Source organism: Clinocottus analis, unplaced genomic scaffold, assembly GCF_023055335.1.
Source record: "Clinocottus analis isolate CAN_PGR_092001 unplaced genomic scaffold, fCliAna1.0.p SCAF_11, whole genome shotgun sequence".
In the NCBI taxonomy this organism is placed as follows: Eukaryota; Metazoa; Chordata; class Actinopteri; order Perciformes; family Cottidae; genus Clinocottus; species Clinocottus analis.
In genome coordinates this window covers 4,382,081-4,665,024 of record NW_027175832.1, presented here as the reverse complement: position 1 = coordinate 4,665,024, position 282,944 = coordinate 4,382,081, and the positions used below count along the sequence as shown (strand labels likewise).

Here is a 282,944-nt window from a genome sequence, read left to right as displayed (position 1 = left end):
AATTTTAATGATGTGGGAAAATTAATCTAGGACTGTTTGGCTTGGACATGCAGAGAGCCACCGTTCCTGCTGAAACAGATGTTATACTTGGAGTAAAAAAAAACAAATGTTTTCATGATTGTTAGAAAAAAATTCACTCGACACCTCGGAGTAAAATCATTAAAACAAGCACATGGAGCAGAGACACAACGTGTTACTTTACTAATTGCGTATCCAAGTCTGCTCAGCGATCTCTCAAAGGACCACCTCTTAAATGCACATCACGACCCACTATCAAAAACCCATCTCGTAGAGTGGTTCGCAAGAAATGGTCATATGATAACAAAGGAACTGCACGTTCTTTCAGACAGAAACCTAAAGATTCAGTCTCGTGGCTATCAGGAGACATGCCGCGTATGTGCGTAAGATTAAACAGAGACAGTTCAATGACGACTGAATATATCTGTGAACCAGTAACTGGTTGAGAGTAAATAAGTTTTTCTTCCAGCAATGGTTCCGCTTACTGTTCGTGGGTTAAAGGATGTGCTGCTATCACGCGCATGTTCACATGCCGGTGGCCCCACTTTTGTTTTTACATCAATCAAAACTGTGCAAGCAGCAAACGGCTGGCAAACAGGACCTCACTCTTTTCGAAGATGTAAGCGTTGAGCAGACTCATCCTCGACGTGACTGTGACAGCCAGACGTTTCAGATGTGATAAATGGAGGGATGGCGCGCTGAAGTGGCGGCGCAGGCAGAGACTGCAAGGAAAAGACTCAGCAGCCCCATCCAAGCGCTCGGCAAATCGAATCAGATTACCCGTTGAACAGGGAGAAAATCTTGTCACTCCAGCTCAAGAGGCTCTCAACTCTCTTTCTCTCTCTCCCTCTCCTTCTCTCTCTCTCTCACTCGCTCTCGTACTTTCACTGGCTTCAACATCTTGCTAAGCCTCCATTTAAACACCTTCCCACACATGGCATATGCTGCATTTCTACATTACTGTAATCAGTGTTGTATGCATGCATCTTCTTTTGTTCTTTTTGTAGATTTACAGCAAATGTCACCACATCAAGGCAGCAAAACATAATATCTGAACAACTCCCCCAAAGCAACCCGTTTGAATGCAAATGATGATCTTCTGTTTATCATGATTATGATTACAGCACGGGCTTTCTGTGAAAGAAAAGCGAGCGGGACAAAGCTCTGAATAGCTTGATCTCCAATTTCACAAATCACAGAATAGGAACAAATGACAAGAGGCCGACGGCTTTGGGGAGCAACTTTCTTCCATTTGATGCATTCTTCTCTCTGTCATTATCCAGGTGTGATAGATTGCCTTGTCTGAAGCGGCAGAGCCTGTATCTTATAAAGATATATCTGATTTGAAAATAGACATATTTGGTCCCATCTTGTCAAAGTATGGTCTTACGCTTAACCACAGCCTTGTAATTCATACACAAAGTATGTTATTAGGATAGAAGTTGAACCTGAATGATGTTCTCTAATGTTTCACTATAATAATCAGGTTAAGAATCATCCGAGTCTTTTGAATTTAGGTGGTTTGTTTTCCACATAATGCACTGTGGCGCCTTTGTGAAGTCTGGACTTGTGAACCTTTTAGTCAGTAATATATTCATGAACCTGAACATCTGCAACTGCATACGGTTGTCTTTTCAAAATACCCCCTTGAAAACGGAGGTTGAACAAATACATTCTTTATCAGTGATTTCCCAAAGTCCTCCTTCCTTTCAAACAATAACCTCCACCTCCCTGTCTTTTTGTCTCCCTGATTTTCGTGCCTGTGCCTCTGCGTGTCTCCACTTGCTCTCCATACTTCAGTTTGATGTCAGGTCTGGCTGCCTTGGATGCCAAATGCTCCAGCCGCCTGGGCATCATGACCATCTCCTACTACCTCTGGACCACCTTTGTTGCCGTGGTGGTGGGCATCGTCATGGTGTACATCATCCACCCAGGTGGAGCCGCTCAGAAGGAGGACTCTGATGAAAGCAAGAAGCCGATGACCAGCTCCGCTGACGCTCTGCTGGATCTCATCCGGTAAACGACTGACACGTATCTCCTATCACATGTTAGCGCAGAGGAAATCATCCTCATAGGAAAGTGTCAAATTAAATCACAACATTTAAGGAGTGCCAGAAATTGGGAATATAATGGTTTCTTTTTTTTTTTTTTTATAATTTGGAGTTTCTTGTTTATCTTTTATGTGTTGGAGGTGTACAAAAAAGGAAATGTTCTATGGTCATGATCTCCAATAACAACATGAGAAAGCAAAACATTGTTTAATCAAATACAATGAAATGTGCTTGAGTTGTGGGAAAAAGAACCCCAACAAATCACATGAAGAAATTTTAATGAAAATAAACAAATCAAAATCTATAAGTATAGGAATTTATCAAAGAGACAATTAAATGAAGACATTATCAGTGTGCTTGCTTCAGATTTTGTAAAAAAAGGCAAATTGAGTTATTGACTCCTGAACATATTAAAGCAGACAATAAAAATGTATTATACGCACTGAAAGTAACTATAAGTTTCTTCTTGTAACCTTCAACCTGCACGGCCTCTTTAAGGCTGTGTTTAAGGTGGATGTGACATGTCTATTTCCAGATCAGTGCTGTTTCACGTGGGCTAAAACGGGAGTAATGCTTGAGGTCAGAGCGCAAAGCCTGGAGCCTCGTGTGCCAATGGGTTATTGTGCTAAGCTAATTAGTGCTGTTGAAGGATGGAGTGTTTGAGGTGAACCGCGGTCAGCAGGACACTGAGGAGCACGGCGGTGAGGCCCTGAGAGCCGCTGTGTCAGTGTGACACTCGGTCAGTGGGCTAAAGTCTGCGGCGTGCAACGCAGAGAGCGACCGAGCTGCTGGCTTGACGCGGTGCCGTGCATCACAAATGCTCAATGGACCACGAACGATTGAAAAATAATTCATGTTTCGTCATTAAAAAAGTTGATCTGTAATCCAATTATGCTAAGAATAAATTATACGTCAATGAGTTTCAATCTGAATGTAAAAAGAGGGAGTAATACACTGACCAGGCCACGAAATCCAACTATGTACTGATCATGAGGCAGAGGTGAACTCTGACATTCATAAGTTCTGTGTGTGTGTGTGTGTGTGGGTGTGTGTGTGTGTGTGTGTGTGTGTGTGTGTGTGTTACAGAGCACAGCTGTGCTGTGGATTTATCTCGCAAAGCTTCTTTACAGCCTTTATCTATCATGCGGGCATACTATATCGGTACACTCACAAAGGGTCTCAACTGTCTGCAGTCATGTGTGTGTGTGTGTGTGTGTCTGTGTGTAAGTATGCATAATGAACACAGTTAGCGTGAATATGTGTGTATACTTGGATGTATTAGGGGCACTGGGGTCAGAGTGGTTCATTAGCCTGCTCAGACACGAGATAGGCTGCTGAGTGGTTAAGTGGTCAAATCCACGCAGCACACTGACTACAGTCCCCTGAGTTTATTGTCCCCGTATATCTTTGCCATATGTCTTTTAAGTCACTCTGTTGAATGCATTAACTGTAGAACACAATATGCCTTTTAATCTTTCTGTGTCTATGTCTGTGTCTTGTAATTAGGTTGTTATCTGAGTTCTGTGTTGATGTGGGATTCATAGCCAGTACTAATGGCATGCTGATTCTGTTCTTCTACGCACTAACAACGCTACGAACTGAATCTTATTCAACAGCCAGCAGTTGGTGTTCAGCAGCAGTCTGCGCTCCACTGAATGCATAACAAAGCCGCTGTTCATAAATTGTCTGTTTTGTTGGTCCTTTGTAATTCTGAAATAATTGAATTCATTTTAGTTAAAGAGTTCAACCAAAGTACTATTTATTATCAGCAATGCATTAAGTTTTCATTCAATTTAAAATCATTATTTAATAGTGTTTGAGTTGCAGCCGCCTGAGGTCGGCATGAAGGGAAACTCGCACTGTGTTCGTCATTGCTACTTGTGTTATTGTGTTCTATAGTGTTCCCACTTTCTCACATTAGTGTTGTACATGTTGTTATTAAGAGTAAAGGCATTAAGTGTTCAGTACAGGTTTTTAGTACTTGCTGGCGTGTCATTAGCTTTTCCCAGAGCTCTCAGCCTCAATGTGCGGCTGACGAGCAGGCCAGATCTTACAAAGCATGATAATGGGAACGTACAACAGTGCACCAGTATGTGGTCAAGATGCATTACGTGTATGAAGCAGTGTATCCGCTCCAACTGTGATGAAATCTTTTTTTTGTGTGTGTGTGAATCATCTTTAATTTGAGTCGTGGTTAGTTTTTTCTCTGTGTAATGTTTATTCTAAAGAATATATTGTTTCATTCTACTTGTTTTACTGCAGTATTATAGTGGTCAATGTAAAACAAATGTTCTTTTAGATACACAACAAGTTCCTTATTATTTGTCAATGGAAATTACAGTCGATAATTAGGCTGACTTGCATGTCTTTGCGCTGTGGGAGGAAAGCGGACATCCACTCAGTTACATGGAGGACATGCCAACTTCAAAACAGAAAAGCAGTGTCACTGTAACCCAACCTGGTTTTATTTGAGTTTCCTTGGATGAGTCAAATCTGAGTTAATCTTAGCTCTGTCTAGTTGCTGCCGGGCCTCCATATTCCAATCCATGTATATATAAATCCCTTTCACATTCATCCATCCACTTGCTCCTCCGTCTTCAGGTTTCACTCCTCCCTGCTCATTTATCATTGAGTCTTCTTTGCTGCCTCTTGGCTAGAAGATCACTAATTATGCTTTTGCTTTGCTGAGATGAATCTACGAGAGTGCGCTTAGGGTTATTAACCTTTCTACTATCAAAGGAGCTGTCAATTTGGGAATTAATGAAGATTGTGAAGATTTTCATTAGCCAAGATCAAAAAGGCAAAACACATTGACTGACTGCACAAACTACTTTACTTTCATGTGGAAAAGTAATGAGTGGACTGCAGGTACAAGTGACATTACAGTGGCAATTAACTGATTGTGTCAGTTATATATTTTCATTCAGTGTGACCTGGCCTTCACTTAGTTAAAACTACACTTTGAGAATATAAAAATGTATATAAAAACATATAAAGTCATATCTGAGGGACTTTTAAAAAATCTCAACGTTTTCTTCCCCAGCAACATGTTTCCAGCCAATCTGGTTCAGGCAACTTTCCAACAGGTAAGTCAACAAGTTGAAGGCAAAGAAACGCTTCAAAGAAAAATCCCAAAAGATGTTCAGAACCCAAAGAACAGCCTCAATAATATAGAAGTGATGTGGAAACAGGCCAGCTGATTCCCTAGTTCCAGTCTTCATGCTATGCTAAGCTAGGCTAACTGGCTGCTGCTGATAGCTTCTTATATAAACATCTTACTATCTAACTTACTACAAGAACGCAAGTCAGTGTATGTATGTAATGTGTCAAGCAATTCTTTGTTTTGGATGAATTGTAAAAACATATGATATTTAGTAAACGGGATTGCACATAATAAAAAGTGTTATCTTTATTAGAAAATACCATAGAAACATAGTTAATGAAATAACACAGTCTATTGTGTTTATGGTCATTTACCATTCTGCTGCTTTGGACATCTCTGTCATGAATACTTTGCTGATCTAGGGCTTGTGCTGTGTTTTTGGTTTCAAGTATCGAACCCAGAGAGTCCCCGAGCTCATCCTCAAACCGACGGTGGCTCAGCTCCTGGATGAGACCACCACACGCAGGGTCTACATCTACGGCATCCAAGATGACAACGGCACAGATATCCAGAATTTCTCCCTGGATCTCACGCCGCCACCTGACGTCATAATGAAGACCTCCCCCGGTACCAGCGAAGGCATGAATGTGCTGGGGATTGTCATTTTTTCCGCTACTATGGGTAAGAGGTCGCAATGGATCCTGCACACACACACATCCACTGAGTAACATACACAATGTACATAAATACATATGTGAAATTACATAATGGCAGTCTTGCTAACAAACTCTCTGAATAGATTAGTTTAGAAGGTGTTGTGCTCCCACGAGGAAGGCAACAAAATGATGACACTCCTCAATTTCCACAGTTAAATGCATCATGATGTGTATGATTGACATATTTAAAAATTCATCAATGCAACCAATGTTGGTTTTTGTTTTTTCTCCCAACCCAGGAATAATGTTAGGAAGAATGGGACCCAATGGAAGCGCTTTGGTTAACTTCTGCCAAAGTGTGAATGAGGCAGTTTTGAAGATTGTTGCTATTGTCATCTGGTAAGAGTTGTGTCTTGAAGTACACAGCAACAAAATGAAGGAACACCCTTTGTGAGCAGCTTTGCTGTTACACTTTCAGCTGAAACAACATTAGGAATATCTCATTCTTAGATTTGATGTATGGAATTTAGTAAAGGCATGTGTGCCCCCCAGAGAATGAACCCTACTGATATCGGGAATCTCTTGACTTTTCCAGAGCCATTTTGAATTTTTTCATTTTTGGTTTTTAGTGAAACAACTCTTGGATAGATTGTTGTTTCATTTGGTACAGATAATCATGGTGCCCTTGGGATGAATCATCGTCCTTTCAGCAGCACCAGTAAGCCAAAAATATCCCAACATCTTTCTGATGCATTGGCAGAACATTTTGTTCAGATAGTCCTGGCGAGATAATGTATCTCTGTGACTTTGGTCATCACGTCCAATGTCTCACCAATATTAGAAGTATTGTCATAACATGTGTTCCAGGCAGTCATGCCCCCCAAAGGAGTCACTGTAATAGCTTTGGTGATCCTTAACTTTTGATTCTGTATCATCATCAAGTTGTTTCATTTGGCCAATGTGACCAAAATTACCAAACACCTTTAAAAATAATAAGTTGGGTTCACGGTAATTAGTAAAAGTTAGCCTGAAAAACAAAGATGTTGAACATGTTGAACACCATACCTGCCACTTGTTAGCACTGCCGCCGAGAGCATATTAGCATTTGCTTCATGTACGACCTCACAGGACCTCTAGCAAGGCTGTTGGAGAAGTCTTGTTGAACAGTAGATAAATGATGTTCAAATTTGATTAGAAATAGTCTCATATTTAATTAAAACATGGATTGATTATTTGAACATGTACTTTACCTCCCTCACAGGTATTTCCCCTTTGGGATTGTGTTTCTGGTTGCCGGTAAGATCTTGGAGATGGATGACCCTTCCGCCATGGGGAAAAAGCTGGGTTTTTACGCCATTACGGTAGTAATGGGTTTGGTGCTACACGGTTTATTCATCCTACCGGCCATGTACTTCTTCATCACTAAGAAGAGCCCAATCGTTTACATCAGAGGCATTCTGCAGGCCCTGCTCATCTCCTTGGCCACCTCCTCCAGGTAGGCTTGCTTTGTTTGTTTCCCTCTCTGTATAAGATCAAAAATTATTTGAATCCCGGAGTTTTTCCGAAAATGAAAATATTTGTACACATTTAATGTTTTTTTACAACCATTAAATAAAAATGAGCTTCAATTTAAGGTTCACTAGAATTTGAGGAATACCTTCCTGCCAAAGTTAGAATATAGACGTGCTTTTAAATTACATTGCATCTGGAAACTATTCACAGCGCTTCACTTTTTCCACATTTTGTTATGTTACAGCCTTTTTTCAAAACTGATTAAATTATTTTTTTCCCTCAACATGCACACACTAAACTCCTTACTAAAAAAATGAAAAACGTTTGGGGGAAATATTTGCAAATCTATTATAAATAAAGGACAAAAATATAACATGTACATAAGTATTCAAAGCCTTTGCTCAATACTTTGTTGAAGCACCTTTAGCAGCGATTACAGCCTCAAGGCTTCTTGGGTATGATGCTACAAGCTTGGCAAACCTATTTCTGGGCAGTTTCTCCCATCATGGCAAAGGCTGTGAGTACTTATGTACATGTTATATTTTCATTCTTTATTTCTAATAGATTTGTTGATGGGAAAAATGAATTTAATCTATTTTGAAATAAAGCTATAACATAACAAAATGTGGAAAAAGTGAAGCGCTGTGAATACTTTCCAGATGCACTGTATGTTACCTCTGTAAATGGAGTGGAGGATGAAATAGTCCTTGAATTAAATGGATGTTAGTGGGTTTCAACCCTTTTAAACCTCTTACGCCAATTCAAGGCTGTCTTTTATGTTGGCTGTATTGTCTATATAATTGATGTTTCCAACAACACTACACTTCAGCTTTTCAATGGGGTGAGCAACATTTGTAATAATTATCAGTGGTCATCCCAGGTTTCCAATCAGTCTCTTGAAACAAGCGTTATTAAATTCTCTCCTGTCAGGTGCAAAAACTACCTGTCTAACTATCTTAACTACCCAAGTTAAGATTTTTATCACACATTCATCACAGCATTTTAAAGATCTGTATTTTGATGCACACTGGCTATTTGGCTCTTGTGCAACATTATTTGAATATGTAAATGTTTGGTACACTGACATTATGTTTTGTACAGTATATGTATATCAACCACAGTAATATCATTGTCCTCTATCAAAACACAAACTGTGTGTGTGTGTTTAAGAGGTACAAAAGTGAAAAACATTTATGTCACATGCTTTAAGTTTTTGCTTCTAATTTCAACAGCTTTTTAAATTAAATCAATCTAGTGAATAAACACATTCATAAATGTACATATATGAGGCAGTTTTATGGCACTGCTGGTGTTTTTAGAAAATCGATTGATTATTATTATCATCATTATTTCCTGCTGCAGCTCTGCCACTCTGCCTATCACCTTTAAGTGCCTCCTTGAGAACAACCACATCGACAGACGCATCATCCGCTTCGTGCTGCCTGTCGGGGCCACCATCAACATGGACGGCACCGCACTCTACGAGGCCGTGGCAGCCATCTTCATCGCCCAAGTGAATAATTATGAGCTTGACTTTGGACAGATCATCACGATCAGGTGAGGCCGGCTGAATTTAGACCTTTATCCAAAACCAAAGAGCAAACTGATGAATCTTTTTTTGGACATCAGTGGATATGATTTAATGCATTTTGTTGAACGACAAAAGAAGTTGTGAAAAAAGCAAAGGGCTTAAAGGGCCACTCCACCTATCTTGGTCAAAAAGATTGGTGCAGGCATACTTGTGGTGTTTTGAGTGCAACGTGAATTAATCTGTCGTCACATATTTAGTTTAATTCTGAATTAATAAAAAACATTATGGGATTTACTAGATACACATATATGTAAATGTCACACAGATTACTCCTCATATGAGCTTCTTAGTCTGATCTGATTTCTGCTAAATCAGTCTGGAAGCCCCGTGGACACAGACAGACAGACAGACAGACAGACAGACAGACAACACCAATGGTCCTCCTCCCACCAACGTCACCAACCACATAACTTTTAAACCAGGTAAACAAGCCCACTCAGGTCCAGGAAAATGGTCGGTTCCTCCTCTGATTTCATGACATGTCCTACTGTAATAACATTAAGCGGACCTCTCCTCATGCCGGCAGTCTGCCATTCCCTCATAATCCCTCTGGCGGTAAAACCCATATGACCTGTATTACTCATCTCTCTTGTCACGCCAGAATTATAATAATTTTTCCCTCTCTCTGCATCCTGTTCCCGTGCCGTTTGGCTGCTGACCATGAAGCTGCTCCATCTGCATGCTAACCTCACCCCAACCCCAACCCCAACCCCAACCCCAACCCTCACCCCCTCAGCCCTGCAGAGGGACAGTTTGTCTCAGAGGTCCAGGTCTGGAACAAAACATTTACTTAATCATGAAATTAAAGGATCTAAATACTTGACTTTATAACAAGTCCGACTGCTACATTGTAAAAATGACTGCGTTGAGAACGTTACTTACAGGTATGTCAAATAAGATGCACCTAAAGTAAAATAGTGAAGGCAATATGCTGGTTAGCTACGTTCAGAGAGAACCAAACAAACCTTAGGTTTAGGCAACAAAACCAGTTAGTAGATTTGTGTTTGTTTGACATAAATCATAATCAAATATATTAAACAACATAACCAAAACTTCTGTATTTGGATGTATTGAAAACCATGAGTAATATACAAGTGAAATATATGGTTTGCTACATGAGAAAATTCAAATGGCACAGATTCGCCCAAATGTGCAAACTAATGTACCTAAATGCCCATTTTGGAGAACGCGCCTGAATGTTCTTTGTACTAAACCCTATCTAACTTTGTCCTGAGCAGTAGTTTTCCAATTATAGCTAAGCAGCTGTAAGTAGCCATAATGGGCCTGTTAAGCTTTGCATTTCCCCACATACTGGCACAGTTGACATGGGACTGTAGTAAGAGTGGTACTTGTATTTAAATGTGGACGAAAGAGCAAAAGTGTAAGAAATGGATGAAAATGTATTTTTAACTGCGCGAGCGTGCTCGACTACGTTACTAAAGAACTAACTAATAATAGCATGTCTTCTAAAGGCAAGGCACATTATGTTATGAGCTAACTGCTTTATTTTGAGGGGCATTAGGTTGTTTGAAAACACCCCCTTTTAATGTTAAAGCAAGTCAGCTGGTGGTTAAAATGTCAGCTGGAGATTCAGTGTAAACTGCAAACGTGCCGAGCTTGAATGGAAAGCTGTCCAACGTCTTTTCTTCCCTTCAGTTCAGAAAGAACATCAATGAAACATTTTTTTTTCCTATATTACCTTATTGCTATTTTCAACTTGTGTCAGTATTACTTTGTTTACACTTGATAAACATCAATCTATTGTTCATATATGTTTATTGTCTTTTGTTCTTCTTCTTCTGTTGTAATCTTTCAGCAAAATCTGGCACAAGAAATCCCTTCGAGCTTAGTACGCCTCATCTCGTCTTATCTCGGTTGCTGCACGTTATGAAACTGAACGCACTCTGTTCCTCTGTCTGTTATCTCAGCATCACGGCCACCGCAGCCAGCATCGGTGCAGCAGGGATCCCACAGGCTGGACTCGTCACCATGGTGATTGTGCTGACCTCTGTGGGTCTGCCCACCGATGACATCACTCTCATCATTGCTGTTGATTGGGCTTTGTAAGTAAGGGTTAATCTTTCCATCATGAAACATTGAACATACTGTAAGTCACACACTTTGGATGTGGTTATGGCAGTTAGGTGTCTCCCAGTAAATGCAATATTTAGCTTATTAGCCAGAGTTTGGAATACATATACATATATATATTCCAAACTCTATTATATATAGAGATTGGAATATTATAAGTCTCATAAACCTGAAAATTGAACCAGATGACCAACAACTCTCTAAACTCTAAGGATGGCAATGACGTAGTTAGTTTCAGATCATGAATGATATAATGCGGATGACTTATATCATTTTATCATCTAGGGATCGATTCAGGACCATGGTCAATGTGATGGGCGACGCTCTGGCCACAGGCATTATGGCTCATATCTGCAGGAAAGATTTTGTCAAAGAAGGGGAACAGGTGAGATCCTGCAAAGCAAATAAACCGTCTGTGTTGTCTTCTTACGGATGTTTAGACCTGCATGTGTGATTATGTAGGTCAGTTGTTCTTAGTATATAACATTGTTTATAAATGCAATCAATTAGGCACAGACGGCTTGTGTGTGTTCTGTCTAAGTGCACAGTTGGGCCGGCTGTTTCCCTCGTGGTTATGCTAAGCTAGGCTAATTGACACCCAGCCCTGGCTGCATACAGTATTTAACAAATAGAGCGTGGTACCAATCTTCTCATTTCAGGCTGAATAGAGAATATTGTCAAAGAAAATTGTAGTAAATGGATGCTGGAATGTTTATACACTTTTTACCATCAATTTACATTTTCTCGTTCATCAGCTGGAAGTCAAACCCCAAATTATTCTGATAATGGTGAATATGTGTACAAGTGGCAGAAGACTACGGTTCATTTTTATAGTCATACACTTGGCGCCGTGCCATTTAATCTGTCTGTGTGACAGCAGTGTAATCGCACATGGGAGAAGTTTGTTTTTAGGGCTTTCTGCCAGAACAAACCTACTTGGTTAGGTTTAGCAAAATATGGTGGTTTGTGTAGGAATAAAACCCTTTCTGGCAGAAATTCCAGAAAGAAAAAAACTTCTCCTGTGTGCCGTTTAATCTACGCATTCATTTTTCCAACCTTTTTGTATGAAAGACATGTCCGCAAACTTCCAATTCATGTGACTCTGATTCCTCCTCTCCTCTTCTGTGATCACCGCGTCCCTCAGGTGCCTCTCATCTGTGAAACTAAGCCCATGATCAGCATCCAGCAGATGATGACCTACCAGAATCAGAAGAACGGCTGCTACCAGGCGCCTCCCCCGGGCAGTAGGCCGGACCACCTCTCCCCAGATGTGGCTCGCCTGATGCGGCTGGAGGAAGGCGTCCGACCACAAGAGAAGAAAAAACACGCTCACTCCTCTCACCACAAGAGAGAGCACAGGGATAAGGAACACTGTTCCATCGATATGAACGGGCTGGAGACTAATGTATAAAAGCGGCTGCCCTGCCAACAGCTACTGACACGTCTCCAGCTGCAGGACCTGCAGGAGAGGAAGACATATTAAAGATTGAGCTGATTAAGTTCACATGCATTTTCCCTCCGAGAAGGAGCGCAGCCTCAGGTGGATGAATACAAATGACCCTGGGAAGAAAAAAAGAAAAAAAAAAGACGATTTTTTTTTTGTTTTTCTACATAACCTAAATAACAACCCACATTTGTGTATGTTTGTCTGTGTGTACATATTCATCAGAAATGTATTATGGGATACAGTGCGCTGCTCTAGCTCACAGTCACTTCAAACAGGAGAGCTCATCCTGCTCAAGGTTTCAGGTTTCAGATCTGTGAGTCAGCCCAATTTAGAGGAACAGAAATGGAGAGCACAATAGCTGATATCAGATATAATTTAAGGAACCTATCCCTCTGTGGACAGAAGATGTCTACTCATATCTCTTTTTACTAATTTCAATCCGGTTTGGTATGTTTTTTGCAGAATATTATTTTTTTTTTCCTGTTTTGAGCATCCTTCCATTAATGAACTGACTTAATAATGCGCACAACCAAGAGTGGAACGACACACGATAATTTAACTTAAGAAAACCGTTACTTTAACACACATATGTAACTGTTTGGGTCACATTCAGGGAAAAAAAAAGGATCATATTTTGACGAGAAAAAAAAAGGGATTATTTCCAATTCATCACATTTTCCCAGCCACATCTTTTCCTCCACTTCTCTTCTCTGCCTTGTTGTCCTGAGTGGGTACTCTGCCTCATATTTGCAGTACTGTACGGTCATTGCCAGAATCAAGACAAAAAAGATGATGACGGTCACGACGAAATCAAAGACGAGTGTTTGCCCTTGTGTTGAAGTCACGTAAAGTTGTCTAGGCACCCCATTGTATTTCCTCTTTGCCTTAAACAACCAAAGGAGAAGCATGTGGGACCAGTGATGTGGGGTCATGACATGTGGGGTCATGACATGTGGGGTCATGACATGTGGGGTCATGACGTACCCCGAAAACAGCTGAGACAAAACAACACAAGTTAACAATCACACGTCATACTCGGAACTCTGTCCATATGTATATGTAATATATATGCTGTATGTATTTTAAAATTTTTAGATTTGACTAAAATGTCAGTGTGTCTCAAGAGCTGCCATTCTGTATTTGTAAAAAGAAACTGTAGTGCACAATTTATAAAAAAAAATGTATTAATTATGTAAAACATGAAAACATCAAGAAATGAAAAATATAAAAAAGAATTACAAATAACATACTATTGGAGTTATTTTCAATGGTTTGGGTAAATGAGGTTTGATGTAAAATAACTACAGGTGCAATAAAGGTAGTACATTTTATATATATATATATATATATATATATATATATATATATATATATATATATATATATATATATATATATATATATATATAAGGCATACATACACACAGTGGTTTACTAACAAACCTCATGTTTGCTGTTAAAGAGTCAAGAGAAGAGATTTAAAGGATTACGAGAGTGCCGGTTCAATTAAAGCAAAGTTTTATTTGGACGCAAGAATAGATTATGCAAATTTGGTTCTGCTGACGTTTCAATGTGCACTATGGTGCACTCTAAAGAGGACCATGTCATACATGATTGAAAAGGACTTTAGTTTGCCAAATATCTCTATACAAAATTCCACACACTGCAAAAGTACATAGCAGGAGCAACAAGAGCTGTCGTGTAGCAAGACTTGGTTTTAAATATCAGAGAAAATATCATAAGCAAAAGGTAGCTTTGGAGGAATCATGTGGATTGGCTAAATCAGAGATTAAATAATCAGACAGATTGAAAGAAGAGCATATGTGTATTCAACAACGTTTTACTTCAGTTATACCAGGTACACGACATTTGCTTTGGTTAAATAATGAGATTATTTGAAATCAATGTTTCTGAAAAGCTGAGTGAATACAGTTGTTTTGAGTTCTTTCTTCCTTGTTTGCATTCAATAGCTTTAGTTCTCATGATGTCGCGATACGGATATCCGTTCAAAACAAAAAGGGAGCAAAGGGGTGCTGGAGGAAGCTGCTTCTTTTACTAATTCTTCCAAAGCAAATATCAGTGATGTTGTAGATATTTGATGTTTGATAACATCTCTTACAGATGGAAGTCTGAATTTGTGAGCAGTGAAACTAAATGGATGCCTTTAGGGGTTTTGCTACTACAGCCCTACTTGGTCGGGTACTTGGTCGGATGTTACCAGCAGCTTGCGTCCCTTCATCCGGTTCAATGATGGTGTTTTTCAAGCATCTGAAGCAGGAGCATCAAAGAAAATGAACATCTTCTGTCCCATGGTCTTATGTTCTGCTCTTTAGAAACTGGCATCTTCGGTGCATCACAGTCCCTTTAATACTCCCTTAAATTCAAAAGGTTTGTTTTTGTTATTGGTTTCTTATGGTTCTTCTTTTTTTTAAGATGTCTCAAGAAGGCGATGTCATTGTACGTGGTAGCCTCGGTAATAGCAGGGCTGGAGAAGATTTAAAAGTTTGGGAAGCAATAACTTTTAGGAGAGTGGGAGGGGAAAAAAAGTCTGTAATGGCAACGTAACGCTTAAGAATACATTGGACTTAACGCTTCTTTGTCTTGGATTTAATCATCTGTGTCCGAAGGTGTGAAAGCAGAACATGTGATCGTTTGTCTCAATGCATAAATCTAACTCCACGGCTATATTTCTGGAAGACAGATGCCAAAGTTCTCATCAGTGTGTGTTATATTTACAGTTGCAGGATTTATTTGTTTCAGACGTAGTTATAGACAGGTGGTGAACGTCTGTGTTGTTTTTGTATTTACAACACCGTATGCAGAAGTTTAATTAACGAACGAATGTCAAAGAGCGGGCCTTTGCAGTGTTGATGGGTCTCATACTTTTAATTTCTAGAAAAAGTTGAAGGTTATTTTTTCGATTGAGGCTGAGCTGAGGTAAAGTGGACTTAAAATCCTCCTCTGGCGCTATTGCGGTTCACCTCATTCCACCCCATCACACTGAGGTTGTTACAAAATATCTCCTAAAGCCCCATTACCGTCAGTGGGCAGTGAGGCCGGCCAGCCATGCAGCTTGTGCAGCATCTGAGCATCACCATTTAGCCAGCTGGCCACCTGGCAAAGGCACAGGATGGGGAGTGGGCTAAAGGGAGTCGGCCGGAGAGGAGCAATTAGGAAACTGGCAGGAGGGGCACTGTAGTGGGCGGATGGCAAGAGGGATAAATGAAAAGACAAATGGAGAGGAAATGGAGAAAGAGGGCACACAATCTGGGGGAAAAAACTGTATTATAAACAATTGAAATCCCGTTGTTTGAATGCCACCCAGTGAGGACTAGTGGAGAACTGTGTAAGCCTGACAGTGAGGATACGGGTAAGACGGTTCCACTTTGAAACACAGCTGATACTGTGATATGAAGTATTTTATCATTTGGATGTAGAATTTAGAAAAACAGAAAGCATCAAGGTCTTTTCACAAGCTGTGGTTCGCAAGGGTTGAGCTGCGCATTAAAAAAAAAAAAAAATCTGTCCTTTGTGATGTAATCTCTGGTGCAGCAGTCAGAGGAAAAGTCGAGCACAGCAAGAGAGGAATGGCTTCTCTCTTTTTTTCCGAACAAAAAGAGATTCAGGATTATAAATGTTTCTATTCAGAGTGCCAGATTGCAGAACGCTTCAGTCCACGTTGGACTTTCCTCAGTGCCAGATCAGACAAACACCGGGCGACTCGACTGGTACTCGGTCAATCGTCCGTCGGGCTTGATTGAACGCACGAGAAACCAGCAGGCCGAGTCATTAGAGACAAACCAGAACATGAAAAAAAATCTATGACATTGTTGTTGTCGATGAGCCCCGCCTCGCCTGAAAAGTGAACGACAGCAGGCGGCGTTGATTATAAAGACTGCAATCAAGTGGGAATGGTTTTAGCCGCCTTCAAAGAACGACATCCTGTCAGAGCCGATCTGCTGATCTCTTTCGGATTCGTTCATGTGCGTTCGTAAATATGTATTTATGTGTAAACTTGCGTGTCATCTGCATTGTGTGCTCTCCTTTGTTCTGTTCATGTCTGTGACACTTTGATGCTCGTTTTGAAGTGTTATAAAAAAAAAAAAAAGCTTCATTATTTTCAATCACGCAAGAAATATGTGAGGGACTGGCTCATCTCCAACGAGCTGAATGTCATACACACACGAAGAAACATACAAATGTTATTGTCAGAAAATGATTTATTCTTTTGTTGAATTAGACAATTGCTATCATTTACAGACGTATATTAAAATACAAAATGATCTATCAAAATGGTTAGGACCAAAAATGGCTATAAACCACAATCTTAATTTCATAGAGAGAAATTGGAGGCACATTGAGTGTGTTGACGACATCAGTAATCAAACACGGAGGAGCATCACACATATAAAAGTATATTAGAGACTATGAATGTGTCAGAAATGATAGACTTGAAGATGAAGATTTACAACATCACCGGATATTTTACATGACATACAAGCTATGCAGTGAGTTCAAAGTAGCAGCCGGAACTAAAACCTTTACGGATCGTCTCTCAACATTAAATGAGTGTTTTCCTTGAGCTTTTCGATGAGCAAAATGCAAAAATCGGAGGAATTACGTTTTCCAACAAACGTGTCCACAAGGCCAGCTTGGGCTCTCACAGCTTGGCCTTCCCGACAACAACCTGCAGGTTCTGCAGCTTCATCGCCATGCCCATGTTCCCGGTGATCTTCAGTTTCCCTTTGAAGAAGGCCTGCAGACAAGGAGTGGAAAAAGGGTTAAAAACATGACATTGTTTGACAATTTGTGACATGTTGGAAAAGATGCTTTTTTTCAGTGAGCTAAATTGTGTGTGAACACATTTGTGTGGCATGTCATGGTGTCGATATTTACTTTATCTAAATATACACTTCTGGTATTTCTTCATCATCTGTTCATTCATGAACCATCTCACACTCACTGCATCTTCCAGTTGGATGTATATAAAAGTGAGTTAATGGTATTTTCTCTCTCTTGATGTAGGTGTTGTGTTTGTGTTTCATCTATATACGGCGACATAATATTCATGTTTCTCTGCACATCACTCTGCTTTCTAATTGCCAGTTGGATGCGGCTACGCTGGCAGAAAAGCTTCAGTCAAAAATATTCACCGCATGTCAGCGTTAATCATATTTCCCGAAGCTTTTCCACCACAATTAACATCCACGTACTTAATGACAATCCACAGCTCTGAGTTGCTTGTTTTCCTCCGGCTGGCTAAATGGAAATGTGTCCTTGTGGAAACCAGTCGAGTGGGATTAAGTTGTTTGACAGGTGGCAGACATTCAGTGAAAATAAATACAAATCCGGGGCGTTCCAGGTGCTTTTACACATTACCGCTTTTGATTGGCGAAAACAAAATGTCTGGCTTTGATTTTTTGGGGTGTTTAGTTCCGCGACTTTGTTTGGTGTGAAAGCAGTCAAACAAACTGCACAACTGTATACATATACAGTACATACAGTATACATATACATACCGTTTGCGGGTTCAACTTTCCTGTCATCAATTCCAGAAGATCCTCATCACTCATGGATAAGCTGCAGTCTGCCTTTTTCCCTGAAAGAAACAAAATGAAGAGGCCTTTTCACCTTGTCTCACTCCAACAATTTATCAAATGCATCAATTGAAAACATCCTGGACACTTATCACTGTCCCTTATACACACACCGAGGAAAAATAACCTTGACGTACTACAGACACAAGAGAAGAACGTTAGCAACCATTATGGCAACGCTCTAAATGGAAAGCACTTAAGAGTACACATGGCATTTAGATGGAACGTCCATTTGCGTAAAAGCAGTTTGCGCACGTCATACAAGTCCAATGCAGTTTCTTCCACTGAGCAACAATGTAAAAAGCTTTTGGAGAATTGTCCCTTGCTTTCTGCAACAAAGCGTCTGAATCAACCGCTCAGCCGGTCGAACAAGCGGCATATAACCATTATTACTGAAATAGGCATGATTTATGATGTCCGCCGCGGGCTGCATGATGACGTATCAACATGCTCCAGGCTTAAAAAAATATAATCAGGTGAGCACAGTTTGTTTTTTTTCCCCCCCACCTGCAGAAATTGTGTGTATGTGTGTGTGTTATGAATTTCTTCTCGTCCTGAGCCAACACGGTACATTAACCTTGTGGGTCAGACAATTTATCGATCAGCTGGAACTCACTTCGCAGCTCCGTTAAACCGAGGGGCGCTGCAGACTCAGGTGGTAGTTACCTCCGACAACGAGGTTACGTTTTCGGTTTTTCTTGTTGGTTTGTCAGCAGCGTTACAGAACAACGTCCGCTTTTCTCAAAACGAAAAAAAAACACTTGTCCACAGGGCGTAGCGTGGTCAAAAGAAAGAACTCATTACATTTCAGAACGGATCCAATCCGGGGGCAGAGCCCACGCCTCTGAGGTGTGCGCTCTCTCAGACCCCCGTCACATTGTCTGCCCGGTCATTTACTGCAATGTTACTAGACTTCCCGACGAAAGAAACGCTCTAAAGTGAGACGATGTACATTCTTCTGTGACAGCCACGGGTGACAAACATCATTAGGGTACTTCAAGTACGGTGGGTTCACTTTGTCATTTCTCAGCTCATTTTCATCTGTGATGCCTTCTAAAATGTAGTGCAAACAGCGCAAATTGAGCAAGAGTGTATTTCATTGTCTTTTCATGATGATTGTTATCTTTCTTCTTTCAGAAATCGAGATTATCTCTTACTTGCCAGATACAAATGTCGTACGTTCATACCAAACAGGCAAAAGAAAATCGTGGCTGTGTTGTGACAAAGCACCTCAAGATTCTACTGAAGATTATTTCCATAACAATGAGCGAGCGCGAGATGCTTTTATGGGGCTGCCGGCGCTCCATCTCAGCTTGCCGTCGTTCCATTTATCACATCTGAAGTGTCCGACTGTCACAGTCACATTGAGGATGAGTCTGCTCAACGTGTGCTTGTAACACGCATGACTTCTGCCTCTGGCTTTATGACAATAAATCAAAATGTGTCAAGCATCAGTAAGATGAAAAAAAAAAAAAAAAAGATTGTGCTTTGTGTGTATTTGTTGTGGGTCATTTTCTTCATTGTTTTATGTTTTGATGTCTTTTGCGGCATCTTTATCAGTATTTAGAGAAGACATTTAAAAGATAATTGTTATGATAAAGACTGTTGAAATGTCACATACTTTGATTGCGTCGCTGGAGTTTGGCTGGAGTTTTACGAGAGTGATACGTTATAATAATACACAGCCAAAGATCAAAAGCAATCTCTCACATCTTCTGCCAAAGAAAAGCAATTAAATCTCAACCTTTTAGTTGCTTTGACAAAAGACTCCCTAAAACATCCCCACAAAAAGGTGAAGAGTTTTTTTAATTTAAGGAATGAACCCGTTTCTCTTTCGAGCTTCAAAGACAAAGATATTTGTCTTATTTTACTTCCACAACACAAACCATGACATATGCATGTGGTCTCTCTGTAAGCCATGAAATACTGTGAATCATAAATGTTCATGTTCATGTGCTGAAATGGGCTGACAGAGAGAAGTCCTACTTTGTGAAAATGTTTTGTTTTAACAGACATTTCAGAAACTGAGAGAGCATCCTTTGCTCTTTCAGTGACATCATACTGAGCAGAATATAACATCCAGGAGGCAAAAAGTAGGAGGAAAAAGGCCCGGGATGTAAAAACACTGCTGCAAACAAAACAACAAACACATATTCTACAACAACGCCTCTGCTGCTATACACACCTGGGTCAGTGGTGACAGAACCTTTGCCATTTTTCACATCCACAACCCAAGTCGCCTCTTTCCCATCTGGTCCGTTCTTCACTTTAAAGGCAAAGACTCCACCAATCTTCTTGACAAGCTGCTCTCCTTCCTGCAGGGAATTCAGAATGTGTTTGACTCGACACATAACAGTCGTGGACTTCACCACTTAAATAATTAAAATCAGTCAGATTGGTTTTTGTAATCGAGGTAACAATCTTTCAGATTAAAACGAGGGTGCGAGCGTCTGCGTCTCCATTACGTTATTCATTCTGGTCACATGGCATCTATTGATCCTCCTCTGTTGCTCTCCTGAAGGCTTCCTACCTCTTTTTCCCCTGTGAAATGGTTTTTACTCTCTTTATTTGGTGGAGTTCTTCCTGATCCGATGTGAGGTCCCGTGAGAGGGATGTCTTATGTGCACAGACTGTAAAGCCCTCTGAGGCAAATTTGTATTTGTGATTTCGGGCGAGATAAGTCTCGGCCAGACTGTGGACACCCAATGTCGCAGAGACCGTCCACGTTTGAGAGCCGAGAAGGAACCTCTTCAAAACAACCCACGCTATTCTGGGTAAGGACTTCCAGAAAGGCCACTGAAATCTTGCCCGCTCTTGAGAAATGTGACCAACCACCTGCAACCACCAATAAGTCTAATAATCCCCCAGAGATTACTCAGCGTAACATTGGAAAGTGCAAGACGGGAGCGGGAGTTGGACAAGCAGAACGAGAAGCGGTGTGTAAAGTTCAAACCGAGAAGAACATGTCTTGTTTTATGTTCTAATACAAAAGGATAGCTTGAGAGGGAGCTTTTTTTTTTGTTGTACCTTCTCAAGATGTTTTTCCATCTCTTTGAAGACAGGGTATGATTTAAACGCCTCCAGGCCACTGGTTGAGCCGGTGGGAACTGCACTTATGTGGGAACTGTGGAAAGCAGGTAAAAGAAAAGGAAAAAAAAAAAGCATGCTAGAGTCAAAAAACACTTCACGTTGATCCAAACGCATGTGAGACGCATGTGTGTACACATTTTATCCTGATGAGTGGATAAAGCAATGTAGTGTATCTATAGCCCAAATGACGCAGAGAAGAGCTGTAATTGTTACGGAATATAGAAACGGGTAGCTCATGCATTACGTCTCTTATGGCATATTAATCAGCAGCAGCAGATCATCTGTCTTTTTGAGACGACAAAAATTGATGACTAATTAAATAAATGCTACATGAAAACAAAAAAATCGAAACTGAACCAGTTCCTCACCTGGACTCCTGAGGGAATCCCAACTTGTAGAGAGCGACAACGGCGGCTCCTCCTAAGCCAATGTTGTGTTGCAAAGCCACTTTGGCCCCCGGGACCTGCCTCCTGTCAGCCTGCCCTCGGAGCTGCCAGCACAGCTCCGCACACTGGGCCAGGCCTACGAGAGGAAAAGAGGGTGACTTGTAGAGAGCGATGCGGTGTCGGCTGCTAAATGTCATCTATGGTTATTGAAGTTGTGAACGTCGCTGAAAATGTGTCATCAAACCGCAACTGAAGAGAGGTGCATTCGACAAAGTGGGGAAGACAAAAAATAAGTGCAAGATGTTCGTATTGAGAATCGCTTTTGTTTCATTTGGTTCATTATGTTTTGACTTATGGATGGATTTAGACTCTGACATGTAGATATTAGGAGAAGTAGAAAATACATGTTGTACAATGCATTAGTGGAAGCAATGCAGTTTCTTTGAAGGTGTATTTTTTTGGACAGAACAAGAAGCACCCTCAATTTGAAGATCTCACTATAAAGCAAGCTCCGTCTGTCTGTCTGTCCATCCTTCACATGTCATGCATCCCAAGAATCGTTCATCCGAGCGACGTCACACATGACAGGTGTTAAGCTGTGGACACTTGGAGGTCGAAATTGGAGCAATTTGGAGTCTAAATAAATGAACAAACAGCGCTCTGTGCAGCAGCGGGGTCGGGGCTTCGGGGCTCTGAGTCGTAGTCTCCAAGTGAAGTGACACTAAAGCATTCTACAAGTGTTGAACGCAGTATCTTCACTGAAAGGGGTGACAAATTGACCCTTAATCCAACAACTCCTTAATCCCGGCTGGGACAGCTTCTGCACTGGCGTTACGGCGAAGTATTTTATTCCTTCTTAATGAGCTTTTGCATTTCTCTATTACGCCAATAAGCTAAAGGACTTAAGAGTAAAGACTTCTTCACGGTGCGTCTCTTACATCCTGCAGCACTCTCCTAATCTTTCCCATGAGGATTTGTTAGTGTCAGTGTAATTTTGTCTAAATGCAAATTGGAAAATGTACTGCAGGCCAAATAAAGAGCCTCAAGGTTATCCAGTTACATAGTATGTACACATAATGAAAAGGAACATTCAGAAATTCTTCTAAAGAGAGACAATTTCAAATGCACATTTGATGATCACAACCTTTTCAGTTTGTTAAACTGTTGAATTTACGACACACACACTTACATACATACACACATATACATCCCTGAATCTCATTTCATCTCATTTACTCCTTCCTGAGGAGGGGTTTGCACGAGTGAATGATTTAACGTTATGCATCTCCGCTCACAGTGATGCTCCCAAGGTGAGAGGCGACAATAAAGATTAGGAGCAACACCAAGGATCAGACAGTGCTTAGCGCTGACCGGGGCGCTGGCATACTGAGAGAGCGACCCAGTCGATAGAGGGAGTATTGATGAGATGAATTGAGAAAGTCAATGCAAAACTAATGAGGTGGAGGGAGTGATGCTTAAGCTCATTAAGTATGAGGAAAGGGGGGGGGGGGGCAGAGAGAAAGACAAATAATCCCACAATGCTGATAATAAATAAAAGAAGAATTTAAAAAAAGAACAAATCCATTGATTTGTTCGAAATCATGAGCAGTTTCACTTTGTCGTCACCCGTCAGCGTGTACCACACTACGTGAAACAGTATGCGAGTGACAAATGTTCAACTGCAGAGTCAGCTGCGCTGTTTAGAGTTTAACATGAGAGATTACAGCGGGGGGCTTGCCAAAGTCTCAGTCGGCTGCCCTCCCGCATGCAGGCTTACCCAGTTACACGGTGGCCATCACTATGTGACACATGCCACCTAGTGGCCACTGTGGTTCGTTGTTTGGCAAAGTTGGAAGCTCTACGCCGGCGTGCACGTCACAATGAACACAATTCTTTAAATCGTGTGTGCAGCGTAGCAAATCTCATTCACCCGCTGCGCCAAACAAGTTAGAGTTAAACATTAGCTGCGTATGCTTTTAGATCCCGATCTGGTATTTTCACTCCCTTCCAGCCTGGAATATTTATTGTGGGCCTTGTCCTCTTATTTGACAAGAGGTTTTCAGTGAGAGGCAGAGGCTTGACCTACCTGTGGCACCCAGAGGATGTCCTTTAGAGATTAGACCTCCACTGGGGTTGATCACAAACTTGCCTCCATACGTGTTGTCTCCTCTGTCAATCAGCTCTCCTGCTTTACCTGTGAAACACACAAGATGACCACAAAACAGTGGTAATACCATTCTGACATTTTAATAAGATATAAGTGTAGGCATTGTAATAGCAACACAAAAAAGTATGTTTGTATATAATTAAAATATTATACATTTGATAACAATCACAAGTGAAGACAAAAAAAAAACTTAAATAACAAATGCTAAAAACATTATGAAGTTGGTGTGATTAATTATCATTGTATCATCATAATTATCATGTACTCATTACATAAAATGCAACACTGAAAAGTATTTTTTTTTTATCTCTAAACTGCAGGAAGGCTCGTTCATGCCTGAGAGAATACGACGTATCAAACGTGATATTGCATAGAAAAACACTTCTCTGCAGTCAATGACATGACCTTGTGAGTGTACAGGTACATACTCGTACAATACAAGTACATATTTCTACATATACATATTGTTCGACACCACAGATGAAGCTCTGAGTCACAAACATGGTGCGTTGCTTCCCCCGCAGCAGAAACTTTTAGAGGCCAACTTCCTGCACGTCACAATAGTCCCATCATGACTGTATGGTTCAGTGATATCTGTAGCATTTCTGGATTAGGTCACTCAGTTTGACGTTCGTACTGAATGTCCCACAAAAATAGATATTGAAGGAGCGCAATATTCTGTATTTGAATCGCAAAAAAAAAAAAAACTTAATCATGGCACATTTTCATGCCAATATAGTCTCCCAAAAGTAGAAACTTAAATTGATGTGGAAGAAAGAAGGACCGGTAATTGTGTCCATCCCTGCTCTAGCAGCGAAGATTTAAAAATATCCGTTTATGGTTTTAGGAGCGTCGGTCTTACCCTCTGGACAAAGTCCCAGAGCCTCATACGTGATGAGCTCATTGGCTGAGAAGCAGTCGTGCAGCTCAATCACATCGACGTCGCTGGGCTTCAGACCAGCAGCTTCATAACACTTTTTGGCAGCTGACCGAGTCATATCATATCCCACCTGAACCGAGAAGAAAAACAGAAATAAGAAACAATAAGGAAGTAAACAAAAGTATCACAACAAAGTTACCACGACAAGTCATTTCTGCTCTCCCCACAATGATGGAGACTAATGTATCCATCTCTTGAAGTCTTCCTTCATTATTTTCAGGAGCTTGGGACCATTCAACTCCATTTTTATAATAATAACCTAAATAAGTGTTATAGCCAATAAGAGCCGGGGATCAAACCGTCAACCTTGTGGTCAAAGGAGGACCCACTCTGTCCGCTGGACAACAGCCGCCGCTGGAGGCTGCAACGGTTCCACTCTTGAAATTATATGGAGAAAAAAATGTCATACCATCTTAATGCAGCTGTTTTCTTCAAACGTGGAGGCGAGGTCAGTCGCCATCTCTTGGGCCACAATCTCCACCGCCTGCTTCTCCAGACGGTATTTCCTGACGAAGGCTTCGCTGGCCAAAACCGCTGCTCCAGCACCGTCCGATGTCGGGCTGACGGGAGAAGAAGAGCAGGGAGAGCCGACACGGCGGTGTGAGGAACTGCTCTTTGATCAAATACACGTAACCCCCTGTCCTGACGGTTACACTCGAGGCAGGATGATCGATGTATTTTCAGGAGATGGCGACACCAAGCGCTCACCAACACTGCAGCAGAGTAAGGAAGTCAAACACCTTCCGGGAGTTCACCACCTGGTCCAAACTGTACTCATCCTGGAACTGGGAATACCTGCATGAATGTATACACACATATTCACACACATCCACACACAAACTTGAATAAAGTATGAATCCAAGGATATTTTTGAAGCAATAATAGTTGAACTTACGGGTTGTTGGTGGAATGCTTGTGGTTTTTCCAGGCAATTTTGGCAAAGTGTTCTGGTTTTGTGCCTGGAGGCGATTCAAACAGTGACACAAACATTTACTGGAAATGATATAGTAAAACCATGACCTCATTGCGAGATACATCCACCACTGTCACACTGATGTAAGATGTTTTTGTAGCGCGTACCATATTTCTCCATGTGCTCCCTGCCGGCGTTGCCGAACATCTGCGCTGCTCCTGGAGCTGCCACCATCCCGTAGCGGTTGATCATCACCTCCATGTGCTTGTCCATTGGATTGGTCCTGTCCATAAACTGAAAGTGGGTATTTCTTAAATAACATTTTATTGGTTTTTCACCTTGTAAAAAAAATAAAATAATCTATTTTAAGTGAAGAAGTTTGGTATAATCTGCTCTTCTACACCCACAAGCTGTGGGTGTGTTCAAGGGTTTGCTTTGTGAAAAACGTAGATCTCTTTATTATAGTCACTCACATCAGGTCTTTGTTACACAACAAAGACCTGATGTGGTGGACTGTAAGATATTGTGACATGTTATTTTGTACATCTCCTCTATATCCAATACAACATATAGGGTTTTTTTTTATACCTTCGCGGACAAAGAGCCCTTCTCCATCTTCTCAAACCCGAGGGCAAGCACACAGTCAGCAAGACCTGCGAGAGGAGATTTACAGTTTCAGTTAAAGAGGTTTTTGTGGATATTGCAATACTTTACTCTGTTGTGAAAATATGTCACAATTAGAATCCAATGAAGCTCTTCAGCCTCCTTATTAGTGTGGATTGTGTGTGGGTTGTCACTTTCAAGGCGTCCTGCTGTACTCACCTCCCATAACCAGCTGGCGAGCCATGAAGAGAGCAGTGGAGCCTGTGGAGCAGTTATTGTTGACGTTCATGATGGGGATCCCGGTCAAGCCCAGACTGTGGTAGATGGCCCTCTGCCCACATGTGGAGTCCCCTGAGGGAATAGGAGACAGGAAAGAAGATGTTAATTCATACTTGTTTTACTGTTATTTTACCACGGTAACTACAACAAGAGAGACAGATATGAGAGAAAATATGTACTTTTGTGATATAAAAGTTTGTACTTCAATATTTCAGTGGAAAATGTTTGCCAAATGTAAACAATACCACATTTTACCATAGACATATCCTACGCAGGCTTGTTCAATGGCAGAATATGGGACTCCTGCATCTGCGAGAGCCTTTTGACCTAAATAAAAAAAAAGAGGTGGACATACAGTAATAAAACACATTGTCAAATAGTATGCATCCATTTCACAGATATTCAGATATGATATCTTTTGAGTGACTGAACAACGTCCATAATCCGAAAGATAACCACCTGCTTCTTTGGCCATGTCGGGGTAATCATAGTCGCCTCGGCTCCCAGGTTTGTCAAACTGCAGAAAAATACATAAAAAGGTGTGACAGACGAGTGTCAATCAACTGCATTCACATCTGTGTTCCTGTTCTCAAGTACCGGACAACCTCAACATTCAGCGTTACTGTCACTGTAAAAATTACATTAGAGGAAACTTCAGTGAGAGTCACACTAATCAAGCTGCAATATAAAATGTCTTATATGAACTTGACTTGGAAAAAATAGAGCCAAGACAATTTGTGAACTATTTATTCATTATATTAAAAAAGTATTTGATTTGCTATTTTTATGCTGCGTTCACATAAAAAGTTTGCAACGTGTTTGGTGTGAACGCAGAATTAGTCATACTCCATTGTGAAATGAATGTTATTTCACCATTATTTTTACATTTTTGAGGGTGAATTGATAAAACACCTTCAGATTAATGGAAATATTTTTGTGAGGACATGTATTTATGAATAAACGCATTTTTAATTGATAATTATAATCAATATTTGATTTTAAGGAAGTTGGAAAATGTTTTTTGTAACATTTTCCTCCAAAATTGTAAGTTGTAGCACTAGTATAATATGAATCTCATCGGGTGAGAAAACATACACATACAGCTATATACAGTTTGATAATGATAGTATTACTCAAGTTGAAGAACTACAGTTCACATTCTCAAGAATCCCCATCAAACTAAACTAACATGATCACAGTCACATACAAAATAATGTAAGAAACAAAAATAAAAACAGGAGCAAAGGGGAAAATCTAGATGCCTTCAAAAAGCTTTAAGTCCCATCACTGAGTTGACAAAGTCATGGCCCGCCCTTCTCTTCCTCTGATTGGCTAGTACTGTCAGTTCAGCCAATCAGATGGAGAGTAGGCCGTCATGACGTCGCTATCCGACGAAAACAGCTGATTTGAGCATGTCAGGAAATGACGACCCTTTGCACAGTTTGTAACTGGCCATGAACTATGGACTCAACACAAGATAAAGAGCAAAGTACGTTGAGCAGTCAAACCCGACGTGCTGCTACACATTTCAAGAAAAACAGCCATTTTAAAACTAGATACTAGTTAAATACAAACCTATAGTGCAACAATGTTACCGTGTTTGGGCTAACCTAGCTAATACTGGCTCATGTTTGCAATGTGAGGTCTTGGTGCCACCAATCTTGGTGACTCGTTGAACCAATATGAGCACAATTAACAATAAAGCCTGTTGGATAATCACAACAGACGTTTAAAAAGGACCATGTCCAGTCCAACCTGAGGTTAGACAGCTATGCTAGCCTCAAGTCTCACTGTGCATTGGCTCCTGCATGTCGTCTGACCGATTGAGACAATAAAAAATATATACTAAATAATGTTAACATCACCTTGGTCATGCCCACGCCGATGACAAAAACCCGGTTCATCTTCCTCGGTGGCATGGTCGCTTCTTTGCAGCTGGTCCACGCACAAACGAGCTGATCTGTGAGCAGCAGACAGGAGCAGAACTGACAGGCTCCACCCACAGAGCAAAGATCATCTGTACCCAAGAAGATGCCTCACTCCAAAAGAAGAAAATACATCTGTCTCTGGTCATGCTGGAGAGCGATATTAGATTAGATTAGAAAACGATATTAATTCCAAATGGGGAAACTCATATAAAGACACAAATGGAGGTGGTTTCAAGTAGGATTGTAATGTGCTGAAATTCTGCATTCGGTTTGACACCCACAAAACAGAAGTAGAGAAAGAGCACTGTGTTAAGGCTTTGGTGTAGTGCTATTGTGTACCTAAAGTATCATACAATAGAGATTTATTCTCATTCTGACCTCATTAACCAAAACAGTCTTTGATAGCATGTTATTGGTGTACAATGTGTTCTGGACTACTTATAATAAAAAGTTCCAGATCGTATTTTTGGACCGAAAGCTCCAGCTCGTACCCAAAGGAACAGCAGTATCATTGCAAATACTATTAATCTGAGCTGTACGAGGATACTTGTTTGTAGATGGTGCAACGCTGACCTCTAGTGGCAGAGGGTAAATACAGCATGCCTCAAAGTGGAGAAAAGCTGATCCGTTGTTTGTTTTTGAAGATGATTATTATTGAGGCCTATAACAATTTTTGACTGACCATGTCATAATGTGGACTTAAGTCAATATCTCTAGTAGGTCAAAATTACAACAATTTGAGTAAGGCATTATTAAAATGTACAACAACAAGTTGAATAACTAGCATTATGTTGACGGAGTATTTTAATGCATTTTTTTATTGGAATACTAGCATACTTAATATATGGTAGTATGTGACATACCAGCTTATGTGTCCACCACCTACTGGGCTGTAGTGTGTAGTATTTTTTTGGGATGATGACGTTGGCACCACGGTGTGCAACTCGATAGGACAATCATTTAACAAATCTTCAGTCCACATGTGGGTTTTGATATAACAGGGTGGTACTACTACTTGCCTATTGACCATTTAAAGTTGCATTTAAAATGTGCATAGAAAAAAAACATAACTCAAAATTGTCCCCTTTCACATTTTATTGAGGCAGTTTAAAAAAGCATGGAGAGTGATCCAAGATTTGTATGGCCAACCTGAGGTTTTAATCCATACATGCTAATGTTCATCATCCAAACCTCACCACATCAGAACCTGATGCATCCTTGACGGCAACTAAGACACCTGAGGATGTTTGGATGTAGTGTTCATTCGCCCACCTGAGGCTCATCACTTGATGACATCAGCATTTGATGAACTGATGTGTGACCTCATATATTCCCACCGACTCCTTGACATTCTCATCGTAGTCTGTCCAGTCCTGAAATTTACAAAATGTAAATGAGTGTGTCAAATGGCACAAAGGCTGTATGCACTTTTGGGATTATCGGCCAAAAAAGCAGAGGTACAAAGGAATGAATAAAAGAACCTTTAACCACGTAGCTACTGGTGTTAAACTTGACACAAAGTAATGATATACAACAACGCAGAATCAACAGTTGAAATTCTGTAAAAGTCCAACAAACAAACACTCAATAAATAATACCCTGACAGCAAGTTGTTCCCCTTTTCCTTAAAAATCATATTTGTATTACATTAAAAAGTAATACACAAATAATTCAGTTAAATATTAGCAGCAATAATAAAAGCTGTTTGATTTTATCTTGAATTTCTACACCCAATGAAAGCGTCAGCCGCAGACAGTCATACATACATTTCTACTTTTAATTGTCACCTGAAATTATTTTTTTTCATTTACATAAATGCATTTCCACCATAAATGATGTCGCTCACTAATTTCTAAACTCCGAAGTCGCGGACTTCACTTACTTTTTCTTGCAGGTTAATTTCAGGAAACTGTGTTCCAGACTCTGCTCCTTGTGCAGCAAAGCCAGCCTGAGGTGGGTTTAAATGATTCAGTTTTGTGTTATGCACGGCGTCATCGTTAATGTCATTAGTAACACCTGTGCTTCCTTTTCAAGTTAAAATGTCTGCTGTGAAATGCTGATGCGACACATAACGAAAACTTCTACAGCTGCTCGAAGAGACTCACTTGAGGTTGGAAGTCGATGGGCTCGAGGCCTCGACACTCAAACTGCACCATAGTCTTGAATCTTTCGGTGTCCTCCGCCTTCAACCCAGAAAACATACAGAAAGATGAATGGCCACAGCACTCAACTTACTCATCATGTTAGTTTATGAGACAGGTGGATGATTTCGAAAATCTTTTGGAGGTGCTTTATTTTACAAACTGAAGAGACAACCAAAAAACTAACAATTTCCATTAAAAAAGGTAGACTTCTATCTTTTAAATCAGAGAATTACCTCTTTAATTATCACCGTTGTACGACATTCTGCTGTTGCTTCATGCATGTGTGCATTGCACTGGAGGAAGTATTCTGTGTGGACTGTCTAGTTACATGAAAACAGAGGAACAAGATGTTTGCTTACATTATACGGTTTGATTGTGTCTCCCAGGATATCTAAAAGAAAAAGAAAAATGGTTTAGCTACATATTAAAATTCCACCAGACCTTTTACCTCAGTAAAGGACAAATTGAGTCAAATGGTATGTTAGCTCGTACCAATTGAATTTTCCCTGGCACAGAGTTTACACTTCTGCACCATGCTGGCACTGCTTCTTCCTCCTTTTAGTGGCACACTCTCCTATCGAATAGAAAAAACAGGTTGGATTCTGTGTGTGAGTGACAATGTGGGTAAAATGTGCCGAACTGTATGGACAGAAATGTCTTTACCTCTTGAGTTACATACTGCCATTTATCTGGTATCTCTCCACAGTTTCCACACTTCAGCTACGTCCAGGAAAAATGATGAAGAACCACATTGTTTGTGTAAATGAGACAGAAGGTGAGAGAGGCTGTAACACATCATGGCTGTAAACAAATATGGTTCACATGCGCACGTGTTCCCTTGTTTAGTTGCATGATAATATGATGACCATCATAGATCAGAGTTGAATAAGTAGCATGCTAGCTTGACAGCCAGCCTACCTTCAGAAACCAGCGGAAATCATCGCCCAGAGGTCTCACGTTAGTGACATTCTCCAGAGTGGCTTTGAACTGGAGCCCAAATTTCTGTACCGATATAAAGAAAATCCACAAAAAGTTAGGAAAACTGCTTCATTGTTTACATCAGAAACATGCTGCAGCGACACGTACCACCATCTTGGAGCTTCCCCGCTGACGGCTTTCCCTGCTGCCTTCAGGTACTCCTCGTAAATTTTGTTTTCTGAATGGTAAGGAAAGAATTATTTCATTTTTTAGAAACAGTATGGTAATAATGTTGCTGGGAATGAATTTGGGAACACGTGGTTCGTACTTACATTATATATTAATATATTGGTATTTTATGACAACTAAACCTTTGCATGCATCTATATAATCCGTGAACACTTTAAAGAAGCATAACTCAAGCAGTCAATTGTACCCTCTAGTGGACAAAATAAAAGCCAATTGAATGACCCACTTATTGGTGCCCTTCACAGTGAGAAGCCTCTGCTCGCATAACTACTTCCAATACGTTTACAGATGTATAAGTCACATTAAAGTAGGTTTTTAAGAAATGATCACACTTTTCAGACAAGGACACTCGGCTGCATCAGTTTATTAACCTTTAAGCAATTGCTTCATTGTAATAAATCATTCCACGGCCTACAGTACAAATCTCATGGTACAAATCAGTCATTTAATTTTTCTATACACAATAAATACAAGTGGAATACAAAATTGATTCAACAGTTTATTATACCCTTAAGTTAAAGAATGGAAACTGGTTTTAGTGTGGATGCGTACTGTACACGTCAACCTGAGGCAACTTTGCAGAGGCATTGTGGTGGGTCTTGTTGGTTAATGGCCACACACCTAGTAAACTAAATATTGCTGCGGCATTGAACACCTTTTTCTGGCATTTCAAATCAAAATATTTCTTCCAACCTGAGCATACTTGTCATAACGTCATCTTACTTAAGGGCTTATTCTCATGAAAGCTAGTCTAACCATCCACAATGAGGAATATTTAAGTAAATTATATCCCAATTTAAATAACCATCTCATAGGTAACTGAACAAAATAGTGCTTGAATAAATTATTTTTGATTGGGACAGTCATCAGCATTGTAATTAATTAGAAGGCAAGTGTATCTCAAAAGTGTAATACCCACAACACTAGTCTGGGTTAATACAGTAGTCAGCTAAACACCCCAGCCTTTGGCTTCATTGATCTGGTAGTCACATCATTCTGCACCTGACAGTACTGGAAAACCATGTGTGTCGCTGCTGCAACAGACATTATACAGAGTCAGTGTGGTGGATGCTTTGTAGAAAACAGACCTCGAGTGAAACATCACACGAAACAATACACGAGAAGTAGAGGGAAAAAAAGAAGAAAAAAAAGGGTTGGAACACACTCCCAAGATTGTCGGTACAAATGCAATGTGCAATCCTGGTCATGTTCTAATTTGCATCCTTCTCGTCTGGGACCCAACCAAACCTGTATTAGTCTCCCCTGCCATTAGGGGTTCAAGTTTTATCAGACATTGCAATAAAGAGAAAGGGTTCCCCTCTTTTATTCATTAGCGGCACAATTTACCATGGAGCAGCAGGGGATACATAAACAAAATGCAATTTGGGAGCAAAATGCATGGGGTTAATTTTAACCCATGGTCTCATCACAAGAACAACAAGAGCTTCTCCTTTGACCTGCTGACAAAAGAAAAAAACTCAATCCCAAGTTCAATAATTACAATGAAAGTACCCAATAATAAGAGTAGTCATAATAAAAGGCATTTCAATTTTTTTTTTTGCATCTCTTAAATACAGGAATGCCAACAGGCATTATTTACAGCGCAACCCCCCTCCCCCACACCCCTCTCCGGCTTGTGAAGAGAGGTGTGACGAGGTCAATGAGGCCGGCTGCTGGACTCTGAGGTCCGCCGCTGGCGTGGAGTGCTGTGGCCGTTCATGCAGCCGTTGTGGCGTTTGCTTTGTCCGCCGTTCAGAATGTCTTGGATGTGCTGTACTATCAAGTTGATGGCCACTGCAGAAAATAAGGACAGACGTTTACACAGAGAACACCGCTGAATACCTGGTGCCTACATTACCCACAATAAAATAGTCAGCAGTTCAGTCAGACATGTTGATTTATTGCTCATAGCAGCTCCAATAGGCTCATTTCATTGTAACTCCACATCCCCAGATAATTCCAATTTCGAAACTTGTTGTCCTCAAACTCAACTGATTATTATTAGACTTTACATGCAAGTAAATTGACTGATCTGTAAAACTCCCTTTCAACAATATTCCCCAGCCTGAACAACAAGAATGTACCCGCAGTGTAATATAAAACAATTGTCCATACCAAGGTTATCTGCTCCTCGTGGAATAATCACATCGGCATACTTCTTTGTCTAGTAAAAATAAAGAAACAGTAAGTTACTAGCCAAAAAAAACATTTCTGATAATCAGTTATAAAAGATGCACAACCATATACTTTTGTGAGGTAGGAAAGTCACTTACTGGTAAACAGAACTCCTCAAAGGCTGGTTTCACAAATGTGATGTACTGAGCTAGCACTTGCTCCAGCTCCCTCCCACGCTCACTGATGTCTCGAAGAACTAAGACCACACAAAACCAATATGAAGACTTGCCATTAAATGCACTGAAAAAAGGTTAGGGGGTGCAATGCTGTACACCACCAACGCAAGAGTCACTACAAACCTCGGCGGGAGAGTCGTGTATCTGGATCTGTGTCGACAAAGAGCTTCATCTGGAACAGATCTCTGATTTCCTGCGAGTAGAACATGAGGATGCCCTCAAACAGGACCACGTCAGCCGGATACACCGTAATAAACTCCTCTTTCCTGAAACAGATTTCCATTTCTTTATCAGGGACTACACTCAGACGTGTATGCAAATAATAATAATTGCACAGCCAAGTTAATCAGGAACTGGTTCAACACGACTGACTGCGATTCCGTTCCATTACAACACCATGTTGGGCGATGACTAAACAGGAACTGAGTAGTGTTACGGACAGAGGTGCTCACCTGGAATGAGTGACAAAGTCATAAACTGGGATCTGGACAGTCTCCCCCTGCAGGATTTGCCTGAGTGTTTGTTTTATTAGCTCACTGTCAAAGGCATCTGAGGAAAGAAAATACAAACGCTCAGTTGGGATCTTTGCGAGACGTCGTGTTACTTAGCCCCAGTTACACTGGCTTGGTGTGCGCCAATGCCCATGTGGGACCCCACACTACACGTTTGGTAACCCAGGAATCCCTTTCCTGCAGCAGGTGTTGGGTTCAGTCCCTGAGCCTTAGAGCAGCTGCCTCTGAGAAAGGCCTGCTGACTGTGAGGATATAAAATCAGCCGAGAAAGGAAGTAGGAGCTTCAGGGGGCTAAGTCAGACTCCAAAAATGGAGTGTATTCTTCTGCCAAGACTCAGTGGTAGAAATCAGCAATGCGGGCCACTAAACACAAGCCTGATTTAAATGTTTTATATAAATTGCTTGTTTGAACTCACAAGTTATTGTAATCTAAATCAGAAAGCATGCATTATCAGCTGTTATTGCATCTCTTTCCATACAATATAAATTTGGTCAAGTACATGGAGAATTCCAAAACCACAAACCCTATCTACATCATATCTATATATGAAATGTGAAATGATATGACGGGCATCCAGCAGAGGGGATATATATCCCATATACTGCATTAGCTGTGATACTTTCTACTCAGCATGTGCATACCTGGGTGATCAAAGTTGAACTGGCCCTTAAGTGCTTTTGTCTTCTGCTCTGCAGTTAGCACCTTGTAGAAGCTGTCCTGGCTGAGGATGACCACCTGCCGCTGATGGTGATCGATCTTGTTCTGGCCCAGCAGCTCCATAATCTTCTCGCATACTGATGACTGCAGAAACAGACAGAAAGTAGGCCATTAAATTAAAAACTGGGGTGACCGAGCATTAACAGCCTACATGCATGGAGGTAAGATAAACTTACTTTGTGGTTAAAATCTGCAGGAACACTCGTATATTAGTCAACTCAAATATTAGTACAAAATATTTTCCCTTCAGTCTAACTGGAACAGAATTAAGAAATGTGTTACAAGCACAGTGACATATACGCAGAAAATAGGATGTGTGGGTAATTTCCCCCCTTTTGTGAGGTCAACTCACACAACCATAGGTGAAATGCCGAGAGACCCACCATGTTTGTCCCCACTGACCTTCCCAACCAAATGAATCTCATACCCAGTGCTGACTGGGCATTAACGGAGGCTCTGTTTCCTTTGTGCAAATGAAATTTACCCCCCCGCCCTTCTTTAGATAGCTAGCGGGTTGTGTCAACAAACTCAAATGCAACAATTTCAGAGAACTAACTAATCCACACTGATATTTAATGATTTGTCATGCTCAAACTCTAGATTGACAAACCAGGATTCTTTTCATATAGTAATACAATTATTGTTTAGACAGCTACTGGACTGGGTTTGGTAGACTATGATATGGCAATATCAGTAAAGTACTGTAAATAGGGATTATTGGGTTAATTTGTGTGCAGAATTAGCAAATCAGTCTTAACTTTTGTTTTCATTACGGATAGAACAAAAAAGTGATGTTCTGTATTCAAACAGAACTGCCCATCTATCCTTTAAAACCAAGCCTCAGCAGTGAGGGCGAGAAATGCAAAGTGTGCATTGCTGCCACGTTGTGCTGCCTTCAGGCCAGAGGGCTAAAATTGTATCTTCCAGTGCACGAGCAGTCACCTCACGACTCGATTAGTCTGGCCTCTAAACAGTACAGACACGCTTCCTTCAGTACCTTGTGTGGGGCTAACAAGAAGGAAAACACTGGCTCGATGCCAATGAGAAGATATCTGGTACAAAGTCGGAAGGAGGAGGTAACGGGGAGGACGGAGAGGCGAGCGTCTGCCCTCGTGTCTAAGTCTTTGAATTTGAAACTGCAAGTGAGACCGGTGAGTCACATATTCGCCGCTTTATCTTTGAATGCCGTTAGGCTGCGTTCGTCGCCGACACCCTTGTATTAATATCGCGTCTCCAAATAACGAGGCGTGCTCGCCATTACCACTGAACGGTCACAAAAAACACACCGGTTCATAACAAAGAAAATGACGTCATCAACAATATCCACCGGCTGGAACGTGGGTGTCACTGTCGGTGGGGTTTACTGTCGCTCTAATTACGGTAAAAGGTAAATCATTGAGGGTAGCGATGTAATCTATACTATTTACATACTACACTACATCATAACATCTGTTTTTTAACGATGCAGAACAAAGGACGTGGACAAGATAACACGTTTACAGTTTCATTCCGTCACCAACACCAGGTTCCGTTAACGTCATTTAAGGCAACATTAGCGGTTATCCCAGGTCAGTCGAACAAACCAGTGGGTAATTGTCAAACACAATTATCTTAATTATATGTTATAAAGTTAATTACAAGGTTTACACTATTTATTTTTGATGTAACTCTTCGGGTGGCCTCTCGACAAGCTCGCGCTCATTGTCTAGCCACCGTTAGCACAACCGGAGCTGTTGGACGTGATGGAATTTAACCGGGTGGCTAGCTCAGCAAAGGAAGCTCAAGGGTCCTCACTTAACGGTTATTGGTGCTGCTGACAACCGACATCCCGTATGAAACGGGGAAAAAAACTATTGCAGTAACGCGAAGTTCAGTGGGGTTAACGAACAATGGGCGACGTTAGACGCGGACCCGGTGAAGCTGATGCCACGCTGACTCGTTAGACTGACGAGAGAGCGGTCAGTCATAACTCAACGTCGAGTCTGTGGGTTCGAGTCGCTGGAGCCACGCGGTCGACCGGCAGGCGACAAAGACAGTCGCCGTGGTTTAGCTCGAAATCCAAACTATGACAATTCGCGAAACCCGTCAAATTAGCGAGCTGGAGTGCCAACCTTGCCGCTAGCGGTGCCCCCGGAGACACCGATGAGGAAAGGCTGTCGGATAACGTCGGTGTTCTCGCCGCGGTCCCTGAGGTGTGTTTCACTGTCCCCGGCCATGCTTGCAGTGTGCCGTCACAGCTGCGGCGCCGGAGTCTAAGTGAAGCGGAGCTCCGCCCACAACGCCAATGTCCGTTTTATGCGCTTGCTTTTTTTTTAACATTTATTTATTTACTTCTTTTTTTGTACAGTGTAGTTTAGCTTTGATATATGTAAAGTTTATATTTTATGAATACGTTTGTAGATAGTACCTTTCATATTTTTTGGGGGGTGACTGACAGTGGAAATAACCAATCGTTCGTTATGCCTTGACGGCTGCAAGTGTTGTGTACGTTTTAATAGTCTGTTTCATCCTGTCATCGATAACACAGAAATACAACATTTTTCATTTTAAACATAAAAAAGAGCGATAAAACGGAAAACCACAGCCGTTTTTCAGTTTCTGTTGTCTGAATCCTAAAACAGAACCAAACGAGCCGATTTAGTTTTTTGTAAATCTCTCTTTTGTTTATCGTTTTAATAAAGAGACGTATGCAGGTGACCGCACGACTGTGCCACGACAACATTATATTTATAGTAGATGATGCGAGAACATCATAACAGAACAATAAACATGAGAATATAAATCAATTAATGAATATAAATAAATAAACCTGGGCCGATGAGAGCATGAGAGCAGTTGACAACATGTGGTGTAATAAGCATTTATCTATGCACGCAGTGATAATCAACTCTTTTATTACTCCGATTTATTGCCTTATAGTCAACAGATGCCCCCTCTTCCATGTAGGTTTGGTTCTGAAATTAAATTTAAAAAATAACAAGTAGTTGCACGGTGCATACAACTCGGTTTGCGAATTAACCATAATCATCAAATATCAGATAAAATATAGACCATTTAATAAATCTGTATCAACAGATAATGAACAAAAACACGGGTAACGTTAACTAGAGATGTGGTTTAAATACTGCTATCTACTGGCAGAAAGGATAAACACTTTTTACTCTACGTGTCCTTATGCAGTCTCTGCTCCGCGTTCATTCTGCACAATACGGTGGAAGAATAAACATTGCTAACAGCAACAACTGTGCGCGCTTAACAATGACTTTGATTATAATATAACATATTGCATCCAACAATGTACGTGCTAATATAGAACTTGCTTTGTACATAGATAAAAGCATATTAAACCAACTGTAGTCAACTACTGTTGCTCACACAGTCCCATCGGCCCAAGTGTATTTCTGTATATTCATTTCTGTATTTTCTTACCAATGTACAGTATATGGGTTTGCATCATACTCTGAAAAAAACATGTTCATCTACTGGCTTTTATTTTGACATACCTGTACCTCCGGGTTACGGGTCTCGTTTCGCATCTCTCTTCGATATTTGAGTTTGGCTCTCTCGTATTTCATTTTTTTTTTATTCAGACAACAAAAACAGACACACGGCTGTGCGTTCCCGTGTTTTCGCTTGTTGTTTTTAAAAAGCTGTGGTTTTGAAATACGAGAGATCCAAACTCAAACAACGACTTGATTTTATTTTATTTGTTGGATCTTTTTGACCCGGAAGTACGAGTATGTCAAAATAAAATGAAATAGACTGAGCGTATGCAACAACTTCATATTTACAATCTGTGATGCAACAAGGTGTTCTGATTGTTCGTTTTTTAGATGAAACCATAAAACAGATTATCATCGTGTACACGGTAAGTTATTTTGTGTACGTTTTGAAAGAGTTAAAGACAACAGTGATACATAAACAAATGACAAAGCGAGTAACGTGAAGTCTGCATGTTAACGGTCTTACACACTTGTAACTAACTATAAACTGCTCGTTGAGTGAAACTCCCTTTGACGCTTTCTGACGTTGATGATGTCGGTTTTGTTTACACGACGGGGCGATGTTGCATCACGTTTACCAGCTAAATTAATGTTTTCCAGTAATCGGCTGATCTTGAAGCAATAAAGCCATTTTGAGTGGCGTTATGCTCCAGAGGCTCGTCACGTCCCGGCGGCTGCCCGCTGCAGCTGCGGCGGTGCGATGCGTCTCCTCGGGCTCAGTGGACATCAAGGTCCCGCTAAACTTCTGGGCTGGAAAGAGACAGACGAGCCCGGGGAAATGTAACAAGGAAAATGTTTACGAACCTGCAACAGGTGAGCCACACACATATTAATGTAATGTATGTAACGTATTGATTAGTTAGTTTCCCAACTGGACTTTGATCATTGCTGTGTGAACTGTCTGTCTGGGGATCTCTGGCATGTATAATGTATCATGTTTTGCTATCTTGATTTGACTGATAGTCTTTCTACTCAACACATTTTCGATATATGACATTTACTTATGCGTTTTATTTTTCATCAACACACTCTACTACGTGCATATCCACATGTGTCCATGTCGTCAAACATGGCCACGTTCGAATAGGCTCGGACCAGCTTCAGTGGTCAATATGGCCAAACTCAAGCTATTATAGCTTTTATGGTGCAGACTTTTTCTTTAAATTAAATTTAATGGCTAGAACATGTTTCTTTGGTGATCCTTAGCTCGAGGACAGCAAGCGTCCAAGGGAAAACCTTGAATTGTGCAAGCAAACTAACATTTCAACACGACTATGTCTTCATCAGTCAAAATAATGGATATGATTTTTAGGCTCTTCGTGGCTTGGATCCTAGTTTTTAATGCAGACTGCATTTGAGCCGGCACACAACTTAATTTCCTTATTCATTATAGGACGACTTTGAACCAGTAAAAACTAAATGAACAAGCAAAGTCATGTGGCCTTGTCAAACTGTGCAACTTTTTTTGTTTTGGACATCACTGTTGTTCCCATGACGTGTTTTCACTGTGCAGGGCGAGTCTTGTGCCATTTGGAGCCGTGTGGCGCTGTGGAGGTAGATCAGGCTGTGAAGGCTGCCAAGTCGGCGTTCGGCCATTGGAGCAAAATGTCTGGGATGGAGAGGTCGAGGATCATGATAGAAGCTGCCCATATCATTGAGGTGTTTTTGGTTTCCATCATAATTCAGTGTGTCTGTAATTGTGTCTCATAATTAGCACAACGATATACATTGTGTCTATTTAATGTAAAAAGAAAAGACATTTTTCTCGATCCACATCTTTACTGTCTCAGCGGATCTTTTGAAAGAGGCCAACACCTCTCAACACTTGTAGTATAAATAACTCAACACCTAATATTTCTGTAACTCATCTTGCTATCTACATATCTTCCTTTTGTGATCAGCACACTTTATATAACAAAACTGAATAGGGGACACTACCCGACCTAAATTAAGTGTATTTTATGAAAAGAGTTTTGTATTTCCAGTGTTGTATCTGAAACAAAATGTATGACACTTACTCTGGCTTTCATGTCCAGAGTAAGAGAGAGGACATAGCTGAAATGGAGGTGGTCAACAATGGGAAGTCCATCACAGAGGCCCGCCTGGATGTGGACTCCGCCAGACTGTGTATGGAGTACTACGCAGCTCTGGCGAGCACCCTCGCAGGTTGGTACAAAACAACTCTCACTCATTAGTTGTATCATTTCCTACTTTCCAAGAGGTCTTGAGACAAGAGGCAAAAAAAGAGACAATCGTTTCACTCTGGATGTAACTATGTAACCCACAATTTTACTTATGACACGGTTCAGTGGGAAAGCCACGCGCTCATATGATTTTAAGATATAAGGGAAAGTCTGATTTCTGTCAGTATTGCTGTGATATGTTTTGGTAGAAGAAAAGGCAGTATGTTATTTAAATGTACACTGCCCTTTTTTTTAACAAAAAGCTTAAAAATGTCACCTTTGTCTTCTTTTTGTCCAGGCCAGCATGTCCAGTTGCCTGGAGGGTCCTTTGCCTACACCCGCAGGGAGCCGCTGGGAGTTTGTGTCGGCATCGGTGCTTGGAATTATCCGTTCCAGATCGCTGCATGGAAGTCAGCTCCAGCCCTGGCCTGTGGTATGGGATACTTCTGAAGTTGTCAAGATAACAAATATTACCTTTAAAACACTGACATGGTTTCTGCTGTTTGTGGAGGTTATTTTCTTTTTGTTAGCTGTGTTTATTTTATTTTTTATCTAGCAGAATATCTCAAAAACTACCTTTAGGGATTCAGTGGCATTTGTTAAGAATTTGGGGCTAAGGATAACACCACAATGTCAAAATATAGAAAGCATTGATATAACTACTGAACAATAATTCTTTAAAGTAGGAAAAGGTTTTGTCCATTTCTGTCTCAAAAGACTGTCCACACAAACACCTCCTACAAGTTGTATTTAAGCTTTCCCAAATTTTGTACATAGAATATATTTGATGATCAGGTTGTTTTTCTTCCTGTGCTCTATCATTTGTCTTGAGTTGGTTTTCAAATTATTTTAGTTTTGCTTTATGGGACATAATTTGCTACAGCTCACCCATTTAAACTTACTTTGCAATTGCATCCAAATTTAAATGCACATTTACTCTTCGTGAGCCTGAAAAATGTGAAGGATTGTCACCTGTAGATGGCACTAAAGCATCATAATATGTTTAAATTAGTACATCCCAGTCATCATGATTCTGTTCATTGTACCCTTTTCTGATGTAATAAGCCCTAACATACTGTCTCAAAAACAACAGCTGATGTACGTGTCTTATTGTGCAGACTTGGCAGAGGTCGGATCTCTGAGGGCTTTCTTGTGGATTAGATAAATCAAACAACGAGTTTTACTTTTTCTGTTGCCTGTCATCTGAAATAGGAAACTCCATGGTGTTCAAGCCGTCCCCAGTGACACCTGTGACGGCAGTCATGCTGGCAGAGATCTATGCCCAGGCTGGAGCTCCAGAGGGGCTGCTCAACGTGGTGCAGGGCGGCTCGGAGACGGGCAGCTTACTCTGCCACCACCAAGACGTCGCGAAGGTGTCGTTCACCGGGAGTGTGTCCACAGGCAAGAAGGTCGGTGCTAGTTACACGGTAGAACTTCAAATTCTACACACCGTGCATGTTAGCGCGAGATATTAAACTGAAAACACAAGTCAATCATAAAACATAATGGGTCAGTTTGATTGCCTCGATGTGGGATTTGTAGATTTTGCGGCAAAGATGTTGAGGTCCGTTTTTTCCGCTTTAATCCTAAACGTGACCAGAACAATCAATGGTTATTCTTCTGTGTGACTTTGTCCCACAGATTATGGAGATGGCATCTAAGGGGGTGAAGCCTGTGACTCTTGAGCTCGGGGGGAAATCTCCTCTGCTCATCTTTGAGGACAGCGATCTGGAGAACGCTGTGAGGGGAGCTCTGATGGCCAACTTCCTGTCTCAAGGCCAGGTAGTTTATGTGTTGGAATGTTATGTGTTGGAATGCTGACACAACATGCGACCGATCTACAAATGAAAGCATATTATATTTGATTAAATGTAACACAGGTCTGCAGCAATGGTACAAGGGTCTTTGTTCAGAAGGATATTCTGCCTGAGTTTGTGGAGGAGGTGGTGAAGAGAACACAGGCCATCGAGATAGGAGACCCGCTGTTAGAGAGCACACGAATGGGAGCACTAGTCAACCAGCCACACCTGGAAAAAGTCCTGTCCTTTGTTGATCAGGCGAAGAAAGAGGTAAGAATGATCCTGATACTTTATTTTGCTTTGTCAACAGGCTCTTGTGCAGCAACATGAAATAGATCTTTTTGTAAATTGTTCTGTTTCTAGGGAGCGACAGTGTTGTGCGGAGGTGAAGCTTTTGTTCCATCAGATCCCAAACTCAGAGGCGGATACTACATGACTCCATGTGTATTGGGTAAGACTTCCATACATTTCATCATGAATAAAGTGGATTCAGAAAATACACATCTTCACTCTTAGATACAGTGATACAACCTATTTTGACCCCTTTTCTAATTCTGGCTGCAACATCACAAATATTTAGGAGTCAAAGGGCGGATTCATCTCGATTTGAATACAGGTTAGATCGGTGACTTAAAGGTCACAAAAGTGTTTGCCCTTTTCCTTTGTTCCTCGTTCAGGTGACTGCACAGATGAGATGACCTGTGTGAAGGAAGAGATCTTCGGCCCCGTCATGTCCGTGTTGTCCTTTGAAACCGAAGAGGAGGTGCTGCTGAGAGCCAATGACACCACCATGGGTCTGGCTGCAGGGGTCTTCACCAGGTGGGCAACCCCACAGGCTCATACATTGAGATTTCTTTCAACCATGATTGTCTTGAAACTTGAATAATCAAGATAATTAAACACAACTTCTGTAGGGATGTGAAGCGAGCCCATCGTGTGGTGGAACACCTCAAGGCTGGTTCCTGTTTCATCAACAACTACAACATCACTCCAGTGGAGGTGCCCTTCGGAGGGTTCAAAATGTCAGGTACAGGCGGGCTGTTTGCAGACAGATCAGGAGCTTAAACAACACTGACCTGTGTTTAATTTCATTTTCAATCTTTTTCAGCACCATCATGAAACCACATCAGTAGCTAATCTGGTTATTGTTGAGCGTACTTCCTTTTATTCCTTGCAATCTCTACATTCACCAGGTATAGGGCGCGAGAACGGCCAGGTGACAGTTGAATACTACTCCCAGCTGAAGACGGTGTTTGTGGAGATGGGAGATGTGGACAGCCTCTTCTAGGACACGCACATCAGTAGGATGGTGGAGCTGTGACAATGAGCCAGAGACTGAAACAGACGGTCTAGACCAGAACAACACTTCAGGGATGGAACATGAAACTTCAGCGCTCAAAGCGATGCGGAGCAAGACTGAATCAGAGGAGCACAAGTCTGTCCTGAAAATATGTTTAATATGTTCTGAATGTGAAATTAAGGTGATATGAAGCAGTTTGAAGCAACTAGCTATGAAGAATAGGAGGAATGTAACATTTTAATCTTAAAACATTTTAAATAAAAAGTTATCATCGCCGTCCAATGGAGGAAATTAAAGATTGATCTGTATTTGCTGAACACTGATTTCAGCTCTTGTAGAACAGATCAGTCACTGTCTACAATGTATGATATGTCTGTTCTCTCGCTTAATATATTCTGTGCAAAAAGCAACTTTACAGTGTTGTACTTTCAAAACACGGTTTACAAGTCAAGCTATATTTCTCTATCAATACACATAAATATATTTTTATATACACAAATTACAAAAACAATCAGCACCTTGAATGTTGAATTGATTTAATTTATCCACATTGTACAGTTTATGTATGCTTTCTGTACAATGCTGTTTGAATGAGAACTAGACAGTAACATCATGCTTAGTGGGTCAAGACAATTATGAAGGAACCGGTCTTGACACATGTTCATGTCAAATTAACTCTAACATAACAAAACTGTGTTTAACATTTCAATAAAATGAAGAAAAAAATTGATGCTTGTGTTTACGTTGCTGTCAGAGCTTTTGTTGTGTGTAAAGTCTTGGCTAAATTCTTCTTTTCTTCCTTGACAGATTTTTGGCAGCTGTAGTTCTCTGAGATAGAAAAAAAACCATCACCAAGTTTGCATTGTGTCATGTATCATATTCTCTAACCGGCATACTTTTAATACAGTGATCACCGTACTAATTATAGTATTTCTGATTGACTTCAGTTTAATTTCAGGCCTGATAAATATTAAGAAATGTGCTGAAAGCAGCACAGAGCTGCGACTTTTTTGTTCTACTGACATTACTGTATTGGTAAGCAGCGAAACACTACAATAAACTATATTTTATATAAAGTAGGTAATGTCCTTTTCTTTACATTATGTGCATGTAATAATATACAAATATCAATACAATTGTAATATGCATGAAAAATAAATTGCTTATAGTAATTAAAATATCATGATCAATTTGACTTGAATAGATGTGACCCGTATAGGAGGGTTTCACTGTATAATCATGTCTCTAGTACAACTATACCTTTGCCATGGATTTTTTCGATTTCTTGAACTGGGCAGACTCTGTTAAAAGGACATTTAACATTGTGAATCTTTTAATATATGTTTACAATATTTTTTGTAAGAGTAGCAGCACAGACTTACCATCTTCGGAAGGGAGATCCTCTTCGTCAAATCTTTTCTCACGAGAATCCTGTAACCAGGTGTTTACAGACAATCATAATAAACTTAAAGTGAACTACACCAGCTAACAAAATAACCTTGTTACATGGGAGAACTGACAAGATTGATCAGGAAATAGCTAGATTTAGCCATTTTTGATAGAGGGAATGTTGTGCTTGCTTACAGTGTGACTAACATAAAAAAGGAATCCAACATTTAATAACATTTTTCTGCACCCACCTTGATTGTTTCCATCTCTGGGGGATTGCTCTGAGAAACTTGATTAGTCTCCCTCATGTGGTTCCCTTCTTGAAGCTTCTCCAGCCGGCTTTGTTCTGCCGACACACGCACTCTCAAGGTGTGAAATTCCGTCTGCACCTCACCCACCTTGAAGTGCACAGCCGTGCCTTCAAACCAGAGGCTGTCACACTCGCCCTCCTTGAAGCCTGGCGGTTGGTAGTCAGCTGGGGTGACTTTGAAAGGAGAGCAGGAGGAGATGTTTACAGTGTGCAGCCCAAGAAATTACAACATATTCTTAATTCATTTTGTACGGCAGAGACATTGATGGATCTTACTGTCGTCATAATAGTAGAGCTTCATGGTGAGGTACACGTTGTTGGGGAGGACTTCCAGGTTCTGCAGAAGCAAGAAGAGCTTCCTGATGAGCAGCACTGAGGCTCTCTTGGTGTCCTCCAATGTCACCTGCATATCCACACCATTGAATCTGTGGTTTAACAGAGGTTATATCATCATCACATATTGGAGGCCTTATCCAATACATCTATGCAAACAGAGAAATTATATCCAAACCTGAGTACGTCCATCTCTGGTCCCTTCTCAGTGTATCTGAATTTGAACTGGTATGACTCAACAATGCACTGCAGAGAGAAATGTTTCCTAATGTTAATCAGACTTCACCTTTAAATTATGATTTGACAAAGTAGTGTTGCTTTTCAAAAATGTTACATCATTTACATTATTTCCAGGCAACTTACATTTGGTTTCTTTGGATTGGTGTACACCTAGATTGCAATAACATGTTGTACAGAGTTATTGTTTTTTTCTCTCTGTGTAAGCAATGTGTTAATAAATGTTGCTGTTCAAACTTAATTTACTTACCCCAATGAATACAATCTGGAGCTGTAAAAAGGACAACATTGAGCGAGAGTACTATGGATCAAAATGGCAGACCAGATAAAACATCACAAAATCAAAGTATTCACGGAAGCACTTACATACTGCTTCTCCAATGCATCAAAGCAACCCATCATCCTGGAACATACAAGACAAAAAAGAATGAAAACATCAATCAGGAAAGGAAATTTCATTCAGTCACCCAATGCTTATTATCACTGCCGACTTCCTACTCCAGGTGTTCAGCTAGCTGCTGTGGGCAGCAGACCAAACCACGACTATTATTCTGCATTAGGGCAGGCTTATTCTAATAATTACCATTTGACAACTTTGCTGGCACCAGGGGTGTTGCAGTCCTGACGCAAAACTTTGATGCACAAATCTGGTGAAAAGAAGAAGAAAAAAAGGTTATAACAGCATGTATTACTCTGATGAAGAGCAATGATTACAACCCCATGTGTGCATTGTAGAAAAACACAGTTAACAATAAATGAAATGTGTCAAACGAGTTCTGATCTCGCATTATGGTAATTTCTATGAATTGCATGCATGAATGTTCCTTATTTTCTTTAACTTCTACAGTATCTATGGTCATGTGTGGTCACCTTCCAAATATCTGGATTTGTAAGCATCCTCTGGAAAAATCCCCCTGAGGTAGGTGATGGAGGAGACTGCCACCGCCATCAGCCTCTTGACAAAGACAAGGGACTCCTGCTGTGTTTTCAAGTCCTTCAGGAACAACTGGGTCCACTTTAAAAGAAAAATAAACCAGATAAATGAAGGGGTTAAATTTGACTCGTCAAGTCAAGTTGAAGACCACACGATGGCGCAGTTGTCCACGTCAAGTGTCCTCCACTTGCAAATCATTATAAACATGGCCTTATAAACGCAGACACGGATTAAAGCAAATGATGGGACACGTTATTGTTTGCCAGCTCGTGTTATGGTCAAACCTCGGCAGTTTCCTCCTTGTTCTTCCCGAGGCACAGCTTCCTGGCGGCCATTGTTTCCCTTTCAGGTGCCGGAGGGTCTTCAAAGCTAACGAGTAACGATTAACAATTAGCCAAGCTAACTAACTTATATGACAATATGCTCCCCGACACCAAGCTAACGCAGACGTTACTAAAACTACGACGTTAGTAAAGGCGTCTTTCCTCACATGGCTATTTTAATATGTTGTCTGGAGTCTCAATAGGTGAGGCTTCAGTTAAAGTTTAAGTTACTCAAACGCTATGGTTACTGGAACATTAGCCAGGATACCATATCGTTTGTCTTTCCCGCCTAAAGTATCGCCGTCGCCACATAAATGACCGGAAGTAAATATTTAACTAATATGCTGTAAACATGAAGTAAGCGTCGGTATTGAATTAATACAATATTAATATTACCTTTCCATAAGGACGTATCAGATAGCATTATAATTAAAACACTTCCATGGATGAACATTAACATCTAATGCATTAATTCAAGTCAAATAAATCCTCTGGCATGTCCAACCAGAGGAACTTCTCATTTACCAGCTCTAACACAGGTGTAATTAATAATATTCATGATGGCCTTGTTTGATTTAAGGGTGCCAGGTAACAATCCACAATACAGGACCCTAAGTGATACACAATTGAGATTTTTAAAGTTTGCCCTATAGCAAGGAAAAACTTCTGCTATGCAGTTTTAGAAGAAATAATAAAAGAAGTTGACAATGAAACCTATTGAGTTGACACTCATATGCAATAGTAATGAGAGGACTAGTCAGAACAAATAAGTAAAAACATCTGTGTGCAGCACACAATTAAGCAAACAATGAAGCCTCTGGTTACCTATTAGGAAAACCTAATGTATTGTAAACTTTACACATTACTGTTGCAATGTTATACATAGACATAATTCAGGATAAGCCTCAATATTATTTAAGATACTTAGAACTGGAGTTTATCTTCCACCTTTCTTTGTATTTGTTTTATTATGTGCTGTAATTGTTCAATGAGGTCACAGTTGTGATAAATATAAAGGAATAATAGGGCCTCAATCTGATGCTGTGCCATTTTGAAAGTACATGAACACAACCAAAAAAACAAAACACCTGATTTATTAGATACTGCTAATCAAAACACATTCTAACATTTCCTCTGTGATGTTTGACATAAATATGTTCCTTTACAATAACAGTAACAATAACAGATGTATGGACTTCTTTATTTCGATGAAAGAACATACGTTGTTCACTGTAAAAAAAAAAAAGAAGTAAAGCACAACATCATTCCAATAAAACTGTTTGCGTGGTCATTTGCAGTTAAGAATAGTAAGGAAGGACATTACAATTGGACAAACAGAGATTAAGTTTAGCCGGACAGTGAACATAGCATACATTACAACAACATAATTACACAATGATATACTTTGGTCATAAATCCACTATTCGCTCCACAGACAACTCAATACACAAAGCATGTTCTCTGGAAATGTAATCTCTAAATGAAATTTCTACAGCAGGCTGCAGACTGTGGGCTTGGGTTTATTACTGCTTGGAGAAGAAGGCTTTGCTCTTCTGGACGTCAGGTTTGATGGTGTCACTTCCTGGTTTCCAGCCGGCTGGGCAGACTGAAAAGATAAACCTGTAATGAGTCCTGGCCCGGTTGACAAAACAGTAAAGACATCTGCCAATATGATGCACATGTACAGTATATATAACCTCTTGTGCCGTTAATTTAAAGCAGAGAAATGCATCAAACATTTGGTTGCATAGAGCAATGCATTGCCCTCCTTTCTACATCAATTTCTCTACTCGGTATCAGCACTGATAAGAATATCAAACGTTGGATTTGAATAAACCTTTTTTACGTCCTGTATTACATGTACGTCACAAATTCTTTTTGTATCATACATGAAACGTTCGATCCAAATCAAATAATGTGGTTAGAAGTACAAAGGTTGGGCACTTGGGTCGTGGAGAGCGAGGTGAGTAATTATTTCACTCACAACATAGCAGATTTTAAAAATCTTATGGCAACAGAAGGGCTTAATAAACTCATGTTATATAAGAACACAACACAAATACATCACATACTTTAAAGGGCCAGTGCGTAGCAATGTTGTTTCAGTTGTTCAGTCGGTTGCAATCTGTTGCCATGAATATCCTACACACTTACAACACCCTTAAAGGCCTGCAGTATGTTACAGCTGTAACTTACCTTCTCCGTGTTTGTCAGTGAACTGAAAGGCTTGAATCAAGCGCATGGTCTCTTCGACGGAGCGTCCAACTGGGAGGTCGTTGATGGTGATCTGTCTCAGGATGCCCTTGTCGTCAATGATGAACAGACCCCTGAAGTAGAGAGAAAGAGCAGGTCTTAAGTCTCCGAAGACTGAAAGCGTGTAATAATTATTGGATGCCTGGTGTAGCCTCCCGAAGAATTCAGCTCGACAACTTCTCTAGTTCTCTTAATTAATTTACTAATTGATCACAAGTATAGTAACAAGCGCTGCAATCGCGATAGCAGAGAGTCGTCAAGTCAACGCGCAGTATGACACAGTGCAAAAACCAGCCCCCAACAGCCGGAAGTTCGGCTATAATACACGGTTTTCCGTCATAAACATCTGACATTTAATTGGCTCTAACTTGTCTAAGAGGAGGAGAACCGTGTCCTCATCTTTTCTCACAGAGTGGGACGTTCAACAGCCAGTCTGCTTCTCTAATGTCAATATACTGATTAGCTTCCCTTGAGAACCGGACATTTCAGAGACACAACTACAGCTGCAGAGCTGTGTTTACTGACCTCGCTAACCTGAACTTTAATAGACATGAAGAATATGAAGAAGATATACAAAATATAAGGATTTATATTATCAAGACCTAAGTGAACGCAAGAAGGTTCATGTTCTCTCAGTTGCTGCCTGAAACTTTTTTAGGTTGGTGCATTTAATGGTATGTAAAAAGAAGTGAACCATCTCCCTCCATCAGCAAAAGCAACTAAGACTGGAGTTATTGTTTCTTATCTTTATCAAAGCAGATTAAAACTCCACATTGTTAAACCCACCGGAAGGCAATGCCGTCATCCTCTTTCAAGACACCATAATCTATGGAGATGGTGCGCCGTATGTCAGACACCAAGGGAATCTTCATAGCACCCAGACCGCCCTGCTTTCGTGGTGTGTTGATCCTTTGAAAACATTAACCGAAAAGGAAAAAAAGTGAGACATTTTCAGGAGTGAATCCGCACAATCAATGTGTAAAGGATAAAGCTGGTAACTACCATGCAAAATGGGAAAAGTGTGAGTCAACAGAGGCGCCGATGACCTCACAGCCGATCTTCTTGAAGTCGTCGGCAGCATCACTGAAAGCGATGATCTCAGTTGGACAAACAAAGGTGAAGTCCAGAGGATAGAAGAAAAAGACAACATATTTCCCTGCACCAAAGGGATAGAAAACAGATCAATCTCTTGGACCTGCAGTAATTACAGGCTAATTCATTCTAGTCTTCAGTAGTGTAAATTAATATCTATTCAATAAATTCTAGGATCACAAAGCAGCAGTGCATCATAGTCCAGAAGAGAGCGTCATCAAAGCCAGCCTTCACTCAACAGCGGATGAGACACAGGTTTACGGTGTACCTCTGTAGTCTGAAAGCTTCAGGTCACTGAACTGTCCGTCTGGCATCACGGCCTTAGCTGTGAAGTCTGGGGCCAGTTTTCCAATTTGTGCTTTGCCTGCAGCCATCTTCAGTCTAACGGGATAACAGAAAAAGGAAACAGGTTAAAAATGTTCGCAATCTCAGGAGTGCACAAACATGTATAATCCAAAACCATTCCTCATTTACAAGAAAAAGTGTGTCTCGTGTATAGAACGTCGAGCCAATTGAATAATTTCTCGTTCTGAAAGCACATAATCATCAAACGCCATATCAAAAGTTGAAAACTAATGGACAACTATTTCGATAATGGTTTAAATTAAAGGACATTTTTCAAGCATCAATACTAAATATTTCCTTGTACTAGTTTCTCCAATTATTCATTTCTGTTGGTCAGAACAAAATATATGTTGACATTTACCATGGACTTGTGCATTTTCATTATTTCTTAATAATGAATGTTTTTTTATAACGCATGTCTTCATCAGAGTGAAGCCGTTACAGTATTATGCAAATACCAGTGGCCTATAGAAGAATCACACGTGTAATACTGTTGTAAGCTACAACATTGAGCACATAAACAGCTCTCTAAGAAGCAGTGTTCTGTTGTATGTGTCTAGGGGCTTTTATTATGAAGGAAAAAAACGGAAATAGAAGAGGAGAGGAAATGTTCTAGTGGTGTGTGACAATAATTAAAAAGGTTGCCGTCTTGTGCAAACTACGGAGCATCGTGTTGTTGTGTTATTATTATTGTAAAGCCCAAGATAAAACCTCGGCTTAAGTGTCTGTAACAGCTATTATGAAACGGGGGGAGAAAAAAAAGAAAAACTGAAGACTGTTGCTAGACTCAAAATGAAAAAAAAAAACAGTGATTGATATACCCAGACCCCGAGCATGTGAACTGGCAACAAACGAAACCTATGAACCATTCTCACTTCTTCTCTTTTTTAATTTCCAGGCGTTTCCGCATATGGAAATCTACAACAATGTTTCTGATACCAGGTAAAGACTACATATATATATATATATATATATATGCGTGCTGCTTGTCATCAACTGCAGTACTAAAATATTTCTCCTGAGATTTGAGTTATGGCTCTGGACCATCCATTCTGGCATCAACTGTAACTTAAAGTCCTTTTTGTCAGTGGAAACATCCAAGTAACAACTTGCTAATTATCATTTTGTACATTCACAAATCGCTACTTTTGAAACCGTGTCGTTTTTTCTCATTTTGTGAAAACCCACTTGTTGAACTGGAAATTTAGCAAACGCACCGAAACCGAAAGAACACTTATAAATAGCGTCAACAAACCGGACAAATGAACACTGTAAAAAACAAACTAGTAAAAGAGCATATAAAAACATAATGAAAAGCATTCTAGGACCTACCTTGTTTTCACACCACACCAACAAGTGTGACTGGCAGACTCGATTGAAACATATATACCAAGGCTCACTTCTCGCGATAGGTCTGTCAGAACGTGACTACAGCCCACGCCAGTCGGTCCAGTGATCCAGTCTCACCAACTTCCCACTACACAGCATGACTTTGCACTTTTTCTTCTGACTTTTCTTTCAATTTGGGAAGTTAAAGAGGGGGGTGGGGGAGTGGCCCACAGGAAATATTCTTCACGCTTTATTTTCAAAGTCTCGCACTTATTTAATAATCCCTGTGGGACAGCTGCCCTACATATTGCATCCATCTTCAATAATCAGGGCAACCTGAATTTGTTATATAGCCAATTGGGATTAATAATCCAAGTTGACAGCCATGCAGGAGTCATGAGGTTTCATCTTCTGACTTTAGGATACAGAGCCAGTTTGTATCGTCACCATGAATATACATCAAACAACACCTTTATATTGCTGCTGCTCGATGGCTCCCTGTTGGAGCAATTTTAGTGCCTTATCAAGTATTTACTGATTAACTTTCCCACTCAAGAAGTAGACCACTTCCTCATAAAATCCACGATCTTTTATTTGGTCTTCTTTGCTCTGTGTACTGACCCACAGACATATAAGAAGACAAACGTGAGCTCACATTCTACATTGAAGTGTTCTGTACATTATAAGAGTGAATTGTTATCACCAGAGTACATTTCAGAGGGAACTGCAGGGAAGTCATTTCCATACTATGAACAAAAGTTGCCCATAACAGAAAAAACACTACAACAATGTCAACGTACTTCATTAAAGATAGACTGGGACAATTGCACTTTAAAATATTGCTCATTCTATTACGCCCTATAAAACCATTACATATGCAGGTCAGTTTCCTTCATGTTTCCTGGATTTTCATATACTAAGCTGTATTTACACTCGCACACGATGGTGCACTGTTGCAACACCTTGTGCTATCTCGTGGAAGGCATTGTTCATTCTCATTTCCTCCACTGCTATATTTACTTAATAAGGAGGGTGAGGAAGACCAACCTCTGCTTTGTCATGCCGGTGACATTGCATGAGACAGAGGCAATGAAAAAGGATTTTCAATTGTCATTTCATCCATTACAAAAAGAGTCTGTTATAAATAAAACATGTATAATTTAATAAGAATATCACAAAAAATTCTCTGCTAGTTTGTTTTGTTTTATGTGTCTCTTTTTTAATCTTTCACAAAAAATGAATAACAAACACCATGTAACTTCTATTGACATATAAATGATTGGCTGAACGGCCGTGATGTCACACTGACAACTATTATGTTGACACCGGACAACAGTCGTTAAGACCCTTCTTTTCTTTTAACACCCTTTGTTTTATAGTTATTACAAAATTTAAGCATTTTACCCATTAAAGCTCTCACATCTAACACAGTTAACTTACACACAAACATAATATCCTGTATTTTCGAATAAGCCTTGACAATTATTATACTCCAAGAAGTGAAAACACAATGAAAGGGAAGTGAACCATGGTTCCACAACCGACAATGATGTAGTGTCGCAGTGTCAAACTAGCTGTTAGTGACACTAAATTCAACTTCTTAAAAATACAATTTAAAAGCAAATCGTAATTTACTCTATAACAAACAGAAACACAGTGATTTTTAAGGAAATTACACTTTCTCTATGTATATATTCGTTCAAACTATCATTTTAGAAACCTGAGTTGTTTTGCTTCGTATCACCAGAGTCGATAACCTGGACAGGCGGACGCTGTTATCGGCTCAAAGCCCCTCCAGCGCGCCTCTTCTTCTCCGCTGTCACCAAGTGATGTCTTTGCATGCCGTTGCCATGGGCACCGCATCAAGGGCCAGATAAGAGGGGGCCAGACAATAACCTCCTGCTCGAAGCTCCATGCGGGCGACTGATCAAACGTAACGCTGTGATCAACAGACGTTTCACAATGTGCCCATAATTAGTGCGTCTACTCCACTGCTGTTCGCAAGGATGTTTGAAAGGCACTTGTGTGTCCATCAGCCCGTCACAATCAGCCACGCAAACGATCAAAACCATTTAAATTGAAGAAGAATTTTGCAACATGTTGGTGCCAATGTTTGTTATTTAAAGCAGTTATGTGTCCCCTTTGAGTAATTCCCCAAATTCATTTACATGAGGCTATACAACCTGTTTAAAGGCTTCACATATTGCTTCTACAATGGATATGTGTATGCATCACCGCTCTGTTTTCATCAAAGGTGCATTTGTTATAAGCTATAACACACCCAACAAATAGAAACAACAGATCTCAAAGAGTATTGTAAAGGGTTTCAATTCCTTCTTAAGTAAAATTGAATAACATTTTTACATGAAATGAAAAACTTGAACCAGCTGAGAAGGTTTTAACTTTGAAATGTATACTTCTACTGTGTCATTGTTATGGAATGAGATAAAAAACCTTATTTTATATTTTGGGAAATGCTTATTTGCTTTCTTTCTGAGGTATCAATCCTCTAATCTAACTCTTGGCAAGAAAGTAAATAAGTGAATGACCCAAAATGTCTAACATTTAAAGATACAAACATACTCTTGCCATCTTCACTGGTGGTCTGATGTTACAGGGCAGGGTGAGTACGCACTGTAAACTATGGCAAACAATAAAAAGCATTGTTTGTAAAGCCTTCAACCTTTCACAAATTGGCTTTTACCTGAAATAAATTCCCCTGAGAAGATTCCCTCTCAAACTGATTGCCTCTAGATTGAAAGAAATGTGAGCTAAACGAGCTGCAGTTTTCTGTGTTGGTAGATGTCTCTGGGAAATGATAGTTGTTGTCTCTAATAATGGCAACGTGAGGAGGGTTAAGTGTGATTGTCTCAGTGTGAGGTTGATTGGATGCCAGGCCCGGACTTGTCTTGACGAGGCAGTGACACAGTGGAGCCAGCAGGAGGTGTTCAGAGAGGAGCTGGGTGATCCCGTCTCTCACAGCAGGACATGACAGCAGCACACACATAGACACACACATGGACACACGCACACGCACACGCACACACTACATTTACAGTACCACCACCTCATTTCTATTGTATTATACTGAACAGCTTTAATAAAACAGTTGAATACAGTTAGGCCTCATGGATGCCCAACATTCTCAGTATCAAATCAAAAATAAATAAGACATTATGAAGTGTAAACATGACTTGCGAAGAATCATATAGCTTATATTTGTACAATTCAGCACATGACATATTTTCGCATCTATATTATTGCATCAACTTATTCGGGCCATAACCAATTCAACTGGCTCTGCCTTGTTTGTCTTGACAGAAAAAAAGACATTTAGAAAAAACAGCTGCAAATAAATAAAAAATAGACGTGAAAAAAGATTGAATTGCATGTTGTTATAACAGGCTGCGTTTTTAAATATTTAATCAGAATTAAATTAAATTAAATCACAAAAGGCTCTTTTCCTCAAACATTTTTTTCATTTGTTTTCCCAGTGTAAATGAAATTAATGATCACCTTATATCATATTTATTTAATCTTAAACGCAATAGTAGCAGGTGCAGCACTCATGCAATCAACGTGTATTCCTCTGCTCTGTGCCTTTAAGAATGATCCCGCGCTGGTTTACGAGCACGGAAGTCGACCGGAAAAGGAAGGAATATTTCGCGCCAAATTGAAACGACGCAGCAGTAACTCTGAGCAACAGAAGGGACGAGTTGCCGAGATACAAACCAACCGGCTCTGCTCTTAACGTTTCCGTCGCTATCTCTCGGACAAGGTATACAGTTTGTTCATACAAAACTGTGCTTTTCACACAGAATGTTAGCGTTTGAAAACATTTACAGGCCCAACTGTTGCATTTATTCGACGTTTGTTGTGAAAAGTCGTTTTCTGTGTCCAGTTCAGCCAACATGGAGGAGGCCAACAAGCTAATCGGCACGGGCAAGAAGCACCTGGTGATGGGGCAGGTAGTCGAGGCGGTGGGCGCCCTGCAGGAGGCCTGCGGCATGCTGTGAGTTCAATGTCCGACGATAGAAACTTATCCGTCATGCTGTGAAGTCAGACAGCTGCAGCTAACGAGCTTCAAACGAACAAAGGGAAGTGAGAGGACAACGTCTTTTCAGGTCATTCTGATAAGGATCAACGTTGTATCCAGCCCAAATATTAATCTAACAAAAGTAAAGGTGCTTAAGTAGAATATTCTTGACCAATATTAGTCGCACAGGTTATTTTGGCAGCTGCAGATTATTTTTCCACCGGTTAACTTTCAGACTATGGGAATAGTATTGTTATCTGAGCAGGAAGCTGTGTTGCAGGTATTTTAGGATGGAAACAAGTTTACTTTTACAACTACAGTTTAGTTACAGCCTGGCTTGTAACTGGAACTGTTTCCGAGCTCAGAAACAGCATTTATTGTTGTTTGTAATTGCAGGTGTAGCGCCCTGAAAATATGCAATTTCATATGGCTTACTGATTTAATATGACTCTTTATTTCTAATAAATTTACTTTAAATGTGTGTTTAAGTTCATTTGTTATGTCAACGTTCAACAACATTAATTACCTGTACACATAGTGACTGTAAAGGGCAGACAGTATTATATTGACCCTTTTAGCAGAGAGTGCTGTCTCTTAAGAGAGGAGTTAGGAAGACGTGACGTATCCAGGCTGAAGACAAACGAGTGCTTGTGTTTTGTTTTAATAAAAGTTGCGAAACCAACCGACGTGTTTCTGGCCCTTTTTTGTTTTAAGTGTGCAATAAGTTTTAAAGCCCATTACTCAATTGATGGAAACTTTATGCCGCTATTTTGCAGATGCGTGAAACTGTGCTTGCCAGGTGTGCTTTCATACTGATTTACAATCTGACATTACATCTTAATTTTTCCTCTTTCAGAGCTCTGAAGTATGGAGACACAGCTGACGAGTGTGGAGAGGCTTTCTTCTGGTGTGGAAAAGCACTGCTGGATTTGGCTAGGTAAAGTCTTATGATGGGCTGTTTTGGTCCTTTTTTTTTTATAATTGAAGGAATTTGTGAAAATGCAAAGCTAAGTGCCACTATTGTTGCAGGATGGAGAACTCAGTTCTAGGTAATGCTCTCGAAGGAGTACCGGAGGAGGAGGATGAAGAAAAACCCAAGGACTCAAACGTTGACAGCACAGAAAACATTGATGGCGAGAACCTTTTTCTAGATGGGCTTGTTTTTGTGCTATTTGACCAGAATCTATTTTTTTTTCTTTGTTGCACTGCTCCTCCTAACTGTCCCCTCTGACTTCAACAGAGAAGACCAGAGATGAGCTGAGGGTGCAGGTGTACGACGCCATGGCAGAGAAGAAAAAGGAGGACGGAGAGAAGAAGGATGACTCAGAAAAGTTTGAGGCTGGTGACGAGAAACAAAACACTGCAGAGAAAGAGAAAGATGAGGAAAAAATCATTAAATGTGACTCAACTAAAGACGAGAGAGAAAATGACAAAGAAGCCGAGGAGAAATCAGGAGATAAGGAGGAAACGGAAGGTGACCTTTCTGTTCAACTTCAGACCTTGATTGCAAATAGCTTTCTGATGGTTGTAATGATATCTAAACGCATGTTATCGATACTGATGTTTCAGATGGCGAGGAGGAAGACGGTGATGATGCAGAAATGGAGGCTGATTCAGAAGAGCAAGGCGAAGAAGATGCTGGCGCTGAAAAGGTACTTGATCATTGGACTCCAGCACACATCAAAATGACTCTGCTGGGTGATGTTTAAGAGTCTGATTTAAAATCTATGTACGTGTGTTTTAAGGACAGTGACGACGAAGAGGTAGGCAACCTGCAGCTCGCCTGGGAGATGTTGGAAGTCGCTAAAGTCATCTACAAAAGGTAACGCTGTAGTGATCTAAATGTTATGGTCTCTATAAGCTACAGCCTCCATGTTAACGTGTGATTCCTTTTTCTTGAAACAAGGAAAGACACAAAAGAGGATCAACTCATGGCAGCCCAGGCTCACTTGAAACTGGGTGAAGTTTCTTCTGAATCAGGTACCCACAGATCGCTGAATGACTCATCATAAAGGTTTATTTTAGTTTTACCAGGATGGTCCCATTTGAGATTTTAAAACTCGTTTCCAAAGTATTCCTGGCATAAGGAAGACAAACAAACTTTAACATAAAAACTGGGCATTTTCACTATATTGTTCACTACTTTCTGTAATTTTATTGCCTAAATTATAATCTACAGAAGAGTCAATGAAAATCCTTCATTTTATGACTTTTAACAAAACAAACCTGTTTTTTTTTAAATTGGCCTTATTTTCTTCTTGAGAAAAGCGTCTTGAGTTGCTGCATGTCTTCCAGGAAATTACACTCAGTCGTTGGAGGATTTCCGCGAGTGTCTGAAGCTGCAGGTGAAGCATCTGGATTCGGACAGCCGCCTGCTGGCTGAGACTCACTACCAGCTAGGACTGACCTACAGCTTGGATGTGCAGTACAGCCGGGCCATCGAGGAGCTGACGAGCTCCATCTCCGTCATAAAGAGCAGGCTGGGTAATGCGGCTGACGTGATCACGGCCTCAGTCTGTGAAGCCGTTCGGTGTGCCAACGTTTCCCGCTTTGTCCGGCAGACAAACTGCAGGAGCTGCTCGACAAGGCCGAGGGTCCGGATGCTCTTCCAGACGAGAGGAAGGAGATGGAGGAGCTGAAGGCTCTGCTGCCAGAGATCCAGGAGAAAGTGGAGGACGCCACAGAGGGCCTGAAGATGACCAGCACTGCTGCTGAGGCTGGGAAGGCTGCACCGGTAAGTTGACAAAGAACTGCACTGCGGAGAGTTCAAATGTGTAAACACTCAGAGGAACATCCGTTGGACGGTCAGCCATGGGTCTGGCGTCTTGCTCCTGTAATGCTTGGAGGCCAGAAGTTAGGAAACTTTGACTTCCTAGTTGTCTGGATGCAGCCTTATCCATTTAAATTGGAAGATCCACATGTGATGCATTCAACTTTGAACTTCAGATGTTTTGCAGGTGTAAATTAACAGGCTCAATTGTAAACCAGCTTGACTCTGACTTTATTTGATGTACCCGTCAGGATGGAAGCTCCACTTCTTCTGCATTCCCCGTTTCCACTGTGCAGAAAGACGACGCCTCATCCAGCTCAAAGGTACGTCTCATACTCTGAAGCATCTGTAGTTAAGAAGATGAGTGAAGACTGTTTATCAGAATATTGGTGCGTTGTATCGCCAACAGAGGAATCATTGGTTTGGCTAAATCATTTTCAGTCGTAGTGACATATCTTGAATTCTACCCAGTTTGACAGCACGTCAACCAGCACAGTCAGCTCTGCCAACGGACTCTCCCCCAAAGCTCCCGTCTCAGACATCTCCCACCTGGTCAGGAAGAAGGTGAGGGAGTGCTTTTTTTTTTTTTTTTAATGGAATCTAAAACTGAATAGCAGAGCAGATTTGTCTTATTTTCATGTGCGTGTCTGTTTCAGAGGAAACCAGAGGAGAGTCCAGTAAAGGAGGAGAAGAAGATGAAGCAGAACGATGGACAAGCTAACGGTGTTCACAAAGCTAACGGAGACACTGATGGACATGCCGACAATAAAGAGGTCAAGAGGTGAGAGACGCTGTGTTGACTTGACCGGGATACCGTTTAATGCTGCATCAACCATTTATCGCTCGAAACAAGCGATTAAAAGCAAATAGCAGACACAAATGTTTAAGAGCTTTAATGTTGACAGTTTACAGCTGTTGAGAATAACTCTGACTAATGTTCTCTCTTCCAGTCAGTGAAGATGGACGCTGTGCCTCCGCCCACGAAGAGATTCACCAACCATCCTACTGTCGCGTCACTCGTTTGCTGCTGTAAATATGTGCGTCTTTTTCTATGACTGTTGTGGTGTCAGTGTTAACATGTGTAACCTTTAAAGTTCAATAAAGAATAATATTTCATAAACCTTGTTGGACCATAAGTTGCTCATTCTGCAAGAACATCTCGTCTGAACTGGCCGACACGAGTAACTCTGTTTCTGCTCAAGGATACGTGGTGAAAAACGACTGGAGACAGTTTCAACCTGGGAATTACTTTTTACATCCTGACGTGTTCAAACGGTTGCTTCTCGCTCCACTGTGGCGCTTTCACTCGTCTCACCAAGTATTGATGTGAACATGGTGCCACTGGTTCGTCCCAAGGTCGCTCATAAGGCTTTAAGCCCTGAACCCTCGGTGTCTTGACCCACTTTTCCTGGTGAAGTGGTAGAAATAGAAATGGGACGTCACTTAGACATTTAATTATGAACAATTGTGGGTGTTTATTTTATACTATTTAATCCCTGAATTTAACGTCTTCCAGGATCTCGCCTTGAGATGAGAGGTATTTGTCAAATCTATTCACTGTTTGTCAAAACTGCTTTAATAACTAAATGTGAAGAAAAGGTTGACTAAACCAGGTGTGTAATAGTTTCATCTCATCAGCATTTGTTTTTTTGATTCATCTTCTTTTTTTTTTTTTTAAGTAATCTCCCAGGCTCCACTCCCATGTGCCGTCCTTTTATTTTGTGTCCGTCTACTTGCTGGTAGTCTCGTGCAGAAATGCGGATTTTACGGAAAGTGGTCACGTGGGCTCTTAACGTCAGATCTCCACTCAGACTTTGAGGCGCGCTCCCGTGAGGATTTAGCTCCATCCTGTCACATCATCAAGTGGTTTTGGGCTCTCGCCGACATTTTGAACCCTTTCCGTAAATCTGCATATTTTTTGTTGCAGACTTTGCCCCGACGACATTACCCACAATCCATAGCAATGTGCCGTAAACTGTGGAAACATGGAGTCGTAAGTAGAGGTAAACAAAGATGATGGCACGTGGTGGTTCATCTGGCGGATTACCTGTACGCAAAACATTGAGGATTATAGCTGGAACATACGCACACATGGGAGCAGAGATGATATTACACTGCTTTATTCAAACATTTAGTTTCGTCATGTTTTGACAACGAGTAAATGAATTACTTAATTTAGTAATTTTCTGAAATTGTGAAGAAAGAGCCTGGAAGACGTTTGAATTAGGAAGTAAAAAAATATGAAATATACGAAATAAATACATTCCCAAAACATATAGTCTCACACTCAGCCGTCTGCCAGGTGAGTCTGAGGGTTTAAAGTCTCAGTGGGGACCTTGGGTCAAAATGTCTGCAAAAGCATCCCTAAACCCTCTTGAGTGTGAAGCTCGGCACTGCGCCAGTGTCTGAGTCTCTGCAAGCTGAGACAAAGGTGTTTTCATTACAGCTGTGCTTTTCCTGCAACCACCAACCACATGTCTGCTGTGAAGAAAAGTGTGTTTAAAGAAATATCTTTTTGCCTGAATTGTATTTGTTGCACTTCGAGAAACACCTTTCAAGAGAACTACAACTTGAAAGCAGACAGATGAACTGTGCTAATAGTAATAATAATAATGGCTCTGGTCCAAGTTTTGCTGTATTCTGAAAGTAGCTTTACTTTCTTTCCTTAAGTGATGGAATCCAACAATAAATCAGTTCATTCTCCACAATAATCTACTTGTTTATACATGTCTTTGTATAAATATTGTATAAGATCAACCTCATGAACAAGATATGCTTTTGTTCTGTGTTGGTCTCACACATACACATCATTTAGCTGCTCTTATCCTCACACTAATCAGACACATACCCTTTCTTACAGCTACAATCCCTCTTGGAGCAAGGACAAATACAGGCACCAGTTATATTCTGCACTAATATATTTTTGTGGAAAACAACAGGGGACGAAGTAGCTGCATCTTTACAAAGCATTTTAGTGAACATTCATTATCTTCATTCATAAAACTCATCGACACAAAGTGAATCACATGTGGACTCAAACACCACAGTAGCCAGATTCATATTGAAACATATCAGCTTGTCAGGAACCAATTTTTATTAATATCATTAATAATGTGTCATCAGCATCATCAATGAAATGAGTTAGTCTGTTTAAAGCAGAATCAAGTGTGCATTCATTGCCCTTCTTTTCTTGATGAACACGTCAGTTCCACAAAGCGAGGAAGAAAAAAGAAGGGATGGGGAAGGTGGGGGGGTCGAAGAGGACCGGGACTGCAGTGAAGGAGGAAACGCAGGGAAAACGACGTCTGGCGGAGCAGGAATCTCCCCCTCCACTGGGATATGATTGGTTTTTCCCTTGTGCAAGAATGACAACAACAAAAAACAAACAAAAAAAATCAAAAGAAAAAAAAAAAAATTCAAAATGGTGCTCTAAAAACAAAGATGAGAGGAAGAGGGGGATTGCTTGCTGGGATGTTTTGTTGGCATTTGTGTTGTTGATGTTTTTTCTTTGTTCCGTAAAGCCACGTTAGGATTTGATGCAGTCGTCATCGTCAGAGGTCTGGCTGCTGCTACTGGTTTCGGACTCGGACCCCTCCTCGACCACACTCCTCCAGGGGGTGAAGTGGAGGGTCACACCCCGCGCCCTCGGGAGAGCCCCGTTCCTCTGCATGCCGTTTCTCTTCAGCTGGTCAAAAACGACAAAAGGAGTTAAGACCCAAAACAGACACATGGTGTTCCAGAAGCACAGGTTCTGTTATCCGAGCTCACCTGTTCAGTTTTAGTCTGGAACTCCCTCAGCTCGTCTTCAGTCAGAGGCAGGAAGTTGTCATCATTTTCTGGGTATTCCTGCCAGCCCATGGCCTTCAGCAACCTTCAAAAGCATTGCAATGTTCTGCTTAGTTCATTGCTGCGAGAGAGTCACGAGAGTTTGCGCCTAGAAGCCCGTTAGCGGTGACCTACCTGTGCTCTGCCTCCAGGGAACTGGACAGGTGTTCAGTGTCTGAGTCACTGAGGGAGTAGGACAGACCATTCTCGTGGCAGACTTCCTCGCTGTAGGCTTTGGGCTCTGGGGTGCTGCTTTCACCCTGAGAAAATTCACACAGCAACACAACACACTTAAAAACAAAAACGAAAAAAGATTTACATTCCAATCGCAACACAACGGCAACATGTCTGTGTTTTTCGAGATTGCAATATTGAGCAATTTAGCACTTAAGGACAGTTGGGACATGAAATTCTGAGTCTTATTTGCATTAAAATGTTCCTCACAAACATTTTGTCATCTCTTTCACTGCCCGCGTGACTGTTTATGAAACTCAAGTCAAACTGCTACCTACTTCTCCCGATGTTCCGGGGCTGCTGCTCGTCACCAGCTCTCCAGTGCCCTCGTCTTTCAGAGCTCGCAGGAACTCACTCTTGCGGTCCGGACCACGCCGCATTAGCTTCAGCCTCGATGGGGCAATGTCTATGGGAGGAGTCGTGCTGGAAGGGTGCTGGAAGAGAATCACAGGAGGAGAGAGAGGGACCCGGGAGAAGTCATTAAAACCAGCGAGTTAACATTATTAAACTCAACTTGGACACCAATTTATCAACTATGAACTCTATTTGGGCTGTGACAAATGCCAATTAGAAAGCAGAGCCTGATGTATCTTCTAATAAAACAGAATGAAACCAGATTAAAGCATTTGCAGTAGTCATTTTACATGTTCAGTGTTACTTTCTAATGTGTTTTTTTTTTCAACAATGCTTTCAGTAAGGAAAAGTTTGCTAGCTGCCATAGGCATTCAGGAAGTGCTTCGTTTTAGAGCTGCTATGTGAAAACCTCATAGATTACAGCACTGTTGATGGATTTATGTACAACGGTAGCTCACATAGATACTGACATTGAAAATCTGACGCTTTTTATATCAATATTTTATATTAAATAGAAATAGGGTTCACATTTATCAATGCATTCAAATCGTCCACAGCTGAATCACAATCTAATCGTGAGGACAGTAAAGAGTCCCACCCCTCTCATAGTTAACAGCATTTTACTACAATGGGCAGCACATGCACTGCTGCAAAGGCATCCCAGTCAAAAACCACACCGACACATAATTACTATGTTACGATAGAACCTGTGATTTACTCAAACAGTCACGCATGCAGCCATGAGAGCGGAGAGTTTAACGATGGTACACTTAAACTTCACAAGTTTGCTTGCTGTGCAGTTTTGACGTGTTAGTAGGAAGTCTGAGTAAACTGCTGCATCATGTTGGGGTTGGAAATTCCCTTAATGTCTGTTGTAATGACAGACCCAAGTTATTCATCCGTCCTTTTTCTACCTCTTTCGGGTTGTTGTGCTGTGGTGCACTGACTGGGGTGCTGGGTTTGGCTGCAGAGACGGGGCTGGTGAAGACTGAATCCCTGCCTGACATGTGAAGGCCAGACTTCGTGATCTCTCTACCACCAGATTTCCACTGGGTGCTCTGGAACAAAAGAGGACATATTTGTTTCATAAACTAAAGATAGCTTCCATCTTAGCAAGGCAACGATAGCTTCGATGTAGCAAGACTACATAACTGGCATTGCAATACATGCAACGCTTGTTATTAAATACAGATGTGTTTATCTTTATTGACACATCAGAGCAGGTCCTACCTTGGTGGGGGCCACAGCAGGCTTAGGGACCAGGTTCTTGTAGATGCTGGAGCCCGAAATGGAAACTTTGTTGCCATTGGTGGACAAGACGCCAGCAGTGGCGAACCCAGCAGAGAAGGCCGTGCTGGAATCCTCCTTGGAAACCTTTTTGATAACCAGCATTTTGGACACCATCTGTTTGCCACTCGGAGGGTTTTCTGGAAGATAAATCAGTGGGGAAATGTTCCAAAGTTGAGGCCGAGAAACGACTAAACAGAGCGTAAATATTTTAGCAGTCTCTTCTTCATTTAAATCTGGACTGGGCGCCCGTACCCCACACTCCCGCATGGGGAGCCACTGCTCGCATTGGAGTCCCAGGCTTTCCAGTTGTTTCAGGGTTGAGGGAAGGCTAAAAAGAGAGAGACATCTGCATTAAACACCGCAGCATTAAAATTGTGTACATTCAAGTTAAGTCAACATCCAAGAATCTAAGCGTATTGTTGATGACAGCATTGAGTCTGATGGATCAGTGAAACTCTTGTAATGTAATATATTACATCTTGTGTCACGCGGTAAATGTGGGGAGAAAATGGAAAATGTTTTCCACAATATTTTTGATAATCTGAGGTCAATTGCAGTGTGAACAGCCGCCACAATTTTCCTAAAAATATGCTCTTTATTCAGAGCTGACTGAATTTGGAAACCTCTTTATTAAACAATCCATATCGCTTAGCCACTGACGCCAAGTATCTTATCTTATCGTTCCACACAGCAACAGATATTAAAGAACCATGTTAAGGTCAGCGGCACGTTTAAGAAAAAAAAATCTACTCACAAAGTCCTCTTCCACAAACTTTAGCTTGTCGTCCTTGCCGTCTTTGCGTTCCTCGTTGGGGAACTTGTCCTGGTACGAGGGGCCCTTGCGGGGATGAAAGTTGCCATTGCGCTGCCGGTGCCCCACCTGCCTGTCCCTGTCGACTCCTACCCGTTTGGGGTGGCGTCCCTGGTGGTGGTGGCCGTCCTGGGCACCCCGCTGCGCTCCATGCCAGCTGGGTGTTTCCTTCCAACAGGATCCCCCCGCCAGCCCACCATGCCCTCCTTTGGCCACCCCCGAGTCCACCGAGTCATGCCTCAGGAGCAGAGAGGGCTGCTGCCATCCGTCACCTCCAGAGAGAGAAAGAGCAGATATACAGTGTATAAGAATAATGACTTTATCTGACTTTTATAAAAATAGTTTTATCATTTTAAGTATTCCTTTGAGACTGAATCCTTATTCTGTCAAAACACGGCACTGAAAATATGGAGAATGTGGCCATCCTTATGAGTCAACGTCATCACGAAGTTGAGTCTAATCTATTAAATACATTGAGAGCTGTGGATATCTTTATTTCACTGAAAACGATGGCTGATGGCTCATGGGGGTGTTCATGCTTTTTTTTTTTTTACAGGACCAAGAGCACCTACAGGATACAGAACCAGCTATCGAGTGAATGAATCGAAACACTTCAGCTCACCGGCCTACAATGAAAATACACCAGCATATAGCGCACAAACCACGAGGTGAGAATTCTTTCCACATGATGGCTGACTGGTACCACGCACCAAAAACAAGTAGAGACGCATGAAGCTGCACTTCTGCTTTACAAACTACAACAAGATACAGTGGGTTACCAAAGTGAGACATCTGAGACTGTAGGAAAAAGAAACCGTAAAACCAGAAGCTACAAAGGGTTGAATTTTGCTTCACATGAATGCAACCTGGTTGTACAACTAATCACCATAACAAAACTATTCATCCAGCCGCAAAGCTGCAAAGCTAAATTCACAAAGGCGTATATAATAAAAAATAAACGGGCATCACGTTACAGCGATTCTTAGTTCACACAGCGGGCAACACATCAGCAGACCGACGTCTACGTGCAGGTGACAGACACTTGTATGAAACCAAATAATGAACATAACCCAGAGAGGAAGGTTGATTTGACTGAGGGTGAAGAGGAGGTGATATGTGACATAAAAAGAAAGCCTCAAAAAGAGAAAGGACTCCAATGCCACCTGCCTGCTGCTTGCGACACTGCTAAAACGTCACCGTCTTCCGAGCAGGTGACCTCAACTGTGTCCTCTTTTAAGTACATGTTTGCTGCTTACCATCATCTTTACAGAATCATTTCCACTAGCATCATTTCCTTCCCGAAAGCTCAATAAAAGTAGAGACCATTCATTTAGTCTTCAATTTCTACCGGTTCATTCTTCACACATCCAATTTTGTCAATGCAATAACCTCCAACTATGACCAACTCGGACAAATGAAGCGCTCAACCTTAGGATGCGTCTTTGTCGTCAACCTGCTCAGGTGGTGGTTTGAGACACATTCCAGATGCTGAAAAGGTGCAAATGCATCCGCCCCTCTCCCTCTGTCCTTGTGAGAACTGCAGCTAAAGTTACACTGAAATTAGCCGCTTTCCTCCGTCCTTATGAAACAAGGGAAAACAGCATCAAAATACAAGCTGCTGAGATTTCTGATCTCTGATTTGTTCAACCACTGAATGATATATACGTGGGTGATTGAGCAGGTGAGCAACCATGTTGAAGCAAAAAAGACCCGTCTATCCAGTTCACAACTCCTATTCATTCATGGGTTTGCTGTTATCCAAAGCGAGCATGAATGTTACTGCTGTCACAGAAGTGCAGAATTCATTATTCTTCTGCCGTTTTTGGCAGTTACTAAACAGCTCCAGGTGCCGTCCCAACACCACCACCACCATCTCAACAGGTGGAGGCTGGTCCTGATTTGCATGTAGCTGGGAAAAAACAATGTGATTTGTAATCTGGTCAACAGAGACACAAAATGTAGTTAGGTGTAAATGAAAGTGTCTTAAACCTCATCTGGATTTAATCGGCGTTGAGCCACTTGACAAGTGGAAGCCAGGAAACATCCCACCTTTAAGTTTCACCAGTTATTCAACGGACCTGGTCGGCAGCAGACTTTAATCAGAATTTAATGGCCGTGCACTAACCACAGAGGCGTTTCCACTTATGTGTCTGATTAGACCCCTCAGGGCTCTGTTGACATGTACAAACTAGATTTGATTGACATTTCCTTCACCTCTCCATTGGTTTTGTTGTGCTTTTAGGATGGGAAAACTTCTAATTAGTTCATATAGTTTGAGATTACACATTTTAAAAGCCTTCAAAACATGCTTGTGTTACACAACCCGGGTGCACCAGCATGACATTGTAGCTGATTCCATGAATAAACTCATCACGGTTTCATTTTTTTCGCTCCTATTCTCCCCTTTCTGTAATAACAGCCACAGGGATAACAACGAGAGGGCAACTGCTCTGAATGTTACCTGCTGGAGCGCGCAGGGAGCCGTTGTTAAAGAAACCATCAGAGGAGTTGTGGCGGCGGCGGCTCACAGCGTTTCTGCCGTCTCTGTGGTAGTGGGGCTCACCTTGTTTGTCAAGGTTGGCAGCAGGGGACTGGAGAAGGACAGAAAGGGGGCACAGTCAGTCAAAGTGGGACTCTTCATTGAGACGGAGCACAATGAATCACATGCCAGGTTAAACTGACAACACAAAAGAACAGAAACCGTATCCCTATACTTTTTCTTCTTCTCTAAATCATGCTCTTGTGAAGAAACGTAGACAAGCAGAAATCCTCTCCATACGAGTTCCTCTTTTACTACCTAGGAAACCTTTAAAACCTCAAAGTGAAACTGCCACTATGGGGATCTATTCTTAGTGAATACAACAAAAACAGACATCTTAGGAAGTGAAAATAATCTTGGAATGCTCCATCATTAGAAATGTGCTGTTATGGAAGATATCCTGAAGTCACTGCACTGACACAGCTGTGCTTCATAACATTGTCTGCAAATGCTCAGCTTCATCTAAATCATATCCTTGACATAAGTAGAGCTTCAAAGATTAAATTGGACCTTCAACCGATCTCTTCAAGCGTCGTCTCAAGGATGTTTTTTTGTAACTCCCCCAGATAATATACAAAAATATGCAAAAATAAAATAAAATTTAAAAAAAGGCGCAGATGAATTAACTTTTGCAAATGCATGTAGGTTGATCCCTGAAGACAGATGACATTGAGATGACGTCATCCGTCAGCAAGACAGTGACTGCACTTGTTTCTGTCTGGTCTTGGATTTAGACGGGCCACTTTAGCTGAGCAGCTTTCGGATTTACAGTTCACACCAAAGTCATTCACAATCTCAGATGGACAGTCAGACACCTCAACACTCTTTTTAAAAGTAGAACCCAAAACGATACAATTGTTCATCAACAACATTCACTCTTCTTCATTTGCAATTCCCCCCCAACAATTAGATCACTCTCTCCCTCACACACACACACACACACACACGTTTGAGCAGTGACATTGTCAGTTATAACATCAAGCTGTCTATTTCAATTACTATTTTTTCCTGTTAGAAACTGGCACACACTATATACAGTGTATGCACACACAAACACACACCTTGGCAGGCTGGGGAGTGGAGAAGTTAAGCCAGGCAGGGACAAAGTCATGCTGCGCCATTTAGGTCCAGTGTTTCCGGTCAGTGGATCGAGGCATCAAACCTCATGGCCAGGATCTAACAAAAGAAAAGGACAGTAGGATTGACATCTTTATAAAACTCAGATAAAGCAAATTCAAGCCCAGAAACATGAATTCGATTATTTTTGCACCCATCCATTTTTGATTTCATGTAATTTCTTGCAAGTGTTTTTTTTAGATCAGCAATTCTTCAGAAATGCAGTGCATATTAAAAGTCTCCCCCAAGAGCCAACAAGAGTCCTATTCTTAGCAGAAAACTACAAAGCTCAACTTGCTGAAGCTGTGCCTGTGAAGCGGATCACTGGTTGACAGCCTGGAGGAAAAATGTCTTCTGCAGCATAACAAGTTATATTCAACAACATGTGTATGCGATACGAATGTATATTGCTCTTAATGCCTTTTCATGATCCTTCGAAGCCATTGTGACTATACGATGAAAAAATGTAGACCTGCTACAAAAATGTTTTAATGTTTAGATTAATTTTATGGCTATCGAGTACACGCTAGCATGTTTGCAGTAGACAAGGCAATCAGGTGGAACTTTATCATTACCCCAGAGTCTGTGGCTCTGAAGTCCTCTGCCTCCTCTCTCGGTCCGGCTGGGCTCGGTTCCTCAGGCCTGTTGGCACTGATCACAGAATGCGTGCACTGACAGACGGGGAGCAGCGCACAGACAACCCCCTCTCCACCTCCTCCAGGACAGCACAGCCCCTTTCCCCAGAGGCAGATCCCTTCGTCCAGGGTGAAACACTGAGAGATGGGTCAACAGGTCGCAGGAATGATCTGGAATGGCAATCCAGAAAACGGTCCGGGCAAGAAGTGGATTTTAACGCGGGGGTGTAGAGGTCTAGGAAGGACCCGTTCTCCTACTTCAACTAGATTCCCAAAGAGCTCCTGTGGAGGTCACGTCTTTGATGAATTCTGTGCGCTATCGTTCCCAGTCCAGGTTTTTTTCCTCCAGGCGGACTAAATCCTTCACCAATGCATTTGAGCTATTATCTCTTATTATCAGGAGTAAGACTCAAAACATGATTGGATTTTATGCTGAATGGCAAAAATGAATGGGTTTGAAAGGTGGTGTGTCCCAATGGTGAGGAAGAGCCAGGTTGTGTTGTTATTATTAATAAAAGGAAGCAGTCTGTGAAAGTTGTTTGCCCTGGAAAATGGACAGCAGTTTTTATAGCAGTTCCACTTTGACACCAGATGAAAGGAAACACAGGTGCTATCCTGCCACACTGTGTGCCAGTATGCTTTAACGTCGACTCCCCTTTAACGAATCATTTTAAGATCTACCGAAACACATGCAGAAAAAAAAAATGGAGCTCAGAGACAGTCTTTTATTGGCGATGGAGGTCACTGAGAACTACTGCTCACCTCATTAAACTGATGAAAAAGTCTCTCTGAGTTTGAAAAAAATAATGCTCAAAGGTTCAAAGTCACATGACAATGAAGGAAGTAAGACCCTATGTTACATTGCCGTCATTTTCAGTTTGGGTTAGTTAAATAGGGATGCTGCTGGATGATGCATTATAATGCCAATTTTATCTTTATATGTTTTAATATCACATTTGTAAGATGCCCATTTAATTATATGCTGTTTTCTGATTGAAGCAGCTAAAGGGTATAGCTCTGATTTCATAGATATGCAAGCTCAAAAGCTTAACAAAAATATTCCACAAGTCCAAAGGTCTCCGTGTCATATGATGAAGAAGAGTTCTTCAGCAAAATTCCAACTTGTCCAAAGAGAATTCCTCAAGGTAGCACAATCAATTTCTTTCCTTTGTTTGAAAATCCAAGATAGTCAAATTAGTCTGTCCTTCCCTTCCCTTCTTCAATGAGTTTTTTTCTCTCACACATGAAGTTACAGCGGTGCAATTTTCGGTTTTCTTGCCGAGGCTTCACTGGTATTTGCACAGGAACACACACGACCTGCAATAAAGAATAACAGTCGTATTAGGAAAAAGGTCTCACAGCTTCAGGTTAAAAATACTTACACTGGCAGTTTGTGTGCTACACCAAGCTTACTAATACCAATGAAATCATCCATACTGCAAAGAATAAATACAATCATACCTTTATGGAAATTGTAATAATTTGGCTGTATGCTTATTTTGTACATGTGTTAGTGAGGCTGTTGATTTGTACTAGAATGCATTTCTCATTTTTTTGTTTACCCTTATTATTATAAGATGGGCAGACAAGTTACTGTTGAAAATATTGCAAAACATACCTTCAGAATATTGCATAATGTAACGGAGAGCTTCTAAAAAAACAGTCAATTGAATTGTCATCTCTCTGTAACAGATACATTGCACGACTGTTGTATTAGACTTAGTTTGACCTTACAGTGAAATGAGGTTAAACCACCATATACATACATACATAGACCTTTAGAAATACCTAATGTCAGACATTAAACTAAAAAAAAGCTTCCCACTCAAGATACAACCAATGCCTTCAAAGACAATACATTTTAAGAGACATGATAGGAAAAACGTGATTATGTGATCTAAGAAACATTTTATGCTGAATGCTGAGTCTTTTATAAAATTACGCCCGCTTTGGTAAATTAATTATTTATAACTAAAAATAACTCGAACCCTATCTCACTCGGTGCTTCTCCCCCGACTGTTGTGCAGCCAAACAGGCCATGACACTGAGGATGAAACTGAGGTTTATAATCTAAGAGATTCTTCAGCCTTACAAAACGTTCAACCATCATACAGCCTCAACATAAACACCACGACATGAATGCCCGTACGCACAAACTCCGAGCTACCGTGGACTCGTGAACGTATTCCCAGTGACGTAGGAGCTCAACATCAATGAGTTTGCCACTGACCACAATGTGCAGCAGAGACATTTAACAGAAATGTGCATCCATCGTAAAAGACTTCTCATATGAATGACAGCAAGACAATATTTGTGCAAAAGCACCCAGTTCGACATTATCACACCATGTGAACATGTGCACACACTGCAGTAGATCGATCCAATACACAGGAGCGTCACATGCACGTTTCACCAAAGCTAGCTGACGTTAGCCGAGTGGTGCTGTACATTTAAGTGCATAGAAATAAATTACGATGCAACATGGCCCTGGCGTTAAACAGTCAACGTTAATCGGTAACTAGTATTGTTAACGCAATCATGTATGTCCCAATAGCTGCTGGCTAACTCTGCTTAGTTACTTGGCTCGGTTAACATTAGCTTAGCATTGGCTAGCTAACATATAGCATTACCCAGCCTATTAAGTAACGCCAGCAAACGAAAACAGCGACGTAGTTTAAATTCATTAACATAGTTAGAGGGCTTAGCACCGTAACAACGCACTCAATGGGCTCGTGGTGGCAGAAACTGTCTACTTGAGCAGCTGTTACGTACATACAATAGAGGTAAACAGACCTGGCTTCGTTGGAACAACACAGTTTCAAAATGGCCACCTTAGCAGCGGCAGCACACATTTATCAGCTCGCTAGCTCGCGCTAACTTGCAGTGTTTCATGACGCTCTCGTGTTCCTTCTCCTGAGTAGCATCGCCTCCGATAGGTATTCGAGTATATATGTAAAATCTGAATACATTAATCAGACTTCACCTATAACTATACTCTTCTCTGCTAAAAGGCTATTGATGTTTGTTTGGATTTTCGGAGGGCTTACCACTGGCGCTGGCGCTGTGGGACTCGAACAACCTCAATGATGCTACGTTCAAGACCTGACAAGATTATGCAACCTAACGAGGTTTCATGGTGTTGTTAATGTCAGAGTTAGTTAAGAGTTAGCTTCGATAAATCATTTACCATTTAAATAAAACACCATGTCCATATGTGGAATTTTGACATGATGTGTTTTGAATATTGTATAATATGTATTCTATATAAAATGGTATTGATAACACGAATATGTGTTTTGCCATCTTGAATATAACTTAATACCTCCACCGCCACAGACAGCCCAACCAGTCGATGTAAGAGGCGGCCTTATTCAGTTTGTTAGGAGACAGGCATTTAGTTGAGCACCGATAGAATGGTATCCTGCAAACGACCTTTAGTTTAGCTAGTTAACATTAACTTTGTACTTAATAACTCCGTGCACTGGCTGTGCCAAACGATTGAATGATAAACAGTTACAGGGTAAGATTTAGTTAATTGCAACAGCGGTGTTTTATTGGTTGTTACAGTTGGACAGCTCTGTATTGCATCAGGTTGAGACGATGTATGCTAGCTGTTTAACGCACCACCATTAGCCCGTGGTTGTTATATCATAAATACAATTTCAGTTTGCTTGTGCTATGCAGGGTGTTTTATTACTAATTGATATAGTCTCTTTTTTTTAGATTCAGAATGATTAGATTCGCATATGGAAGACGCATCATTTCTGGAGTAAGTAAGATACTTTGACTGTTGATAAATGCAACTTGCAACTATATTATTAATACGAAGGTATTATGTGTGCCAGCATTTTAACAAGATGTCATGATGTTTATTCCTGAGTCCAGACGTTTGAATCTGCCCACCCCGCTAAATATGACGAGTGGACAATTATGTATTTTATCAGGCAACTATGTTAATGCATCTTTATGATTATATTCTCAGGTTCCAGGATGGAGATGTCTTCAGCAGACAATCGGAGCACCAAATATTAGAACAAAAGCTCAGCTGCCGTTTCACTCCAGAGCCTCCTCAGAGTTATTGCCATCCAGACTAACTCCCACCAACAGGTTGTTGAGCATCAGGCCTGTAAGCTGGTCGGTCTCGCGTCTCTGCCAAAGTGATTCACAAGGCAGATCGGAGAGAGGCAACAGCAAAGAGGGTTTCAGTTTGAGGGCCCTCACCCAGGCTCCCACACCAGCTCTTTACCTCGGTTTCTCTGGGCTCATCCCTTTCCTGTCTGCTCCTGTCCTGATGGCTACCACACAGTCCTTCTACCCTGAACTGGCTTATGCTCAAGTGGTCTATGGCGCCTTGATAGTCTCCTTCCTCGGAGGTGCCCGCTGGGGGTTTGCTATCCCTGCCGGTAGTCCTGCTCAGCCTGACTGGATGAACTTGGGCAATAGTGTGGTGCCATCCCTTCTGGCCTGGCTGGCACTGTTCTGCAGGGACAATATTGCAGAGGGAGCCCTGGTAGTTATTATGGGACTGGGTCTCTCTCTGCACTACGACCTGACCCTGCTGCCTGGCTACCCTTCCTGGTTCAAAGCCATGCGAACTGTCCTCACTCTGGTCGCCACCTTCTCACTGGTGGCTACCCTAACAATTAAAAAATTCTACACTGAGAAGAAGATCAAGGAGATTCAAAACTAATTTATGAGGACAGTGGACACTGACATTAGGTGCAGCTGTGTAGACGGCCTGGTTTAGTTCATACATTACTCCAAAGTACAGCAGTCATTTTGTTACCTCTAATACTTTTATTTTCTTTTGGAACAAATGTGACATGTAGAGATGTAGTATTTCATTAAGAAGCTGAATAAGAACAGTTGCAAAATAGGCACAGAAATTTCCAGCTAGTTTAAAATATAAAAATGTAGAACAAGACAGATGTTGAAATGAAACATCAGAAAACATTTGTAAAATCATTCTTCGCTGTAAAAAGAACAGACACAAAGAACCCTTATTAAAATGATAATTTTTCATGTGCATTTTGGGGACAATAAACATTGGACTATTTGCATACCTTTCTTTTCCAAATCTAATCTGATACAAGTCAGTATTGTTCTGTTATTAATGTTAACTGTTCAAAAATAGCCTCACTGATCTCTTTCATTTCACGATATACGATTCAGACACCTGAATTCTAATTAGTTCCATAAAGGTGTTACATTTTCACATTACATTACGTTTAAGGTCAAAATGTATCGCGATGAGTTTTACTGGAGATTGACATTCAACATTGATGTTCCGTGCAAATCATGAGTGCTGAGTTTAGTAGCAGAGCTGTAGGTTAGTTGTCTAACTTTTCCTTGTTTGCAGTGCAGAAAATCTCTTACAATGTCATGTTACAGTGGAGGAGGCCCTGAGCCCTCTTAGATTTTAATTTGGACTATCCTAAGTAAGGAAAGGTAATGTAGTTGAAGTTTAAACCCAGCAAGAACACAACTATTTTATGAATTTTATTAAGTTTGAAAAGCTATCAATAAAAGATGCCATTACTTTTGATTGGAAGTACTGTAACTGTGCAACAACTTCAGTCAGTCTGCAAATGTGTTTCAACATCATAAGGAAACATGATGAAATTATCATAAAAAAGTACAAATATTTCTAAATAATGGTATGGACATTTGTCTTATGATGTTATGTATCTCATCAGAATGTTGAAATCTAAAATTTGAGTAATGTCACGTGAAACTGAGGAGTGAACTGACAGGACACTCAATTGCTCGTTTGAGAGTAAATAGTAATTAAGAGGCACTATTATATACAGTATCATGTATATATACAAAAATAATCCAGTGAAAATTACTGTGTGATAGATAACTGCACTGGTGTGACAACAGTGGTGTGCTGTTCAAGTTAACTGTTTATAGTAATTGGTTAATTACCATGGAACTTTGGTGCCATTATTAAATAGGCTCAAGTGGTTTGATAAATCTTCCAAGTAGCAACGCACTCACCTCAAACATTTCTTTAAGGAAAAATAAAGAGAAAAACAAATACAGAAACAGTGTTTTCACATCTTATCCAAGAACTGCTCCCAAAAACGCCAACTTGATAAAGCAAAACTCTGTCCAAAATAGAACTCCTCTGCTATGAAAAATATCCTTTTTCGTAAAGATTGCTTTGTCTTCAAATAAAATACTTTGTGTTTCCACAAATACATCTGTAAATGTATTCAGTGAATTCAAAATAGAGACACAGACGAGTCGTGTAGCAGTGTAACTAGTTTTGGCAGTTTTCCAGTTTCAGATCGGCTGTCATATGTTCAATGAATGTCAAATGTTCTGGACAAATAAAGGGAAAGACACGTCTAATTCATGTATAAATAACATCTATGAACAGGTGAAAGCCTACTTGAGATAGAAACACAATTTTGTGTTTCTTAAGGTGCAGCTTTTTTTTTCAGTCAATGCAGTTTTGGGATGATTCAAGTGCTGATATGAATGTCCACAATTTGAATATTCCTGGCTATCAGAGCACAGCTAGCCCGCCGTCACAGCGGCTGGTGATCATGTTGCCAATTTCAGTCCAGGTATCCAGATGAGGGTCATAGATTTCCACAGAGTCCACCGTCACCGGGGCAGAGAAGTCTCGGCTGGCGGACCTGCCACCGACGGCGTACAGCAGCCCATTAACAGCTGACACTGACAAGCCTGCACGAGCAGTAGACATTGAAGCCACTTCAACCCATTTCTCCTATAGAAAAAAACAGTACAGTGGTGAGGAGACTGTCGGGACACAGACATGACAGAAAACTGTGAATTAAATTGTCTCACTTCTTCTGGACAGTACTTCTCCACTGTCTCCAGAGCACCGAGTGCCTCGTTCCAGCCGCCCACTGCGTAAATACAGTCATTGAGGCAGGCGACGCCCACATAGGCCCGACGTGTGACCATGACGGGCAGAGCGCTCCATCGGCGGGAGATGGGGTTATACACCTCGGCTGAACGCAGCTCCATTCCTTCATCACTGATTCCTCCGATTACGTAAATAAACCCTGGAAAGAGACAACGGCGTTTAGTCTAGAGAGAAGCAAAGAAATACGCCGTGGTCGACCAAAGTGAGAAGGGGAGTTCAGTGGCTTTTGTAAGTTTGTGTGAAATTGTGAACACCGAGAAAAAGCATGTAACGGCGCTTTTCTTTTAAATTTTTTGAACACACCTTGTAGCTCACAGCAGCCAAAATAGTAGCGAGGCACCGCCATGCTGCCGATGACCTCCCACTTGTTCTCCTCTGGGTCGTACCGCTCCATGGTCTTCCCAATCTCAGAGCCAATCCAACCACCTGCCACAGCACAATCATCACTTATGCTTTTTGTCTGACGTTTCCCAAGATGTTGGTAATTGGTTGAATTGCACCTACCATTTACAGTTATAACATTCATTTTTGTGGAACTTTTCCATTTCAATTCTCCAATTTCCCATCTTGTTTTGTTCTGGTATTGATGAGATTCTCTGACCCAATCTAGCTGTGTCATTGCTTGTACATTTTTTTTAACATAATAACAACTTTAACATATTTTAGCTGTTTGAAATCAATGTTTTCTGGTTAAAAATGGTGACACCGTTGCTTTTACCAAGTGCATAGAGAGCTCCATGGCAGGGGCAGACACCAACTCCACAGCGCGGAAAGTTCAGAGATGCCACAGCAGCCCACTGTTTGGTCACTGGGTCGTATCTCTCAGTGCAGTCGAAAATCATTGAGTCTTTCTCCCCTGGTGGGAAAAAAAAATATTCAGAGTCAGACTGTTGTGGTTATTTTATTCTTGGGTTTGGACACAAACACAAGACTCTCACCTCCCACCACATAGATCATGCCCTCCAGCACTGCAACCCCCAACCCGCTGCGGGCCTGGTGCAGGGACGACACAGTGGTCCAGTACTGGTTGAAGGTGTCGAAGCGCTCAACACAACTCAATGCCCGGCTGTCACTCCAGCGGCCGCCCTGCAACCGAGTGTAGCCTCCTGCCACCAGGAAACAAGTGCAAGTCCGAGATTAAATGGCCTTTCTTACTTGGAACCAAAATGCATCTGGTTAATACAAGATTTGAAGAGAACCTATGGCATAGAGGTATTTTCTGGCTTTTCTTCTGGGTCTCATTTTGGCTGGTTGTAGCTGACTGTACATCTTATTTTCTTTGGGAGACTTTGTGACTTCGGTGTATTCCTTCAGCAGAGTCTGCAGTGCCACCCGCAGGCTGAAGTCCGTAATACCTTTTATAATAGTCAAAATGTCAAAGATTTGTTTATCATGCGTGATCCAATAAATGGTATAGCAATATTGTATACAGGAATTAAAAAGAATACAAAGTATGAAAGGGATATATTAAACATTATGTTTGCCTCACCCTCAATGTACTTGAACAGTCTCTGCGGAGAAAGCAGAGGGAAGCGGACGGGTTCCAACACCTCCACTACATGTTTTTTCCTTTTTGCCACGTCTTGGAGAACCCAGTCCATGGCTGCAGTGAATACCTGGTACTCATCCTCAATTCTCAGCTCTTCACTTCTCAGCAGCCTCACCAGCTGATCCTTTGACAAGTCCCTGAACTCATCGGTGACCCACACCTAAAGGGAAGCAGTTGATAGAGGAAATCTATAAGCATCAAACTTAAAAATTCTGTGTGGTTTAGTGCAAAACTACAACTGTGGGAAAATGCTGACTGTGTTTTCTAAGGACAGAACAAAATTTTGTCAGGTACATCTAGAAGAGATGTACCCAAGGGTTAGTGCTGTCAGAGAAATACAATAACATCCAGTGACTCCTATTGTTTCATACCTCCAGAAAGTGAACATGGATGTAGTTCTCAGTAAACTCCAACATGTCCATGCAGGCAATCTGCTCCAGGAACTGAAAGATGCCCACACAGTTGGATGGGTCCATGTGGCCCTTGAGGAACTCTCCACAGATAGACACCACCTCGTTCAACTGCAGCATGTCTGCTGCCACCATCATCTCCTGAACGTTCTCGACCGTCACACTGATCACGCCTGACGGGAAAGGGAACACATAGCCACTCAGCAAAAGGGTTTGACGTCACACAGATCTTGTGGAAGGTGATGATGTGAATATCAGGATGGATGCAGACCCGTGTATATGAAGTCCAGCAAAACCTCAAAGACTCCAGTCTCCACTCCGAGGATCTGCACCTCCTCCTTATCCGCCTCCCTCATCCCCCCGGAGAACAGGGCGGAGAAGTAAGGGCTGCTGGCAGCGAGCACCAGTCTGTGGACCCTGAAAACCCGGCTGCCAACCCTCAGCCCCACATCACAGAAATCGGTGCGGAGCCGCATCTTGTTCATCTGGGCCAGGATGAGTCTGGCGTAGCGGTCTGAGGCCAGCAGAGCCTGCTCGGACGCCATGGCGGCTGCAGCATCACCACTGCAGCCAGTGGATGTCGACATTGAGGTGGAGGACATAGCAGCTGGAAGGGGTCTGTGTTAACATGGAGGCCCTCCTCTTCAGTGAGTCTCAGCATGAAGCAGACCTGAAAGACACACAAACTGAGGCACCAACGCCAAAAACACCCAGAGTCAGTGACACACCTGAACATATCGGCACCATAAAGAGCCTTAATGCTTCTCATTGTTCAGCACCATGGGGAAGTCAAAGTTATGTATACACTGTTGCCATATTGGTTATCAGAAAGACGCCCACTGCCGCCGTTAGCCGGACATGCTAGCCAACAGAGGGTGGATTCAACCATGTTCATCAATCAAATGAACCGTAATGAGACAACTTTACAGCTCGACCAATCCCTCCTCAGACACTGTCAACTTAAAGAGAGTTACGGACTTGTATAGAAAAGAAATGTCGTTGTTCAGCTTGATTTTAGCTGCGACTTACCCATAAGTTTACTGATGAGGATGCTGGCAACTTCCGTCGCCCTCCAGACTGTCAACACATCCTTCTGGATCGACTGCTCTGGTCTGGGAGTTGAATCTCCAGTCAGAACCAATCGATCCTCGAAAACGTTGCTTTTTGATGGATCTGCAGCATTTTTGTGTTGGCGTTGGCCGTCGGTGTGCGTCCCCCTGGGTGACATAACTTTAATTTACACAACAGTATGGCGTATTTAGTTTGAATTTAAATTAATCCTGTCAATGTATCTGACAATTCTCAGCAATTCTCGCCATGTGTTATAACACACAACACCAGATGGCAGTGTCCCCTTTGAACAAGCAGTTAAACAAATGGAAGTCCTTGACAACAACCCACAGAAACCTAACATGTAAATGATCATAGTATTCTTAGCATGTCAGCCCAAGGCAGAAGGATCACTTTATATGTAGCCTTCCACTGTGTAGGCTGTAACCTCTAACAGCCTGGTGCTTTTAGACATCAGGCAACGGGCAATTTAGTTTGTTTCAATCAGTGGCTTAACATCAACCTGATGAATATTATGTTGGAAACCTGTCATTACATACAAAACTTTAGCATTGCCTGGGCCCATTAGACTGGTCTTGGAGTTGAGGTGGAAATGGAAAACGCTTGTGACAGTTAGGCTAAAGGAAAATGTCTTTTAATTGTCACTTGACTTGTATTTCCTGCTGTTTCAATGTGTCACCCAGAAACTAACCAGTGATGATGTAGAGAATATGAGGTGACACCAACATTGACCAATTAAAACTCAAACTATGTGCCAACCTGGCAACCCTTTGTACAACACGTTTGGTTTGGTCTGCCCTGCATTGTTAAACTTCCAGTGTGTCCTGTTTCCCTAAAGGAAATCCAGCATTGCCATTATCTCAACTGAACTGTTAGTGTACTGGATACAGCTTGAATGGACTCTGAGTGAAGCAATACAGGACACATATCCACATTCGCTGCAGCCAAATATTTTGGGAGGGGAATTTTAAAAACTTGACCTATTATGTTTTTTTGTCTGGCCTGAGAAACTACAAAGTTTTGTAATGAAATGAAAAATATAACTTGTTTGCCAAAGAAATCTGAGACCACAGTCTAACTGTGAGACAATTGATAAGTACTTTATGTAAATATTATGTGTGGGATATCTTTTGTTAAATTACGCCATTTAAATGCTGAACAAACTTAATTTGGGGCAAGCTTATAGAAGACCAAAAATATGAACATTTGGAAGGAAAATGTAACTTTCAAACTGATTTTTTTTAATTATTTTATCAATGTTGGCTCATGGTCACTTTCCACATAAAATAAGATAAGATAATCCTTTATTAGTCCAACAGCGGGGAAATTGCAGGATTACAGAAGCAGTGCACACAAGAGACACATAGTAAATACAAGTAAAGTAATATAAATAAACATTCAAAACAGTAATAAACACAGTAAAAAAGAATATCTACATATAAATAATCTACAAGAGCAATATTATACATACAGACTAAATAAAAAAAGTATAAAAAGTAATTAAATGTATTTATATTGCACCAGTTGAAAGTAATCCAAGTGACCGAAGTGATTGAAGTGTTATTAAGTGTTTTGTGGTCTACTAGAAATGCCTTAACCTTAACAGCAGAATTACTATGCACATTATCCCAAGTGTTAAGGCTGTGTTTCATTTAAAATATGAATGTGTTTCTTTTCCTTTTCCCTTTGTTCTTTGTACTGCCTGGACAGGTGTGTCCTGTAAAACAAGTTTTAATAAGTAGCTCCTAAAATGAATTTGTATGTGGTGACATAGACTTCTTTTTGTGAATTTCTTTTTTTGACAGTGTGCGATTATACTTTCTTTTTTTAAGATTGACTTTTGGTCATTTTTTTCCTTCTTCTTATAAGCAATATTTTTACTTGTCATTATTTTCACCATTCATCATGTCTCTCCATTGTGGTGATGGGAGTGTTTGCCTAGCTCCCAGAATCTTCCATGTAGTGGCAGAAAAAGTAAATAGTGTGAGGGTCATCCTATGGAAAGCGTTCACCATAATTACTATTCTGTTTTAAGTGCAGGGTATGTCTGATTTTTTCATCAGGGCTCTGTCTTCTGGCTAGACGTTGCTTTCACCAGGAAAGAAAAACATCATGAGATGAAGCTGACAGCCAGATTGGGTCTTACAGGAGTAGCTAGAGTTCAGCGTTCAGAGTACTTGGCTTCAAATCAAACCAGATCATACAATACAAGTAATAAAAGTGCTGTCGGCGTTTTATACACAACTTTTTATGTAAATATATCTTTTGTATGATGAGGGTTTTTTATTTTGTGTTATACAATATCCTTCTTATTACAAATACATTGAAGTTTAAAAAGTTGTCTCAGCTACATGTTTTTTTTCTGACATCGACAAAGCTTTTCTCCTCCACTCGCAGGACTTGTGAGTTACAGAATTCCTCTTTATCTTCAGTGAGTTCACTACCTACAATGTGCATACAGCATTATGCTTTACGACCAAACTGGAATTTTGATTTGAACTCTGAAGCTCCTCAGTCATTTGCATTCAGTCAGTCCTGTGCAACATTGGTTTCCTGGCCATGAGCCTGCTGGTCCTTTTTAATCTATTTGAGAGCTGAACTCCCACAATGAAGTTGTCCTGAGAGCTTGAGGGACGGTGAGGCGATTCGTTTATTACAGCTGAAATCATTAGTGAGGATTTTTTTCCTTGACAAATATAAATACAATGCTGTAGAGTATTTATCCGAAAGGAAAGTTATACTTTTAGATTTGAATCAGTATCTTGCTCTACCTGTTTCAAGGAGCTAGGATCACCATCTTCCATCCTGGCCTAAGATGGTAAATGCATGTATCCCTGTGGGCCTCAATGTTATCCTAAATATTTTGTTGAATATGTATAGTAGACTATTTACTGCAGCATTCAATGTATTATTCAACCACTACTGTGTATTGGGACTAACTGCAAGTAATCAAACATGTTGTTACTTGGCCTATTCTTTAAATGACAGCCAAGATATTGGGGAATAAATTACCTGAAGAGAAAAGCTCAAAAGCTCAAACTTTCCCAACATAGTTTTCATTGTGAAACTGTTTGATGGGCAACACTTCCCCATAATCCAACCAGGCCTGGAAACAATCTTCCACCTTAATTTTCGAGCTTTTCCACTACCTCAACAATTCAACAAGGGTTATCAACTTAGATACATTCACTGTATATAAGATACATTTGCACACACAGATAAACAATATACACACATACTGTTTCTATTTCTGGTGGTATTAGGGAGAGGTTTCAAAGAAAATGAGGAGCTGGTATGTATAATGGTTCAGTCTGTAGCCTACATGCTGCTTGGCAGGCAACAGGATCTCTTGCCTTCAGCCTATAAGCCAGCTATAATGTGAGCTAGTAAAAAAGAAAAGAGGAAAAAAAAAGCCCCTTATCGATTCTGCCTCCAACATAGCAACTGGTCGCTGATTGGTCGGCACCCGGCACGTTCTCGCTCTCTCATTGGCTCATCCAGTAGCGTGAAAACGCTGGAATCGGACGGAGACAGAGGGGAGGAGAGACGCGATTGGCTGCTGCCAAACTGAAAGCGAAAACCTCTTTTTCTGAGAGCCTGTGAGACAGTTGATGGTGTGTGTATTTTAGGCGTGACTCCAAAGGTAATTCGTCCTGCCTCCCTCCCTCTCCCCCCAGCCAGGACTTATTTAAATTGAGAACTATAAAGCACAGTGACTATGAATTTAAACGAGCGAGTTATGCGACTGAGTTGTTCCGATAAGGGAAGAGTGTGGGAGGGGGAAAAAGTAAGTGTATATGTGTACAAGCAAGAAAAAAAAACGTGGGGGCCGGCTTTTACATAGATTCAACTTTGATTCAGGAAACTAAGGAAAGTGGGGCCGGGCAGTAAATGCTGAAGTGCTGTGAAAGCAAATAGCTTTGGGATAGAGCCAAGGGGGAGTTTCAGGTCGAAGGAAATGTTGCAGCGGCCTAACTTAACCTTTCCAGCCTTAATTTTTATACCATCCTGTACAGGAGTTAGAAAAATGCACTCTTTCCTGTACTTCCTCTTTACCCGTCTGTCTAGGCTGCACACTTTCTCTACCCACTCTCTCCTCTTTCGGAGACTCGCGCAGCCCCAGTGTGACTTAGCGTTGGTACAGTCTATTCTGTCTTTGCATCAGTCTCCCCTGCATCTGGTCCATCCGGGCAGAGCGTGCACGCTTGCCTGTCCACCAGCTTTCTGTGCTGACACAGGTAAGAGGGAGTAATCCGTGGCCTGGAACTGACGCTCTTCCCCAGTACATCCCTGCCATCTGCACCTCATTAATCCCTACCTAACACAGACTTTATGTGATAGTTGAAAGAGGCCACCTGTTGCCCTGGTCACAGAGGCCCAGCGGTGATGTCGCCACGGTTAGGGGTACTTGTCATCATCAGTGACTATATCCTGTGGTTTACGCAAGTGTTTCTTTATAGGTGGTGCTAAAGTTATTAAAACTAAACTAATAAAACCATTTATCAACATAACACTAACCTAACTTAAAGCAGCTGGTGCTAAATGGATACAGATTAGCGGCATTCCTTCCACAGGAGCTTCAGGAAAGTTGTAGTTAACAAAACAGCAAATTCCTAGTGAAGTAGGTTTGATAAATTGTTTTCCTGTGACTCAACAGCGGCCAGGCTGAGTAGGGAAAGGGCCTGCACATATCCTGCTATTGTCTTATCGCTTCCTTTCTCTTCCATCTGTCCACAGTGTGTCCTCCGGTGCCCTCGCTGCCTCCTATCTCTGCTGACCCAAGGATAAGCTCAAAGGACGACAATGGCTCCATTAGAGACATAAGGTACATTTTACAGAACTAGTTATCTAATGTTGTCAGTTTATGCTTTGTTTTTGATATTTTTTACTTGTGTCAAAGAAATAAAAAAAAAAACGGACACTTGTCCAGTACCAGCAGTAGACTGTTAAATAAAGCAATGGATTACGTAAGTTGACAAAACCCTCATCAGTTTATTGTCTTTCAGCAAGAAAAAGGTCAGGATCTCACATTGCTTAGCTTCACCCGAGGAGTTTCCTCAATCCCCCAGTGGAGTTATATTTTTATAAGAGGCTTAATCACCCTCCTTCCATATACCAACCTCAGAAATACATTTTACAGTTTCTCTGTACAGAGTATCTATTGTCCTCAAACTTGAAAAATGTGCCAAGTTCAACATGGATTCCTTTCCTCTTAAGCTATGTAGGCTGCATGTCATGAAAAAACATTCATAGCTCGAGCAATGCCACAGTTCAAGTAATGGAGGCAGGATACTTCCGGACCTCTGGCAGTTCACACAAACATCGGAGGCCACATCATACCAACACCACCAAAGAGAGTGCATTTTTGTGGCAAATGTCAACCTCTCATAACAGCATTACCTTCACCACCATCTTCATCGTCATACATTGCAACAGTAGAAATACTGTTGGATTGCACTTTCTTCAAGCTTTCATCTTGTGGCATGTTTATAGAAAAAATATATATAGAATACAAAAAGGTTATACTTCTTTGAGTAACAGAATATAACATACAGTACTTCAGATTATGTTTTGATCAGCACATCAGCAGGTGTACATTAATTGCCCTCCCCTTGCCCAAATGCAATAACCAGACTTAACAGGGATGTAGTTTTGCTCACTATCAAGTGCTTTGGTCAATGGGTATAACATTGAGTATGCGCTTACAATGGTATTCTACAGGATGTTAATGCTACATAATTGTCCACTGTATATGAATGTCTGAAAGGGCAAATTGTCAAGATGCACCACGACTTTTCACATATTCACACGTGGCATTTACCCAAAAAACGGTTTGGTCCACCAAACCAGTATGACGGAAACAGCCTGTTTACAGCACCATTTTCCCCCCTCACAAATGCACAAGTAGTAGTAACGCATTTCTCATCCATGAGAACACAATGGGACATTTTGAGCACAGAAAATATATATTTTACAATCAAAAATTATATATTTTTTAGAGTTATAATAATCGAGAATTATTTAATTTGAGTGAACTAAAATCTATTTTGTGCTCCACACACACACTGTGTTTCCTATTATCCACGAGTGCACCTCAGCGAAACAAAAGTTTGACCTCCGTGTGTAAAATTAACCGGATTCTCCGGCGGTCTTAAGCATTTCACAACTTTTAGGACCTAATTATTTAAATGAGGGCGATTCAGTTATGTTACTTACATCTTTTTCCCTTTGGAAGTCAATGGAAAAAACAATCTTTCTGGGCCCCTTGGCGTCATGTGACATAACTGGAATTTGTAATTCCCCCGTTTGGCCAGTATGTAGATTTCTTCAAGGCCTGGCGCTCCTCCTGGGGCCTCGCTCAGGGCGGTCATAGGCTTGCTGTGCATTCAACTTGACAGACTAGGTCTGTCAAATGACTAGTAGGTCATTTCTGATTGGCTGTTGTGTCTGATTGTTAGTATTATCGGTTACTCAGGGAGTAGGGAAGCACTAGAAGATAAGCTTAGTTTAAGTGGTTTTGGTAAAATACCTGGTTTTATGAACCTTTGTTATTTACTCTTTACTCTATAAGCTTGCAGCTGAGCTATCCTGGTAGGTTGCTAGCTGAAGTCTGCCATATATGAAGTAGCTAAAAAAGCTATTTAGCTTCTGGCTGGCGGACTGAATTGATTAATTACTAAAAACAACATTATGATGTTCTTAGAAAATTAGATGTAGCACCCTCTGCCCAACAAAACCATGTTGGATTTAATAAATGTAAACATCGAGAGGGCAAATGGAAAAGAGGTTATCATGCTATGCTTACGTGGATATTAGCAAACAGGTAAATAAATGTATTGAGAAGAAGAAAAATCAAAAAAGCTTATTTTTTTCTTTTGCTCAAATGTAAATTGTCTTTACATGATAAATAATTTTTCTCCAAAATATAATTTATGTGTTCCAAAAGTCTGTTTTCTCTGCTCACAAATTGCCATCACACGCTCAGGAATGAGGCACAATATAACTCCATCGCAACCAAATATATTTCTTAACTATTGGTCAAATGTTTTAGAACTGAATACAATTTACCTCCAGAAATGGACATCTCGAGCAACATCAACTCGGGTTGCTAAAGTCAAACAAAGGTGCAGCACCTGATGTCAGCGAGCAATTTTCTGGTTGTCAACATCCCCACCGAAAAGATGTCCATCTCAACAAACGGCAATAAATGAAGTACAAAAAAATAATAATATTAAAAGCTTAAACAGTCTCTTCGAAAACAAAAACAAAAAAATTCAAGCTGACATTCAAGTTCCAGTCCCACTTCAATCCGTGAAATCCCATTCACAGAAACGATGGAATCACTGTAGTGCAAAACTTAACACGATGCACCTCGATGCAGTCATTCTCGCAGGATACAGTAAACATGTCCTTTTGTCTCTTTCCGTTGAATTACATTTCTGGAGCGGCAGGCGGGAGCCCCGCTGTGTGTTTTGGAGTCTGTAAGAGTTTGTGTTCCTCTGCGTGTTGAGAAGGCGTGGCTGCAGCTTTTGCGTGGACCGGATGTGACAGCCGAACATCCAGGGCGTCATTGTGTTGCGCTAAGGAGTGCAGGCGATAGTGCAGGACAAGGTCTTTCAGTGAGCAGTGGGCGTCGTATGGCTCGGCAAAGCCGTATCCCTGCGGCGTGCTGTAGATCATGCAATGCTTCACTTCTTCGTTCACGCTGTAATAAATGAAGAAGAAAAAAATAATCATCATCAGTGGGTGTCGCACAATTACACAATGCGTAATGATAACAATCTCAAAACCGGTTTCGTTGTCCAGATACCGCTTTCCGCTTTGTTATACTCACACAACAGAGCAGGCGTAGCATCCCTGTTTGCTGCTCTCACGGATCAGGAACGTTCCAGGGGCCTTATCTTGAAGCATCTCCTCGGCCTGCGTCCGGCTCAGTTCACCAACAAACCAATTTGTCTCATCCTGATGTGGCAAATTCTTCTCGTCTCCCTTCAACACATATGTGCTGAAAAAGACAAAAAAAAAACAAGAGTCGTATTGTAACTCCAATGTAGCAATTATGTTAAGCGTGTCTCATTTATAAGCTAAAAGTTGCACAGTTCAACGTTTCCAGACAGAATCTTTTGCTACTTACTCATCAAGGCTGTCGCTCAGTATCCCCAGCCAGTCATTTATGCGTTTCTGCCTGACGCCTTTGTGATTAAGCCAGCTGCAAGAAGATGTGTAAAGAAAAGGCTTAATTTATTTGTATATAGAATAGTTATAAATCACAGAGCAGCAACAGAAATATTCTCGAACGATACCACAAACAGTATGCTGACAATATACTTACTTAAGGTACAGGTCTCTGATGTTGCGTAGCTGGATGATGTCAGGCCGCAAGCCGTTAATCTTCCTGTCCGTCTCTCTGTAGTCCTCCACCTGCGTTCTCAGGTCATCCTCCAGATGGATTTTGCTCTCGTATATCTCCCCAAGACGGCACTTCAGCTTCTCATAATTGATCAAAAAGCTAACAAGGGGAAGTAAAGGTCACAGGTCTGAATACAGTTCATGATGAGGGTTCAACATGCAGCCAACTTAAACTACATTTAGGGACATTCTTTGGACCATGATGTAATGAGGTACCTTTCCAGATCTTTGTCGGCTCCCTCGGACTGATTGCTCATCTCAAACTTTTCTCCGTAACGCTCCTGTTCGCGACACTGCTCCTCAAAGATCAGCATTGTCTCGTTAAAGGCCTCAATTGCTGTTCGCTTCATCTGGATCTCCTGTCCCACAAACAGTTCATCCACTTAGAAAAGACTCAGGAGACTGATGAATGTAAATCCTATTGTTTAGAAAAGTACTAATGCCTGAGCACAGACGGTAGGGAACATTAGGACTCATTCAATAGTTTGGTTTTTACCTGCGAGGTCTTTGTGAAAGCTTCATAAAGACGATCAAACTCTTTTGACTTCTCTTGATAGTGACAGTGAACCTCCTTGAGCTTTCTTCCAGCGACATCGACGCTGTCCTCTTTCACCTGAAGTAAAGAAACGATACTTAATATGTACGAATGATAATTTTCCGTATTAAACAATAAACATTTTTACAGTTTCAGACTCTTGGAAAATAAAATACTGGTGCTCACTGACCTGCTGCAGGCGGGACACAGGATGGGTGAGCCTGAGGTCCAGTGTGGCGTTGTACTCCACCAACGGGTGGTGCTGGTAGTGCCAAATGAGCTCCACCACCGAAGTGAATGTAAGGGGATCGGAGAAACCGTACTTCCCATCACAGTGGTAAATCTTGATCAGCTTGTTGTGTCCGTCTTTCCTGAAAAAGTGAAACGTCGTATCACACAATTAGAACCTTCATGTAAAACTAAAACGCAAACCCTGTTGATGACGTTGGAGGTTGTGCTGCTATAGCTATGTTGCTGCTTACCTCAGCGTCAGCGTAAAGTCTCCTTGTAGCTTTGTGGATGCGTCGCGCACCATAAAAGAGCCGTCAGGTGTGTCTCGGAGCTTCTCGTTCACTTCATCCCTGAGGGGAAATCACTTCAGAGTTAACGGATATAACTTCACCAACACGTTAGACAACTACACATACACAATGACGGCGTGTTTAAACTCAAGGTACTTTACCTGGTAATGTCTCCCCAATACCATTCAGCGTCCTGCAGCGTGTAGGTAGGTGGCGAAAGGCAGTTGTTGTTGTTGTTCATGGTGGAGGACACTGGCTTTGTGGACCTGGGGGGGAGAGCTACAAGCAGAAGAGAAAGACAGTTAATAAAAAGGAAAGGCAAAGGATCGGGACAGCAGCGATCTATCAGAACTTGTATAGCATCGATCTGTTGTGCGATCAGGTGAAGTACTGTAAACATGACTCTCTCAATATTATGACCCATTGCATTCAAGTGTGCGCATGTGTGTGTGTGTGTGAGTGTGTGTGTAACGGATTGTGTGAATTTGACAGCTAGTTTCTTAGAAATGAACACGCAGGCGTGCACACACACACACACACACACACACACACACACACACACTCACGCAGGCACGCACAGTCACACCCTTGCCTGATGAAGTCTGTCAAGATCCTAGATCTTAGAACAAGCCCAGGCATGTTCCCAAGAGATATCACTTGCCAAATAATTACTGTGGTCAGCAGTAAAAAGGGAAATGTGGTTAGTTAGTCCTCATTTCTGAGCCCCATCAGTCAAATATGAAACATGTTTTCTTTTATTATTCCAGAAATTCGAAGATGTATGTTTTCAGCTGCCTGCAGCTCTTGCAGAGCAGATACAAGTCCAACTTTTTAAGTTGGCGGCATGCTCTGGCACTGTCCTGAAGTGCACGAAAGGCATTGAATAAACCATAAATCATGTTATGAGTCTCTTGGACCACCCCTCCCATTTTATAATGATTGCACGCTTGCAGATACTCCTTGAGTTTTCCATCAACCTTCAAGAAATAATATCTGTGAGTCTGGCTGAAAGACTAAGCGTTTTCCTAAAAATGAGGGCAAACCGCATCAAGAGGAGGTGAAGGGCGATATATTTCACTGCAGGACAAAAGTGCCTTTCATTAGGCAGTTAGGGAGAATAAGAGCACCCTCACAGAGGAGAAAATGTGGGTTTCTCCCACCATCCGCTCTCCTCTTTTTCTGACCTTAAAATAAACAAAAGGCAGGTGCAGCAGCACAGTGGCAGGCACAAAACGTAAAGCTCCTGAACTCAGCAAAATGAAATCCGCACACCTTCCCCCTTTCCGTCTCCTGCCAAGAAACTCCACTGGCTTCCAAAAAAAACCCTCACGCGCATACCAGTACAGACAAGAGCAACGTCATTAAATTGTAGACTAATAAAACAATAAAATACCAATCAAATCACGCCGTCAGTACTGTGTAGATTTCAGAACAGACATAACAGTGAAGTATTGTCAGTGGAGCATCGCCACAGCACAGACCTCATAGGAACAATAAAGCGGACCATTATTGTTGTTATGGTGTGTCAGTAGTAACTAAGTCCACACTATTGCATCATATCAACGGCAGTCATCAATAACACACATATAATAATTAAAGTGTGATGCTAACTATGTGCTGCAATTTGAATTAGCGGGTGTCGAATTCAATGAGCTGTGTGACTTTTTTTGAATAAAGGCATTCAAAGCGCCGCAATTAAAGTGTCGTCCATTGCTCGGCCAATGTAATAACGAGGCGGTCAAATGACAAATGTAAATAAGAAATGAAGTGTTCGTGAGTTGCCGGAGTTAAGTCATGAGACGAGCTGTCTCGTCTCCTTGCCTCCAGCCTACTTTCAGAGCTAGCACACAAATTAACCACGGCTGGCTGCAGAGGAGAACAAAGCGGTCGTTTCATGCGGCGCTTATTAACGCACCCTCAACTGCGTGCCCTTTAAAAGACACTCTTCAACATTGTCATCGGCATATCGTAAAATGGTTTTGATTCGCGAGCGAGATGTGAAACTGTCATGCATTTGTGTCCAAGTTTGACATACGCGCCGGGACAAAAGAAAGCCACTGCGCCTGGTCCACCGAAAGGTATTACGTAATTGGCAAGTGAATTGCGCTATGCATGCCTGGGCAATGCCACTGGGGGAGCTCAGCGCTCAGGACCTGGCCATTATAACGCTTTTACTATCACATGCACAGCATTTGTCATATGTCAGCTTTAGTGAAGACGTTACACAAAGCGATGCATGCAAAAGGAGAAAGCAGGAAAACAAATAAAGCGTTTTTTGACCCCCCGCAGATCAGACAATGGCTGCCTTTAACCCTAACTTACCTGGTGGTGCTTGATCCATTTCGATGTAGAATAAACCTTCGGAAGGATAAACCATTCCTGATTCTAAAGAGTAGTCCAGGTTGCTGTTGCTGACTTTACGCGTGAATAATAGTAATACAAAAAAACGCAGGTTTTTTTTTTTTTTTTTTTGCCGCAAATGTAGACTACTTCAATGCAGTCGCAAACGCCACGTCCTACATGGATTCGGACAAAAAGAAAACTCCTTTGATTCCGAGTTCATGAAACATCCCAAAGTCCAACTGTGTATTCTCAACATATCCTGTCTAACTGGGGTTATTTCGGACAGATAGATTGTCAGTTCTTGCCTTCTTGCTGCGCGGCGGAGCTCTACTTTACTTCATCTCGGAAGTAGAGCGACTTTAAAGGGCTGTTCGTAACATCATCTTGGCGCAGTCCAACCGACAGCAGGGGATTCCGTTTTTTTCTCGCAGGTCTCGCGGTCACGTAAAACATTCCCAGTCACGTGTATGTCCCATAGTTAAATACAAAAGAAGATTTTGGAAGTATAATTTACAAACGAACCCTTTAATATGTGACTTTTACTCAGATATAGTTAGTTCGTGCCACATTAGTTACACCCTACGTTGTAATGGTTCATTCCAGACCGTTTCATTCAGCTCTCCTCAAGCTGCAGTTACCAGCTGAAAAATTCCTTTCAGAGCATGAATGGAAATTTAAAAACCTAGTTTATTAGCTTGAATCGTTTAGTGACAACACAACCAAACGTATGTCATATATGTTTAAATGTAATCCTGGAATTAAAGCATTTTCAGACACTTTAGCTTTGCCCCTGTTTACTGGTCAGTGAATTGGTTTCAATACAATGACATCATGCAATAGATTTTATGATAAAAAAAATAAAAAAAACGTCTTCAGCTGTTTGGCTTCCAGAGAGCACCAGACTCAAACCCCTTTGTCTGAGAGGTGACAGGGTAGACTGCCTATTTGACAAGTGTGTATTATATTCTTGTCGAGCTTGTTAAACACATGCAAAAAAAATGTAAAAAATGCAACAGAATGATTGCTGCTCTGACATCGTTCAGATGAAGACATGATAGGTAATAGAAGGTGTGTTGTCATCAGTGCCTTGAAAATCAATGCAAGGGCACAAAGCATGTATTATTTTTCATGATGGAGAATACTGCTGCTTCTATGTTCATATGGTATACAGTTGCAGGCTTACTATCTCCTTATGCATGTTGGATGAATACATGCATTGTTGTTCGTTCATGACACAGAATGCCGTTGCGCGATAAATTTAAACAACCGAGGCCTCTTCCACCAGCGGACAGAAGTGGGTGCAGGGAGAGTGAAACAAGGCCTGCATGGTCAGAGGTCTGTCTCTGTTGGTGTCCAGGCGTTTATGGCCAGTCCCCTTTTGACCCGAGGACAGAGAGTCAGGGAGGTAATTGCCTCCAGCATCCCTTTAACCCATCAGTAAGACAACTCAATGTGTCCAGTCAGTGCCCATGAAACATCCTAAACTAACTGCCGGGATGGAGCGTATTTCGGCAAGAGACCCTGTATCCACAGACAGACAAGAAAAACACACTCGACAGGTATTTCAATTCCAATTCCAATAAAAACAGCGGCTATCAAACAATTTATAAAACTGTGTATCATTTGCATGTTGTATGCAAATGCTGTTTATCTTTCCATAGGGTGGTTGTGGGACGTTGGCAGGTCTCTTTTTGGGATTATCTCCACCATTCGACAGGTATGCGATTGTGTGGGTGTGCGTGCACGTTGGGTGGATGCACTAGCTGCTGTGGTAAAAACTTTAGTACTGTACATGGGGAGCTCGCTCAACCAGTTCAGTCGACCAGGGCGCCAATGTATGAGTGCTTGTGTGTTTTACATGTGTTCCTACTTTAAGCCTGGAGGCCTGTCACGACATGTCCCTTTCCCCCACCCCCTATGCCTCTGGTGTCAGAAGAGCACAGCATTTGCCCCTTTAACTTCTGGGTCTGAACTCCGTGACACATTTCATGACCACCATCCTGACGTGTCACTGGGGGGACAGTGGGAAACGACGAGCTCCAGTCTCTGGGCTTTGTGTTTGGAATATGCCATCTCTATGATTAGTATTAGTAAACGCTGACATTTCTGGGGTTTGCCGAGTATTTGTATGTGCACCCCTGGTGTTGTGTGCGTGTGGTGACCAAGGTAAGGAAGGGCTGACTTGCAGGATAAACCTATAGGCTTTGCACCCCCGATCCAGGCAGTCCTGATGGGATCAGTGAAGGCTAATCGTAAGATTAACGGGATAGGCTGATACTGCAAGCCTGCCAGCTGCCTGCTATAGCTGATGTGACTCATCTTGATATCCACTATCACAATATACCACTGGACTGTGGGAGTGCTGGGAAAGGCTGCATGAGTTGAACATTAATAGACAGATGTTTCCCTGTGCTAAATGTAGATAACAGTTCCATTTTAATTCTGTTAGATTTATGTTTTGACACTGATCTTTTAAGTAATATAAGTAGAATGACTAGAGAGGAACTGTTAAAAGCAGCAAATATTAAGGCGAGTTGGTGTTACAGACGTTACAGTTTGATCTGTTTTCTTCTCAGGACAACTGAGTTAGGAAGATAAATATAAATATACAAACGTTAAGGAGAGCAGTGAGCTTGTTTTTTGTGCCCTTGAGGTTATTAGGTCAGTGAGGTTCACTGTGTTGTACATGAACTCTGTTGAAATTATGGGAAGTGCTTTAATCCCCAAATTTAAGAGCGTTAAATGTGTACATGATAGGCCTCCTGCTGTCATTCACTCAGCAACCCTCTATCAAAACAACCAGTATTTGTAGAATCAGTGGAATAATCTCCTGGCTTTTTTTTTTAGACTAATGCTTGTTTAGACTTTGCTCACTAACTGTGTCAAGGAATATTATTTATCAACTGCTCTCATATGCTTTGCCATTAGGACACATTTTTATCAGGATTTATTTAGTTTGTTGTTGGAAAAAGAAAAAGACTCAAAGACACAACATGGAGAAACAGTGTCAGGAATTAGTTCAGTTCGCCAATGTTGGTATCTGTGTCATGGTCTCGCATTGTAGCCCAGGGTGAATTGTACATCTCTCAAATCGTCTGTACTGTAGTGTGCTGCTATTCACGGCCATTGAAGGCATGCATAATGGTTTTGGCAGGGCGTTCGACATCCACCATGGAGAGACTGTGGGGTTTCCCTGATAGCCGGCCAGAACCAGCACACAAAGCATGCAGTAGTCCTGCCAGAGGCAACTCAAATGTGGGCAGAGTTTAGGGCGGCTATGGTCTGGCCCCCAGGACCCTGCCATTGTGGAAATGTAAGTGGGGACAGTGTCTGAACGGCTTGAGTTGGAACAGAAAACTTTGGATGACCAAAACTATGAGCTTCAAATAGCTGGGCCCTGGGAAACATAGCTTGTTCTTTTACGGAGGTCAAAGAAAAGCCAAAAAGAAGGGGAAAAAAACTGAAAACCAATGTTTGGTGGATGTCAAATTGGAGGCTACTGTTACTACAGACATCAGCAAAACTAACATACCATTTTTTTCAAACGCTCCAGTGTCTGTCTGCCTCTTTGTCTTTCAAGTCCAGCCCTCTCCCTCTCTTGTCTCTGTCCTTGAGCACCCGGTGGTCATACCCACCACTCATCATCTGTCACTCCATTCTGCCAGAGCCTAATCTTACTAACAGAGGTGACAACTGAGGTACTCGCGGCATGCCACCACATAACGTTTACCAGCTGAGTGTCTGAGTAATGCTTCGGATGATGATCCTGTGGTATCAGCAGCCTCTGTCTCTCAAGAAACCTTCTCCAACTCTGCTTAAGTGGTGCGTCACATAAAGGCCTGACCATGAAGAATGTAAGAGGAACACATCTATGTGACGCTGCCTGTTCCTCTGTGGATCATTAACATGTATCATATCAGGACTACTCATGAATAAATAGAAATAAATACATTGCTCAAAAAAAAAGTTTTTATTTCTGAATTAGACAGCCCACCTGCAGACGTTAGAAGAGCTTCTGCGATGCATCTTCAACCGTGACTCAACTCTGAGTCTTCACACAGAGGATGCTGGGTGTCAGAAAGCTAAGGATTCATAGCTGCAAGCACAGTGCAGTTAAGCTAGTAACCTAACATTCTCTCTCTCTCTCTCACACACACACACATATATATATATATATATATATATATATATATATATATATATATATATATATATATATATATATATATATATACACTAATGCACACAAACAATTCCCAGCTTTCATGCAACGCAAAACTGAGAAACCGTGTACTCTTTCAAGCTCCTTGGCAGTTGCCCCCTTTATATAAAAGGACACTACTCTCTTAGGCTCCACAGCCATCACATCAGCACTATAACTCTATTAGGCACAGCTCCAGGACACACTAAGCAACCCATAGCCCACAATGGGATCATTGTCAGCAGGGATAGCAGCCATTGTCGTCCATGCTACAGGATTTATTCCCCTTCTCCCATATTGTGACCTTCACCTCTGACCCCCTGATGCCGTCTCATATGCTCTGGGAGTGAGAGCTTGTGAGGCTTTATGCCTTCCAGGTCTTAAATGTTCCTTTACAATGACCCAAGCCTGCTAAGTGGCTTCTCTCCGCACCACCAGTGTTGGGATGATTCAGGTTAGTGTCACCAAGTAGAGAGAGAGAGGAGGGGGGGGGGGTCGCTGTAAGGAGTTGTGGTTGGACTGATTGACCCTTGGAAAAGGTCAGTTGGAAGGCATGAGAGGAGAGGAGCTACCTAAATGGCTCTTTTCTCTCCTTTTTCTCCCCTTGGCCCAGGCAGAGACTCTGTATGGTTATTTATGAGCGTGTGGGAGAGCCAGAGGGGCTGCCGTGAAACCCACGAGCCCTCTTTGTTGCCAGGGCTGGGCTGGGCTGAGGTGTCTGTCATTGGTTCGGTTCTGTCATATATACATGCACACGCACTCTCACGCAAGCACTCACACACCACTAGGAACCCCTCCCAAAGCTGCAAGGACAGAGGAGAGGACTCTGTTGCATGGCAGATTTGGAAAATGAGGTGTGCTTCACACAATAGCTGTCAGCAGTTTGATAGATGCCTCTCAGGCAACTAAATCCCATGAAACTTCCAGAAACTGGAGGCCATTGACATGGCAGATATGTTAGTATAATGTTCATATTGTGACAGAAGTAAAGATGTTATCGAATTTCTTTTTTTTTTTTTGCTGGGCGATAGTTAAATTACATGATAATTGAATTTCATGGGACTGTTCAAATTATGTGCCTCTGTCTGGAATTCCCATAGCTGATGATTCACTTTTTAAAGTTTGTAATAATGTTATGTAAATATATAATTAAAAAACACACCTAAAATATTGTTATGGTATCGGGAGACTTGGTGTGCATATGACTGTGCTGGAGCTTGACAGTATTGTCTTGCTCTACTCAGTAGTCAAACCATTTCTTTCAGTAAATACATGATGTGTGAGAGTATCATGAGTCACATATTCCTCATGAGTGTGATACAAAGAATAAATTAGCTGTGCCTTCCCAGAATTGCAGATAGTTACTGTTCACACTAGAACAGCACTCTGACAGTGTAACATACACCATCTTTTCCCCTGACAAAGTTAAATTAAGCTAGATTTCACGCTGAAGTCAAATGGTCATGATGTCATGGTTTGAGGACAGAATGACTCGGTTTGTCTGTTGACTGAGAAGGCCTATTCTTGCATGTTTGGGTGGGAGCGTAGCATATAATTGCAGAGCGGGATAGCATGAGGGGATGGGGGAGGGAGAGAGTTAGCACGCAACATGAGTTTTGGCCCACAGTTGCTGGTATGAGTGCCAAACTTGTCCAGAGGGCTGCTGTGTATATCTGTGCACGAGGCTAGTTCCTGCTCCGCCGAGAGGCTTGCACTGTTCCAAGACACATCTTTCATTTGCACACGCTGAATAGCTTAAGGGAGCCCAAGGCAGTTTGGACTGAGGACGGATCTGGCTTTTTTGGGCTTTTTAGGGGATGTTGGTTGGTTGCCTGGCTATATGAGTGCGCGTGCACTCGACACATGGAGTCCAAATCTTTTCTGGACGTGCAAAATTCTTTTGAGTGTCCCTTTTCAGTAAAAAAAAAACAAAACCACTGCATTGTTTAGTTGTCAAGTTAGTCGTTAGGGAGCAACAAAACCGCTGTCCACGTGTTGCAGCCATTTGAGGATTACACTGATCCAAAAATCTGACAGTAAAAGAAGAGAATGGAGAGCTTTGTCGGCCTTTTCATATCCTCTCAGTGGGAGGTAGAAAGGCAAGACCTCCAGACCTGGGCTTGCAGTGGTGGGTGCTAAATGGGTTGTTGGGAGGGAAAGAGGCGGGGGGGGGGGGGCGGGGGGGACGCTCTCAACTGCCAACCAGATGGACAACCAAGCCCTGCTTATTTAGGGAGATCATATGGGATAACCTTGCAAAGACAGATTGACATTTTGCTGACAAAACAGAACACCCCTCGAGCAAGTAGCCCCTTTCTCATTTTGCCAACACACACACTCATGCACTCTCATGTACGGGCATACAAATACTTTGAGTGGTATTTGTTGACATTGGTCTTAAGGAAGTTATTTCAGCATGTGTTAAGGGCTCCGTTAGGAGCCATAACAATAAGAGGATCGGACAAAGGAATCTAGGAATACACATCTCCTGCACAAACAATGACAGCATCTGTGACATGTGTAAATGAGACAACCTTGAGCCATGAGCAATTTAAATAATTTCCCGCGTCGTGATGGGATTTACCTTGGTGCTTAAAATACATAGGTTGAGATGTATATGCCAGAAGGTCCAAAATCTGTTTCACTTATCTTTGTGTCCTTCTGTACTGCATTACAGTACTTTATATCAGCAGCAAACTAAAGTAGGCATCAGATTGTTTGTCTTGAAATTAATCTATTACGTTGAATTTGTATTATCGTGGGGAAGAATCAAGCCATGCCAGATTCAAGTACGTGACCCTTTTTTTCCTCCTCTGGTCGAATCAAAATAGATTACTCAGTTTAGGAAAAGTTTTCACGAGAACAAAACATTCTCTGACATCAAAAGACAGAATAAATACAATTACTAAGAGTCAATCTGCCACATAAACTCCCTCCCACACTAATTTACATTATCAATACAACTTGTACTGATGCTTTGTGTTCCAAAATACTGATTACATTTGTTGTAATAACATCTAATGCAAATTACTATCTCTTTCCACTTCGTTAGCCTTTTCACCACACAGTCAATCCCAATACCAGAGATGCTCGTTTGACTGCAGGATCACACGACAAAAATGCAGCTGTGGTCCATTTACAACACAAGAAAAACATCACGAAACCGAAGAAAAAGAGAAGTGCATGTTGTGAATTTGGAGGGTAGATAATATGACATCTTAACATACACAATTTGACACCAGGGAAACATTATCAATCCACATTGCTTATGATTGAGCGTCAAGCGTTATGGGGTCTGTCCCGTGTCTTCTCATCCAGAGCAGCTCGATTCGAGATGCCACGATGGACCCAGGTCTCTGCGGAGATGTGAACACAACAGTAAACCGACTTCTCGATGCTGGGTTAACCTGAAAGCTCATTTAATTTATTTTATTTTCCGTTTAATGGACATCACACAGCAGTCGGCTGGGTGGGGTAGCCTTGGTCTTAGATGGGTTAGCTTAGCACCCGTTTCTCTTCCTGGGGCAGTCGACTCTGCTTTTCTTGGTCATGCCAGAGGCTGCATTGTTAGTTTTCCCCCTGCAGAATGAAAGCCAAATTATAATAATTGTTTACTTCTACAAGTTTTAAGCCAAAACAGCCACACTAATTCTGCAATGTCATTAAAATAAGTCTGAGTGCAAGAGGAAAAAAACTCATTCATTACTAGACTATACACACAATATACAATAAAAACACTATGCAACATCATATACTATGACGAACAAGATAATAATATGTGGATATCATAAGAGATAGTTTAATCGGATGGAGAGAACCAGACATAATCAAAAGACAGGTATGGTGTCTGTCTTTTATTGGAGTCTGGCACAATTCAACGAGGACAGTTGCACCAAATGTAATTAGAGGAAGTCAAGTAAGAAACTCCAATTTTCTCACCCTCTCTAAAAGCCTGCTTTGTGTTTTTATGTCCCACCACAATGGTCTGTGGCACATATGTGGGACACCATAATGTTGTGGTGTCATCTCTGTGTGTGTCTGTGTAGACTCACAACATGTTTCCCCCATAGTGTGGATGATTTTAATAGATCTTGAACACAGTTATTAACGGGGTCGAATGCACCTTGGTGTTGCTGCCCCACTCATCCTGTAATGTTCCCCAGAGTCAAGACAAAGATGAGCTTACTGAATGGATTCAATCCTGTTTGGTAGTCTGGCGAGGATAGAGAACCCTGCTCAAAGGTCAAAGGCCTCTTAAGCTTATAATACCACCTTTCTCTGACAATTACGCCTGTCCGAGATAGTTAGCTTTTATCGACACAGGAAGTGTCATCAGGTAAACAGGCCACTAACAGCCTGTATCTGGGCTTTAACCTGGAGAGACACAGTAGGACGTGCTGGGAGACAGAAAGACGGGCCGGCAAACACACAGTTGTGACAAAGGAATCCTCAATATCACATGAGGATAGTTTATTTCGCATGTCTAACCCATCTCAGTTTGATTACACTCATCATGTTCAAATTTATGTTACCCACAGAGATTCTTGCGTGTGCTATTTCAGTAAAGGCCGATGCTTGGGCTTGTCTCTGATGATCCAGCTTTCTACAGCTCTGTCAAACACACACACACTCACATGCACACGCACACAGACACACACAGACACACACCTCTCTGCCTTGCTCTGTCTTTCCCTCGCTACCGCTCTAGCCACATTGCCACACTCAGTTTTCCATGGCCTCTCATTCCCGAGTGCTCTGCGAACTAAGTAAATGAACGACATAATCCGGAAATAGTGTTCCAGCCGGAGATGGTGGGAAGGAAAATCCCTTGATTTGTGCTGGCAGGAAGGTGGGAGAGAGAGGGAAATAGTACTGCAGCTATTCACACTTCCTTTCATAAGACTCTCTCCTAAACGCCAAGTCTTGACTCCTCATATAGTTTTACTGTTAAACCAAACGGTTTAGTAAGGACAAACGTGTTTTCCCGTAGTTTTCCTCATGTGCGCCAACATAACAGTGTTACCAGAAACCATGTCGGTAGCTTCATGCCACGGTAGTAGAGGTTAACTTATCTTTAGACCAGGAGGTCAAAGATTAATATAAAAAAGAGCAGATGTCTCTGAGGAGGCTGGTGTGGAGGAGTGGCGCACGAGGTGCTGGGTAAATGTCGTCAGGATTTGCCTGGAGTTTGGCAGAGGAGGGTGAAGACAGGAGGTGTGCCAGCAGGTTAAAAACAGGGTCAACTCTACGACCGGGGTGTTACCTTGATTCCTCTCCGCAGCTGCCAATCACAATCATAACGCAGCGAGACCAATGACCTGTCGCTTGCTGCTTTCCAAAGGGTTTGGATGGCGGTTCAGTCACAGCAGTCATACATGCTCGGGACATGTTCCAGCTCTCTTGAAAACCTTGTGCAGTGGCCTCTTGGTCTGGGTGGTAAAACGTTCCTCCTGCTTTTGTCAGAGGATGTGGTTAAATCTCAGCCGAGAAGCTTGCGGCCGCATTTGTGAAGCAACAGTGTAACATGGTCATTTCAGACAAGTATAATTTAGCTCCAGTATGATTTGGAAAAGGTAAATGTGCTTTGGTAGAATAGGCAAATATCGTCACGGATCTTTCCTTGTGTTTAACTTGATGCCTGTTAAATGCCATTTTACGAGGGGAGGATAGCCTGCGTGAGTACATCTCACTATAACAGTCGGTAACATGAGCTGGGGAACCACACAACCGCTAAATCAGTAAAATGGGAGCCCAGAGTCACTGTAATTTGGGAGAGAGCTGGTTTACCACTCCTCATAATGGATGGTGTTTCTGTTTAGCTTAAGGCGTTGGAGCTGAGGTCATATGCAAACAAGCAGATCCAAGGCCTCGGCTTTTACACAGCGCAAAATGTATTGAACCGTGTGTTTGGTCAGGTCCATGAAATCATAGAGATTTAACATTTGCATAAATAGTGTTCACGTAATGAAAACCTCAGAAAACATTTTCTTAACTATGAGGCTATATAAATAAAGTATATTAGGAAATGTTATATATTACCAATTTCACGTTCATACCACACCCTTAATTCACTTTATGTAAAACAGAAAATAGTAATATATATTATATGAGCTGTTTTACCTAAGGGTGTCTTGTTTTTTTAGCCAATTTGAACCAAACTAGGCACATCTTTGTGAGAAATATGTTTTTCTGGTAAAAACTATATCCAAATTTACCCATAAGTTCTTTCATAATACTATGTTTCGAGACCCTCGTGTCCATAGACCAGTTCAAGTATAACTGCATTAATTTGTCGACCGGTAAGAGTTACACTACATGACATTAACGTGTTCCACTACATCGAGCTTCACCTCACAGAAAACACTACATTGAATAAATGCCACATAACTCCTATAAATACATATCTGTCTCTTTTGAATATTTTGTAGTAATAGTTCACCTGTTGCCCTTAATTGACTTCAATCCCCGTCATATTCCTGCTTACAGCTGCATGAATTCCCTCATTGTAGTCATAGATATGCACACCCTTGATCACAAATTATTAAAGAGCTGAAACAATACTCTCTATACTTGAAAATGCCAAACACCTGCTTGTCCCGGCTTCTCAAATGCGAGGATTTCCCGCTCCAATTTATTATGAATTGAATGTCTTTCTGTTTCGCACTGCAGGTCCGACAAAACAAACAATATGACGGCGTCACTTTGGGCCCTGGGGAGTTGTGATTGGCAAATTTAAACACCGTAGCAAATATAAACATTTGGATTCATTTAGATATTTGTACATGGTCATTTCCGCTCTTGTATCTACGGTTCCCATATTTATTTTTGGGAATGTCCCTTTAAAAGATTACATCATTGTTTTTGCTCCTTTTTTTTTTCTCCCTCACCACATTTCTCAGTGTTCCTCCTTTTCTGCCCAGAGACAATTGCTTAATTCACCGGCGTATAACGCCGCCACCTCCTGATCCACCATACTATTGAAGCCGACACTTTCAGTGGCACGTTTGGTTTGGTTTGTCGTGATGTTTGACATCATCCATCGCACCTCTCGGCTCAGATCACAGTGCTCAGAGAACGATGGCATGACCGGACTGACTGTAGTTTTCATTATCGCAGGATGTTCAGTGAAAATTTCATTGGCAGAAAGAAATTATACAACAGAGGCAAGCGCTTTGTGTTCACCTATAATCCACTAGGAGCTGACTGAGGTCTTTTTAGTGTGTGTCGTGTGTGTGTGCATAGAGCTATTGTGCCATCTAGTGGCAGAAAACAAGAAGAATCTACCTCTTACTCCATTTCCTATGAATACAGAGACGTTCTCAGCCAAGACACTCACAGCATTATGGAGTGTAAAAACCTCTTTCTGATATATCTTTTGGGTTAGTTTCATGAAAGTGCTGTGGTGTCTCAGTAGTCCTTCGCATTGTCAGCTGACACCCACGAGTCTGTGACTTTAAAAGCAAGTCATAACACCACTGTACAGCTTTCACAAACACTTAATGTCTCTTTGTTATTCGCCCCATAAAAACTAGCGCCGGAGGGGAAGATCCTTCAGCACAGAAAGACTTCTGTTTGGCAAAACATATTTCTTTTACACGGATAATTAAGTTTGCCCGTGTTCTTTTTCCGCATTTGTTGTGTGCCTGTTCTTGTGTAGAGATTGTTGCATAATTTCTGGAACTTAAATTACGCTTAAATGCTGTTGCCTCATTCACGCAATTAGACGGAAATAAGCGGATGTGTTTATGGCCCCTGCCGGCTTAAAAGTATGACAAATAAAGTGAGTTTACACAAAGAAATATATCAACGAAGCCATTCATTTATTTGGAACTAAATACTAACGACTAAAAAAGTCAACATTATGAGTAAGTCAGTAGTTTATCCACGAGGCCCAGATGTTCCCAATAAATGACTTCCAGTCCACACTTCCTGGCATTTGTATCACAGACACAGACGAGCAGCCAGTCGAGGCATACTTATCATCATATGTATATTACGGTCATTAAAGTGATAGCCACCCTCTTTTTAATGTAATGTATTTTCAGTTTCACTAATTCGTCAAATTCTTGCGAGTCACACGTCAGTTGAAATACTTCTCCGTCGTATATTGAATCATACTCGTGAAACAGGGTCTCGTACTATTCACATAAACATTTTATGTAAGGGCTTTTTGACTTGGCCTCGTTCACAATGTATTCAGAGAGCAGCTGACTTCTTCAGCTGATCCTCCTGCTGGGAGGCACACGGAGAGTTCAGGGAGGCTGTGGCTTTCTTTCCAGCGACAGAAGATGCTTTATGGCTTAAAATCTGGCTTTCAGCTCAAACGTTTCATGGAAGCAAAGCAGACGCACGCAATGTCTCTCCTTTGCTGGAGCATAGAGCACCGACAATGTTCACGCTGTTTATTTATCCCACGTAATACTTTAGTAGTTCACTGAAAATATTTAGCTTTTGTCTCGCTTTTAACCTCAGTTTATCTAAACCTGATTTACCAAAATAATCAATTACACACACACACATATATATATATATTTAAATATATATATATGCATTTATGTATATGTATATATAACTATCATCTGTCCCCTGACAGATCGGGGGGTAAGGTTACATCAGCACCAACATGACCTCCAGTGATGATGTCACTCTGTCAGCCCGCGAGGAGTCATGTTGCTTTGACACGCACAGGATGGACCACAATAATCACACACGAGGACACAAACTGTGCACAGATACCAAAGAGGCAGCCGTTGTGTGCGAGATACGTTTGTGGTTAACTTGCTTTAAAGGTTATTCACATGACACTAAGTATTCACATGTGCACATGGGATGTGGAGACGTTTTTTTCTTGCTAGCTCTTATTCACAGGCGTGAATTCAGTACTGGAGGGAACTTTGTTTGTTTTCAACAGGTTGCAAACCGTTTAACTGTTTAAAACCGGTTATAACCCGTTGTGACAAGAAACCCAGTGAGCTGTAACGATGAGGATGTCCGTTTGAATTGCATGTTTGTGTGTCCACTTCCACATTATCATACGATGTAGTGTGCAAGCCAAAAAGGCAAAAACAACAGCAGGAAAAAAAAGCTCTCAGACAGAGAATTCTGATGACATTGTAATCTAAATTAAGTGAAATTGTTTCATACATTCAATATATACCTTGCCCAACCTACTCTCCATTTGATCAATATTGTCCCTGCACAATGCGAACGTTTGTTTCTGGGTGAAGCACAAGCTATGAAAGGAAGTTTCTGCCTAATATGATAAAGGTGACGTTATTGACGACTGACTGCTAGAACCAGCCGGTTGTGTTCAGTAGGTGGCAGTATTGAGCCACACAGAGTGAACAGATTTACAGAGCATCGTAAACCCATCACAGTTTCCTTCAGGTGAGCCTCTGCCGCGTTGTAGTACTTGAGATCGGTCTCAAAACCACTTTTTAAGAGGATGTTAAGGGGACGGAAAACAATGGAACATTCCCACACATAAAGTTCATCTCTGCAATGCCTTTTGATGATTTTATCACATATACTTACACATACACATGTAAACAGTATATTTGGCGATGAAAGAGATGAATGGAGGAGGAATCTTCTTTTCTTTTGTGTGGGGATGTGGATCTCCTGTGGATCCTGGGTCTAATCTTGATCATAACGTGGTCTCAGTTGAAGTTGTTTCGACGAACACGGGGCCTCCGTGAAGGCCGTCTTACCATGCACAGCTTATTGTTATGGTTATGAATTAAATCTCTATGAATACAATGCAGCTTAGTTTTAATGCGGAATAGTGGAATATTCTGCTTCCCTTCAAGTACCGGATAGTACTGCCAGTATCCCTCGGCTCGCAGATCTTCGTCTTTGTGTTTTGCTCTGTCCAGCTCTCCTTTTGCTAATCCCAGTTATCGTGGCCTCTGACCGTTTGAAGACATCTTACGTAAGGAGCTGGTTAAGGAAAGCACACAGGAGCAGCCCGTGGTGTGTTGGGTAAGCTCATTAACAGTTACACCAGGATGCCTGGCAACAGCTACAAATAAACCGCAGTAGTGGGAATAGTCAACCAAAGAAGGGACGACACGAGATGAAGGCGTGTCCCGGTTTCTCAAACAGTCTGGGTTTCTAGATTGGGAATTTATGTGACGTGAGTGTCTCAAAAGCACTGAAATGTGCACTTGCTCCCAGGTTTGTGTACACTTCATTTCAGCCACGTCACTCACATACAATAGTCTCTTTACATGTGAGAATAGAGACAGCGGACGGAGAGAAAAGTCAACATGTGTATAGTTAAAATACAGCAGTGTTTTTTGTATATGTTCATATGTTAGAACTGAATTTACTCCACAGCAGAAACCTCTCTCTATCTATCTATCTATCTATCTATCTATCTATCTATCTATCTATCTATCTATCTATCTATCTATCTATCTATCTATCTATCTATCTATCTATCTATCTATCTATCTATCTATCTATCTATCCTCTCTACGCAATCTGTCCTTTCAGTGAGTCTAAGTCACTCTGCTGAGATACGCAATATGCAACCATTAAAGCAGCTGAATAATCATATCTTTGCTTTCCACTAAACTGTAACACAAGAGCGTAATACTATTAGGATTAGTTTGTCCTTTCCCACTCTCTCTTTCTCCTCTTTCTTTCTTCCAGTCTAAAACACGAGGTCCCTCCTTCCAGTGAGCACGTGTCATGATTACAGCTGACAGCGTGTACTCTGCGGTGGTAGAAATACTGTCACACTGGAACTTGCAAAGCTCCAGTGTGACAACTCGCAGTTGTGTGCAGTCGGTATATTTATATTTAGTTTCCAAAGTTTTGTCCAACTGCTCCTTCAAAAAAAGGTCTAGTATGTATTTAATCTTTCTGCTGAACAAAATCCATCCTCTGAAAATTGGACACATGATCTTCTCCTGACAACCTCTCGTTCAAAGGTCGAGCCTTCGACAGCAGAGACCATGTTATTCTGATCCGTCAGCTAAAGCACGACTCTCTTCAGACGGGTTTCCTCGTATAGATGGGAATACTTGCTGATCCTCAGCTTCCATATCCTGCAGGCAAACCTGAGGCGCCAATCCTCTCCTTCATTTATTTACCCCATTTGGCCATACCATAAAAAAAAATACATCCCTACCATTAGTATGTTGTTGAAATGTATTTTATATCTCTCTTTAAGGCCTCTGAAAGCTTGTTTTCAAATCTTGAGTATTTTTCTCTAACATCAAATATTGATGCCCAAATAAGAAACCATGGAAGTAAAAAAAACACACTTAGTTTTTATTTATTGAGAACAGATCAGAGCTAACCTGCTTCATCAAGATGCTGTGAATGTGGTTTGATTAAATTTGCAACAACAACACAACTGTCATCACACTTTCCTTTAACTCTTTCTAAATCACGATTGGTCTATCGATGCACATAACATCAGCTCTTTGTTTTGAGAACATCACATCTTGGATGGACTTTTCCTTCACTTTCATGCTCCTGTACATGCGCGTGGATCCATGTGTGAAACTCAAGAACAAACTAAACTCACTCATGATTCAACCAGGCGGTACCTTCAACACTTTCACAGCTTGCCCCCCGAATATTGAGGTTTCAGTTTATTTTGTTCCTCAGAGTAAGTTATCCTCATACCTGCCCGTCATATTCAAACAAGTCAATTACTTAACTTGTTGGTCTCCTTCAGGCGTCTCTCTTCACCCTCCACGACAGTCCAGAACATTAAAGCAATCACTCTTAACACGATTAGAAAAAGAAACATACCATCCATATGATCTCCTTCTTTTCACTGGTCCTCTTCTATTGTTGTAGACTGTTTGTGTAAAAAGCACCGCATGGTCTCCACAGTATATATAACTCCTTTACTTCAGAAACACAAGGTGCTTTTATCAAAGCTTTTATCTGTCGCTCACTCAACGACAAAATCATGTGGTTCAGTAAGCGACCAAAAACTGATGGGATAATCTTTCCTATTCTGTTAAATCTTTTTCAGTTTATTCATGATTTCAACAAAGAACTTAATTAGACGTACGTCTTTTATAACAGTGCCTGACCTTAAATCTTTCTTGTGTTTGTTGGTATGTCTCTGGGTGAGTGATGCTTGTGTCCCACTTTTTGGATTGGTGCGTTTATCTTTGCTCCTCGCTGTCCTGTGAAGCTCAAAACCCCAAAAGTCAGAAATAGAAATTCCACATTACACAAATTCACATTTTGATTATTATACCAAAATGCCCACTGAAACAAATAGAGCGAATTATATATGTTTTTTCTCTTTAAGTGAACATTTAGACACGCTGTTTTAAACATCCATGTATTTCTCAAACAGTGCATTATATCATGTGAAACCTTGTATAATACGTATGCAGATGGCTGTAGAGTGTCTGCTCGAGGCGAGCCGAGAGGTGCTGTCAGGGGACAGCAGCCATGTGACCATGAATGCAGGGATTGGTTTAGTGCAGATGTGACATCAGCAAGCCTCCCTCCTCCCTCTCTCCTGGTCTTTCTCTGCCTCTCTCTGCCTCTCCCTCGCTCTCTCTCTCTCTGTACTGCTCTGCTTTTTTCTCCTTTGCCTTTCCTCAACGTCCGCCCTCTCAGAGATGGCGTGTGTCGGTGCTGCTCGGGCGGCTGGGGCCTAACAAGCACACAGAGGAGAGGAGAGGACCCCCACCCCCCCTCCGCCCCCCATCCCGCCTCCCCATCCCCCTATTTGCTGCATATTCCTCGGGTGTCTCTTTTGACTGTGTCCTCCGCTGCTGCCGGCTCTCGGATCTTCCCCCACCCCACCTCCCTGTGCGGGTGTCTGGGAGTTGGGCCCTTGGGGGTGGAGGGAATCAACATCGTGCTTCGCTGGGGAGCTGTGCAGAATTAGCTATGCCCTGCCCAGGCATCCTTTGACCGGCCTGGATTTCTCCATTTATGTCCACCTGCGCACCGGAGGGACACATAGGATGAACATCAGCAGTCATGATGCAAGGTAAATGATCTGTGCGTGATCCTCCTGCTTTATTTCCCATGTTTCCTCCTCTGCGTCCTCACCCTGCGCTCCTGTGTCCTGATGCGCCACCAAAGCTAGTGAATCCAGGGATGTGATCCGTTGTAACATCAGGACCTTTGAGCTGTAAGGAGCTACGTGCCACGACCAGCGTGACACTGTCATTGTGAGTGTGTGCGTGTGTGTGTGACATTGTTTGTGACAGATTGAGAGAAGATATATATGAGATGAGAGCAAAGGTGTGTGAGGTGCGATTTGTAAAGGAAGTCTGTGTGTTTACATGTGTCTGCATGTCTCTGTGTGCATGTGTGCACATTATAGGTATGTGTGTAGTTACACACTCAGTCTGTATCATATAAATAAGGATTTTTGGAGTCAAGGACTCTCCACTCATTCATACCTCTGCTGCTGTTGTTTCTAACCGAAAAGACAAGTGATGACTCAACAATGCATTACATGGGTCCTGTGTTACATACATTGAAGTAAAGGATGCTGTACACATTATTTACCATGTACTTTATATAATAAAGTACATAGTAAACTATGATGGAGGCGCTGAATCATAGATCTAACCCCCCATGACAGTTGCTGGGCCTTTACCATCCATTAATGCCAACGTGGTAATGGAAGTTGGCTATTATTAGCAAAAGGCCTGCAGTCAACCTACCATGATATTGTCAGTTCATGTGCTACACAACAAGGCAGATGTCACAGGCTCACCATAGCCCTCGCTAGCTACACACACAGTGTAGCTGCAGAGCATGTGCTGCAATTGCAACCTTTTTGTTTATGCAACATTTGGATTTATCCTCTCTGTAACAGAATCCCTCCATGCGATACTTCCAGAACATGTCTCCTAATGTTATGTAATGACTACTTAGAAGTCTCTCGGCACGTTTGTGAAAATGACCTCTTTTTGACCTGTGAGTTTATACAACTGTGAATCGACCCCCATGGTCCATATCGGTGGCTTTGCATGTCTCAGACCTGTAACTATAGATCATACATATCTTACACTAATGTTAGCCATAAAACAGAGCATGACATCTTGTGTTACAGTGATGCAGATAATCCCAGGACCGGATTAAATCAATTTGCCAAAACTTGAAGCCTTCTTAACATTAGCAATCCAATGCAGGGAACACTTACGAAGAGAAAAGGATGATCAATGCATCATCCAACCACAATGTGAAGCCAATTAGAAGGTGGGCTGAGGAGGTAGACATCAGGAATAGGATGCATCAGTAGAATGTGAATTATATTGTAATCATCAGTAGGTGGTGGTAATGTACCGTTTGTTTGCTCAATGCCAAAGGCAAGGTTAGTTGGTAGAGGCTAATGGGGAGCTTCACAATGTTTATTTCAATATGGCAAATGTAATAATAGAAATACTGTATTTACAGGTAACACCGGAGTGCATGCAACAATCAGCACTGAGAAAATATGTCCTGAACATTCTTCTGAAATCCCAACTTTGGTTGTATTTCTTTAGTCTTTCTTCTTTGGTTCAAACCTCTTCTCCTTCGATGGCTACTGAGGCATGTTGTTGTTATGCAGGCAGTGTTGGTGTGGCGGAGGAAGGTGTGCAGTGGGTTATCACACCTATACACAACAGACATCCAGCGTGGATAACTGGCAGTTTCTAGCAAGTGGAACTGGAGTTGAGATTTCATTTTCTCAAAGTAAAAAAGTTGGATGTTTTCAATCAGTGTGCAAGTTATTTGGATTAAAAAAAAGTTGCTGTTTCACGACGTCTCGGATGTTCCAGTTTCCCAGAAACATTTGAACGACATTTAGTCAAGTTTAAAGCGTCTCAATGATTTTCATACCACAGTGAAATGGGCAGTGACACGTGGCTACCTAGAGATGTGAAACTCTGTATGCTTTAGCAGGATATGCTTCAGCAGGGGAACACAAATCACCACTATATAACATTTCTATATTTATTATAGTCTACTTACATTTAACGTGCAAAATCAACCTGTATAATATGTAAATATTACCCCAATTAATCAATCTGTATATTCCGTATTTATATATTACAGTTCCCCTTGGAACGTTAACTTGTTTTCTGTATTGGTAATTACTACTATTGCACTTCTGGTTGGATGCTAAACTGCATTTAGTAGCTCTGTACTTGTACATGTGTAATGATAATAAAGATGAATCTAATCTAATCTAATCTAATCTAATCTATATGGTCCGAGCAAAGAGTTTAGCTGAAACGTGTCCAGACGTCTCCTCCCTGAAAAGTAAAATTAAGAAACATACCTTATATTTACAACTAGTATAATGAATTACCCTGTTAGATGAGTGTTGCTCATACTGAGGGAGCACAAGCACACTGGTTAGGTCTGCTTGTGCTCCCTCAGTATGTATTGTATTGTTCAGCAAGTTTACCAGATATTAGTGTCACGATTGATTGGCTATTTTTACTCCTTATCACAGAAGACACATGCAGGTTGGAAGTGGACAGAAGGCTCGCTGTCTCCAAAGATAAAGAGCCGTGATGCAAGAGTAATCTGTGCTACTGAGCAGCCCGGCTAGCTACTAATACATCACGGGCCCTGACATGTCCTTCAGTACCCAGGAGCGCTCCGTCCCACGTGAAGGGCGCTGAGCACCAGATTTTTTTTTTTACAAAATACAACATGACTCTATATTTAAATCCTGTTCATTTCAAATATTTGATTGGAATCCAAAAACGAGACCTTCACAAAATGTCTGCTTAGAGCACACAGTACAGTATGTTCCTGTTTTGCAAATTACAAAAGGATGTCATGAACAGAAACTGAGCTGCCTTTGAGCAGCACACAGTGTTCACCCACCCAGCGGTCCACCCCGTGTCCCTGTTGCTTTGGTGTGGATATGAGAATCCACTGTGCTCTCTCGTCAGCTACAACCCGGTTATGCAAACCCACCGCTTGTCTCTTTTGGGGAAAAAAAATAACATGTTACACAGCCAATACATAAAAAAGAGAGAATTCATTTTTTTCTTCAGGCGGTTAGCTGTTGTTCATTTCTTACTGCATTTTTTTTTTTTTTTTACAAATACAGTAAAATGTCTTTCCTTTTTCAGCGGTATATATCACACGGGTACATGTTAAATACAACATTTGACATCTTTAACCGGAGGAAAGCCGAAGGATTGTCGATGTTAATTAACTCATTAAGCTTTATTAAGTCTCTACTTTAGCCGCATGACTCTTTGGGTAGAAATGTCCGTCTGTCGCGTCACACTTTGTCACTTTGTCCCGCACTGAAATATCTCAACAATTAATGCAAAGATTGCAATGATGTTTTGTACGTACAGTCATGATCTCCAGAGTATGAATCTTTCCAACGTTGTTGGACTTTTCCTTTCGCGCCAAAAGCTGGTCTAAGTTTTCATCCACTGAAATTTCTCTCACCCTCAGCGGTGCTCTGTGTTTTGTGTTAATTAGCAACTTTTAACATGCTAACACACTAAAGTAATAGACAACCAGAGTAATTGAGTCACATCCGTGCTCGCCTTTGTGACACTAGCTTTTACTACTCAATGCAATCTCTTATTCAGCATTTCTTTCCCATCAGTGTTTCTGAGAACATGTAGCATGTTCCTGAGGTTTAATCTTCATTTTCAAAGACTAAATCAACATCTTCTTCCTCAGCTGCTACTGTAAATTCAGACACTTGTAATTTTACCTTTGTGTGCACAACAAAAACTACAGCTGATAATCTCCGCTGCAGTGTTCACTCCTTCTCACAGACATGTCTGTGGTCACAGACATGTCTGAGCGCACCACGCCCCTCGACTCTCCTCTTTTGTCCTGGTGATGTTTGGCCCAGGTCTAGAGCTCATGGTCTGTTGGTAATCAAATGCCTCGGGAAAAAAAAAATGTTCTTATCCATATGAATCCACACAACGGGGTTTTGGATCAGGTTTTGTTACTCTTAGCACATATTTTGTAATAAAGTAAGTCCAGAAACCTCAAAGAAACAAGCAAATCCTAAAATGTGAGAGACCGTAAACCGCCAACTGAAACAATCGGTCCAAATGCATATTTTTCCCAATTTCTGTCCGTCCACTAATAGTTTCAGAAGTCTTTGTGGTTACATCCCATAATGTTAGCCCGTAACTAAAGACACAGAGGAAGCATTACTCTATAATCACGCCCGGCAATATTTACTTATGCAGAAACCTTCAGGCTTTGCAGGCATCGAGTTATGTCCTTTTTGTGTGGTTCTCGTCGGCCTGATTGGAGGGCCGTGCGGTGCCAGCCGTCAGGGCTGCAGGGGCCCTGGCACCCGGTTCAGCTGACGATAGCTGGCGAAGTAGACCTCTCCCCTCTCGCCCAGGAATCTCGCTAAAAAGGTGGACACGTTGATCAGCCTTTGCTCGTGTTTTCTTTCCATTTTATACTTTCAGGGGGGGGACAATTAAGGGGATTTGCATCTGCGCTGCTTCACCAACATACTGTATATGGAAACTTTCTCCAGATAGCAGCATGTGTGTGTCCCGAATCGCTACATCGACACAATTTATATCAACTTATTGGGGTTCTGGTGTTTCCTGTGTATCCACTAGGATCGTTTCCTCCTCAAGTTACTGTCCATTAGCCTGTTACTCTTTCGTGTTATTTGCTTTTAAGTGCATTTTAATGACAAGACAGTTAGCTTTTTATTAGGCTCCAAAGCATTGAATTAATTCTTCATGATGTTGTTCTCCCCTCTCTCTGCACTAGGACTAAAAAACCGAACCAGGAAAGTCCTGGGCTTACGAAAGAGAGACAAGGATGCAGAAGCAACGTGAGTTTGCTCAGGCGCATAATTAACATGCCGAGTTTTACAACCTCCCAACTCTGAAACAGCTTGAAGGTTTGATGTTTGAGAATGTGAATTATAATAGAGGGATGGCTATCAAACATAAACAGTCTTATGGTCCACATGATGTTGTCTGAATTGAGTGTCAAAAACTGTTAAATATTTCATCATGCAAATAAGGAAATATTTATAATATGTGGTCAAATAGATTCTCTTTTTTGGTGTGTTTATATTAGTAAAGATAAGATTGTATCAGAACCTCAAATATTGAATTTGCCCTCGTCTTGTGATATAATGGGTTTCTTCTTCCCTGTCGTTTAAACAGGAGTTCGCCTGACAAAGAAGGAACTGGAAGCGGAAAGAAAGGAAATGTAAGTAAATTTGTATGTTTTCAGTGAAAAAAGTGGGCGTTTCCTCTCTGTTGTTCTCACTCTTCCTCTCAGTGTTTGTAAAGATATAGTTGTATTAACAAAATAAATCAAGTACAGAAGTGATACTTTTGGACATTGTTGTGGACGACTGCCTCTACCGATTAACAGTGTGTTCAAGCAAAGCTTCTCTTTATTACAACTTTGGCAATAATGTTTTTATTGTTATGATAGCTTTGGAGTCGCCGCAGTACATTCACAAAAACACGAGAAGTCAGACAATCTCGTAAACGAGCCAATATTTAATCAAAACCACTTTCACAAAAGTGAACCCATCTAAAATGTCAGAAATAATCCCTCATCGCACACAACAACATCAACTATTATAGGTTAGACTTAAACTAGAAAGACTAGAGAGTCTACTTGAGTATAAATTGCAATAGATGTTTATAACCAGTTTATGGTGTAATGTTACTGTTTGCCTTTGTTTTTTTCTTCTAAATAAGTTAACACAACATTAACTTTTTAGCAAAATTGTCTATTAATCTGACTGCTCAAAGTTCTTCTCCTGTTTTACGTACTTTTTGGCAATTTTGCCACAATTTACTGGAATACTGGTATTTGTACCAATAGGAATTATAGGAATATGAACAGTAATGAACCAAATTGTAATAAACCAGACTCTTTTTCGAGAAAATTCTACGTGTTTATCCTTTGTTTGCACAAATCGTGATTTGCCTTTTAGATGACTTAACTTGTTGGAAGCTTTATGAAGTTCTCCTTTCATGATTCTGTCTGTTCCCCACATTGTTAGAAAAAGGCCAATGGAGCACCGAATGGTTTCTATGGGGAGATTGACTGGGACCGATATGTAAGTATACCTCTTGTTCGACTTGCTTTTCCTGCTTTTCAATGTTTCTGACAAAGCGGCGACTTTGCCTCTTTGCCGTGATGAAACACGTGGACTGCGCTGTGGCCGTCAGTGTCACGCAACACTTTCGGTGAGTCAGCAGGCGCTTCAGCCAGGAAGCTGAACGTCTCAAGCCAGACATCTGTGAAATGTGATCCTCACTGATATGCGGAGCGGTTCACGGGGAAGAGTTCAGCGATGCCGCTGTTGAAGTGTGTGACAGACTGGAAACAAATATCACCTTTTCTCCTCTCGCTCTTCCAGGCCTCTCCTGACGTGGACGAGGAGGGCTTCAGCCTCCGGCCTGGTGAAGAGGGCGATGATATCCTTCCAGTGATGGGAGCAAGCAGCCTAGGGACTTTGCTCCTGCAAAACTATTGACCTGTTTGGCTGAGTGACTCATTGGATGAGTGCTTCTCCGCATTAACTAGGCCAAATCAATACTCTCTCCGTCTCTTGCCACATCACATGAGTATGTCCCTGCAGCTGCAAAAAAAAAAAAAGAAAAGAAAGGAGCAGCCGGACGGACACATTGCATTCAGATTGGCTTTCCAGTTGTCACTGAGCCACAGTTCTCATTAACAGCTGACCCCGGCTCAATGGTGTTTATAGTTTTTGCTCCGGGTGTCAGCAGCCAGGGGTTTGAAATAGACTCATAGAGAGCTGGTATTATGGAGACTAATCACTATTACGATGAGTTAACCGAGTGTCGGTTGAAGTAGATGTATGATAGTTAACTGGGACACGGCAGACACAGAGCTGACGTCTCCCTCCTCTTTCGAGACATTTCAAAGAATATGTGATCTTCAATGATGCCGCTATATTTCACTGTATTTGACCTTGTCCTTGACACGTGTTCACCAGCTTCCAAGGGGAAGCAATTTTTCTCCTCCAGCGAATCCGAGGACGACGAGGAAAGCAAAAGGAAGTTTAAAATTAAGATCAAGCCGCTGGTGGCGGACAGTGCCAAGTGTGTCCCTCCATCTATGGACGAGCTGAAAGCCTCAGTGGGAGGCCTAGCACTCTCTCCATCTCTGGTGAGTGCTGATGAACAACACTGCTGTTCTCCTGAAGGGAGGACACACTGCAATGTATATATTGTAACAGCTGTTGTCTTACACGCTCCCTGTGTTTCTCTTTGCTTCTCTTTTCTCTACCGTCACCCTATAGAAGAGAAGTCCGGTAAGCCTCTCATTCATTTTCACATCTGTATCGCCACCAGCAGAGGTTTCCGTGGAATGAATTCACTTGAGATGCGAGAGAAAGTTTTCCTCCGTTCGATAGTTCATTGATGAATCGTCTTTATAGCGTCACTCTTTGTTCTGCATGCAGTTTGTGTCTCACCTTCAGAGTCCTCTCTGTCATATTTATGCCTTAAAAAAACCCTCACCTTGTGTTTTTTTCTGTTTAGCTCCAGCTTTACTTGAACCTGTCTGGCAAAGTGTCTGTGTTACATAATGCACAATAAACATAACACACACACACACGAAGCTCCAAACCCGTTGATTTGGTCTCAGTGGAGCTTACATGCCGAGCAACCTGCTGCATTTAACGCTGTGTGTGTTGCTGGTATTGTCCTCATAATCTCAAAGGTGTTATGGCTCATGTTGCATTATTAAGGCTTTGCAGTACAAGTAAAGAGGTGCGATGTGTGCTGTTTTAGTTGGTGTCCATTTGACTGATTATTCACTCACTCTCTGACCCAGGTCTGTTCTCTCTTCCTTTTTGCTGGTCTCAGAGACGCAGCCCGGTGAGTGTCTCACACCATCTGCTGGCTGTTTCAAAGCTGACAGCCTGAAATTCAGCTTTCTAATCTCTGCTGTGTGATCTGTTTAAAAAAATCCAGTGCAGAAAGTAAAATAATATACATCAAATAAGAATAATACATCTAAGTCAATCTTGATTTAATATGAAGTACTTCTAAGTATTTAACATTTTCCTAAAACAAGGGAAAAATGTGATACTTGTGTTTACCAAGAATATATATTTTTTGGATATGACTAAAGTGATCTGCCTTAGAAAATATATATTTGGTCCTCAGATATAAAGCATCTAAAAAGGTGTATGTTGTTGAACTTTGGTACTCTAAAGATGAAGAAAACAGTGATTTTAAAAGCGTCGTTGCGTATCTACAAAAGCGAAAATTAGGATGTACGTTAGTTTGTAGTGTCCATTGTCACAATATACTGTTGGTCTTTATCCTCATATTATCTATTGTTTGCGTTCTATCTTTTACAGGGGCAGATGAAAAGGAATTTGTCCTGTAAGTACACCTGTTGTGGATTTGCTAACAAAAATTGCTAACATGCTGATGCTAAGTAGACAAAATGTGTATCATGTTCCCAGTTTTAGTTTAGCGTGTTTGCCAATTAGCGCTAAACACAAAGTACAATGCGGATGATGGAAATGTCAGTTTTTCACGTGTTGGACATCAACCAAACTTTTTTTTGGACCTGACGACAGCGCTACAGATGAAAAGTTCAGGAATCACCAAAGTGACTGAGATGGGAACATGAATGTCTGTATGAAATTATGCAGCAAGGCCTCGTGGCTAACCATCCAATAGCTGAGATTTTTCAATCTGAGCCAAAGTGGTGAACCAACCAAGAGGCCGACATTGCCACCCCGAGAGCCTCACCGCTATATAGGCTATGAATGAGCTTTTTGTGAGAGTATAAATACATGCAAGAGCTACAAAGAGCAACAGTTGAGTTTAATTGTGTTCCTCAGGTGAAGAGATTGCCAGACCCAGACGCTCCACCCCCACACCAAGTCCTGCCCCTGAGACGCCGAGGTCTGTCACTGTTCTCGCATCACTGACCGACTGACTGACCGTCAGTCTCTATTTGATTGATACCGCTACAGATGGGCCTTGACTAACGTCAGAGGAAGAGTTTGCTTTAGATTGTGTGTTCTCTCTTGCAGTGACAGGCTGTCGCAGAACGTTCCTGCCTTTTTTGGGCTCCCGTCAGAGACCAAATATGCCAGATACGATGGTCTGTCCCCTATCGATATGACCTCACCTTGATTGATTTCGAAGCACGTCGCGTAGCGGATTACAAAGGTGACGTTTTATTGTTTCTTTGTCGTAATCCAATCACAGTGGTCCCGACTGATGTATGGGAAGAATCAAGACCGCGCTCGGAATCGCCGCTGAGCAGGAGTTTCCCGACGGGAGGTGAGCTGGCATGTGTTGAACCTCAGTAACATCAGTGGATATTTGAAATGTTGTCCCCTGTCAGCGCTGAACTGGACTGAACTGTCACGCTTGTTGCAGTCCCTCCTCCGCTTCCTCCAAAAAACATTCCATCGAGAAGTCATTACGGCTCCGCTTCAGATGCTGCTGGTAAATTTGTCTTTAACAGCCGCATTGTTTATCAGTTCAATCCCCTTGAGAGCTCTGATCTAAACGCAAAACCTCGTCATCTTCGCAGCTAATCTACCCAATGGAAGGGCGGCTCGCAGGTCAGCCCCCATCTACCTGAACGTCCTGTCTCCCGCTTCTTACCGAGGCTCCCCGGGCCCCGACTTGGACGACGTGTTCCGCCCCGCGGACGGCGCCCGCGCCAGTGAAGAAACAGTGTCTCCCAAATGGGTTACTTTCACCAGCGACAGACCCCCGCCGCCTGATGAACCCGCACCTCCTCCGCCACCGGACTCCCCTGCTCCGGACACGCCCTCGTCGACGCCCTCCACCCCCTGCCTCTCTCCGGGACCGCCGCCGAATGAGCCGCCGCCTTCGCCTCCGCCTCTTTCCCCCCAGCTCTCGCCGCTCTCACCCAGGTCTCCTCCCCCTTTCACGCCGCCGGAATCGCCTCCGTCCATCGTGCTCGGACCTCCGCCGCCGGATGAACCGGCCCCTCCCCTGCCTCCCGACTTCTCCCCCTGTAACTCGCCTCCTCTGTGCTTCGACGACGAGGGCACCGATGAAGAAGTGCTGCAGTTTGCGGAGTACTGTTCGTCCCCCGCCCCCTTCAGCCCCGTGCCCCCTCTGCCTGCAGAGCGGAGGTCTCCTCGGCCCGGGGTCACATCTCCTCTGGTCCTGGGAGGCGTGGGGGGGAAGAGGACTCCAGAGGGAGCGTACCTGAGAGATGATATCCCAGACTTTGTGGGTTCGCCCAGAGAGCTGACGCCGAGTTTCAGGGGCACGCCACCTCCTCTCCCGCCAACCACGTACAGGTCTATTATGTCTTCCCCAGGGCCCTACTCAGGCAGCAGTGAGTACACTGGTCTCTTTCTCAATCTGTTAGGTCATAACTAAGCCACCTGCACACTAAGATTGGAGTAGTCTATTTAAAATCTGGAGTGTCCTTTAGCCTGGTTGGTATGAAAATGGAGAAATGACACTGCCTTAGATACATGTCTGAAATGCAGGTCCTCTCATGTAATCAAAACCAGCTACAGTCATCAAGAGTCAAGAAAATAAGTGTACTGTTTGCCACATACATATAATCTGAAAAATTGAAATATATGTATGGGAGATTTTGAAGACTAATAAAATATAAACAAAAAAAAACAACATTTTTTACTACAAGTTCCAGGCTAAAGAACATTCCAGTGAGGGGCTTTCTGTGAAAGTGACACAAGTGGTGATGTTATAGCTGACGTTGAATGATAATCTCTCTCACTATGATCTGAAGGCAGTGCTAACCCCAGACACTGGTATGTGCCACAGGCCCCTCGTCCCCAGCTCGTCCCGCCACGCCTCAGTCTCGGGGCAGCCCGGTCCCTCCGCCTCCTCCTCCTCGACCGTCCTCTCGACCAAAGCTGCCCCCGGGGAAACCAATCACAGACCCGGTATGTCAAAAGTCCTTTGCCTCTGGTGGCCTTCCTCTCCTTTGATGACAGTCTCTCTCTGTTATTTGAATAAAAATAGGTTCAATTGTTGTTGTGTGCTGTGTCCAGACTCGGCCCTTCAGTCCTCCGGTTTCAGGCAGCCCCCCACCTTTCGCCCCCCTGGCCCGGGCAGAGAGCTCTTCCTCAATTTCCTCCATTACTTTACAGAGTGCAGCATCCACTCCAACCTTAGGAAGGGACCTCAACATGTCCGCCGCAGGTACACCGCCAGCATCGTCATCTTGCTCTTCCTATTTTTCTTCAGCCTCACATCTCAGTGTGTGTCCACGTTGTCTGTCACTCATCGTCGTGTCCTTGCCTCACACTTTTGTCCCTCTCCATGATTCTCTCCTCCTCATGTCTCTGCTCACTCAGAGGCCTCACAGCCTCTGGTATGGTTTGACCACGGCAGGTTTTATTTAGCTTTTGAAGGTGAGTTGAGCCAAATTGCTACTGTAGTCCCACTAGTGCATGGGCTGAAAGCAACTGCCCTCCTTTTACCCGCAGTCCTCTCCACGTTCGTGTTCACTGAGCCAGAATATTGCTGCCCATCCCATGTCCCGCTCACTCACCTACAATCTGGTTTCTAGATGGATTGTTGAGTTTTAATTGCTTTTCTGTTCGGTTTATATTCGCTTATCCTTTGCATATCACCCATAGCTAAATATTTGAGCATATAGGGAATGAGACATTATACATAATCTACGTGTATATTAGGTGTATTTAATGTGTGTGTTTTCAACAGGATGCTCCAGAGGACCCAGTCCGCTCACCATGGGACCCCAAGACACTCTGCCAGTGGCGGCTGCCTTCACAGAAACTATCAATGCCTACTTCAAAGGCGCAGATCCCAGCAAGTAGGCCCACATTTTGTTGTTTTGGACAGTGTGACCATTACTGAGCTCACGACCACGATGAAATTAAAAAAAGATGGAACACAGAGTTAGTTTTAAAATTTCTTATCAGTAGCAAGATGTAGAGTCTCCTATTATAGACTAATAAAGTGAATACATTCCTGGTAGATACAAAAAGACTTTACACGTTTTGACATCAAAGGGATTCTGGGAGTGTGAGTGTTTTTGTTCAGCATGATCTCTGAAATCCGCCTCTCCCCTGCCGCTGTCCCAGATGTGTTGTGAAGATCTCAGGGGAGATGGTGCTGTCCTTCCCCGCGGGCATAACCAGGCATTTTGCCAGCCACCCAACTCAACCCATCCTCACCTTTTGCATCAGTAACTACAGCCGACTGGAGCAGGTCCTCCCCAATCCACAGCTGTTGTGCTGGTAAGAACGACAATCCAGGCAAACACACAATACAGTGTCACTGGTCTTTGTTTTCATAATACATACATGATATGGGTATGTAATTATGATGCTCATGTGGCTGATGGAGTTGATTGTCTGAATCAAATACCTACCTCTCATTCCTCAGTGACTCTGTAATAGACAGTGTAGACACCAAGGAGTTCTGGGTAAATATGCCAAACTTGATGAGCCATCTGAAAAGAGTCGCTGAACAGAAGCCTCAGGCGACATACTACAACGTGGACATGATCAAATATCAGGTATCAAATATCAATTTGTATCCCTATCAAGTTGATCTAACTTTAGTATCCATCCACCCGTGGACCTCACCCGTCTTGTGTTTCTGTGTGTCTCAGGTGTCAACAGAGGGGATCCAGTCCACTCCTCTGAACCTGGCGGTGAGCTGGAGAGGCGATCTCACAAGCACAGACCTGAGAATAGACTACAAATACAACACAGAGGCCATGACCGCCCCCGTGCCACTACACAACCTCCAGTTCCTGGTACCTGTGGATGGAGGCATGGCCAAACTCCAGGCCATGATCCCTCCTGCCATCTGGTAAGGGCTTGCATTCAGAATTGGTCTCATAGTAGAGGGTATAGGGACATATACCATTACTCACCCTTTGACCCAAATTATGGCATGCTTGGTTGATATGTTGCAGTTATGAAATGTATGTTTTTCAATCAACCAATGCCACATTACACCATTATTGAATATGTCTTCTTTTTGTATTAGCGTGGACATGGAATTAGGAAGAAAGGTTTCTTGTGGCTTCATGCATAGCAGACAGCAACATGTCCTCTGTCATGTGAAATTACTTTCTCATAAAGGAATCCAGAGCAGCAGACGATACAGTGGAAAATCCCCAGTCTCTCTCATAGATCTGAAAATGGAGGCAAGTGTTCATTTTCGCGTTCATTCATGTTTTTTCATGTCTTGTTCTTGTTGAATCAGTCTCATTATATTTTCCGGATTGAACTGAAATCCGAGTTACAAATCCCGCAACGCTGCGTCTGTGTCCTTCAGGAGTAGGGGCTCTTCTGGGCCGGTTCCAGATGACAGAAGGTCCCTGTAAACCCTCACAGCTGGCAGTTCAGTTCAGCAGTGAGGGATGCACTCTGTCAGGGTGCGACATCCAGCTGGTCGGGACTGGCTACCGGCTATCGCTGATCAAGAAGAGATTTGCTGCAGGTCAGTTTGAGTATCCGAAATGTGTGTGTGTGACCTCTTTGGTGCAGTCATCTAAATGCACACAGACACGCTGAACGTCTCTACTTCTCTGACGTGTTTCGTTTTGCTTCACAGGGAAATATTTGGCGGATAATTAGTGGACCTTTTTGTGAACGGAACCAAAAGAATCAATGGCTAAAGACTGTGAAGACTATGGATCCATCCCATGTTTAGTGCATTTGAACCGGTATCTTTTGCAACAATTAGAATTAATGGTTGAGATTTCACAGAATAACAGAAAACACAGATGCTATTTGACTTCATAACATCATATTCAGTAAAGTGACTGCTGCTGAGTTTATGCAAGTAAATACAAATCATTTGTTTTGTGCTCTTGGGAGACATATGAAGTAAAGCATCGGGAAACCCTGATTCTTTGTTCTCGTTAACTTAATTGTGGATTCATACAGTGATCCAGCCTTATTCATTGCAGTTATTTTTGTCTAACTGGTTGTCATTGCAAATGCACTGTAAAAGACAATGTGAATAGATTATATAATATTAAAACAATCCTAAACACGGTGGAAAAGGCTGGAAAATGTAAAAAATAAAATAAAAAATCAATTAAAAAAGCAGTGTAGTTTAGAGTTGCTTTGCAGTTGTATTTTCAGTAAGTTTTAGGTTCCATGGTAATATCTGATTTACACTGCCACATCAAATCAGATGGTTTTCCCCCACCATGTGAAAAACAATCTTTATCGTTGTCAAAGCAGGATGGATGTTTCTGTGTGCACAGTCTTTGACATGTCACAGCCCTTTCTATCAGTCTTGTGATTAAAGGGGAGCGGTCAGTTCACAGTTCAAAAAGTCCCGCAGCGCTCGAATAGCACTCTTCATCTGAAGGGGCTTTTTATATGGAAGTGTGTTTGTGTCTCAATATGATCGCATGAAGGGGATTTTTGAGCACAGTGAAACTTTGTTTGCAAGAAAAGGAATTATATTTTGTATATTGTCACGCAAAGAATACTCTAATTAGATCAATTATTTTACTTGTTTGCCTTATCTTAAATTGAAATTCTAGTTTACAATCAATATTTTATATAGTAACACTGGATCACGTATTTATGTGAATGAGGTGCTCGTAGTGATAAACCCCACCTAGGATATTCACCCAAATAATGTTCAGTTGATGGTTTTGGTTTTCCAGACTGCAACTGAACTGATGACTTAGCTACGTTGACTCTCTCATAGCATTGTTTTTCTTTGCTGCACCAGGCAGGTGTTTCAGAAAAAAAGCTCATATTAACACGTCAAAGTTGGCCACATGAAACATGAAACCAATGAATACTCATGTTACTGAGTGTCTGCTTGATGTGTGCAACGTTTTGCTAACAAGTTCCCCACGTCATCTTAAAAGATCAAATGTCCGTGTTGTGTTCACAGCCGGTATCCGCTGCCAAAAGAAATCATCAAATTGCATGTTTAGGGTGCGCTTATGTTGTTAGTTGCAGAATAGATTTTCTTTAGCTTAGCTGAAATCCTTTATTTCGTTATGATAATTTCCTGACAAAATGTCATTAATGTGCTGGCAAAATAAACCATCTCGACCGGGATGGACGCACGCATAACGCTAAATGTTTACACATGCAGCCTTTCAATGGCTGGGTCATGTGAGCAGAGAGTTGAAACTGTAAGTTTAACAGTTACAGACGTTTGACCTGCTGGAGAACAAAAGCATTACTTTACCACTATGAGCTTGTGCAATGCTGAGATACATAAACTTTTCCACATCAAAGGACTAGACACAAGACTTGTGTCGTATTTGTGGTCGTGTGTGAGTGGTAACAATATGATACTTGTGTGAATAACAGAAGCTGCTACTTTCACTGGATTCAGTTAATTTGTTCTGTTAATATCACAGAAATTGTGTTTGAAAGGGCCTTAAGGTGTAAGGTGCATACAGAGCCAGACGTGAGTGGCTTATGGGGGTGAGAACGGGTTTTAAGTTTCAGGATAAATAAAGAGAGAGGATGATTGTAGGAGTTGCCTTTGATGCTGCTTAAAAACTTGGCCAATTCCTTTCACCACGATCTTTGATAGAGGTCTTGACAAAGATTATCGGGGACATCACAGAGTAATGAAAAGAAAAGACAGCGCTATTCATGTCCCTGTCTTATTTTCTTCCTTTTCCACCATGTTAAATAATAAATGTTTTATCATTTTCTAATAGCAATATTTAAGTGTAAAAAGTGTACATAAAAAAAGGTATGTTTCAAATATTTCTCTGGGCATATGGATGTGTCTGTGATTGTCTCTTGATTTATTGATGTCAGCACTCATGATGAATTAGGTCCTATGTAACAAACACTCTTCATCTATTGTTTAACGTGTGGGTGTTAACGAATAACTCCAAACGGTGCCGCATGAAATCTGCAGTTGTCCATTCCAGTCTTATCAATGCAATACCAATTTATCCATTTCAATAAGGTCCTGATACGTGTGTTATTGTATAATTGTGTTATGAGAGGAGACTTTTCGCCTTCACTTAAACCTCCACTCTCTGTTTTGCTGTTGTTGCACCTTCAGAAACTCATTGTCAATAAATTTGGCATGCATTCATTGATATTCCCATTCCATGCATCTGATATAGGTGTTTGACATTCTCCTGTGTTTGACTTGCACACAAAACACACCTTAAATTCCATTAATAAAACAGTTCGTAGACTCATGTCACATATTCACATGTTGGAACATCACATTTTATAGAATGTTTTAATGTGTTGACTCACAGTTTTGGGCCTAGATGTAATATTTAATTTAGTTTTGAAAAGCATTTTACATAGATATTATAATATGGTTATTTCAGTTAATTGAGAACAACAGTTCTCAATGTTTCTTTTCATGATATTTATGTTTTTCTTTGCCTTATTTTTGAGCATACATCAAGTCCTCCCATATGGGAGAGTTTCTTTAAGTTTATTTTTTCTACAACTTGTTGGCTGCATTCCTTTCACTGCATTAGACACAGAATATGCAAACATGTCATGTAAATTTCCCATCCAAAGATTTTCAAAGTAAATATATGTAAAAATCAATATAATGTAATACCTGTTTTACTTGGTAATAAAGAAGAGGAAATATGATACATTTATATCCCTCTCATTTGTTCAAAGAGAGAAAAGTATACTATTAGAAGATTATATCTCTCAACTGGATTTACACGGTTAAATTAGGAATGTTTTATTATTATTATTATTATTATTATTACTATGTTGGCTTAGAAGCTGAGGTCCAAAGTTAATTATTGACCTTGGAGAAGTGCTCAGATAAAAAAAGAAAAAGAAATGTGAACATCTTCAAAGACATGATAAACACACCAGGCTTTGAGATTGTTTCTGCTGTTTCCAATGTCCAGAATTACCTGGATTTAGACCACTAACTTGCTTTTTGTATGAGCTTTTACTCGATTTCAGCCACATATTTTTCAGCAGATGCAGTTATGAATAATGTATACGTAAAATAGTGTAAACAAACAAACAAACACGTGTATGTTAGTTTAGCATCAAGAAGGCAGCATGGAAACTCCGCCCACTGGCCAACGGCTCACGGTTGCCATGGCAACATCAAGCTCTACTTCCTGGTAAAAGACGGTAAAAAAAAAACGAGTTTACCTTCTATTTGACCATTTCGACGCGATATAGTCTGTAAAATCATCAGCGAGCGTCACGTCATCACCGTAAAAACGAGCAAAACTAAAATGTTTGCATAGTTTTAACGGTCAACGCTTTGTGTTGTGTTTGATGCGCGTGCTCAACTTCCGGAGTGACGTAACCATTCTATGTGTTGCTTACCGAGATAATAACGGACTTATCAACGTCAATATATTCAAGTTGTCGTCGTCGTGTAAAGACAAGGTCGCGTCTAGGCAATAACTGACAGCTGCCATGTCTGACCTGCACCTGCTCAAAACCCCAAGAAGAGAGAAGCGAATAAGCAGGTTGCCCTCAGGGGGACTCCATCTCCTCAGACCTGGCAAGACTAAAGAGTGAGTGCTCATAATATGGGCCGATATCGACCTTTTATCATTGTGTTTTTGTCAGTCGTTTTAATCATACCTATCTGGAAGATGTTTGGTCAAACACATGAGGTCTGTCAGCCACATTGTGTACACACCTTGGCCTATTTCCTGACTTTTCTTTCAACTGGATGATGTCTTTCAGCTCCTTAAGTACTTTGTCACACATAGATGAACTAGCACACCATGATGACAATGCCCGGATGGTCGTTACGATGGAGAACACCTACCAGATGGGTGAGATAATGTTCACCTTCATGGTCGACATGCTTCTGCACCACAGCATCACCCACTACAGATGTACTGGAACAGGGATTGGATTCATTGATTTCTTTAAGAGATTTAGTTCATCAAAATATTTAGGCAAAGTTCCATTTTATATTATTTGATTTGATTAGGCTAATACAGTACTTCGATGACATTTTAGGTAAAAGTTTAGCCTCCTCTGACTACAAAAATGTACTATATGCTCGGGAGGAATGAGTAGAACAAAATCAGTAGCATGTCAAAGCAGCTTGCATTTCAATCCAATATAAATTATGATTTCAATCAATTGCTTTCAGATCAATGCATCTCAATCTTGTGTACTAAGCAAAGCAACTGCACATGAAGTAAAACTTTTTTTTTTGTCTTTTGTTTTTTGGACAACAGCACCTTACAAACACATGCCTGTTACTGCTGTCACAGACATACTGAAGGATGTACTCACCAGTTACCTTCAAGAGGAGAAATATGAAGTTGAATGGTCTCAAAAAATGACAAAAACAATATGTGAGGTAAAGAACACTTTTTAAAGCTCATTCATGCTGCACGTTTTGGAATTCCTTTAATTTATGTTCTATGAGTTTCGATCTTTGGATTTACCCCCCTAGGTGATCAGAGCCCGTGTGAAAGACCTCATGATTTCCCGATACAAGATTGTTGTCCTGGTCCACATCGGCCAGCTCACCGGGCAAAGCATGCAAGTCAGCAGCCGCTGTCTGTGGGATCCATCTCATGACACCGTGGCCTCCTACTCTTTCAAGAACAGCTCTTTGTTTGGTTTGGCAACTGTCTACGCTGTTTACTTTGAGTGAATTAGCAAACATTCAATAGACTCCCACTGGTTATGCTTTTCTTGATACAAAAAAAGATTGCTTTTTGTATCGAGTTTTGTATCTATGCCGTATATTTTGCCATATAAAAACTGATAAAACAAGAATTTGTAAGCAACATTCATGGTGTTTTTATTAATTTTTTGGTAGCATGGGAAATTAATTCACATTATCCGAAAAATGTCCCGACTATTATATTTTTAAGCTAATGAATGACAGATTGATGATGACTCTCTTGGTATGCTTCCCTCTAGCAGAGCATGGAGAGGTCCCTCCTTTGACAGCCTAGTTGACAGCACACTGATATTAGTGCCTGGTTTTGGTCGCGCCAATGACGGTCTATTGCTGGCTCATCTGTAGTCTTCAGTTTTGACTCCCTGCTACCTGCTGAGAGAAATTGGACGATCAATTATTCATATATTAGTTGTGAAATTATCCCCAAAGCCACCAAGCCAATTTCAAGTGACTTACCGGCTTGCCAAGTCTCCTTTTCCCCCATCATTCTTCTCCACCTGGATCCTCCACAGGTATACACCACGGCTCGCACGAATGCCCGGCCACACAGCCTCAGTGTGTTCCTGTTATCCTCAGTCTGAACCTGTGCTACACACAACATGCACAGCAGCATCGCAAGCAGGAGTAGGGATCTCATGACGTTTATCGTCAGAAAACATCTGTCCTGACTATTTTATACAGTTTATGGTTCTGGCAAAGCCTTTTATGTCTCCAGTGATGTCACAGACTTTCCCAAGACTTCCTCAGGTAATACCTGTGTAAATGTTGCATATTATCTTTGAAAACCATCTGGCTTTTAGCAACGGATGTCAGCCTGGTCATGCAGGATATGTGTGGGAATCTAGGCCATTGTGATGATCACTGATTGACTACATTTTCGTAAATGTTTAAGAGAAATAATTGCTCTTTTATGTCCGAACCGCAGGGTTTTTACTGCTATGGATTTGGCTAAGTGTAGTTTAATGGATCGCTTGAGATATCCATCCTACAACAAACTGAGATGATGGCTCTCTGCGTAGCAACATAGTGAATTGTGTGCCCACTATCATGAACATAAATCAGTGATTCTTAGAAGAGACAGTTGCATTAACCATTACACAAATTGAACTGTGTCTTAGAATCAACTTGACCATGAAATAGTTATGACCAATATATCAATGGTGGGATCAAGCATAACCAAAATAAAACATATACAGTTTGTGATATAACTGCCTGTATCTTGAATTTACCTTTGCAGTGCAGCTGTTTTCATCAAAGCACAACTTAGACCATTTAGAGTTGAATAATGGAAATCCATTAAAATGACATATTTGTCAATTCCAATTGAGAAATCTAATGTGTTTGATGCTGGAATATATTACAAGTTAACTATTCATATACATAATTTTTGGGTCCTCTTGGGTGTACAATCTGAAAATAAAGCAGCATGCAGTGTTGCCATGTAATCAGCTTTACATGGACATGGGATGTTACATTATAAACCACATAACATACAAAGTATGACGAATGTGTATTTATTGTTTTTTTCAACTAAATGCTCCCTGGACTCCTGACTTCTCTCAGGCATCTCAAAAAACATATTAACAGTCAACACATGTTGCCTTTGTCTAGACTTTACTAAGGATTTTCTCATTTTTAAAGCATATCAGAACATTGCATTTAATTCATTTAAATACTCCTAAATACATATAGTTTTAACACAGTGTACACAATTCAGACCTACATGTAAAAGTGATATTGTTTTTTTTTATAAATACAATATTAGATACCGTATGATAACTGCATTAACTATGCTTTTGGAAGCACGACGCTCTTGATACTGCAGGTGGGCGGGGCCCTACATCCGGGAACTACCGCAACCCCTGACGTGACCCTGCAGGATTGCAAACATGGCGGAGGTAAGAAAGTGAAATAAATATTCGGTGGGGGAAAATAAATGTATACTGCAAAAATAGTTTGTTCCGTCCGATGCGTACATCGTTTGAGTACCGTAGCTCTAACACACGAAAGGAAGAATCCGACGTTTGCGTTGCTCGATGTGAGCCATTTGGTGACACGAGCATGTTTAGTAAACTTCGGGTTTAGCTAACGTTAGCTGCGCGAGCCCTGACGGGAGGTAGCTGCGGCGTTAGCGAGGGTACTTCGAGGTTTTCTTTAAGAATACTGAACTATTTATTTTGACGTTTTGAATTGGATACGTGGCGGGAGTTTCGTGCTTACAGCGACTGTGCGTGTGGGGGTTTTCGCTCATGACTCGCAGGCGGTTCATCCCAAGCCTAACTTGGACGCGTTAGCTCGACGTCTCTACCGGAGATTTAGCTTTCTGTGTGTGTAAGTTAGCCAGTAGAGCGGATCCCCTCGTAAACTCGTTAACTGTTAACGTTAACTGGGTCGTACGCTGGCGTTAAGATCTGAACCCTTCTGGGACTGTTGAAGTGTTTCATACGTTTCCCTCACAGGAAGTGAAGACAGTCCTCTTTGTTTCTGTTCTTTTTTTTTTTTTTTTGAACTGCAGTCAGCTTTGAGGATACGAGCGCGCTTTCCCCCCCTCAGCTTTCCTCTGTGCCCCCTTCCAGAGAAACTTGCTTTGTGAAGTTGTGCAGCGGCTAACGTGTTTATCAGATGTGATGTGTGCCTCTGAAGCTGAATATTAACTTTATTCATGTTTTCCGTTTTCCAGCCCTCCGTCGGGAATTCGAGCCCAGGTACTTAAAGCTGGAGTTGTTGTTGTTTGTGTGTATGGCAACAAGTTTAAAATCCATTGTTCAAACCTACATTTAATGTCACAACCTCACATTTGTTTCGTAAATCCGCAATTTGGGCCAAATGAAAGAAAGGGAAGCACCTTGAATTACGTTGTTGACAACGACAATGATACATTTTACTAGTTAACTATTGGTTATAATGTTTTTTCTGATTTGTTTACTCCTGTAATGTTTGTAAACAACAGTAAAACGCTTTTTAAACCTGGTTATTTCAATAAAACCAAACATCTGCAATGTATCTTTTCAGGCTACGATTATATCAACCATCAGATATTTCCCCATTATGTTTATACCCGGGTATCAGTCCCTTTACTATTTCTGGCTGTATTTAAGGGTCATTTCCCCCCAAAACACATATTTTTCCTCTTACCTGTAGTGCCATTTAATTATCCAGATTGTTTTGGTGTGAGCTGTCTATAGTTTTGTATATCTCCATAAACAATTTGCACAAAACCATCCAGATTGAAAAATAGCAAATATGTATATTTGATTTTAATGCTGTGAATCAATGAATATTATATCTTCATGGTAATGGAAGATTTAAAATGTTTTCATCAGTAGGATGAAGTACTATGTTAATTGCTAATCAGTTCCCTGTACTTTTTCAAAGTAGACATTGCCATTGGTGTATTTTATCTGAAATATGTTTTGATTTGTCAGCTCTGTTTAACATTAGGCTACTGAAGTATATTAGTAAACATGGTTTATTTATATTTTGATAATTTACAAAATCCTTTAATTTATGTTAATGTTGCAGATACATAATTACATGTACTGGAATAGAAACGTTGATCCATATTGCCCACCCCTCGACCTGAATCTGTAATCTACATATATTTTTAAACAGAAAATACTAGCTGGAACCTTATTGTTCGTGATTTGCTTTGTTAACTATTTCGTTCAGTCATATTTTCAGTCACATTTTGCAATATTGCTTTAATTATTGGGGTCACTTTTCTAGGAGGTTCAGCAGGTTCCGTTGACCATGATTTCGACCCATCAGCAGACATGCTTGTCCATGACTTTGATGATGAACGCACCTTGGAGGAAGAAGAAATGTTGGAGGCATCAGATGAGACAAACGCCAACGAGATTGAAGATCTTGCACGGGTGAGCTTCAGGCTTTTTGTCTGTTATATGAATGCTGTCCAGCTCAGAATTTAGAAAGTCTTTTCAATCAATTTGGGAATAATTATGGGTCTCAGTTTTTTGTTTTGAATTTCCAAATTTAACCAAATGGTTCCTTTAGCCATCAGATTGTTGTTTTATTTTACAGTTTAAAGAAACTTGTCTGTTTTTTTCTTAACAGGAGGGAGAGATGCCCATTCATGAGCTGCTGAGTCTTTATGGTTATGGGGGCGGTTCACCAGCAGATGAAGATGAAGAAGAGGAGGAAGAACCAGAGGAAGAGGAAGATGATGAGGACGAGGATGAGGAAGAGGAACTCGACAATGATGAAAGCAGCAGAAGCACTGGCGAGTCAAAAAGAAATGAGGTATGTTGAGGTTTTTTGAGTCTCTTGACAGTGATGATGTTTCAAAAAACTAAATGTATTTTGTTGTTTTAACCGTTCTTTGTAATTTCAGCATTGTTTGCTGCCTCCTTTTTGTGTATGTTTGTAGGTTGAGGGTGTTAAGATCTCATCGGTACAGGGGGACGATGCCCAGGAAACCTCTGAGGTCCGCACACGCTCAGTCAGGTCCCTCGGCACAGCAGAACTCATTCGCCCACAGAAACTCAAGTACTTTGAAAGTATGATCCATCTTACCCTTTAATCTTACTTTTTCTCCTTGCAAATAAATGCAGATTGTTTCTATATTTGGCTTGATAAATGGATGTGACATTGTATTTCAGGTAATAATGATGCAGAGGAGGAGTCAGATGAAGATGAGGACTATGTTCCATCGGAAGACTGGAAAAAGGTGTGGAGGAACTTTATTTATCAGAGTATCAGACACTTCTACTGCTTGATTGGAGCTTGAGTCACACTACACTAACAAAGAAATTGATCAGAACAAGAACGTCAGTTTCTTTTAAACGCTAAATTCCTTCATCCGATGAATTTGTAGAAAGACTTCCGCCTCTTCATGTCAGGCTTTGCAACATGTGCAGTGTCACTTCATTTTCGTCAAATCTTTTTTTTTGATTAAAAAAAGTACACAGCTATTACAGTTGGCTGTCACTATGAAGGATACATGGCTTGAAAAAATGCACTGAGCCCACTGCAAATGGGGATTGTTCAAGGGAACAATCAAAAACATTTACAATGAAAATGTAAGCAAAAATGACTTCCGGATTAATGGTGCAAGGAAAATAATCACAGTTGAAATTGCAAGCAGCTTTCATATTTCTTTATATTTCTGATACATTAGGAATAGACAATATAAATTTGTTTATTCCCAACAGGAAATCATGGTGGGTTCAATGTATCAGGCAGAAACTCCTACTGGCCTTTGTAAATATAAAGACAATGAAAAAGGTAAGCTGGATGTGTGATGTCTCACTGCTAAAAGCTGTATATTTAAGATCTAACACTAAAGTTGGTACAACAAGCTGACATGGCGTTTTCTATACATTTGTCCTGTAGTTTATGAAAATGATGACCAGTTGTTGTGGAACCCCGAGTGTCTTCCTGAAGGCAAAGTAGTGGAGTTCTTGACGGAGGCATCAAGGCGGACGGGAGAAGAGAAAGGAGTGGATGCAATACCAGAGGGATCCCATATCAAAGACAACGAACAGGTGAACAAAACATATCCAGAGCTTGTGCTGGAGGATAAGATTGGCCAATATTTGAATAAATCCCATGACCAAAACCATAAAAGTCATTTGTTCCAAAGCCAGATGTATCTTACAGCTTTGTAAAAAAAAGGTCAAATTTCACCAGCATCCTGCTTTTAAATCAAATGAGTCATGCTGAACATGTTTGATCATTTGTTTCCCTTTCAGGCATTGTATGAACTAGTGAAGTGTGACTTTGACACAGAAGAAGCTTTAAGAAGACTGAGGTTTAATGTAAAAGCAGCCAGAGGTAAGTAGACGCTCAAGCTCCTTTTGACCTTCAGTTTACTGTGCTGCAGCATGTTTGGGGTGATTTTCTGTAATTCATCATCTGAAGAAGACCCTGCAGATGCCGGATTAACACTTATTCTCTCTGCAACAGAGGAGCTATCTGTCTGGACGGAAGAGGAATGTAGAAATTTTGAACAAGGACTAAAAGCTTATGGAAAAGATTTTCATTTAATACAGGCCAACAAGGTAAGAGAAGTGTTTAAAAACCACATTATTGAATAATTTCTGATTTAATATGTCATGTATGTACTGATAACATTAAAAAGCATTAAGATAATCATGACATTAATTTCAAATGTATGTCGATGTGTTTGCTGTGTGATGTTCAGGGTTGGAATCAACCTTGTTTCATTTTGAGACAAATCAAATTTCAGTGTTTGTAGATCGTTTGACCTTTTTGTCAAAGTCTCAACAATAATTTTATTTGTCTCTAACTAGAAATTGTACTGAATCTATCTCTTCAGACGATGGTAATAATGGTTATTTCATGTCTGCTGAATTAAATCTTTCAGGTGAGAACTAGGTCTGTAGGAGAATGTGTGGCCTTTTATTACATGTGGAAGAAGTCTGAGCGTTATGATTTCTTTGCACAGCAAACCAGACTTGGGAAAAGGAAATACAACCTTCACCCTGGTGTTACGTAAGTTAAATATTAAAACAAAGGATTTACGGTTTTGTGTCAATTATTTATTGAAGAAATTATATTTTGTTTCATGTTAATGTGTTTGGTCATGTTGGTTATTTTTAATATTCTAGCAGATGTTTTTTTATTCTGTTAACATACTCCAGTAAGCCCGTAAAGATGTATTTTTATTGCATGTGAGGAAACATTAGAAGTCTAATGTACACTTTGCACTGATACAGTTGCAATTTAAATTAATACATTTGTGTCTTTCGTTAACATAATATTACGTTGTTTTTTTCAGAACGTATCATAAGTGGTAGTTGTGTGTAACGGCGTGTGTGCTGCTGTGTCCTCAGAGACTACATGGATAGATTACTGGACGAAACGGAGAGCGCCACGTCCAGCAGGGCGGCGTCGCCGCCTCCCACCACCTCCAGCAGCAGCGCCAGCCACTCGGAGAAGGAAGACAGCAGCAGTCAGAACGGTGAGCTGACCAATACAAAGTACCGATTTATGAACACACTCACAAACAGTTCCATGTTTTGAAGTTTATTATCTAACTCAAGACCTAGAGTAAAATGTATTCAGAGCACCGGTTTAAAAGGTCTTAGTCACGGATGTGCATGTTAGATTTGCTGTTTCAGCAACAATGTATCATTCCACAAAGTGTGTCCTTGTTACTGTGGACATCACATGTTGGGAACTGTGGCTATTTCTTATCTGTAAGAACACTGAACAATGTGAGCGGCACAAATTAAATACCATTTAGGCCTTCCTCCTTCTTAGGTGACGAATCGGCCATTTGGATCTTCAGCTTTATTTAGTCGATCAGTCATTTTATTTGCTTTTCATTCTGAATGACTTATTTGCAAGAAAGTAAAAAAAACACATCTGTGCCAGATAATACTATTGTTTCTTTTTTTGCAATTTGTGTTATCCAACATTTCAAGTCTCAAACTACTCACTTTTAATTTTTCATTGCCAGGTATTGTCAGCCACTCCTCAAGTCACCCGGTGGACGGCGCTCCGTTGCCTCCAATAAATCAAGTCAAACCCGAGTCCGTTCAGTCCAACGGTCCCTCCCATCCGTTAGTGGAAGCTCCCGTTTCAGACAACTCCAACCGCTGCAGCCAACCCAGTGCGCCCAGCCACGACCAAAACGGTTCTCTGGAGCCTTTGCTGGACCACAGAGAAACGGCAACGGCGCACGAAAGGCCGGCAAAGAGATGCAGGACGGAGGCAGAGCCGTTGGGCCAAAGTGAGGTGGAACCATCCAGAACACAGGAGGACTGAAGGAGTTCAGAGATGTGGACTAATAGACGCTGAATTATGGGGGAAACTTCCTCAGAGATAAAGGGTGAAGAAGATGAGGAAAGATGGGCCCCGCTTGGCCCGTGAGCGCAGTTAGCTTCTGAGAGCAAAGACTCACTTTCTGACAAGGTCAAAGGTCACTGACTAACGCAGCCAACCAAACTGTAGCTGGTCCTCTCGGAGAGGGAGGGGGCCTCCCCGTCCCTCCAACCCATCCACGAACAGACGGCCCGCAGAGCTCTTCCCAAAGTTCCGCAGCTCCATCATCTCCGACTCGACATCTTCTTCTACCCCATCGTCTGTGTTCACTTTTTGGAGACTGACTGACAAATTTTGCCACGAATTTCCTTTTTTTTCTATTTGTACTCAAATAAATCACCTGTGATATTTTTTTACACAAGAGATATTTATATTTTTTAACAAAAAGAAAACTATGATAAGTAACTGCTGTTCAAGCTATTTGAGAACGTACATCTGATTGAACGGGGACAAGCGTCGTAACCGATTTATATGCTTAAATTGTCAAATAGGCAAAAACAAGAGGAGTGAGGCCGGTGCTGTCGCCGGCGCTTTTTAGTTGCACTTTGATTGTATGTTTCTCGTCTTTATTGATGAGGAGCGGTGTCGGAAACCCAGCAGAATTACAGTTTCACTCCTCTTCGTAACCCGCTCACAGCTGTTTGTTTGGTTCTGATAAATAAACCAATGGGTTAGTCCCCCCGCAGGTTTGTTTGTGTAAAGCAGCTGACATCAGTGATGTCCTGTATTATAACTCATCATGTAGGAGATCGCTGTATTTTTGGATTTTCATAGTCGGTGCTTTGCTCAACGCTTTGTTTTTACTAGACAGAATGTCCGTGATTTTTAATGTAAAGTTTGTATGGATTTCTTACCTTGAGCAGTTGGTACATTTTTTTATAACTGTCTGTTCATCTCTGTATGTTCAGGTCTTCCTTGTAGGCGGCTGTGCTTTTTTGTTTAGAAATCTTTCGCCCGTGTTGCTCTGAGATGGATGTAATAAAATAAAAAGTAGCCATTCCTCGTTCCCTCTCTGTTTGGCAGCACTTCCCCATTCCTGTGTAACAAATTTTTGCTCAATCTGAAATGTTTGTAGCAGAGAGCGTCATCTTTTGTGCAAAGAAAAAGCTCCACATTGTGGTTGAGTGTGTTGTTTGCCTTTGGTTTAAAGCCTCTGCTCACTAAAGTGCTTAGTTTCTACCAATAGTTCCCGTCTTTCCTCAGCAAGTGGATTTCCAGCAGTAAAACAGACCGGGTTGACATTGGCATGTGACCTGGGAGACCTTAATTTGTTTTGGTACAGTAGCTGTTCAGCTTGATGCTTATGTGTTTTACTCCAGCTTTAAACTTACATTCACAAATTAAGATAAGTTTGTCTCAATATTGTTGATCCATGTAGTCTTTTCTTTCCCTTCGTTGACAACGATGTCTTTTTCTTTTTTTTTTCTTCTGTAAATGGCGACGAATAAAAGTGTATTCCAAGACTGGCTATGAATGGAATAACAGTGACTATATTTAATAAATGTATTAATGAGTGAGTTGTAATGTGAGTTTTCAAACTGCACACTTGACTACAACAAAAATAACATCTCATTTGATTAAAATGATCTTTTTATTACAATATTCAAATGCCATATATATACACATTATAAAAGACATAGTGGCCTCGAGCGAAACCTTTATTTATCTGATTACACCTGTAATAAAAATGTCAACATTTATTTGTGCCAACAAAGGCTTAAAGATTAACACTTTCAGCTGAGCCTGGCGTCGGCTGTAGGACTATTGTATTAAACTAGAATTACAAAAATTGTAATCATAAAAAATGTAAAAAATAAAAAAAAAGGCTCACGACTAAATCAGTGAAATATTATTAAAAAGGTGAAGACAATTTGTCTTAATAAAATTGAATGATTTGACAAAATACAGAAATGTTTGTCAAACATTTTGACAGTTTCAAAAAAAGAGACATTCGCAGTCCTTCGAAGTTGGGTCGGGACTCTTTGGTTTACGCCTTTTCTGTTAAATTTAATACAATTATAATACACATTCAGCATGTTCAATTTCATTTTTTTTTGTATTATAGCGAGGTTTTGATGCACATTATTCAAAGTGCTCTTACTTGTTAGCTCCTGTGTGAAGGTGATGTAGGAGTACACCAGGCTGCCAGCAATGCTGTGAGACACACGGCACAAAAATCAATCCCCAGACTGAAGAAACAGCAGCTCCACAACAGTTTAAAAGGAGTCTTACCTGATGTTTAGACCCATGAAGTTAGTCCAGGTGAATATGTAGTCTCCTCCGAACACCATCCCAATGTAAGTCACAAGGATATTCTGCAGGAGTCACAGACAAGCGTCACCGCACACATCTGCATTCATGGAGGTTATCGGCCCACAGAGGGCAGGACCAGCGCGTTGTGTTACGTTACCTTAATGCAGCCAACAATGGAGGTGGTGAGTGCCGAGTTGTACAGCGTGCACAGCATGATGGAGTACATTAAAACAAAGCTGCACGACACATTGAAGAGGAATTAGATAAGAGCAGCCCTGTGGGATATTATCTAGCAGCAACCAAAGATGGATGTAGAGGTTACCCCATGACACAGGAGAGCAGGAACTGCACAACAAACAGCGGATCGGACCATCCACTATACTGCAACCCCTGGACTCAAACACACAGGCAGACGACTTTCTCAAGGGGTTGGACGCTAAATCGGTTATTTATTAACATAAACATATTTTTGTGTTTCAAAAAGGAAGTATTCCTTACCACTTGCAAGTCCCCCGAGTAGTATGCATATGCCGCAGTGGGGAAAATCATGATTAAAGCGTTGTAGTAGAGAAGCCCATATTTGCCCAGCTCCTGTGTACAGACAACCATCTTTACAGACACAACGCAGGAAAGAAGCATCGCACAGCAGTGTGATGGGCAGCTCCACTCACCTTGGAATCAAGTTTCTGCTTCACATACGCCCCACTGGACGCCGTCAGGACATTGTTGATCATTATGAAGACGTATCCTTCGAGGTCGAAAGCTAGATCGGCGCTGCAAAACGCAAAAGCGTGTCAAGGCATGAGACACATGCCGAGACGTGAACCGGACCATGTCAGTGTAAGGGCGTCCCTGTGTGTGAGGGGCCATCTCACCTGGCAGCAATAAAAGCACCAAAGATCATGGTAAACACTGTGAGCTTAATCGACGCAGAGAAAGTCTTCCTGTGAGGAGAGGAAACGGGTTGCAGTGGTTAAAACCCTTCACCTGCAGGTGCAAGAACATCCTAGTGAAACAGAGAAGCTTACTTCAGCAGGAGTCCCTCAAACAGCATCGTGAGACCAATGCTGAACCTCCTCAGAACCGTAAACATGGGCAAACTAAGAGGAAAAAAAAAGGGAAAACACGCTATATTTTGCAGTTTTATATTAAGGACATGTTTCACATCATGTGATAATAATACACCAATGAATAGAAGCTCTAACTTGAGTCGCTGTGTCCCAAAAAGCCCGGATATTTGATTCCCGACATAGAGAAGAGGCAGTGGAAACATCTGGATGGACACAAAAACACATGACATAATAAAAGCAGTGTTGTTGAACTCAATATGAGGTTTGTCTAAACAACATGCGTTTTGATTCCAAGTGAGAAAACTACTTCACGGTCTCACCTTGCGTGGTATGCTCAAATCCACATCTGGAAACGAGATGACACCCAACATCTTCCCAGTCCTCAGGACTACAATTGTAGCCAACATCTGCAGTGATTGACGCAAGGAGACTGTTTCAGGCTCTGCTCGGGCGAACAAAAAGTATCTGTGACTCCACTTAAGACAAACTTACTTGGCCGATTCCAACACATGTTGACGATGGAAATCTGTAAAGCATGCAGACAATAGTACACATGAGGAAAACACACTTAAACATGCTAATACAACTGTTATTAAGGCACAATAAAATTACTTTTAGCTTTATATTCTCGCGTCACACATTATTATTATAATAAGGAGAGAGATGGACAGAAAGAGGAGAGATGGAGGACAGAGAGAGGAGTGAGTGGCAGTAGGCGGAGATCATTTGAATTTAAATTCAGTTTCTGGACATCTTCGAGCAGTTGATGCATATGAACGTAAACAGTTGGACCATAAGTCTTATTTACTATTTTCCTCTAAAAGCGACTAAAGATTACACTTAAAAAGAAAAGCAAATATGCACATGGACATGAATGCATTGATTATATAGTAAATGGTAATCCAATGTTATATAATTAGTTAGAATTGGCTCCAATAAGAACACCAACAACAAAGATGCTTATATTCATTGTAATCGTGCAACTTCGTTAATGAAGTCAGTGAAATGACTAATACTAGTTTCACAGAAATGACCACGGTGAACTCCTGATCTCGTGTATGTCAATAGGTTTTTATTGCATATGAATAACTTTTTTAATTAGTCAGAGAAAACATTTTTCTTCTGAAGACCTAAAATGCTTTAAAAAATTTGGTTGGAGACAAAAAAACAAGCGCTTGCTTAATAAAATCCCCAATGAATGACTTTAAATATTCCCCTTCCCCGGCTGGCATTGCTCACATGCAGGTCAAGCGTCCGATCACGGCTGCTTGGACTTTGCACCTTTTACCTGTAGCTCGTGAGGACGCTTTTGTTGACGACAACGATGAGGAAAGAACTGACTCCGTAAAATCCCGCTGCGGACAGTCTCAGATACACCGACGAGACATCACCGGATGTGTTGGACGCTTCCTGGAGCGGCGACTTTCTGTCGCCGGGCTCATGTCGACGTTTGTGGAGCGCTGCCATAGTTTACGTGATTATTGATTCGGTTCACACGGAAGAGTTCTTCTGCACATGCGCAGAACGACGCGAATTGTTGCCGGCGATGGCGGAAACGGAAAGGAGTGAAGCATCTTGACCCAACAACATCCTCTGAACACTCCGCAGTATAGACATGCTCTGGGAACCGCCAAATACCCATTTTAAATGGAAAAACAGACGCCATTATTTATGTTGGACATTAGGTCAAACTAAAATGTAGTTCTATTTACAGATAATACACAATATACACGACTGTCAATTGATTTAACACTTAGTTGGATAAAGTTAAAACTCACTAAATCTAACATTGGCGAATTTAAATGACACCCTTATAAAGATATGTTCAGTTGTTTTTTTTAAGGAGGCATTGACTCAACTTCTAGTCATTTTGCAGGCTGTAGTTTGTGGTGCTGTCGAGTTCAAGTCATTACATCCAAATAATGTAATGGTAGTCTAAATATTATATACATCTCCCCGTACAGTTTAAGAGGCAACATCACCTCAAACTTAAGCCTCAGCAATATAGACACGAAAGTCAGGGTGCTCAACTGACCGCATCTTTGTTAGTTGTACTTAATAAACTAGCAACTGAGTGCAAATCAAACCCTCCTTGGTTGTTTACGCAGCCCTCAAGTTTATATGGGATTACAAAAGCATTGACATGAAACATCACAGCTTCCTTATGCTTTAAGCAATGAAGAATTCACAGCACATTTGTTTACACCTTTAAAATCACAGTATTGATTTTAAACAACCCAACAGCAATTGGCAGAGTACATGTAACACCTCTAAAGCAATTTATTAGAACAGGGATGTTTGCAGAGAACGTTTAACCGTCATGTGGCTCAAACAGTCCAAGAAGAAAACCGCTCCAGCCGTCTGTATCAGTGCATCACCAGCAAGTATTTGCAGAACAGCATGTAAAGCTAATAATTTACCCCATCTTGTTCATAGACCTCCCACCCCACCCCCCCCTCCCCACACCCTCCCAATGTAAAACATATCCGCTTCATCAAAAGAAAATGCTCACTGGAAATGCTGACACAGGTGGCTAAAAGCACCGTAAGCTTACATTACATTCTGGAGCTTGTGATTGTTGACAATGACAGACAACTTTTCTTTCAGACAAATTATGCACTGGTGCTGCTGCGCTGATCAAATTTAAATTAAAAACAGCAAATATGGTTTACATGAGGGGAGAAAACAATCTTTAGAGGACTGGTGCCGATAAAACCAAGTGCTCCGAGAAAGACATCAGAGATAATTTAAAAGCAAGATATGTCCACAGGATAGTGCATCATTCTCACTTTTTTTTTTTCCAACAATCACTTCTCAATGGACAGTTTGAACTACTTCAGCTGAGAACTTGTCTTCTATTTTGAGTGAAAAGTTCTGAGCAGACAAATACTTAATTTCTAAGTAACTAGCTGTCAAATTCACACAATCTGACACACACACGCACACGCACACACACGCACACACACACAAAAAAAAATACATTATTTACTTAGTGGTCCTGGAGTAAAAGTAGCATAGTCTGTATGCCCTACGAGGACCAGCCTAAAGATATACACATTGGGCCTTGGGACACCCTGAAAACACAGTTAGCACATCTGGATCAGGGGATACAAAGCATCACTAACCACTGGTCCACCAAATAAAAGGCAAGCTATCAAAAAAAAATAAAAAAAAATGGAAAAGAGGCAGTTACTTTCACTGCACAACAAGCAGAAAAATACCAAGCTTTAGTAGGAAGTCCCTTTGCCTGCTTACCCATCCTGAATTTGTGCCTCGCAAAAGGGATGGGTAGTCAGATCCGAGTAATTACATTTTCATGTGCACGTTTAGCCATACTTCAGATATCTAGTACACATATCCTATGTAGTGTAGTGCTACCACATCAGTGTGTATCACTGGGAGGGAAAACTCCAGTAGAAAGTATTTTTCTAAGATGACCGCATAATACTGAGCTGAAGTCATGAGGAAAAAAAAAAAAAGCACAAAAGCTTCAAGGGAAGAGAGACACACACTTCAACCTAAATCGCAGAAATGCAATAATTCAAGCAGCACAAAGAAAATGATCAATGAAGTATGCATAATCTCTGAAAAAAAAAAGTATGAAAACATCCCTGCTTTCATGTTCCTAAATACAAAACTTCAGTGTAACAAGAGGTCCTTTTCTCGCCTTTTTTTTTTGTCTTTTGTTCTCCTTTAAAACAGGTAAAATTTTAGTCCTCTGGTGGTGTGAGTGGTATGGAATGAGTCTTTTTTTGTCATTTAAAATCTTTTTTTTGCTCTCTGTTTTCTTATATACTTGAAGATGTAAGCATGCAAGCCTCGTAGAGGAGGGGCCCGGAAGGGCTGATCGGTGGGCTGGTGGTGGAAAAGGAGCCTTTAGGCCAGGGCTGGAAAGGCCTCAGGATCATCCACGTTGGGGACTGACACTCCACTCGCCTGCAGGAAGGAACACACAAAAACCAGGACAAGGTGAGAGTGCTATCATCAATATATTTATATTAATGATCGCAATGCTACTTGTTCAGGAGAGGTGTCGCTCATCGTGACAATTGGTAAATGTATAGACAGTATATTGACGTCATAATATCTGTAGAACATGTCACAGACGTATAAATAGTTGATTTCAAGATAAAAGCATTCCAGCGTATTCCTGTGAACAGAATCCCTCCATTTGTTAACACAGGGCTTTTATTCTGAAATATTTGCAGTAAGTTGCATGGCTCCATAGATAAAAAATGTTGTGTGGTTTAATATTTACAAATGAACATGTGCTTCATAACTTTTTTTTTTTTTTTACAACAGTTTAAATCACATTCATAAGGAATTGAAAGGAAACATTCTGTCTGCTCCTAAAAAGGCAAACGCTGCAGAAAGAAGGGCCTTGAAACAGACCTCGTCTCGTCGACCATGCTTTAAAATGTGACTTTTTTTGCTGTGCCATCAATTCATAATCATACAACCAATGTGTTTGTGATTAAATCGTTTACTCAAGCTCAGAAAAAAATATTACGTTAAGGACTGATCACCATAAAATAACTGCACAGTGTGTTTAGTAAAAAGTACTATATTTACCTCTTTAGTGGGGTATACAGTTACATAAATTGGAAAATACACAAAGTGCAACAAATTGACGCATTTGACTTTAGAAAAGGCACAAACAGTGTTTCCTCATAATCCTACAGGAAACACTGTTTACTTTCTAGAATGTCAACATGCTTTCCTACAAAGCCCGTGTTTAATTTAATGTTGTCATAACAGAAGAGGTGTGGTACAAGAACTCCACCTGAATAAACAGTCTGAAATTAGTACAAATATGTTATCAGTAAATATCAGATTTCAGTAAAACTGAAACATTAAGTGGATTAATTAACTGACAATAGTAGTCTGCAAGCATAACAACGGCAAAAATGTACTGGTTTTAGCTTCCAAATGTGAATTTCTGCTTGTTTTCTTTGTCTCTTGCACAAATATTGGAATATTCTTTCGAACATTGTGGTTATTTTAGGGCCTTAGTGGTTCCACAGCCGGTTTTCCAAGTCAGTGGTTTTGCAGCCTGTTCCCAGTCAGGCAGACAAATCCCTTTGTGAGGGACACTAAACCTTTGTTGTTGAAAGTAAGAACGGCATTCATTGTCACCTTTTCAGGCCGTCCTCCTCCGCGTGCTGTCCTGGTGCCTCCTCCCCCGCCGCCGCCGGCACCGGCGCCTCCGCCGCCGCCTCCGCCTCCACCGCCGCCGCGGCCTCCCCTGCCTCCGCGAGCTCCTCCGCGCCCGCGTCCGGGGCGGCCCAGGTCTCCAAAGTTGATCTCCAGCTGAGATGTGATGTCGTTGGCTGGTTTGCGGAAGTGGTGGTCGATGGACTCATCCGGGGTGCCCAGCTGCTGAAGACAGACCGTGGCAGTATGTTACGCATGAACGTTTGAACATGTGTTGCTGATCACCAACACTGTCTTTACATTCTTCAAAATGAATAACGCAAATGCAATATTTGAAGGTGTATTCACCCACTCAGCATTTTCTAACAGGTGGGATCTATGAAGACTTAACACTGATTGTTTTGATGGACTGTAGTGTGAGAGCTGCAGGCACCTTGTTGAACACGGGGGTTGGCTCTGCTTCCGTCTCGGCGGCGTCGATCAAAGCGCCGACAGGCCTCTGAGAGTCAAAGACAAACAAGAGGTTTTCATCTAAATCATCTCAGAGGAGCCGGCGAGACAAACAACAATTCATGTCCGAAACCAAAGTCACCATATTTAGGTGTAAGAATGTTCTATGGAAACTCCTCAATCTGCAGAGCAAAGTAGTCAGCTTAATAACGTTTAATGTTTAAAAAGTCAGGAGTTCTTTGGGTCATGCTTGGATGGAGAACAGCGTCCAGACTAGTCAGTCAAGTTTCTGTGACACAAAAGCAGAGTCCATACACATTCTGACCAATGGATTCCCATGAAATTTCCATGACTTTAAACCAAATTTCCATGAACAAACATTGTGTGAAATCTGGGTGTAAACAGTAAAAAGTGTGTAAATGTAGTATTTTAACTAACAATGAGGATCCCAAAGCATACATTGTACCTTAAATGACACAAATGAATGAGAGACAATAGTTTAACATTCATATAGATGCCTGTATATGTATTTTGAGCCTCTTTCTTTTCAAAGCATATTAATTATTTCAAACTCAGCGTAAATGAACGTCATGAACATATGAATATAACACATTTACATGACTTACAAGGACTTCTCCAAAACCTTTGGGATCCTATTTTTGTCAAGGATTTTTCCAGGCTTCAAAATAACCATTTTTAAATTCCATGACCTTTCCAGGTTTCAAAACCTTCAAATCAGTGGTTAAGATTCTATGTTTGCTAAATCTATTTTTCCCTTTTAGCTTCGTAGAAAATGTAAATATAAACAAATCAATGATTTCTTAACCTGTCAAATCATTACGTTTCAAATTTAAAAGGCAACAATATTTACATTTGACTGGTTACAATGTTACACAACCTTTAATGCCAACCGGACGTTTGAGGTCACGGTGACTTTGCGTGGCGGCGCTCTGTGTGGGTGTAACCAGCCAGAGGGTGATATTATAAATCATCATACTCACATCTTCACTCTTGGACTTGTGCAGCACGTATCCTTTCTTCCACTGGCTGTCGGCGCCCTCGTTGGGCTTACGGATGTTGAACTCCACCTTGGTGCGCTCCTTGTCCTGCATGGCCTTCCACTCGTCCAGGGTCATCTCTTTGGGGCCTTCGTTTTTAACTTCTTCCACCTCGTTCTCCCTGGAAAGCCAGCGGCGACAATGTAGGCCCTTAAACCTCAAACTGCCAATCCTCTTAGCTCTATACGTGCCCTCTAATCCCGAGGCCAAAAGGTCAGAGACAACGTTTATCCTATCAGGACAATGTTTATCCTATTTGCGCAAAACCTTTGTGATGAAAATGCACACGCAGAGATATCGTTTGTGACGCAGCACAACCTGCAGAATCCAAAGAAAACTGCCAGCGTGATGACATAACTATAAGTATAACTCGTAGTTTTAAACGAGGGATCGGACGACAATCGGCTGCGATGTTCAGCATTTTTAAGATTGTTGGAATCATATTTTAAATCAGATTCCAGATAAAAATGTAAAAAAGTGCGCTACTCTGGCTCTGATGGAGCCGCCTGTCAGCCTATCAGCAACACTGAGGGATAGCATAGCGGGCCTCTGACGGCTGAAGCTGCTCCCGTGTGTCAAACATGAAGCAGATCTTACTTAAGGTGCAATAAACGTCACAATCCAATATGCTGAAGTTCACCAAAACACCCAGAGTTTCCGCTGGCCATGTCACAGTCACAGCTACTTAATGGTAGTTATTAGATGTTCAATTCTGTAAGTGTCCTGTTCATATGAGTCAGCCTTCAAGCTGTCTGTTTTTCAGAAGAGACTCCAGTCTGCAGTGTAGGAAGGTGCACTTAAATGATACACCAGAAATTGTCAAGCTTCATGATCAAAGAGTTTCATTTTTACTGCAATTGTATATTTGTTGCAAATATCGGCTATTAGCCTCCTTGATTACAGTCTTCTTACTTCAAACCACTTTATTTATGGGGGATGTTGAACAGAAGACAACTATTAGCTGGACATCACCTGAACATCATACAGGAAATGAATACTCACTTGTTCTCAGAGCCGGCAGGTGCATTTTCCTCTCCCTCAGGGGTCGTTTCTGGAGCAGCAGTCTGTTCAGCCTCACTGGGAACAAAGACACACAGCCGCCTTGTCAATACGAATATACATCGCCTCTAGCTAAAAACACATTATCCCTTAAGTGGTACCTTTCCAAGCAAGCTCACACATGCACATATACACTGAATCTAATGTTATTACACCCTTTCTCGAATGATAAAAAGCTCAGCTTATGGTAAACATTTAAAAAAGAAACAGCATTTTTCTCTTAACCCCCAAAACACAATATGTATCGAACACTTTTCTGTAAAATGTTCTTTTTAAACCAAAAAAAATAGCCACTTTCTGTTGACCACACAGTCAACAGAGTCTGTACAGATTTCAGCGGTGCATCATTATCTCGCAGACAGCAACGCTCAGATAAACAGGCCATGTGTCTGGTCTGGAAAACTCACCTCACTTCCTCCTTCACGTTGCCCCAGTTGTGTGATCCGCTGCCGCTGCGCTTCTCCTCACTCTTCTGACTGCTGGAGCAAACGCAGAGGAAATTACAGCCTGAAAAAAATCATACTCACAGCCCACAACGAACAGTGATTCTAAAAAAGAACAACGACGACCTCTGACCTCAAGTCTGTAGATTAACTGAGCCGTCATTAAGAAACACTTTAATATGCCATTTGGGTCGGACTGTTATTCAATGCAAGGACAACTGTGTCGAGTACAACCGCCTTTCGAAATTATACTTCAGTTTCAAATAAGCAAAAATGTTTAAAAAAATAAATTAAAAAAAAGCCACCTGCTCCCGAAAAGCTTTGGCAATTAAAGAGCTCCAGAAGGGGCCTCTTGATAATAAATACAGATTCAAGAACAGGGATGCTTCTATTTCTATATATACTCTCTCTGCTCTGCTGAGGTCTCGGACGAAGACTGACTCACGATTTGTCATTGCCGCTGTGTCTGTCAAAGTCTCGTTTCCCACGGGAGTCGAAGCCTTCGCCTCGGCCCATGCCCCGCCCTCTTCCACCACGCCCACCTCGTCCGCCACCACGCCCTCTCGGGGGCCGGTCTCCAGAAGGCCTGTCAACAAAAAAAAAAAAAATAACTCTGTAAATATGACCTCATCATGATCAACACTGAAGAGCAGACTCGCATGATTGTCACATGAACTTGGAACGATGTCAGTAAAAAGTTTGCTGTCCCGGCTCCTACATAGTGGAACGAGACCCCATTGACATCAGAACCACAGAAAGTCTCGACATCTTCTGCCGCAAACTAAAGACCATCTTTTCAGACTATATCTTGACTAAAATATTTTTAAAAAGTTGCACTTTTAGTAACAGTTTACTTCTAGCATTGTGTAGTTTGGCTCTCTTGAATAAATTGTACTTTCTTGATTCTTGTTGTCCCGAGTTTGTACTCATGGTTGAATACACTTATTGTAACTTTGGATAAAAGAGTCAGCTACATAAAATGTATAAATGGCTGTGCGGGGATGTTGAGGTTAAGTTAGCTAAGATTATATCAAACACTTGCATACACCACCGCATTGGTCCTGTGATCACACACCTTATCAGCGTGTTTAAAAAGGCTCTTTGTCCTTCACCCCAGCTACTCACTTGTCCGCAGAGAACTCTCCACCTCCCTCAGGCTTGTCCTCGGCCGGCTTCTCGAAGCGGCGCTCGCGAGGAGGTCTCCGGTCGGGCCTCTTGTCGCCGGGTCGCCCTTCGCCCTGCCCACCGTGCCCACCATGCCCACCCTGATTCTGGGAACCGGGCTGGCCCTGCTGGTCTGGTCTCCGGCCCACTCGCCTGATACCTGACAATAACAGGAGGACCGTACACAAACGGGAGTCAGACCGTCAGAAGGCAGTCGTTTGTATGATCGAAACAACTCCTTGATGTAGTCCTTTCAGGCCGCTTGCAGTTTTAAACCATGTATATGCAGGAACAGTAGAGTATATCATACACACACTATATATATGGCTCTTTTTCAGGCAGTTTACAGTACCCATCAGCCAAAAAGCTCCATGAATTGGTAGGAGGATGCATCCGCCTCCTTCTCCTGAACTACTCCACTACCCAGTGATACGCCCCCCTCATCAAGGACCACTGTGCTCTACAGGGCAGACTGTCGTGCAAAGCTCCTGATAGTCTCTCTCTCTCTTTCTCTCTCTCTCCTGTCAGCAGCTCAACAACAACACGCTGCACTTAGTTACACAGTGCACACTCGTAACAATACTGGCTGGCTAACACAGGGCCTTTCTCTGTATTCATTTTAGACGACTAAGCTTTAAAAAAAACTATTCACTGGAGGAAGACGTCTGCAACTCAAACAAAGAGCTGTGCGTCTCGTGCGCAGGTAAATATCTGGCGCATTCGTTATGCAAAGCCTGCAGCCGCTGCGTAGCCAGCGCGCGGAGCAGCATCCTCCAGCAGACAGTAACACTACACCTTCCTGGAGGATGCTGGGGGGGAGGGACGGATGGGGGTGGTGGTGGTGGTGGGGGGGACGATGGCTGCGATGCAGGCTCTGCTCCGAGCCCCTGTAGGTGGTGTCGGCTGTACACCTGAGCGGCTCCGTCCGCGTCGCTCCTCGGTGCGGACGTCTTCCTTCGCTCACCTCTGTCGCTCGGGTTGACCTCCCGCTGCGTGTCTCTCGGGTCAGCGGACGGGAGACGCACATGACAGTTGACGCGAAATAAAGATGGAAACAAAAAAAAAAAAAATGCACCAGGGCTTGCACATAAAGCGAGCGGGCAGGTGGATGCGTGTACCTTCTTTCTTCAGCGGGACCGGAGCCTGGGACTCCTCCTTCTTGTCCAGCAGCGGGTTCTTGCGGTCCTTCTGCGACTCCTTCTTCGGCTGCTTGGCGGCTTGAGCCGCGGTCTTGGCGGAGCCGGCGGCGGCCCCCTCCTTCTTCTTGTTTTCAGCCGCTTTCAGGATCTCGAACGGGTCGGACTCGTCGTCCAATAACTGGTCGAACCGGTTGGTTACGACGCAGCCGAAGCCTTCTTGCAGGTGTCCGGGCATGATGGCGCCCCTTCAGCGGGATTCACCTCCGATTCTACGAGGCTTGATGCGAACAAATCGCTGGATGCTGCCACAAGATGGCTGGGAGAGCTGCCCCTTCTCTTCCGGTGCGAGCACCATCCGGGACATCGCGCAGCGCGCACCAATCTGAGCACACGGTGGCTGCAATGTTTTTATTTACATTATGTAACTATTTGCTGTCATGTCCTTCGAGAATTAGTCCGGGTTTTAATTTCTGAGAGGAAATGACAAGCAAGAGGAGCTTCCAATAGTGTCCCATAGGGATGGAGATATGTGCCTGCAGTAAACCAGTTATGCTTTATAAAAAAATAAAATAAATGATGCTGTATAAAGCACAATAATGTGAGAAAATATCCATGAATGGTGCATATTATATTCTCTTAAATCCTACCCATAGCTCTATTGTTTGTAGTGCCTGAGTATAAGGTCACTATGGATGCTACACAATTATTGCTGGTAAAACCCCAGTGGCACATGTGCAGCTACACCTCTTTGCTGATACTCGACAGGCATGAGATTAAGTGGGATTTGTCAGTTAATAAAAAGCATCAAATTCTGTGGCCAGGGCCGGCTGGGGCATGCAGAGTAACAGCTGGTGGTAACATGTCTGACAAGTCTGCGCTCTGCACATGCACTGAAAACACTTTAACACACCAATACATTCAGGCACCTTTTCATGTAACTTTTTTTTTAATGTAAGATTTTAAACACAATAATGAGGGCCAAGGCCACGCATGGATGTTTATGACCATCGCTCATTTTCTCCTCAGCTCTTTACAGAACAACGCTGCACTCAAGGTCAAATGCTGAGGCGCAATGAAACAATTTAAAAATAAATGCTGAAAGTGGCACACTTCCGTGATAAAGGTTAGGTCATTTAGTTTTATTGTTCATTTTCTCTACTTTACCATTTCCGTTATGTCTCTAATAATGCAATAATATATATTTGAATTTGAAATTTAAAAAAAAAAAGAAAGACAGGAGGCAAAGATATCTTGTAAATGAATGTGACAGCTGTGCATGTCAGGAACAGCGCTAAAGGAACTTGTTCATCCAGCAAGGTCTTTTCCCACAGCAGTTCAATTTAAAATGTCAGTCAGAGGGTATTAAGTTGTTTAGGGGTGTCACACTATGCCATTTCAAATGTCTGATTTATTCTGACACCTTGTTGGCTCAGCAGTAAGCATCCCTTTCTCTTCATTTAACTGCATCATAATTTATGCTTTGTGGTAAAGGAAACCACTGATGACAGCAGACGGCTGTGCTGGTGGTCGGTTGACGGCCTCAGTTGACCCCACCAGACACGAACCGCTAATTCAAGTTTGACACCCGTTGTAGAGGAAACACGATACAGATATCGGGTGAAGAGGCAGCAGGCGGAGGTTTCACATGACAGCCAGAAAGAAACTGGTTAGACTCCTGCTGGTTATTGATCTACTGACAGTGGGACGTCGAGGCATGCTAGATTGGTGAATGACCAATCTTTGTAGAGATACAACATATATTTCTGATATTTATATATACAAATATATAAAAAGGCTTATAGTGTTGCAGGAATGATAAAGCTCTGAGGCGAACAGGTTTATGATATTTGCATGTTTTATTCAGCAAGATAATCTTCACAAATAAACACCACTTTCATGATTTTTGAAGCGTAAATTAAAGCACCTGAAGTTAAAAGCTAACGTTCTCATCAGCGAGAGTTTGCTCAACGAGCTAGTGAAGGCATGACGATGTTTTCTCGTCTAATTTAGCCACTTACTAGCAACCACCCTTTTAAGACGTTAAAGCTTCAAAATTCACGAGAGGGATATTTAGTGATGTATTTTATATCATAGAAAAATATGTTAAAATCTCTCCAGCTTGTGTCCACGCACCTTATTTAGGACATTGAACTGGAAACCCATTTTAAAAAGCCATTGACTTTGAGTCGAGGGAAATACAATAGATAGAAAGGAAAAGAAACATAATTCCATGGCACCACTTGTAGGACTGAAAATAATATCAGGTTTGTTGTTCTTCATCATGAAGTGCAAATGATCCATTTCCAAAAAGCAAAACTGTCTCTTGTATACGTCTCACTTTTACTCTCTCACTAAAGTACTGTCCATGTGCGTCTCACTCTTTCTTTCTGACTTCTTTCTCAAGTTCAATGAGTTTTGAGTAGAGGACCTCAGACATTTCTTCATCGATGTCCATCTGAAACAAGAATACAAATTTTGAATTTATTGCATGTCAAGTAAATCACACTATCCAGTTGAAAACCGAAAAGGTTTTCTGCTCGGTATTCCATTAAAAGCGCCTCAACTGATCCTAATTACACTCATAAATATTTGAATCTGAGGTTCACAAAGAAGACTTGAGTGGTATAATGTCTGTGGAGCAGCGGCCTCTGGTTACTCACCTGTCGAGGCTGAGTGTAGTTGGTTCCCAGCCCAGAAGTTAAACTGTGATACTTTGCTCTTGGATCCAGAGACTCAGGGTTTTGTACAAATAACCAGTGCTGTAAAAAAGCCAGAGCAGGACTTTGTGTTTACTCATGTGTCTATTCATTGAGGAGATGCTAACAAAACAGGTGGACAACTTACCAGCGCCTCTGCTCCGTTGTATGGCGTCAGCGTGAATGTGTTGGTGAAGATCCTAATCTGTTCAGGACAGAAAGAAATGCATCGCAATCACATGAGACGGTTCATACTCAACTGCAACACTCACCAGAGATGAGTAGAATAAAAACCTCACTCACCAACCACATGACGGGCATAATGAGGGTCCAGAAGAAGGAGGGGAGAATACCATAGGTCAGATTAGTCATCACCAGCCCTGGGCATATAACGGAGGAGAACAGCCCCTGTCACAAAGAGAAAAAACATGTATTTTACATAACACATGCATGTTTAAGTTCCTCCGAATTTACTGTTACTTTCTGATTAAAAAACATGTCATATATAAGTGGTGTGAGTTGATTTTTTTTTGGAGGGGAGGATTGTTTAGGCCTGCAATGAACAAGAAAACAAGGAGCTAAAAAATGTATTGCAGCCATATCTGTGTTCCTGTGTCTCACTGCTAAATGTCACAAGGTCGTGGATGAGCAAAGTCTTTAATTCTGGGATGTGGATGGATGTCAACAAGTAGTCACTCCAGGACCAATAATCTGCAGATTGTGCGACTGACAAACCTGGCTGTTCTTGTGTCTGTTGAGTGCCAGACTGAGCATGTCTGATGCATACTTGGAGGAGCTGTAGGGCTCCGTCCCGTTTCTGTGCTGCATGTCCTCGATGTTGAAGGCAGAGCGGCGGGCGTTACTCGAGGAGGTCCACACGATCTTGGACGTGTGACCTGCCAGACACAGCAACGGCTCCAGCTCCCTGATCTAGAGCACAGAGACAAGGACATTAGGGGACATGACTTTTTTATCAATTCAATTTGTCATGTCATTGATTTCACGCCAAAAACAGACAACTAAGTCTTCTATCACATATGCTAGACCACACGATTTATTTCAGTGAATAAATTTCAAACAGTGAGAGCTGCTTTTATCCAGCAAGTACTGCAATACCATACTGTATGCGTATAATACGCCAAATTGAAGACTGTGTCATCATCGTTTAGATTTCATGTGTGCAGTCAGTGTGCGCTGTACCAGGAGAAAATGACCGAAGAGGTTCGTGGCAAAAACCTCCTGCAGACCGTCTGAGTTGAGCCGGTCCTGTTGGGTCAGAAGACCCTCGGCTGTTGCAAACATGTTGATGACGTTCCTGCAGCGAGGGGGTACGTTATTGCACAACAACATGGATAATAGATAGCTTGCACTAGTATATAGCCATCATGCTTTAAACATCTGTGAATTAAAAATACATGAATAAAAGTAAAGCAAGTCAGAAACTGGCTTACCTGGAGAACAGACCCTTGAGCAAAGCTTTAAAATCTACTTGTGGATTTGGCATAATTCCCGCATTTAGATACAGAAAATCAATTCTGTTGTATCTGTGGAAAAACACAAATATGCATCAAAGATCAATCACAATTCTATAATCCTAATTCATGTAAGGACAGGTATGACAACCGCCGCATGCCGTCACTATATCTTGGTATCAGTACCTGGCTGTGACCTCCTGAGCAGCAGAGAGCACTGACTGCACGGAGCCCACGTCGAGGTGCAGTAAGTCTACATGTGCGTTGGAGTGAGAGGCCAGGAGAGCGGATCGGGCGGCCTCGGCCCGCTGCATGTTCCTGCAGGCCAGACACAGCCGCAGCTGGCTGTCCGCAGTCAGCAGCCTTTCACACAGGGCAAGACCAATGCCGCTGTAAAGGGACAGACAGGCATAGGCATTAAAGTAAACATAGAGTGTTTAAGGAGTAACAATTGGAGAATAAATAATGAAGGCAGATAATAAACATGTGGTGTCCAATTATATGTGATTTTAATTTGCTGAGATACATTTACTCTATTATTATCCATGCACACACATTTGATCTAATTATTCTAGACAAGTTGAGATGACTGAACTTGTCAACATTGTAAATGTTGTATAGTTGTGTATAGTCTATACAAGTTTTTTTCTTCTTGTTCTTCACTTTTATTACATTTTATATCAAATGTTTTTGACTTTTATAGTATGCATTTATTCTTATAAATATGAGGCAAATACAAGAACATCATAGATAAAGGACACCATAACTAGTTCGCTTTATTACAGCTTGATATTATTACAGTTATTCTCTCATCAGGAGGGATTCTCTCCCTCCGTAACGCGTCAATGTTTCTGTCTAGTTAACGCATATTAACTTGTTAACTTCAGTGTTTATTAGCTCGCGAGAGGCGTCACTTTGTATGAAACGTGACAAACCGAGTGTCCATTCGTCATTATAACGCAGTTTAAAGTAACCCACCTGTTCGCGCCGGTTACAAGAACAACTTTCTCCATGTCTGACCGCAGCTAGCAGCGTCTGGAGGCGAAGACGGAACCAGAACAAAGTCTGAAACCAGTGCTGAATATAACCCTGGAGCCCATCGTCCGATTCCGCTGTAAAACATCAGCCTATGCGCACGAGCAGATACGTGGTGTGATTGGATGTCAACAAACAATTGGCCAATCAGCTCCTACTACGGAAAGCGAAGAGGCACAAAACCGGGTGAGGGGGAGCGCAACGACTGAAAGCGCTGCTTCGGTCCCGAGTAAACACTGTGAATGCTATGTTCATACTACGGCTGACTAAAGCATCAAAACGGTCACGTGTGGCCAACTATGTGCTTGTCGTCGTTAATGTGTTGCTCAAGCGCTGGCAGAGTAGTGGCACATAGTGGGAACAGTGTATTTAGATGGAGCAGGACATTGTTAACACGTGATTGGTTGAAGCCTCACCGCGTCAATGGAGCGCAGAGGAAAGTAGCGACCCATGAATACTCTTTAGTATGCCGGGAAAAGAGTATGTTCCGATGCAAAATATGTAAAATGCTGTATGTCAAAAATACCAGGATGTGTCACTGCACCCGGTCCTATTTGGCAGTTTGCACGACAGCCTTTCTGTTCTGGCTATTCTGACCTACAATCCTACGATCAGCAATATATGAACAAGGGGGGTTAACCCCTCACCCCGTTGTTGTTTTTTGTTGTTTTTACATATGTTGCAGACCTTTTGTTAACATAATGGTACAGAGAATATGAGCAAGAGGGTCAAAGTTCAACATGCAGTGTTATGATAAAGTAGTGTGTTCTAATGTATTATTATGATCATATTTTTGTGCGATACTGTTACTATACTTTGTGCCTTGTTTGTTTATTGTAATTCAGTGTGTTAGGAGGAGTAATTGTCTGTTTTATGTGTATATCACAATACATATATCTGTAATCTCTTGAATCTTGAATCTAATGCATATTTCATGCAACAGTATACACTTTAATTTGTTCATATTCGTCACTTTTCCATTGAACTTGTAGCCTGTTGCTTTCTCTCTCGTATTGTGAAGTATTTTCAAACTACTTAATTGCAATACTTGAGTAAATGTACTTAGTTACTTTCCACTACTGGTAATAATTTTAGTCTATGAATAAAACACTCAGCAGTGAACCATAATTTTCTTTATTTACAGGGACGCTTGGTTTTTTCTTTGCTACTATTCAACAATATACAGTTAATACATTTCTGCAAAATGTTCATTATAATCAAAAATATAAACCAAATAAAAATCACACAACTGTATTGACATCCTATAATTAATGTGCAATAGAATTAAGTGTATAAATGTAAAAGAAATACAAATATTCACAATTGTGTATCAAAACCTATTCCCATATAACTCTATAAATAAACAAAGCACAGAAGATAAGAAGAAATTTATAAATACACAGAAGTGTGAATAGTGCTAATTTGTACATCTACAATATAAGGCTCTGTTCAAGTGTATACCTTCTCCTCATATCTCGTTATTTACAGCACAATTGTGGCAAACCAGCTTCAAACAAATGGAAAAAGTTAGATTTTTTTTCTCCGTCTCCAAAATTTATTCCAATTAGATCCAGATTGAAGGGCGCAAATGTGACGGTTTATGTCAGAGTGAAATCATCCGTTCCATTTACTACGCCAGACTCTCCATCAGCTGAGTGTTTATCTCCTGAAAGCTCGGCCTCTGCTTGGCGTTCCTCCTCCAGCAGCTCAGCATGAGATCATTGTAGACTCTGTCAGGACAACAGAGCGGCTTTGGCAGGTACACCTGGGAGCACGAGACAAAATATTAACATTAAAGTTCAAAAGGGCTGTGAGTAGTATACTCGGGCATGACACTATGAGACAAATACATGTAGGGCAAATTATGGGATACTTTGTTTCACACGCAAAAAAACATAACTGGGATTGGCAGCCCAATCTGTGTGACGCTCACCTGCTTGCTCTGGTCCCTGAAGAACTCGCCTGTGTTTTCAATGACCTGCTCGTCGGAGAGCTGGGAGTACGGCTGCTTCTTACACAGAGTCAGAATCTCCCACAGAGTCACACCGAAGGCCCACACGTCACTAGCCATGGTGAACTTCCCCTGAGAAAACAGACAAATACAACCTTGTGAAGACTTACTGTGTCTTCTGGTTGACCACAGCTGCAATATTATTAGCAAACTGTAAATAAAGTCTATTATCAGACAAGCATTGGGATCGGGTCGGATCCAACTCCCAATTTCTAACCAGAGTTCCAGCTCTTACTCTGGGAGAAGATTCAGGGTCCCGTAGAGCATGGGGAAGCATTATAAACATTATTATTCCTATTTAGATCCCAAATACTAACAGGTAATATAGGATGTTGGCCATGGGGTTGTGCGACATGTCACCTAGGAGGTGTATATGTGCAAACTGTTATATGGAAACTGTGTTGTAATATGTTTTTATCTACTGTGTAACTGTTCAGCTCCACTCAGCGCTCACCAGTAGGATGCTCTCCCAGGACATCCAGCGAATGGGCAGGACGGCTCGGCCCTGGATCCTGTAGTAGTCCCCTCTGTACAGGTTCCGACTCATGCCGAAGTCGGCGATCTTTATGGTGTAGTTCTTACCCACCAGGCAGTTGCGGGTCGCCAGATCACGGTGGACAAAGTTTAGAGAGGACAAGTACTTCATACCAGAGGAAATCTGCACAGCCATGCCAATTAGTTTACTGTAGCTGAAGAGCAGAAGAGACCGAAAAGAAAGAGAAAACAAGTCAGAAGTACAATCTAGACCTTTTCATTGCCATTCTTTGGTTCAAGTTTCCTTCCTGTCAGCTACTGCATTAACAAACACAGCAACAGGAAATACAAAAGGGCCCACACAGTTTGTTTAGGTTGTCAAGTTTAAAAAGGTCGATAGTGTATTTATATACAGTATAGGGCTGTCTAGTTGGCTCTAGTAATACAAGATAATAAAGACAATTTAATTCAAGATATGAGCCTACCTGACCATACTCTCCCCCTCTTTCTCCTCCTGGTCCATCCTGTCTTCATCAGCGGCCTCTTTCAGTCTGAGATGGCAGAGGAACTGGTTCAGGTCTCCATTTTCCATATACTCAGTGATCATGCACAGCGGGTCTGTGTCCACGCACACGGCCAGCAGACGGACAATGTTGGGGTCCCTCAGGCGAGACATGATTCGGATCTCCTTCAGGAAGTCATTCCTTCAGCACAGCAGGGACAAACTATTGTAATTTACTGCTTGATTGACGGCTGACTTTCGTACTGCGCAGCTAACTGCTTTTACCTTGCGTTCTTGTTGGCATCTTCCCGCAGTGTTTTCACAGCAACCAGCAGCGGCGAGTCTCTCTTTCCCTCTGTGGACAAATCCTCATCCAAAAAGTCCTGCATGCCCTCTGCCTCACACAAGTGCACCTGTTTAAAAAAAGCACTTTGTTAGTCCACCATACACTTGGCACCACAAACCAACTGTTTAACTAAGTGTGGCCTATTCATCAGCATGCCCTGTATAGACGTTGCATTTCACACTAATGCTTTTACCACACAGCCATAACTATCTTGAAATGAAAGCAATAAAGAAGATCATTGTGGTAGAGCAGCTCGATGAATCCAATATACTTAAGGTACCAAATCGATGCCAACAAACATTAGAGCTACAAAAGAGAATATACTTCTCCAAACTGGCCCTCTCCCAGCTTCTCCTTAAAGGTGAGCTTGTCTCTGGGGAACTCTCTCATGGATGAATCGGTGCCAGCAAAGAGATTCATGTTGACAGCTGTGATGGAGTAGGTGCTGCTGTCTGAAGACTCCTGGAGGCTGATAATGTCTGCCTCCGCGTAGTGGGGGGCGCCGTCTGAAACACTGGTTGCGAGGGCTCGACAGGAGGTGCTCGGCCCTGATGTGGTACACAAACAATTACACGCACCGCTATATAAGTGGAAATAATAATATTTGTGGAATTGTGCTTTTTCCCATCCTACCGAGGTGTTCGATGGACTGAGCAAACTCGGGTAGTTTCCGAATGAGGCGGGAAGGCTCCTGGTAGTCGGAGCAGAGGGGGAAGATTCTCTCATAAGTGGAGTTGGAGGTGGAGCCGCTCTGGCTGGACAGCGAGGAGTGGTTGGAGGAGAGGGCCTGGGTCTGGACCGCAAGACGAGCTGTGAGTTCATCATCCAGCAGGCGACGAGATGCCTGTGGAAGTAAGTCAGGCCAGAGTGCAGGTGTGTTATTTGTCGTGTAGGTCACATAATCTGCAAGTTAATTTCACTCTTACATGGCTGTTATGGGCCGTCAGTTGTGCATGTCAGATGTATCAAGCAGAAAGATGAAATGCTTGGATGTAGGCATTGAAAGTCACTGAGGAAAAGGAAGAGGGTGTTCGCATGCTGAAATGTGAAACAAATATTTTATTCATGCAACGTTTCGACCTAAAAGGTCTTCATCAGGGAAACTCTCTGATGAACATGAAGCAGGCTATTTATATGCAGACAAAAATATATAAGCTGCCTGAGATGGAGCAGGATATGAGAGGAGCCCGGCTTGATCAGATTCTATTGATATGGGATTGAGTTTAGGTTTGAGCCCTTTGCACTACCTGCAGCAGAACTCTGGGCTCTTTACTGGCCACAGTTGGTCAAAGAGTACATTTATGGTTGCAGTGCTTTGATGCACATTGTGTTGATAGTGCCAGATATTTGAGTAATTCATTTCATATATTGTCTGTTTCGATAAAGCCAGCATCCGATGTGCAAGCCTCACCTGCTCTCCCACCTCGCCATGTGTACAATACAACACGATAGAAGTGGACGGGCGTCTCATTGTATACCTGACCGTAGTATTCATCACATTACCAATAATCGCCCTCATACAGCCTTAAACCTTGAATATTCAACAACCTTGTTTGATCTCGTACAAATGGATTAAATAAATACAATAAATATAAAAAATACTCTCTCCTCACCTTTTCAAGCATCTTCTGCCAGACCTGCCTCCACAGGATGATGACTATTATAGTCAATAGGATGGCAATGATAGCCACCAAGCAGCCAATCAGGATCCTGGTATTGCTGTCGTCCATTTTATGAGTAGGATCCTCTCCTAACAAAAGCAGATGAGAGTTGAGACTTGATTAAATCCCTCACAGCTCAAATTGATATGATGATACATCCAATAACAATCATATATTCATTAAGTAATAAAGTCAGAAATATCATTTATTTCAATAATCAGTAATTTCTGATGCTATCAGCAGGGGGCACTGTGTAACCACAAAACATTTTAGTTAAACAGTCGTTAAAACCAAGCAATTACCTTCATTAATAAAGCACTATACACTATAGTACGCTGTATGACACCATTCCAAGCTTAATGAAGGAAGATCTCGTGAATATAAATAGCTTTTAAATTATATTTGTGGTTGACTGGAGGTTTTGTTTGCCACCACATTGCTTCCCTGCAGCCGAATATTAAACCAGCTTGCACCCTCTCTCACCAGCATTTTCCTCCACTGCATAATAAGCAAGTTCAATAAAATTACAACCACAAAAAACAATGAGATAGGGCTTAGTTATTGACCTGGCAGTGTGTTTGTGGGGTGTCCATGTTTGCGAGGACTCAGAGAAGTGTTGTACACGGCTGAGCCTGTGTGAGAAAGAAAATCACAAAGCTAATGCATATAAGTTCAAGCAGGAGAGAGCTGTAGTGCAGTACACATGTCAACATTTACATGTAATGGTGGACAAAACGGGAAACATGTTCAAAACAAAGTTCCACTCCGGATCCCACCTGACTGGAAGGCAACTTCACTGAACAACAGCCAAACGTCACTGAAGTGGAAACGGCATTTGATGGCGCTGGCTGTGCGGTCGCCGAGGGACACGGTGATGAAACGGGCGCCTTGGCTCAGGCGGTCGACAGCGGGCCTGAAGGTCACGGGGTCGGCCTCCCAGTCTGATCCTGACCGGAAGTAACAGGTGGCCTGTCTGAACATCCTCACCCCGCGGCTAAACATGTTATTACAGTGAACCTGGAGAGGTGGGATGTGTATAAAAAAAAAACAAGCATGATCAAAAGTACTGAAAACTGTGCCCTGCAAATACTTATCTTGTTAATATCTACAGAGGGTATGCATTTTGTTCTCTACCTATGACAGCGATGACTAAATGGGAGCAAAAGTTTTCCAAACAGTCAGAATGGAGGGGGAAGATGATGCAGGAGCAGGTGTAGAGATGACTAATCTCTGCTGAAAAAAAACCTTATCTCTGATCTCCGGCCACAGCACGTACCCATGACTAATTATACAGAGGATGTGATTTTTAAAGTGTGAGGGCTACTTTGCATGATTTTATGCCTCCATTAAAATGTGCAGCAGCTATATGTCAGATGGGTGCTTGCCTGGCAAGGCGCGTCAGTTTAGTATCGGCTCAGCAAAATTCCACTTTTGAACTATTCAGCTGATGAATGGAGTTCTGCGCCGGCTTCTTACCTTCATGGAAGTAAAGTTTCGGACGTGGTCAAACTCAAAGGTCATCTCCACGTAACCTTTGGGGAGGGTCTTGTTGTTCCAGCCCACGTAGTCGTACCCGGGCCACATGCCGTATATGTGGCTGTGGAGGAAGTCGTCCAGACCCCAGGTGCCGTCTGTCAGCTGGCCGAGGCCCTTTGTCAGTCTAACACAGAGATGAATGGACAAAGTAAAGATAGAAAACACAAATATTTAAAATTCTATTCACTGAGCATTGCAGAGATGTGTTAATCCATAACTGCTATGTCAGCTAAAAAAAAGAAATCCCATCTTCAATCAGTTTTGACCAAATTACTGCGCCACTCTCACAGGGAAAGCCAAAAGAAATTACAATATAAGAACAATAAGCCCTAATTGTGGCAGTAAAATACAGACCTTTCAGCTGACGCGCCGTCATACACAGAGTCATTAAAGTAGACGTCCAGGCCTCTGTAGATCATCTGATGCCCGTCTGGAATGCTGTAAGATATCAGGCCATCTGCAGGGAGGAGGTCAAATGTCAGAGGTTGTGATTGATTTACTCACTGCGTGCTGATAGGATGTAATGACAATGAAGTCTTAATAAAACTGGTAATGACTAACCCAACCATTCACATCCGTAGAGCTCCACCCTCATACACACGATCATGGAGTGGTCGGTCACAGGCATGAAGCGGACAAAGCGAGCGATGATGGGAGGCTCCAGATCCTTCAGCACCACATCATACGCGTTCCTGTTCCCCTCAATGACCTGGCAGAGGAGTGTGTATGACACACACAAAAAAAGACAAAATGCAACGTGTCAGCGTATGTGTTATTTTCAAATCTTTTGCTAAATCTGGACAAATCTGTAAATCAATTAGTATCCTTTATCTCATGCTGCTGCTAGTTCTGCTGTGTCTTAATTTCCCATAAACTCTACCACTGTCTGCTGCAAAGAAGATGTTATCTCCCTGTCCTCTCCCAACGCTGTTGGAGGAAGCATTCAGATCAGATCCTTTAATCTAGTGAAACAAGTGATATAAGGACCTACGTTTTAATAGCGAAATGTGTTATTTTTTTTTATAAACAGCCTATTATTACGTTATATTTCAGAAATTTACAATGTTAATATTAAAGCTAACGTTTAGCTTTTTGTTGTTTTTGTATCGTAAGTAGAAATGTACTGTCGTAACTGATCCATCTATTTTAAATATTGTTGGGTAATTTACAACCTCGGACACAATTTGAGGAGTCCACCATATGTCTTATTCGTCAAATTTAAAGTAAAGCTGGTCAATAAATGCGGTCGCTTCGGGTTTGAAATCTGTCACATGTATAAAGTGATATAAAGTCAACCCAGCCTCTCAGGCCTCCCTGTTTCTGCTCTCTACACCTTCATCTGATGCCAGTAAGATGTCCATGTGTTGACCTAAATGTAATTCGACATGTGCGTCTGGAATGAGCAACAATGACAATGGGTCATCTCGAGACACGCTCACCTGCCTTCCCTTCCTATCGTGCCAGCCCACCCAGGTGCTGCCGTCGCGGCTGTACTTGATCCTGTACCGCTGGGCAAATTCGTTACCCATACCGTCCGCGTGGCGACCTTGGGTGCCCACCAGCGTGATGAAGTGCAGCGAGCGCAGGTCCACCTGGAGATACTCTTTAAAGCCGTCGGGCTCTGACATGATGTCGGGACACCAGGCCCCGTCTCCGTCGCCGTTGTCCAAGTCGAGTCTGAAGAGGTGGAAGGAAGAAGACGAAGAGGAGCGAGGCAATTCAGAGGCGGAGAGAGATGAAAAGGGGGAAATAAATGTTGCATGCTATGAATACAGGAAGCTGGCAATTTAAAGTGAGTTATTATATTCGCGATGCATAATTCATATTTGCATGAGAACATATTTAACTACTCAACATTGCTGCTGTTAAAACAGCACTATGATATATTGCGTGTCTTGGAAAAGAACACCCATTGCATGTTGTCTAACTAATGACTAATGGTTATAAATATGTTACCCAAAGCAAATTCAATCAAGTTAAGATATCAGGAATCAATCATCAAGTGACGTGCCTGCCAAATCTTGCAGCAGTTGACTCCGACCACTGGCTGGAGGCAGAGATGTCCGCGTCCTGAATCTGCCCACCGGTCATACCAAGAGGATATCGACACAGCTCTACGAACAGAAGAAGCCTCGGTGACACACGCTGTGATGATGTTTGTGAGTGTGAGACCTGCATTCTTTCACGTGCCATATGAGTATTTATCATTTCTGTTTGCAGGACGTGAGGGATTGAGGGTGAAGTGGTCAGGTCTTGTGCCCCCCCCCCACCTCACACACACACACACACACACACAGTCCCTTCCTGCTGCCCTGCAAGGCCTCTAAAGCCAAACAGAGGCATCAGTGTGTCGGTACCAGTCTAAGCAAAATGAGTTGGGAGTGGTCCTCTGAGCAGCCCGCTCTTCATTTTTCATCCTTTTTCATAATCTATCCCAGCCACGTGAGAGACATTTTCGGGTTTTAAAGCCCTGGCATCTGGCTCCATCTCTTATGTAATAAAGATAAGTTTGGCTGCAACAGATGACACGTTATAGTGTTAATGCGATGCAGTGACCAAATTGTACATCTGCTCACTGCATCTACCAGATTGTCACTGTTTACTTTCAACATCTCTACCTGGCAATTAAGGCACGTCTGTGTTGTATTCACCTTCCCACACCGAATGCCCGACATGCACTTTGAGAGAGCAGCAGAACAAATAAGCCTTTTACTGTGAAAATATTCCAAATGGGAAACTCAAATGAGCGCATGTGCGAGTGGGAGGGTGTGTGTGTAGGTGTGTGTGCGTGTTACCTACACCTATGCCTACAATTTTATTTTCCATGAATGCCCCCTGCTTGTGAAAGGTCTGCCTGTTCTGAGGATATTTGCTGTCTGACCATTAGGTAAATCATACACACTTACACACTCTCTCTCTCACACACACACGCACGCACACACACACGCACGCACGTACACACACACATTAGATTCTTGCATTCTGAGCCCACCCACCTAAAATTGCATCCCTTCTCCATCTCATCAACATGCGTTTACCTCACAAATACGAGGAGGTTATTTTGAACTTACACATTGACTGGCTCATACTTTAATCACCTACACTTACATCAAATTAAACTCATATCATGAATTGCCCGACAACAGGCCCCACCCAAAGTGTCCTGGAGCAAGATATTTAGCCCCTACCTGCTCTGAGAAAGAGCGACGTGGATGTAAAACATAAACATCTCCTACCTGGGTTGACTTGAGAGCGTACAGTCACAGCCAGGAGGCTGATAAAGATGTGGTGTGGAATCAGTTTGACCTTCATGACCCTCATCTCTTCTCACGGAGATGCACGCCTAAAAGGTTGTAAATCAGTGGATGAGATTAGTAGTAATACACTTGAGGCCATGACCGTCAAGATAATTCAATTATCTGTTTTCATACAGTATATCATGTCAACAAATTCTCAACAGCAAAAAGGATTCAGAGGTTTTATTTGCCACACGCAAGCAATATGTTGACTGAAATGCAGCTGTGCTAGAATACTAGTAGGCTTTAAATAATGAGAATTACATTATTAGACTAAAAAGGTTAAACATTTTTTAAATATGTGTAATGTAAACGAATGAAGTCAGGACAGTAGGATGCTGTAAATAGTTCTCGAGAGTTAAACTGACATTTAGAGCAGTGACAAATGCACACACAGTCCTCAGCCCAGAGTCCTGCACTCTCCCACCACAGTGCTGCATTATATTTACCTTGTAAAAGCCCTGTGAAGGTCTCAGTGACTTATGCCTCCAGCACACTGTCGTCTACAAGAACTTAGCCCACTCTTTTAGAAGTCAGAAGTGAAAACCAATGTCTGTAAGGAATTTTTCAGTGCATTTCTGGAGAGCTGACATGATGATCGCTGACTAACTTTCCAGTGGAATAACTTTTTCCCCGTGTATTTTTGAGGCACAGATTCAAATAATACGAATGAAAGGCAAATAAAGCACAACTATTCAGCCTGATACGTCAACTTAATGTTTACAGATAGACATTTTGTCTTATACTACAGCTCATTTTAAACCCGTGGAATGTTTTTTCCTGTGTATGATGTCACTTTCTTTAGACAGAGCTGAATTGACACAAACGTCAACGTGCAACGTGGACACTGTGGACAATAGATATGAAAAAAATATGGATTTGACTTACTTTGTCAAGTTCTTCTCTTGTTTTTATCAAACCATCTGTCTGTGGGAATATTCCACATCTACTGTGACTTTATGCACGCAGCGCTGTTAGTTGCTGACCTCTTATTCCTCGGAAGGAGGAATGGAAACGAGAGAGAGAGAGAGAGAGAGGGGGAGAGAGCGAGAGAGAGGGAGGAAACGGAGGCTGGTGTGACAGTCTCTCTGGCTGGAGGAAAGAAACAGAGAAAATAACACCCTTTGGGATTTTGAGTTGAAGCCAAAATCCCAGACTTCCACCTGATCCACAAATGGTTTCAATTACGGCCCACAGAGCAACAGTCTGTGGCAGCTCCCACATGCTACTGACAAAAACAGACTGGAGTTCAGTTTTTTCCTGCAGAGGAGAACTTACTAATTACTGAAGGAGATATCATGTAAAAAAAAAATAATCACTGGATACAAACAAAATGAGTCACAGCTGGAATTTAAAATGGACAAAGCAGCTGAAGCAGAAAGAAGGAAAAGCTTGTTTTGATTATCATAAATCAATATGTGAATGAGCATGGTTTGGTAGGGAAAAGCACATAATATGCATTGCAAACACTTCCAGTTCTCATGTAAAACGAACAATACAAAACCTTTTACAGAAACTTAGAGATTGTGTTCATGTTTTCAATACTTTATGTAACCACAACTGCCATATGTTTTAACAGTATTCCGCATGTTATGTGTTAAACAAAGAGGTATACATTTAATAAGAGAAATATAAAAAAGAGGAGTAGAGACCAGCACTACTACTGTGCTTTCAAAGCAACACATTCCTTTCATAATACACTTATTTATTTATTCCCTTTGAAGTATTTTCATTATATCTGCTGCTCTCTGACTGCAAAATGCTAATCAGTGAAAGCACAGCATGTGTAATGATACTACAACATCTTATAAAATAGATCATACCCATGTTTCCAGTCTTTGTGCTAAGCTAAGCTAACCTGCTGCTGGATGAAGCTTCATATTAGTGCAATAATGTGCAGATTGTGTTAACTTCTTTCAGTCTTGGTGTTTGTGTTTCCCTGTTTTCAGTCTTTAAATGAACAAAATTGCTGGCTCCAGCTACACACTGACAATATATATATATATATGATTATATGCAGCTCTGCATCTGTGATGTTTTTTAAATTATTTTGACTTGTAGAATACAAGAGGGGGTGAGCATAATGACACTATGTAAATGTTTTATGATTATAATCAAGTAAGCAAAAGTAGAGGCCGCGTCCTGGAGGCCGCCCACTATCTGTGTCAGCAGCCCTGCAGGGTGTTGTGGCTGGATGTGGGTGGGTAATGGCTGCTACTCTTTATATTTTCCAGCTTATCTGCAGTGTTACATCAAGCCGCTGTGGTCTGCACACACAGTGAGCCTAATGAGAGATGTGCCTATTTACCAACAGCTGTTGTATCTCTAACAATAATAGAGCGAGGGCCCTCATTCCCACAAAAGACTATCTGCATGCCCGCATCTACACTTCCCAGGAATCAATATTAATGAGGAAAAACACTTTGAAAAGGTCAGCCCAGATCCTGTTGCTGCTTATCATCCGACGTATTCCTGGTTATAGCTCTGAAAGATGTATTTCAGCATTTAGTAACTCACACAATTGTTAGCGTGCATAATTACTGGAAGCCTGGTGTCGCCTCCAGGGGAATTCAGTTCGACAACTTCTCTCGGTCCGGTAATTTACTTCCTCGATCACAGGTAAAGTAACAAGCGCTGCAGTTGCAAAAGCAGGGAGTCAACGTGCACGTTGACCGTGTAAAACAACGCCCCGAATAGCCGGACGTTCGGCTCTTTAATACACGGTTTTCCGTCATCAAGATATCGTAAGCAAAGTCACATTTATATGGCTCTAACATGTCAAGAGGAGGAGAATCCCGTGTTCTCATCTCTTCTCACAGAAAGAGACGTGCAACGTCCAGTCTGCTTCTCTAGTGTCGACATACTGATAAACAGGCGTGTGTGTTGAGGAGTGCAGGCGTGTGACTGAAGTTCCCTTGAGAACCGGACATTTCTAGACACAACTCCAGCCGCATCTGCACATTGGCTGCTGACCTCGCTAAACGAACCTGAACTTCACTAGACATGAATATGAAAAGCATCACACGGGTGAGTGACAGCAGGCCGCGTTTGATAAAGGCATTCAATTCCACACACAGAAACATTGATTTAAGTGCACTTTAATTCTTCGTACACTTCATGTGAACAGACACAACTTGGCGCGAAATGACAGAGGAATGTGGAGACAGCAGACAGATTGTGAGAGCAGGAGAGCAGTGAAGAGGTGACAAGCTTAAGGGAAAAGAGGGGAGGAGAGGCGAGTGAAGGAGAGAAAGAGGGAGGGAGGACGGCCAGGAAGAGATTAATCGATTTTGGAGGGAGCTCAAAGACACGTCCTCAGTGATTCAGAGATCTGGCTCGCAGTCAGCGAGGTGGAGCTGCTGCGACAGCTGGCCCTCGAAGCATGTGAAGGAGTCCTCGTACGTCTCCATCTTTCTCTGAAATTGGTACTTCAGGAGTTTTCAAGCAATTCCTGTGAAGGGTGGCGCAACAGTGACCAAGCAGTTTGTGGCTGCCGCAGTACAGCATTAACAAAGGATACTTACAGTAAGTGGTACCTGCACACAGTGAGATGTTTGCCTCTGAGACGCGGCATCATTTCATCAGAAAGAGGTCTTTTTATAAGATGAAACATAATCTAAATCATGGCATGCATTTTATGCATTGCATATAAGTTAATCAAACGATATACAACGGATTGAAAAGAGAAAAAAAAGACTTTGAGAGATACATATTCATTTTTGAACCCACGTGTAATTACAGATAACGCGTCATTGCAAGCACAGGAAGGTTTTAATATTCACACTCCAAAAAATGTGTTAGCGTAACCAGACAGACTTGGCAAAGGGGTCTTTTCTTCACAGATCCTCATTTGAAAACAGCAAAAAAAACCGACCACATTCAAAGCGGATTCGTCACAACTCCATGAACATAGACACAACCACAGTGTAACAAGCCCGGCGAGTCAGGAAACCAAACGGATGTAAAGCACAACAATCATCAAAGTGACACGCACACGGTATGTAACGCACAAACCAACAGAGATGTCCAGAGAGACACATCCTAAAACACTACAGTGTTTATGCTTTCTGACAGGTTTGAATAAGGCTGCACTGGGCCAAATTATTTTTGGGGATGGGAGGGGGGGGGGGGGGCAATAGAGTCTTACAGTCTTAAACATTATAGGATCAAATGTATCAATTCATTTATACTTTCTTTATCTCTGTTTCTATTACAGAATCTCCCTCAACTCATATAAGTGGGACATTTTCTCAGTGCACATGAAATCCAAACAGGAGGTGAGTGAATCAGTCGACGATGCAGTTTACTGATGTCGCAATCACGAAGTCCTGTAGATTCAAAATGTCTGCTGTTTCCCATTGGGCTGGCGCATCGGGCAATGTGCGGCTTCAGGAGCAACCTCTACACTGCCATCTCGTCCCCTAAGCAGTCCGGCAGACACTCCGTGTTCAGCACGTTTAAAAGTCGAGCGGCGCCGTCGGACCCCGCCCCCTCCCCCTGGCCCCAGCTGTCCCGGTCGTCGCTCTCGTCCGTGTTCGATTCGTACTCCGAGCCGATGCCCGACTCCCTGAACCGGAGCAGCTCCAGGGCTCCCAAGACCTGCTCCCCGAGCGGCGAGCTGTCGTCGCTGGGAGTCTCCCCCGTGTCCCGGCCCTGCTGCTCCTGGATGTCCGGCCCGCGGGAGGAGAAGCGGAAGCACTCGAGGCGAACGCCGCCGCCGCCGCTGAGCCCCAGAGGGCCGGCGTCGGCGCCCAAGGTGCCTGGCGAGCAGGGCCCGAGGAGGGCGGAGACCCAGGGACTGTCTCCATACTGGACCTGGGATTGAGCTGCGAAAGGGCCCGTCGATGAAGAAGAGCTGGAGGGCTTGGGGCGGAAAGTGATCTCCAGAAGACTGTCCTGGGAGCCCACTGAGGACGGAGAGAGAACACCAATGTCGGAGAAAAGACGGCGAGATTTCATGTGAGAGTGATGACGTTTTGCGCCGACAGGATTTGATAAATCAGAACTACACGCAGGCAGAGAACATTACTGGATCCTCTGAGAGGGCGGCCAGGGGATAATTAATTACGTGCCAGAAGTGGATGAGGAAAGAAGCCTTGACGACAGGAAGGAGGCAAACTTAGAAAGCGACAAAGGGCAAAGAAAAAAACATGATATATATGACACAAATTCAAGGAAATAGATGATGATTTATGGCAACCAAAGAAAAGAAAATACAGCCGGAAAAAGGAGAAAGAAGGCATATTTCCACTCACTCGATGTTAATTGGCCAGCAGCTTTAAGCTCCAGTTCCTGGATCTGTTTGACCAGCAGGGAAATGTGCTGCAGCAGGTCGGTGTTCTGCTGCAGCAGCCGCTGCACTCTGGCCTGAGTTTCAGTCCGCGCACACACCTCCACCGACAGCTGCTCCTGGAGGACATGGACCTGCACAGGCCAACACACACACACACACACACACACACACACACACACACACACACCAGTAAGAGGCAACCTGCTCATTAAATTCCTCGACGGCGCCGAGATTTGGAGTTTGCGAGGTCAAAAGTTTCACTGCACTCGACAGTAATGACTGTTGACACTGGGATCGTCCAACGTAAGCTGCAAACTCTAAAACTCAAAGGTGCTTCGCTTCAAATCTTCAAAGGCCGTGACATCGTGACTATTTCATTTGAAGGAGAGAAGTGAGAATGTAATACCCTGAAATGACTCACCACACCCCAATAAACACACGACTGATTAAAAATGGAAACAGTGCATCAATCTATTATCCGCAGGAACGTTTTGTGTCGAGCTTCACAGCGTTTTCCAATAAACCTAATTAGGGGATTTTGATGTGCATCTTAATACCGCTGAAGTTCTAATTGTTCCTTCGGTTGTCAGGGGCTCATCAAACACACATGCTCTTTAAATAGATGTTTTTATGTTCACCACTTTGGTTCAGACTTAGACATCCCAGCATACCTTTGACTTTGATGATCCCCTGACTTTTAGGCACTTGCAAATGACACGGTAGTACAAAATGTAAACCATACTTTGGTGTTTCATTTTTACCTCTTGACTTGAGATTTCATTAAACATGTTTTTGTTTGTCTTCATGTGTCACAGGTGTGGAGCCACAGGACACATTAACTGGCATCAGTACCTGCTCTGAAGCTGCCAGTGCCTGTTGTTCCTGCTGCTGCAGTTGTTTCTGGAGGAGCTGGACCTGGAGCTCTGCAGAACATGGAGCCTCTTCAGCTGACTGACCCGACACAGAGGCTCCAAGGATGGGGGAGCCCAGCAGGAGAGACGGGTCACCAGACACCTAACGCGGATGACAGTCAATTTGGATCGACTTACTCGTGGTGTCAAGAATTTAACTGAGGTTTTCTTTCCTGTTTCGCTGGATCGATCAATCACCCACAAGACTACAACTCATCCTGAGAAATACAAAAGAAGACATCGCAGTCCAGAACGTGATTGCTACGTCTCTTTTAGGCAGAAAAACAAGTATTTTGCAGGTTGCAACTTCAAATAAAGTGAAAACAAAACAATATCCCAGTAAGCGTACATATATAGCAGTGTTAGAAAAGAACAGTTAAGTGTAGGGTAAGATAGCCAACCACCCAAAGTAATGTAGCAAGTGTAATGTGGAAAGTAAAACACGAAAAGCTTGTGTCAACAGTAAGACATCTAAAGAAGCTGCAGGTCGGAGCTCTTGGGGGAAAGAGGCAGTGAAGACGTTGCGGCAGCAGCAAGACTGTCTCCTTTCATTCTGATGGAAGGATCCACAAATTACATATCGCCGGGACTGCTTGATGTTCGAAGCCTTCCAGAAGACTTTCTGTGATGAATCCTTAAAAGCCAGTCCCTCCATTCAGTGCTACTTCAGTGAGTGAATTCATTTATGACATTTTCCAAAAATAACCTCACACAGCACAAAAAATGTGATCCTTTGTTCTCCAGAGAGCTGCAGAGAGATCAATGCTATATCCAGCACGTCAAGTGATATGAATACAGACCACGTGAAGGATGAGTTGTATTTCACACCAAAGGAAGACCGATATAGACACTGTGGCTTCTCTGTTGGACTGATGTTGATAGGATTTTATATTGCTGTCTGCTTTTGTTATATAGATTTCTACATGAACACTTGAACTGTGAGGTGTGTGTAGGAATAAGAGCTTGGTCACCCAGGGGTGGAAGTAACGAGTGAAATGTTCTCTTGGTGGAGAAAACACTTTTTTGTGTATTTAAGAAATGACTTTTAGTATTTAAGTATTGAGTTTTTAAATGTTAGTAGGCCTCTATTAACTAACTAACTAACTTTCTGTCCAAAAAAAAGTAATGGAATGTAAAAAGGGATGCAAATCTGCCACTGCAGCAGATTAATGAAGCATATTGTCTTTAAATGAGAAAACTGTCATAAAGTCATGATGTAGCCATAGACTGTATGGACGTAAAATACTGTGGTACAATAAGTGGCAGCATGCAGTCTGTAGTCCGCCATAGAAGAAGAAGAAGAAGAAGAAGAAGAAGAAGAAGAAGAAGAAGAAGAAGAAGGAGAAGAAGAAGGAGAAGAAGAAGAAGAGGAAGAAGAAGAAGAAGAAGAAGAAGAAGAAGAAGAAGAAGAAGAAGAAGAAGAAGAAGAAGAAGAAGAAGAAGAGGAAGAAGAAGACGACCTACAGAAATGCGATATAATAAACAGTTTTTGTGATTATACCTACACTTAGGGAACAAAAAAAGGACGGGATGAAGCCTAATGGGACCCAGAAACCGACCGAACATGTTATGGCTGGAGAAAGAAGGAGCAGAGGAGTTGAACCGCAGCAGACTGAGGAGGACTTCTCTCCATCAGACAGGTGAGTACAACGAGCTCGCAGTAACATTGGTTACCATAGATATCAAACATGGCCGAAGCCCTCCAGAGGAGAACATTGCTAGGCAACGTAGACGTGCGCCTGTGTGTGCACGTGTGTGTGCACGTGTGTAACATGTTCGGCTCTGTGATGTTTCACTCTGCTGTTGTTTGCAAGAAATGTCAGATTGTTTGTTTCATGTGGCTCCGGCTATTTTTTCTTTTGGCAGCTGTCGCAGCGTCCATAGTTATTTATTGTTGTTCATACTTGTTTATTGTCGTATTACAGTTAAGACCCCAGACGTTATATGAGCTTATTTATAACACTTGTATATAATTGATGATCACAGGCTCCCATGTGTCTGTGGAGTAAAGCAATTAAGGGCTCTGTGGTACGATGTAAGATGAAATGTTAATGCACTCTATTATGTTGCAAAATTGCCTTCTTTAATAACCTATTTTATATCCCCCACCCTTAACTTTTAAAGGTGTATCATAGCAGTAACATCTACTCATATTACCATAAGTTTAAACTGACCTAATGTGACTGTTATGTTTATTTCACTACATTTTTACTGGAGTAAAATGTCTTTAAAGGGATGCTTCACTTAATTGAAGTATTCCATTACATTATACCGGGACATTTACTGTTGTTTTAGACCTTTAAATCATGTCTGCTGCCATTGAAGCTGCAGACTGAAGGGCAGTGGAAACATGTGACACGTCATACATTTTATTCATCTCCAAAATTAACTCACTATTTATTTAGATCTCGATACTCCCGGTGGAAATATCTTTTCTTTAGACGCTAAATGCACTAAATGCGAGATGTGGAGAGTCATTTTAAAATAATCATAAAGGGACTCCTTTCACATGCATGTTGCCGTTGCATCCATTGTTAAATACATATATTCATTGCAGCAGCTTTAAGTCCTCGTTGTTGAGAGTAACACTTGGAGAGCTGGGCACTGATTAAGGATCTACAACACAAGCGTGACATGACAAGTCAGTCATTCTGCTCTCATCATGTCAAATTAATCTCTGGTCCAGAGTAGCATCATTTAATCTAATTGTGAAGACGGTGTGTTCATGGGGGTTTAATCTATAAATAGATCTGCAGATTGACTGGATGGGCTGCGGCCTGGACAGGTATTATGACTCACAATTATGTGAGAGTGCTGCTGTGAGAAGAGCAGCCCTGAGTGACACGCCTTATCTCTGTTATGTCGGATGGGAGATCAATATGGTGGACTCGGTGGTCATCAACGCTCGACTGTGAAGGACACTTGACCTTCAGATTACACACAGAGGAGGGATAAAGAGCATATGGGAGCTTGACATATGAAATACTGCTGTTTGATTGTGGCAGAATTCTATAATAACCTTCTTGTTTAAATAAGTAAATAATAAAGCATGTTTTTACAGGTAACCCTTTCATTAAACGTAATATCCATCAAGTCAAACCTCCAACACAAAACTATAAAGCGCCACAGAGACTCGGTTTGGAAATGAGTCGACAGTTATCGGAGAGCAGATATCTGCTTGCTCAACATCTCAGAGCATCTCCAGAAAGCCTTTCTATTTTTTAATGAATAAATCATATGACCTCGTCAATATTGAAGAGCTTCGTGGAGCATTTCTTCACACACGAGCCTTAAAGACAGCTCTCTGTACATCCCTGCTCATGTTCATACAACTCCGTGCGATGCCAAACCTCTGGGACCCTCCGAGAGCTGCAAACCTCTCAGAATCATTTATTACTAGGACATTTCTGACTTTATAGATGAAAAATGTTCCAGAATATTGGATGATATGCGCTGCCAAAATGCGACCTGTTGGTACTCAGACGTTTCCTCTGAAGGAATGAATATATGGAACTGCAGCAGGGACCAAGAGACGGATCTTAACTTGATCGTGTCATGTCTGGGTGGAAGAGCGGAGCAATTAGTCAATTAATTATTTTCTCGTAATTGTAATTGATTAATCATTTAAAGGGAGACTCCAGTTATTGAGTATTTTACACATTAGACAATTGTGCCTGGTTTGTTTAGAATTATACAGTATAATATTTTTTATGAGGATGAAGGAAGTTTTTGGTTTGTGGACTGTTGGTCGCACAAAACAAGTGATTTTGAAAAGTTATATTTTGGGACATTACCAAGAGCATCTTTAACTATCTTCTTCCACTGTCTAGAGCGATTCATTGAATCATTTAGAATATAAATGGGAGCTTAATAATGCTAATTATGAATAAGAATGTGTTTGTTGCAGCCATGTACTGTCGCTGCTGCATCACGCAGAGTAAAGACATAAGGATCCATAAATTAGACCTTGCAAGGTAGTTTTAAAAAAAAGAAAGAAGCAACACTGGAATGATTTGAAAGGACTTGTGTACTCAACCTTCTCACTGTTACCGGGGGCCTCGTCCCTTTTGCTCTTCCCCAGGTCGGATGAGGAGACGCACTCAATGCTCTCCTCTGTGGTGGCGTCGAGGTCGGTCTCTTCTGACAACGCAAACCTCTTCTTTGCTGCAGAGAGAGACCAGATACATAGAAAAGGAGAGTTTGCATGCAGCTCTTCCTTTGACTGGCTTTGTAGATTGCAACATATCCAAAGGCAGTGACAGCCACAGCGGCAGGCAAAGAGCCGGCAGAAGCCCACACACGAGCGAGGTCTTTAATCAATGGATCGCCCCGACCCACCAAAACACAGCTGCAGCAGGGCAAGCTGCTGAAGAGAGAGAAAAAAGATCGACAATGGTGGAAAATGGCATTTTTTTCCTCGAGGTGTGCTCAGTTGCCACTTTGTGTTTCTGTCGGGGCTCAGGGTTTCAGTCTGTGATGGAGAGAAAGACGAAGAGGAGGCCCTGGAAGTTTGTGTGTTGCTGTGTGAGGAGATGAAAAGATATTGTGTTTGTTTGTGACAGGAGGGAGAACAAGAAGGAGAAAGACAGAGATGGGAGGGAGAAGGAGGTTTGTGGATGCAATTTGTGTGTGTGTGTGTGTGTGAGTCACCTGGCACGGCCTCCGATTCCTCCGCCTTCCCCTCCTCATCCTCCTGGTCATCGCTTTTCTGCTGCAGGGTCAGCTGGTGACACACATCAAACGCCTGCCCCACCGTCCGCACGATCCTCATGGCCTGCGACTGCGAAAGCGAGGACACAGAGGAAAAAGTCTGTTGGTGAGTGTTGAGAGCCGGGGCGGCGGCGGCGGCGGCGGGAGGAGGGCAGCAGCAGCAGGAGCACAGCAAGGGAGGATGCATAAATGAACGGGCACAGTGGGGGAGAAAATGAGACGCCAGGAGAGCTGCACAGGAAGTGGATAGATGAACTTGTGTGTGTGTGTGTGTGTGTGTGTGTGTGTGTGTGTGCTCACGTTCAGAGAAAAAAAATATGAAAAATAGTAGCAGGAAGAAATGGGGACAGTGGGGGCAGACTGGCTGGTGAAAAATGAAGACGGCGGGAAAGAGCAGGGGAGATCGGGACCAAACTTAAATCGGAAGATATTACGAGCAGTTTGTCCTTGTCTGTCTGCTTTGCATACTTTCTGCTGTCATAGTGATGGATTGGTCTATTTCAGAGACACTTTGAATGCAGAGGGAGTAAAGACTGAGTCTGCTGTTATTGCTGGAGACTCAGGAGGTGCGTCAACATCATCAGGTCATCAATTAGGGACAGTTTAACTGGCAATAACTTCAACAAATGAGTACACTTTTACTTAAAATAACACAATCGCCATGTGTCCTATTAAACGTATTGTACTTTCCTCACTGTGTTTGTATGTATGTTTATCAGCGATGGCTTGTTAAAGGTGTTGTGTTGAAGAGCTGAATGGATTGGTCAATTAATAGAAAATAAATCAGGAACTACTTTAATGATTATGTCCAACCTTCTCAGTGTCTTTGGGGTCGCTGGTCAGACAGAACAAGTGACTTCACCTCGGCGTTTAGGCCGTTGTGACTATTAATCGATAACGAAAACAATCATTAGTTGCAGTCCTAATGTGTTTAAATTGTCTTTATTGTTTTTGTAATGGCTTTTAAAGGTTCTGTATATATCAGGTCATCAATATTAGTCGTAGTATTATAGATTGAATATATCTATTTGTCCTGGCTTAAATGAGGCACGCAGGCAAGTAAATTCAATGTGACCTTCAGGACAGCAGCACTTCTAAAGCTGTCCATGTCCTCACTGGAGATGGGTTTTTGTGTTTTCTGTATTGAATAGTAGCAGATGAGTCAACATGTCGATGTAACTCAAGTCTGAAAGCAGTTCAATCCTGTGAAATAGCAAAAAAAAAAAAATATAAGAAAAACAACAAAAGGAACAAAAGGGATGAAAATGATTTTCTTCAATCACATTTTGCTCCATTGATTTAATTTAGTTTTTAAACTGCCAGGTTACACTAGCAGCCCTCCCGAGGCCAAAAATAAAAGGATCTGTTGGTGCACTGAGCTAACATCTCAGCCCTGTTGGGCCGCGACACGCCGTGATGAAAATAAATCAAATCTCCTCATATCAGCTGGTCCATCTCCTCCCACTCAGCACACATGCTTGGTCTGTAACACCGAGATAAGGCTCCGTGGCCCCTGGGAGCTAGTCAGGCACCACTTGCTGTGTGTCCCTGACGGTGTGGTGGGTGTTCATTCAGCGGTGGTGAAAATGTCTTAAACCGCTGAAATAGCCCCACTTCTCTTCTCTTCCCACCAGGATGATTAGTATGCAGCTTCACTAAGTCACTGTCAGACTGGTATCCATGGTGAAGGGATGGGAGTCAACCTCACTGATGCTCCGTCTTTGTCATGGAGGAGAAAAAAATGTCCCTGCTTCATATGCGGACATGTGAAGATTTATAAGCATTTTAGCTCAACGCACACAAGGAGGTCTGACTCTCAGATGTGCCATATGGGAAGAGCAACAGGATACAGAGACAACAGGCATTATATCTTCATTGGAAGCTGTGTGCAAAGCATGGAGCTGGAAACAAAACCGTTTGACAGACAGGCGGTGATTACTGGGAGGACGCAGCTCGAGATCTTAAAATAACAACAAAATACACAAAAATACCAAAATCGTCGTCTCTTGATGCTTTGCAACCTCCCCCGCCTGACCTGTTGCTCTCTACAAGAATAAATGCCAGAACTTTCTTTTATTGTGTTTGACTGTCACTCATGACTGAAACATAACTTGAATTGATAAATCTAGGAAGGAATACATAATAATTTCTTTACAAAACTAAATGTACTTCCAGCAACAGTTTTCAAATGCAGTAATGTTTTTTCCCCTCGGAGCTGACGAGGGAAGAAGCTGACGAGTGAGCCGTCTCATCGCTCTGTCTGCATGTGCACAGTACGGATCAGGAAGTGACGTTAAGAAAAAACAATATAGAATATCACAAGACTTATCTTTTTAATATGAGCAGACTTACTTTCCTCTTTGACTTGAACACGTTGCAGCGGAAGATGTTGCTCTGTCCTTCCCTCGCTATGTAACTGAAGATCTTCAAGTCTTGGGCATCATGTGAGACATAGAAGATCCTGTTAAAAGGAATATGATGCACAATTTTTCATTGGTTACTTGCTGCCAGGTTATTTGGTGTCTTTTCAACAACAAAAAAATGTAATACCGACCTGTAGATTGGATCCTGTGTCACTAAGATCGTGTTATCATCCCATGACCATCCTTTTCTCTGTTACAACACAAAGACACATGTGGGTCGACGGTGCTAAAAGTGACAAAAAGATGTCATTTAAATAAAAGGTGCATTTTACCGGACTAACCTTCCTCTTTTTGCGCAAAAGCACTTTGACAAAATCGGTAGATACGACAATGTTGACCTTCTTTTTCTTTATATTCTTCAGTTTGAATTCATACTGTGAAAAAAGAATAATTAAATTAACACTTAAGGTTGGCAAAAAAGATACCTCAAGTCGTTCAACCAAACCAAACCGATTATTATGCAAGGTGTGACTGGTGTTAAATACCATAGGAGCCCTTTACACAAGATGAATTCAATGTTTGAACAGAGGGAATGGGTCATGAAGACAGGAAGATGACGCTTTTCCTCTTCGGGTGGATGTGAGATTGAGTAAACACTGTCAGTTTCTGACTCCGGGAGCTGTTTAAGCTTTCAAAGTCAGACTTCCCAGAGGGAGGCAGACATGTGTGGGACACTTTCATCCCCGCCCGTGATTAATGCTCCAGCCTGTACCCTGCGCCGACACTGCAGGCTCCGACTCCAAATATCAGGGCCCAGAGATCTAAGAAGAACCGGGATTCATGGGAAATAACTTGCTTTGAAAGCGCAGCATCCAACATCAGATGATTAATTGATCAGATGGAGTTCTGTGAAATATTTTTTTTTTTTTTGCGGCAAACGACCCGCTCTGCGCGACAGATTTGGATATTCTCTGTCATCCTTTTCTTGGGTTTGTGTAAAAAATAACAACCTGACGCTGTCTTTTATTTCCAGCAGGATTTGGAACTGTCCTCACACCCTTATATTGACATTTCACAATCAAGGAAAATCTCGCCGGAAGTCAGAAAAGGGATTGTTTCACATGACAAGTCGTATCTGGGGATTTAAGCCCTGATGAATCTGGTGCAATTTATCTCTAAGCCTGTGTGATCTGTGTGTCGCATCCTGCGAGAAAGCATCTCATTAGTAGAATCAATGGGCCATTCCTTGTCGTACGCTCGTATTCATTCGTTGTATTGTTGTGTGCGAGGTTTCTTCTGTTGTCGAGGCTCAGGTGAAGGACGCAACTCCCACAGTGTGTCCAATGTCCTCCAGGCCGAAGCAACCCCATGCTAACCGGGACGAGAGGACCATCCATCTCCACGCACGCTGCCGTCAAACGGGAGATGAAGTGGAACGCGTGAAGTGTTTTTAAGTAGATACGTTTTCATGCACATCCGCCCCCGAGCATGTAGCTAATGCTCCACAGGTTGCGTCAACTCACCCCTCGCCTTATCTCGAAGCCGCCGTGAGTGCTTTAAGGACGAGTCAGCTTTTGAATATTCAGAGTCCGTCGACCCAGAAGCAGAGGCTCTTAATTGCTGTGCCTCTGCAGCACTCACCAACAGCCCCCGACTCTTTTTACACACTCGCTTTTAAGCTATCATCTTTAATCTCGCCCCCGTCTAATATCCTCTCTAATATATTGCTGTAGTTGCTTTTTTTTCCCCTCAAATTTGTCTCTTAATGCATTTTCTCTTCTTCTATTTTTTGTTCTCCTTCTACTTATTTTTTTTTTTACTTCGAAGCTTTGCAGAAAAGCATCTCGTCTCCAGATAAAAGATTGATAACATAAGACATTATATAAAAATGTGTTTTTTTATTTCTTTATTTTATTTTTGTTGGTCGGGGAGGGAGTTTGTTTATAAAAAGAATGATACTGGTGACTTGAATGCTGGGAGGGAGGAAGAGAGGGGGGAGATTTTTTTTTAAAATCTATCACAATTGCACTGTATTTTTGTGTACTTGCCTTAATTAAAAAAAAAAGAATTTTATTTTTATTTAGGGGACAGATGACACATGTCCTTGACAGCTGTTGAAAATCCAAGGTTTTCAACAGCCCTTGGATTACCTCGTTCATCATGTGGCTACTTTTTTTCTCCATTTGAGCTGCTGTCAAACGCTTTAATAATGCAAAAAAAGTGAAATCGTTGAGATTCCTGGAGCATATGCGAAGCGAGGACATTCAAACAGTATCACTACATCTTTCACTACAAATCACTACAAATGGCCGTTATACTGCACTGTACACAAGGGATCAGGATTAAGAGTTACTGGGTGTAACTGGCGATGTGGCTGACCTCCGACGGACTCAGTGACTCGGGTCTTCAGATTAGATCCAACAGCTGACAAGCAGCTAAATCCTCTCCACCCTGTGCTTCTCCAGAACACTGCAGTGATGTGTAAATGACAAGGCGTCGCAACGTTTCCTGTGGCCTTGTCCGGTCTAAAGAGGGCCTCGAGAGGGGACGCTTGTCTTTCAGATGGCACCATACATAAACCTGCACGCTGGATCTCTCCTCAGCCATAAAATCTGAGCGGTCCTATGAATTGTGCCGTGATTTAAACCGCTACTGACAACCCACTGAATCTGCTGAGTGTGTAGTTACGCAGAGTTTGTGTGCAAAAAAAGGATGTTGAGGGGAGTGAGGACTCTCTGAGCACCGTGCACAAGGTGAGCCATAACACACAGGAGATGTAGAATAAATGTTCATGCACCCGCATCCATCACTTAATGTGTTGAGACTGCTGTTGTCACAAGAGTCAAGTGCAGCTGTCTGGTTCAGGGAGATCACATTTTGAAAAGTTTCTTACTCTGATTCTCCTCATTGCGGCAACTATCTCCATTCGGCTCCCGGGGCGACCCACCTCCGAACTGCCAATGTACTGCAAAGTGTAAGAGAAAGGTTTGAAGACTGACAGTTTGAGGGAATGAATGCTCTGCTGATTACTTGGAGAGTGCCTGGCGGGCAGATTGTTGATGGCTATTGTAGTTTTGACAGCCTTTTCAGACATTTTTGGGAAATATTCCTGGGTGAGGAAATCGTTGCGCGCTGGAGCTGCAACGATTAGTCGTTCAGTAAATCCACAGAAAATGTACTTATTTGATCAGTTGTCAATTCTCCATCAAGTGTATCACGTATGTGTTGCGTTCAGCCTCTCAACATTGAGAATTAGCTGCTTTTTCTTGTCTTGCATTTGGGTACATTTCATATTTTGGGGATTTTGTATGTCGGTTGGACAAAACAAAACATTTGACACCATCACCTTGGGCTTAATGTGATGTCCATGTTTCTAGTTTACTGATATTTTATAGACCAAACGATTACTTGATCATTAATTAAGAACATCTTGCAGCTCTATGACGTTACATTTTGCTGGGTGCCAGATGCCAAACAACATGACAAATGTGTCAAGGATTCATCAAAAGTTTGACAAATGATGTCATGAATGTATCAAGTTATCAGAAAAAAACAACACTTCTCTCTCTGCAGGTGAGGTAACATGACGAACGCTCAAACATTTCAAAGTCATGCAAAGTGGACAGAAATGCAAAGCATTACAAGGCCAACAAACGCCCTCAGCACAAACCCGTGAAGTAACATGTACACTGCTTGTTGTCACAGTAGCAGCCCTCATCGTAACGTGTACACAGGCGGCAATAACCCACCGCTGCCACCCAGAAAGTATCTGTTGCAGAGGGTCCCCCTTACCTTTGCCTCGAAGCCAACTCCATGCTTGAACACCTCGTCGTTGTGCATGGGGATCCTCAAATCCTGCGCGTCATCCACTAAATTGTACTTGGTTACCCCTGGCATCGCTTGAATCTGAGCGGACTTGCTCCGGACTCCCGTTTTACTACCGCGCCAGAGGACCTGCAGATATGCGCATCACCTCCGGCGCTGCTGCCTCCGCACACACACGCACACACGCACGCACACACACACACACACACACTCTCTCTCTCTCTCTCTCTCGCCGTCACACCGGAGGTCATCCGGGGTTGAGGCGCTCCGGTCGGCTGATGGCTCTCAATTAACGCGCTTTGGTCCTTGATGGTTTCGTGCACTCACCGACCCGCTCCCTCCTGGTCTGAGACTCGACGGAGAAGCTGTACACGCCGCCGCCGCCGGGGGTCCCGATGACGCACGGATCTCAACACATGATTGTTTTTTTTGTGTGTGTGTGTGTTTTTTTTTCCTCGAAGCACCGCGGCGTCAATAAGCACTAATTCACCAGAGTGAAGGATCACTATTCAGAAACAGGAGGCTGTTATTATCCGTGAAACTGGCTGTACGAGCTCTCACTGATGGAGACGGACTCCGCCTGTAAATACTCTCTCTGGAGCGACAGCGGGTGTTTGGTTTTTTTAGGACATCTAGTGGCATCACAGGGAACAAACAATTCCCCAAATCAATCACTCACAGTGGATTCCCGGAGCCCCCAGGGGTCCCTGGAGGTCTCCTGGTTCTCTCATGCACTATAAAGGGTTGTAGCTTATTTGTTTTCGAGAAACTGAGCAGAAGTCTGAAAAAAAATCCGTTTCTCAGATGAAATAACGCAAGAAGCATCAATGCAGCTGACGCAGTGTAACACGTAATTTTAAGCTGGTGAAGCTCCACATATGAAGAGGTGGATTATTCTCACCGTGCTGACACCGACAGTGTTGACCTTTCTTCTGGTTGCCACATGCAGTCTGCTCCTGCAGGTCCATTATAAGGGGTAATTATTGAGAAGCAGAGCTGGAACAATGCAGCAACTTCTTACAGGTTAACTACATCAGCTGATTTTGCAATTCAGATACAACATAAGATATCATTTTCTAAATGGGCATAGATTTGGGGGAAAGGGGATTTGTAAGATATGTTATACAATTTTAAAGCAGCTATGGGCCTTAACATCATTCTACTAATACATATATCAAATAAAAATGTGGAAATGTTTTCATAAAGTGAACGGGGTCGGTCATAGTGATGAACCTACTGAGAAGAATCATCTCAAGAATCTGCATATTCCCTCGACTTTAGAGTGCGTTATTGTGGGTTTCAGCTCATTGTTTATCAGGTAACTTACATGTTCACCGTTGGTTCATCCTCCCTGTTTTTCAAAGTGTTGTTTTCAGGCGCAGCAGGCAGCTTTTAGCTGTAAAACAAACTCAAATGTACACCAAACCTGCTCAGCACAAAACAGCAGACAGACACAGGTGGAGACCAGCTGGTGGAGCAGGCAGCAGGTAAAGAGATGGATGTTTCCCTTGGGGGGTTTCTGCTGCCCCCTAGTGTCCAAATATAGACACACATAGCGATTGCAGGTTTAAGATAATATGGTGAACCAAAGAGTGGCCTGTTCCCAAATCCAGCAGATATGGAGCAACATTTGCATTCATTTATAGTTGTGTTTACTTTCACCTGGTGAAATTAAGTCCAATGTTTACTTCCCTCAGGGAAATCTCTGGCTCTGTAGATGCTAAATGCTCCACTATGTCAGTGAACAGTATTCGTCTGCTGTTTGCTGTTGAGTAGGTAGCATAGGTGAGGTGTTGAGCTCTTATTGGTAAAAGATATGAGGCTGTTGAAAGCAGAACAGTAACAGTAACTGGGGACCTTCAAACAAAAATGGGGAACTGAAAGACGCTTAAAAAAAGGCCCTGAAAGTCTAAGGGGAACTGCAGACTCGGTGATTTATATCTGATTGTCACGATGAGCGACACTTTTCACATCATTTAAACCAATGTTGTTGTTATGAACTTTATTTTTACTATAGCGGTCTAACAAAGTCTTTCACGTTGACCAGTACTTTATTTAGTAATCGGTATATCTGTATACACCCGGCTTATAGGTTTTATTTTCCGTGTTGAGGTACAGGAGTGTTTCATCCACAAACACAAATACCTTCGCCTTCGTTTTCCTCTCACCTGTCAGGAAAATAATACTTCTGTTCTGGTTTCTGATCAAACGTCAGTCATGGCACCTCTCCAGCAGATGGCAACAGAGCTCTTTCAATCGTACAGGAAGTAACTCCACTTTAATAAACCAAGCAGAGGAGACAAAGTCAAGCATCCACTTATATACTCAACGCGCTTCTTTTTATTCTCTGTGTCCTTCTTTATCATTTTGTGCTGTTTTTTTTTTCCATCCAGTGAAAAGTACAGAGAGTCTCCATTAAGGTCCAAATGAACAGAGTGCTCTGTCCCTTCAGAAAATCTCCACCATCACTATTTTTGATGATACAAGACAAAGTTTACTCCCAATTCAAACATTGACAGAACAGAAATACCGTGTTCAGTACTTGAGACCTTTTCCTGTAAATTGTCCCCTTTCAAGTAACTGACGTCTCGCTTGGTGCATACACTTTCTCTTGAATGATGTACAATCTTTTCTTTCTTTGTGTCCAAGTCAGTTTCAAATCTCTCACCTGCTGTTGATTTGGTTCTCGCAATGAGGATCGAGCGTGGCTTCAGTGCATCTTCTCGTCTCTCTCTCACAGCATCCCACTCGCCAAGTCATTGATGGTATTTGTTTGTGAAGAAAAATGTATGAATTCAAACCCATTCATGCTGTAAGAAACCATTTTTTCTCCTTACCTGTTAAGGTTAATGTACTTTTCACTTCATTTATTTCAGTAAACGTTGTAAACATGAGTTTATAGTCTCAATCGCTACTTTCAAGTCTTCTTCAAAACAGTGCGATGTTTATTTGGTAAATGGCGGTAACAATTGGAGTGAAATAGATGATAGAGCTGGGAATGCTTTCGGGGCGTACCTCGTGATTGACAGGTCGCTAACACAGGGTTGCTCAGTCCGGGAGTTATCTGACATGAATGTGTGGACAACATTTCGCGTCAATCCATCCAGTAGTTGTTGAGACATTTCACCCACAACCACAAATGTCAAACCTATGGTGGTGCTATGGAAAAGGTCAAGGGGTCACCAAAGTCACTGTGATTCATCCTCTGTGGACCATGAATGCAAATTCCATCTGATGGTTTTCAAGATAATTTAGTCTGGACCAAAGCTGTGGACCAACTGACTGACATTGCCAATGCTGCTGGCTGAAAACCATGACACACACAGCAGGAGTATCTGTGTGGTCTGACATGTCAAACAGGAAGCAGGTATCAGGGATCAACTGCAACGTGATGAGCGCAGACCGACACAAGATCAACTGTTTGCTCCTCAAAGTTCGACGGCCTTCTGCGTTTCTCAGAGCGGCACAAAGTACAATGCTGACCTTCCCTCAAGCCGCGCAGTTATCGCCACACACACGTCATGTTGTTTCTTCTCACTCGGTCAATCGGATGAAAAGATTTTAAAAAATGCAGCTGCCAGTATTCACGGGATGGTTATTTGTGTACAGACATCTCCTCCGGCTCATGAATGCTCTGTGGGTGTCTGATGAAGTTCCAACTGTTTTTGAGGTTGTTCCTTCACGGGTTGCTTTGGACTTGCTGTTGCGACAGATTGTGAGTTTTATGTCTTCCTCACTCACGCTGAAGACCTTTTACACTGAAAGCATGTTGTTTGTGTGTGTGTGTGTGTGTGTGTGTGTGAGACGTTACTAACTGTGCTGCTTGTGTGCCACCGTGAAACGATCACGGGGCACACGTGTGTCGATATCAACGAGCCAAATCATCCAACGGTGACGCTAGTAGAAGCTAAAGTCCTCAAGTCGAAGAAGAGGTTGATAAAGTAAAGCTGCTGTCATTGTCACTAAAACTCCTGCCAGTGTTGTTTCTGACTGTCAGAGACTAAAAACGGAGTCAAACAGATTTGAATCAAAATCTTCTGACTCGGGTACAGCCCTAAAGCTAAGCTAACCTCTTGGCTTTAGCCTCATATTTACTGTTTGGACATGAGGGCGGTATTTTTCTTCTTCTGTAGCTTTTTGCAATATCAACGTGCCTCAGTTTGACAGCACATGTCATTTGTGGTCGTTCTTAGCTTTTTAGTCCTGTTTTAGTTGTCCAGGCTAATAGCTGTAGCACTTCATATATGTTATATGACTGTAAAGCTTTGAAAAGTTTATATACTTTTTTTTTGCATCAGGCTGTCATATTAGTGGGAGATGTATTCACCTTGAAGCATGCATATTAACGTGGGAAAGGAGTCAGTCCAAAGGTTGGTGGTCTTGTGTCTTAAAACATCTTGTGAGCATGCAATCAGGTGATTTCCCTGGAAGATGGCTCTGACATGAAGCAGCAGAATGAATAAATGACAAAGAAGCAAAATCACATTGGGTTTATTATGGAACACACTCTCACTAAAAGACACTTTAATTCATCCTTAGCACAGTGTTTCTACCTTTTCCAGCCAAAACGCCACATGAGTGGCTCCTACATCCTCCTCCACTCACACCTCTGGGCAAGTTGGGTTTCCGTTTGGTTCTGTCTGATTTGCATGTCTTTGAACTGCAGTAGAAACCACAGGGCACCGAGGATGTCGACTGAGAGAGTCAAACTACGTCCGCTCAGTCTCTCCATCGGTTTTTCCTGGAAATTTAAACTAACAGCGAACATATGTGGCGTTTACCTCACAGAGGTGAGTCATCATTGTTTGCTGCACGCGGCTGGACGCCACGCTGTGTTCATATGGCATCATGTGACGAGGTGATGCAGGCCGAGTGCTTCTCTGTTCTCACATTTCATACCAGGGTTTTGAAATCACTTACAGTCAGATGAAGTGTTTTTGAGACGAGGCGAGGTCTATTTCCAGCAAGTGGACACAAAAGAGTGTATTTATTTAATTTTACGACCCAGAGTAAATTAAAATGAATCCCAGCTCTTGTAGACAGTTGAGCTTTTCAGAGAGGATGGGACCACTCAACAGTGTTCCCTTGGTAACCCCGTAACCATGACTGCAGCTCTTTGTTTTTTTACAGCGCTCTCCCAAGTTGAAGCACCGTTGGCAACACTATTAATAACCACGCACACCACAAATATGCATTTAAATGAGGACGCCGACTCACGTCTACCGGTGCAGTCGGGGGCCCAGATCCGCCGTCGAGCGGCGCTCCGCCTCTCCTGTGGCACGTTGTGTTTCCACCTTCCTCACATGCAGCGCTGTCCGCTGAAACCGATCCGCTTCAGAGACTCTGGTGTAAAACAACACACGGGGCGGTGAGCTCCTCCCGCGGCGGCTCATCCACGTGCGAGACGTTGTTCGTGTTTGCACGACGCACGGTCAAACTTCATCTTTTCTTCGTGGTGTAAACGCATGATGGCTATTTCTGGGTCGCCAGCGTGGAATAAGTGTTTTAAAACTTGAAAACGGAGATTATGCCCAGATAAAGACAGTAAAACCCAGTGTGCCACAGGCATTGATTGGGCAGTACAGTCAGTTTGTCATCGTCATGAGTTGTTTGGCTTCTAGTCGGCCGATGTTGTCCCAGAAATGGTTTGAGTGCAAACCCAACCGTGTATAAAGATAAGAGCAACTCACGTTCAAAGGTGGTAAATGTGATATTCAGAGCATTAAAATAGCAGCAAAGAACAGGAGAGGAACATTTTGACCTTTTCTTTGATAGTGGATATTTAAGAGATGACAGGAAATGAAAGGAGAAAGAAAGAGAGGAGAAATGATATGCAGCAAGTCACTAGTTGGATTTGAGTCAAGGACTTAGATAAATAGAAAGTTAGGGACAGATTTATATTTCAGTTTAACGTTTATTAAAGATTAAGGTAATGCAACCTTACAGCATAATAGAATTCACACAGACGAGTTTCAAAAAAACCCTGTGATTATAAAACCTTGTTTTATAGTTTGACTTGATGACGGTTTCTTGTGGAAGGAACTCCAAAATAAACATAGACGGGTTAAGTTGACCTCCAGATCTCTGTGAAGTTCATTATGTAATCTTTTAAAATTCAGATTCCAGTTTATTAATCTTAATTGATGAAAGAGATTTACTGACAGTGGAAAACGCCGAAGACAACCAGTGTTGTCAAAGTAGGTTTAATGGAGCATGGAACGCATTTAGTCACAGCATGCAGCACTTTAAACAAATTATTTTCTCACTCAGGTCGCCCACTCGATTATCCAGACATACATTTTGATCAGTTTACCCCCCGATAGAGTAATCTCTGCTCTTGTCTTGATAATGTCTTGGTAGGTTTCCGGCATATCTGTTCCTCATGTTTGTCAATAGTGTTTTGACTAACCCAAAGCCATAACATCTTTGTAATCAATCAATTAATGTCATGTATAGTTCAGAATTACAAAATAAAATCCCCTAAATAAATATAATTGCACAGACATTACGTTCATTCTTCACCTACATATGGCGGTTTATCATAAAGATAAGTTATCATCGAATTGAGTCCTGAGTCCTCCTCCTTATAATGTAATTCATTTTATTTGGATATTACTCAGCAAAAAGTGGCATACTTTTTTCGGTAGATGAATTTTTCTGAGCTCTTGCAGCACAAATAAAAAGCATCGGCGAAATAAGTTAAGTAGAAAGTGTTGAGATGTTTTTATATTAATGAAACAACAACACCAAGGCTCTGTAGTTTAAACCCAAGACAGAAAACTGAGTTAGTCCATTTAACCTTGAATAGGGCAGCGCACACCAGATCAACACCCTCCGTTCTCATCCATCACAATAAAACCCCCACACGTATAACACATATTTTGTACTTTCATTTTGCTTATTAGTCACGTCCCCGGTGAGTAAAAGCAAATGTTTCTTTTACTGTAAAAATAATATTTCTTCCTCCGACTGCATGTGTTAGGATTGAAAAAAAAAAATCTTTACAGATTGAAGATGATGGATAGCCAAACTAGATTGTACGCTTTTCTAATAAACAGATCAAATATTATAACGTTGCAAAGCTGAGAAAAGTAATAAAAAAACAGAAACAGAGCACAGGAAATGAGCCTGAAGTCCAGTCACACTCTGACTGGCAATAAATTCAAGAGAAGTCACACACATCACACAGAAATGCACGGCTCGATTTCACTATAGACTCATTTTCTTTGATGTACTCGATGACAGCAGCAAGTATGTGTAGAAGTAGTGAACGTAGTCGTTGTTACATCAACCAGTGGTTTGTGGACTGCGGTTGCGACACCTCGAGTACGCCATCTTTGGCAACCAGTCTGTGAGCATGTTTGTAAGCTTATTGTCTAGTTTACTTTAAATAAAACCATAATTTACTCAATGAACATCATGCTGTATTAAAGAGAACTTGAAACTGCAGCGTTTAAAACCATAAACTCATGTTCACAATGTTTACTGAGGTCATGAATCAGGTTGAGTCATTCATTTCCCATCAGACTTATTGTACACAATCGGACGTCTCGGAGTCGCCCCTTGAGGGAAAATGTAAGAGAAGTTCTGCATTGGCTTTAATTTTCAGGGCGTTGTCGTCTTTAGGAACCCTGCAGCCAGAAGCTACAAGCTTGATCTTTACATTTTGTCTATTTTTTTTTATGTTAATCCAAGTTGATCCAAGCCAAAGTGAACCTATTTTCCTCCAGGCTTCAACAACAATCTCTCTTTTTCTGTCGCTCTGTCATTTTTGTGTTATTTGTGATTCCATCCATCTGAAAGGTTCAAAACCCTCCAGACTGCACCTTCATGGTGATGCAATATAAAGTCAAAACTAACACTCCCAACAAGCCCCGGCCGCCCACATGCTGCCGCACCTGATCAGGTCTCCACAGGCCTTTCTTCTCCAAAGTGTATTCTGCTGTTTGAGAGATTAAATTAGATATGAATCATTAGCGTCTGCCCAACCAGACGGCTGGAGTCAAAGTGAAACGCAAACTTGAACAATATGTGTGTAGCATCAGCTGGTGACAATCACAAGTCAAGTCCATCTGCTGGGCGCCAAAAAAAACCGAACAAATCAGTGTTTCCTCAATGAATCTCAGTTCGTGTCTGTCCAGGAGAGGCCTCATTACACGTCGCTACTGGTCGAAAAGTGACAGAGAGAAAGACGGATGAGTGGAAAGATAACCTCTGTGATTTTTTCCAAGAGTGTAAGAGCGGTGGTAATGACTTCATCCTCGCCTCTCGAGGGGCTGAGTGTTTGATCAGAAGTCGGCTGCAGGGGGGAGAGCGTGAGGGGGTGGCCGTGGCAGACGGCCGGAGAATGGAGGGAACGGGCTGATTTACAGGGAGGAGGGAGGCTGTGACTCAGGCTGCGAGCGAGTAGTAAACAAACGTGCCTGTGCAGGTGGTCGCTGTCTCCATGGCTACTGGCCATTACACTCGGATGCGTCCCAGCCATGTGACCTTATGTTTTTGGATATGTATTTTTTTCACAGCCTTGCACTTCTGCCCTAACTGAGGCTGAGTGCAGCCCTTCGCTGCATGCGGTCCTCTCACGTCTCCTTTCCAGCTGCACTTTGAAATAAAGGCAACAAAAGCTCAAATTAATACACTTTAACAAAAAAAAAAGGAAAAAGATTGATGTTTGTGAGTCAATGTGTCGCTCAATTAGCAACAGCAATCATTTGATTAGCTTAGCTTAGCTTAGCACAACTACTGAAAACAGCTGCCAGGCTAATGCTAACTGTTTCCCCCTGTTTCCAGTGTTTGTGCTAAGCTAAGCTAGACAGCTGCTGGTTGGAGGACAGTATTTATCGTATATACACACCAGCCAAAATACTTGCTGTTGGCCCGTATCCAAGTTCAGGGGTTAATAACATCTCTTCTTTTCTAGTACGCAAATATATACTTCTTATATTTAATTTATATATGTTAGAACTGTAATTGTTAACTTGTATATGTTGTCTATTGTGACGTGTCTGACTATACTATCGGTGACCAAACTATAGTTTCTCCTTTGCTGATTAATGAAGTAATTTAATAAATAAGTTGTCCGACCTAAATTCAATACCTCCTAAATGAACACTTAGTGACCTTCCCTTTTTTTTCCCTCTCCATCATGAAGATTATTATGATGATAATAGCACAAGGACTGACACACAGTGCCATTGTGTCTCCCCTTCACTGTAATGGACGAGGAAAGGAGTCATCCAGACACCCACGTGTGAAGTGGAACCACTGAGGCTACAGATTAGTTAGGGCTATAACGGCACACATGAGCAACTCTTCTACCTCCTTCCTCCCACATTTTTCTGACCTCACTAACCACTTCCCCTTTCTGTGTATGTGCAGTGAAACCTCCATGGTACTAAACAGTCATCACTTGTGGCTGGAAATTGGTAATATTTTATTCAATACACTTATTTTTTACATACAGTACTTCAGATAAAAAAAACCAAAATAAATAGATGTTTCACCACATCATAATAATAATTTAAATCAATAAATAAAGAATCAATAAATAAACATGAATGCCATTGAATTTCTTCCAGTGGTAGATCTGTTGTCTATCTTTTATAATTCACGGCGCTGTCCATGCAGCCCCGTATGTACAGTACAGGCCTCTCTCCAGAGGCGGACCTCGTCTGCAACACAGTCTTTGTCTCAACAGCTTCACGTGCCCGTCAGCTTCCAGCTTGGACGCCAATCTGCGTCCAAAATAACTCCGCAACCTGGCGTGATTCTCCTTGGACTGAGGTATCTGTTCCATGTGAACTTTTCCAGGCTCTGCTCTGCGTCAGCAGGAAAGTACAGTTCAGTTTGTTAGCCTGTCTTGGCATTTCGGCTGATCTCCAGGTACGTGGAGGACTTTAAGAAGCGAGGGTAGCAGTCTTTCTCCATCAGGGTGTAGATTTTATCCTGGGCCAGATTGAAACAGGACAGGTTGGGATGCTCCATGTTCTCCTTTGTGATGGCTTTGGTCACATGGTCAAGATTTACCTGTTGGTGAGCAGAGGATGTACAGAGCTGAGTATCAGACTTTCACAGCGAGACAAAGTGAAGCCAGAAGATTAACAAAGCATCCTAAATAATCGACATAGGCCGTTTTGTATGTACCTCTCGCGGCGCATCGGAGTCGATGAACTCGTCGTAAATGTTCTGTGCCTTGGCGGCCAGTTTTGAATGTTTGGTTTTGCGGTAGTTCTCACAAGCCAAGTAGAATGTGATGTTTTCCTCACTGAACTCTGAGTGCAGGAACTCTCTGAACAGGCAAAGTCCATCTGGAAACCGGAGAGAGTGGTAGGTTAACATCTGGTAGTCGTCTTTCAAAAACATCTGGAATGACTGAAACATTTGCATGGAGGGTGACGTGGAGGATCGCTCTTACTTTGACTTGACAACAAGCTGTCAAACGACTCCTTCCATTTTAAAGGCTCGTCCACGTTCAACCTGCAGCAACAGAGCAACATTATGAGGAGAAGTTCTCGAAATCACAGAGGTCCATTTTGATTTCACTGCACGCTTGGAGAGGGAATTTAAATGTATTTCAATCTTACCTTAGTTTGTCATTTTTCTTTGCCTGGCCAGTGATGCTGTGATTTGACTTTTGGAGTAAACTTCCAAACAAAGCTTTTAGCTCCTTCGCCCTGCAAAGACAAACACGCAGAAAATGTTACAAAACGACTGGGTATGCATATTTTAAATGTGTCGTAGCCAGAAGTAGAAGAACAATACATTTTCCTCCAAAAGATAAAAACATGGATTTCACCTCTCCAGGCAGGTGGTAGGCAGTGATTCAAGTCCTCTGCACATGATGAGGTACGTTACTGCTCGCTGGTGGATATTTCCAAAGGGGTTGACAGTTACTTGTAAAGTATGTAATGTGTTACAGAGTTGTCTTCCTTTCTGTCAGTGAGTGAGCCCTCCGCTGGTCTGCCGTCTGTGTGGGAGAGGGGCTTTTTATAGGCCAGCCCACTCTGACATCACGCCCCTCAGCCAATGAAACGAGACATGTGGGAGGATGAGTAGACTCCGAGACACTGATTTTCCTCCAGACTTCTTCCTCTCTGACTGAACATGTGTGATAGTTACAGCAACTGAATAACTTCACAACTCAATCAGGGTGTGTGTGTGTGTGTGTGTGGTTTTGGGGAGTGTTTGTGTGTGCTCTTTCAATAGTAGACGTTCTCAGTACACAATAATCCCTCGTCTTTTTGGACGCCTTGCCTCATCTTTTAATAGAACATAAGTTGAGACTTGGTTCAACAAGCCCACATGTTGCTAAATTCCAATATGACCTGAATGAAGGATTTGACTGATTCAGTCCTTTAGCTGTAAAATGAGCAATACCACATTGTAAACTGAAAAACCGTGAAATACATAAATAAACCGCAAAAACTGTAAAAAAAAAAAAAAAATACAAATCATAATCCAGTCATAATTATTATCTGTGTGTGTGTGTGTGTGTGTGTGTGTGTGTGTGTGTGTGTGTGTGTGTGCATTACAAGACAAAAACAAACTATGTATTATATTTCTCCAAACAACTTTAAACAATGTCATATTTTTATGACAATTATTCCGGCGGCCCAATCTCAACTATTATCATGTTACACAGAAGAGCTTTCATGGATGTCTGTCTTTCTTTCGAGGCGTGACCAAGCAAAGGTAATCGTGCCTTTGTATAGCCTTCAATTCTATTCAGTTTATTTCGTATATAGCCCAAATTCACAAATACAAATTTGCCTCAAAGTGCTTTACAATCTGTACACGTAAGACATCCCTGCAACTCACATTGGAGGAGTAAAAACTCCCCTAAATAAAGATAGTTAAAACCCTTTCACAGGAAAAAAACCTGAGGGAGAAACAGAGGAGGATGCTTCTCCCCAAATGGACAGAAGCAATAGATGTCATGTGACCAGAATGAGCCTTGGGGTTAAGAAAATAACAAAATCTATTTTCATACTGCAGTGGGCCGCTAACAGTAAACTCTGCTGATGGGTTATTTTTCAATAAGTTCAGAGGAAAATACTCAGGAAAGGTCAAATCAGAGACCTTTCCTGAGAAGGTGGAGCGTTCATTGGAAGTGTCTGAGCCGGCTTCCTCTGCCGGCTGCCCCGAACAATACTTCTCTAACTTTGTCTGACACACATCTGCAGGTCAACAGCAGGTCACAACAGTCTGGACTACAAGAAGAAGAAAAAACAGTCATCCTTTAGTTTAGTAGAAGGGAAGCGTAATGACTTTGGCTTTGAGTTGAATGATATAAATAAATAATTGTTTTAGAGTTAGCCTCACAATCCTCATAATGTGTTCATTTAATGCAATATAATATAAACACTGCAAATATGGGGACAGAAAATATGATTCCAGTATTACTAAAACACAATAATTAAATACATTTTAAAAAAACTGAATAGGAGTTAGTGGCAAACTCTAGTTCTCAAAAGTGAAGCTCATGCTGACAAGCACTAAAGTTGCATTCTTTCAAAATGCCAGCAGGGGGAGACTCCTCTGGTCTCTAAAATGTCTAGAATTAATGTAGCTTATTTTCCTCTCTGACTTTTAATCCTTGTTGCATTTAAAAAAAAGAAAAAAGGATTGTTCACTTGCTGTATCAACACCGGACATTATTATATTATTATTTAATGGATATTAGATATTTAAAGCACTTCCAAGTGGAATTATCTACAACGAGTAAAATCTTGTATGCTGCGTCAAATGGGAACATCCATCTTATATATACTGTGTGTGTGTGTGTGTGTGTGTGTGTGTGTGTGTGTGTGTGTTTTTCATTCTCATTCCTATCGTAATCCTGTTCTTTCCATTAACAGTTGCAGCGTTTAATCTTCGCAGCGATTGGGTCACGTTGAGATTCAACATTCAACCCCATATTTTACGTTCGCATTCAAGATACATATTGTCTGTTTTTCTTTCAACTGTGACTGTTTGCTGCTGACACACGTGTTGCCGACACTAACTACTCTTAGCATTTGGAGGATGCGACTCCTGTCTGTTGACAATGTGATTTTCCTTCAACAACAGAATAGATCCTGATGAGAACTCCAAGGTCATTGTGCACATTGACACCAATACACTGATCCATCCCGTAGTGGGTGCCCTTTTTTTGTGCGTTCTCACTATTTATGCGGTTGAAAACCGTAAGTCAACAAATTGCATAAGCAATGTACAATGCTTCTACCGTATTCAGGCTTCTACGCTATTCAGATACTAAATGAATAGTCATAGGATCATAGAATATGGCACAAAGAAGCCTGAACAGCCCACAGTGTGATAACGGTGTTCACATTATTAACATTTAGGTCCCAATTTGTTGTCCAACGAGTAAACAACATGAAGCTGACATTTATCCCTCGGCCCAGTTTTGCTCCTCACCATTTATCTCTTAAAATCTCATAACTTTGACCCAGAAATGTCTCATAAAAATATAATTTTACATTTATCAAGGTTTTTTTTTTGTCTCTGATAAACAGAATAATGCAGAATATTTTAGATGAGAAAAATGGTGTCTCAGGATCCTTTAGTCGAGATCATAAATGGTATAAAAGAAGTGGACTTCGTCATCAGGATGTCACCCATTGGTTTATGGACTGCTGCTTTGAAGCCTTGAGTTTTGCAATTTGGCCGCTGCCATCTTGGATTTTTGCAGCCAGTGAACTGAAGTGACCATATTTGGACTGCAGAGGAGTGACATACGGACGTAGTATACGACAGCGACCTGTCAATCACAGTAAGTCTGCCCTAAGCATACTTAGCTTTATGGTCTGTTTTACTCTAAATGGGACCATTATTTACAAGATAAACCTCGTGTTCTATTGCAGAAGACTTGAAACTAGCAATCGAGACCATATACTCGTGGTTACCATGTTTTTTGAGGTGATGAGTTAAGTTAGGGTAATTTTGTCGTAAACTTTCATACAATCAGACTTATTTTTGCAACCACAGGAGTCGCCCCCCGCTGCCCCCCCCACAGACGTTGACACCTAAAGTGTAGTGAAGTTAAATGTGTTATTATTTTTTAAACGGTGTGAACTAACTGCATTGCGAAAGTCATCACATTGACACAGTGGGAACTGTCACCACTTCCTGCCTTCTCAGACTGTGATGATGTTCATCCAAAGTCAGAGCTCGCATTCAGGAAAGGTCCTTTAAACGGGGAAGTACTCAGCAGCAAGGAATTCCCAGATAGTCGGCCCATTTCCCAGTCGACGTGACCCCGGCTTCGCTCGGGAAGACTTCCAAAAATACTGTTTCCTTTTTTTCCACCGCTTCTCCTCATCCCTCCACCTCCCCCACCAAAGCTCACATGTTTAGATTTGAGTTTTTCAGCATCAATGCAGCGTATGCCATGAAGTTGAACAACATAAACACCAGGCATTTATCGTGCCTCCCTTTGGACGGCCTCTTCTTTTATTTTTTTTGCATTGTGCAGTATTCAGGGCTGCAGATACAGTTCGAGTGGCACCATCTGCCAGTAGACAGAGAAGCCCTGATCAGCATATTCACTAAGCTACCTATCTGACAGAGCAGGTGCAGTCTTAGCTAATGCATCCCAACTAAGAAGTCCTGCCAGTGGCCACCAGTGGTGCACATGATCCTATCGGTACGGTGATATCAAATGCCAACTGGCCATCGAACATCTGGAGATGCAGCAGCAAGGACGATAAATCAATGTTAACTAGCCTCAGCTTCACTGGAATATCAATGACATGAAAAAGAAGACGCAGTACTTCGGCAAACAACCATCTGTCTCAGTAGCTTTCCCTTCCTGCCAGCTTCTATAGCTGAATGTATTTTTATTCAGACTCACTGGCTTTTATAAATACATGCACGAGTTGTTTCAAACATCTGCTATCAAGCCGGATAGGTTTGCTCTTCTAATCCGCAGGACATTTTTGTTAGCGTGTTGACAAACTCACACTTCAATCAACTATTTTTAGCTCATTTATGATTGCATCCTCCTCACACGGGGTATCTTTCATCACACCGTGAACATGTTTGGTAAGATATGTAGTGCTTCTCTTTCTTCTTAGAATAATTACAGAGGGCAGCCGGTTAGAAAAAGTTTTATAATTTTTTTCCAAAGAATACTCTGCAGGACGCTAATAAGTTTGCACTCGCTAGCACTGAAACAAATATGCCGGCAACAAGGCAAGCGATGCCTCCGAAGAACGCTGGTCGACACGCGGGTAATTGGGTACATTGCCAGCAATCCAGCAGCAGGAAAGAAAAAAAGCAGTTTTATCAGAAATAATCAGGGGAACTATACTTCACTCATGTGCCTTCACTTATCCTGTAATAAGACAATAGGGTGAGAGGGAACAGAAGGTTAATGAGGTGCCAGTAAACAAGACAGAAATGGTGTAATGAGGGCACTGGTGTATTTTCCATATTTATTATATCATTTATTAAATGCGCCAACAGGTCGGTCAACATGTTCTTTTCAAGAAACAAAGTGCATTAATGAATAATGCAATGAGATGCTTAACTTAACTGAGCACAAAGATTGTAACATGTATTAAAAAAAAAACAGTATCATGTCTGTTTCAACTCACGTTGTGTTGTTTTTTTTGTCTTTCCATTACAACAACGTAAGTAAATGGTTGTTAGCGTTTAAGTGCGCGGGGACAGGTGAGGAATATTCAGGCCTGTAAGCACATCTGTTGAGAGCCCTGCCTGCTGGGCAACACTCAAGTGTGGAAGTCTTGGTTGACCTTTTGCGAATGAGGATCATCAGAATAAAAGAGTCGGATGCTAACTTCTGCACGTTCACAATGACATCACTAACATGCTGATGTTTAGCATGATAGTTACATTACTCGCCATGTTTGTGAACGTTAGTGTTAGCATGCTAAAAGTGGCTTGTTAAGCACTAAACACAAAGTGCAGGTGAGGTTGATGGGATCGTCATCTGTTCTGAAAAAGTTCTGCAAAAAGGAGATTGTATCGAAGTCTAAGAGAAAAATATATTTCTCACTTGATTAAAAACATGGAAAACATGTGTTTTGGTCTACATTGCTAGTTTAAAATGTTTTCCAAGAAGAAGAAAGAAAGAAAATAAAGTATCCTTTATTACAGCTTGTTGTTTTTACAGTTTGTAAAAGTTTATTATTTTATATATTCTTTTGCCTAAAATGTCTTATTTAGCATTGGTTTGTACTTAGCTCCTCTCGTGTCACTTCTAGTTGCAAAAGAAACAGAATATATCAATTGGGTGACATCACAACAACTACGTCCAGTTGCAGTTCATGCTATTTAGTCGTAAATGAATGATTTGGTTGTTGTCCTGATGATAGAAATAGACATTTCCAGCACTAGCTGCTTGCTGCAAATGTAGCTTAAAGTCAGAGACGGGGACCAAAGGCCACTTTCTAGAGAACGAGGGTCTATGTGGGTTTCATCAATCTTATGTTCATAATCTTTCTTTACAGCACATCTGAAGAACTGCTGTACAGGAGATGCTGAGTTTATTACAGACATTCACCTCGAGGGCTTCTGCCTGACGAGATCCATATAATGGCTTTCTCTCTCTTTGTGACGCAGCTTTTCTCCTCGCTCTCCGCATAAGTTATCTCTGCATGTGTTACACAGGGAATAACCATCTCCTCATAGGAAATGAATGAAAATGGATTTAGCGGTTTGGCAGATTGTGTAAATCGGAGCTTCCCAGTTAGATTGCATCTACAACAGCTTGCTCCTGGCCTGCAGGGAGGCAAACAGAAGTTCAGAGAGAATCAATGTGCAGCATGATCGTGTCTTCAGCTTCTTTCACGAAGATGAGCTGTGAGCGTTGCTAGTAGCAGATACAAGGATTCAAAAGGCACAAGGAGTGTCGGATCTTTCTAATTGCTATGCAGCACAGAGTTGAGGGGGAAAAAGCTGGTATCTAATTAGAATTACAGCTATAACCTTAAGCAACAAAAGGGATGGGACTATTGTGGAATAAACAGAGAAGATGGCCTCCAGAGCAATCTCGCCAGCATGAATTTCAAGATCTATTTTTGCATTGACAGCCAGAAACATTCAGCTTATATTGTCGAACACACAGATATCTCCTCAGGGTGCTTTTCTTACAGAGAATAAATAAAAAATGAGAATAAATAAAATAAAGGTTCTGAGATCTCCTGCTACGCGATTAGAACGTATCAGTATTTTGGCTGCGAAATATTCCAATTGTTTTTATTTGAGCTGACAGCCAAGGTAAACTCTGACATTCAGAAGCGCCATGCTGCACTGGCTTCAGATTAAAGTTGAAGTCACTACATTGCACTGTCTCCTGGCTGATATTTGGGTTTCCAAAGGACCTCAGTGGATTTGTTGACTGTAATCTGTTTCGCCACTAGCTACAAGCAAAGCATGACAGAAAGCCTCCACACCAGGTTAGCATTTTCTGCAATGTATTGCAACGCCCGCATAGAGATCAAACTCATCAACTGATCATCTTGTGGGCAAATATTGCTCTGCCAATGCTCTCCCTGTTCCTTTTCCTGTACTTTATGAAAGATACTGTTGCATATTGACATTGTTAGCTACGTCTACATCTTTGTCTGAGCTACATTGTACTTGAGCCGCACCTGGGCCATTCAGCAGAACGTGTACATGTTTTCTGATGATTTGCAGGATTGGGCATCTTGGTTTTCTGTAATTCCATTTTCGGCGAAAATATCATAATTATATGCGCCTTCAGAGAAAGTTATTTTGGTTGCCTCATTGCAAAAAGGTGATAGCCATTGTCGACAATATTAATGATTCCTTTATCAGCTAATGAAGTCAACACTCAAGGCAGTTAAAGTATCCACCTGCATACATTTTGCTGCTCCGTCCTGAAGCTCTGCAGGTCTGTCTGAAGCTTTAAAAGCAGTGGTAAAGCCATACTGATGTCAGTGTAACCTATCTGACCCTCTGCGCCGACTTGTTGTTATATCTCTGCTCATCTTAACAGAGAACATGTCGGGCGCAGGAGAAGAGAGGACTGTGTCAGGGGCTTGCGTAAGATTACAAAGATTGATAAAGGACGTAACGCTCCATTATTATCATAGATTCTCAATTTGCATAATAATGGCCAAAGTGCAAAACCTTCTCAGCAAAATTATCCACTTTGCGTATGTTTTTCTTCTTTCTGTCTTTTGCATTGTGTATTCTTAACAAAAGGATTGTTTTGTATGTTTTAAAAAGTGAATTTTCTTCTCTGAAATCCTCCCACTTGGGTTGGATGGGTTAGCCTCATGTAAGCCTGTCATGGCTGCGCTTACAGAAAGGCTCTTTGGAGCGAGACAAAGTGTTTCACATTAAGAGTGGAGGCGGTGGGAACGGTAGCTAACTTAGTGATCATAATGACAGCAACACTGCACGCCATCTTCATTTGGAGGCGCAGGAAGCCGCGGGACGTCTTGTCAACTGGTTTAAAACTCGCTCATGGCCGCTGAATGCCAGCGTGACATGTCCGCCCACACGGCAACCGGCGCTTTGCTTCCTTCAGATGTTCAGGACAGATGTTCAGGTGTTCAGGTGACTCACTGTTGAAGCCATTCTGTTTGTTAAAGTGAGCAGTGATCAAACTAACTAAAATTAAATTAAATAATAATTACTTGGCACTGGTTAAAACACCAGCTAAGCAGTCACTATGTGAATCATTCATATAGTGTTATAATTAAACCCTTCAGTGGCCGTCTCTGTGGTTTGGTTGAGCACATTTTGCGTAAATGTCCATTCTGGTTTTACAAAGACTGAACGCCAGATTGTATAACATTAATATACAGATAAATCAGATTTTTTGATCATTTCATATATGTTAACATGTAATTATGTAGTTATTTCACTCACGAGGAGACAAATGTAAATTACACTTTCACTCTCGGGACTTCTCTCTCAGCCAGTCGACTCAGTTTTTTTTAATGTGGTTCTGGATTTGAACTTCATTTTCCCAGAATACCAATGATGGAGAGCAACAACATTGCGTTATTCTTTTTCATTTGTTGGCTTTCATTCATGGTCGTTCTAAATAGCATATTATTAAAGCTTTGAGAGAGTGTCAGTATTGCTTGATGGGCGCTTTTCATCATTTAAGTGAGAGTAATTGTGACAAAGATCAACAAACTTCCCATGTTGCCACATGTCAAGCTCATCGCTGACGTCCGACAACAAGACACAGAGTCATGTGCGGGAATGCTTTGCTCCCAGCGGGCCCAGCACGAGATGAGCCACAACATTTGTCACATGAGTGGTTATCTTTTTTTTCAATCGAACTTCCTCAATTCTGTATAATTGTGGAAATCACATCCGGCTTTTATCAGAAGTGAGCCCTGAACTCTGGTTTCCCCTCTGAGGCGAGAGCATTCTTGGCCGCATGCCCATGGAAATAACTGTGGCTTCATTTTCATCTGCAGGAAAATGTATTTGCTCTAAACAAGCTCTGCATGTGGGCACGTAACAACATGGAAATGAAGTCTGAAAGATGCATCAGACAAATTCAAATTAATCACGAAGTAAAGATGCAACAAATTCTACTTTCGTTTCATGAGAGTGAGATAAGGCAGCTTCACCTAATCCCCCCCCGAAGATGACAGCAGGTGTCACATCAAAACGTACAAGCTAAAACAAGGTCGTCCTTTTGCTATCTTTTGACCTAAAGCATCAAAGCCTGGCTGAGCTGACAAACACGGGCCCTTTTTTTTTATTCAACAATATCTTCTTAGATGATTTTTAGGTCTCGATGTCAGTAAAGGTCAAACACGTGCTTCTCCTGGTCTGACCTCATTTTCTTTGGAATTACCATTCCAACATTTTATGATATAAATGCGGTGTCTCCTTTCTTGAGAGGAGAGCATCGGATGTCCGACAGCAGACGTGGTCCCAGGGTGTTTGAGATACTGTCACCGCAGTCTGTGGTCTCACTCTCTCTCGTGTTCACCCCGGAGACCGCTGACACACCGACATGGGACATAAACAACTTCCAGACTTTTGTTTCTAGTTTTTTTCCATCCATCAAAGTAGTTCAATCTTATTTTATGTGCATGCTCTAAAACTTTAGTAAAACACGTAATGTGATCAATTTGAAGAATACAGGACACATTTATGAAGTAATTTACTCACATGACTATATCACATAAATAATCCTAACTTAGAAGTAATGACTTTGTGGGAAATGGGCTGAAATGAAAACAAAGAGGAGACTGAGAGAGAATTTAAAATAGTTCATTAGTTAAGTTTGCTTGCTGTTTTAAACCCTAATACAAGAAGAAAAATGTGTCAAATGTTACATTAAAATACAAATAATAGCCTAAAACAATCTCATCGTGAATTATATTTAATTATAATATTATTTTAGCGAACATAACACGAAATATGAACCAAAATGTTCTGCTCTTAGCGAGCCTAAAGGACTGCTGCAGCTCTCTGTAATATCATTCTTTAACATTATGAGAAATTTGATGAATCACTTTTATTTCCAAATAGGAGTTAAAATAAATATATAAATATTCATCGCAGCCGTGTGCTTCAGTATTTGTCCAGCAGGTGGCAGCAAAGTTGCATCTCTGCCGCGTCGCCTGACGTCAGTGTCACGTCCTGATGATCCTGCAGCAGCTCTCATTAAGGCACCTCTCCCCTCTTTCAGTTTACATAACGACAGCCTGTCGACCGGATTCAGTATTTAAAGGTTCATGGAATAATTAAAATATTTTGCAGGATAAAACTTACATTTTCTGTCAAGCCTAACCTTTGTCATTTGCTCTGACTACTACACATAGAAGAGACACATTGGACACTAAGCACAAGTCAACCATTAAGATCAAGTCTTCAGATGCGCTGAGCGCGCTCTGTGCCATATATTATAGGATTGTGTGAGTGCATGATGCCTGCAAGCTACTGAATGTCTTACATACTGTGAATGGAAGTTATGCATGATTATAACACACTAATCATTTTCAGCAGAATAGAGGCAGGCGATATAATGCTGTCATGTTTTCCTGATCAATTTTCTCTCCCCGCAGACTTCCCTGGATACTTTGTATTGTATTTGTCTTGCATCCAACCCCAAAGGGCCAAATTATCTTGCATGTTTTCGCAGCAGACAATAGACAAAATGTTTAGAACACTTTCATACGTTATCCACCGGGTGCAGATATGCTCGTGTAAGCATATTTAATTCATCATGTTTGCCAGCGTTTAACTTTAAGTGGAGACGTTTATCTTCTCTCTGAATATACTCAAACAAAAAGCCGAGGTGCTCCTATATTGAGCGATTTATTTCATATGAATACAATTTAGTGAGGAAAGTTGAATACATCTTTACTGTGAAATAGCCTTTTTCTAGACCTATTTTGTCTACTGGGATCAGTGGGTGTGATTGAAGCCTAATGGGAATGGATGATGGCCATAAGAGCACCTGTCTGAGGATGATAGCTTAGATCAGAATTCTCTCTCGCAATGAGAAGTGGAAATGGGGGCTGCAGTTAAGGCAATAGTGATGTCTATCCCCTGGTCTGTGAAATGGCTCAATCACCGTGGCCGCTCCACTGTTTGATTGTTATAAATCTTTTGGAATCACATTATCTTGGCACACCAATTATGGACGATTGTGATTCTGAGGGAGAGAAAGCAGAGTAACCTCTGAGGTTATACTTTTACATTCAGTTCTACTGTAAAAGAAGAAGGAAAAAAAAAGGTCAATGTTACTTTTTTGCAAGTCCTTTGTGGACATTTATATCTTGGGGCCTGGTGTTTTATGGCTACAGTTTGGAGTGAAGGTTACTTTAGCAAGATTAAGCGTCTACAGATATGCTAGCTGCTCTGCGAGGCTGCACAGCAGCAGTGCGTTGAGCTCAACAAGCTGACAGACTCACAATGACAATGCTCACATGCACTGTTCAGCAGGTCGAAACGATGCACGCCATCTTAGTTTAGCATGGAAGGATGCTAACATTTGCTAAATAGCACAAAACACAATGTACAGCTGAGGCTGATGGGAACGTCATTAAGTTTATGTATTGGACAAAAACTTTATTTTTACCGATAGGAATTCTGTGAAGGTCCACAGGCTGTATTATTGTATAGTTGTTGAAATATTGTGTTTGGTGCTACAGCGACAGAGCTACATATTCCCACTCTACTAGCTTAGCTACTATTGGTAATTCAAGCCAAGAGAAAAATATTTAGAAGATGAAAATAGCAATAAAATAACAAATGTGAGGATATGAAATATTGTAATAATAATGTCAGTTGGTGAGGCAGTGGCCGTTAAATGACCATAAAGTTTATTCAATTCTGTTCAGTTTTTTAGCAGAGTGTGACTGCTTGTCCTCCAAATGTAAAATATGTTCACACTACTGCCCATGTATCTCATATGAACTATTTTAAACTACCATTGAAGGCACAAATCCAAGTAATTTTCTTAACATATTATAAGATAATTACAGTCTCACTGGGGTGGAGGAAAATGGAAAAATACATCTTCAGTAGTCAGCTTTGAGGGAATTCTTTAGAGCACTTAAGCTAAAGGGGTAATTTCATAAATGGATATGAAAGCCATTGACGTGATTTGTCTACCTTTCAAAGATATTTTTGATAGTCTTTTCAGTAAGAGGGAGCTATTTGGAGCACTGTGCTCTTATAGGGCCATTAGCGATAACAAATAAGTCTTTTTCAGCTGGCCGGCCTCAGAATATCACTAATCATATCATATTTATGTTGCAATTATGAATTAATTCATGCCTAAAGTGCAGCACTACAGGTAACAAAAGGGTGATGGATGTTTTCATGAAACATATATTTGTTTATAAAGAAATTCAACATGACTAAAAAGGCTTTCATCCATTTATTGCTAACATAAAAGTAATGAAAGCCAGACGCATTAATGCTTGCAGGTATGATATTTATGACCATGGCATTGTTCTGAAAGCTTTGTTTCAGCATACGTAATGGTCCACTTCAATAAGAAATGTCGAATATTTTAAGAAACATGGAAACAGCAATATTTAATCTCAGGCTGAAAGTCAAGAGCGCTGATGAGAAATTCAGGCCAGAGTAATATGCGACACAAGAAACCTCGTGGGCAACGGGATTTTGTCTTCATGATGTATTTAAAATGTTCCTGGGCTTCATACTGACAGAGGGCTGCTAAATTATTTGTCTCTTTCCACCCATCTTGCAGCACCCCTGCCTGGCATTCTTAGAATTTGATCATTATAAAATATTTTATCATTGTTGAGAGTCATTAAGCATCTGCCACAGCAGTAATTAAACTTACATATAGTTCACCCCGCTAAAGTAATTCACCGAGCCCTCGGTTGCCAAATTAGCATATGGTAACGGTCCTCTTGGAGGCCAGTTAATTGCAACGCAGCTTAAAATGTCAGTTTCTGGGGCTGGAGTTAGATGAAAACTCTGGAGAGCTTTTACGGCCACGTCGGTGATATAAATGCATGTTCCTTCAACTCACTGGGGCGTCTCAGACCGCTGAGGACAGACTGCTGAGGACGAACAAGGGCAGCAGGACGGAAGCAGAGCTTAAAGATAATCATAATCCCCCCACACTCCTATGTTAGCTCTCATTTTACTCAGGAGAGCGCTTATGGCTTATCAAGACAGAAATGAAGTCTTACCCTGTGCTGATCATGTTTAATTAAGAATCACTAGTGAATGCCTTCTATGGGTATAACGCCTCGCTAATAGAGGATAACACGTCTTAAGAGACAAGGGTCATTTTGGTAATAATACATAGACAAGAGCGGTTTCCTGATATGGCGTGTAACAATGATATCATGAATGCCAATCAGTCATTGCTTTTAATTAAAAGAGTAAATGCGAGCAAACATTTGATGTAGTCTCCTCTGTAGCCAGAGGTATATGTCAGTTTAAAACATGACTTGCACTCACGTCAAGACTCACCTGGAGGAGGACGAAAAGGTCACAGTGGGAACATGAAGGGGTTTTGGAAAAATCAGTTGAAGGAACTGTTTTTTTTTTTACTAGTTCAGACTCAAAACTGCTCACAAGGTCTGCTCCACAAGCAGAGTCCCATATCGTCCCATTATATTCCAGAGAAGGCAGACATCTTGAGGCAACTCACACCAAAACAACGTAGACTCATAAATAGGTGAGAGGAGAACTATGTGTTTTTCAATTTTGGGGTGAACTGTCCTTTTAAATGTACGTTCAAAGAGCTTGAGTTCAGGAACACGAGTCCAGAGCTGTGCTGGCAGCGTTGTTTGTGAAGTTGAGGTAAAGTGATGCATTGAGCTAAATGCTAACAGGAAACATATTGTGAGATGCTTGAGGATGAAGGAAGTTTCAATGCAGCGTCGTCATTACAACAAAATCTCCTCACAGCCCAGCACTGTTCCTGGGGACTTGCTTGTGACGCTGAATGAAAAGTCAGCCATTTTCTTCTGGGATGACTAATGTCTCACAAGATGTCATGGCAAGCCATCCAATAGTTGTTGAGACATTACAGCCTGGACCAAAGCGGTGGACGGACAGACCAACAGACACCATCCAAACACGAGGATCCAAAAGCCTTTTCAAAATATCAGTATCAATCATTCATGGATGGATGGATGAAGGGAGAAATCAGAGCAACACAACAAGGGAAATATTACAAATCCTGAAGTAAAATAGACCATCATTACTTTTTCACTTCTATTATTCCCTGACCTTGGGATTGAGGCACATCTTCAGCTCTTAAGCAAACAGCGGTGGAATACATAACAATTCACTTAACACTCAAAGAAATTCATGAAATATTAAATCTGATTCCAACGGTGAAACGTCCTTATTTTACCTCTCGTCTCTTTGTTCAGCTCTCAGTTATTTGTTTTTGGAGTTTGGAGGGAAAAAAAACCTGGCGGGCCTACAGGGATGAGTTTATGTAACTTCCTGGAAGTGTCTCAGAGCTCTACGGGAGGTCTTCAGTATGCTGAGCTGGATGTGATGGAAACTCGTGAGTTAACAAGGACGCTGCATGCTTTTGGATTTGTGAGAGAAGTGTAATGTATTTAATCATTTTACACATTCCTATTTTGTCAGCCTGGATTATGCACATTTACATTTCCCAAACAAAAACATTACTCATATCCTGCAGTCAGATGGGTGTCCAGATGCAAAATGTGTCTAAATGCAATTCATTGTACAAATGTGAATTAGTGAGTTTTTACATAAAAGGTAAATACAGATTTGCCAGCTAGAGCAGTCATATGCCATACAGCTTTCTATACATTGCTGCTAATGTGTGAGTTGTTTGACGGTGAGTTATGTGGGTTTCATTCTTAACAATCACGCAGTCCAGCACCAGCACGCCTCAAAACAAAGGATTTTCATTTGTCTCCTTAAACGGGACACACAGGCCACACCATTTAGGATAACGTTCCTAAATCACTTCATCATCTTCTGGAGGATTAATGAGGATGGTGTTCCTGGTCAGCCCTGTTGTTGTCACCCTTCGTGTCATCGACGCTTTACGATCCGTGAAATAGACGCTGCAGATGTTGATATTTTGAGTGCCGGCGCTGCTTTCGTTCCTCCCTCTCTTTTTTTTTACCTTCTCTCCTCTTTTTCTTTTCTTCTCCGCTGCCAGGAGACAAGTGGGCCACATGAGGAGGATGGCCAGTGACAGATGGAGAAGAGACGAGGTTATCAACTCTGTCAGACAGTCACTCAGCATGGCTAACGGTGTAACAACGTTAGGTTACACCATCAGGTAGACTCTCATTCCTGAGCATTCTTCCCTGTAATTTGTTTTCGCTGTCTGTCATATCGATGCGATGGCACAACATCGCATCGATATGACAGACAGAGATTGAAGTAAATATTTCATTTTGTTCACTCGATCTCTCTCTTCACCATCCTTTAATCCCGGCATGGTGAAAACTACTTCGCAAACTGTGCCGCGCCAAGGTAAATATTGTATATATTCAACACAAATACAAAGTATATGAGCTGCAACCCACTCAAGTAGTTTGTTGGAAGTCAGAGTTAATTATACAGCATAACCCTTCATCACAAAAGCCTGTCTGAAAGAAATCTACAGAGACGCGCCAACCTAGATCTGATGAGCAGTCAGTCAGAAAATATAACGATGGAATTCACAAACAAACAAAAAACAAGGAAACAAAACAAAGCACAGAGGAAAATATTCGACAAGCAGCCTGGACCAGCTCACCTTTCACAATTTCCCCCAGCATGTCCATCTTTCGAAATTCAGACAATGTCAAGCAGGAAGAAATATCACAACAAACTCTGTTTCCTGCAGGTGTGAAATACACCGAAACATAAGCAGCCGATGTGACCTTCAGTTTATTGATGTGAAAATGTGTTTTGCAAAGCATTCACTTGTCTGTTAAATCCCTGAATGTTGACAATGAGATCCGCCACCAGGATATCAGTTCGCGAAAGGCGGCACAATACAGCAACCTCTGTGAAATTCAACCGATTTGTCTCAATTTTGCCATCAAAGGACTTTGAACATTATTGTGATCCTATTAGTGGGCGTCTCTTGGTGAGATGACTTTATTAAGCCGTGGCGAGTGGGATCCGACAGCCGAGTGGGGGGTTTAAATAGCAAACTGGGGTGCGAGGGTGAGGATGGAAGAGTGCAAAGAATGCATAGCGGAGGAGAGGAGTGTGTAAAAGACACCTGAATTGAGAGTAATGAATCCAGAGACGGGCACAGACATGTCTTTTATCTGCAAGCAGACTTGAAGCGCTCTTTCATCATCATCATCTGAAAAAAATGTGCATGCTCATAGCGCAGACACATTTACCTGCGGGGAGAAAAGACTGAATTAATTTTCAAAGACAATTCTGCCACTTCCCCGCTTGTCTGCTGCAGAGCGAGGAGTCATTAAAGACACAACACCCATTGTGAGGCACACGGGCAGGTGACAATTATTTACTCTGAAATTAGCCCCCTTATTGTGCTTGATAAATGTGTGTGGAAATTGGGAGCGAAGGTTTGAAATGGCAGGCTCACAATGCGGCATAACAAGGGCATGAGGATGTTTGAAGAATGGCTCAACCTGGTGACAGAAAGCAATGTGAGGAGCTACAGTTTCTTTTACGTAAAGCGAGGGAAGTACGATATCCAGGACTTATTTTGGTTTGTTTGTTGTTGAAGTCGAGACACATAAAGTAACTTGTATTTTTATGAATCATAAAAGTGGCGTGGTTGTAGAAATCCATGTTTCCCAGCGAATAACTCCCCCTGACTTTGATGATCCCTGTTTTTTTTTTTTTTTACCTCTTCCTCTATCCAATTGTTGCACAGACATTAACGGTTCCCAGACAATGCAATGCTTTCTGGTTTCATCTCACACCACCATAAAGTGGACATTTGTGGTTTTGATGTGCTGTAAAATTTGATTGATATTCATGTTCCCAACAAGATGAATAATAACAAGTTTGATGATCAATTGATTTTTCATCTTGTGCCACGGGTCAAAATCTTTGTTTGTGCTAATATTTTGATTTGTATGGAAGCCCATTTCCGCACAAAAAAACAAAATTAGGACCAAAAAAAACAAAATTAGGACAAAGAAAATAAATAAATATTAATCAACTTTTTTTATTTTTATTTTTTTTATTTTTGTGTGTGGCGGAAATGGACTTCCATAATATTTGTGATGAAAATACTTGGAAAAAAATGACATAGTGTAGCATGCTAACGTGCTAAACTCAAATGTCATCCAGACAGAAATCCAAAACGTTTTTTTTTTACCACAAAATATTCTCGCAAGCTCGCTAGCCATGTATGTACAGACAGATGGCAAATTATTGCGCCTGAGTGTGATCTCAAGAATTATGATTTTATAGAACCTCCATGCAGAAATGTTTACTTATACATCTATAAATTAAAAAAATAATACATAATTGATCTCCTAAGCTTCTAAATTGTTTCAGTAAGCCAAACTCCAAAAAAGTAAAAAGCATCAAGAAATGTATTAACAAATATCATATACTATCGACACTTGAGTGAAAGGATCTCCCCACCCCTTATAAATATACATCAGTGACATTAGCATATAGCTCAAAGCACAGTGGAGCAGCTGGCATGGCTGTTTTTGTATCTTTTAATTGAAGGCAAAGGCAGCATATCAAAATAGAAAAAATACGGTCTCTCGTCTCCAGACTTCCTCAGGTGATTTCAACCGGGTTTGTCACTGTGTGTGTATGCATGTATGTGTGTGTGTGTGTGTGTGTGTTGAATTAAAGCTCAGTGGCCTTCCTCAGTCCACAAGCAAAAGATATGATGTGACCATCTGACTGGATTTACTGTGACCCAGTAAAGCTGAACTCTGGGCTGCCGCACAGACAACCTGGATTTGCTTTACTTTGCTAAACTCCTTCTTAATGGAAGAGACAGCTTAGTGCGGGAAGACACAACAACATTCAAAAGGCATTTAGTTAGGTAGATTATTTTCACTCGAGGTGAGCTTAGTCACTGGCTTAGTCATCAGAAACATGACTTCACCGCTCCCTTCTGCTCCAAACATGCTGAGCCTCGGACTGGGAGTACGACAACATTCAATACTACAATGGCAGACATATAAATCTAATCCGACCAATCGATGCTCTCCATCTTCATCTGCTTATTTATTCAGCTGGTGAGTGGCATTTGGAGAGATGAACTGCTTGTGATGTTGAGAGACATAATTACTACATCCAGCGGAGGTTTTCGGCGCTGTCCTAGGATATGCCAGTTTCCTCTCAATAATTGGTCGCTGGATTCCCGGCTGTGAGATTGTTGTTTGTCCAGTTATGGCAGCTTCTGCTTTGCAACAGTCCCTAGTGGCCAAAAGTGCTGATTCTTAGTGTTTTTATCAGAGAACTTATTCTCTCTTAATGGCAAAACGGTCTCCCGATGCCTTTTTCTTTTTTTTTGTGCGAGTCAGCGCCAGTTTGATTAATGTGATCTGGGAATGCTGAAAGGGCTGCCAGGCTCAGAGGTTTCACCCAACACGGCTGAATAAATGAACAGAACTAATTGTTTGTTTATGATTTGCAATATTAATAACGTTGAATATATGAGGCCGTCAGTTGAAATCACCATCTGGGACAAATATGCGCCGCGCTTTGTGTAGCTTCAGATAACCATTAGCAGTAACAGCATCGGCCGCCCCGGCATGAGGACACTTCATAAATGAGGCTACATTAGCTGGTCTTTGATGCAATTGTATCATCCCCTAAAGAAAGAAAAACTGTGGCTATCATTAAAGTAGCTTGCATATGGTTTTGTGAAGTTTTGGGGGGTAAACATTTGAAGGGGAAACAGCCGGAGACGGCAGCGAAGATAGTGACTTCTGTTAACGAGATGATGAAATATTCTCCAACAGCTTGCCGCACATTGCACTTCTTCACTTGGCTGTATAGACATCCTCAGAGGAGCATGCTATGACAGCTACAGTTACACTGCCGTGGGGACCACGAGTGCAAGTGAAAGTGGCCTTGATGAGTGTCGTCAAGTATGATTTCACTTCAAAGATCTTCAAGTTCCACGCTGGCAGGTGCTCCCTCGCCACAGATTAATGGACTATTATACAGTATGTTGGTGCTCTAGAGCCACTTAGAGGACGCACCAGGGTTTCCACAGGCAGTGGCCTAATGAGTACAGAGACTGTACAGCGCTTGTGTACGAGCCCTGGAAATCCAAAACCCAGTGATTCTGTTCAGATGTTGCGGTTTGGTGTCTCGTCAGGATTTCTGCTCCCGGCCTCTCTAATGCTGCGAGTTTAAGGAGGATAACGGCGAATCTGGAGACTAAATCCCGTCTCCCTCGTGGTGCAAACCCCAGGCAAAGTTTTGTTTACGCTGTGCTTTATCAGTGATCTGGGAAGCATTGTAAATCCTTCGCATCTCCTCTTTCATCTCCATACAGCACCTTGATCCTCACTGCGTCATTAGCACTGCGGCTATAATGAGAGCGTGGGGTGAAGAATTGCAACCTTCTGGTTGCATTGCTTTTGTACTGTGTGTGCGTGTGTTTGTGTAGAGGTGCGTGCAGCGGCACTACTCATTATAAGGAAGACTTTATGTAAATCCAAAAGCCTCTGTCGTTGTTAATCTTGGTGAGGAAGCCATCCCCAACATTTTATTGTGCAGCACACAGCTCTCAAAATGAAATAAGATGATGATGTTGATTATGGCTGCTAGTGGGGCGCAAATAGGCAGGTCTGAATTATTCTGAAGCATCTAATCAGTAACTTCATTTTGTTTTATTGCACAACGGACAATTCTGGAGTAGCAAAACAAACCAATATATATCTGTTGCGGATGTATGGGGTGAATAGTTCCCATTTTATTTTATTGCAATCGTTGTCATTGTGTTTTTATTGCTTTAGTTTCCTCTATGACCGACTTTGTAATCCTCTAAAAAAGAAAGAAATGTATTAAGATAATGTCCGTTGTGTTTTTTTTGTCATTTGTTCCCTATTTAAAAACGTAATGTATAGCATAGTTTCCTCTGACATTAAATGCTTTGCTGACTGATTTCCTCATGGTTATTTTGTCCTATTTTTAGTTTCAAAAGATGCTCTGCAGTTCGTGGGGATTGAGAGGATTTGTCGCTCTGTCAAAAGTAAAATCCTGAGAGAAACTCTAACAATACTACTATGTTTGACATGAGAATACCCACATTTTACATATGCATCACTAACAATGTGACGTTAGTGTAGAAATGTCGGCATTGCATTGAAACGCTCAGTCAAACTCGCCAACAAAACTGATCTTGGGCGATCATAAGGTTTGGGTTGGATATCTTGAGGTGTGACACCATTTTCAAACAGTGTCAGATTTGATTTGCAAGTGTCATATCGTGTTATTGGCTGGATTGGCTTTGCCTTATTTGACGTCTTCTCAATATTCCATACTATATTAGATATACTGATGGCACAACATAGCCCCACTCTTAATTTTCTAAATTAGCATTTCCTTATGCAAACTAGATGCGGTTTTAATAGCTTTCAGCTGACAGCATTTAGAGTGAAGAGAAAAGCTGCCCCCATTGCGCACCGGCATCTCCTGTAGACAAAATGTTTTCTTACTCAGGACTGATGGCATCTGTGGACATCCAATTAGGTCACGAAGCAAACAAACACCCGTCTCTAAGCAGCTTGTTAATGTGAAGCCAAAGGAAAAAGAAGTAAAGATTTATTTGTGGGACTTAAATTGCAAATGTGAAACACGCGCAGTTATCAATAACCTGTTTCCTGCTCCTTTGTGTGCTCTGTTCATCGTGAAAAAAAATAAGCTCGAGAAAGAAGCAATGCTCTACAGTTAGTTTCCAAGGACGGTCTCCCTCGTGGCCTTTAAAGCAAGCTGTCTGGGCTGTTCTGATGTACCGTCAGCTATTATTCCCGATGCCTCCCATGGGGTTGTCCTCTCTATAAACTCTTCCCCTTCACTGAGCCACTGCCTCCCATCACCAGCATGCTTGTTAAACAGACACACACATTAGTCTAACTCATGTTTCCTCAGAGGCCCACAAGCCTGCCAAGCCAAAGCTCCTGCTTATCACTCAGCCTCTGCCCTCTGTGTGTGTGTGTGTGTGTGTGTGTGTGTGTGTGTGTGTGTGTGTGTGTGTCTACACTTTTTCTTTATCCGAGCATTCTACCTCTAAATGCCGTGTGTGTGTGTTTGTTTGCCTTGACCTGTAAAAGATTTGACCCAGAGTCCTTAAGCAGAGGGGAACATATGCAAATGTTCCACTTCAATAAAAATATCTCGATAAAGGAGTCTTGTTAAAAATATTCTAATACATAGTTTAACATATCATCCCAACATACTGTAAATTCAGAATAATCTGTGCCAAGAGGAACTCTGTCTTTGATGCATGAATCTCTGCAGGTGAAGTGTATCTGCATCTAAGTTCCTCAAAAGCGTTGAGGTTAAGCACATCGAAAGCCTTCTAAAGTATCAAATAGAGAGACTTACCCGAGGGTAAGCTAAGCAACTGTCAGTAAAACCTAATCAAAACATTAGTGTGATGAACTAAATCTGCAGAACTAACAGCGCAGATATGTTGCATCATCCAGGCCGTGCAGTGGAGAGATCCAGCCAGCTCCTGCAAGAGCACAAACAGTAAGCTCCTGGTAAACACCAGAAGCAGGTCATTACACAGCTATTAGTGAGAAAATAAACAGAGCAAGACCCACATTGTTCCAATCAAATCTTTTAGTCATTTAACCTAAGGATTTTCTCATTAGTATCTCTGTTTTTTTCCCCAGTTGCTTCTGCAAGTTCACAATGTGTTCATTGTTTAAAAATCAACTCTCGTTAGCTCTTTGTTGGCTCATCACTGCTCCTTCCAGGAATAGTTCACAGGGTAAGTTTCCATATCAATAATTTCCTGACTTCACAGAGAGGATATTCAAAACTGCATGGCGTCCATTTGTGACATTGGTTTCCAAAGAAAGTGGTGAAATATGACAATCATGCGGCAGGCCTCAGTGGGAAAGGTAACACAGACAAGCACTATATAAATAGGGAGAATATAAATCTTCTATATCTTCTATATCTCATTATATCAAATCAAAAATCAAATCCCCATCCATTTCACACACATGTTTGACATACAATATCAATCTTAGCTTGAAAGTAATACTAGAGCAATAGATAAGAAGATTGATGCCTTTTTTATCAGTTTGCCTTATAGCTAACGCTAGCAAGCTGTTAGCTTAGTGATACATAAAGACTGAAAACAGGAAAAAGGCAAGTCCGACTGTCCAAATGTAGAACAAATATACTGACCAGCAACTGCAAACATCACTATTGAGCATGTTACATTTTATTGGTAATAACTGAAATGTTCATGTTGGTTTTGTCTAAACAAAGTTAATCGCCTCCTAGCTGTAGCTTGTTGTTTAGCCTACAGACATTGGACTGGTTTCCGTTTTCTCATGTTACTTTTTGGCAAGAAAATGATTAAGACTACTTCCCAAAATGTTGGGCTGTTGCTTTAATGCTGGTAAGGTTTGTTCTGGATCCTTTGTCGTGACTGTTTGTCTTTGTGCACACAATCCTCAGGGCTATAGTGAAGCTCTCCAAATGTTTGTTCAGATGCTTTTGGGGCATAATTAATGGGCATACTTTGGTGACGCTAAAACTTTAGTTTAACGTTACTTACTGCTCTCTGTATAATTCTTTTCTCTTGGAATACGCTAATGTAGTTTTCATTTTCATCCAAATCAATTGAAACTGAAAAAGACAATCTCAGCAGTCCATTAATGGCAAATTCAGTCGAGGACGACGCCTTCTCTATCAAACAACCTTGTCAGACTCGCACTTTTAAACCAGAGCTGCTCAAAGCAACAAACTCTTTCATTCTCCTCCCCGTGTCTCACCCCAGAGAAACGCTGGACTGCTTCCAAAAGCGCTGCATCACTTTACACCCAGATGCAGAATATTTACTTGTTAAAAAGGTTTTAAAATCACACCAGATGCTCGCTGTTGAACCTCGGGAATTAACCCTTTACTGGGACGCGATCCAGATTCAATATCTTTCTCACACACAACCTTTACCCTGCAGTCAATTAAAAGTTCGTAGAGCTTGTTAGTTTTTGGCACGCTAAATATTACGACAGCAAATACTTCCAGTGCATGAACTGCTATAAAAGTAAAAATAACTTTTACAATGAGACCATGAGAGAAAAGGGAAAATAGTTGTAGAGAGCATTTTTATATGGTGAGTGTAACATGATTGCCGCCCTTCTGATATCTGATAGCTAATGAAATGTCTGTGATACAGCCTGAAAACAACCCTGCTGTGTCTTAAAATCAGTCAATACAATTATAAAATCAATATTTAAGCTCAAAGGCAGCCTATGGAAGATACTTGTCATGAGAGTGATGTCTTTACTTTACCAATCCACTCACTGTCACATAAACTGATGAAACAGATTTTACGACGCGGCATAATGCATCATATACTGTCCAGTCATCTGCATGCCAGTACAGAGTGGTTGTAATGTGCTCTGCACCTCATCCAACAATCAAAACCGGCCCCAACAACCTCTTCACATTCATTCTGAACGATACCATCAGAGCAAATCGTGTCTGGCTTTAATCTCAAGAGAAACATGTCAGGTGAATCTTAATGAAGCTTCGTCTTTGCAATAAGCTCTTTAGATGCTCGTCTAATCAAAGCTGCGCCACGCTGCGAGTCTGTGGCTCCGCTGGCGACGCCCCTTAGTGGATTAAAGCTGATTTCTCTTTTGGTTCTGAGTCACTCTTTTGAGTTTCCGACCCGCTCCGGTGCTGGGCGGCCCGTACTATCCTTGTCACTGATACCATAGCGCACTGTTGTTTGATGCTGAGCATGTCTCTGAGGCGCTCCAGCTCATCTATCACAGTAAGTGTGAATGGCGGACAGGGGAGGCGGAGGAACAGAGGCAGGCTGCTCCGACCCTCCCTTCTCCCACTATACACTTAGTAATCTGTGCCGAGGCTATTCCCTCAATGGAGAATGGAGACCTTGTGTTCTGAGGCTCCAGATGGGCAAACAACACAACACACACCACGACAACTCTCCTGTGAGATAAGTAGGACGGCTATAAGAATATCTTCATGTGTTCTAGCTTCATGTTTAAATTATACAACATGTAAAATGTCATTCGGTTCAAAAATATTGAACACAATATTTTTTGGAACAGCTTTGGTTATTTCACGTCATCGTTGTCGCTGGTATGATGTTGACACGTTTGGGAAAATTGTCACGCATTTCAATGCATCGATTGTGATCAGGGTTTTGCAAATTTGAAATTAAAGCATGATGGCAGTCTGGCCGTCAGGCCACTGTCAATCATAATCACACCCACACTGTCCCACACAGCAGATTATCAAATGCTGAACTATTAAAAGATGATTGTTTGGGATGTTTTGTTTCCCAAATCTGAAGTCTCTGATGGTTTCTTATAAAGTCACAAATGTTTCCTATTATTTTGAAAAGTTTTCAGGGGGCTTTAATCCATAAAACTGAACTGAAATTATTAAAACATCAAATTTAATTGCACATAAGTGTATGTACAACACATCCTTGAACAACAAATCACACACTTGACACATATGGCGGATCCAGATGACAAAGGATACAGTTCAGTCCGTGGCAAGGAAATAGTACAAAACATCAAATGGTGGCCATTATGAACTAACTACACAGTTTGGTTGCCTCGTACTCCTCGTAGTTTGCTTGTCGGGCGCTGAAAGCTTGCAGGGCAGTGAGTATCCTGGTCACGTCTGCACTGGACAGTTTGAGTCTGTGGCGCAGCAGACAGGCAAACAGATCCATGTGTGGGGCCCCGGGAGGAGATAGACGGTTAACCCTGTAGCGCAGCTCCACCAGCTGCAGCAGGGCCGAGTCCTGTGATCCCTGAGTGTACGGGTAGTCTATCTGCAGAATCAGGTCCTGGATAGCCTCGGGGTCAAAATGCACGCTGTATCCAAACAGCTGCATGCTGTTCACTTTCATGTAGCCGATGTTGTTTGATGGCTCAGTCGCTTCCAGAGGCTCATAGTACACCGTCATGTTCTTGTTGCCTCCCGTCACTCCCACAGGGTCCCTGATACGACTCCTTAGGTAGAAATGAACCGTCTCGAAAAAACTCTTCCATCTGTTTCCGAGAGTTAAAGTCCAATTATAGCAGTCCAAAGGGATATCCAGCTTGGTTCGCTCCCAGTCAGAGTATCCGCGCTGACCTATAGGCATGGTCCAGCTCTCTGAATGGCTGCCCCCGAAGGGATTCACAAACAGAGATAAGGCTGGCTCCAGAGTGCTGTTTCTGGTGAGGCAAAACTGCATGGCGAGTCCGAGGAGCATGTGAACGCGATTGGATTTCACCCGGTTGCTCTTGAGGGTGAGCAGCATCCTTTTCCTCCAGGACGGGTCAAACCAAGTGTTAACACGCACGTCATTGCTCACAAACACGCCATGCAGAGCGATGCGGGGGTCCCGCCGCTGGAGCAGGTAGCGCAGCTCCAGATCCTGCAGGTCCCTGTCACTCTCCAAGCCCAGGTAGGGGTCAGTAGGGTCGGGCACGGCGGGCCGGCATGCTCCCTGGGTGAGGGTGAAGCCAAGGTTGCAGCTGGAGCATCGCGTCCTGTTCTCCGCGGAACAGGAGACGCAGCGGGCACCGTCGCCCACGGAGCAGGGAACGAGGCCCTGGCAAGGCGGATGGTTGTAGGGGCAGGAGCAGCTGCGGTTCTCGTCACTATAAACACCCACCTGGTTGTTCTCGCTGCAGTATAAAATGGAGAGGGCGTAGTTCAGCCAGAAGTGTAGAGGCCTGGAGAAGAGATGACAGATGGGTTTTAACAAAGAAAATCTCATTCATGTTTGTTGATTTGAATCTTTTTCTTTGTTTTTTTTTTCCCCTTTCTTGTGATAACGCAATGAAGGAAATGTTATTTTAATGCGGAGCAAAAACTCTGACTCCGGAGTTCCAGAAGCAATCAGAGCAAATGAATATTAAAATGTGTTGAGTTCCCCTGCTGTGGTGCCGATGGGTGGCAATGACACAACAAACAGATGCACATATGCATAAATACAAACTCTTGGAAGACTTTTTGTCTCAAGTCTACTTTTTACAGCAGATACAGCACAATGTTTAATATTATTAAAATACAATTTCAATGTAAAAAAGCTAATAAATGTAACACACAAATATTCTGTTTCAAAGGGACACAAAAGACAGACTTACCTAGTGAGCCTAAACCACTATTTTATTACGTTGTACAAGCAGGTTGTGAGAATAAGGTGTCATTGGACTGTGGACTGAGGAGGCAGCGCTGCATTTGAGTAGTGAGCTGCTGGATTGTGTCATTTAGTTAATTGCCCTGCCAGAAATAGCCATAAACATAGAGTGTTGATGAGAGAAGAATACATCCGAGTAAAGTTATGACCGTAGTGGTCTCCGGTGGGCTGCAGAAACAGATTATCCAGGTGGGACTGCCGCTGAAAGAGCAGCTGTGATAGTAAAAACAACGCAGTGATAAATATAAGCGAAGGTGTCGTGTATTACTGGCCACAGCAGCTCAGATTTCTTGGATGTGATTCTGTTAAAACAAATGGATTATTATACGAGAAATTTGAAGATGCTGTATTGATTGTAATGCAGTTTAAACCCGCAGACAGTGAAACTCGTCTGTTTGGCCCGACATGATCCTGTTTGTCTCTCCCCGCTGGCGGAGCACAGGAGCAGCTTTGCTCCTGTCAGCACTTTTCACCTCACTCCACAACTATTTTCCTCAAGTGCCTTCTAATAAGTACCGTCCTGCTCTGCTGCTTTCTCCCAGCGCCGAGCGCATAAATCATTTTCATAATTATAAGTTTCGGGGAGCACCTTGAGGTTAACAGGCAGCGGGTCGAGCAGTCTCTTGTTCTCGTCTTGTTGCTTACCTGGTCCTCTGCAGGACTATTTTGGGCTGTTTTCGGCACCTCTTGCTGAGGCTGAAGAGCTTGTTAACAGTGCGGCGAGCTTTAGCGAAAAGCTGGTTGCCGCTGGTCTCCAGCTGCCTGTAGCGCTGGAGAAGGCTGGCATCCGTCCTCCACATGTGTTCCACGACAGATGTGTTTACAGCGTAATGGGTTGGCAGTTTCTCAACAAAGCTTTGGAACTCCTCTGGTAGGAAAAAAAAAAAAGGACATGAATAAATAAACTCTGCCCGTGGCTACGAGCCGCAGGGTAACAATCTCCCTGAAAAAACAAAAAATGTCTTCTTCTCATTGTTTGTCCCAGAAAAGCAAACAGCTCAAGAGGGGAAATAACAGCTGCAGCATGCCAAGAAAGCATGTTTAGTTATTTCGGTTTTCTTTGGAGGAAGGGAATGCTGATTTCATGAGCATGTCAACTCCTTTCATATTTTGTTTCTGTGAAAGGATACATGTTCACCAGCGATTGCCAGCATCCAGCGCTGCACACCTCTAATTACAAATGAAGGGCACTGAAAGCTAAATTGCGGCTTTTGCCTCCAACAATATGAAAGTAAGGCGCGTTGCCACCGTAACTCCACATCACTCTGGGTGTCAAACATTACAGAAAAAAATTACTGAAAAGTTCCTTGACATTTTCTGAAGGAGGAGGAAACTTTTTTTCTCATCCTTCAATCATCCATAATAGCATCACCGTATAAACTTGACCTTTATCAGCAGGTTCTTCCTGCCGATTTGTGCCACAAACCACTCGATCAGAGTTCTGGGTAAATTGCTACTTGCTGCTAATATTCTGATGTACAGGAGTGGTAATTATGGTAATTATAGCACTGTCCAAAAATTTGTGCAATAATACAACAAATTGCATTAGGTGTTTGATTGCCTGCAGGCTTTGTGTAACAGTTGGTTCATTTATGTGTGTAGACACTTCATGTGCATTGAGCTGAGGGAAATGACTCCAGGAGGCGTGAATGAAGAAAATACAGCCAGCGTGCTCTGATAAGGGCCTTTCAATCAATGTTACACAATCAATGACAGGCTCAGTGGCTCTCTACCTGCATTGGTTAGTGCAACAAATGAGAGCGAGAGTAGAAATGATTTGGCGTTTTCATTTCATGAGCTTAATTTATTTTATTTCTACTTTTTCTATATTCATTTACCTTTTTTATTAGAATTTGGATTTGTCCTTTTTTATTATAAAAGCTTTAAATGATTAACTCTCAGCCAGATTGTTCCCAACATTTCAAACTGTTACTTTTCATAAATAATACCACGATTATATCTACACTATCCATATGAAGCTACAGTTGTTCAAGCTGAGGATAAAGACTGGAAACAGGCATCACCTCTAAAGCTCACTAACATGTTATATCTCGTCGTGTTTAAACCACTTGAGGTAATTTAAGTTATCTGATGAACTAGTTGTATACTTTGTACAGATTAAACAAACAATATAGCATATGTTTGATATTTCCAGTATGTATGAGAGAGATATTCATCTTCTAATAAAGCAAACAATCATTACATGTCGTGACACTTTGAGAACAGACTATTTTAAAAGATCTGTGTATTTTCATACACTGCAGCCTTTGAGCACCTGGAGAGCACCAGAGGCATCAAAGAGAAGCAGAAGCATCATCTGATGTGACACAATGAGTGACAGGCCTCTTGATTTAACGTCTGTCAGCTGACAGTGTTTGACAGCCACGAATGCATTTAGAACCAGACTTGTGCTTTCGTTCATGCCAGCTCTTATTTCAAAGTTTAAATGTAGTGAAAAATAACCTGCATCCCAAAGTACAGCATTCTGAGAGCCCATGTTCCACCTGTGAGGTTCTTGAATGCACCTTTCAAGCTGACATTTTCAGGTTGTTTTTTTTTTGGTGGGCCACAGTGAATTAAATTCCCTGACTCACCGGATTCCTCAAACTCCTGGTTTGTCAGCCTCCAGGTGTCTCTGATACGCAGCAGGTTGCTTTCCAGAGTCTCCAGGTCAGAGAGAGGACAGTTACACAGAGGGAAGTCCACGCTGCACTCACACCAGCAGTCGCCGCGCTGGCAGACGAACTGGCCCTCAGATTTACAGCCGACGTAGTTGAGAGCCGCCTGAATGAAGCGGCTCTGCAGGTAACCCGGCAGGATGAGCTGCAGCCCTGGGAGACGTTGTTTCACATAGAAATTGTTATTATAACAAAACTTTTTTTTTCTTTTTACACTATTTGTCTTACTAGATATACATTTTTTTCCCCAAAAACAAAACTGCAACACATTTAGACAACGAAATTGGACAATAAAAACACAGTAGATGCTAAAATATATATAAGTAAAATTAAAAAAACAAACAGATACCATTTAAAATATTAAAAATGAGAGAATTAGTAAGATAGTTATACTAATTCAAAGATGTTTTAGTTAATTTGATAAGAAATGTAAATATTAACAGTATCATTGATCTGCTTCATCTCAGTGCAGTTATATCATTTATTTTATATCTTAAAAAACATGTATAAATACATAAATGAGCCACATAAAAAAAGTGAAATGTAGTGTATTTATCAACAAAAAAAACCACACACACTCAATCCCATACACACTTCTGTCGTGCTGCCATGAATATTTACTAATGCACAAAATATATAATAATGCAGGGCATAAAATTGTCTCAAACAAACTCACAATTTGTTCCTGCTTGAGTACCGTTCACTGACAACACAATGCCCAGCTGCTTTAGAAATGTCTTTGCGTTTTTGTAAAAGAAAACCAACCTATTTGTGAGCCACTTTTCTATCTCGATGCCTCGAGCAGTAAACAATGGGCTGAGAGCTGAATGCCTCGGGTTCAGGAAATTGGATTGAATTGAGAAAAAGAAAAGCACATAGTTGTTTTGGGCTTTTTGATAGCATTTGTTGACAGGGACAAACATAGAGAATAATGCCAAATATATTAAAGCGATTAGATTTTTCGGGGGAAATACACCTGTTCACTTTCTCGCTGAGAGTTAGGTGATCAACGCCACGTTCACATCAGTTCAGTAAATAAAAGACTAATGATGACGTGCAATCCAATGCCCATCCAAATCTTCCCAGTTTGACCAAAGAAATACATCCATAAGATGGTGTGACATCATGAAAGGTGCACAAGTTCTCCAAACTAACTTTCTAAAGTGAGTTTTCTGATCTTTTTTTTTTTGATCTAGCAAACTTTGGTGGTTACGATGCCGGATCAGAAAATAGTCTCGTGAAAAGTCGCTCTGGTCTAATGTCCCTCTTGGCAGAATGAATTTTTTGTCAGTGCTTTTTCGAAACTGTTTCCATTGACGTCTCATCCACCCTGTTGACCCTGTGATGTTCTCAGGCTTTGTAAGAAAGTCACGCTCCATCTGCTTTTGTTTCAAACAAAAGTCAAATTTCTCATGACTACTCAAGGTTGTTACCAACACTCTTGAATTAATTGTGCTCAACATGTTAAGACGGTCTTTACCTTGCAGTTGAACCTTGTTTTCTGGGCTGTGAACCAGTACGGAGCTGACCGTGTCCAGGTTGTCATAGTTGCTGCATCCAAGCGGACCCGTTCTGGTTTCTGTCACCTGCAAGACATTTTTTAGAGAATGTGAATCATTCATCAGAGAAGAAATCAACTTCCCTCTGATTCACCGCTCTGCTTATTTCTCACAGTAATTAATCTTGCTCTTGAACTTTGAAATTGTGACGCTCTGAAACACAAAAACGCATAACTTCCTGTGTATTAGTAGGATCTGTCCTATTTCTCCCGAAGCCCTCAATACCGCGTGTCATTTTAATGAACGACCATCGCAGGTGCTGCTTTACGTCCCTCATAAAATGTGGTATTCATCTCGCTCTCTCCTTCTCTTTCACTGGAACTGATCTTCAATCTGCCTGAACTCCACACACACACACACACACTGCAAAGTGGCAAATGAATGGAAGTAAGCCTGGCTGGAAATTAATGGAATGATATTTCTAATCCATCAAGCTGATGCATAACTGCAGGAACATGTTCTCAGTTTGTGGGGCAGCTTGTCTTCATCAGTGGCTACTCACTTTAGCATCTATGTTTGCCCCTGAGGCTGATTAATGCGTACACTCTAATGGCCACTTCAGATGATAAAATGGATGATTGGTGTTTTATAGTACAGGACGCGCCGCTGCTGCCAGCCTCTCCTCTTTAAAGCTTCAAACTGGTGACGCTTTGAGACCTTGTAATTTTAAATATTGTTTTCCACTACCTTAAAACAGTCAATTAGTCTGTAATGGGTGATTAGCAAAGACACGTTTGACCATCGAACAAAAAAAGTAAAAAAAAAATATAAATATACATTTATCAGAGTCTGATGCAAATAACTCATCCCAGTTCCTTGGGCACACATTTATGTGACATAAACTGCGTGCCAAAGAGAGAAAGATTTGCTGCACCCTGCAGCATTAACAGGTGCATTTGCTGGTGTCGGGGCAATTTCGTAAATAAGCATTTGTTCTTAATCCTACCTGATTAAAAAAGTTATGGAAGTAGAATCCCTGGGAAGTGAGAATTAAAGTTTGTGGGTGCGTGTTATCTGCAGGTGTCTTGAATTTAAACTGCGTTCCACACATTTTGGACCGAATCTCAATTAGTGATGGAAAGTTACAGATGAAAACTACCAACTCGAATAACCAACTTTTTAAATGAGCTCCATCTCAACAAATTATCGCGTCAACGCGTCAACGAAATAGAGAATAGCACGCAACAAGACGAGAGCCGTGTACTGTCAGGTAAACCCTCTGAGCTGTGTGGCCACGGAGCGTTTGCTCTCTTAGCTCCGTTAGCTGTTAGCGGCAAGCCGAACACACCCAATGATGACAATAGCAATGTGCAAACTGTTATCCCTCACTGCGTCTGGATGTCATACATGCACTCAGCTGTGTTATCATTAGAGGCCCCTACCAACCGGGGGCTGTTAAGAGCAGTGAGTGAGTAGTCAGCAGTCAGCAAATGTCAGAATAAAACAGGCAATAAAAAGGTATTTTGAGAAAGTGTGAGTCATTGCAAGAGGGGGGTCTGTGGGCACTGGCCACCCAAAATATGAGGCAGTCTGCTGCAGTAGAATGAGAGATTAAGCGTGGACAGACAAGACATTCAACCCTGATAATCTCTCGACGACACCAGATGGAGATAGTGACATGACATTGTCGAGGGGTCAGTCTGCACATTGAGATCTTTTGATACCAACGCAACGCCACATTGAACAACTGTGTTTTGCGTCCTTCTCTTGTTGACATCTCGAGTCTGTTGTACCTGTAACCACACCCAGTCATGACGCACTGAGCGCCGACACACTGGAGAACACTTCATCAGCACTTTGCAAGTTAGGAAGTCAACAACAGCCTAGCCTTTCGCTGGTGCACGCTATATCAACTCATACTGGGTCAATATTTGTCTCGTGATGTGTGTATGCATTTATGTATTGCCCAAGACTGGGATAATCTTGCTTTATTAACCCAAAACCAAGCCAGTCCACCTCGATGCTTCATATCTTGCTGTTCCCATGTGTAACTGCTGGCGGCTAACGATCCCCAAGCCAGGAAAAAAAACACACAGCTGCCTGTAGCCAGTGATCGCACGCACAGCATTTGATCTACAAACATTATTTTGGAGTGTTACTTGACTTCCACATACCCGAATGGTGGTGGATGCAATCTGGAGGTGGTGCAGCTTGCGCAGGGTGCTCTCTCTGTCGCTGAAGTACGAGGCAGCCAGCTGGTGGAGGGCCTCCAGGGTCACCGTCCCCGTAGCGTTTGAGTTCCTGTTGCCGCTCCGGCTGCCATCGGGACCCACGGGCGAAGACTCCTGGCTGAGCTTCCTTTTGTCCACAAATATTGTCAAAGACTCCTCCCCTGGTGAAAGTCATGCAGGGGGAAGCAGAGCTTCATTAGCTCTGACAGAGCGGCGCTAATCACCTTTCATTAGTATCTTTTCAGATCCGATAGAAAAGCGCAGTAGTGATTAAGTGCTGTGGTGGATCTGAAAGTTTGAATGATTGGAGGAAAAAGTACAGACAAGGTCTCTGCATCTATCACACTCCTCAGGAACAGAGCTCATTAATCAACATACCCTAATTGTTCTAATTATCTTAATTACAGTATTAAAAATGACATAAAAAAAAAGATCTCAGGTCTTCTCAGGGGGCAAAGTACATTCAATACTTTAAAATCTCTAACGATCACGATTTCGACATGCATATAACTAACAGCCAGGAAAATCAAGCTACCACAACAGGCTTGATTTAGGTTATTTCCCCAATTGTGTTATTGAATTTTGTCTTCATTTGTATAAAATTTCAGTCATTTTTTCACTCGTGATAATCTTTCATTGATCCTGGATTTTAAAGTACTTTGGCCTGTTGTGATCATCTTTCTGAATAATGTGGATTGAGGTGGTTTACAGGTCCATGTGTTGAACTCGGACGTGCACAACAAATAGCTATAGCTGTGCGTAATGGCTGTGAGTAACGACAGCTGTTGTGCTGCTGTCGGAGAACTTCACCCATGCATCCCAATTGGTGAAATTGCACTGCTTCTTTGGCATCCTTCTCATTGACAGGTCTATGAGTGGTGGAGCGGGCTCTATCGATAGACAAATAGATGTCTTCGGGCTTTTCCACATCCAGTTATGGCCAACTGTGGGACTGGAAATGAGGCTTATATGCTCAATTCCACAATGATTGACATCTGTAAAAAAGAATCAGGCTTCATAAATCAGATGAAAAAGAACACTTATGCACATTTGTGTCTCTGTGAGTACACACGGTTTGAGTGTGATGCGTCTGGCCCTGGGACTTTTGTGATAAATTCTGTTGTTGCTGACATTTTTACTCAAACTGCCTCATCTACCGCGCTTCTATTGCAATAGTTGATTTCCTCCACGATACAACTTTCAGTGTGTGTGTGTGTGTGTGCCCCCCAGAGAAATTCAATGAAATTGCTACATTCAGCTGTGAGTTATTACATTTCATTGCAGGTGAAAGAAACAGCACCATGTGTCTACACTGTGACCTATATAGCTAACATTAATACGTCCAATTATTTTGTCCAAAACGCTGAGTTACCAGGAAACAGCCAATGTCTCGGCACTTAGTCAAAAGATTGTTGAGTGCGGTTTGAATGAGTGTGTCCACCCCGGGTGCTCTTTAGCAAAGCTAAACAGCATTAAATCCTCTCCTAACTCTTACGGCATGTCAAGACAATTTTGGCGATGTAAGTATTTTTGGACTTCCTCCCAAATCTGGTCCCTGGCCACACTGACAGAGCATCCCTCCATAGGAGCTGCTTTTGTTCTTGCGATGCTCTGTAATGTATTGAGGAGAAGGATATGAAGTAAATACACAGATGTATAGACATGTTCCGGTCAAGTGAGGACCAGCAGCTGGAAACCTTTGTTGCAAAAATCAGATGTCAAACAGCGAAAAATTGAAGGTTTTTCTTCAGATATGTGTGTTTTTTAAAAAAAAGATCAGCTAAACTTCTTCCAGGGAAGAACCTCAATGATGTTACTCATCCAAATGATTCGCGTTTGACCACAAAATTAAACATTGAAGTCAAAATTGCATGCATGGAGGAAAGATCATGGTCATAATTAAACATCGTCGGTTTCAGGACATTGAAGAGAACCACACTGATTTCCTGTTTCCTGTCAACAACCAACTGTGTTGTTTTTCTGTTTTTAAAAAAAAATCATGAACACCACTATTTTCTGTCCTACACCAAGTCCTTTTGGAGCCTAAACCAAATCAAACCTTGATCATTACAGCACCAGATCAGCAAATAGTCACATGGAAAGCCACTCTGATGCGATGCCTCCATCAGCAGAATGACGCCGTTTATCAGTGGGAATCTGACAGGAACAGCAGTCTCTGATGTCAAGTTAAATACCAAACCCCACAAAACATGAATGGACTGTTTTGCTTGCAGTAGACGTCTCCTTCAATTGGATCAAGTTTTACCACAAACAACCTCAAACAACCTCAGCTACGTTAGTCAAAGTCTGACTGTCTTGTATCAGGAGCTGGAAGATAAGAGTTTCACTCTGTTTTTCAACATTCCTGTGTCATATTGCGATCTACTGAGTCCACTGTCGGTGGAGGCGATTGTGTCTTTGTGTATTTTAGGATGGATTTCTGCATGAGAGATTTTTTAAAATTCTGGTATGAAATGTCTAAACGATAAAGAATTGTTTGGTCTTCAGTTCTGAGGTACTGACGTCCGAGCCGTATGTTTACTGTTCAAAATTTTTGGCCAGTTACTGCATTAATGGGAATAACATAAAAGCGCACCGAACATCAAAATAATCCTAGTTTTTAAGGTTCATTGCCAGTAGCTGTTTTCAACAAAATTTGCATTTGGATAGCTCTTTGAAAACTCTGTTTTTAGTTTAATTTACAGCAGAAACTTTTCAAACCCAACCTTCTATTGATACAGTATAATTTATTATCGAAATGCATTAGAGAAAGAAAAGATATGCCAATTTAATTCAAATGATAGGGTTTTACAAAAGTGTTGAAGCTCCATGTTGGGAAATATCCTTTTGACAGCCAAACAAATATATTAAATCTGCCTTTCACTGCCTGCTCCAAATTATGTATTGTACACTAAAGCATAGCGATTAGATTTTTTTTGTGAGCCAAAAGACACTGATCCAGAAAAATTATCATATGCTTTGTTGTTTGGAAAGCAACAGACGGTCACAATCGGATACAATCGGTGCCCCATGTGCCGAGAAAACAAAATGACATTGGAAGCTGTGTGGATCGGGCGTGCTTTGAAGCTCTGCATACTCCACTGTACCTCCCAGAGTGGCAGAGAGGAGGAGGTGGGTGCCATATTTCTTGATTAGACTCTCTGTAATCGTCTGGAGGGTTGGCCGCCTCCCCAGCTGGCGGATGGTGTGCGTGAAGTCGGGGTCGAGGGGCAGAGCCAGGCCACCGCTGCCACCTGAACCATCCCTCTTCTCCACCGCCAGGCTGTTGACCTTCCATCGACCAAACTCCCTGGAGACACAACAACACACACACACACACAAATGCACAGAGACATTTGCTCACTTCGTTTAGGCCTTTAGTTGTGTATAGGGCCCCGGGCGGGTGTTTAACAAGCTGTGTAGACAGAAAAGGCTAAGGTGAATGTGTTTAACAAACCTTTAGAGACTATAGATAATACTGTAATACTGACTGTAATATACAGGAACATACTTTATTATCACACAATAACACTGTGATGTATCCTCTTATTCCTCTAATGTGTAAGAAAACCACGTTTAAGTACCTGCGTGTATTTTCTTTTGTGGTTTTAGTATTTTTACTTTCAATTTTTCCCCTGTCAATCACATAAACACAATTTGTAGCAATTTAAATGAAACGCAATTTAACCCTATATATGATTTATAGAGTGTAAAGGTGGATTGTTGTTTTGACATATCAGTGGGTTTAGTCAAGTTTGCCTTCATATTACTACCACTCGGAGCAGAAGCTCAACATTTCAATCATTTATCCACCACTTTTAACTTTCCATTTGCTAACTTGTGTTCATGTACTCTTAATCATAGCCATGGCTGTCGCTGCTATTTCAAACACTGAGGTCATGTCACTGTTATTTCTTTAGAAATGTGGGGTTTTATAGTTACCTGGAGCTTTACATTCTTCAGTTAAAACCTTCTTTAGGCTCATACGTGTAATATTCCACTCGTTAGAGAGGTTTTGAAAGGACAATGTTGAGAAATAAAACTGCTGTTTTAAATTCCTAATCAGTAAGTATTGATTTTCACAAGAATTCCCTGAAAGTAAGTTATTGACTATTTTGGAAAAACACTTAAATTTAAATGAGTATTGATACCATACAGACACTCATGACTCATATAAAGTTACTGCTAGCAGCCGGTTAGCTTGTTTGCTTTGCATTTGCTATTTTTTAAGGATAATAGAAACAACATCCAACATGTAAATTAACAAGCTTTAGTGGTGCTAGTTAAGTTAACTGGTTGAAGCTGAATATTAAGCACACTGACAGTATGAGCCAATTCCCAAAATGTCAAACCGTTTCTTTAAAGACCTGCTATTTTCAGATAAGGCTATTGCTGTCCGGTTGTTAAAACTTAGTCCGTCAGACAAAACCATGTCCTGTGCAGTTTGCCTGTCATAGCTAGAAGGTTATTTGGCAAATGGAAATTTCATCTTTTTCAAATTAGCTGAGCTGCTCCACAATACGTCCACGTTGGTCGGGAATCGTTATCTGTCACTGTTGTCTGAACAAGCTTGTCAAAGCTTTGAATAACAACTGCACGGATAAAACACAACTTATTGACATGCAGCGCAGCGTCTCCCACAGCAACAGAAAGACGTAAAAAAAAACAAAATAAAGTCACACATTATCAGCTGCCATCATTTGTTATCTTGTGCCCTTTGGACACGAGTCTCGCTGAACGCCATTCACAAACCGCCTGGGAGATACGGCTGCTACTCTCCCGTTTCCTCCCTCCCCCCATAGCATCGGTTAATGTCTACCTCTCCCACTGTAATGCCTGCTGCTCGGTGTACCTCCCTCTCCTTCTGGGAGGCAATCAAATCACTGCCACAAGAACAATGATCGGTAGACAAATAATTGGGGAACCGGGACAGTGTGGAGTATGTCATTACAGCCAATCATCATAATGAGGGGACAGGCTGAGAGTCGGTCCCTGGTGGACAGATGGGCGTTGTGGTTCCAGCCCAGGATTTAGCCTCGAGGTATTCCATCAGCATGCACATAGGGGCAAACTAAGGGGTGGATGCTGGAGGAATGTACTCAGCAATCCAAATGGATGCTTACTGTATGTACTGTGAGCAATCAATAGTGATGAAAGCAAGTCCGTGGTGGGAAAACATTGTAAAAAGACGCAGTGAGGAGCAAAATGACAGTTTAAACGCTGACGCATGACTGACAGCTGCTCTGGTTCAGGTATTAGAGGTCAGCAGGGCAACATGGCTGTTTCGACTCCAGACTATTTAAGAGCACATGTAATACTGAATATCTGCAACTCTGTGGGGAATGGGAAATACATTATTTATTAGAATAAATGCCTTGTGTGTTTCTAGAATGTATTCTTTACAAGACATTATAGTCCAAAACAGTCAAATGAACGATAATAGGTTGACTACCCTGTCAGTTGTCACCTTGTTACTGTTTTTTTCACAAAAGTTGGGCCTCATTTTGGATTCATCCTCTAAATCCCTAATCCCTAATCCTTAAAACAACCCTTGGGTTAGAAATGTGAGCAGGCAGTTTCCGGGTTGCTGGATCGACCGCTTCAGGGTAAAAGACCCTGAAGCGGTGAGACGTCAGCCAGCAGACGGTGGCCTGCCATTGACAGTCCAAACTGTCTGCTCCTTTGTCAATAATTTTCACCAACGTTTTGGAAAAAGAAGACGCCTCAAGTCAGGGGGCGATTGGGACATTTGTGCCGCAGGTCGATTGAAAAAAAAAAAAATGCAGCTGTCACTAAGAGATAAACACCACAGCCCAAAAGATTCCTGAGAGGAGATAACGGAGCACTTGATTCATGCATGTGGTAGATGCAGACCAAGAAGTGTTTTTTCAGAAAAAGAAACTTGGACATTGAGGCATTTATAAGGCACCTTAATACTAAGTAAAATAAAAACTGCACCAATAAACACACAAACAGACTTTACGAGTCTGCCTTCTTCTTCTCAGCCAGATAAAAACCTCTCTATATATACACCCTACTTAGAAATATCAGCAAGCCTCCAACAAAATCCCAAACACAAACATATACAAATACAACTAATTTCAATCCTTTGCATTGCATTTGCATAATCCCTGCATGTGAACATATTTATCTACATGTTGGCCATCTGATAAATGTGACAAAGCAAGAATAGGTGAATCGAAATGTGAGACAAAGGCAGCAGAGAAGTGCAGCTCAGGGCCACTGCAGGAAGTCACTGAAAGGATGTAGTGTGTCCACACAGTCAGGGGATTAACTCCTGCTGTCGTCAAATGTCAAACCCTGAAGCAAAAAAAAAAAAAAAAACCCAAGAAAGAAATGAACGACTGTCTGGTGCTATTCACATGGCTGATTATCTTTTAGTGTGAATACTTAAAGGCAGGAGCAAAGGGCACACTTTGCACCGCTACAGTAGTTCTTTTGGATTTGCTCATCAGCTCGCAACTAATTCGGTGCAGGTGTGATACCTGTGAGGGCAATCCTGAGAGGGTGCATGTTTTCATTCCAAATACATTCAGCAGCTGCTTTCGCTGATTAGTTCCTCTCTGGCTCAAAGTGCTCATCATCATGTGAAATTATCCTGTGGCTTGTGCAGTGAAATGAAAACACCCACAGTCCGAATCAGGAACTCCTGAAAGAAAGATGAAAAAACACCACACACACACACACACACACACACACACACACACACACACACACACACACACACACACACACACACACACACACACACACACACACACACACACACACACACACACACACACACACACACACCTACAGAGCTCCCCTTCAGTCTCACCTGTAGATCTTGTATCTGGTGCTGAAGCCCTGCTGGTACCTCTCCGCAGCCTCCGTGAACTCCAGGGCCTGCTGAAAGGGCCCTTTATCCGACAGCAGCCAGCCCAGGGTGCCGGGGGCGCCGTCGTCTTGTCCGGCGGCGGACGCGGCGGCACCGCCGGCACCGCCGGCCCCGGAGCAGCAGCAGCAGCAGCAGAGCCAGAGGCCGAATGCCGCCTCCAGCCATAGCAGAGACAGCCGCTTATGACTGATTCTCTGACAGCCCATGCTTCACCCAGCGACACCTCATTCTCTCCGGACTGGGAAGAGGGCAGACAGTTGCATATTCAGGGATGAGGGGGACAAAAAAGTAGTGCGTCTAGCAGTTTTTGGCCACTGAGGATTCTTTCCTTTCGAAACTGAGTATTTGAGAGTTATAAATGGGATCAAATGTTGTATTATTCAGAAAATACACGTACCTGATTGTGCAATAGAGATCAAGTGATGCGCTCTCAAGAACAAGTCAACTCTATTTTGTGAGCGCCGCAAATAAAACCTCTCCGGTTCAGTGATCCGGACAAATGCATTAATTCGTGATGAGTCCTTTTCTTTCAAGCGCTACTCCAACTTGATTCCTGCTCTCGCTCAACTTTTATTTCGGGAGACGATCCTCCTGCATCCGTGTATCTCCCGCTCCTCGGTGAGAAGTTGCAGCAGCCGAGGCACGAACATAGAGGAGTTCATTGTGGGGATGTCCGCGCGGTCAGTGATATTTCCAGAGGTTGAACGCGAAAGGTAGATTTCTCCATCCTGAGCGCAATCTATGCACCTATATGATCCTTAAAGTTGCTGTTATTCATCCAAATTCGCGCTAAATGTTGCGCATGAGCTGCTATTCCCCTCCTTCGCAGAGTGAGCTGGTGGATGAATGAGCGCCTGCTTCGGCACAGAGAGCTTTTTCTTCCCGTTTTTTTTTTTTTTTTTTTTTTTACGAGTGAGAAAGCAAGAGGGCGAGCAAGTGCATCATAATGAGGGGGAAATATACAGTCGGAGTGTATTCAACTTTGGAGGATAGCAGGATGATGATGATGATGCTGGTGCATTAGGGCTTATACGGTTTACCTGGACCTTCACATAATTCATCCTCATTATTTGCTTTCACGGCATGTTCTTCTCTCTGTGATCATGGCACAATAAAAGTGTTAAAAGGATCTTGATAATAGGCAAATTATCTCCCTGTGTTGTTTCCTCACCTGTTTTATTGTCCCGTGTTACAGCCACAGAGCCTGCAGCTTGCATGAAATAGCTCGCGTCAACCTACATGGTGACGTGAGCACATTGCTGGAATTACCAGTGAGAATAATTACAGGCCATTATCAGGGAACAGTTTTCTTGGATGATGGGATTCAAGTTCAGGAGTGCATCTTCATTTTTTGCCACCTCCAAGCGTCGTCATTTGCATAAAACTGTTTCCCTGTGTGAAAGGACGCTTACAACTTTTATTATGCAAAACAACACATTTGACCTGTAACTTGCAAATAACAAACTTTACACACATTTGAGTGTGAATTCACATTACCAGTGGTATTTCTCAGGCAGTGATGGGCGACACAGGTGTAGGAGCAGATGCTGATGTGGATTACTTTTCCCCCACCTGCCTTCCTCGCAGCAACATCACAACGACTTGACGTGCAGTCGACAAATCTTTCAGTCATGTGAAAGCTGAATGCCGTTAAAGGAAATCAAGCTGCCTCAAGCCTTCAAATTATGGTGGAGGAGGTAGCAGGGACAAAGCTCTGCGTGTTTGTGTGTTTGGGGAATAAGGAGGTCGACAGGTACATCTGATGCATCCCTAATTAGGCTCCTGCTCTTCGGGGACTACAGAAATGAAAAGAAGCGAGATTTAAGAGCCAGAATGTGTTTGACGTTCGGGCAATTATACGTTATGTTTGTCAGGAGAGTCCTTTCTCTTGCTCTTTTAAGCCGTCTTGTCATTATGCTTGTCATTCACACTCAAAAACTGATTGACAAAGGCCTCCCTGTGTTAAATGGGCTGCGAGGAGAGTGTCTGTTATCCCTGATGGGGTTGAATCAATAGCCTGCTTCCATTGATTCCCCTTTGCTTTAATTTTATTTGGCAAGCGCCCCTCAAGATGCCAGGGGACGTTTTTTTTTCCTTTTCTTTTTGTAGCTCAAATTAAGACAGCCAGTTCAATAACATCTTCAAAGCCTAAATAGCTGTAGTCGTCGTCGATGCTGCTGACCGTCTCAATCAACTGAAACACTTTGAAATTTAAAGCAGGGGGGGGAAGTTTTTTTCCGACGTAATGCGCCAACAGGAGGATCTGCCTCCCCAGGTGTAGCTGATGTTGGTTTTTGGGACATCTGTAATAATAGAGAAGCCTGTGTTGCTTGTGCAACAAAAGGAACACATTAAATATTCCAACTTGTAATTTGTGTGGAGAAAGGATATAGAGAAATGAAGGCGGCTAAATGAGCTTTTCCCTCCAGGCTGCAGACTGTTATAGTCTCTTGAAATCTGGGTCTTTGTTGTCTCTGTGTGCTGTAATTGAAAAGTTCCAGCCCCCTGTTTCTCTCTTCCTCCTTTTGCTTTCCTCTCGCGCTCCCTAGTCCCCCAGCCTGACATGCCCTTACTTCCCTTTCGCCATCCAAACCAGCAGCCTTTCCTTTTTCTTTCAGCATCTTTGCCTTTTCTGTCTATTTGAATTCTCTGTCATCTCTGGTTTGAGTCATTCCCTCCCTCCCTCCCTCCTCCTCGCTCCCTCCCTCATCCCTCCTCGGCCGCCTGCTGAGCTTTAGGACGAATGTAGCCCATTTTGATCATTCGCGCCCCAACCATCTCGCTGAATCAACCTCTTCCAGCGGATGGAGAAAGGGCGGAGAAGGAATTGTCCAGGACGAAGACGTGAAAGGGCCTGACATAGCAGTGGTGTCAATATGCCTGAACACAAACGCCTCTCGCCTGGTAACATGCAATGTGCCAAAGCAATCGCGAGTCAAGAATGACATTGTGCTTCCTCCCACATGAGGAAGTCAGCGGAAAGAGGTTCAGGTGCACCCTGTGACATGAAGGCTTTGGCATAAAACCAGGCTGTGTTTGTCTGTGTCTGCGTGCCGGTGAAGTTTGGCGTCGACTCTGTCGAAATGGGTAATTTCTCTCAAGAGCTCTGGCATCTCTCAAAGAGGTCTGCACACGCGTTTCTGTTTCAACTGATAACACGCTGTAGCTACCCCCCCCGACTACAAAATGTGTTTTCACTGAGTAATTACTTTTCGTGCACCTTGTATTGTGAAAGAGGGAATTGTAGTTGACGAGCACAGTGTGAAACCGATCATACGCACACCGTGTGCGCCGCGTGCCCATTGTTCTGTAAAAATCTCTCCAAAATGGGATGTAACTTGGCAGGTGGGGAATGCGAAAGTGCGGGGAAAAAAAGAAAAAGAAACATATGATGACGAGGTCTCGGCTTTGCTGATTCCATTCAAGCCAGGAGGGAAGACAGCGATTGGACAGAAGCTTCTCTGGTGTGAGTAATTGGACAGGCATGGCAGAAAAGATGTTTGGAAACAAAATCACAAATGCCCTCACACTTTCATGTGAGCTCCAAGGGGGGCGAGGCGCATTAGCAATCGTTTCAGCACATTAAACATGATCTCGACGCTGAGATTTATTAAAATGAGCAAATTCATGTTTGATTAGCTTTTCTCTGCGCTCTCTTGTTTTTTGGAGGGGACCAAACAGCGGCGGCTCTGCTAGTGCCGTCGCTGTACGTCCGGGGCGGCAAACAACAAAGGAAAAGTGCAGGTGGATGTGAAAAGAAAAATTGTGTTATTTTCCGAACCCGTTCGGGGGCCTACCTGGTTGAGTGCCCCGCAACTCTCTTGGTTATTCAGGTCAGGGAGCACACATGTCCGAGGCTTTGTCAAAGCTTTTGCTTCTCTGGCCCAGCTGCTATTTTTGCTCCTTCCCTGTACATGCCCTTTCATTCTTGAGTCACACTGGAGCGTTGGAGGGCTGACCTAGAATACTGAAAGCCTGTCACACAACAGGACGGGAACATCTGTGCACAGCAAAGGTAACTAAACAATAATGCCACTCAGGAAATAAAGCTGCTTTTCTATCCGTTAAATAGCCCGATGATAGCGGTGCTTTTACATACACTCGTCGATGATTGGTGCCTTCGAACGGCATTGCTTACACATGCACTCCCTGGGTAATTATTGAGTGCTGGAGTTCAACGTATTGCTCATGAGGACCCTAATTAAGTACCGGCACTTCTCATACAGCCTTCGTAGGAAATTTTCCTCTTATGTCTCTCGAGTAATGTGATGAAATATAAAATCTGCATATGCAAATCATTTCACTTCAGAGGCAACATGTTTATTTACACGCTCACTGTCATTGATTATTAAACTGGAGTCTCTCTTTCGTCGTGAGGTTGTGAAATCGTTCTTTTTTTTTACAAACAAACGGGACTGAATGTGTTAAATAATGAGCTCAAGAAGGGCTGTGGTTGGCTATTGTTACGTTTTGACAGACATGCTAGCTGTTTCCAGCAATTTCCAGGCTTTGTGCTAAGCTAACCAGTTGCTGGTACTAAAGCTTCATTTTTAGCGAACAGACACACGCTTAAAACTCACACAGCCCAAGTACAGTCGCTCTTCTAGACTTATTATCAACCGCAAACTGAATAACCCAAATGTCAAACTATTCCTTTGAGATTCTTTCATTATCTTTTCTTTGCTTTATGCTAAGCTAACCAGTTGCTGGTACTAAAGCTCCATTTTTAGCGTACAGATAAATGCTAAAAACAAATTTAGCCCAAGTAGATTTGTTCTTCTAAACTAATTATCAGCCGCAAACTGAATAACCCAAATGTCAAACTATTCCTTTGACACCCGTTCATTATCTTTTCTTTTTATATGTTGGTTTACCTTTTTGTTTGGAGCAGTATTAATTATTCATGCGGCGGGCAACCTTTTCAAATGTGAGAGCTTTAAATTACTGAAAAGCCTTTAACTTAAAATGCGCTCGTGCAAGTTAACGTAAGTTAGTGTGCACTCGAATAGATAGTTTAAAACTGTAAGAACATTAGGTTTAGCAGGGAAATAAATATTTGAACTTTTTCCTTCACCATTGTGTAATTTTTCTCTCACTGGGAGGTTCATGCAGTCAACAGCGTTTTGTTTCCTTCTGTTCCTTAAAGTCCTTTGATAATGTTCTTAAAAAGTACTTAAATGTTCCATTATAGAACTGAAACTGTCTTTTAACTAATTTGCCGATTTTCTCAAAAGAAAAATCAATTCAATTGAATTTTATTTATACAGCCCAATACAACAAATCACAAACTTGCCTCAGGGGGTTAATCTATAAAACGTATGACGCCCTCCTCCCTGGAAGAAAAGTCTGAAAAAGCCACAGTGTCACGTTTTTTTGAAGGTACACACGATACAGACCGATCCTAATGAGACACCGATCAACACATTTTATTATCCTCCTGAAATGGCACAAGTTTCAAAGAATAAATCAAAGCTCTTTTCTCACCTGAAGTCAAGTAGTCACTGTGACCTTCGACTCCTGATGAGGTTGATTGTTTTGTTGTCTCCTTTACAAAATAAATGATTGAACTGCAAAGCTATTCATCTTTTTCATGGTCAGAGACGGTCGAGTTTATTATATGCTAAATATATTCACTTTATTCACATTTTGTGTTTTTCACATTCTTCAGATTTTTTAATTGCTGTTTAGTTTTTTTAACACTTGTCTAATGCTCGCACTTATAAAACAACATTATCAGTACTTTCTCTGTCCTTGGCTGACTGGCAAAGTCCAATATCGCCTCCTTTTAGCTCTGATTTAGTCTCCAACAACTCCTTTAGCTACTGAATGCTCCGCTATGTTCACTAGCTAAGCACTAACTGTGTCTGTCTGCTATTTACTGCTTAGCACGTAATGTTCACTAACAAGGACGTTAAGGCAAGGAAAGAAGGAAATACCTCTTCCCTTCACACACTGAACACTTAACACTTAACTCACACAGCTTATCGGCTGCGTTTCTGTTGTCAACCTCCACATAACCTCTCAATCTCTAAGACTTTATCTTTGTCATACATAGTCTTTACCCTGACCATAATTTTGTGCAATAATTGACAATTGATGGCGCAATAATTGAAAGAGTGTTTTTTTTTTAAATAAACAACATGTATATTTGCATAAAGTTTCATTTCTTTCTGTTGAACTATCCTTAAATCCTTGAACCTTGATAAAGAAGTGTGCCTTTTGTCAATACAACTGTTAATGTACCTTGATTTTAAAGCGCTGCACTGTTTCATGACATTGACGTAACCTTGAAAAAGCAAAAGCACACACACTGTGATGCACCCTTTGATTTGTAAATAAGCTAAAACGTCTAAAAACACATGTTCCGCTCGCTCCCCGTCAATATTGGAGTCAACACAATTCTGACTATTTTATTTCTCACTTTAAATCATTTCAAATCATTTCCTAGCCGCAACTGTGAAACACTAATGAACTTTCGCAAGCCATGCTGGGCCGCGTTATCGATCGACTCAGTTGACCTCAGAGTCAATCTCGAGCTCGCCGGGTGTTTCACTCAAACAGCTGGTCGCTCAGAGACACAAAGAAAGCCACTGAGGATTATTTGATGGACTATCCCATGCAATATGGAGGAACAAAGTCATCATTTGAGTATTATAAAAGACGAATGCCATGAGTGCTCTATCAGACAGCCCTCCGATGCTCCTCATGCATCATAATTGCTCATAATGTATTTGTGTGAGCTTTAGCACAGGAAAAGCTTTTGTGAATCCGTAATGATTCCTCAGTCAGTTGCGCATTAACACGTGGAAAGAAAACATCATGAGCTTTTTGCCAGGCTTGTGCAATTTGAATACATCACATTATATCTAATCCAAACATTTGCTAATATATCACTATGGGCAAAGCTGTGTACACACTCAGCGTGTCGCACCTAAACCTGTTTGCAGGCTCACCGAGCACCTCCAAACTTTTTCAAACAGGTTTCAGTTTTCTGGAATAAAGTGTGACCTTCCGCTCTCATTATTTTACGTTGTGGAAATTGAGTTGCCAAAAACTCTTTTGCAGGAGACATCCACTAGCTCATTACACCAAAATAATATATAATGATGTATTCTAGTGGCAGGTTTAGAGGTTATTCTGTTTCCTTTGGTCAGAATAAACTGATACACGTTTGTTCTGCTATCATGGTTTCATAAATGCAATTTTAAGGATGTTGTGATGATTTATTGCCATTGTCAAAGTTGCTAAACAGAGTGAAAGGATTGTATGTATCTCAGCAACTATTAAATGGACTGTCAAGAAACAGCTTACATACATTCAGGCTGTCCAGAAGACGAGACCTAATGACTCCGGGGATCACCTGATGTTTCCAATAGTGCCACCAGGAAGTCCATATTAGTAGTTTTCAGCGAAATGTCTCCACAACTATTTTCTGGTGTGTCATGACGCTTGGGAAGAGCGATCATGTATGAACTTTCTTCAAGTGCAACATTTTTTTAACACTTTATGTTTCATGACTATACTTACAAAACTAGTTACGTTCCAATGAGCCTCTGCACTTTTTGATTGCTGCTAAATAGCTAATTTTAGTATGCTAGCATGTGTTTTTATGTTTAGTATGTCGTTGGAATTACTATGACAAAAATATGTTCAGTATTTTATTATTATTTCTCTTTCTTATTACTGTTATAGTAGAATAACTATTGTCTATATTTTGAAAAAATCAGTTGAATATATTATTTATTATACATATATATAATATATAATATAATATTTAATATGTGTGCTTCAGTACTGGCATTTAAAAGGACAGAGAGTACCTATGTCAGATTTAAGTGATTATGACTAAGAGGATAAAATATTGTTTATATATGCATTCTACATTAGCATATATCCTCTTTATTGATATTTTCAATGGGTAAAATAAAACACAGGACTTTTGTCCAGGAGACCGGTGTTCAGTGAGAAACATTTAAATTACATAAAATAGTATTACAAGCCCTCGAAGGTACCTTGTACCCAAGATCATATTAAACACATTTTAGTCAGTGAGGAAACATGTCGGCTCAGGCTGAGCTTGCCTTTAAAGAGGCCGCGCAGTCTGAGAGCGGCGTGCTGCAAACCCACTCTGCTGATTTTGAACGATCTTCATGATCCCTTTGATGAATGTGTTCTTTAAATAGCAGCCTTATATTGTTGTTGTTTAGTTTTTCTGAACCTATTGCATATTCAACCTGGTGCCCGGCCTGCATTTGTCAGGATTAGCAGGAAAGCTAGCTGAGGAGGCGTCCGGCGCCTTGGAGAGCGCTGCGGTGTGCAGTCTGAATGCAACGTAAACGGACCAAGCCCTTCTCCGTGTCAGTATGAGAGGCTTCTGCAGTTTCATAGAGGGCTGTAAACGTACTGAAATGCTTTCAAGTGGGATTTTCATCTTATGTCACATTAAATATGTAATTCTATCCTGTCTCGATACACTCAACGTCTCTGCTAACCCCAATTTTTTTTTCTCAAACCAAGAAGTTAGGTTGCTTGAACTTAACCAAGTTCATTCTGAAAAGACATTCATGCGTGTAACTTGCTGAAATCGAATTCTAGCATCATGAACTATGAGCATTCTGAAGTATCGCAGGAGAAACGCTTCTTGGAGAAAAGCAAAAGTTGCATAGATTTATGGAAATGCCTTCGTCTAATAGATTCGGACACTTGACTCTCATGACTGATCAGCTGTTTCTACTGTTGTCATGTATCTTTGTCTTTGTCTCCAGACAACAGGAAACATGACCAACACCAGCTGACATGAACACACAAGTAATACTGAGTTCCTGAAGACCTCAGTTTTTCTATCGCAGATGGTTTGATTGCTAAACCGCCTTGTTTTGTTGTCGCTTCACAACCTCTACGTCTTACTGTCAACTGGCGTATTACAGACATGCGTAGCCTATAGCGCCAAATCCTGTCCAATCCACCCTGGAGCCGAGGTCCTCCACTCCAAACCAGTTGATGGAAACGCGTTTTATTGGCATTTCTCTTTTTTTTTTGTGCCATTTCAAAAGTTGCTGCTGTGTTATAATCTGCAGACTGTTAGTCTGGTTTGTATTGAATTCCAGTAAAGAACCTGTTCGGCCTCCATCACCCGGAGTCCTTGTTGCAGAACAAAAAGTAGGACAGATATTCACCAGGACATCATGTTACTTTTTGTATTCGCCGCTGAATTATGCCACAGAACCGTGTTATTGACGTGAGGAATTGTTGAGTTGTGTGCTAAAAGACAGACATGACATTCACTCTGACCCCCTTGCTGTCAGGATAATCTGTGCTGTCAGCTTTTATAAAGAACCAAAGGACAGTAGAAAGAGTCTTTTGACTAAAAACTAAGCCTCTTACTTGAATGTTAAGTCTTTGCTCTCTTCATGTGCTCTTCCTCTACCATTCCCTGTCACAGTGTATATCTGTCTGTCTATCTATCTATTAATCTCTGCCCTGCAGCCTCTCACACTCAACCCTGACTGAAACTTCTTTGAGGAGGAAGCGCATTTGTTGTGAACGCTCCTCCTTCACTTTCAGATTTTAAAAGTCTCCAGGCATTTGTGCAGAGATGCAATGTTTTCTCTCCCCTTTTGTCTGCGACGCAACTCTCGTTATTTGGAAATCACTCCATCGGCGTTACCTGTGTCCTCGTTCACCTCTTCACCTGCAGTCATCCATGTGTCATGACATTTCTGGCCCCACACATATCATACGCGACACGGTGCTTCCATGTGATCAATTCTTAGTGAGTTGGAGACAGCGGGTGTGAGATTATGCTGTCCAGTGGATGAAGTGTGTCCAATCCCCCGCCTGGAAAAGAGATCAAGAAAGAGAGGGAGTGTGGGTGGGTGTGTGTGTGTGTGTGTGTGTGTGTGTGTGTGTGTGTGTGTGTGTGTGTGTGTGTGTGTGTGTGTGTGTGTGTGTGTGTGTTTGTGGACGAGCTTGTTTTGCTTTCTAATGTCCTGTCGAGCTTTGGACTTTTGGGGGAAGTGAGGTCATTCGGGCCAGTTCTCGCTTCATCCAGTTTAGTTGAGTCGTTGAGGTTTATGATTTCAGATTAGGGATTAATTTAGAGATCAGGTTTTTCTCTGAGTAAGAGTTCAAGGCAGGAGTAAACTCAGAAGTTGCATTTAACAACTACTCAACGACATCAGTGTAGAAGGTGTCCTCAGCTCGTACTTGCCCTGGCTATGTCAGATTAATATTTTTTTTTTTTGCAACTGGATTACTCCATTGTTAATATGTAGTTATACATGACTAAGAGCAACATCAGGGTCCTCACGTGTAGGTCATCGTAAATATAAATAACATTAACTACAGAGTCACCTTTTTTAAATGAGCTAAAATCATTTGTGAAACAGGATTGTGATGTCTGATCTCATCTAATATATGAACAGCATCGTCAATCTGAACATTTTTTTCTAACAAGACTATATAGTTTTAAGATTTTAGGTTAACTTTGGTCTTCAAAAATGTATCTGTGGGGAGTTTTGGACTCCTTATTTCGGTTAAAAATCCATGCACTTGATGGAGAAAAAACGTGGTACAGGTTAAACGTTAAAAATCAACCAAGCTCGAGTTCAAGTGGCCTAAACCTAACAACACGTCCTGTGCAGTATGAAAAGCATCAACGCAAGGCAGCAAAGAAATAAGAGGTATAACACATTTTTTTTAGCAGACGTGTAACGTGTGAGACCGTAATCTGGCCCGCGGGCCTCTGAGCAGTGCGCTGTGTTTGGGTTAATGAGTCATGATAGTCCAGGCAGCAGTGTGGAGTTACATCCACTCCACTGTGTCCGCTCTGCAGCCTCTGCACGGTGATAGACAGGCTCACTGTCGGATAGGGTTGATGGACTCCAGCACACAAACACAAACAGTAAAGAGACTCAGGAGTCTATATGCCTGTCTGATTTATGATGCACATTGCACACAGATGAGTGTGTTTAAAGCAGCCGGTGACACATTAATTCAGGTTGTTAGTCACTTTTTATCAAAAATGAGAAACATCTTTTGCCGCTGTTTTGTTCATGGCTGACCTGAGATCGCTGATTTCCCAAGGGCATACCCAACGTTATACTTCTAAAAGAGTGCAGTCACACAGTATTTTGATTTATTTACGCTTTCAGGTGTATGTCGGCCTCACCAAAGGTCTCTTTGACTCCTAGTTGTCAGTCAATACTGCTTGTTGTTTACGTACGGTGACCGGCATACAGATGAGAGTCCCGGTCGTGAGGTAAAGGCTCTGCAGGTTTGAAAGTGCCGACGTGGCTCTAAAATGAGAAGCTATCCTCACCTATTGCCAGGGACTGCAAAGAAGGACACAGTCCACTACTGGAATCTCCACTGAACAAAGCATTTGAGGCTTCGGGGAGATTAAACACAGATTTCCGTAAGGAAGAATACTTTTGAATCATTAGAATATGTGACGGCCTGTTTCCAGCAACATCAAAAGGACATTTTTACAGTTTTAATCATTAAGATTAATACACTACATATCAACATGTTGTATTTAAATGAGGATGGGAATAGAAGGAGATCAAAGTTAGGATGTTTTGTTCTTTGTTTTGAAGTAGCACGCTTTCATGAGCCCCTCAGGGTGTTTTACTATCACCTGCCTGCATACGTTTCCTTCTATTTCCCCCGTGTGTGTTTTTGCCACTGTATTTTAATTGGGTTGTACATCTAATTTTGCCCTGGTTGCAATTCAATGCACTGAAGTTGTTAACCTTGGCGGAGTTCTCTTCAGCCACACTGAAGTGACAGAACTTCCCAAATAGCTGAAACCGGATGAAGTTCAGCAGCACTTTAATGAAGGGAAACCTCGAACCTTTCGTTTGAGACAGCATTTGTGTAAAGTATGAGTGGATTCACCTTTCTTTGCATTGAGCGCATAAAGCCGCAGACATTTTTTCAGAGCGGGTATCTTATTTTACGATGAGTTTATGGTGTTTTTTTTTTTTTTTTTGCCTTTTAGCTGTTGGAGGCTGGAGGAGAGATGGCAGGGACCCGGACAGCAGGTCAGGCGGTGCAGACACCATCATCGATCCCTCTCGACTGGATCCTCGGGAGCTCTGGCGTCTGAGAGTACATCCGAGGGGAGCGTGCATGTCTGTGTGTGTGTCCGTGTGTGTTTGCAGCTCCAATGCATGCCTGTCTGTGTGTGAGTCTCATGAGGAGTCGGTGGGTGCAGCCATACTTGCAGTGTCCCAAAATAGAGTGAAATTCCTTCTGGTGCGTTGGAACAAATATTAGTTCGTTCAGATGGATGTGACACTCAGCTGCTCGGCACCGAGGCAGCAGTTTCACTTTAGAGTAACTGCCCCGGAAGGAAACATTAGTCCACTTATCACAGGGCTTTACAAGTCATCACTCCTAATGACAAGATTTCTATCTGTATATCTGTGTCGGGAAACTCCATTCTGAGCTCATTAAGGTTATCCTACTGGTCTGTGTCAACATATTTCTGTCTTGCCTCTAAGCACCCATTTACTGATACCTCATTAAGACAAAGCCAAACAGCGAGAGCTAAAATATCAGCAGTGAAGCTCATCTGCATTCTGCGTGTGCAATACAAATGGGACTATGAAACGAACACCGGCACAAGGCGCGAGTCCCCATGCTTCACTAAGCTAAATTAAAGAAATGTTGTTTATACACACACAACACACACACACACACAAGACACCCACACACACATTTACGCTTGGCACGCACACATTTACACCTCCCTCAACACAAACGAGTACAGATATTGACACACAAACAAGAGCACACACTCACATTGTCTGCAGCTTAAAAAGAAACCCATCACAATATTTCTTATGGCCGTGGAAAACTCAGAATCAATATCAAAAGTGGTGAAGCGTAAAACTTGGAGAAAATAAGGAAGAATGCAATTCATAGGAGGAATGTTGTTTTTGTTATTATATTTCTTTCCTTCCGCTGAAAGCTTCAGCTCTGATATGGAAGTAATAAGTTTCACATCACAATATTGATCATAGCTGTAATCATGTGGGCTTCATATCTTACAAGCTCTCGTTTCATTTTTTTTATTTTTTTTAGTCCATCGACCTAAAGCTAGCCGGAAGTAATAGATGCGACTGCAGCCACTGACTCATACGAAACCAAACGCATTCACGTACTATACTGACAACCACCCACACATGCAAGTGAAATGCCTTTACATACACAACTCAAAACATCACACAAACAACTGAAAAATATCACGCTTGCAAGTAAAAACATCTCTCATGAGAGCTATTGGAAAGCTATGGATATGTATATTATTTACTGTGAAAATCACTAAAAAGTAAAAGCAGTATGTGTCTACTTTCAGTTTATCAGCTTGTGTAGCACAGACGTGCTAACACTAATGATGTGCTAACATACTCTGCTAATTTTAGCCAAAAATACTCTCAGGATATAACGTTTACTGTTCTGAACGTTACTTTGTTTACCCAGCTTACCGTACAAAGCAACCAGGAGATGCAGACAAGGTCTGAAGCTTTGCATGACGGTACCTGCAGCAGAGCTGGATGGTTGTTGGATCCTGGTTGTAGCTAGCTGTAGCGATGCTATTATTAGCCGGTCTGCGTTTGATTGTAGGACTTTTCCAAGAAAAGTATTTGGTCCGTGTCCTCTGGGATTATAAATATATGAACAGCGACAAATGTCGCTGACACGATTACATGTTTGTTAAGATGAATTCAATGGCATTGATGATGATCATAGCTTGTTTGCCAGAAGGTCGAAACGGCTATTTTCACCTTCATCTTCAGTCTTTTTTGTGTCTTTTATTAATGTTTATATACCCAGCAAATGGACCTCAGCTGTCCTTTGCAATTTATTATGAGCATGCCTGCAGGGAAAAGAAAGAAATAGCTGCAAATAAATTTAAACAAAAAGAAAACCCCCATCTCAGTTCTAGCTTACTGCTAGCAACAAAGGCAGAGATAACAACCTGATGGCAGCGATTTTAAACCATGTGCTGTGAAAGAAGAGACGTCGGAGCTCAGCTATAACGAAGACCAAAAAAATAATACAGAATCTTCTACTCATATCAATGTCAAACAGTTCTCTGTGCCAGTCTGGCAAATTAAAAACTTGGCCCTTCATGAAATAGAAGTCACCTGTCAAACATACAATTATGTTTGACTCTCGCAATTTGCATTTGTTATTTATAAACAGATCATAAATGCAGCAACCGTACAATTATAATGACTGCAGAAGTCGACTCTTCATTTGACTTGTGTTGTGTCTATGGGAAGGAAAAAGCAGGCTTTTAATATGATTGATGTCAAAGCTTCACCATTAATTAATGTATTTCTTTATTGCCTTTGTGACTTGGCAACACAATAGTTCATAGTACCATATGTTCAGCACTGAGATCTCATGATGAGTTTATAGCTCTGAGTGTGCAATAACCTGGAATGATTATGCAATAAACGGTTGAAGTGCGTTGAAAATACACAGTAAAGCACCGCTGTGTCACTTGTTTGGTCAGTGTGTTTGTCACAGACAAAGAAAAAAGATATTTTCTCTTCTGACGGGCAGAATGATCCACTGTTGTCTGTGTGATTACTAAGAGCCCACAAACTCATTGACACTATAATGTAAAAGTTTAAAGTCAACGATAACTTCAAAGCTGTAAAGCAGCAGACACACTGTTGGCTTTTGTGTAGTCTAAGTGAAAATAGGCTGCTGCTGTGTTTCTAAAGCAAACATGTTTTGATGTTTCAAGTGGTGCTTTTTTGAAAATATATATCAGACAGTTTATCAGAGACCACAGAATTGCTGCAATGTGTTAAGTTTTTTTTTACTTTTGGACCTTGAAACATTATTTTTATTTGCTAAAACACCCTAATTAAAGTATATAACTCACAATAAATGTATACATCGGTCGCCATCGGTCATGGCAGGTCATGAAACCTGAGTTTCCACTATGTTTATCAGATAATACTTACCAGAATGTGTTATTGTTATTGTAATTAAAATACCAGCAGAAGTTCTGAGTTGAGTTTTTGGATTGAAGACAGAAAGTGGAGATGAGCGTCTCTCTGCTCCAGTTCTGTCTCTATAGCTGAAAGATTTTCAGTCAGATCACTCAAATATATTTTGTACTGATTGTATTAAGTAGAGAACAGACCTGAACGTTACCCATATTGCTGCACGAGTTGTTAGTTAGTTAGTTAGTTAGTTAGTTACACCAATGCTTTCAATAAAACCTCTCCAACAGAAAACAAAAGTGACCTTAAAAATTGTATTTGGAGACCTTTGCAACTGCAGAAATCCAAAGGATTCTTCTACTCAGCCACGATTACAGACACACACACACACACACACACACACACACACACACACACACACACACACACACACACACACACTGTAATTTTAGAAGTTTTCTTGCCTTTTAGGAACACTTGCATTTGATTTGTTTTCTTCCCCTCTGGCCGCTAAATCATTATTCTTCTGAATGCAACTGAATGCAGATCTATTTCTGAATAAATAAATGTTTCGCTTTGAGAAGTAAGGAGTTGCTCCTTAAATTGTCAAATTGTTTTCTTTTCACTGCTTTATGACTTCTGTCTACTTCTTATTTCTTTTGTTGAACTTTTGATAAGTAACTTTTACATTTGCAGTAAGAACACCATTGCCCTTGAGCAAGGCACTGGCCTTGAATGCTGCAATGGGGCGAGCCAAGAGTTATTATTTTTGGATGTGTGAAATTTAGAGAACAAAGATATTCGTTGAGACTCTGATTGTGTTTAAATAATTAATGTGATTAATAAAAAAAGTAAACCAAATAAATAAGAAATGTTCTGATGTTTTGGGAAATAAGATTTATTTGTGTTTTTGTGTTCCCCAATTTATTTTTTCTTCTTCTGGGGATTCACTTGATGAGAAACCATCACAACCCAATTTAATAAAATGTGAGAAGAGTAAATTTCTGCGCAACACTTTTTGCCATTTCTGCATCTCATTATATTATCTTAAAAAGGTAAACCAGCCATTTTGAAGATGTATATGTTTGATAAATCCCAACTTAATTTAATGCATGTGTTATTAAAAACATATTGTTTATAAACGTGACCAAAAGATTCATTCGGGCAGAGTTAACGCTCATGTTTTTTTGTTTCTCTCATCAGTAAATCCTGCAGATGTTCACTAGCCTTTCATATGAGGTCCGAGGTGAAAATGTCCTCTCGCTCTCTTGTTATGGGAACGGTCTGACCAAAAATCCTCTCCCCAATTTCCTTTGAAATATGCCAATCTTGGGTGAAATAATACGACACTGTGTTGGGAGGTTTCACGTTAAGCAAATGATTACAATGCACGTAATCGCCTTTTCCTGATTTCTTGCCTTAACCTGATTTAGTGCGCTCGTGAATGTAGCCATTAACTCCAGAGTTAGTTGCATATGTAGGATGTTGTCGTGGTGGTATTTCAAACATCAGGCGGTATAACGTTGTCTCTTCCTCATAACAATGTTGGGTTCTCTCACACATGCATGAACACACACACACACACACTCAACATTAACATGTAGGCGTGTGAATTTTATTACCATCTGCTGCACCATTTCATGGGCATATAAAAAGTGGCAGCAACCCTCATACATATAAACATGTCCTCATCAGGTATTCCTCAGATGCAGGATTATGAGTTAACTTTTTAGACCCGAAGGTAAGTTCCACCTTTGCCGTCTCCGCGTGTGAGTTCGCCCATTTCATGTTTGTTAATTTCGTTACTGCGCCGACATTAACTGGAATGCTGCGGTGATTTGTCACAGGGTGGAGAGCCAAAACTAAACTTCAAATGCTCTGATGCAACCCTCCCATATATCATATCGGTCCACTCAACAACTTCTTCTTTTGACCCACTTTTTCCAATAGTTACTTGATGTCTTCTGAATAATGACACCGAAGTGATGGATGCAGCCATCAGTCACACGCTAACATTCAAGTAGGCCACTGCCCACATAAACCCTGCATTCATCAATTGCCTTTTGTTGCCGTTTCAGGCCAAACACAAATTGGAAAGTGAAATGAAACCGACATAACTTGCGGACAGCGTGGGTAAATGTGTGTTGGATCAGGCTTCTCACTGTTTATCATTTGATGGTGAGGTTCACGTGAGGTGAAGGCCACTTTTCTTCAAGCCGTGAGCCGTCTAGCTGCAGGTGCGGCGGAAGGAGCTGTGATGGATGGATGTCGGCCAAAAAAACAAGGTCTCGTGCCATGTATTCCCAATGACAATGCACAGTGTTACGCGGCGTGTGAACATGTTGACACAGTGGCAGGTGAAGCCACTCGCAAATGACAAATGACCGTGTGTGAGTCGAAGGGCAAAACTGTCATCGCTCATTGTGCCAATTTAACAGCGTGACACTGATATCCATCAGCTGCTTTTTGCAGTGAAATATGGGACGTGGATTACAATCTGCGCATTTTAAATCAGAGTCAGTTAGTGAAACAAGGTTGAACAAGGCAAACGTAAGCGTGTCGGGACAAAGCACACGGCAGCTCACCCTGGTGGCTCACGGTAATGTACGGCTCCCCGAGGATCAATTGCTGTGATCGTTTCCCCACAGCCATAATGTTGTCGCTCATTTAGGCTCATTTTAAGAATATTTACTGTTTCACTGTGATGTAATTGTTTGATTTGAACGGACACATTTAATCTGCACATTTTTTTATACATTTTTATCAAAACTGTAGATTTGACTTCAGCGCTGTGGCAACAACAAACATCACAGACACAAAATTCAACAAGTAGAACAATCAGGCAACTCCAAAGATTCAGAAAACAATGAAACATTGTCGTCTTTAAGTATTCTTCATATTCAGCCACAATCCCATTGTTAAGCACTTTATTGTTGTCAGATAAAGCAAAAGAATATTTGCATTGTGATATTTATTCATCATGAATTCCCTTTAGCGGTTGCCAAACATCAGGGATACTTAAAAACGGCGTAATTAGTTCGACAATCAAACCCCCCCAAAAAAAGATAGCAAAAATATAAAATTTCCCAAAATATGAACTGAAGAATAGCATCACATTGGAGAGCTGTAACCAGAAACTGTTTTTAAAACGCACAGCTCCCCTGGCATCCCAAAAAAAAATGCTGTAATGTAATAATAATGTGTTGCATCATTTCCCACAGCCGTAACACAGTATCGGCTCTCTTTCCCTCAGTCATTATTCTCCAGAATACAACTGAATGAAGACATATTTCTGAATAGGGAAAAGGTGTTCTTGTTCCCCGTGTTTGGCAGCTTCAGAGATGTTATGTGTGATGGACAGAAAGGAAAAAATTACCTCCTGAAAAAGAGCCTTTAGTGGGTCACAAACTGTATGTTTAAAATTAACAAGCGTGTTTGATTTAGGGCTACCGGACCCGTGTGCAAGTAATTATACAAACATTACTGTGCATTGTCTGATGGATCGCAGCAGTAAATGTCTCTCGGTCTTTCTGTCTTAATGTCAGCCTGAGTCATCTGCGTTAAAAACATTTACGTCAAAGCCACAATGAAATGTTTGATTTATGATTTATACAGTTGTTCTGCCTGTTCTGGCGCAGACGAGTTATGGGCTTGTTAAAAGTGGCATCTGTCAAAGCAGGGATGAAGGCTGAACTCAACGCCTTCACATGGTGAATCAGTCTGGATTTCTGACTCCCTGCTGCTCACAGACCCGGCTCACATTAGGCACCAAAATTGGCGATTTGATCCCAATATTGAAGCTGAAAATAGACTGAAAGCTGTGGAGCGAACACAAGGTCAACTGTCTTCATGCTGATTAAATTGTTAAAGTGAAACTTCTTTGTGAACTTTGCTTAAAATGTTGAAGTTAAAAGATTTTTTTTTTACACTATTACAGTGTATACAGTTGCATTTTGTATTAAGTACTATGACATTTTGGGAAATAGACTTTCACTTTTCTTGCAAAGAGTTTGACGAGAAGATTGATGCTCCCCGTGTCTGCATGGGGAGCATCAATGGGTGTCTTGCAGCAGTTAGCTTAGCATCGCATGAAGACAGAGAGCTAAATCAAAAGGTCATTTGAACTTGTAAGAATCCACTTATCAGCTGCGTTACATTCAGTGTCGACTCCACAACGTTACTTCACTCCAGCAATTAGTCCCGCACATCTACGTCTCGTGTAGCTCCACCACATCTGGTTTTCACACTTTGCTTTTCATGTGGATTAAATAAACAAGGCGTAACGTGTAAATTAGTCAGCTTTAGAGCAGCTGGTCGTGGATTGTGTTTTTTTGTTGTCTTGATAGATCGCTGGATGGAGCTTCATATTTACAAAAGCTATCATTCTTCTCTTAACTCCCTGCAAGAAAGTTCATATTTACCTATTCCTGTATATTGTGTAGATTTGAATCAATGTATACAGTTCTCCCTAATTTGAAGAAATTAATTTGAATTCAATACTATGCAAGTATTGATTATTACACATCCGACACATTCTCTATTTTTGATGTATTTTTGTTGTTTTGATGAATTACATTTGCAAAAGTGGAAAGAGGTTTTTGTTTTAGCGGAAACTTTTTAGTTGTTTAACATGAAAAGATGCACTTTTAAAAAGATGCAATTTCCCAGTTTATTCTCGTTGATCATATTTAACAATTTGACTTCACATCTGAAACACAGCGGAGACAAGAGAAGTCGACAAATTCTTGGGACAGATGACATGTTCACAGTTGGTTAGAAACAGAATGGTGTCATCCAGGCAAACATTTTTAATGAGACACAAACCAAGATGTGGTTGAGAGGTGACTGAATGCTGGCTATCTGCCGATGTGCAGCGGAAAGGTTCTTCTAACATCTGTGTTCATCTGCGCGTGTGTGTCAGTGCGCTGATGCTCGAGTCTGAATTTACTTTCATTATGATTTTAAACTGCAGTGGGGATCAATATTAGGATTTATTTGTTTGCAGATGACCAAAAGAAATCATTAATATATATATATATATATATATATATATATATATATATATATATATATATATATATATATATATATATATATATATATCATCAGGTTTTATTGTAATTTTGCTGTTTTTTTCTGTTTCAGGGTAAATGTGGCAGTGGCGGGAGATACAATTGCTGACAATTTGACAAGTGTGACATTTACAAATAAACCCCTGGGGGCTGTGAGAGCGCCGAGATATATTTTCTTTCCTGACAAACTTTGATGAAAGCCAAAAAGACACAGTTGATCTTCTTCTGCTGTGCGTCTTGCCGTTGGTGTCGGCATCTGTTTTCCATGTCAGTTTCCTTCTTTCCCCTCCGCCTCTCGTGTGATGCTCACCTTGAAGCTGGTTGACTGATCTGTGTCCATGATGTAAACCTTTTACTTCCAGTCTGCCGAAGCCGCAGAACAAGGTCTTGATTGCTTGTGCTCTTTCCAGACCATAATCACCACATGGCTTTCCATTATAACAGGAGCTCAGTCAACCCTGTTCCAGAGCTTTTTCTATCTGTTGCAATACAGTTTTCAAAAAGCTTTCGTTTTACATGTCCACTGCTCTGGTATATTTGGTCAAAATCCTACTTTTGTATGTGATGTCATATGACATGATTCATGATTTCTTTGAAAAATGAATTAAGCCACCAAGAATAATACCAGTAATAATATATATTTTAAAAAAAAGTGTTGAGTTGCACTCAGAAGTCAATCTTTACGAAAGTAAAAATAAAACGTTTAATACCAATGGAGCACTGGAGCCCTTTTATCTGGAGGTAAATAGTATGTCCTTTAAAACACACCCATGGCAGAGTAGCTGCTGAACTTTCAAGCGTGCATTTAACCTGTAATCTCTTCGAGAAAAAAAAAAACGTTTCTTTTAAAATGAGTCATGTGGCATTTCACATGCAGAACAACATGTTCTGTATCCCAACCATGGGATTGGGTTCATCCTGGGTTGTTGTACTTCATGTAGACAGACTCCCTCTCAAGCGATCTATCACTGCAGACAGCGACCATACTGCCGTCTCCTTCGCAGCATGGACTGCAGAGAAAGATACGGTCATGTGGTCATGTCCCTTTGCCCACTGCCATCTGGAGACGCTGTCAAATACAGACTGCCTCCAGTGATTAGAATTAAATCTGTAGCCAAACAGCCGTGTTCTAATTTTATTATTGCATTGCGTGGGATGGCCATGATGCTCGCCCGGATGTTCAGAGTTCATATGGTTCTTGACCCGATCTGCCAGTTCCACATTCCCTACGAGCGCAGCGCGTTCACCTTTCCTGCCAAGCTGTCAGCTCAGGATGCAAAATAAAGCAGAAAAAGATTTGAATACATGAAATATTTCAGGTGGCCTTCTGTTTGTCGAGCTGCCATGTTTTTGAAGGTTTTCATTTTTTTAAGCTTGAGGGCAAAGCGCACTGACACGAGGCACAACTAATCATCGCTAACTCACAGGAGTCACCAGAGAGTAATTATGAAATGTGAGAGAACCAAACAAATCAGGCAGAGCGGAAAGTAAATGTACTTTTTTTGTGTTTATAATGAAAGTGAAGCAGCAGGAAAAGGAGGTTAGACACTCATAACCCAATGACAGTTAGACCTCCTTTATAGCCTGCATTAAAATGTGCCTCATAATGTATCTAGATATGCTTTACTTCATTCCATCCAACCCAAACAAACAAACATAGCAGCCAGGAGCTGTTGTTCACGTTCTTCACCATTTAAATGGTAAATGGTAATGGTGCAACGGATATTAAAACGCACTGTTTGGATCGTATCACGGATTAGAGTCACGGATTGGATCAGCACATAAGAAAAAAGGAGCAAATATATTTTTTAGAGATGGCTATAGTTGCCGATCATTAATGATCTATACAGATCCCTTTATTGTTTTGTTTGATTAAAGCAGCTGGTCGACAAGGCTCCAGCCTAGGTTTTGCTACCATCGCAAAAAAATATTTCAACAGCTCTGAAGTAAAAGTAGTTATAGAAATGTACAGTGTATTTTTTCTTCTTCATAAAAACACACACATGAAATGATTTGGAAATAAAAGATTATTGTCAAAGTGTTTTACACCACATGTCAACATTCACCCATAGTTTCACACACTGATGGTAACACATTTACTCTCCGTCGTAACTGACGCTTGGTCAGTGCCTCTCTGTGTCAGATACGACGCTAACACTCTAGCGGTCGTTGTGGACATTGGAGTTAGTTGACAGCCCAGTACAGTGCATACAGATGTTTAACTGTGCCTCCGTGTGCCGGCGTCCGAGGCTGATGGGCACTGACAAAGCGAGTTGGGAATGAGAATGAGTTGACGGCTGGGGCTAAGGGGCCAAACTTCTCATTAGGATCTAATCTAATGCTTATTCATACACACTCACACTGATATCCAAGCTTTTGTGAGCAATTTGGGGTTATCTTGCTCGATGACATGCAGATTGGAGGAGCCAGGGATCAAATCGCCAATTCTCGGCTGCATGCCCAATTTTTTTTAGCCATTTGCTTTGCCATTTCTTCACAAATGACTTGCAATATGAATTTTATCTCAATCCATGATTGACATGAATATTGATTTTGACAGGCTCCCTGCTGCTTTTTTTAATGGCTGAGCATGCTACATGAGGAATAGCTGCTTCCTGCTGGTTTGGAAGAGTGGCTGGAAATATGTAGTATCCAGCCACATAATTGTGTTTGGATTGAGAGTGCAATTGCACTTACAAATTGCACTTGTGATCAATGTGGTGACAATGCCCCTGGCCACCCCCTTAGGTTGTTAGCCAATCAGATAATCTTTTATGATTGACACCTGTCATGTGGCCGAGCGCTACACGATTGCAATCCGAACACCCAAAACAAGGAGTATTTGTCATATTCACGCTCTACATCTTGGTCAATGCTCCATGTTAATGCATCCAAGACGTATTCGAGAAGGTTTGAAATATGACAGTTAAAACATGCTAGCCACATGTTAGAAAGATGTATGCACCCGCATAAATCCACGTACACACTACACAGTCATTACTCCTCTCATGTGCAACTCGTCACTATCGTTTCAGGGCCTGTCTTTTGTAATAATATAAGCAGAAGTAAAAAATTACACAGGAATTAGCCATCATTCTCTCTTTCATTGGAGACAAAGTGTTAGCTTATGGATCATTGTTAGCTTGCTAAGCGGTTAGCTAGCGGTTAGCTAGCCAAGCTGTTAGCTAGCTAAGCTGTTATTCTTGAACTAACACTTGACAATTTCTTCTGTTTCTGGCTTTTTAGTCATTTGTGGGCAGTAATTAAATCTACACTGAAAGTCTCTTCTTGTATTTGATTAGCTACCTTTACTTTCTATATTTCAGCCAAGGAGTTTCATAGTGTGTTTTTACGTAATGTAATTAAACATGTGATATGCCAGCAGCTTTAACAATCGACAGTTTTATAGAAGGACAATGGATTGTTTAGACTCCCAAACATTTGATTCAGAAGTAGACAAATGTCCTCAAAAGTAAGTTGTCAGAATTGTTCCACCTGTGTTAACATCATTTGAAATCAGCATGCGGCTGAAGTAAACGTAAGCAACACGTAATGACGATCAGCTCCGGTCTGCAGGAATTAACAAGGATGAGAGTTCAGCTCAAGTGTTCTACATTTGAGCGTGCAGTTGGAAATAATGAGTATATTTCATATGTCAGGAGCGTGGAAACCATCACGTACTGTAAATATCATTAGTACTTCCAAAAGCACCACCAGGGAAATAATCATGTGAGCCTCTGAGAACTATTGACAGAACAAAAGTCTCCAAATAGAAATAGGTTAAAGTTCAGGTGCTCTCAGCTCAGTCACTCTCTCTCTGTGCCTTCAGACCTGTGATCAGCCCTGAGGCTCAGATGTTTGAGTCTGATTCAGGGCAAATTATGATAAGCCTACGGCTAAATTTACACATGCAGATTTTTCCATCTCATTGTGGCTTCATACTGGGATTTTTATAGAACCAGAGAAATTGTGGTGCTGAGGATATGGAGATTTGCATTCCTCTCGATAGTTCATTTTTATTATCAGGCAGGGTTTAATTTTAGGTGGCCATCTGCGCATGCAACGCTAATTAGTCCTTTCATTATGTCTTGTTGAAGGAAGACACCAATTGAGTCATCTTGGGTCAAAGTGATTTTCTGTTATGCATTTTTATGAATGGTTGTCCGTCTCCATGTCTGCCCTGTGATGGACTGGAGACTTGTCCAGGGTGTACCCTGCCTTCGCCCATTGACAGCTGGGATCGGCTCCAGCGCCCCGCGACCCTAAACAGGATAATGGATGGATTGAATGGCATTTTTCTGCTGGTGGATCTGTCCTGTGGTCCCTCAATAATGAAGACCAGAAAGCAGTTTACTCTACACAGACAACAACGTTGTTCAGAAAAGTATCTACAGAAAAGCCTTCTGTACCTAATTTCCCAAGGCATGAGTTCCCTGTTGTAGAGCTGCACCATGTATTTTGATAGCTTGTCCTATAAAACATAGCAGACATCCATTTGGGTGGGTTTTATTGTTTGCACATAATCCACCTGTGAGACTAACATACAGTAAGATTGAGCACAAAGACATAAGATCCCTTTCCCAGTTGATTAAGTGAACTTCTGAGCCCTTGGAAACTTTTGGAAAAGCCCCAGTGCTCTGGGAAGAACAGTCCCATCTCTGACTAAAAGAAAACATAATGCATTGAATGCTTTGCCTTACAGTATTTATGTGCTTTGGGTTTTCTTTTAAGATGTACTTGCCGCGGCATCATATACAGCAACTGAAAGAGCTCAACACGTCATAACTTTTAGAAAACACATCCAAATAGAAAAGAAAAATGAAAGTCTTTCCAAATAGAAAAATGAAATCACAAATACAGAAACCAAAAAAAAAAAACATTTGAACACTAAAAAATAAAGAGGCAAGTTCATCCTCAGTCTGGTGTATTCACAGACAAACCATTCCCAACTCAATGTACACTCAATAGCTTTCTCTGTTGCGTTCACCCACATCACATGGTCACGGTCACATGGTCCTATCAGTGCATGGAGTTTGCTATGTCGTCATACGAATGTGTCCGTTGCATGATTAATAAATATTCTAATTTCTTTCTCACGAGTTCAGAATGAAAATTACTCCAAATAGAGTTTGTAGCATGGTTGGCTAATACAACTACTTGTACACACACAATTGTGAGTTGCACTCATTCAATGGAACGATACAGCAGTGAGTGTTGCAGACACACCTGCTGGAGAGCTGCACTCTGAATTACTGAATGCACCTTTTAGTTATTCTGGGTTTGTTGTTGCAAATGACCACTTGTCATTTGATGCATGGTGAATACATATTGATTATTGCAGGTTGTTGTAATGTACTTGTTTTCTCAAGTTGCAGTGCACCAAACTCTCTCGGCCACTGCCCACATAACATTTCAAATAAATAAATGTATTCAAAGAATGTCCCAGTCATTGTCGTCCTAGTCGGAGGCCTGACACCACATTACCCCCCCGAGACCTCTCACTCGCTCACCATGCATTATGTGTTCCCAAACCAGCCCCTTAAACAGATGAGATGTTTGTTCCCGTGGACCCGACAGAAGCCGCCACCTCTCAGTGCTGCAGTGAAGAGGGAAAATAATGACATGTCATCTGATAATGGCTGCATTGCGGACGAACCAACCCTTTTAATGGATTTATAATTAATGCTTGTGTGTTGGCCGATTCCACTGATGGCTGCTGAGAGGCAGGATAATGTTCTGGAACTACAAAGTCATTTTAGATCAGTGTGGATCAAGCCGAGGCCACAGAATCAGAGATAAGAGGTGCATTTTTATTCCATGAGAGGCGCTGGGCTGGCAGCTGCAGCACAGAGAGCTTTTTTCTCTTTCCCCTCCACCTCTTACCCCTCACAGTCAGGACATTAGAGGCCAATGCCTCTCCAGGCTGCTCAATACTTACTACTTTAAGGACTTAGGTTCATTATTGTTCATGTTTTGGGGTCAGTGATTCATACCTGGATAAACACAGTCTAATTGTCCTGCATGGAGGGGTGATTTTTCATTCAATAAACTTATATGCAGGCCTGTGTCAGATAAGGCGGTTGGTGTATTGAGTTCTGGGCTTTTCTCCCGAAAAAAGGTCAACGTTTTTATGTGCAGAAATGAAAGGCACAGGCAATAAAAGAGAGGTTTTTTGTGGCCATCTGGTGTCCTGTATTATCGTATTCTGAAAAATTACAGACACAAGAGGCTTGCTGATTCTTTTATGCTTTGTTTTTTAAACTTTCCAACTTTCCAGCTGTTGAGCATGTTTACTTCAAGGTTAACTAGAGCAGTGTCTCCTAAAGAGAGTAGCAGGCGTACCTGGGGTACTTTGAGGACACGACTAACGCTCATGCAAGATTTATCGCATCATTTCGACAACATTGACACTAACTACAAAATCTAATACTTATCAAAATCACTGTATTCAAAACTGAAGTTATGTTGCAACTAATGATACAAGAACTCGCTAAGTTTTTTCAAGAGCTCAGACACATAGCAACCATCAGAGCAAGCTAACTACAAAACTAAAATCAGACATGATGGCTTAGCCATCATCTTCTAAGAGCATTTTCACTGTGGCGTGCGCGTTCCCAACATCATTTATGTGTGATGCCTCAAACAAGTCGTGAAACTGTCAGTGGAGTCAGACTTGTAGGTTATTCTCTCTGAGAACCAGCGAACAAGAGAGTACATATACCTCTTCTAGGGCTGCACACATCTTTAAAAAATCTTTAAATTTATAACTTTGAGAAAATACATTTGAAGAATTGCATTTGATTAAAGATCTGCATCAAAATACTCACTGTGACGTCACGCTTTTATGGAAAATCTGAATTCTGTGACCATAAAGGCTTGTACAAGATAGATAGATATGGAGCACTCCTTGCTGATAGTCACAATTAACTTGAAGAAAGCGACATTGACATGTAATTTCATGAAATTAGAAGAGAAAAATAACATGTAATTCATCACCCACCTGACACAACATGTCATTTTTGATAAAGTCTGTCATGGCCGTCTCAGTGAGGTGTAGCCTGAATAAGTGCATCTTAACTGAGACTTATTTTGGGGTAAATTCTTAGCTTTGTCGTTAGATCGTTTACATTTTGTGTTTGCTTAATCAGTAAAGGTTGGTGGCACAAACAACTGCAGATGTGTCACATCAATGAGCAGTGCAACGTCTTGCTTTGTGGTCATTTGTTTATTTGTAACTCGCTTTAAAAGCGAGGTTAGTTTGATCAAAATCCATATTTAAAATCCAGTTCTTTGATATACGCTGCATGTGCTGGTTGGGTTGTACAGGCTTTGCGTTATTGAAGACATATTTATGTTTGTGTGGAGCACCTGTCGACTTCTTCCCATAACACTCACAATCTTTTTGCCTCGGCCCTAACTCTGCCCCTGAATCTCAAATATCGCTCGCTTCATCACATAAACTTATTTTCAAAGCTTTCGGATGCTGCGCCCCGCTTTGACGCACAACAGCAACCTAATGCCTTTTATGACGAGTGACAGGTGTGCAAATGTTTCCCTCTCTCATCTGTCTGACGCACGTTAGAGTGCAGGATGAGGCGCCGGTGTCGTCGCCGGTCAGTGAAACTCAGTGAAGATTGAAGACACATCCGCAGCCTTTTATCCTGTGTTGTTGAAACAATAATGTCAGCAGAGACCCTCGCACCCCGGTGCCAGCATCTGAGAGAATATGTGTGCTTCATATACATGACTTGCCACATTTCAGCATATGAGATAGAAGGTTGCATCACTTAACTTCCCTAAAACAGCTCAAAGGCTTCATCACTTGACTGGCAACACTCTGACATGGTGTACAGCAGTGACATGGCTCACGAGCCTTGTAATAAGAAATGGGATTATTTATTTTTTTCCAGCAGTGGTGGAGGGTTGTGTTCTTGATGAGTTGAGGGTGGAGAGAGTGTAACTCCTTCACTTTGCCTGCCCATATTTTCCCATCCAGTCTGAGGGTTTGAACAGACAACCTTTGAGTCTCACCTTTAGGCAGCCGTCACTCATCCGCAGCGTGTTTTCTCTTCCTGGTTTCACTTTCCGGCGCGAGGCACTCACGATGCTCCCAGTGGAGATCCTTTCTAGGACGCGCACTCCTTCCTAGATCAAAAAGACTACAGCAACAATTTGGTTGCTGCAAGCAACAAGCATAGAAAACACTTTTGTATAAACTTTTCCCTCAAGATGAACAAAGGACAAAAACGGGGCATAGTTCCAAATTTAGCCCTTCAAACAGTTTTCACAGAGCAAGTATGAATTTTATATCCGTAGTTTGTATTAGTTATTTGAACTACTTTTGCTCAAGATTTACGATGGTGAACATATTTCATGTGCACTTTTATTCTTCTTAGAAGCATAACGATGTCATCCGTGTAACCTTCAAAATGAGGACAACAATATCTTTGACAAAACATCTTTACTTTATTCTTTAAAATGTCTGTGCACCCAGTTTAAATTTCAGACAGGATGAAACTAAAAGCCCATTTCATCTATGTGCGACTAGTTATTTTAGTTTTGTTATACGTCAGATATTTAAAAATAATAATAATAATAATTGGAGATGCTGACAAAATAAACACGGCTCCACTTTGATAGGCAAAAACATACAAAATACAATACAACACAACTTGATATTGTTAGCTAGCTGCATTTATTTCAACATTATACGTCAGAGTTGTGTTTTAACGCATGTTAGGCCATAAAATCTTATCAGCACATGTATCAAATGACAATGTGAAAACAATGTGAGAGTGTGAATGGAGTCGCTTGTAGCGATGAAGCTACGGAGCTTTACCACCGAATGTGCAGAGTTCACCGAATTTATAGAGATTTTTAAAACTCAAGCACATCAAACGCTGTCCGGACCATAACTTTACTAGTTTGGTTTACTCTCACAGCTCTTATAGTGTTGTTTGTTTTTAGCGGAGAAGCCCTCCAAAACCCCTAAACACACAAACAGCAGTGAGTTAGCAACAAGCTAGTGAACAGAGCAAAGCATTTAGCAGCTACAGAACCAAATAGTTCCTTCAGGACCTTGCAGAGTCTAAAACAGAGTGAATACTGGAACAGAAACACACGTCCAAATGAAAGCTAATGATGCTCATTAACTGCTGGATGGAGGCAACTATTTGCTAAAAAGTTCTCCGTAACACTTAAAACGGCAAAGCTGAGTTTACAACACAGAGGAGGTTGCCTTTAATAAAAAGAATATTTCAAAAACTTAACTCATTAGCATTCATTGTAATTGAAAATTCTGTTTTGTAGTTACTCCAATAAAATGTAGTATAATGTTAATGTACTGTAATAACCAAACTGTTTTTAGAAGTTCTGTAACGCTGTCAAATAATGACAGGCCAGGTGTTAGAAAAGCTCAATTAAGAATTTTCTGATTGATTGATGATCCAATAAATGTCTGAATTAATAAAACTACTATTACAGATCTGACATTAAAGGAACTAGGATGTCCTATTTTCACTTCAGAGTATGACAATTATTAATTTCTTTATAAAATAAGGGCGTTGCACTAATTATTTTCATAACATAGCAGGTGCAGATAGATAGATAGATAGATAGATAGATAGATACATACATACATACATACATACATACATACATACATACATACATACATACATATTTACACAAATAAAATACAATATATTTACAGCGCCCACACATCTGTTGATATTATTGTCTCACAGTCCTTTCGAAATGTGTTTCTATCAAAACAGCAGAATGTGTTTACATAAATATAATACCACTTCAGAGGTATTAGGAGCACAGACAATACGCTTTAATAACTTGATATGTGTTGTTAAGACTCAGGCTGAGTTACCTCACAGAGGATCAGTGCCTGCTTGTGTTCTCTGAGCAGAATCTAAAACAGTCGTGATAGAAGTCGGGAAAACAGCAGGAAAGATTCATTTCCCTTTGTTGAAAGCTTAAATAGATATGCAGATTGCCTTCATTTGCATAAGTGTGCGGTCAGAAGCTGACGCACTCTAACGATGGACTTTGGTGTCGGGTGAAAACTTAATTGTTAAATCACGCGGCAAACATTATCGACTGCATGCAAAACAAAAACTGTTTATCAGGTGTAAGAAAGTCCTGGCGGAAAGTAACACATCGCGTTCAGATTAAAGTTTTAAAGCTGATCTATTGATCGCTCTTCGTGCTTCTGTCAGTGAGTTATGTGGCTGCATTTTTAATATCTATGCACCTGATCTGTTTCTTCTTTGGATAGCAAACACATGAATTACTTATTCATCACTCAAGTGCCGGACTAATTCACTTTGCCAAAACAATCTATTCGGTACAAACTGACATTTTTAGGAGGAGTGGACTCTGCTAGTCTTTTGAATTGAATAGAGTGAATATTCGGAGGCTGAAGGTTTTTCCTGCCTGTTAATTAGTTCTTATAACAGGAATGTGTGAAATGAAGGGTGTCCTCTATCACACCCAGAGTTAATCCCCCCGAATATGAGAAGGGAGGTACCTCGACAGGTCCCTCATGGGCCCGCATGAATACCAAATATGGACTTTTTGAAGTGGAGAAGAATGCCTCACCTATCTAATTTCCTGTTTTTTTTGTGATAGTGGCTTTTGCCATTGAAAGTATATCACATCATGTGATGAATCCCCCTTCACTCTCCTCACTCAGACAGACAAAGAAACCAAAACGAAAAGAAAGAAACTGCCAGACTGATGCACAAGTCGTTGATTGGATTCATAAGCGAGCTCTGACGTGCCTCTACCGTGTGTCGCCTCACTTGGCCACACTCTGAGTTATGCAATTTGTAAACCACACAGTGTGTTTTTCTTTTACCCTTGACTTAAAACAGGGAAGATTGTGTCCCGAAGACAAATGAGGCTGACTGCGGGCACAGAATGAAAGGTTTGGTTTAATCTCGGCCTCGGATAAGATCTAAGTGGGTTAATTAGGGCAAAACACCACTCCTTCCACCACAGGGAAGATGCCGCGTTGATACATCAAGGGTACAATTTGAAATGCATGGATATGGTGATGAGTTGGATGGATGTTTTTCAAGTTGAAAATGTAATTTGAAAGACAGAAAGTGGAGATATCATCGCCTTTTGATTCAATGTCTAACTTGTCTGAATTTGCTTGGAAGGAAGCTGTTCAGTAACAAATGATTAAAAGCTTGAAAGCTGATTACAACTCATCATAACCACTTCAGCTGATAGACAGTGTCTAAAGTGTGAAACATCAATCACTGGTTTGTCATTGACGATTTGCAAAGAACTGAAAGGAAAGAAAAAAATACTGACATTTGTACGACTGTGAAGTTAAAATGTTTGATCGTCTGATCAGTTGCTCAAAGACAAATCCTCTCAAGTGTACATTGTATACATGTTGCTATTGAAAAGATGTTTGCAAGTCTGTCTTGTGCTTATCTTGCATCTCGTGCCACATTGAACAAAACCCGACTAAAAGTCTACTGATGCCAGGGCTACAGGCTATGTGAGCCTGTCGAGAGGCAAATGAATGGGAGTCTTTTCAGACATTTCACTAGATACTGAAACTGTCAACCTTGAGGTGGCGCTAAAAGAAAACAGCAAAGTTGGCCAGCTTTATCTTCTGGGGAGCATACAATACTGCAAAAAACGAGACTGTTAAAGGCTAGTTGTTGAGATATTTCTTTCTGCAACAAAATGGTGGGCCAACTGACAATATATACAGCTATGCTGCTAGTGTCTGTGGAGGACCCCTCGTCGTCACTAAGTGTGTGTTGTTAAATGTTAAAACCTCCATCCAACATGACCCCCTGCTATTTGTTCAAGCGCCAACACTGAGGAATGCACACACACACACACACACACACACACACACACACACATGAATACAGTAAGAATGATTAACTCTGCATCCATGTTGCGATGTGACATTTGTCACTGTGAACACTCATTGTAAAAATAGTTGCGGCTTTACGTGAGTATGTGGGATTGAATAGTACAATTTTCCAGTGTCCTTTAGCCTCCTATATCATCGGGTATATGGTGTTATTTTTCAATGACAAAAACACGACACAGCTACCAAAGCTCAAAGATACACTTCTTTAATTGAGCATAATGACCACAGAAAAAAAAAAATGACATGCTTGAGTTAAACTTTTCATTTGTCAGAGGAAGTTGCACAGTCTCTCTTTGATGTGCTGCAGCTTTGATCTACTCTTTTTCACTCTTTTACGCCAAGAGAAAAGTTGACCAAGTGTGCTGGGAATTAAAATCCAGACATTCGAAGACTATGAAGGTTAGAGGGTGGAGGGAGCCTGTCCCAGCATGCATTGAGCTACTTCCTGTCTTACCCCCGACAGGTCACCAGTCTGTCACAAGGCTATTACGAGCAGAACACATAGAAAAACATGTGTGTTAACACCTGAGATATGTGAAACAGGTGGTGGAACTTATTTGATAATCATTCAGTAAATTGCAGCTGATTCATCTGTATTTTCTTTCTCATTATGAGCACTTCTTATGTTTTGCATCTCGATCTTTCCGATTTATAAAGTGTCCATTATTTTACCAGTTGCATGATGGTCTACTGCTGAAGTCTGACTCTGCTGCGGCTGGTTGGATGAAAAGTGTCCCGCTCAAGGGCACTTTCTTTTCAACACTTGGAACACAAGCTTCTTTTTTCAGTTGCTTTCTGCACTCGTGTCCTCAGCTGATACAGATGTACAAATGATCACACTCCCATTTATAAGCCTCATCCTCTAACCTCCAGGCTACTGCAGCGGCAGTCTCTGTGCCACCTGCATCCTACCATCGTCCGCTCCGCTGCAGCCACGAACACATCAGCAATTCTCTGGACTCATATGTGGTGCATCACCATAATGCAGGTGTACTTTATATTATATGAAGTCGTACAGAGTAAATACTGTGAAGTTCAGAGGGGGTGGATATGACACATACAGAAAGTCTCACATCTTTATCTATTAAACTGGATTTGGCACTTTTTTAAACGTATTTTCTTTCAGACTGCGAGAGCTGGTCATTTCAATATCTAACATGGCTGACTAGCTAATGACAGATTGCACATCCTGTGTTGTATTTCTGGAATTTAGTGATTTAAATAAATGAACTAGAATCATAACTAACTGTAATTAGCGTCAGGTCAGTGACATTTTTATTCCCATAATGAACATTTGGTATGTAATGTATTTATATTTGACAAGGCTGCTGATATGTGCACATGGTAGCTATGGTAATCTACATCTCTCACAAGAATAGTGACGTACCTACAGGGTCATATTTTCAAAAAAGTCAGGGGTTGAGTCCATAAACGTGAACCCACGTCTTTCTTTCACTAACCTATGGCTTAATTACAGTATAGGGAACTACTTATTGTGTGCAGGTATTCAACTTGTGTTGTCTATATTTACAATAAGACACACACTGTTAACAAGCCACATTTTGCTTCGTGAGGGTTCGTGCACATTCCCGGTAATCAGCCAGGATCAGCCTTTACTTTGATGGCTGGTGATTCTAATGATGTTCTTAACCATCGCAGGTCACCACAGTAGCACATTAAGTCACTTTTTATTCATTATAAAGACTTTAATGAGACCCAAATGAATTGTGTTAACTAGAGCACGAGCTATTCAGAATAACTAATAAGATTAAGTAGTGCATGGGCCGTCGACGCTGAACACTGTGGTGTAAACATTATGATGCGTTCTGTAACATAATGAGGTTTGCTGTTATTAGCTGCTGGAAGAGGAATGAGGCTCCTAATCTAAGGTGCCTCTACAGGTTGGAAATTAAGGTGTACAAATTCAAATTTAGCACCACTAACGAATCAAAGAGCTTTAAGTGTTTGCCTCTGCCCACATTAAAGGCAAAGTATGAAAGTTTACTGTATATTTTGGAGCGGCGCAGGAGAGGTAGCCGGTAATGAAGTTGCCGTCGTCATCTCCACAGTGAGCAACAGAGCATTCACTAAGCCCCGCCCCTCTTTGTTACCGTTGCTTCGCCTGTCAAGCTGTCCCGCTCCACGGTACATACACCAGGATGCAGTTTACAGTAAACAAAATAGCAGATTTTCCAGCCCTAATTCTCATGCGGCCTTCACGAAGCATCAGGCTGATGGAAAACACATTCTAGGCAGCACAGGAAAAATAAACAAACAGCCTGTAAGAATGCCAGGAAGGAAAAACAAAACACACATGATAAAATGTAGCTTTGGTGACAGAATAAAATCATTCAAAATACACAAAAATGTTGTCTACTATTTTAAAATACTGCTCTTGTGGTTGCCATAAAGTGGCTAAATGAGACGAAAAGACGTTGTCATGCCCCGTTGTCATACGCTCTTATAGATGGATAGATATATCTATCTAAAAATAAAATGCTGAAGCTTTTTTAGAAAAGACTAGTGGAAAAAGTTATAGTAAAATGTAGCATAATTGTATGTAAAAAAAATAAATAATTGCAGCAACACATCTCTTCCGTCTTAAGTTATGAATAATAAAGTATAATTCTGACCGTGTAGTTGATTCATAGCCTCACGTTTGCTCCTGATGATTGCATTCGGCTTGAAAAATCACTAAAGTGGGGTTACTTATCATATTGCTAAGCAAAACTTGCAAGTATCATAAATGTTTGTTTTCGACACAGCTTATTTTATGCAATAATAAAAAAATCCAATTCAAAAAATCCTATTAGCCTTTTCATTTAAGGGAAACGGCAATTGGGTTCCCGGGTTGGCCGACAAACATACAACACCCCTGCACCAGTATATTCTTAAATGTTTCAACATGTATTGGTGACGTCATCAGTGCTTCACTCAGAAGTGAGACTTGCCTCATGTTTGGATAAAACACCCTCAGAATCAAACGTAGTGCGTCTCCCCCAAACCCCTGTAGGAGTCTCCAGTTTGACCGGTGGATAGTTTTATCTGTGACCTGGTTTCTTTGCATATTAATCACGCCTCCATCCTCGTACGCTCACAGGCAGAGGGATTTCACAGATAACAGTCTGTTTATAGTACACTGATAATTGCCGCAGTGTGTTTCACAGACCATCAGCCAAATGATTCACTCTAATTAGACTTGCCTCATACAATGCGAGAGCGGGAGAACTGAACTTTTAGAGATTGTAAGCTATCGGGGATGAAAGACAGAGAAGGCAGGGGAAGAAAGGGAGGGCGGGCAACCTCAATGATCCGCCGTAAAAACATTCCAGCCTTCACGCTAATTCAGTGAGAGAAAGGGGGAGAGATGAAAGATAGAGAGCAGGTGGCACTGTGGCAGTGTTTCTTGATTTCACCATAAATAGTTTAAATTAGAATATGAAGATGTATCCTATGTGATTAGAGATGTGACTATTTTTCTCCTGTTTGTTGAGGAACAGATCAAAAGTCACAAGGGAGCCTTCTGCACAGCGATATCTTTGGGGGAATGTGCCGAATAATATTGTTGAAGTTTATTGACATTATGACACAGAGACACTGTAGTGCTATTTCAATCCTTTCTGAAATGCAAGTTACCAAACTCTCTTCAAACCAACGGAAGAACAAATGTTGCTCTGGATTGTTAAGCTAAAGATGTTTTAGAGGTGACTTTGGGGCAGCAGGGCGGCACACTGAGCAGGGTTATAGACATGCCGGAGGACTCGGCAAGAGACACTCTGACCAAAGCGTCCTTGAGCGTGACACTGAATCCCCACCAGCTCCAGGACTACTGGCCTGGAGCTGACTCTGACCTCTGACCTCCCTGCAAAGGGGAGAAAGTAAATCAAAAAAGATCTTGCTTTTACGTGCAATACACTATCTACTTTCGCCTGGCTGCACGGGGGGAGATAGCAGCACCAGTCAAACAGATTCAGTGAGAAGAAGCGGGAGCATTCAGAGCTCGGCAATAATTTTGACCATGAGAGGGATTATAAAAATAATACGCTCGAGTTGTTTCTGTTTGTATTCAAACCCAAAATGATAAAGTTAGAAAACTAATCAAGTCCGTTTCCCAAACATACTTTCTGGCTGTAATCCGTTCACCTTAAGTATTTAAATTATTATCGTGGTTTTATTTTGTATGTAAAATGTAAAATAAGACCATGATTTCACAAACTGCCGGTCCTGCAGAAAAGCTCTTCACAATTCAAACTCCAATCTGTGTCACAGTATGACTCTGTTCTCTCCGGCAGTCCAACTTCTATTACATTTCTTGCTATGAAGAGGCACTGAGGTCGAATGTGAAATATCAAGCGTCTGTCTGCAAAGTTTTAGCAGTCCGGCAGCGTCCAGACGCGCTCCAACATCTGTCACGGCTGAAATAGGGCGACTTCCTTCTCGTCCAACCTCAGGAGCAAGGCGATTTGTTGCTCTCCTCTCTGTCTTCATCAGTGAGGCAAATGCTTTCAGCTAATTGATTAAAATGATCTCTGTATTTTACAGCAATGTCATTAGCATCTTTATAATTTTGGCCGCGGTGGTGACTGTGTGTCTACCTGCATTTGCTTGGTGTCTGGCAGTAATAGCATTCTTTTGTTGTTGGACCAGAATTAAAAACAACACATGCTGATGTCAGTAAATACAATTTTGGTTATGTGCATTGACAGAAAGTATTTACAGAGAGGTCATCCAATTCATGCATTATCTCATGTATCAACAGAGCCTAAGATGTGATTACTAAGACAAGCTTGCAGATGCAGTCTCTCCTCAGTAAATGTTTATTGATCAAGAAAGATTTGGCATGTAAATTCTGATTTGTATGTGCGCGCTGTCTGGGGCAGAGTAGCTGCAGAGCAGAATCCATCACTATTGGCATGTGGACCTGATTACTGGAGAGACTCTGAAAGTCTCATAGACCTATGATAAAGAACTCTGTCCAGGCCTCTTTACTACCACATCACTCAGTGTGTCTGCACAAGGGAACAGGGCATTGCAACAAAAAAAACACAAAAAAAACACTTTGCGTTGCAGACCTCGTCTTGGCACAATCAGCTTCACTCGGCTCCGTCCCAGTAGAGATACTCGTGTCTGGTCCGCAGGAATGCATCTTAAGTCTCCCAAAAAAGTAATATTTTAAGGATGAAAAATAAACTCCAATTGGATAAGAACTTAAACTTAAAATCACAATAAAACATAAATTTGAAAAGCGCGTGTGCAGAAACAGATGCATTATTCATAGCGTGGCAGAGTGGTGGAATCTGACTTGCATTTGATTCTCATTTTCAATGGAAGTAAGATGCAGTAGCAGAGCCAATTTGTTCACAAGAGGAGGCCGGGTGGTCCATTTTGATTTGAAACACCACGCTCGCAGAAAGAGAAAAATAAAATGTGAAAAACGATCTTTCCAGCGGCGGGTATGGTAATCAGGATGGAGTTTGCATTTTGCAACTGCAGGCAGAAAAAACACAGTCTGAATAAGCTCCTGGCTCACGGAGCAGGTCCAGACAGAGCATCTTGTATGTGTAACTGTGAACAGACATACAAATACATCAACCTGTTTAAAGCCTCCTCCCATTCTTCCAACTGAGGAAAATATCTATTCATGTTCCACAGTGGCAAATCCTTGAAAACTGGATTACTCATAAGAAGGTTCCACTTAGTTTTACATGTGTTTGGATGGCGTCCAGCTTTCGGTTGCATTACGACGCTTCACCACATCAGGAGGTGGCGGCATTGAGTCTGTTTTGCCTCACAAAGCATCTTATTCAAGGCTAATGTGCAAACAAAACCTTGCTGGGCTGTTTTCAGGATTGGTCAGCGCATGGGCAACCTTGTACTTTTAAAAATAGATGACCACTGATGGAGAGCACACATACGCATTAGTGTTGAATTTAGAGCTGCAGGTAATTTGGTTCATTATGTTCATTGTTGGTAAATTTGGACGTCATTTTCTTTGAACGCCTTGGACAATTTCCTGAAATCCACGTTAATCAAACGACTTTTTCTGACAAACACTCATGCATGAGGCATGCAACCTTTTAAGATGAAGCAGTGTCTACTTTTGGGCCCTCAGGTTTCAGAAGTCTGTAAATTAAACATTTTGACCTCCCAAACTTTTTATATTGTCTCATTTTAATAGAGTATCAAGGTACAACTATCCAATATGTCTCCAAAAAAAGTAAAGATTGAAGATAAAGATTTCAAATTCAGAGCCCTTCAATTTGACTCTGTGTTATGCATAATTTATATTTAAGTTAATAATGCTTGACAATCAGGGACCCTTATCTGTTGTCTACAGTTGTCTACCTTATCTGCTGTCTACAGTGTAGGTTCTTGACTCGGATGTTGTTGCTTCAGCACAAGAGAATCCACACATACTCAGTGGTGAGTCATTTCCCACATCACAGTCATTTCACATTAGACCAGGGCAACCGTTTTGGTGCCTGCATGTACATTCCCCGTTCACTTCATCCTGTGAGCTGACAATTTGCACTGAAAAGTGGCACCGTTCATCTGTGGATGGAGCACCTGCGTGACTCACTCACAGGGAAATGATGTCACCGGTGTGCAGCAATGTCTGCTGTCTGTTTCTCAGACACAACAGCTAAAAGGGCTCATTTCCTGGAAGCTCTCAACATTCTTGTAAAGTGCGATGAGGGAGATCCCATGCCTGATCGCAAAGCTGTGAAAGCCATTTTTACACACACAGTGTGCAGACTCAAACTCCCGAGCCAGCAGACTACATATTCATTTAACTGAGTAGATAAGGATCCAACTAATGCGTTCATTATTTATTTATTAATCATGTCCTTTTGGTCAGGTCGGGCTTATTTCTGTGAAAATAAAACCTTCTATCAGTTTTTGGAGGATTCCAATCACACTTATGATGATGAAAAATATGATTCTGGTCAGATTAGAGAAAGATACCATGACTTGAATTAATATAATAGTAATAACATAAAGGTAGCACAGGTTATAATATTATATTTTGATGCGATTGCTTTGGCATTTGTTCTATCTGGATGTGACCGCTGCTCTGCATCACTCTCATTCTCAGTACTTTTTTGATCTTTCTACTGGAAGAACATTGATTTGATTATCTAGTTAAATAGATAAATAGATAGATGGATGGATGGATGGATGGATGGATAGATAGATAGATAGATAGATAGATAGATAGATAGATAGATAGATAGATAGATAGATAGATAGATAGATAGATAGATAGATAGATAGATAGATAGATAGATAGATGCTTTTTTAATGTATTCACAACCGCAGCACTTGGTAGGTAAACAAGAAAATGCATAATATATACAACATAATTATATAATAATATTACATTTAATTAACTAATAAAGCAAACAAAACAATAGCACAAAGATGCATCTAAACGAACAATAACGGAGTTATAGTTGAGTGATTGATTTGTCTTACTGCAGGAATGAGCTGTATCTTTCTTTGTGACAGCCGAGAGCTGGAGGAGTCTTTTGAAAAAGTGCTTCGCTGTCTCTGCAGAAGGTGTAGAGGCCGGTCCGGGTTATCCAATACGGATAATCATTTCTTCAGTGACCTCCTCTCCACCACCTCCTCCAGACTGTCCAGTTTGCAGCCAATGACGGAGCCGGCCTCCTTAACCAGTTTATTAAGTCTGCTGATGTCTCCGGCTCCAATGCTGCTCCCCCGGCAGACTACGGAGAAGACTGACAACATTTCAAACATCTTGGGGCACGCTCACATGCACTAATAGTCACTCGCAGCCGGCCCGGCTATGTCAACAAAGCAAGCTCTGGTCACAACACACATTGGGAGAGCCTTACATCTTGTTTGCTGCTACATTAATGTGCCAAATGTGTCATTTATTATGCTAAATTATGCAAGATTCGTGTGGCTGAATGTTCCCTTATATCGATGGATCTCTGCTGTTCCTCAATGTCAGCTTGTGACCAAAGCTGAGCGGGTCTTTGCTGTCAGAACTTTCAGACTGGAGACAACTATTCCTCTTGAAATCAGACAGACTACATACCGTGCATATTTTTTTTTTATGGCAAAGCATTTATGAATATTTGATATGTTGTTAGGCTTCATCATCCCTCCCTGACCATTTTATGTATTTTAACATTATTCTATCATCTTTCTGTTTTAATGATGCAACTGTTGTTTGTCGTTTATTTTTTCACTGTTTTTATCTTTTATCTGCTGTTTTTCGACCATGTTAAGAAAATTGCTATATAAATACAGGCTATTATTATTATAATTTGGGTTGTGAAATGAGCAAAGGAGAGCTTCCTGGGGTCCACATGTGAAATCATAAGCTCCTGTTTGAGACAAGATGAGCCCAATATTGCCCATGATGTTACATATAATATGTTACTTTTCGTTTTGCATTCAATGCACAAGCAACCCAACCACCCAGAGAAATCATTATTGAGAGGTGGGCAAATGTTGTTCTTCTGCAACACACGGGCAGCAACCATGATCATAGTAGGTAACGTGGGTTTCACTTGTACACCTAATCAATATTGAAATACATCTTAGGTGTGGGAGAGAATTCACAATAGAGTTTTATTTAAATGTTTTATTTTCACTCTAATCGAGGCCAATTTATGGAGTCAGTATGCAGATGTATATGGGGGCCATAAAGTAGTGGAATTATAATTATAGCCATAGTGTCAAAATACTCTGTTACTATACAGTAACAAGCAAAGGTCCTGCATTCAAACCATACTTATGTGTGTGTGTGTGTGTGTGTGTGTGTGTGTGTGTGTGTGTGTGTGTATATATATATATATATATTTCAGTATCGTAGATATTAATGTTTTTTACCATTTATTATTCATATTACTTGTTTAGATTTTTTACGATGTCTCTTGTGTGCACCCTGTTTGCTGCTGTTATCCTCCCACTGCGGGACCAATAAAGGAATATCTAATCTCTAATTTAATTTTTAGTGGGTTGCGGTCCCTAAACCACACCTCTAGATCAAATTCATCCTAATACCCGAACAAGAACCCAGCCAACATGATCCATGACACCACAATTCTGCCCATAATTGCAGAAGAATCTAAAATCATGCATGAGTGAATGATGAATTTTTATTTCCTACGATCTTTTTTTTGCAATCATTCCACGAATGAATGAGTGGATAACACCATTTTGATATAACACATGGGATAGAAGCACAAAACTCTCTAACTCTCTCTAATGTGGCAAATGATGAACAGAAATAGAAGAAGTTATTCATCTGCCCTTCCTAGTTTGACATATTGTACGCTCTCGAGCAGGTTCAAGGCCTTATCGATGCCCAGCCGCTCTACTCGGCACAGCCGTTCTCTTGATCACATATGCAGTGTTCCAATATGAGATGAAAGCGATCCCAGTGAGGCATATTGTTTATTTTCCTTTTGAATGCATGAACGCAAATGGAATATTGCAAATGATATACATTTGGAAGAAATTGCAAACCATAACTTTGTTTCTATGTTGGTTGAAGGTTTGTTTGTGTTATTTGGGTGTTTGTGAGTATCTTGCTGGTTCAGTGGAGTCTGTTGTGATTTTCTATATATCTTTCTGTGTGAGTTTTATGTGTCTCCAGAACATGCCAGACAGACTAGACTTATGTGAACATATGTTTTCAGACAGGAAGAAACAACACCCACCTCCCCCTTCACCAGTGTCAGCAGTTTCAACTCCATCACTTCCCCTTTCACCAAGCAACATCCAAAACACAATTGTAAATATATATTTGCATATTATCACTACACCTACAGATGTACAATTGTGTTTAGTGATGCAATAATACAGGAAGAGAATAAGGGCAGTCTGCAATGCCGGGTACACGTGTTCAGTTAACCAATAGATCATGTGATTTCCTATTAGTGCAACTGTTGTGTTTATACAATATTTAATGCTTAGTTCAGTGACACTTCAGACAAACTGTTTATCCCCGAGCTAAATTGCTTTTAGACAAACCTCTTCTCTGGCAATAAATGCAGAAGCACAGACTCAGTTTTTCCTTCCGTCTTTACGAACAATGTGTAATCACATTGCATGGAGAACCAAACAGAAGACTTGGTGTTGGTAGATAAATAATTAAAACCATAAATGGGAATATTATTTCAAAATGATCAAACAGCAGAATCCTAATCTTTTGTCCCAGCTGGCGGGAGAACCTCCTTGGCTCTGTGTGTGTATTGATTTTGTTGGTTCTCTCATCTGCTATGTTGACAAGAGGCAAATACATACGGCGAAGCTAATGACTGCTATTTAATTTGGATTCAGTGATTCAGCAGTGCACTGTTTACCTGAAGGGAAAAGGATTCTGCAGCTTCAGTTTATCGGCTCACTGGGTTGTCGCTGTACACATACCGTTGCAGTACATAATGTGTCTTGTTTAATCAATGTGTGTTGTTTTTAGCTTTTGCTTCAGCCTGCAGTTACACAGGTGTAAAAATAAGTAAGATAATGATACTAGCTGTAACTAGCAACCAAGCTACAACTGTAACTCGCAACCTAGCTATAGCTGTAACTAGAAACCTAGCTATAGCTGTAACTAGCAACCTAGCTACAGCTGTAACTAGAAACCTAGCTATAGCTGTAACTAGCAACCTAGCTACAGCTTTAACTAGCAACCAAGCTACAGCTGTAACTATAAACCTAGCTATAGCTGTAACTAGAAACCTAGCTATAGCTGTAACTAGCAACCTAGCTACAGCTTTAACTAGCAACCTAGCTACAGCTGTAACTAGAAACCTAGCTATAGCTGTAACTAGCAACCTAGCTACAGCTTAAACTAGAAACTTAGCTACAGCTGTAACTAGCAACCTAGCTACAGCTGTAACTAGAAACCTAGCTATAGCTGTAACTAGCAACCTAGCTACAGATGTAGCTAGTAATCTAGCATGTTTAAGTTTTTTTTCACAACATAAAATACTATATCATATAACCAACTGGAGAATTTTGAGGTTTGATTGCCTGGGACATAATGGTATCATGCTAAACACGGCGAATCATCTGATCACTAGTGCACCTTTACAGCCTCGTTGAGTTTTGTGCTCTTCCGAACTATCTTAACTCAAACTTTTCAATTCACAGATTTATCAAGATCAGGTCACACTAGGGGAAATGCTTTATAGGTAAACACGTTAAATCAATTATAAGTTGGAAGCTAACGGTGATGACATTGAAGTCATGCAATCGTGGTGTAGTTTGTTTTTAGCCTCACGTTAGTTCTTTTATGTTGACAATTTGGGATGGATGTTTTCTCCATCTTATGGTGTCTTTAGGCTGATATGGGTGTTTTGGTCCACAAGTACACCACATACAGCAATAAAATGCTGATTTATGGTAGCCTACCATGATCCTAAATGTGCACTTTAGGCTTTGATTTTCTGCGTTACACTTGTGTAAGTCATAATAACACATTAAACTCAGATTTAAAGATGAGCATTGAGAAAACAGCATTCTGGTGTCAAACACAGACATCTTTCTGCACAGTGAAGGTCAAACATACAAGTGATGTAACAAGATGGAAAACACACATCTTTGAGTTGAGTGGGACGTTAAGTGAAGACAAACTATCGCTGCTTCCTTGTGGTAGAGCTGCTGTTTTTTCTTCAGCACTTTATTTTTTTGGTGTCAGAAGTAAAGAAACATTGTCGTGGCCGTCTAACATGTTATCTTTTAAAACAGTTTCAGTCTCTCTCTAACAAAGACAACACATTCGTCTCCATCTGCCCCAGAACATACCTATTCCCTGTTGCGGTCCAGTGTGAGTGTGTCTTTCTCCATTAAGGCTTGGAATGTACTGGGAAGAGATGAGTCCAGCATATGTGCAGACACATTTTATTATTCATTACATTTCATTCTTTCCATCTCTGCAGTGGCTGTGCTTGCTGTTTCTGCAAGTGGAATCATAGAATAGGAGAACAAATATATTATAATGCCCAACATCTCACTCTTGAAGAATATATTCAACAACAGCTGCAATAATAGAGAATAAACTAAATCTACAAAAAATCTGACAACACAAGTTGGTTTTATGTTACCTGCGTTATTAGGTCAGAATGGCGTTAGTAGAATTTACTATTGCACAATTGTGAGATATAACCTCAAGCAAGAACAAACAAACCAATACAAACCAATAAAAGACATCATGAATGAGCACAGCCAGCTGTCGTTTTCACATTTCTTAGTAAACAGTTGACAGGATGTTGAACCCAGGGGGTTTTCTGTATCACTGATGGAGCTGTTTGCAAAAAGCGGTTACACCATTACAGGAAGTAGAGAGAGAAGGTATGGGAAATCAAATGAAAAGCGAGCAGGGTTTATAAAAGCCGAGGTGGTTCATCGAGTGATGGGTTAAAAAAAAAGAAGCTATTTGTGGCCTGCCGGTTCGTACACCAGATACAGACAAACCATCATGGAGTCACTTCTTTTTCTATTTCCTCAATTCAACTACATGGCCCCAAAGGAGGAAGCGTATTTCAAAATGCTTGGTGCAGAAGACTTTCAGGCACCAAAGATGAAGGACGATACTAGCAGGTTGGTGTGTGAAACCTGTTTTTAAATGTATAACCTGTGTCATTTCATTGTGTACTTTTGTAAATGTTGCAGTTAATGTCAGAAATGAGGGAATAAGGCAATTTTTTATCACAAGAAGAGATTAAGCAAGAGTTTCTTTCTGTATGAAAGTTGTATTTCACTAAAAAGCAATTTATTAGTGTATAACAGCTTTATTGGTGTATACCAGCTATGTGATGTTTCTATAGAATTCATTTGAAAGACTCTAGAGCTGACATGACGTAAGGCTTTTCAACTTTTAAAAGCTGTCCTTCACGATGAGTCTCTGCTTCCTTTTTGTCTTTCAATTTGTTTTGTCCCATAAAGATGTTAGGTAATTTATAGCTTGTCTTGAAAGCCACTTTAGAAATGTGTCTATGAAGCGTAATTCTCTTATAAGTTGCTGATTTGGGGAACAATGCCACAGTTGCACGTACAGACAGTTTGTGAAACTAGATGTATTTTCTACTCTGTTGGCAGACAGAAAGACAAGGAGAGGAAGAGCCGACTAAGCCTTTTTCTCACCAAGTCAGGCTCTCATGAAAACGTCAGTCCCAATAAAAAGACAAATACGGCACCCACCAAGTGAGACAAAATCTATTTATTTCATATAGAGTACGTGCAAAGTGACAAGTATTCTTCATGTCTTACCTTTCCAGCACCCTCCATGACTCATTGCACAATAATAGAAACTAGACGTGTCATGAGAATCCAAAACATGTCTTGTAGCATCGTTAGGGAAAAGCTGACCTTAACTCATATTTTTCATTTTGTTTTGCAGCATCTCACCAGAAGCAGCTTTGCAATGGAGCGACTCTTTTGAAGAATTGCTGAAGCACTCAGGTCAGATTAATGCCCAAAACTTCTCAAGAACGTTCGGGCGAATCGCCGTCCAAAACAGTTTATTTTGCTGTCAAACTATTTGCTCCATTTGAACTGTAAACTGTTGAGAAGTGCTAAAGGCGATACATAGTTAATGGAGGAAGCAGTGAGAGTTTCACTACATCTTTTAATGTTTTTAACAGAGATTGTAATACAGAAACTGTGCAACTTCCTCATAAGCACCAACGTTGCACTTCAGTGTCACATCACAACAGCTGCATGTGCTCATTTTGTAGTGGTTTATATAGTCACTGTTTTATGAAGAGAATACTATTATAATAAGTGTATTTAAGTTATTAATTATTGTAATTATTTGCACAGTGGTGCCGTTAAGGAGAAGTTACGCAGAGTCCTCCTCGATGCATCCAGACACAATCAAATGTGAACCAACAGGCTCAGACAGTGATTCTGTTTGGAGCTGCAGTTCATCTTTGTATTGTGTCACTCTAGTAACCAACAGTGTGTCTTTGTCTCTGTTTCTCTTCATCAGACGGGGTGGAAAGCTTCTCTCAGTTCCTCAGAACAGAGTTCAGCGAGGAAAACATTGAATTCTGGTTGGCCTGTGAAGAATTCAAGACCATTGATTCCGACACAAAGCTGCTGTCCAAAGCCAAATATATTTATACGATTTTTATTGATTCAGACGCCCCTAAAGAGGTATGGCACGGCGTGTTTATTTAGCATTAATTGCACGGATATAATGCTGTATGATAGGCTACACAGTGGTTATATGAAAAAGTCTGTAATTGTATAAAAGGAAGAGTGGACGGATTCTTAAGCACTGCATAGTCATGAGCCTGCAGCAGGTCGACCTTTCTAAACAATGGTTAGGAGCAACAGCCCGCTGAGGTCATGCATCTACTGCATGCGCCACTGCAAAGCAGGCTGGGTTATTTCTGTTGCGAGACAGTTTCAGATTAAAAGGTTTCCATTGCCTTGCAAGGAAAATGCGACCCCCATCTGACACGTTTTCGTGGCTTGTAGCAGATCTGACCGTTGAGAGTTCGGTGTCTGGTTTGAGGTTTTGACGTTCCTCTGCAGAGGTGGAGAGAGCATCACCCACACACTTTCTGTCTCAGATGAATGTCTGTGTTCAAATGGAACACGCTGCACTAATATGAAAGTGTGTACCAGCTTGAGTGATTTGCAGAGAGATTTAAATGTAAATGTATGTTCAAAATTGATGGACGGAGAGTTGCAGTTTGATACACATGAATATTTTGAGAGCTGTGTTCGTGGTGATTATTTGTATCGCTGTGTGAGATGCTTCACTACCGTTAGTCTTTTAAAGAGAAACTCCTTGCTTTAAGACAATTCACAGCCAATAACTCCCATAACTAACATTGTCCTAGCCAGGGTTTTAATACCAACAACTCAATCACAAAAGCAGGCACCAGATTATTCACATTCATATCTGTGATGATATCCAGGGTGTGTGTCAATGATTCCCTGTGTGAGCTTTAAACTCATATTAGCTCCATGCCAACCAAACAGATCATCTGTCCTTATCAAGTCTCAGTCGTATCCATCACCAAAAAGAGCAGGCTCATTAATAACAGAAAATGTAGCTTTGGCTCACATGATTAGAAAAAATTGATCAAATCCTTAGAATGTCAAGTAGATGTGTGTGTGTGTGTGTGTGTGTGTGTGTGTGTGTGTGTGTGTGTGTGTGTGTGTGTGTGTGTGTGTGTGTGTGTGTGTGTGTGTGTGCCCTCATGGAAAAAAAAGATCCTCTTAAATGGTTCGGGGAGAACTGAAGTCTTAAGAGAACAAGCATTCAAAAGCATCTTGACGCTTGGGAATGGGTGAACTGTACTGTAAAACATGCAAATGTTGATTTACACCACCGTGTCAAGTGGCTCTTCTTTACATGCTCTTGGGGATTCCCCGTTTGTTCTTGTCACCATCACATGTTTTCTCACCATCAAGCAGGCCGTTTATGCAGGCCGCAACCTCCGGTTTTCTGCAAAGTGAAGCCTATGTGAAAGAGCCTTAAACTTGCGTTCTCTCGATTGGCCACCGGGGGGGAGGGGGGAGGGGGGTCCAGTCCAAATATGGTTACTTCACTTCACTGGTTGCAAAAAAACAATATAGATAGCCTAAAAAGGCTGACTCAAGGTTTCAAAAGCACAGCCCAAAAACCAATGGGTGACATCACTATGACTGTGTCAGCTTCTTATATACAGTGTATGCCTTTATGTATCCCATGTTCTGTCATATACACAATACCCGAAAACCATTCATTTAGACCTATAAGTGTGCATTGTTAAATATAGTATTCTTTCTGTATAGATTTCATATATGTATTCCATTTCTTTTGTACTTAGATCAACATTGACTACAACACCAAGACATCTATTCAGAAGGCCATAGCACAGCCCACAAAGAGCTGTTTCGAAGCGGCCCAGATGAAAGTCTACAGCCTGATGAAAAAAGACTCCTACCCCAGGTTCCTCCACTCTGACATTTATCTGCGTCTCACAAGGAAGAAAGGCCCGGGGGCCACCATGTTTCGCAGACGGTCACGCTCCTGCGTGTTCAACGACAGGGGCGAAGCCACAACTGAACCTTCGGCATGGTAGCGGTCGGCTAACATCGCAGGCGTAGTCGCTCACTCAGATTATTGCATCGGAGGTAATCCGCTGATTAGCAGCTCAACTGTTGAAGTGCAACGTGTGGTTCGGAGGCTTACGAACCACAGGTTTGCTTCTGCAATGTGTTATTTTTTTTATATAACCACTTTAATAATACCACGGCATCTTGACAATGATTAACAATTTCAAGAAATAGTTCTAGATTTTGGGAAATACGCTTTGCATTCATGCAGAGAGTAAATTGAGAAGCTTGACGCCGCTCTCCTACCGCACAGATGTATATCTTCTCATCTTCTTCTCCTTTTCATCTTGGCTAGAAAGTGTACAACCGTATTTCCCAAGATATCAAATGTCAAGTACGATACTACACAGCTGGATAACAGCTGGCACCGTTTGCCTTCTCGGCCAAAAGAGCACGTTTAGAAAATGTCATGAGGCCACTACGTCAGAGCCGTGGGATATCTGAACATAATATAAGACGCCCCACTGGCCAATCAGCACTGAATATTCTCTGTGGCCATGAGAGACTATTCACTTTGCACATGTGGAACAATGTAACCGTTCTCCTTCTCCGAGGCGCGGCTTGTGGATTGAACCGTTATTGATGATTTTAGGATTTACTCAAATCTTGCAAAACTTGAATGTCAATGGGAAGGTTAGGGACAGAACATCAGCTGAAGTGCCTCCACGCTACTGACAGTGTCCATCCAGCCGTGCAGGCAGCCACACTGAGGCCACTCTCCTGACTTCAGACTCATTACACTTCAATTGCTTTGTCTTCCAGTTCAGCAATGGCACCGTATACAACCTTAATACAGTTGATATGGCGTACAATCTAATTTGACCGTATTTCATTAAAATGGACTGATGATTTCATCCCTCATGTTGTCGAAGCGCCGCCAGGCTAACTTGCAGAGAAAGCCTCAAGCAAAGCACAGAAACTTTTTAATAAGGGAGATATATATCTCATTCCCATTTTCACACACAGAAAATGCATGTATCTTATTTGAATACTAATATGACATTCTAATAATTATAATTGCTGTTTTTCAGTTTTATTTCATCTAATATAATTTATGTATTACCATGCTCATGTGTGTTGCCTTGCTGTTGTAAAATGTACATAATAAACCCAAATAAACACTTTTTTAAGAAGCTGTTTTAATGAGGCCTTTAGAGTCTTTAATTAGTGGGTGAATGATCACATCTAAACGTGACAAATGCAGACATAAGGTTTACATATTACAAACATTAAGATAATGTACCTCCTGATCTGAATTGTGAAAAAGGAATAGACCTCATCAACACAAACCCCTCTCGCACATAATTATTCATGTCGCTGCATATGTATGAGCACGCTATACTTCTTACCAAGACAAATATATGCGAAGTAGAAACTTTCCCACTGGGCCCCAAACTCTAGAGTGTGTACATACATGTGTAAGCTGTGCACACACACACACACCCACACACACACACACAGCTGGTTTATCCCATTAACACAGATGTCAGGCTTTCTAATAGCCTTCAGAGGGATAAAGTCCAGCTCTGCCCAAAATACAAAAATAGAACAACGTTGACTACCTCAGAGTTTAGATTAATAATGCACCCATGTCGACATCAGCATGTGTGTGTGCTGCAGTTCCTTCTGTCCTGTCACACAAATAGTCAGTAAAGAGAGGGAAAACGTGATGATGTGTTAACAAAGGTATACGAGCTCAGCTGGCCTGCCAAATACATCACGTTTTAAGATTAGTTGCCTGCTAAGAATTATGCTGGCGGATTTCTTGTTTCTTTTTCCCATTGGTATTTAAATGCGTGACTCAGTCTGTGCTAAAAGCCTCTGAAATCATCCGCAAGGTAAAGATGTATTGTCGGGCCGCTGAAGGGGAAACAAAAGAGTATAAAGCAGTCTGCCTGGAGATATGAGGCTCGTAAACCGAGATGAATACCAGTCGAAGAAAAGTTTAAAACTAAACGTTTGTCATAAGGTTCGCTCAAACAAATTGGTTTCTTTCAAAAAAATTCCTCAATCTTTGTCGTAATCTGTCAGCAGTTTTGCAGCTGTGGTCTTTTTAGAAGTGGAAAAAGAAATCCAACAAATAAACAACTGATCTCAAATCATTTTTAAGAACAATTTTCTCTCATCTCAGAAGCTTTTATCTAACTCTGCGTGAGCAAAATGTAGTAACATATTTGCTGACTCCCGGGCTCTGATATTGAGTTGTGAAATGCTCCTGTTACAAATCTGTTTGCTGTTGGTCTGCAAAGATATTGACCGACCTAAATAAAATATCAGTGCAAGTTCAAGCGAAGGCCTGCGTTCAGTTTGTGAAAGACTTGAGATGAAACTTTGTTCCTTCCATTCTAAACCCCAACTTCAAGTGAAGTATTGCGTGGTAATGTGGGGGAACAAAACACAGCTGAAGGCCTGATGGGCAGTTTCTCGAGATACTTACAAGTGGCAGGAGGTTTTTCAATGAATAGGAACCACATTTCTCTTCAGAAGGTTTGCAAGCTGAAGGGGGAATTATCCTTCAAACCAATTCTGTGACAAAGGCTGTCAGCTGCATTGGACCGGGAAAAAAAAACACCAAATAAAAATTGTTTCGTTGTCTTTTCACTGAGGTCGAGTAGATGCTGAGCCTACAAGTGGCTCTGTGGTTTATCTTTTTTAATTCAAGGTCCATCAGAAATTTGAAAGAAATTAGTGCTGAAAGAGTGAGCTATGTAAATAAACAAAGAAAATAAGATCTTTCTGGGTCGATGCTGCTCAATATTTTCACCATTTAAGTCGAGAAAAAGTGATGAGACACTTTCTTGCTCAATTAAACGCACACTTACTGATTTACTTTTTACTTTCAGGGGTTTGGGCGTGGGGGTCAGTTACATCTGCACCTCTCAACAACCCCACCCTGCAGGGGAATGGTCAAATCCCTTTTCATCGTTCATTGACAGAGAGAGATGGCCGCTCAGAGTTAGGGGGGTGGAGATGACTAGAGTGCCACCCTGTGTACAGTGAAAAAAGTGCAACTTGGTACCAAGTGAATTGCTGTCACTAGTGAAACTCAGCACATTTCAATTTAGATGGGGGAAAAAAAAACAACCAAAGCTCTGCAATGAGCCATTTCAGAGCCGTGTGGAGACCCTCATGTCCTTGGATGTTAACACTGACTGCTCAAAATACATTTTGATTGATTTTTTTGAAACGGATACTCGACAGTGAGCGCTCAAAGAAGACACTCGTCACGTCTTTCCTGGCGGTACAATTTTTGAAAAACAAATTTCTACTTGGAGCGTCGACACACACATGCAAATAGGGGCAGCCTGGGTGTTTTCCATCACCTGTTGAGATTTACATCCTCGGTT

At 41.5% G+C, this 282,944-nt stretch overlaps 23 protein-coding genes across 29 annotated transcripts in view; 8 read left to right on the top strand and 15 right to left on the bottom strand.

Moving 5' to 3' along the window:
• The window catches only part of slc1a7a (solute carrier family 1 member 7a), a 27,328-nt gene extending 14,895 nt beyond the window's left edge, over positions 1-12,433 (top strand). The window contains exons 3-11 of the mRNA XM_068571135.1: positions 1,819-2,034; positions 5,113-5,155; positions 5,622-5,853; positions 6,128-6,227; positions 7,090-7,323; positions 8,703-8,897; positions 10,860-10,994; positions 11,308-11,407; positions 12,167-12,433. Coding sequence (XP_068427236.1) covers positions 1,819-2,034; positions 5,113-5,155; positions 5,622-5,853; positions 6,128-6,227; positions 7,090-7,323; positions 8,703-8,897; positions 10,860-10,994; positions 11,308-11,407; positions 12,167-12,433 — 1,522 coding nt within the window. The remainder of the gene's footprint in view (positions 1-1,818; positions 2,035-5,112; positions 5,156-5,621; positions 5,854-6,127; positions 6,228-7,089; positions 7,324-8,702; positions 8,898-10,859; positions 10,995-11,307; positions 11,408-12,166) is intronic.
• A 4,272-nt stretch (positions 12,434-16,705) lies between these two features.
• On the bottom strand, positions 16,706-28,413 carry scp2a (sterol carrier protein 2a). The gene is made up of 16 exons (XM_068569848.1): positions 28,310-28,413; positions 26,904-26,961; positions 26,700-26,771; positions 26,385-26,516; positions 26,151-26,215; positions 25,730-25,856; positions 25,545-25,608; positions 25,358-25,444; positions 25,059-25,209; positions 24,572-24,719; positions 23,629-23,736; positions 21,525-21,678; positions 21,094-21,190; positions 20,252-20,381; positions 17,989-18,068; positions 16,706-17,225 (listed from the first exon to the last, which is right to left on the bottom strand). Exons 1-16 carry the CDS (start codon positions 28,361-28,363, stop codon positions 17,130-17,132), a joined length of 1,623 nt encoding a protein of 540 aa, XP_068425949.1. The 5' UTR covers positions 28,364-28,413; the 3' UTR covers positions 16,706-17,129.
• Positions 28,414-29,449: 1,036 nt separating this feature from the next.
• czib (CXXC motif containing zinc binding protein) lies at positions 29,450-31,644 on the bottom strand. The gene is made up of 8 exons (XM_068571084.1): positions 31,603-31,644; positions 31,435-31,518; positions 31,180-31,236; positions 31,009-31,090; positions 30,876-30,907; positions 30,478-30,555; positions 30,255-30,320; positions 29,450-29,745 (listed from the first exon to the last, which is right to left on the bottom strand). The coding sequence occupies exons 1-8, from the start codon at positions 31,606-31,608 to the stop codon at positions 29,668-29,670; spliced, it is 483 nt and encodes a 160-aa protein (XP_068427185.1). The 5' UTR covers positions 31,609-31,644; the 3' UTR covers positions 29,450-29,667.
• Positions 31,645-32,029: 385 nt separating this feature from the next.
• Positions 32,030-37,507, bottom strand: uck2b (uridine-cytidine kinase 2b). The gene is made up of 7 exons (XM_068567618.1): positions 37,376-37,507; positions 35,189-35,348; positions 34,487-34,583; positions 34,158-34,300; positions 33,957-34,054; positions 33,799-33,847; positions 32,030-33,477 (listed from the first exon to the last, which is right to left on the bottom strand). Exons 1-7 carry the CDS (start codon positions 37,478-37,480, stop codon positions 33,341-33,343), a joined length of 789 nt encoding a protein of 262 aa, XP_068423719.1. The 5' UTR covers positions 37,481-37,507; the 3' UTR covers positions 32,030-33,340.
• On the top strand, positions 36,258-45,006 carry aldh9a1b (aldehyde dehydrogenase 9 family, member A1b). Of its 3 annotated transcripts, none has more exons than XM_068567578.1 (12): positions 36,258-36,415; positions 39,368-39,580; positions 40,281-40,426; positions 40,804-40,933; positions 41,249-41,383; positions 42,163-42,359; positions 42,592-42,732; positions 42,831-43,019; positions 43,113-43,200; positions 43,427-43,568; positions 43,664-43,776; positions 43,943-45,006. In XM_068567578.1, exons 2-12 carry the CDS (start codon positions 39,412-39,414, stop codon positions 44,035-44,037), a joined length of 1,545 nt encoding a protein of 514 aa, XP_068423679.1. In that variant the 5' UTR covers positions 36,258-36,415; positions 39,368-39,411; the 3' UTR covers positions 44,038-45,006. The 3 variants fall into 3 exon arrangements, with proteins under 3 accessions (XP_068423679.1, XP_068423689.1, XP_068423668.1); XM_068567588.1 differs by lacking the exon at positions 36,258-36,415 and adding an exon at positions 36,601-36,651; XM_068567567.1 differs by lacking the exon at positions 36,258-36,415 and adding an exon at positions 39,045-39,132.
• Positions 44,569-47,883, bottom strand: zte38 (zebrafish testis-expressed 38). The gene is made up of 12 exons (XM_068567603.1): positions 47,537-47,883; positions 47,189-47,333; positions 46,902-46,965; positions 46,685-46,721; positions 46,569-46,589; positions 46,445-46,471; positions 46,260-46,327; positions 46,025-46,173; positions 45,690-45,922; positions 45,432-45,480; positions 45,310-45,350; positions 44,569-44,877 (listed from the first exon to the last, which is right to left on the bottom strand). Exons 1-12 carry the CDS (start codon positions 47,585-47,587, stop codon positions 44,830-44,832), a joined length of 933 nt encoding a protein of 310 aa, XP_068423704.1. The 5' UTR covers positions 47,588-47,883; the 3' UTR covers positions 44,569-44,829.
• An 876-nt stretch (positions 47,884-48,759) lies between these two features.
• Positions 48,760-52,642, bottom strand: prdx1 (peroxiredoxin 1). The gene is made up of 6 exons (XM_068602794.1): positions 52,598-52,642; positions 51,189-51,301; positions 50,831-50,984; positions 50,615-50,737; positions 49,772-49,902; positions 48,760-49,181 (listed from the first exon to the last, which is right to left on the bottom strand). The coding sequence occupies exons 2-6, from the start codon at positions 51,292-51,294 to the stop codon at positions 49,099-49,101; spliced, it is 597 nt and encodes a 198-aa protein (XP_068458895.1). The 5' UTR covers positions 51,295-51,301; positions 52,598-52,642; the 3' UTR covers positions 48,760-49,098.
• Positions 52,643-56,279: 3,637 nt separating this feature from the next.
• On the top strand, positions 56,280-60,520 carry LOC137781980 (histone-binding protein N1/N2-like). Its single transcript, XM_068571033.1, has 14 exons — positions 56,280-56,372; positions 56,496-56,606; positions 57,487-57,567; positions 57,660-57,763; positions 57,871-58,104; positions 58,200-58,282; positions 58,376-58,452; positions 58,537-58,610; positions 58,926-59,114; positions 59,192-59,364; positions 59,652-59,723; positions 59,872-59,964; positions 60,057-60,181; positions 60,351-60,520. The coding sequence occupies exons 2-14, from the start codon at positions 56,506-56,508 to the stop codon at positions 60,355-60,357; spliced, it is 1,413 nt and encodes a 470-aa protein (XP_068427134.1). The 5' UTR covers positions 56,280-56,372; positions 56,496-56,505; the 3' UTR covers positions 60,358-60,520.
• A 1,780-nt stretch (positions 60,521-62,300) lies between these two features.
• On the bottom strand, positions 62,301-73,321 carry gpbp1l1 (GC-rich promoter binding protein 1-like 1). 2 transcript variants are annotated; one of them, XM_068571465.1, is made up of 12 exons: positions 73,252-73,321; positions 70,145-71,521; positions 69,515-69,629; positions 68,376-68,505; positions 65,858-66,186; positions 65,356-65,431; positions 65,044-65,240; positions 64,728-64,871; positions 63,738-63,893; positions 63,361-63,485; positions 63,169-63,271; positions 62,301-63,085 (listed from the first exon to the last, which is right to left on the bottom strand). In XM_068571465.1, exons 3-12 carry the CDS (start codon positions 69,572-69,574, stop codon positions 62,927-62,929), a joined length of 1,479 nt encoding a protein of 492 aa, XP_068427566.1. In that variant the 5' UTR covers positions 69,575-69,629; positions 70,145-71,521; positions 73,252-73,321; the 3' UTR covers positions 62,301-62,926. The 2 variants fall into 2 exon arrangements, with proteins under 2 accessions (XP_068427566.1, XP_068427564.1); XM_068571463.1 differs by lacking the exon at positions 73,252-73,321 and adding an exon at positions 72,998-73,245.
• A 274-nt stretch (positions 73,322-73,595) lies between these two features.
• Positions 73,596-76,561, top strand: LOC137782160 (transmembrane protein 69-like). Its single transcript, XM_068571304.1, has 3 exons — positions 73,596-73,724; positions 73,928-73,973; positions 74,187-76,561. Exons 2-3 carry the CDS (start codon positions 73,935-73,937, stop codon positions 74,892-74,894), a joined length of 747 nt encoding a protein of 248 aa, XP_068427405.1. The 5' UTR covers positions 73,596-73,724; positions 73,928-73,934; the 3' UTR covers positions 74,895-76,561.
• On the bottom strand, positions 74,992-79,734 carry ipp (intracisternal A particle-promoted polypeptide). Its single transcript, XM_068571305.1, is given in 10 exon segments — positions 74,992-76,943; positions 77,024-77,244; positions 77,409-77,531; positions 77,824-77,961; positions 78,044-78,211; positions 78,305-78,460; positions 78,595-78,814; positions 79,026-79,237; positions 79,336-79,677; positions 79,680-79,734. Coding segments are annotated over 10 exon segments (1,851 nt in total). The 5' UTR covers positions 79,726-79,734; the 3' UTR covers positions 74,992-76,718.
• A 5,388-nt stretch (positions 79,735-85,122) lies between these two features.
• Positions 85,123-92,273, bottom strand: LOC137781899 (phosphatidylinositol 3-kinase regulatory subunit gamma-like). Its single transcript, XM_068570909.1, has 10 exons — positions 91,923-92,273; positions 89,762-89,879; positions 89,562-89,660; positions 89,270-89,450; positions 89,041-89,157; positions 88,761-88,903; positions 88,468-88,644; positions 88,270-88,344; positions 87,970-88,140; positions 85,123-87,840 (listed from the first exon to the last, which is right to left on the bottom strand). Exons 1-10 carry the CDS (start codon positions 91,975-91,977, stop codon positions 87,567-87,569), a joined length of 1,410 nt encoding a protein of 469 aa, XP_068427010.1. The 5' UTR covers positions 91,978-92,273; the 3' UTR covers positions 85,123-87,566.
• Positions 92,274-108,742: 16,469 nt separating this feature from the next.
• On the top strand, positions 108,743-124,140 carry sgip1b (SH3GL interacting endocytic adaptor 1b). The gene is made up of 23 exons (XM_068568823.1): positions 108,743-109,123; positions 113,866-113,929; positions 114,270-114,315; positions 115,127-115,183; positions 115,487-115,544; positions 116,084-116,259; positions 116,393-116,404; positions 116,961-116,972; positions 117,461-117,485; positions 117,953-118,016; positions 118,148-118,218; positions 118,326-118,400; positions 118,500-118,568; positions 118,657-119,439; positions 119,898-120,019; positions 120,128-120,278; positions 120,804-120,915; positions 121,187-121,342; positions 121,491-121,623; positions 121,720-121,922; positions 122,198-122,262; positions 122,394-122,558; positions 122,673-124,140. Exons 1-23 carry the CDS (start codon positions 109,114-109,116, stop codon positions 122,693-122,695), a joined length of 2,652 nt encoding a protein of 883 aa, XP_068424924.1. The 5' UTR covers positions 108,743-109,113; the 3' UTR covers positions 122,696-124,140.
• A 2,020-nt stretch (positions 124,141-126,160) lies between these two features.
• Positions 126,161-127,826, top strand: dynlt5 (dynein light chain Tctex-type family member 5). Its single transcript, XM_068571349.1, has 4 exons — positions 126,161-126,582; positions 126,758-126,849; positions 127,264-127,388; positions 127,485-127,826. The coding sequence occupies exons 1-4, from the start codon at positions 126,482-126,484 to the stop codon at positions 127,686-127,688; spliced, it is 522 nt and encodes a 173-aa protein (XP_068427450.1). The 5' UTR covers positions 126,161-126,481; the 3' UTR covers positions 127,689-127,826.
• Positions 127,827-129,564: 1,738 nt separating this feature from the next.
• On the top strand, positions 129,565-137,047 carry mier1b (mesoderm induction early response 1b, transcriptional regulator). Of its 2 annotated transcripts, none has more exons than XM_068571235.1 (13): positions 129,565-129,619; positions 130,402-130,426; positions 131,448-131,596; positions 131,796-131,981; positions 132,109-132,238; positions 132,341-132,408; positions 132,893-132,965; positions 133,074-133,225; positions 133,433-133,514; positions 133,647-133,741; positions 134,149-134,195; positions 134,537-134,664; positions 135,166-137,047. In XM_068571235.1, exons 1-13 carry the CDS (start codon positions 129,611-129,613, stop codon positions 135,471-135,473), a joined length of 1,452 nt encoding a protein of 483 aa, XP_068427336.1. In that variant the 5' UTR covers positions 129,565-129,610; the 3' UTR covers positions 135,474-137,047. The 2 variants fall into 2 exon arrangements, with proteins under 2 accessions (XP_068427336.1, XP_068427335.1); XM_068571234.1 differs by having other exon boundaries at positions 134,068-134,195.
• Positions 137,048-137,212: 165 nt separating this feature from the next.
• LOC137805061 (nucleotide sugar transporter SLC35D1-like) lies at positions 137,213-140,904 on the bottom strand. Its single transcript, XM_068604741.1, has 13 exons — positions 140,142-140,904; positions 139,346-139,379; positions 139,174-139,260; positions 138,989-139,056; positions 138,812-138,883; positions 138,659-138,727; positions 138,455-138,557; positions 138,282-138,374; positions 138,106-138,173; positions 137,941-138,019; positions 137,763-137,845; positions 137,632-137,684; positions 137,213-137,528 (listed from the first exon to the last, which is right to left on the bottom strand). Exons 1-13 carry the CDS (start codon positions 140,318-140,320, stop codon positions 137,518-137,520), a joined length of 999 nt encoding a protein of 332 aa, XP_068460842.1. The 5' UTR covers positions 140,321-140,904; the 3' UTR covers positions 137,213-137,517.
• A 205-nt stretch (positions 140,905-141,109) lies between these two features.
• On the bottom strand, positions 141,110-149,679 carry LOC137805045 (SERPINE1 mRNA-binding protein 1-like). Of its 3 annotated transcripts, none has more exons than XM_068604710.1 (9): positions 149,300-149,679; positions 148,143-148,341; positions 147,463-147,603; positions 146,982-147,053; positions 146,518-146,592; positions 145,459-145,636; positions 144,441-144,506; positions 143,990-144,232; positions 141,110-142,789 (listed from the first exon to the last, which is right to left on the bottom strand). In XM_068604710.1, exons 1-9 carry the CDS (start codon positions 149,553-149,555, stop codon positions 142,730-142,732), a joined length of 1,290 nt encoding a protein of 429 aa, XP_068460811.1. In that variant the 5' UTR covers positions 149,556-149,679; the 3' UTR covers positions 141,110-142,729. The 3 variants fall into 3 exon arrangements, with proteins under 3 accessions (XP_068460811.1, XP_068460827.1, XP_068460820.1); XM_068604726.1 differs by having other exon boundaries at positions 143,990-144,229; XM_068604719.1 differs by having other exon boundaries at positions 146,982-147,050.
• A 1,495-nt stretch (positions 149,680-151,174) lies between these two features.
• Positions 151,175-154,609, bottom strand: LOC137782034 (3-keto-steroid reductase/17-beta-hydroxysteroid dehydrogenase 7-like). The gene is made up of 9 exons (XM_068571107.1): positions 154,467-154,609; positions 153,675-153,878; positions 153,468-153,560; positions 153,217-153,331; positions 152,752-152,946; positions 152,320-152,424; positions 152,165-152,221; positions 151,981-152,079; positions 151,175-151,775 (listed from the first exon to the last, which is right to left on the bottom strand). The coding sequence occupies exons 1-9, from the start codon at positions 154,499-154,501 to the stop codon at positions 151,695-151,697; spliced, it is 984 nt and encodes a 327-aa protein (XP_068427208.1). The 5' UTR covers positions 154,502-154,609; the 3' UTR covers positions 151,175-151,694.
• A 1,544-nt stretch (positions 154,610-156,153) lies between these two features.
• On the bottom strand, positions 156,154-164,382 carry ddr2b (discoidin domain receptor tyrosine kinase 2b). Its single transcript, XM_068569067.1, has 16 exons — positions 164,290-164,382; positions 163,065-163,167; positions 162,493-162,730; positions 161,615-161,762; positions 161,408-161,510; positions 160,994-161,177; positions 160,294-160,534; positions 160,084-160,149; positions 159,470-159,606; positions 158,490-158,700; positions 158,181-158,404; positions 157,796-157,923; positions 157,494-157,712; positions 156,989-157,223; positions 156,457-156,606; positions 156,154-156,288 (listed from the first exon to the last, which is right to left on the bottom strand). The coding sequence occupies exons 1-16, from the start codon at positions 164,372-164,374 to the stop codon at positions 156,154-156,156; spliced, it is 2,607 nt and encodes an 868-aa protein (XP_068425168.1). The 5' UTR covers positions 164,375-164,382.
• A 3,108-nt stretch (positions 164,383-167,490) lies between these two features.
• Positions 167,491-182,035, bottom strand: LOC137780808 (carboxyl-terminal PDZ ligand of neuronal nitric oxide synthase protein-like). The gene is made up of 10 exons (XM_068569084.1): positions 181,419-182,035; positions 180,520-180,591; positions 177,968-178,060; positions 177,818-177,876; positions 177,616-177,724; positions 175,204-175,333; positions 174,590-174,717; positions 170,495-170,656; positions 169,605-169,773; positions 167,491-169,256 (listed from the first exon to the last, which is right to left on the bottom strand). The coding sequence occupies exons 1-10, from the start codon at positions 181,521-181,523 to the stop codon at positions 168,751-168,753; spliced, it is 1,533 nt and encodes a 510-aa protein (XP_068425185.1). The 5' UTR covers positions 181,524-182,035; the 3' UTR covers positions 167,491-168,750.
• Positions 182,036-190,929: 8,894 nt separating this feature from the next.
• On the bottom strand, positions 190,930-192,386 carry rgs5b (regulator of G protein signaling 5b). The gene is made up of 5 exons (XM_068570938.1): positions 192,247-192,386; positions 192,035-192,124; positions 191,866-191,927; positions 191,595-191,758; positions 190,930-191,477 (listed from the first exon to the last, which is right to left on the bottom strand). Exons 1-5 carry the CDS (start codon positions 192,288-192,290, stop codon positions 191,301-191,303), a joined length of 537 nt encoding a protein of 178 aa, XP_068427039.1. The 5' UTR covers positions 192,291-192,386; the 3' UTR covers positions 190,930-191,300.
• Positions 192,387-215,977: 23,591 nt separating this feature from the next.
• On the bottom strand, positions 215,978-232,368 carry LOC137782325 (BMP/retinoic acid-inducible neural-specific protein 3-like). Its single transcript, XM_068571562.1, has 8 exons — positions 231,936-232,368; positions 231,479-231,776; positions 227,745-227,947; positions 224,581-224,798; positions 222,388-222,493; positions 220,824-221,060; positions 218,875-219,097; positions 215,978-217,762 (listed from the first exon to the last, which is right to left on the bottom strand). Exons 2-8 carry the CDS (start codon positions 231,742-231,744, stop codon positions 216,628-216,630), a joined length of 2,388 nt encoding a protein of 795 aa, XP_068427663.1. The 5' UTR covers positions 231,745-231,776; positions 231,936-232,368; the 3' UTR covers positions 215,978-216,627.
• Positions 232,369-275,959: 43,591 nt separating this feature from the next.
• rgs18 (regulator of G protein signaling 18) lies at positions 275,960-280,701 on the top strand. Its single transcript, XM_068568803.1, has 5 exons — positions 275,960-276,081; positions 276,580-276,684; positions 276,881-276,942; positions 277,472-277,638; positions 279,309-280,701. Exons 1-5 carry the CDS (start codon positions 275,960-275,962, stop codon positions 279,561-279,563), a joined length of 711 nt encoding a protein of 236 aa, XP_068424904.1. The 3' UTR covers positions 279,564-280,701.
• Positions 280,702-282,944: the final 2,243 nt, after the last annotated feature.

Coding starts and splice junctions, on each gene's coding strand:
- LOC137782034 (XM_068571107.1), bottom strand. CDS start 154,501: ATGGAGAAAGTTGTTCTTGTAACCGGCGCGAACAG. Junction 153,332..153,467: donor CTCAAGGGTCTGTTCTCCAG/GTAAGCCAGTTT, acceptor CCCTCGCTGCAG/GAACGTCATCAACATGTTTG. Junction 151,776..151,980: donor ACTACACTCAGCCTCGACAG/GTGAGTAACCAG, acceptor TTCTTGTTTCAG/ATGGACATCGATGAAGAAAT.
- LOC137780808 (XM_068569084.1), bottom strand. CDS start 181,523: ATGCCAGGGGTAACCAAGTACAATTTAGTGGATGACGCGCAGGATTTG. Junction 180,592..181,418: donor GAGTTGGCTTCGAGGCAAAG/GTAAGGGGGACC, acceptor TACACTTTGCAG/TACATTGGCAGTTCGGAGGT. Junction 169,257..169,604: donor TGCTGGCCAATTAACATCGA/GTGAGTGGAAAT, acceptor CTCCGTCCTCAG/TGGGCTCCCAGGACAGTCTT.
- czib (XM_068571084.1), bottom strand. Junction 31,237..31,434: donor ATTTCCGCTGGTTTCTGAAG/GTAGGCTGGCTG, acceptor TCCTGGACGTAG/CTGAAGTGTGGAAACTGTGG. Junction 30,321..30,477: donor CCATCGACTTCCAACCTCAA/GTGAGTCTCTTC, acceptor AACCCACCTCAG/GCTGGCTTTGCTGCACAAGG.
- aldh9a1b (XM_068567578.1), top strand. CDS start 39,412: ATGCTCCAGAGGCTCGTCACGTCCCGGCGGCTGCCCGCTGCAGCTGCG. Junction 42,733..42,830: donor ACTTCCTGTCTCAAGGCCAG/GTAGTTTATGTG, acceptor AATGTAACACAG/GTCTGCAGCAATGGTACAAG. Junction 43,777..43,942: donor CGGAGGGTTCAAAATGTCAG/GTACAGGCGGGC, acceptor TACATTCACCAG/GTATAGGGCGCGAGAACGGC.
- sgip1b (XM_068568823.1), top strand. Junction 118,569..118,656: donor CTCCGCTTCAGATGCTGCTG/GTAAATTTGTCT, acceptor TCATCTTCGCAG/CTAATCTACCCAATGGAAGG. Junction 122,559..122,672: donor CAAGAAGAGATTTGCTGCAG/GTCAGTTTGAGT, acceptor TTTGCTTCACAG/GGAAATATTTGGCGGATAAT.
- prdx1 (XM_068602794.1), bottom strand. CDS start 51,294: ATGGCTGCAGGCAAAGCACAAATTGGAAAACTGGCCCCAGACTTCACA. Junction 50,738..50,830: donor CACTTTTCCCATTTTGCATG/GTAGTTACCAGC, acceptor ATGTTTTCAAAG/GATCAACACACCACGAAAGC. Junction 49,182..49,771: donor CACTGACAAACACGGAGAAG/GTAAGTTACAGC, acceptor TTATCTTTTCAG/TCTGCCCAGCCGGCTGGAAA.
- LOC137781980 (XM_068571033.1), top strand. CDS start 56,506: ATGGAGGAGGCCAACAAGCTAATCGGCACGGGCAAGAAGCACCTGGTG. Junction 56,607..57,486: donor CAGGAGGCCTGCGGCATGCT/GTGAGTTCAATG, acceptor TTCCTCTTTCAG/AGCTCTGAAGTATGGAGACA. Junction 59,115..59,191: donor CGTCATAAAGAGCAGGCTGG/GTAATGCGGCTG, acceptor TTTGTCCGGCAG/ACAAACTGCAGGAGCTGCTC.
- LOC137781899 (XM_068570909.1), bottom strand. CDS start 91,977: ATGGTTTATCCTTCCGAAGGTTTATTCTACATCGAAATGGATCAAGCA. Junction 89,880..91,922: donor AATGGATCAAGCACCACCAG/GTAAGTTAGGGT, acceptor TTCTGCTTGTAG/CTCTCCCCCCCAGGTCCACA. Junction 89,158..89,269: donor CTGTGTCCCGCCTGCAGCAG/GTCAGTGAGCAC, acceptor TCTTTACTTCAG/GTGAAAGAGGACAGCGTCGA.
- gpbp1l1 (XM_068571465.1), bottom strand. CDS start 69,574: ATGGCGCAGCATGACTTTGTCCCTGCCTGGCTTAACTTCTCCACTCCC. Junction 66,187..68,375: donor CTCCCTGCGCGCTCCAGCAG/GTAACATTCAGA, acceptor CTCTCTCTGGAG/GTGACGGATGGCAGCAGCCC. Junction 63,894..64,727: donor AGCACAACAACCCGAAAGAG/GTAGAAAAAGGA, acceptor ATTCTCTTCCAG/CACCCTTCCAGCACGACTCC.
- rgs5b (XM_068570938.1), bottom strand. CDS start 192,290: ATGTGCAGAGGACTTGAATCACTGCCTACCACCTGCCTGGAGAG. Junction 192,125..192,246: donor CCTACCACCTGCCTGGAGAG/GTGAAATCCATG, acceptor TTGTCTTTGCAG/GGCGAAGGAGCTAAAAGCTT. Junction 191,759..191,865: donor CAGCTTGTTGTCAAGTCAAA/GTAAGAGCGATC, acceptor TCCGGTTTCCAG/ATGGACTTTGCCTGTTCAGA.
- scp2a (XM_068569848.1), bottom strand. CDS start 28,363: ATGCCACCGAGGAAGATGAACCGGGTTTTTGTCATCGGCGTGGGCATG. Junction 25,609..25,729: donor GGAGCACATGGAGAAATATG/GTACGCGCTACA, acceptor AATCGCCTCCAG/GCACAAAACCAGAACACTTT. Junction 20,382..21,093: donor TGGAAAAACATCTTGAGAAG/GTACAACAAAAA, acceptor AATTCCCTGCAG/GAAGGAGAGCAGCTTGTCAA.
- mier1b (XM_068571234.1), top strand. Junction 132,239..132,340: donor GAAACTCAAGTACTTTGAAA/GTATGATCCATC, acceptor ATTGTATTTCAG/GTAATAATGATGCAGAGGAG. Junction 133,515..133,646: donor TAATGTAAAAGCAGCCAGAG/GTAAGTAGACGC, acceptor TCTCTGCAACAG/AGGAGCTATCTGTCTGGACG.
- ddr2b (XM_068569067.1), bottom strand. CDS start 164,374: ATGAGGGTCATGAAGGTCAAACTGATTCCACACCACATCTTTATCAGC. Junction 161,511..161,614: donor CTACGGATGTGAATGGTTGG/GTTAGTCATTAC, acceptor TCCTCCCTGCAG/ATGGCCTGATATCTTACAGC. Junction 156,607..156,988: donor CCTGGGAGAGCATCCTACTG/GTGAGCGCTGAG, acceptor CTGTTTTCTCAG/GGGAAGTTCACCATGGCTAG.
- dynlt5 (XM_068571349.1), top strand. CDS start 126,482: ATGTCTGACCTGCACCTGCTCAAAACCCCAAGAAGAGAGAAGCGAATA. Junction 126,850..127,263: donor GGAGAACACCTACCAGATGG/GTGAGATAATGT, acceptor TTTGGACAACAG/CACCTTACAAACACATGCCT. Junction 127,389..127,484: donor TGACAAAAACAATATGTGAG/GTAAAGAACACT, acceptor TTACCCCCCTAG/GTGATCAGAGCCCGTGTGAA.
- uck2b (XM_068567618.1), bottom strand. CDS start 37,480: ATGGCCGGGGACAGTGAAACACACCTCAGGGACCGCGGCGAGAACACC. Junction 34,301..34,486: donor GACTTTGTCACTCATTCCAG/GTGAGCACCTCT, acceptor AATCTGTTTCAG/GAAAGAGGAGTTTATTACGG. Junction 33,478..33,798: donor ACGAGGAGCAGATAACCTTG/GTATGGACAATT, acceptor TATTTTCTGCAG/TGGCCATCAACTTGATAGTA.
- zte38 (XM_068567603.1), bottom strand. CDS start 47,587: ATGGCCGCCAGGAAGCTGTGCCTCGGGAAGAACAAGGAGGAAACTGCC. Junction 46,472..46,568: donor TCCAGATTGTATTCATTGGG/GTAAGTAAATTA, acceptor ATTGCAATCTAG/GTGTACACCAATCCAAAGAA. Junction 46,328..46,444: donor CCAATCCAAAGAAACCAAAT/GTAAGTTGCCTG, acceptor TTCTCTCTGCAG/TGCATTGTTGAGTCATACCA.
- LOC137805045 (XM_068604710.1), bottom strand. CDS start 149,555: ATGCCCGGACACCTGCAAGAAGGCTTCGGCTGCGTCGTAACCAACCGG. Junction 147,054..147,462: donor CACAGCGGCAATGACAAATC/GTGAGTCAGTCT, acceptor CGTTTGCTCCAG/CAGTCAGAAGAGTGAGGAGA. Junction 144,233..144,440: donor CAACCCCCGTGTTCAACAAG/GTGCCTGCAGCT, acceptor GTCTGTCTTCAG/CAGCTGGGCACCCCGGATGA.
- LOC137805061 (XM_068604741.1), bottom strand. CDS start 140,320: ATGGCAGCGCTCCACAAACGTCGACATGAGCCCGGCGACAGAAAGTCG. Junction 139,261..139,345: donor CATGTGTTGGAATCGGCCAA/GTAAGTTTGTCT, acceptor CAATCACTGCAG/ATGTTGGCTACAATTGTAGT. Junction 138,020..138,105: donor CTGCTCTCCTGTGTCATGGG/GTAACCTCTACA, acceptor TGTGTCGTGCAG/CTTTGTTTTAATGTACTCCA.
- rgs18 (XM_068568803.1), top strand. CDS start 275,960: ATGGAGTCACTTCTTTTTCTATTTCCTCAATTCAACTACATGGCCCCA. Junction 276,943..277,471: donor AGAATTGCTGAAGCACTCAG/GTCAGATTAATG, acceptor TCTCTTCATCAG/ACGGGGTGGAAAGCTTCTCT. Junction 277,639..279,308: donor ATTCAGACGCCCCTAAAGAG/GTATGGCACGGC, acceptor TTTTGTACTTAG/ATCAACATTGACTACAACAC.
- LOC137782325 (XM_068571562.1), bottom strand. CDS start 231,744: ATGGGCTGTCAGAGAATCAGTCATAAGCGGCTGTCTCTGCTATGGCTG. Junction 227,948..231,478: donor ACCAGATACAAGATCTACAG/GTGAGACTGAAG, acceptor TTGTGTCTCCAG/GGAGTTTGGTCGATGGAAGG. Junction 217,763..218,874: donor ATAGTCCTGCAGAGGACCAG/GTAAGCAACAAG, acceptor TCTCTTCTCCAG/GCCTCTACACTTCTGGCTGA.
- LOC137782160 (XM_068571304.1), top strand. CDS start 73,935: ATGATTAGATTCGCATATGGAAGACGCATCATTTCTGGA. Junction 73,974..74,186: donor GAAGACGCATCATTTCTGGA/GTAAGTAAGATA, acceptor TTATATTCTCAG/GTTCCAGGATGGAGATGTCT.